The following is a 288,358-nucleotide window of genomic DNA, read 5'->3' on the forward strand; positions in this document are numbered from 1 at the left end:
ATCAATTCACCATCTTTATCCCTTCCTTCCCCATCAAGCTTACCTCAACGCCATAGCAATCCAGATAATCTCATTCACATCTCTCCAACAAACTCATACCCCCTATCCTGTGCACTCTGGAATGCCAGATCTGTTTGCAACAAATTGACCCCCACTCACGACCTCTTCATATCCAACTCCCTGCACCTCCTGGCCATTACTGAAACCTGGATTACACCCTATGACACCGCTTCTCCTGCTTCTCTCTCGGCTGGGGACCTTACATTCTCACACACACCCCGACCTGGGGGTCGTCATGGGGGTGGTGTTGGGATCCTTTTACCCTCAAGCTACACATACCAACTTATACCTCCAGAACCATCTCTTACATTCTCTACATTTGAGGTCCATGCAATTCGCCTCTACCAACCCACTAATCTTCGAGTTGCTGTCATTTACCGTCCACCTGGCATTTCCTCTAAATTCCTCGACAACTTTGCTTCCTGGCTACCTCACTTCCTCTCTTCTGACATTCCCACCATTATCCTAGGTGATTTCAACATCCCTATCGATAACCCCACAAAACCACCTGCCTCTAAACTCCTTAACCTCACATCTTCACTTGGTCTCTCCCAGTGGACCAGCTCACCCTCCCATGTGAACGGGAGCTCACTGGATCTGGTTTTCACTCACCGCTGTGTTATTTCTGATTTTTCCAATTCCCCTTTTCCCCTCTCTGACCACCACTTGCTCTCATTCAACTTATCTATCTCTGCTCCCCCATCTCTCCCTCCTAAGGCTACCATCACTAAGCGTAATATTGAGGCTATTGACACCTCATCCCTATCCTCCCTGTTTGACTCGCTTCTCTCTCCTCTTCTCTCTCTCACATGCCCTGAACAAGCCACATCTCTATACAATGCATCTCTTACTTCAGCCCTTGACTCTGTTGCTCCGCCAACCACTATTCACCCTCGCAGATCAACACCTCAACCCTGGCACACCAAATGCACCAGATATCTACAAAAATGCTCACGTACTGCCGAGCGACACTGGAGGAAATCACGCTCTCAAGCAGACTTCCTCCATTTCAAATTCATGCTCTCATCCTTCAGTGCTGCCCTTTCCCTTGCTAAACAATCATACTTCAAAATCCTCATCTCTACCCACTCTTCCAACCCCCGGCGCCTCTTTGCCACTGTTAACTCCCTCCTCTGCCCACCACCACCTCCTCTCCCTTCCTCATTGTCTGCTCTTGACTTTGCCACTTACTTCACATCCAAGATTGACTCCATACGTCAGGACATCACATCCCACCAGTCCAGCAACCAGCCACCACCCATCCTTTGCCACCCCTCCCCTACCCTCTTACCAACTCTGACATCTTTCTCCCTAGTATCTGGTGAGGAAGTCATGGCCCTCATACACTCCTCTCCCCCCACAACCTCCCCACTCGACCCTATCCCCTCCCACCTCCTTCGCTACCTCTCCCCTTCTGCCTGTTCCCATCTTGCCCACCTTCTCAATCTCTCCCTCTCATCAGGCACTGTCCCCTCTGCCTTCAAGCATGCTCTTGTCTCCCCTATTCTTAAAAAACCTACCCTTGATCCTAACACTCTCTCCAATTATCGACCGATCTCTCTCCTCCCCTTTGCCTCCAAACTTCTTGAGCGTATTGTCTATAATCGCCTTACTGCCTTTCTTTCCTCTCACTCACTGCTTGACCCATACCAGTCTGGTTTCCGCTCTCTCCACTCCACTGAAACTGCCCTCACAAAAGTCTGCAATGACCTCCATGCCGCCAAATCTAAGGGCCACTACTCTCTGCTTATTCTTCTTGACCTCTCTGCTGCTTTTGACACTGTGGACCACCCTCTTCTTCTGCAAATCCTTCACTCTCTTGGTCTACGTGATACTGCCCTCTCCTGGCTGTCCTCCTACCTCTCCGATCGTTCCTTCTCTGTCTCCTCTCATGATGCTACCTCGCCCCCACTTCCACTAACTGTTGGTGTCCCCCAAGGTTCTGTTCTTGGGCCTCTCCTTTTCTCTCTCTATACGTCCTCTTTAGGTGAACTCATTAGTTCTTTTAATTTCCAGTATCACCTCTATGCTGATGACACTCAAATCTACCTCTCCTCCCCTGATCTCTCCACGGCTCTCCTCACTCGTGCCTCTAACTGTCTTTCTGCTATCTCTTCCTGGATGTCCCAGCGCTTTCTTAAACTCAACATGTCTAAGACTGAGCTGATCATCTTCCCACCCTCCCGCACAACCTCACCTCCCACAATCTCATTATCCATTGATGGCACGACTATCTCCTCTAGCCCCCAAGTACGCTGTCTTGGTGTAATCCTTGACTCCTCCCTCTCCTTCAAACCACACATTCAGCACCTCTCACAAACCTGTCATTTTCATCTCAAAAACATTTCCAGGATCAGACCTTTTCTCACCCAGGATGCCACTAAGATCATTATTCACTCACTGATTATTTCCAGACTGGACTACTGTAATCTCCTCCTAACTGGCCTCCCTGACAATTACCTCTCTCCACTCCAGTCTATCCTCAATGCTGCTGCTCGGCTCATCTTCCTCACCAAACGCACTACATCCACCTCCCCTCTCCTACTAGCCCTTCACTGGCTTCCCTTCCCCTTCAGAATCCAATTCAAACTTCTCACTCTCACTTACAAAGCTCTCACCCAATCCTCTCCCATTTACATCTCTGACCTTATCTCCCTTTACTCTCCCACCCGTCCTCTTCGCTCTGCTAATGCACGCCGCCTCTCCTGTCTCCTGATTACTTCCTCCCACTCCTATCTCCAAGATTTTTCACGTGCTGCTCCCTTCCTTTGGAATTCTTTACCTCTCCCCCTCAGACTCTCCACCTCTCTACAAAACTTCAAACGGGCTCTCAAGACCCATTTCTTTACCAAACCCAGCCAAATCTCATCCTAACCCCCTGTTCCATGCTCTATGTACCCCATCTGTGTCACCCCTGTCTGTCTACCCCTACCCCTAGAATGTAAGCTCTCACGAGTAGGGCCCTCTTCCCTCATGTGCTCACCCTTTTCTTCTTTAATAATTCTCAACTGCCCAAATCACAGTTTTTGGGCCACCTGGAACTTATCTCTGTCATTTACTGGTGTAGTTATACTTAGTTACCCTGTACTTGTCCAAAATTGATTTCAATTGTAAGTCACTGTTTTGATTATGTGCATATGTACTCTGTAATTGGGCGCTGCGGAACCCTTGTGGCGCCATATAAATAAATGATAATAATAATAAAATAATAATAATATGGGCAGAAGCTAACCTGATCATAGGGACGCCCATTGCTGTTGCATTATATCCATCTGACGGCGAATAACTGCTGATACATCGGTACCATCGTCACATATCGCGTCATGTGGCAGAGTCTGAATGCCTCTGTAGACGCACAGGCTCAGCTGCTCTCCCGAGACGCTGAGGGCTATCCAGTAACAAGTAAGATCGCAACTTTGCTACTAATTCCTCGGTCCCACTGCCATCGCAATTTAGTCGCTGTGTATGCACAATACGGCTCAGACACATGCGCAGTAAGAAAACATTGTCCGATTTGCGTACAATAGTCGCTTGGTCATGAGAAAAATGTGTAATAGTGGTATTGTGTGCCTACCAGGAATCAGTGGGATCAGATTCTTTAACCACTTGCCTGGCACAAACATATGCGCTGCGACCGCAGCCAGGAGTGCGTTACCTGGCCAGGTTGCGTCACATATGTGCAGAATGGACTTCCTCTTGCTGCTGTGGCCCCCCTGGGAGTGACGTTGCGGCCTGTACCAGCCGACATCGCTCCTAGAGTACTAAAAGTGCCAGGTTCCCCTCCCCAGCACAACTGTGCTATGCGTGTGTAGAGATCAGCAGCAGCAAGTATTTAATAAATGAAATATTTAAATATTATAAAAAAATAAGAATTTACTTACCGATAATTCTATTTCTCATAGTCCGTAGTGGATGCTGGGAACTCCGTAAGGACCATGGGGGATAGCGGCTCCGCAGGAGACAGGGCACAAAAAGTAAAAGCTTTAGACTAGCTGGTGTGCACTGGCTCCTCCCCCTATGACCCTCCTCCAAGCCTCAGTTAAGATACTGTGCCCGGACGAGCGTACATAATAAGGAAGGATCTTGAATCCCGGGTAAGACTCATACCAGCCACACCAATCACACCGTACAACTCGTGATCTGAACCCAGTTAACAGTATGATAACCGTAGGAGCCTCTGAAAAGATGGCTTCCAACAATAAACAACCCGATTTGTTTGTAACAATAACTATATACAAGTATTGCAGACAATCCGCACTTGGGATGGGCGCCCAGCATCCACTACGGACTATGAGAAATAGAATTATCGGTAAGTAAATTCTTATTTTCTCTGACGTCCTAGTGGATGCTGGGAACTCCGTAAGGACCATGGGGATTATACCAAAGCTCCCAAACGGGCGGGAGAGTGCGGATGACTCTGCAGCACCGAATGAGAGAACTCCAGGTCCTCCTCAGCCAGGGTATCAAATTTGTAGAATTTAGCAAACGTGTTTGCCCCTGACCAAGTAGCTGCTCGGCAAAGTTGTAAAGCCGAGACCCCTCGGGCAGCCGCCCAAGATGAGCCCACCTTCCGTGTGGAATGGGCTTTTACAGATTTTGGCTGTGGCAGGCCTGCCACAGAATGTGCAAGTTGAATTGTACTACAAATCCAACGAGCAATCGTCTGCTTAGAAGCAGGAGCACCCAGCTTGTTGGGTGCATACAGTATAAACAGCGAGTCAGATTTTCTGACTCCAGCCGTCCTGGAAACATATATTTTTAGGGCCCTGACTACGTCCAGCAACTTGGAGTCCTCCAAGTCCCTAGTAGCCACAGGTACCACAATAGGTTGATTCATGTGAAACGCTGAAACCACCTTAGGGAGAAATTGAGGACGAGTCCTCAATTCCGCCCTATCCGAATGAAATATCAGGTAAGGGCTTTTATAGGATAAAGCCGCCAATTCTGATACGCGCCTGGCTGAAGCCAGGGCCAACAGCATTACCACTTTCCATGTGAGATATTTCAAATCCACTGTGGCAAGTGGTTCAAACCAATGTGATTTTAGGAACCCTAAAACTACATTGAGATCCCAAGGTGCCACTGGAGGCACAAAAGGAGGCTGTATATGCAGTACCCCTTTGACAAACGTCTGAACTTCAGGCACTGAAGCCAGTTCTTTCTGGAAGAAGATCGACAGGGCCGAAATTTGAACCTTAATGGATCCTAATTTTAGGCCCATAGACAATCCTGCTTGCAGGAAATGTAGGAAACGACCCAGTTGAAATTCCTCCGTAGGGGCCTTCTTGGCCTCACACCACGCAACATATTTTCGCCAAATGCGATGATAATGTTTTGCAGTTACATCCTTCCTGGCCATGATCAGGGTAGGGATGACTTCATCTGGAATGCCTTTTTCCTTCAGGATCCGGCGTTCAACCGCCATGCCGTCAAACGCAGCCGCGGTAAGTCTTGGAACAGACAAGGTCCCTGCTGGAGCAGGTCCTTCCTTAGAGGTAGAGGCCACGGGTCCACCGTGAGCATCTCTTGCAGCTCCGGGTACCAAGTTCTTCTTGGCCAATCCGGAGCCACGAGTATCGTTCTTACTCCTCTCCTTCTTATGATTCTCAGTACTTTTGGTATGAGAGGAAGAGGAGGGAACACATATACCGACTGGAACACCCACGGAGTTACCAGAGCGTCCACCGCTATTGCCTGAGGGTCCCTTGACCTGGCGCAATATCTGTCCAGTTTCTTGTTGAGACGGGACGCCATCATGTCCACCTTTGGTTTTTCCCAACGGTTTACAATCACTTGGAAGACTTCTGGATGAAGTCCCCACTCCCCCGGGTGGAGGTCGTGTCTGCTGAGGAAGTCTGCTTCCCAGTTGTCCACTCCCGGAATGAACACTGCTGACAGTGCTATCACATGATTTTCCGCCCAGCGGAGAAACCTTGCAGCTTCTACCATTGCCCTCCTGCTTCTTGTGCCGCCCTGTCTGTTTACGTGGGCGACAGCCGTGATGTTGTCCGACTGGATCAATACCGGTTGACCCTGAAGCAGAGGCCTTGCTTGACTTAGGGCATTGTAAATGGCCCTTAGCTCTAGGATATTTATGTGAAGAGACGTTTCCATGCTTGACCACAAGCCCTGGAAATTTCTTCCCTGTGTGACTGCTCCCCAGCCTCTCAGGCTGGCATCCGTGGTTACCAGCATCCAATCCTGAATGCCGAATCTGCGGCCCTCTAGAAGATGAGCCTTCTGTAACCACCACAGGAGAGATACCCTTGTCCTTGGAGATAGGGTTATCCGCTGATGCATCTGAAGATGCGATCCGGACCATTTGTCCAGCAGATCCCACTGAAAAGTTCTTGCATGGAATCTTCCGAATGGAATCGCTTCGTAAGAAGCCACCATTTTTCCCAGGACTCTCGTGCACTGATGCACTGACACTTGTCCTGGTTTTAGGAGGTTCCTGACTAGCTTGGATAACTCCCTGGCCTTCTCCTCTGGGAGAAACACCTTTTTCTGGACTGTGTCCAGAATCATCCCTAGGAACAGTAGACGTGTTGTTGGAATCAGCTGTGATTTTGGGATATTTAGAATCCACCCGTGCTGACGTAGCACTACCTGAGATAGTGCTACTCCGACCTCTAACTGTTCCCTGGACCTTGCCCTTATCAGGAGATCGTCCAAGTAAGGGATAATTAATACGCCTTTTCTTCGAAGAAGAATCATCATTTCGGCCATTACCTTGGTAAAGACCCGTGGTGCCGTGGACAATCCAAACGGCAGCGTCTGAAACTGATAATGACAGTTTTGTATCACAAACCTGAGGTACCCTTGGTGAGAAGGGTAGATTGGGACATGGAGATAAGCATCCTTGATGTCTAGAGATACCATATAGTCCCCTTCTTCCAGGTTCGCTATCACTGCTCTGAGTGACTCCATCTTGAATTTGAACCTTTTTATGTAAGTGTTCAAAGATTTTAGATTTAAAATTGGTCTCACCGAGCCATCCGGCTTCGGTACCACAAACAGCGTGGAATAATACCCCTTTCCCTGTTGTAGGAGGGGTACCTTGATTATCACCTGCTGGGAATACAGCTTGTGAATAGCTTCCAATACTGCCTCCCTGTCGGAGGGAGACGTTGGTAGAGCAGACTTCAGGAACCGGCGAGGGGGAGATGTCTCGAATTCCAATTGGTACCCCTGTGATACTACCTGCAGGATCCAGGGGTCCACTTGCGAGTGAGCCCACTGTGCGCTGAAATTCTTGAGACGGCCCCCCACCGTGCCCGAGTCTGCTTGCAGAGCCCCAGCGTCATGCTGAGGACTTGGCAGAAGCGGGGGAGGGCTTCTGCTCCTGGGAAGAGGCTGTATGGTGCAGTCTTTTTCCCCTTCCTCTGCACCGGGGCAGGAACGAGCGGCCTTTTTCCCTCTTGCCCTTATAGGGACGAAAGGACTGGGTTTGAAAAGACGGTGTCTTTTTCTGCTGAGAGGTGACCTAGGGTAAAAAGGTGGATTTTCCAGCCGTTGCTGTGGCCACCAGGTCCGATAGACCGACCCCAAATAACTCCTCCCCTTTATACGGCAATACTTCCATATGTCGTTTGGAATCCGCATCACCTGACCACTGTCGCGTCCATAACGTTCTTCTGGCAGAAATGGACATCGCACTTACTCTAGATGCCAGGGTGCAAATATCCCTCTGTGCATCTCGCATATATAGTAATGCATCCTTTAAATGCTCTATAGTTAACAATATACTGTCCCTATCCAGGGTATCAATATTTTCAGTCAGGGAATCCGACCAAGCCACTCCAGCGCTGCACATCCAGGCTGAGGCGATCGCTGGTCGCAGTATAACACCGGTATGTGTGTATATACCTTTTAAGATATTTTCCAGCCTTCTATCAGCTGGTTCCTTGAGAGCGGCCGTATCAGGAGACGGTAACGCCACTTGTTTTGATAAGCGTGTGAGCGCCTTATCTACCCTAGGGGGTGTTTCCCAACGTGCCCTAACCTCTGGCGGGAAAGGGTATAGTGCCAATAATTTATTAGAAATCAGCAGTTTTTTATCGGGGGAAACCCACGCTTTATCACACACCTCATTTAATTCATCTGACTCAGGAAAAACCACTGGTAGTTTTTTCACACCCCACATAATACCCTTTTTTTGTGGTACTTGTAGTGTCAGAAATGTGCAATGCCTCCTTCATTGCCGTGATCATGTAACGTGTGGCCCTACTGGACATTACGTTTGTCTCGTCACCGTCGACACTGGATTCAGTATCCGTGTCAGGGTCTGTGTCGACCATCTGAGGTAACGGGCGTTTTAGCGCCCCTGACGGTGTCTGAGACGCCTGAACAGGCACTAATTGATTTGTCGGCTGTCTCATGTTGTCAACAGTTTTTTTGCAAAGTGCTGACATTGTCACGTAATTCTTTAATTACTACCATCCAGTCAGGTGTCGACTCCCTAGGGGGTGACATCACTAACACAGGCAATTGCTCTGCTTCCACATCATTTTCCTCCTCATACATGTCGACACAATCGTACCGACACCCAGCACACACACAGGGAATGCTCTGATAGAGGACAGGACCCCACTAGCCCTTTGGGGAGACAGAGGGAGAGTATGCCAGCACACACCAGAGCGCTATATATATACAGGGATAACCTTATATAAGTGTTACTCCCTGTTATAGCTGCTGTATTTATATATTAGCTGCCAATAGTGCCCCCCTCTCTGTTTTACCCTGTTTCTGTAGTGCAGGACTGCAGGGGAGAGTCAGGGAGCCGTCCTTCCAGCGGAGCTGTGAAAGAAAATGGCGCTTGTGTGCTGAGGAGAAAGGCTCCGCCCCCTTCACGGCGGCCTTTTCTCCCGCTTTTTTCAGGAAACTGGCAGGGGATAAATGCATCCATATAGCCCAGGAGCTATATGTGATGCATTTTATTTAGCCATATAAGGTTTTTATATCATTTTTATTGCGTCTCAGGGCGCTCCCCCCCAGCGCCCTGCACCCTCAGTGACCGGAGTGTGAAGTGTGCTGAGAGCAATGGCGCACAGCTGCAGTGCTGTGCGCTACCTTATTTGAAGACAGGAACGTCTTCTGCCGCCGCTTTCTCCGGACCTCTTCGCTCTTCTGGCTCTGTAAGGGGGCCGGCGGCGCGGCTCCGGGACCCATCCAGGCTGAACCTGTGATCGTCCCTCTGGAGCTAATGTCCAGTAGCCTAAGAAACCCAATCCACTCTGCACGCAGGTGAGTTCGTTTCTTCTCCCCTTAGTCCCACGATGCAGTGAGCCTGTTGCCAGCAGGTCTCACTGAAAATAAAAAACCTATTTAAACTTTTACTTCTAAGCAGCTCAGGAGAGCCACCTAGATTGCACCCTTCTCGTTCGGGCACAAAAATCTAACTGAGGCTTGGAGGAGGGTCATAGGGGGAGGAGCCAGTGCACACCAGCTAGTCTAAAGCTTTTACTTTTTGTGCCCAGTCTCCTGCGGAGCCGCTATCCCCCATGGTCCTTACGGAGTTCCCAGCATCCACTAGGACGTCAGAGAAAGACTTTTTAAACTTTAAAAAGACGACAATGAGTTGTTGTTTTTTTTTGCATAAAGATAAATAAATCGTCAGCTAAGATGAAACTGCACGCAACAGAGCTCCGCTGTCATCCGTGCTGATGTCACAGCACCGCCTGCAGCTGAAATGCATAGTCACACCTAATATCTCAACGGCTGCAAACGTGTTTCCTGCACACAATACTCCCACATGCACCATGACCTAACACTGTAACATGCTCCTGGAAATCTAGGGCAGGTATAAAGTCCTCACCGACCAAACACTGGTTCTTGATGTAAAGTTAGACGACCCCCACTCCTCCATTCCCGTCTGTCAAAAATGAGTCGCAGAGTAATTTATACTTTAAATGGCAGCCACGCTGCAGTAATTCCATAACTGATCAGTACATTTCAGTCATAAGCTGTCAATTTTCCCCTTATTGGGCAACATGCTGCAGGTTTTAGCAGATGGGATAAGCCTCTTATAGCTTGGATTGTCAGTTTTGCATCGGTTAGGATGATCACTCTGTCTCGCCTCATGTTTACTCCAGTCCTTTGCTGGACAATGTCACTTATTTACAAAGCTGAATTCTGCACTTGTGTAGACAGGGAAAAATCACGTATTAAAGAGAGGATATTGGGGGTCATTCTGAGTTGATCGCACGTAGCAACTTTTTGCTGCTCGTGCGATCAACTAGACGCCGCCTATGGGGAGTCTATTTTAGCATAGCAGGGTTGTGATTGCTTGTGCAGCCCTGCTATGCTAACAAATACTTACCCTGTGCGACGGATCCAGCGACAAAGGTCCCGGGATTGACTTCAGACATCCACCCTCCAAACGCCTGGACACGCCTGCGTTCGCTGCTCCACGCCCGGAAAACAGTGAGTTGACGCCCGGAACGCCTTCCTCCTGTCAATCTTCTTGCTGTTGCCACTGCGACCGTTTTCTTCGTACGCGGCATCGCTGCTCTCCGGGCAATGACGCGCCTGCGCAATGCGGGCACCGTGCATGCGCAGTTCCGACCCGTTAGTACCGCTGCGATGAACCGCAGCGTGCGAACGGGTCGGAATGACCCCCTTTGTATTGTAATTTCAAAATTGAGATTTCTAAGTTCTCAACCTTAAAGTATACCAGTTAGATGATCACCTAGCTTGATGTGGCCATAAGCCTGATGTGTGCATAATGAGTTTTAAATTCTCATGTCTGAATAGGATCACAATACCAACCACTCGGTGCCCGGAACATTGAGACTGCGCACTCTGAAATCGCATCCAATCTCGCTCTTGTCCTGTTATACCCGGGTCCACGTTGTTATGTTGTATAAGTTACTCTCCTCAATGTGCAAGTTATGGTGTGACCCCCAATTCCACTCCCCTCCTTCCCCTATTCTACGTTGTGGCGTTGCCCACTTGGATTAGGTGGAGAAGTTGGATATTTAGGTTCTTATTTTTCATTTGACAGAAAACCATTTTTTGTGTAGACAAATTAGTGTACAACTTTGACACCGTTGCTAGAGGAAAAACGTTAATGAACGAATGCCATTAATGAAAGCGTAGAATTTTTTTTTTAATTGAAGTCTTCTGTAAATATGAGTATACACGCAATATAAAACTCATATCTTACAGAATAATAAGATCACCCTTAACGATCGACATGAGAGAGTGTTTTCACAAAGTCATTCAACAGAGGGGAGATTGGGAGGACTGAAGAAAAGGGGCAGGGCCGGATCTAGACCTTGTGGCACCCAGGGTGAAATATGGACATGGCTTCATGGAGAAGGGACGTGGTCGGGTATACCCCCTGTAGCTGTGCCCACAGTAGTATTGCCCCCAGTACTGTGCCCCCTGTAGAGTTGTGCCCACAGTAGTATTGCCCCCAGTACTGTGCCCCCTGTAGAGTTGTGCCCCCTAGTTGCGCCGCTTATAAAAAAAAAAAAAAGTTAATACTCACAATCCCCGCTCCTGCTTCCCGACCGCTGCTGCCCTCCGTCTCCGGCTGCCGGTGCCGCTCCTCGGATCTATGGGAGAGACGCCATTACGTCTCTCCCATAGCACCGCATAGACACTAGAGGTCAATTATGACCTCTAGCGTATATGTGCCACTTCCACAATGCAGTGAGGTGCGTGATGACTTCATCGCGCACTGCACAGCACTGGGCATCTACACAGCACCGGGCGGCACCAGTAGCGGATCTTGCCATGGCGCCCTCCGGAAGGCGGCGCCCCGGGCAAAAATCCTGCTTGCCGGTAGCAAGCTCCGCTACTGAAAAGGGGACAAGGAGAGGAGACAAAGAACAAGATTGGGGAGAACAAAGTCACCTACTGAAACCAATATTGATCAGATATTTAAATGTTTCCAGGATCCTGGGATACTTACCTGACTCCCTGACCTACAATCTACACTGCCTCTATCTAACAAACATTTGGAATCATTAGCCCTCATCTCAAACAAAACCCTTCACTCTCCTCTGTAAAGTTTTATGTGAAGAAATGTGGGAGCAGGAGACTGTGGCGATCCTCAGCTAAGATATCAAGTCCATTACACAACGGAAAGCATCAGCATATCAGCTGTACTACAGATGTCATAGCGGGATCGGTATGAAATACCTCCAATCAAAAATCCCGACGGTCGAAATCCTGACAGCAATTGCCCAACGGTCAAAATACCGACATGTAAAATGCCGACAGGTCAAAATACCGACATGCATTTTTCATTGTATGTGTGTGTGTGTATGTCGACATGGACCACCATATAAGTGTGCCACGTCCTCCCCTGGCATGGCTCGCTGCGCTCGGCACACTATTATATTCCCCCTCCAGGTCCACTGGGATGGTAAAGTATGAACAAGTCCGTTTCAATGAAAAAAATCATGAAAAACTCATGTCGGCATTTTGACCTGTCGGTATTTTACATGTCGGTATTTTGACCTTGTCGGTATTTTAAATGTCGGTATTTTGTCCATGTCGGGATTTTGACCGTCGGTCAATTGCTGTCGGGATTTCGACCGTAGGGATTTTGATTGGAGGTAAATTGACTGCATCCCGTCATAGCCTCCCAAGCTGTCAGTCCCTCTCTGCCTGCTCTGCTAGACAAGCTGCACAGGGGCCAGGCTATAAACCCTTTAGCTGTAGCAAGCATTCAATTCTTCTCAGCAATAAGGAACCTGTCATATATATTAATGTTAGACGGTTCTTTAACTTACAAAGGTGATATTCACCATAGGAACAAGATATTACTGTAATGCTTGTATCTCCATATCTACCAAAGAGCAGAGCTGTTTGAGTGCCGTACTTGCAGCGGATCTGTGTCGCTGGACCAATGGGAACATTATACTGAAGTCACGGCATACAGCTGGCTGTGATGTACTCCTGAATCAGACAACGTTACTGGACAGTTACTGGTTACTCATCATTTTAACAACCAGGACCGGCTCAAAGAACCCGGGGCTGGTTATGCGTAGGAGGGGGGGACCCCACACAATTTGTTATTTTTAATTACTTCACTCACTTTTACACAGAGAAGCATGTACGGATCTCACTGATCCGTGCATGATTCTCCAAACACGCCAGCCAAAAGCAGGTCTATTTGAAAGTTCTATTTCTGTACGAATTCCATGCTTTTTCGGCAGTGTTTGGCTATTGTCGGCAGTGATAGAGAAAACTAATTATTATTAAATTCCCATGTTGTATGAGGTGTATGTGAACAAACAACAGTGTTTGACCGATGGTCTATTGATTCATATTTGTGTGGACGGCAGTGTATTTCAATACGAATTGCTCCAACACTGCCGAGATTTGTGTTTAGTAAATTTTCACGTTGCATTTTCGTATTACGCAATGTAAGATAAGATTTAAAGTCATCCGATTGGGCCATGTAATAGGGAAATCGCCAGATCCGATCGGTGGAATGCATCTGCGGATGGGAAAGGGCTAGAGATACCGGGGCATGATCCGAGATGAGAATATCATGGATATCCACTTGCCGAAACGTCGTCATGAGGTCATCAGTTATGTAAATCTTGTCTAGTCGGGAAAGAGAGCCATGGGCTAGGGATAAATGCATGTGGGTCCTATCCGATGGGTTCAGTAAACGCCAAGGGTCAGAGAGAGTTAAGTCAAGTTTAAAGGCAGCAAGGTGTCGGTAGGTTGCGTGCATAAGTCAAGGAGGTGAGGGGGATTTGTCCAGGGAAGGGTCCTCTGTCATATTGAAGTCCCCACCAAGTATTAGAGGAGAATTGTGCCAACTCTGCAGGATGTGCCCTAAGTCTTCAAAAAAATGGTGCGTGTTTTGGTTCGGGGCATAGATAAGGGTATATTTAGTAAAATATAACGCTATATCCATGATTATATAGTGGCCATCAGTATCTATAGTTTGTGAGAGAATGGACAGGGGTAGTCCCTTTTTAAAGAGAATAGCCACCCCTCATGCCTTTCGTTTAAAGGGGGCCGAGATACTTGTACCAATCCAGGCAGCTTTTAGCAAGTTCTCTCTAGTAGAGATCCAGTGTGTCTCTTGAAGGTATACTATGTCGGAGTAAAAGCGTTTAAGGTGAGTAATAACCCTCTTGCGCTTAATAGGTGTATTTAGCCCACCGACATTCCAGGACAGGAGTTGTAAAGGAGTTGGGGGACGGAGGTGATGGAATTAGGGGATGGGGATGACATGGCTACTCACCTTCCTCAAGGAGGAGATCAGGTTGCAGATGAGGTTCTATGTATCGAAAAGGCTTTGAGGAACACAATGGACATCGCTTCTTCCAGGCTTCAGAGCATAATGAAAAAAAATGACAAAATTAAGACATACATGTCAAAGAAATAGAATGAAGACAATAAGTGCGAGTGTTTGAGTTGATCAAACCACAGAATTTGGAAATACCTCAAAACTACATTTTCTATGATTATCCTAACCAACAAAAAAGACGTGGACACCATCTATTATCTAGAGGTGTGCACAGAAATAAAACTAAAATATCAATGAAAAAAACAAACAAACAAAGATGAAGGTATGAAACCCTCCGAGGACTCAGAGAAAACTAGGACATTTTTTATTTTCCGTTTTCCTACCCTAGGTGTTAGGAACTCCTAAATATATTCAATATCTGAGAGGTGAACTCAAGTTGGGGAGGGCGGAAAAGAACCATGAGCCATGAAGCGGGTCTTTGCCGCCTCAGGGTCTGTGACAATAAATGAGTGCCGTTCACCAAGACCCTCAACTTGGCGGGGTACAGCAGGGCAAAACGGACTTTGCTATTATGTAAATATGTGCAAATCTCAGAAAATTCTCTGCGTTTCTGGGATACCATGGCTGAAAAGTCTTGAAATATCAAGATCTTACTGCCTTGAATTATCAGTTCCCCATGTCTGCGGTAAGCAGATAGATTTGCCTCCTCAGTTCTGTAGTCCAGGTAGTGAGCTAGCACCGGTCGGGAGCGACGTCTAGTGCCCTCCTTGGTGGGTATATTCTAATCGAGGCCGCATATAGGGCTATAATAATTTCCCTCATTGTCCAGATGCTAAAGTGTGTCATTCCTGTGTAGTTCTGATACTTCATATATCTTGGCTTCTGGCTTTCTTCACCCATAAGAACCCATTGTGCTTGTGTAGGTCTAGTCTGTTTTGTCTGTACAAACAGAACAGCTAATATCCATATTTTGCTTTGTAGAACGCATCTCAGCAGCAGAAATGGATGTCTGAGAGACCAGTTAAACAGGAGGCGCCGCAACAATGGGTGAGCTGGCTGAATAGAAAAGGTTTTATCAGGCCCGGCGCTACCCGCTCAGCGAAGGGATGCAGTGCAGGGAGGCGCTGGGACGGAGAGGCGCTCCCCCTGCTCTGCATTCCTTCCCTGCTGCGCCGTCCTGTCCCCCCTGCTGCTGCTGCGCCTGTATGACAGGAACTGGCAGCGGCGCTTGTAGCATTAAAATCCTCCTCCCTCCCCTCCCCTCCCCTGTGTGACAGGACAGCGCTGTGTATGGGACAAAAGGGGGCGGAGCTACACGGGACAGAAGGGGTGGGGCTAAACGGGACTGAAGGGGGCGGAGCTACACGGACCAGGCTGCTATAGTGTACAGACTCAGAGGGAGACTGGCTTAGGTAAGTGAAGGGTGAGAGGAAAGTGTGTGTGTATTGTGTGTGTGTGTGTGTGTGCTATGTCTGTGTGCGTTTATGTGTGCTTTAAGGACGCTACTACTACAGGGGGGGCATTACGTGTAACGTCGCTACTAATGGGGGGGCCATTACGTGTAACGTCGCTACTAATGGGGGGCCATTACGTGTAACAACGCTACTACTAGGGGGGTCATTACGTATAAGGACGATACTACTACTTGGGGGGGCATTATGTATAGGATGCTACTATTACTTGGGGGGCATTACATATAACAATACTACTACTACTTGGGGGGCCTTACGTATAAGGACGCTCCTACTACTGGGGGTGCACTATGTATAAGGATGCTACTACTACTGGGGGGGCATTATGCATAGGGATGCTACTACTACTGGGGTGCATTACATATAAGGACGCTACTACTACTTGTGGGGCATTACGTATAAGATGAATAAGATTGTGCTACATTGTGGCGTAATTTTGAATGGGGGTACTATTGTGTGGCTATACCCCTTACTTGTGAGACCACACCCCTTTTCCCGGTGCGCGCCAAAGGAATATGGGAGGGCGCAAATTTATAGTTTGCAGGGGGGCGCCGAACACCCTAGCACCGGCCCTGGGTTTTATCCTGGTTCATTATAAATGTATGCTAGGACAACTAAGACTACAACTACATGGTTTTATTAAAGGATATCTGCATACACAATGGTCACATGACAATCCTCATACGAAAACGTTTTTTTTACCGCATTTATACTTTAGTACTTTCTTGTTACTGGTCTTATATGGAAGAAGCAATGGTGCCATTGTGTAAGTGGGAAACGCTCGCATTGTTACATAGTCACAGCGCTAGCTTTACGTTCTTCACTTAATGTTACAGAATTCCTGACATCAGAAGAGCCAGAAGAGGGCAGATGATGCGGCAGCAAAGGAATAACCGGGACGCTGCATACGGTTGCAACAGAGGCATCCAGGTAATGATATCTGGACACTGAGGGACACTACACAAAGCTCTTTATTAATAAAAGGGTTTCATGCCACAAATGTTCATTTTTATAAAAAAAAAAAAAAAGTACATTCCGTAGTGTTATGTTGTGGAAACACAGTCACAGGTTCCACTTTCCAGCTGGGTAAAGTAGATTGAACTTAAAAGTATTGCCGACCCGCAGCTGCAGGAAGAGAGTCTTCCTGCAGCCCGAGCTCATGGTGCTCAGGGAAGCTGCAGTTTACCTTCTCTCCCCTGGTCACACAGAGACTGCTATCCTAACAGGACCTCCCAGAGCCTGTTCCCACTGCCTTCCCATCTCCCAGTAATGGGTGATCCCCAAGAACAGGGCCATAACTAGGGGTGTTCAAGCACTGGCGCTGCGCAGAGCACAGGGTTCTGTGGGCAGCACCGTCGCTGCTATTCGTCCCTGCATCTGGCTAGCAGGGTGGCTGGAACGGCACCCTACAGAGTTGCTGCTGCAGAACCGCCAGAGCTTCCTTTGGACACTGCAGACAGCAGGGTGAAACAGCCCGAGGAAGCTCTGTACAGTTCTGTGCTCACCGGCACCAGCGGCTCTGCTACTTCCACATGTGATATGTAATGCGCTCAAGGGTGTGGACGGCACAGGGAACTAGTAAGCCCAATTATGGTGCAGCCCAAGAATGCCCACCCTCTGCTGCTGGCTGCTCTTCTGGCAGGAGGTATAACTAGGTATTACAGTTTTATACAGTTTAATCAATAAAAACAGACTGTGCTGATAGCATACGCATGTAGCTTGTAACTAGAGATGTGCGCTTACCTCTGGGTTTTGGATTAGTATATATATTTTTTAAATAAATAATAAAAACAGCTACAATCACATAATTCGGTCCTGTTTTTGTTGCTACAGTATTATTAACCTCAATAACATTAATTTCTAGTCATTTCCTGTCAATTTTGGCCACCTCACAATATTGTTCACCAACATAGGCCAAAGGCTAAACTAAGCAGCAGAGCAGCGGCACAAACACACGGCGGTTATTTCTGGTGATGTGCAGGGGTGCCGGCTGTGTTGGCAGCGTGGGGTGCAAGTGGTGTCCTCCATGTGGGGTGGTGGCGACGGACGGTAATTTTAATGCTGTGCATTGAACTTTAATGCTGTGCATTGAACTCTATGGGAAATCGCTAATTGGCTAAGAGCCGTGACAGACGGCTCTGTCAGCCAATCGTGGTCAGCCCATTGAATTCAATGGGACTGGTGCCCAAGACAAAACCTCAAGATCAGACAGGGGGATCTTAAGGATTTGCCTTGACTTGGGATCTGGGGCAGGCAGGGAGATCCGAGCTGTGGCTCGGATCGCCTCATATCCCATATGTTTGGGTCGGTCCGGTTCTCTACATTGGGAAGAGAGGGTAAGATTGGAGAGGATGAGGGGATGAGAGGGGTACAGGGCCGGCCCCAGTTCTACTAGCACCACAATTTTATTATTAGAAAAATATATTTACTTGTTTTGTGAGAAATAAATATGTATTTATAACAAAAATCACAAAGATCACTCAAGAAACAAGAATATAGTGCAAAATATTTCTTATAAAACAGAAAACCAGTTGTGGGGTCACTTACCGGTATCGGCGACCGCTGTTCTCCTGACGTCACCGTGCTCAAGTTGCTGGGTGACCAGATCCCGGAACGTTGGGGCTCAACAATATTTGTTGAACTGCTGTAGTCTCCCATTAGCTAGGAAATCCGGATTTGTAAGATGAGAGGATATTGACAAGACTTCTTTACATCAAAGACAGAAAAATATCACTGTATACCATGGGGATGATATAATAAGCAGCGACTAACTGAAATAGCATGGAATGTGTTATACATATTTTGTCTATTGGCGGTTAATGGGATGCTCTGTGTATTCTATGCCAGTCACTGGAATGTTCTCTGTATTTGGGTATATGGTAATTGAATATTAGGGGATAACCCCAGAGCACACTGTGATAGGACTGCAACAGACCTTGTCATTGTGTCCAGTCCCATAGTGATGGGGTATCAACTCAGGCATAGTTGCCTACCCTCCAGTATCCTGCGGGTGACTCCCGGCTCACTGCAGAGTCTCCCCAACCAACACACATAGCAGCAAGGTAAGAGCTGGATAGGAGGGTAATGGGGGCAGAGACATGGAGGGTGGGGACTCTGAGGGCTGATAGCACTGCTATGGGGGGCAGAGAGACATGGAGAGTGGGGACTCTGGGGGCTGATAGCACTGCTATGGGGAGGCAGAGAGACATGGAGAGTGAGACTCTGTGGCTGATAACAGTGATACAGGAGGGGGCAGAGAGACACGGAGAGTGGGGACTCTGGGCACTGAATGGCGTGCTGTGCTATGCACGGTGCATTCTACTAACTACCATAATCTCCCTGATACTAGGTTTTGGAAGAAGGCAAATAATAAGAATTTACTTACCGATAATTCTATTTCTCGGAGTCCGTAGTGGATGCTGGGGTTCCTGAAAGGACCATGGGGAATAGCGGCTCCGCAGGAGACAGGGCACAAAAAGTAAAGCTTTAGGATCAGGTGGTGTGCACTGGCTCCTCCCCCTATGACCCTCCTCCAAGCCTCAGTTAGGTACTGTGCCCGGACGAGCGTACACAATAAGGAAGGATTTATGAATCCCGGGTAAGACTCATACCAGCCACACCAATCACACTGTACAACCTGTGATCTGAACCCAGTTAACAGTATGATAACAGCGGAGCCTCTGAAAAGATGGCTCACAACAATAATAACCCGATTTTTGTAACTATGTACAAGTAATGCAGATAATCCGCACTTGGGATGGGCGCCCAGCATCCACTACGGACTCCGAGAAATAGAATTATCGGTAAGTAAATTCTTATTTTCTCTATCGTCCTAGTGGATGCTGGGGTTCCTGAAAGGACCATGGGGATTATACCAAAGCTCCCAAACGGGCGGGAGAGTGCGGATGACTCTGCAGCACCGAATGAGAGAACTCCAGGTCCTCCTTAGCCAGAGTATCAAATTTGTAGGATTTTACAAACGTGTTTGCCCCTGACTAAATAGCCGCTCGGCAAAGTTGTAAAGCCGAAACCCCTCGGGCAGCCGCCCAAGATGAGCCCACCTTCCTTGTGGAATGGGCATTTACATATTTTGGCTGTGGCAGGCCTGCCACAGAATGTGCAAGCTGAATTGTATTACACATCCAACTAGCAAAAGTCTGCTTAAAAGCAAGAGCACCCAGTTTGTTGGGTGCATACAGGATAACAGCAAGTCAGTTTTCCTGACTCCAGCCGTCCTGGAACCTATATTTTCAGGGCCCTGACCACATCTAGCAACTTGGAGTCCTCCAAGTCCCTAGTAGGCGCAAGACACCACAATAAGCTGGTTCAGGTGAAACACTGACACCACCTTAGGGAGAGAACTGGGGACGAGTCCGCAGCTCTGCCCTGTCCGAATGGACAACAGATATGGGCTTTTTTGAGAAAAAAACCACCAATTTGACACTCGCCTGGTCCAGGCCAGGTCCAAGAGCATGTTCACTTTTCATGTGAGATGCTTCAAATCCACAGATTTGACTGGTTTTAAACCAATGTGTTTTGAGGAATCCCAGAACTACGTTGAGATCCCACAGTGCCACTGGAGGCACAAAAGGGGGTTGTATATGCAATACTCCCTTGACAAACTTCTGGACTTCAGGAACTGAAGCCAATTCTTTCTGGAAGAAAAATCGACAGGGCCGAAATTTGAACCTTAATGGACCCCAATTTGAGGCCCATAGACACTCCTGTTTGCAAGAAATGCAGGAATCGACCGAGTTGAAATTTCTTCGTGGGGCCTTCCTGGCCTCACACCACGCAACATATTTTCGCCACATGTGGTGATAATGTTGTGCGGTCACCTCCTTTCTGGCTTTGACCAGGGTAGGAATGACCTCTTCCTGAATGCCTTTTCCCTTAGGATCCGGCGTTCCACCGCCATGCCGTCAAACGCAGCTGCGGTAAGTCTTGGAACAGACATGGTACTTGCTGAAACAAGTCCCTTCTTAGCGGCAGAGGCCATAAGTCCTCTGTGAGCATCTCTTGAAGTTCCGGGTACCAAGTCCTTCTTGGCCAATCCGGAGCCATGAGTATAGTTCTTACTCCTCTACGTCTTATAATTCTCAGTACCTTAGGTATGAAAAGCAGAGGATGGAACACATACACCGACTGGTACACCCACGGTGTTACCAGAACGTCCACAGCTATTGCCTGAGGGTCTCTTAACCTGGCGCAATACCTGTCCCGTTTTTTGTTCAGACGGGACGCCATCATGTCCACCTTTGGTAATTCCCAACGGTTTACAATTATGTGGAAAACTTCCCCATGAAGTTCCCACTCTGCCGGGTGGAGGTCGTGCCTACTGAGGAAGTCTGCTTCCCAGTTTCCATTCCCGGAATGAAACACTGCTGACAGTGCTATCACATGATTTTCCGCCCAGCGAAAAGTCCTTGCAGTTTTTGCCACTGCCCTCCTGCTTCTTGTGCCGCCCTGTCTATTTACGTGGGCGACTGCCGTGATGTTTTATCCCACTGGATCAATACCGGCTGACCTTGAAGCAGAGGTCTTGCTAAGCTTAGAGCATTATAAATTTACCCTTAGCTATATTTATGTGGAGAAAAATCTCCAGACTTGATCACACTCCCTGGAAATTTTTTCCTTGTGTGACTGCTCCCCAGCCTCTCGGGCTGGCCTCCGTGGTCACCAACATCCAAAACTGAATGCCGAATCTGCGGCCCTCTAGAAGATGAGCACTCTGTAACCACCACAGGAGAGACACCCTTGTCCTTGGATATAGGGTTATCCGCTGATGCATCTGAAGATGCGATCCGGACCATTTGTCCAGCAGATCCCACTGAAAAGTTCTTGCATGAAATCTGCCGACTGGAATTGCTTCGAAGGAAGTCACCATTTTTTTACCATGGCCCTTGTGCAATGATGCACTGATTTTAGGAGGTTCCTGACTAGCTCGGATAACTCCCTGGCTTTCTCTTCCGGGAGAAACACCTTTTTCTGGACTTTGTCCAGAATCATCCCTAAGCACAGGAGACTTGTTGTCGGGATCAGCTGCGATTTTGGAATCTTTAGAATCCACCCCTGCTGTTGTAACAGTATCCGAGATAGTGCTACTCCGACCTCCAACTGTTCCCTGGACTTTGCCCTTATCAGGAGATCGTCCAAGTAAGGGATAATTAAGACGCCTTTTCTTCGAAGAAGAACCATCATTTCGGCCATTACCTTGGTAAAGACCCGGGGTGCCGTAGACAATCCAAACGGCAGCGTCTGAAACTGATAGTGACAGTTCTGTACCACGAACCTGAGGTACCCTTAGTGATAAGGGCAAATTTGGGACATGGAGGTAAGCATCCCTGATGTCTCGGGACACCAGATAGTCCCCTTCTTCCCGGTTCGTTATCACTGCTCTGAGTGACTCCATCTTGATTTGAACCTTTGTAAGTGTACAAATTTTTTTTTAGATTTAGAATAGGTCTCACCTAGCCTTCTGGCTTCAGTACCACAATATAGTGTGGAATAATACCCCTTTTCTTGTTGTAGGAGGGGTAATTTAATTATCACCTGCTGGGAATACAGCTCGTGAATTTTTTTCCCATACTGCCTCCTTGTCGGAGGGAGACCTTGGTAAAGCAGCCTTCAGGAGCCTGCGCAGGGGAAACGTCTCGACATTCCAAACTGTACCCCTGGGATACTACTTGTAGGATCCAGGGGTCCTGTACGGTCTCAGCGTCATGCTGAGAGCTTGTCAGAAGCGGTGGAACGCTTCTGTTCCTGGGAATGGGCTGCCTGCTGCAGTCTTCTTCCCTTTCCTCTATCCCTGGGCAGATATGACTCTTATAGGGACGAAAGGACTGAAGCTGAAAAGACGGTGTCTTTTTCTGCAGAGATGTGACTTAGGGTAAAAACGGTGGATTTTCCAGCAGTTGCCGTGGCCACCAGGTCCGATGGACCGACCCCAAATAACTCCTCTTCCTTTATACGGCAATACACCTTTGTGCCGTTTGGAATCTGCATCACCTGACCACTGTCGTGTCCATAAACATCTTCTGGCAGATATGGACATCGCACTTACTCTTGATGCCAGAGTGCAAATATCCCTCTGTGCATCTCGCATATATAGAAATACATCCTTTAAATGCTCTATAGTCAATAAAATACTGTCCCTGTCAAGGGTATCAATATTTTTAGTCAGGGAATCCGACCAAGCCACCCCAGCTCTGCACATCCAGGCTGAGGCGATCGCTGGTCGCAGTATAACACCAGTATGTGTGTATATACTTTTTATGATATTTTTCCAGCCTCCTGTCAGCTGGCTCCTTGAGGACGGCCCTATCTATAGACGGTACCGCCACTTGTTCTGATAAGCGTGTGAGCGCCTTATCCACCCTAAGGGGTGTTTCCCAACGCGCCCTAACTTCTGGCGGGAAAGGGTATACCGCCCATATTTTCTATCGGGGGGAACCCACGCATCATCACACACTTCATTTAATTTATCTGATTCAGGAAAAACTACGGTAGTTTTTTCACATCCCACATAATACCCTCTTTTGTGGTACTTGTAGTATCAGAAATATGTAACACCTCCTTCATTGCCCTTAACGTGTGGCCCTAATAAGGAATACGTTTGTTTATTCACCGTCGACACTGGATTCAGTGTCCCTGTCTGTGTCTGTGTCGACCGACTAAAGTAAACGGGCGTTTTAAAAACCCCTGACGGTGTTTTTGAGACGTCTGGACCGGTACTAATCGTTTGTCGGCCGTCTCATGTCGTCAACCGACCTTGGCGCGTGTTGACATTATCACGTAATTCCCTAAATAAGCCATCCATTCTGGTGTCGACTCCCTAGAGAGTGACATCACCATTACAGGCAATTGCTCCGCCTCCTCACCAACATCGTCCTCATACATGTCGACACACACGTACCGACACACAGCACACACACAGGGAATGCTCTGATAGAAGACAGGACCTACTAGCCCTTTGGAGAGACAGAGGGAGAGTTTGCCAGCACACACCAAAAACGCTATAATTATATAGGGACAACCTTATATAAGTGTTTTCCCTTATAGCATCTTTTTTATATATTTCTAACGCCCAATTAGTGCCCCCCCTCTCTGTTTTAACCCTGTTTCTGTAGTGCAGTGCAGGGGAGAGCCTGGGAGCCTTCCCTCCAGCCTTTCTGTGAGGGAAAATGGCGCTGTGTGCTGAGGAGATAGGCCCCGCCCCTTTTTCGGCGGCCTTGTCTCCCGCTCTTAACGGATTCTGGCAGGGGTTAAATATCTCCATATAGCCCCCGGAGGCTATATGTGAGGTATTTTTAGCCAAAAAAGGTTTTCATTTGCCTCCCAGGGCGCCCCCCTCCCAGCGCCCTGCACCCTCAGTGACTGCCGTGTGAAGTGTGCTGAGAGGAAAATGGCGCACAGCTGCAGTGCTGTGCGCTACCTTAAGAAGACTGAGGAGTCTTCTGCCGCCGATTCTGGACCTCTTCTCGTTTCAGCATCTGCAAGGGGGCCGGCGGCGAGGCTCCGGTGACCATCCAGGCTGTACCTGTGATCGTCCCTCTGGAGCTAATGTCCAGTAGCCAAGAAGCCAATCCATCCTGCACGCAGGTGAGTTCACTTCTTCTCCCCTAAGTCCCTCGTTGCAGTGATCCTGTTGCCAGCAGGACTCACTGTAAAATAAAAAACCTAAGCTAAACTTTTCTAAGCAGCTCTTTAGGAGAGCCACCTAGATTGCACCCTTCTCGGCCGGGCACAAAAATCTAACTGAGGCTTGGAGGAGGGTCATAGGGGGAGGAGCCAGTGCACACCACCTGATCCTAAAGCTTTACTTTTTGTGCCCTGTCTCCTGCGGAGCCGCTATTCCCCATGGTCCTTTCAGGAACCCCAGCATCCACTAGGACGATAGAGAAAATGAGTTAGTAGAGACCTATGGGGGTTCACTACGGCTGGCCGGCGGTCGGGCTCCCGGCGACCAGCATCCCGGCGCCGGGAGCCCGACCGCCGGCTTACCGACAGCTTGGCGAGCGCAAATGAGCCCCTTGCGGGCTCGCTGCGCTCGCCACGCTACGGGCACGGTGGCGCGCTACACACTATTTTATTCTCCCTCTATGGGGGTCGTGGACCCCCACGAGGGAAAATAATTGTCGGTATTCCGGCTGTCGGGCTCCCGGCGACGGTATACTGAGCGCCGGGAGCCCGACCGCCGGCAAACAGAAGACCACCCACCTATGGATCATGTCCAGCAAAACATGCAGTGCAGGGTTTTCATATCTGGCCCACGTCTTCATCTTGGGGACTGTACTGTAGAAAGATCACCTCCATTCTATCCCTTTCAGCCACTTATTAATTCATGTTGGTTGGCTAAAAATAAGAATTTACTTACCGATAATTCTATTTCTCGGAGTCCGTAGTGGATGCTGGGGTTCCTGAAAGGACCATGGGGAATAGCGGCTCCGCAGGAGACAGGGCACAAAAAAGTAAAGCTTTAGGATCAGGTGGTGTGCACTGGCTCCTCCCCCTATGACCCTCCTCCAAGCCAGTTAGGTACTGTGCCCGGACGAGCGTACACAATAAGGGAGGAATTTTGAATCCCGGGTAAGACTCATACCAGCCACACCAATCACACCGTACAACTTGTGATCTAAACCCAGTTAACAGTATGATAACAGCGGAGCCTCTGAAAAGATGGCTCACAACAATAATAACCCGATTTTTGTAACTATGTACAAGTATTGCAGATAATCCGCACTTGGGATGGGCGCCCAGCATCCACTACGGACTCCGAGAAATAGAATTATCGGTAAGTAAATTCTTATTTTCTCTATCGTCCTAGTGGATGCTGGGGTTCCTGAAAGGACCATGGGGATTATACCAAAGCTCCCAAACGGGCGGGAGAGTGCGGATGACTCTGCAGCACCGAATGAGAGAACTCCAGGTCCTCTTTTGCCAGGATATCAAATTTGTAGAAATTTACAAACGTGTTCTCCCCTGACCACGTAGCTGCTCGGCAGAGTTGTAATGCCGAGACCTCTCGGGCAGCCGCCCAAGATGAGCCCACCTTCCTTGTGGAATGGGCCTTAACCGATTTAGACTGTGGCAGGCCTGCCTCAGAATGTGCAAGTTGAATTGTGTTACAAATCCAACGAGCAATCGACTGCTTAGAAGCAGGCGCACCCAACTTGTTGGGTGCATACAGTATAAACAGCGAGTCAGATTTTCTGACTCCAGCTGTCCTGGAACATATTTTCAGGGCCCTGACAACTTCTAGCAACTTGGAGTCCTCCAAGTCCCTAGTAGGTGCAAGGCACCCCAATAAGCTGGTTCAGGTGAAACACTGACACCACCTTAGGGAGAGAACTGGGGACGAGTCCGCAGCTCTGCCCTGTCCGAATGGACAAACAGATATGGGCTTTTTTGAGAAAAAACCACCAATTTGACACTCGCCTGGTCCAGGCCAGGGCCAAGAGCATGGTCACTTTTTATGTGAGATGCTTCAAATCCACATATTTGACTGGTTTTAAACCAATGTGATTTGAGGAATCCCAGAACTACGTTGAGATCCCACAGTGCCACTGGAGGCACAAAAAAGGGTTTTGTATATGCAATACTCCCTTGACAAACTTCTGGACTTCAGGAACTGAAGCCAATTCTTTCTGGAAGAAAATTTACAGGGCCGAATTTGAACCTTAATGGACCCCAATTTGAGGCCCATAGACACTCCTGTTTGCAGGAAATGCAGGAAACGACCGAGTTGAAATTTCTTTGTGGGGCCTTCCTGGCCTCACACCACGCAACATATTTTCGCCACACGTGGTGATAATGTTGTGCGGTCACCTCCTTTCTGGCTTTGACCAGGGTAGGAATGACCTCTTCCGGAATGCCTTTTTTCCCTTAGGATCCGGCTTTCCATCTCCATGCCGACAAACGCAGCTGCGGTAAGTCTTGGAACAGACATGGTACTTGCTGAAGCAAGTCCCTTCTTAGCGGCAGAGGCCATAAGACCTCTGTAAGCATCTCTTGAAGTTCCGGGTACCAAGTCCTCCTTGGCCAATCCGGAGCCATGAGTATAGTTCTTACTCCTCTACGTCTTATAATTCTCAGCACCTTAGGTATGAGAAGCAGAGGAGGGAACACATACACCGACTGGTACACCCACGGTGTTACCAGAACGTCCACATCTATTGCCTGAGGGTCTCTTGACCTGGCGCAATACCTGTCCCGTTTTTTGTTCAGACGGGACGCCATCATGTCCACCTTTGGTATTTCCCAACGGTTTACAATCATGTGGAAAAAACTTCTCAATGAAGTTTCCACTCTCCCGGGTGGAGGTCGTGCTGAGGAAGTCTGCTTCCCAGTTTCCATTCCCGGGATGAAAAACTGCTGACAGTGTTATCACATGATTTTCCGCCCAGCGAAAAGTCCTTGCAGTTTCTGCCATTGCCCTCCTGCTTCTTGTGTCGCCCTGTCTATTTACGTGGGCGACTGCCGTGATGTTTTTCCCACTGGATCAATACCGGCTGACCTTGAAGCAGAGGTCTTGCTAAGCTTAGAGCATTATAAATTTACCCTTAGCTCCAGTATATTTATGTGGAGAAAAGTCTCCATACTTGATCACACTCCCTGGAAATTTTTCCCTTGTGTGACTGCTCCCCAGCCTCTCAGGCTGGGCTCCGTGGTTACCAGCATCCAATCCTGAATGCCGAATCTGCGGCCCTCTAGAAGATGAGCACTCTATAACCACCACAGGAGAGACACCCTTGTCCTTGGATATTGGGTTTTCCGCTGATGCATCTGAAGATGCGATCCGGACCATTTGTCCAGCAGATCCCACTGAAAAGTTCTTACGTGAAATCTGCCGAATGGAATTGCTTCGTAGGAAGCCACCATTTTTACCAGGACCCTTGTGCAATGATGCACTGTTTTTAGGAGGTTCCTGACTTGCTCGGATAACTCCCTGGCTTTCTCTTCCGGGAGAAACACCTTTTTCTGGACTGTGTCCAGAATCATCCCTAGGCACAGCTGACGTGTCGTCGGGATCAGCTGCGATTTTGGAATATTTAGAATCCACCCGTGCTGATTGTAGCAGTATCCGAGATAGTGCTACTCCGACCTCCAACTGTTCCCTGGACTATGCCCCTATCAGGAGATCGTCCAAGTAAGGGATAATTTAGACGCCTTTTCTTTGAAGAAGAATCATCAATTCGGCCATTACCTTGGTAAAGACCCCGGGGTGCCGTGGACAATCCAAACGGCAGCGTCTGAAACTGATAGTGACAGTTCTGCACCACGAACCTGAGGTACCCTTAGTGAGAAGGGCAAATTTGGGACATAGAGGTAAGCATCCCTGATGTCCCGGGACACTATATAGTCCCCTTCTTCCTGGTTCGTTATCACTGCTCTGAGTGACTTCATCTTAATTTGAACCTTTGTAAGTGTTCAAAAAAAAATTTTTAGAATAAGTCTCACCTAGCCTTCTGGCTTCAGTACCACAATATAGTGTGGAATAATACCCCTTTTCTGTAGTAGGAGGGGTAATTTAATTGTCACCTGCTGGGAATACAGCTTGTGAATTTTTTCCCATACTACCTCCTTGTCGGAGGGAGACTTGGTAAAGCAGACTTCAGGAGCCTGCGAAGGGGAAACGTCTCGACATTCCCATCTGTACCCCCGGGATACTACTTGTAGGATCCAGGGGTCCTGTACGGTCTCAGCGCCATGCTGAGAACTTGTCAGACGCGGTGAAACGCTTCTGTTCCTGGGAATAGGCTGCCTGCTGCAGTCTTCTTCCCTTTCCTCTATCCCTGGGCAGATATGATCTTATAGGGACGAGAGGACTGAGGCTGAAAAGACGGTGTCTTTTTCTGCAGAGATGTGACTTAGGGTAAAAAACGGTGGATTTTCCAGCAGTTGCCGTGACCACCAGGTCCGATGGACCGACCCCAAACAAGTCCTCTTCCTTTATACGGCCATACTGTGCCGTTTGGAATCTGCATCACCTGACCACTGTCGTGTCCATAACATCTTCTGGCAGTTATGGACATCGCGTTTATTCATGATGCCAGAGTGCAAATATCCCTCTGTGCATCTCGCATATATAGAAATGCTCTATAGTCAATAAAATACTGTCCCTGTCAAGGGTATCAATATTTTTAGTCAGGGAATCCGACCAAGCCACCCTAGCTCTGCACATCCAGGCTGAGGCGATCGCTGGCCGCAGTATAACACCAGTATGTGTGTATATACTTTTTATTATATTTTCCAGCCTTGTCAGCTGGTCCTTGAGGACGGCCCTATCTATAGACGGTACCGCCACTTGTTTTGATAAGCGTGTGAGCGCCTTATCCACCTTAAGGGGTGTCTGGCGGGAAAGGGTATACCGCCCATAATTTTCTATCGGGGGGAACCCACGCATCATCACACACTTTATTTAATTTATCTGATTCAGGAAAAACTATGGTAGTTTTTTCACATCCCACATAATACCCTCTTTTGTGGTACTTGTAGTATCAGAAATACGTAACACCTCCTTCATTGCCTTTAACGTGTGGCCCTAATAAGGAATACGTTTGTTTATTCACCGTCGACACTGGATTCAGTGTCCCTGTCTGTGTCTGTGTCGACCTACTAAAGTAAACGGGCGTTTTAAAACCCTTGACGGTGTTTTTGAGACGTCTGGACCGTACTAATTGTTTGTCGGCCGTCTCATGTCGTCAACCGACCTTGCAGCGTGTTGACATTATCACGTAATTTCCTAAATAAGCCATCCATTCCGGTGTCGACTCCCTAGAGAGTGACATCACCATTACAGGCAATTGCTCCGCCTCCTCACCAACATCGTCCTCCTACCTGTCGACACACACGTACCGACACACAGCACACACACAGGGAATGCTCTGATAGAGGACAGGACCCACTAGCCCTTTGGAGAGACAGAGGGAGAGTTTGCCAGCACACACCAAAAACGCTATAATTATATAGGGACAACCTTATATAAGTGTTTTCCCTTATAGCATCTTAATATATATATATAAGCATATCGCCAAATTAGTGCCCCCCCTCTCTGTTTTAACCCTGTTTCTGTAGTGCAGTGCAGGGGAGAGCCTGGGAGCCTTCCCTCCAGCCTTTCTGTGAGGGAAAATGGCGCTGTGTGCTGAGGAGATAGGCCCCGCCCCTTTTTCGGCGGCCTCGTCTCCCGCTCTTAACGGATTCTGGCAGGGGTTAAATATCTCCATATAGCCTCCGGAGGCTATATGTGAGGTATTTTTAGCCAAAATAGGTATTCATTTGCCTCCCAGGGCGCCCCCCTCCCAGCGCCCTGCACCCTCAGTGACTGCCGCGTGAAGTGTGCTGAGAGGAAAATGGCGCACAGCTGCAGTGCTGTGCGCTACCTTTAGAAGACTGAGGAGTCTTCTGCCGCCGATTCTGGACCTCTTCTTACTTCAGCATCTGCAAGGGGGCCGGCGGCAAGGCTCCGGTGACCATCCAGGCTGTACCTGTGATCGTCCCTCTGGAGCTGATGTCCAGTAGCCAAGAAGCCAATCCATCCTGCACGCAGGTGAGTTCACTTCTTCTCCCCTAAGTCCCTCGTTGCAGTGATCCTGTTGCCAGCAGGACTCACTGTAAAATAAAAAACCTAAGCTAAACTTTCCTAAGCAGCTCTTTAGGAGAGCCACCTAGATTGCACCCTTCTCGGCCGGGCACAAAAATCTAACTGGCTTGGAGGAGGGTCATAGGGGGAGGAGCCAGTGCACACCACCTGATCCTAAAGCTTTACTTTTTTTGTGCCCTGTCTCCTGCGGAGCCGCTATTCCCCATGGTCCTTTCAGGAACCCCAGCATCCACTAGGACGATAGAGAAATACCGCTGTGTACTCTTAGTCCGGCCTGGCCATCCTGTGGCTCTCCAGCTGTTGTGAAACTACACATCCCAGCATGTCCTGCCACAGTTTCAGAATTCCCTAATAGCTTCACAACAGCCGGAGAGCCAAAGGTCGGACAGGCCTGCTCCTAGTCATAGTTTATACCAGTGGTTCTCAATCTCAACCCACAAGTTTTCCCCAACAGGTCATGTTTTCAGGATTTCTGTCTGTGGAAGCAGGTGGGGTGCATATGATTAAAGAGATCTACAAAACATGGCCTGTTGGTGGCACTTAAGGACTCGAGTTGAGAGCCCCTTTGCACTTCTCCGTGGGTGGAGGTGGTGGTGGTGGTGGTGGTGGTGGGGGGGGGTCGGCACTGACGTGCGGGGCGGACGAGCCCTGTGCTGGGCTTCCCCCCGCATGTCTGAGTTCATGATCGTAGCTGTGCTAAATTTAGTACAGCTACGATCAACTCGGAATGACCCCCCATGTTACTGCATATGGGTGCATACCTTGGTGCATTCAGCGTGGAACACACCTGATTCACACATAATTTTGTGCAAAGTTATATAATCCCCCCGCCCCTCTCAGATGCAGTACAGTGGACCAGGAAATCTGTGCTCTTCCAGTGTTATAAGGAGTGCATGTGTGCAGAAGGAAGAAGCAACAGGGAGGTCCATGCTTTGTGGTTTCGTAAATGACCTTTTTGGTGTTAACTTGAAAGACTTACTGGGTTCATGCATGGCTGTGGGGGAGACGCGGGAGTCAGAGGAGCCTCCATGCGTCACTGTGAGTTGGGGTGGACGGTGTAGAGGAGGGAGGGCAGTTACCAGCTCTAATCCTGGCATAGCCCGTGCACACTCTCCCCTCGGATGTGTCTGAATAATGTATGCTGAGCTCTTGCTGGGTGGCTGGGCGGCTGCTCTCTGTCAGATAGGATTTGTGCATAGCTGTCACACAGCATTACTTTGTAGATCATGACATTTACACTAGAGCGAAGAAGCCTGGCTGTCATGCAGTGACTCAGCTTCCCTGCAGCGCCTTCGTCCTCTGTGCCGGCCTGCGCTGGCAGCTTGTGTGATTTTCACAGCAAGATGTCATTGTCTACTGTGCAGAGCATGGAGATCCCACACACGCGCTAGATATCAGCTGACGCAGAGATCCCGTGTATGTACAGTAAGGAGACGCCAGCGCATCGGGAAAGCTAGAGGTTCATGTATGGACAGAGAACTTAAAAAATAAATCGCTATACTCCGAGACCATAAAATGTTGGGCGTTCTGCTATATCGCCCATCATTATACCAATATCACTGCTGGAGCAGTCAGCAGCCGCTATTTCTGCATGGGTATAGTACTGCGCCACTGCAGTGGAGGGGGCATTTTGCCCTGTGGTTATACAAAACAGAATGTATAATTCTTAATAGGAAACAATACACACATTTCCAGAAAACTCATTATACCAAGTTGATAATGGAAAATAATTATATGTTATGTGTTTATAACCAACCTACTTGTGAGCTGGCGCTTTCAGCAGATGTTTATAAAGGGAGCGTTAGAAGGAATAGGTCCCCAGTCGCTGCACTAGAAGCCGGAAGGCAGTCAGTAATAATTTCATACTCTCTATAAAACCTTTATTGCTGCACAGAATCAGAGCACCAAGTAACAGCAGACGACTGAAAATCACCTTCGTACCAGTTGCAAGACAGAAATAATAAAATAAACGCCCGAATGCTTCCTTTAGTAAACTTGTCACCTGCACAGTAACGTGACAAGAAAACACATATACTATTTTGCATTTGCTAGCTGTGTATTTTCTTTCACACTGGCCTTTTTACAAAGCAGTGAAAATGCAGCCGGAAAAACAAACATCAGGTCATCAGGCCGAGACTGGAACTTTCTTCCTACGGGCTCCGATGATGCCGTATCTGTCCGAGAGAGTAACAGGCTTCGGTACAGAAAGGGAAAGGGACCATCTACCAACGTCCATCTGCGTTCTTCAACCACAGGTAAAAGAGGTCAAAGAGTGAGATGGGAACATTAGAGGTGATTTACACCATAAGAGGCCATGTCCGGTAACTGTTTATGCCAGGCCTGGCCAACCTTTGGCTCTCCAGATGTCGTGAAACTATAAATCCCAGCATGCCCCGTCACAGTTTTGTTATTAGGGAATGCTAAAACTGTGGCAGGGCATGCTGGGACTTGTAGTTTCAACACAGCTGGAGAGCCACAGGTTGGCCAGGCCTGGTTTATGCTCTATTTAGATATTATTTGTGCTGAAGGAATAAGAATGCAATTTACTTTCAACAAGCATCACATGGTTGCAGATAAACATGTCTCGTAAACTTGTATGTTATAATATGAATAAGTGAAACAGAACAACCAGAAATCTACCTACATCCCTTAAATGGGCGATATCCATATCGCAGGTCGCCTGACAGTGTACTGCCTCTCCATAGGGAGGAATAGCGCTGCAGTCCCTGCAAGCAGAAGCAAAATACTGATCATATGGAGAGAGAGAATAACCCTGGTGCTCTCTGTATGGTACGCCTCACACTGCGGTACAGACATCCTCATCCACAACAAACCCTGAGCACATCGCAGGCACCACCCACACTGAGAACAGATACATACTGGGACTCAGCTGAACAGCCCCTCGTTGTCAGGAAGCATCTCTCTGACCTACGCAGTGGTGGAGAAGAAGACCGTTATATCTCTTCTGTCGCAAGCGTAGATGTGAGAGTGCTGCGTGTGACTCAGGCGTCACCGTATTTGCATGCACTCAGCTACGGAGCATGTACATCTGACTGCAGGTGGATAAGCACCCTTGTCACTAAGCGAAAAGAAGAAATAAATCAGGACAACGGCACGGTCTCATTAGGTGTGGCCTGTACGGCCCTTTTAATACCCACATGGCTGGATGTAAAGAGCTGCCTGATGGGATATGTGGGAGTATAATATTTCCCATTTGTAGTTATATTTTTACAGCAGTTTTTCTTTTTCATACTAAAGTAATCCACCATTCTGCTGCAGGTTGTCTCTGTAACATCCCTCAGCTCATGCATACAACGTGTGGTTTCCTCGGAATGTATCCGACCATCTCTCTACCTCCCAACTCCCATCAGTCCATGTCAAGTACCGGCTTGCAGGGAACCATTACAACAGATCTCTCCTATCTCAGACATTACTCAGTCTCAGGAATCCCTACCCTTCAGTACTGGCAGAAAGTCTGCAATAACAGGAGTGGGGATAGGTTATGGAATGTCCAACTATGCTACTACATCATCGATTCGCAGATAGAACCCAGTAATGGAATCTGAACCAGCATCACACATCAATCGTTTTGAGGGGCACATTACATCCCGCCAAGGACTCCTGTAACGACTGCCAGTCCTCAGGGTTATTGCCACTCATGGCTTTGTTGTATAGTGCCACCTGCTCCTGAAGTCTCTCTAGCTGGATCTGTGTGGCTTGGTTGAGCCTTGCCAGTTCTTTAGTCTTCATGGCAATGCTGAACAGGCCTGAGCGGTGCAGAACCTCCAAGGTGTTCTGAAAACGTCGGCTTCTGTTCTCCGGCGGTGGCACAGACAGGTCAGAGCTGTGCGGGATATCATCCAGAAAAGACATTTTTGGATCCCCTACATCCGTGCTTAAATGCTCACTTGGTCCGGTGTAATTTTGCAGGGGGTCCAGCTGTGGCTCGGCACAAGCTGCCACCACGCCAAGCACCTGTCCCTCCTGTTCTTTCATTTCATGACCAGCTAATGGCATTTTTTTCTTGTTATCGGAGCTTTGTGTTTCGGAAAGAAGCCTCTTTGCCTGGTTGTGGCGTGACTTATCAGCCCTTCTCTTGTTTCCATATGGAAAGGTTGAGGCGGTGGGTAGTGTAGATGGATGCGGTGCTATCTTGGTATAAGAGTTCAGGATGGGCAGGTACTTGGTGGACTTTCTGCAGGTAAGAGAAGGCTTAGCAGAAGGTACTGACTGAGGGAAAACCAGGACTTGTGAAGATGACGGGAACAGCTGAAAGGATGGGACATTCCAGGAGCGGATATGTGGGTCTGGGTCGAACTTCTGGGAAGAATAAGAAAACAGAGTCAGGTTCGATAGTGGCAACCTCTTATTGTGTCCACATGACAGGACTTGTCTCTCGTCACTGCGAGCACAGAGAGCGCTAATATGCAGCTGGGACGGCATGGAGTATGACACTAACTGCAGCTGACAGATGGCTTACACAGTGTGCTCTGGGATTTACCAGACTGGAGACAACACTCAGAACAGAAACGCACGTTTTCTGGTCACTTATCAGTCACATCTCCACATCAAAGTATAAACTGATTTATCACCCCCTGCTTACAATATGCTTCACTCCCTTCATAGACCAAAATACCCCCCCTCCCCTCCCCCCCACCAATACTGTGTACTTTTATAATGTATTGTTTTTTTCTTATAAATGCTGAAGACAAACTGCAGAGTTTTCCCTCTGGTAAGCTAGCCACTGCCCTACCTGTGTGTAGCACTGGGCTGCCAGAATAGGGATGGCATTCAACCATTGATGTATTCTCCTGCGGCTTCTGCGTGTGCGCACACTGCGCGGGGCATACAGTATGAGAACGCCCCCGGGGAGGGTTAGGCTGAGGCTGCAGGAGACGTTTAGGGTTTGGCACTACCACGGAGGGTAAGGATTAGGCTGCGGGGAGGAAGGGTTAGGGTAAGTGGGCCATGGGGGAAGGTAAGTATACTTACCTTCCCCTGTCGGAATTCTGACCATCAGGGTGCCGCAGTCGGTATTCTGACCGCCGGCATCCCAAACTCCAGCATTTCAACCTGTATGTACTGACACACACATCTAACACAAAGAGCAGGAGAGGTTTAATTAATGATTAATGAAACTACCTGTTATCAATGAGATTAGCTGTTAAATGGTCATTAAGTATTTGCCTTAACTGTAGTCCTACTTCAGACACACAAAGGTCCAGCACAAAGGGGACCGCAGGACAAAAAGGGGAACACAATATTATTTAGTTTGTGTCTATGTGTTGGCCTAATCTATTCAATGAAACTGGACAGAGAAGGAGAAGGAGAGACCCGGCTCTGTGACTTCTACAAATAGGAGCGATAACAAACCAGCCATACCTGATCAACAAGCAAATTCTTCAGGACAAGAACCGGGGCAGAGCAAGGCTGGGGACACCCTGGAGCGTTGTCTCCTGTGATCCAGCGGGATGTCAGGGGGCACTCCTCTGTATCCGTCTGCTCCACAGAGCTCAGGCATTCCGATGCCACATCTAAGGGACAAAGCACACAGCATGACAGTAATGGCAGGACAGCTTTCACCTTCATATGCTCCCAAAACATTTCTGCTTATGGAACAACTTGCTACCTAAGTCACTGCAAACCAACATTAAGGGGAATAGATCACGGTAGCTGACGTGACCGGTGTTAACTGGGCGGAACATTTCACCCCCTTAGGAGTCAATACCCCATAGTATCCCTGCTTAGTGGGTGGCTGCAAATAACGGTCACATTTTCCAGACCACCCGGCAGGTCACATGTTCCAGGTTGCCCGGCAGGGGCACAGATGAGTTTACCAATTGTCACAATTTCCAGAGCACAATGGCGATGCATTGTAAATGGCAGGAGGATGTTTTGCCAAATAACTCAGAAATGCAGCAACAAATAATAATTCTGCACATCTACAGACCATGAGCTTTAAGCAGCTATTCAATTGCTCTGTTTTGTGCCCCCTAGTGGTAATTGAGGGATAAAACAAATGTGTGCGTTTATATAAAAAAATAAATAGGTCTGATTGCGCCTGACGGCATATAATTGTAGTAATAATAATAATAATAATAATGATGTTTTATTTTTATCTGCCGTTTTATAAATCACATGAGGTTCCTCTTGTCTAATATTAATAATTTATTTACATTACAAACACAATCATTTATTTAAAATATAATTATAGATCACATACGCATTCTATGCTAAATACGCTCAATTAGCTAAGAGCCACAATATTACCTGAAAAGGTCTTTATTTGGGTCCGATAAAAGGCTGAGCAGTGTCTCAGTAGACTGACATGCAGAGATTTACCCTTGTGTGGGGGCCAATAACGAATTTGTTCATTAAGGGGAGGTTATACCTCCAAGACATTAAGGAGTCCTTATGCCGGTCCCTGATTTCAGTAAGTGCTAGCTTCCTTTATGCAGGCCACAGCGTATTGGCAGCCGTCAGTTTAGAGCACATAGCTAATTGAGCATTTTAGAACATATATGATCTATAATAGATATCTATATATATAATAAAACTGTAAGGCTGGGTACACACTTGACGAAATGCACCCGATACATTGGCCGAACTGGCGGATCTGACGCTATATCGTTCATATTGTCCAGTGTGTATACACTATCGTTAACAATGCGTGCTCCCGATATTAAACAAGACTGCATGCACCTGCAGTGACCGCAAAAAGGCACCATAGCGCATCATATTTTACCCAATAGTGTGGACCAGGGACTCACTTTTTCTGAATGGGTGGGTTCCCGGGGACGGGTTTCACTGGGATTGGCAATAGGTTTAGTGATTGATGTCTCACTTGCCCAGCTAAAGAGAAGACTGTAAAAGTGGAGAAGGAGCAAGCTGGGCAAGGGAGACATCAATCACTAAAACCTCTTGCCAATCCCAGTGGAGCGCTTCACCGGGGAACTATCCATTCAGAAAAAGTGCATATGCCCGCTTCCCTGCTCCCCAGGCGCACTGGCCGCGACAGTGTCCGGCTGTGCAGTACATAACACAGCAGCTACCAGCCTGTTCAGTGCTGGTGCCGCTGTTGTGCACGGGGGACTCGGCTCCTTTACATGTAGACCACAAGGAGGGCCCCGCGTGCTCCACTAAAGCTAACAGCGGGGATGGGGGGGGGGATGTTCCAGACGCAAGGGGTTGCAGTCCTGCTGCATACACAGATCCCGACAATGTATCCGCACCACCAGCCACCTATCAAAACCCCACAGAAGAGGAGCAGGGTCTGACCAACTGAAGCAGCCGACAGGGACCAATGAGTGCGCCCGCTCAGATCCACCACAGACCTCAACAAAATGTGAAAACACTGCAGGGACAGAGAGGTGCTGGGAACAGGGGATGCAGGATGCAGGAATCCAGACACCCTTCAGAATCCTGGCGACGGAACGCCGAAAGGGCCAGGACACCGACGCAGGAATCTTGACAGCCGGCATCCCGACCGTCAGTATACACAGCGAATTAGGTTTAGGCCTGGGTGAGGGGGTTAGGTTTAGGCTGCAGGGATGGGAGGCTTAGGCACCTCCAGAGGGTGGTTAGGGTCAGGCACTAAGGGGGGATATTAGGTTTAGCAAATTTGTTTTTGTGTGATTAGATGGGCCAAGTTGTACTTAACAGCTGTCAGAGTCTTTCTAAGCTAATCCTTTATTTATTTCTTTTACAGGAATTCCAGGAATTTTGAAATGGAGAATATTTGCTATTTAAGGGTGTAGTGTTTAGTTGCCTCAGCTTTACGCACCGTATGTACCATGTAAACATAGGTATGCGTTTCCCCAATATACAGTACACAACTAATTTTTGTATGTAATTAAATACATTTCCTTTCCACTTTATTGCAGACATCCTGGACAAAGAACAAGACCTGCAAGATCTGACACGTGGATGATGACTTTTTGGGTTTTATTTGGAATCGCAGTGGGAAAACTCAAGCCGTCACGCACATCTCTAGACCCTCCTCCCTCATAAATTTGCTTTGGAATAAAAATAGTATTACATTTACTATAATTAATCCTTCCTTCCTTTATCTGCCTTCCACATACATAATTCAACTCCTATGGGCCTCTAATCTAGTTATTATTTATTGAATAATGAAAGCTTTCTTGGTTACTTTGTATGGGGTCGTATAGTTTATTAAACTGCCACCCTGTCTGCCACTGCCGTGCCACTCTGTTTTCTAGATAAGCCATGTTTGAATTTTAAAAGCCACATGTTCGGGTCGCCCACTGCTGTTTAGTCATCCAGCTACCTCAGTGCAACCTTTTGGCCTAAACTGGATAAAAACAATATTGTGAGCTGTGAGGTGTTCATAATAGACTGGAAAGGAGTGAAAATTAATGTTATTGAGGTTAATAATACTGTAGAAACAAAAACACCCCAAATTCTGTTATTTTAGCTGTTTTTATGATTAAAAAATAAATAAATCCAGAACCAAAAACAGCAAGGGCAGTTTTGCCAAAACCAATACAGATCCAACACACGAAGAATACACAGATCCAAAACCAATACCCGAAAAATGGCTCGGCGCACACCCCTACTTTATACCACATATACTCCTTATCCCCAACAATTTTCCGTTTCAATTCAGTTTGCTGCAGTTTCCTGTAAGCGTCTGCTTCGCTATGACAAATCAACAAGTCGCAGGGACAAACGCTCAGGGCTGCTGGCAAGATCTCAGGACCAGCTGCTTCTCCCATGGCATTACATTACTTGGTCACGAGTTAGTAGGATCTTTTTGTATTACTCCCTGAAGGATAAACTGCATACATTGTTTCCAAATACATTTTGGAACCAATGTGTACAATATAAAATATACATCGCTGTGGGCAAACTCTAGTATTGTATATAAATGTTTATGTGTATCTAACATAAAAACCTCATGTGATTTATCAAACAGCAGATAAATACTTTATTTTATTATTATTGTAATCATATACCATCAGGAAAAGCCACACTTATTTTTGTTTTTTTGTAGTAAAGTGAACCAGGCTAGTAACTTTTTTTCCCTTACATTGGTCTAGTTACATATTTGTAATCGGTTTCTATTTAGCGCCGAGATAGGGGGCAGAGGGAAATCTCTCGTTACTTTTACTCTTCGTGTGTTTATATACAAATTTTCCTTGGCAAACCAGACGTTTCAGCTAGCCAATTTTTACAATTGGGTCATGCTGAGACTTCTAATTTGCCAAACCTTAAAAAAAATGTTTTAAATGTTTGTTTATTTATTGTTAATAAAATATATATATTTTTTAATGCAAACTGTTTTTATTGAAGAAAAAACGCATAAACAGCAAATATACTGTAGCAAAAGGCATTTTCTGGTCATACAAGTGGGTAATAGGAACCTCAAGCCACAAGCAAGTCAAAAAAAATCCAGACTGATGACAAACAGTACAATAACAGTTGTTAAGCTTAAAACAATATTGGTGTGGTTATAAAATGTACATGTTCATAACTAAAAATGACAAGAGAAATAAGAACACAGAGCTATAGAGTAAAGAAAATAAGAATTTACTTACCGATAATTCTATTTCTCGGAGTCCGTAGTGGATGCTGGGGTTCCTGAAAGGACCATGGGGAATAGCGGCTCCGCAGGAGACAGGGCACAAAAAAGTAAAGCTTTACTAGGTCAGGTGGTGTGCACTGGCTCCTCCCCCTATGACCCTCCTCCAGACTCCAGTTAGGTACTGTGCCCGGACGAGCATACACAATAAGGGAGGCATTTTGAATCCCGGGTAAGACTCATACCAGCCACACCAATCACACCGTACAACTTGTGATCTAAACCCAGTTAACAGTATGACAACAGAAAGGGCCTCTTAAAGATGGCTCCTTAACAATAACCCGAATTAGTTAACAATAACTATGTACAAGTATTGCAGATAATCCGCACTTGGGATGGGCGCCCAGCATCCACTACGGACTCCGAGAAATAGAATTATCGGTAAGTAAATTCTTATTTTCTCTATCGTCCTAAGTGGATGCTGGGGTTCCTGAAAGGACCATGGGGATTATACCAAAGCTCCCAAACGGGCGGGAGAGTGCGGATGACTCTGCAGCACCGAATGAGAGAACTCCAGGTCCTCCTTTGCCAGGGTATCAAATTTGTAAAATTTTACAAACGTGTTCTCCCCCGACCACGTAGCTGCTCGGCAGAGTTGTAATGCCGAGACCCCTCGGGCAGCCGCCCAAGATGAGCCCACCTTCCTTGTGGAGTGGGCTTTTACAGTTTTAGGCTGTGGCAGGCCTGCCACAGAATGTGCAAGTTGAATTGTGTTACAAATCCAACGAGCAATCGACTGCTTAGAAGCAGGTGCGCCCAACTTGTTGGGTGCATACAATATAAACAGCGAGTCAGATTTTCTGACTCCAGCCGTCCTTGCAATGTATATTTTTAAGGCTCTGACAACGTCCAACAACTTGGAGTCCTCCAAGTCGCTAGTGGCCGCAGGCACCACAATAGGTTGGTTCAGATGAAATGCTGATACCACTTTAGGGAGAAAATGCGGACGAGTCCGCAGTTCTGCCCTATCCGAATGGAAGATTAGATAAGGACTTTTATAAGATAAAGCCGCCAATTCAGATACTCTCCTGGCAGAGGCCAGGGCTAGTAACATAGTCACTTTCAATGTGAGATATTTCAAATCCACCTTTTTCAATGGTTCAAACCAATGGGATTTGAGGAAATCTAAAACTACATTTAGATCCCACGGTGCCACCGGAGGCACCACAGGAGGCTGTATATGCAGTACTCCCTTGACAAAAGTCTGGACCTCAGGGACAGAGGCCAATTCTTTTTGGAAGAATATTGACAGGGCCGAAATTTGAACCTTAATGGATCCCAATTTGAGACCCATAGATAATCCTGATTGCAGGAAATGTAGGAAACGACCCAGTTGGAATTCCTCCGTCGGAACCTTCCGATCCTCGCACCACGCTACATATTTTCGCCAAATGCGGTGATAATGTTTCACGGTGACTTCCTTCCGTGCCTTAATCAAGGTAGGAATGACTTCTTCTGGAATGCCTTTCCCTTTTAGGATCTGGCGTTCAACCGCCATGCCGTCAAACGCAGCCGCGGTAAGTCTTGAAAAAGACAGGGACCCTGCTGTAGCAGGTCCCTTCTCAGAGGTAGAGGCCACGGTTCGTCCGTGAGCATCTCTTGAAGTTCCGGATACCAAGTCCTTCTCGGCCAATCCGGAACCACTAGTATTGTTCTTACTCTTCTTTGCCGTATGATCTTCAATACCTTTGGTATGAGCGGCAGAGGAGGAAACACATACACTGACTGGTACACCCAAGAAGTTACCAGTGCGTCCACAGCTATTGCCTGTGGATCTCTTGACCTGGCGCAATATTTGTCCAGTTTCTTGTTGAGGCGAGACGCCATCATGTCTACAATTGGTCTTTCCCAACGGTCTATTAACATGTTGAAGACTTCTGGATGTAGACCCCACTCTCCCGGATGAAGATCGTGTCTGCTGAGGAAGTCTGCTTCCCAGTTGTCCACGCCCGGGATGAACACTGCTGACAGTGCTATCACGTGATTCTCCGCCCAGCGAAGAATCTTGGCAGCTTCTGCCATTGCACTCCTGCTTCTTGTGCCGCCCTGCCTGTTTACATGGGCGACCGCCGTGATGTTGTCCGACTGAATCAACACCGGCTTTCCTTGCAGGAGAAGTTCCGCCTGGCTTAGAGCATTGTAGATTGCTCTTAGTTCCAGAATGTTTATGTGAAGAGACTTTTCCAGACTCGTCCATACTCCCTGGAAGTTTCTTCCTTGTGTGACTGCTCCCCAGCCTCTCAGGCTGGCGTCCGTGGTCACCAGGATCCAATCCTGAATGCCGAATCTGCGGCCTTCTAATAGGTGAGCCTTCTGCAACCACCACAGAAGTGACACCCTTGTCTTTGGTGACAGGGTTATTCGCAGGTGCATCTGCAGATGCGACCCTGACCATTTGTCCAACAGATCCCTTTGGAATATTCTTGCATGGAATCTGCCGAATGGAATTGCTTCGTAAGAAGCCACCCTTTTTCCCAGGACTCTTGTGCATTGATGTACTGACACTTTTCCTGGTTTTAGGAGGTTCCTGACCAGATCGGATAACTCCTTGGCTTTTTCCTCTGGAAGGAAAACCTTTTTCTGAACCGTGTCCAGAATCATTCCTAGGAACAGCAGACGAGTTGTCGGGATTAAATGGGATTTTGGAATATTCAGAATCCACCCGTGTTGTCTTAGCACCTCTTGAGATAGCGCTAAAGCTGTCTCCAGCTGTTCTCTGGACCTTGCCCTTATTAGGAGATCGTCCAAGTATGGGATAACTAATACGCCTTTTCTTCGAAGAAGAATCATCATCTCGGCCATTACCTTGGTAAAGACCCGAGGCGCCGTGGACAATCCGAACGGCAGCGTCTGAAACTGATAGTGACAGTTTTGAACAATGAACCTGAGGTACCCCTGGTGTGCGGGGTAAATCGGAACGTGTAGATACGCATCCTTGATGTCCAAGGATACCATAAAGTCCCCTTCTTCCAGGTTCGCTATCACTGCTCTGAGTGACTCCATCTTGAACTTGAACTTTTTTATGTAGAGGTTCAAGGACTTCAGATTTAGAATAGGCCTTACCGAGCCATCCGGCTTCGGTACCACAAATAGAGTGGAATAATACCCCTTTCCTTGTTGTAATAGGGGTACTTTGACTATCACCTGCTGAGCGTACAGCTTGTGAATGGCTTCCAACACCCTCTCCCTTTCGGAAGAGACGGTTGGTAAGGCAGACTTCAGGAAACGATGAGGAGGATCCGTCTCTAATTCCAACCTGTACCCCTGAGATATTATCTGCAGGATCCAGGGGTCTACCTGCGAGTGAGCCCACTGCGCGCTGTAATTTTTGAGACGGCCCCCCACTGTCCCCGAGTCCGCTTGAGAGGCCCCAGCGTCATGCTGAGGTTTTTGCAGGAGCCGGGGAGGGCTTCTGTTCCTGGGAAGGAGCTGCCTGTTGGTGTCTCTTCCCTCTTCCTCTGCCTCGTGGCAGGTACGACAAGCCCTTTGCTCTCTTATTTTTGTAGGAGCGAAAAGGCTGCGGTTGAAAGGTCGGTGCCTTTCTCTGTTGGGGAGTGACTTGAGGTAAAAAAGTGGATTTCCCGGCAGTAGCCGTGGCCACCAAGTCTGATAGACCAACTCCAAATAACTCCTCCCCTTTATACGGCAAAACCTCCATGTGACGTTTTGAATCCGCATCGCCTGTCCACTGTCGTGTCCATAAGGCTCTTCTGGCTGAAATGGACATAGCACTCACCCGAGATGCCAGTGTGCAAATATCCCTCTGTGCATCACGCATATAGATAAATGCATCCTTTATTTGTTCTAACGACAGTAAAACATTGTCCCTATCTAGGGTATCAATATTTTCAATCAGGGATTCTGACCAAACTACTCCAGCACTGCACATCCAGGCAGTTGCTATAGCTGGTCGTAGTATAACACCTGCATGTGTGTATATATTCTTTTGAATAACTTCCATCTTTCTATCTGATGGATCCTTAAGTGCGGCCGTCTCAGGAGAGGGTAACGCCACTTGTTTGGATAAGCGTGTGAGCGCCTTGTCCACCTTAGGGGGTGTTTCCCAGCGCGCCCTAACCTCTGGGCGGAAAGGGTATAATGCCAATAACTTTTTTGAAATTATCAACTTTTTATCAGGAGCAACCCACGCTTCATCACACACGTCATTTAATTCTTCTGATTCAGGAAAAACTGTTTGTAGTTTTTTCACACCATACATAATACCCTGTTTTACGGTATCTGTAGTATCAGCTAAATGTAACGTCTCCTTCATTGCCAAAATCATATAACGTGTGGCCCTACTGGAAAATACGTTTGAATTTCTACCGTCGTCACTGGAATCAGTGCCCGTGTCTGGGTCTGTGTCGACCGACTGAGGCAAAGGGCGTTTTACAGCCCCTGACGGTGTTTGAGGCGCCTGGACAGGCATTAATTGATTGTCCGGCCGCCTCATGTCCTCAACTGACTGTTTAAGGGAAGATAAACCATCACGTAATTCCACAAATAAAGGCATCCATTCTGGTGTCGACCCCCTGGGGGGTGACATCTGCATATTTGGCAATTGCTCCGCCTCCACACCAATATCGTCCTCATACATGTCGACACCACGTACCGACACACACCGCAAACTCACAGGGAATGCTCTAATGAAGACAGGACCCACTAGCCCTTTTGGGGAGACAGAGGGAGAGTCTGCCAGCACACACCACAAAGCGCTATATATACAAGGGATATCCTTATATTAAGTGCTCCCTTATAGCTGCTTTAATATATATATATATAGCCATTAATGTGCCCCCCCTCTCTGTTTTACCCTGTTTCTGTAGTGCAGTGCAGGGGAGAGACCTGGGAGCCGTTCTGACCAGCGGAGCTGTGACAGAAAATGGCGCCGTGTGCTGAGGAGATAGGCCCCGCCCCTTTTTCGGCGGGTTCTTCTCCCGCTATTTTTCCAGTCAGGCAGGGGTTAAATATCTCCATATAGCCCCTATGGGCTATATGTGAGGTATTTTTAGCCTTGTATAAGGTTTATATTTGCCTCTCAGAGCGCCCCCCCCCAGCGCTCTGCACCCTCAGTGACTGCCCAGTGAAGTGTGCTGAGAGGAAAATGGCGCACAGCTGCAGTGCTGTGCGCTACCTTATGAAGACTGAGGAGTCTTCAGCCGCCGGTTTCCGGACCTCTTCACGCTTCAGCATCTGCAAGGGGGTCGGCGGCGCGGCTCCGGGACCGGACTCCACGGCTGGGCCTGTGTTCGATCCCTCTGGAGCTAATGGTGTCCAGTAGCCAAGCAGCAAATCCACTCTGCATGCAGGTGAGTTTACTACTTTCCCCCTAAGTCCCACGTTGCAGTGATCCTGTTGCCAGCAGGACTCACTGTAAAGAAAAAAAACCTAAACTAAACTTTCTCTAAGCAGCTCTTTAGGAGAGCCACCTAGATTGCACCCTTCTCGTTCGGGCACAAAATCTAACTGGAGTCTGGAGGAGGGTCATAGGGGGAGGAGCCAGTGCACACCACCTGACCTAGTAAAGCTTTACTTTTTTGTGCCCTGTCTCCTGCGGAGCCGCTATTCCCCATGGTCCTTTCAGGAACCCCAGCATCCACTTAGGACGATAGAGAAAGATAGAAAACGGAGGAGGGGCAGGACGTCAGGAACGGGGGGTAGAAGCGGCCACCATGTTTACCAAGCTAAACTAGAGAGAGGAAGTAAAGCGAGTAGCATAGTCTGGCGATTCCTTGAATTCTAGCCAACGAAGTGTCAGTAGAGGCGGAAGATGCCAGTTTGTAGAAGACATAAGGTCTTCCATGGTCACGTAGAGGTTGATCCTCCTGTAACCACCCAGAGATAGGGAGCTGGACAGGCAACCTTTCAAAGCATAAGATGACGGAGTAATGATTTCTTGAATTGTGAGATGGACATACCCATTAAACTGAAAAATTGCTAAGATTTCTTACCCTTTATTACCTCCGTACCTAAAGTTCAAGGGGTACGGACAAGAAAATGCCCTGGTGCTACTGGCACTAAGGCAGGTTAAACACATAGGTGAAGCCAGCACTGGTGCCAACTGCTTCAGGGCTGTACAGGAACACGGTGGGATCCCACCACTGCGGGTACCGTTTTGATGGTTGCACCAGCTTAGGCTGGCAAAGCCAAGTGCTGGATACACTAAAATCAGGGGGGAACCCACACTGATTTTTCCTCTGACTCTGGAGTAACCAGCGCTGGGCTGGAAGCGCCACTGATGGTCATTTATTTTTTTAGAATGCAGAAGTAGGAAGACACCGCGTCCACTCCTGCGACCTCACCAAATTGTGCAATTGGGAGGAATTTGGCTGGTCTGACTAGGTGTATGGCGTCAACGTTTAGTTAGGCAAGTTGGACAGATGGTAAGTTGGTTGAAAGTTGGTCCTAGTGTATCCACAGCTTACGGTTTACAGTCTCTGGGCTCAAAGTAACTGCTATACATGAGACAAATGTTACAAAACAGCTCTAACATACAGGCAAAAAGACAGTCTACCTCAAAGATGCGCCACATAATGAGGTCACATGGCCTGCCTACTACAATACCCCACATAATGAAATCACACGGCCTGCGCTACAATACCCCGTATAATGAGGTCACACGGCCTGCGCTACAATACCCAACATAAGGAAATCACACGGCCTACACTACAATACCCAACATAATGATATCACACAGCCTGCCCTACAATACCCCACATAATGAGGTCACACAGCCTGCGCTACAATACCCCACATAATGAGGTCACACGGCCTGCGCTACAATACCCCACATAATGAGGTCACACAGCCTGTGCTACAATACCCAACATAAGGAAATCACACGGCCTACACTACAATACCCAACATAATGATATCACACAGCCTGCCCTACAATACCCCACATACTGAGGTCACACAGCCTGCGCTACAATACCCCACATAGTGAGGTCACACGGCCTGCGCTACAATACCCCACATAATGAGGTCACACAGCCTACGCTACAATGCCCCACATAATGAGGTCACACGGCCTGCGCTACAATACCCACATTAATGGAATCACACGGCCTGCCTTACAATACCCCGTATAATTATGTCACATAGCCTGTGCTACAATACCCCGTATAATGATGTCACACAGCCTGTGCTACAATACCCCGTATAATGATGTCACACAGCCTGTGCTACAATACCCCGTATAATGATGCCACACAGCCTGCGCTACACTACCCCGTATCATGAGGTCACACAGCCTGCGCTACAATACCCCATATGAGGTCACACTGCCTGCGCTACAATACCCCATATGAGGTCACACCGCCTGCGCTACAATACCCCATGTGAGGTCACACAGCCTGTGCTAAAATACCCCGTATAATGAGGTCACACAGCCTGCGCTACAATACCCCGTATAATGATGTCAAACAGCCTGTGCTACAATACCCCGTATAATGATGCCACACAGCCTGCGCTACACTACCCCGTATAATGATGCCACACAGCCTGCGCTACAACACCCAGTATAATGATGTCACACAGCCTGTGCTACAACACCCAGTATAATGATGTCACACAGCCTGTGCTACAACACCCAGTATAATGAGGTCACACAGCCTGTGCTACAATACCCCATATGAGGTCACACTGCCTGCGCTACAATACCCCATATGAGGTCACACCGCCTGCGCTACAATACCCCATGTGAGGTCACACAGCCTGTGCTACAGAGGTCACACAGCCTGCGCTACAATACCCCGTATAATGATGCCACACAGCCTGCGCTACACTACCCCGTATAATGATGCCACACAGCCTGCGCTACAACACCCAGTATAATGATGTCACACAGCCTGCGCTACAACACCCAGTATAATGAGGTCACACAGCCTGTGCTACACTACCCCGTATAATGATGCGACACAGCCTGCACTACAATACTCAGTATAATGAGGTCACACAGCCTGCGCTACAATACCCCGTATAATGATGTCACACAGCCTGCGCTACAATACCCCGTATAATGAGGTCACACAGCCTGCGCTACAATACCCAGTATAATGAGGTCACACAGCCTGCGCTACAATACCCCGTATAATGATGTCACACAGCCTGTGCTACAACACCCAGTATAATGAGGTCACACAGCCTGCGCTACAATACCCCGTATAATGATGTCACACAGCCTGTGCTACAATACCCCGTATAATGATGTCGCACAGCCTGCGCTACAATACCCGTATAATGATGTCACACAGCCTGTGCTACAATACCCGTATAATGATGCCACACAGCCTGCGCTACAATACCCGTATAATGATGTCACACAGCCTGCGCTACAATACCCGTATAATGATGTCACACAGCCTGCGCTACAATACCCCGTATAATGATGTCACACAGCCTGTGCTACAATACCCCGTATAATGATGTCACACAGCCTGCGCTACAATACCCCGTATAATGATGTCACACAGCCTGCGCTACAATACCCCGTATAATGATGTCACACAGCCTGCGCTACAATACCCCGTATAATGATGTCACACAGCCTGCGCTACAATACCCCGTATAATGAGGTCACACAGCCTGCGCTACAATACCCTGTATAATGATGTCACACAGCCTGCGCTACAATACCCCGTATAATAATGTCACACAGCCTGCGCTACAATACCCCGTATAATGATGTCACACAGCCTGCGCTACAATACCCCGTATAATGAGGTCATACAGCCTGCGCTACAATACCCCGTATAATGATGTCACACAGCCTGCGCTACAATACCCCGTATAATGAGGTCACACAGCCTGCGCTACAATACCCCGTATAATGATGTCACACAGCCTGCGCTACAATACCCCGTATAATGAGGTCACACAGCCTGCGCTACACTACCCCGTATAATGAGGTCACACAGCCTGCGCTACAATACCCCGTATAATGATGTCACACAGCCTGCGCTACAATACCCGTATAATGATGTCACACAGCCTGTGCTACACTACCCCGTATAATGATGCCACACAGCCTGCGCTACACTACCCCGTATAATGATGCCACACCGCCTGCGCTACAATACCCCGTATAATGATGTCGCACAGCCTGTGCTACAATACCCCGTATAATGATGCCACACAGCCTGCGCTACACTACCCCGTATAATGATGCCACACCGCCTGCGCTACAATACCCCGTATAATGATGTCGCACAGCCTGTGCTACAATACCCCGTATAATGATGTCACACAGCCTGCGCTACAATACCCCGTATAATGATGTCACACAGCCTGTGCTACAATACACCACACATGGACTGTACCTGAATATCCAGAGTCCTTGTCAGATTCCGCAGTTGTGTGCGTGTTTCTCGGCTGGGATCTTTGTGCTGAACCCCGAAATGCTGTGGCCTGTTGCCTCCCCTGAGTGGCCATGTCTGGACATTCACTGCCTGGAATGGACAAATTAATAAACCATTTATTACAGAGAGACCTGCGAAAGTGCAATGTTCCCTAAAGGGAGCAGCAGACGTAACACATGATGATAAGACCAGGGCAGCACATTAATGCACATCCTATAGTACAAGTACCCTGAAGAAGATTCCAGAGAGCCTGCAGTGCTTTCCTGGGGTCTGATCATTTCTGTATAGATGAAACAGATGTACATTACTCACATAAGGCCAGCATAGTGCTCTCTCATCCCATTACCACTGAAGGTGCAGGGCAAGGAGTGACCGGACTGAAGAAGAAAGGTATAGCACACGCTGTGCTGCCAGTGTTATGCGATGTCCGTGTAACCTAACGCTTGCAGTACCATGACCTGAATAAACAACGGATATCAGCGTATAAACAGAACACGCGATTGCTCTAGGACACGTCAATGGATTAAGACTAGTGGTAGGTTTTGTTAGAAAGCTCCTTTCAGGTCATTATGTTTGCCCCATTTAAAAGTTAGGGGACTGCATAATGCTACGCATGGCAAATGGGAGTGGTAGGTGAAGGCTTAGTGGCATCACATGAGAGGCACAAATGGCTGACCTTCCTCCTGGCTCTCTCCTGTGCACTACAGGGGAACTAGCCAAGTCTGCTTCATAAGGGGGATGGGCACAGTGTAAGTACTACCCTGGCACCACTCTCCGTACAGAGGGAAACTAGCCAAGTCTGCTTCATAAGGGGGATGGGCACAGTGTAAGTACTAGCCTGGCACCGCTCTCTGTATAGAGGGGAACTAGCCAAGTCTGCTTCATAGGGGGGATGGGCACAGTGTAAGTACTACCCTGGCACCGCTCTCCGTACAGAGGGGAACTAGCCAAGTCTGCTCCATAAGGAGGATGGGCACAGTGTAATTACTGCCCTGGCACCGCTCTCCATAGAGGGGAACTAGCCAAGTCTGCTCCATAAGAAGGATGGGCACAGTGTAAGTACTACCCTGGCACCGCTCTCCGTATAGAGGGGAACTAGCCAAGTCTGCTCCATAAGAAGGATGGGCACAGTGTAAGTACTACCCTGGCACCGCTCTCCGTATAGAGGGGAACTAGCCAAGTCGGTTTCATAAGAAGGATGGGCACAGTGTAAGTACTACCCTGGCACCGCTCTCCGTATAGAGGGGAACTAGCCAAGTCTGCTCCATAAGGAGGATGGGCACAGTGTAAGTACTAGCCTGGTACTGCTCTCCGTATAGAGGGGAACTAGCCAAGTCTGCTCCATAAGGGGGATGGGCACAGTGTAAATACTAGCCTGACATCGCTCTCAGTATAGAGGGGAACTATCCAAGTCTGCTCCATAAGGGGGATGGGCACAGTGTAAATACTAGCCTGACATCGCTCTCAGTATAGAGGGGAACTATCCAAGTCTGCTCCATAAGGAGGATGGGCACAGTGTAAATACTACCCTGGCACCGCTCTCCGTATAGAGGGGAACTAGCCAAGTCTGGGGTGAGTGTCATGTCCAACTCTGTTAGCGGTGGATATTTATTTTGCCGAAAATGCGTCTTATTTGCACCGTTTTGCAAATAAGATGCACAAAGAGACTGTTCTGATTAAAATATAGGCATGCCTATATTCTCTGTGCGTCTGCAGCTGTATCTGCATACGTAATGCTACGCTACAGTATTTTCCAGGAAAACACTGTAACGTACCATTTCATATGCAGATACAGCTATGGTCACACACAGAATATAGGCATGCCGCATATCATTTTAATCAGCATAAGCTTCTTGTGTAACCTATTTGCATCTGTTTATGAATAAGATGCATTTTAATGTAACAAGTGGCACAAAAAGACGCTTAGCGCTACCATAGGGCGGCTCAGTGCGCAGAGAGGCTAGATGTAAGTGGACACATCTGTATAGTTTAACATTTCTAATACAAAAGAAGACAGACAAACATGAGTTACTTCAACTTAACTTTACTAGACAATTTAAAATTCATCTTTAGTAAGATTCATGAAAACATTATAGAACAAGCACCTATAGTAAGCATAATATTAGTACAGCGTCCGATAAACATGCTGAGCAGAGAAAGTTATTACAAGTTGTGCATAATAAAAGGCAGAAGACTCAGTTGGAACTTCAAAATCCTCCAATATGGAACTACCAGGACCAGCACTTCCTGCCAGCTACTAATCTATTCCCAAGTAGGGTGCAGGCCACTGTTTGCTGGAGGAAAACTTGTGTCTGTTACACACACCTGTGTAAGCCAATAAACTGAGCAATTTGCAAATCACTGTTTTGAGCAGAAGCCTGAGGTGTCAGAAACAAATAGTGACCGCGCTGAGCCAAAACAAGAGTGGGTCCCAAGGACCCCTCGCTTTCAAAAAATGGGGTCCTATCTGATCTTTTCTGGGTCCATCAGAATGAAGGTAAATACCATTTATTTATTTTTAAGACCGGAGCTCAAAATACAGTAGTTGCAGCATTGCTATTAAAGGGCCTAATTCAGACCTGATCGTAACCCTGCAAGCCACAATCAGGCACACTGACATGCGGGGGGACGCCTAGCACAGGGCTAGTCCGCCCCACATGTCAGGCCCTCCCCCCATCCCCCGCAGAAGTACAAAAGCGCAGTAACTCCCGGCCAGCGTAGCTTTTGCGTGCTGGCCGGGAGCTACTCTTCGCTGCCCGGGTCTCAGCAGCTGCGTGTGACCTCACGCAACCGCTGCGGCCCGCCCCCTGTACGGTCCGGCCGGCCGCGCCCACAAAATGACGCCGCCCCCTCCCACCTCTGCCTGTCAATTAGGCAGAGGCGATCGCTAGGCAACAACAGCCTTCGCCTGTCAGCCCTGCGCCGGCGCACTTCTGCCCTGATCGTTGCGCTGCAATGAACGGCAGCGTGCGATCAGGTCAGAATGACCCCCAAAGAGCCATCTAAACACATGGTGGGCAAACACTACTAAAGTGATGGCAAACTTGGGGGACAGTCACAAGAAAGTATAATTGTGCTCCCAAAAGCAGCGTATCTTTTTCTTTTGGGAATGCAAAGGTCTGCTTTCTTGTGTATTTTAATCTAAATTGCTCTTTGTATGCTGTAATACTACTGTATTTTAAGCTCGTCTTTAAAAAAAAAATAGCTTACGTTAAATCCCTCCAACCCAGTGGTGGAACTTGTGAGTGGTGGGCCCAGGTGCATTATTATTCTTCAGGCCACCCTCCTCCACCCTACCCCAAGTTCACAATATGCCTCATGGCAGTGGGTGACAGGGAGAGGTACAGGGTGACGGGGAGAGATTGACAGGATGATAGAGAGCTGGTGAAAGGGAGAGGCAATAGATGACAGGAAAAGGGTAAGAGGGAGAAACAGTGAGTGACATGGAGAGGCATTGGAGGATGGAGACGGTGACGGGGTAGAAGGTGAAGGGTAGAAGCAGAGTGCACGTGAGGTGTCAGTAGGAGAGAGAAAAGGGGGTAAATTGAGTTGAAAGGGCTCACTGGGGCATGAAGTGAAAGTATCAGTGGGGGAGACGGGCAGAAAAACAAGCTGCTATAACAGGTGAGCTAAAGGAAAGACAACGCTAGTGGAAGAATTTAGTAAACAGTAAGGGAAAGGAGGAAGGGCGAGAGGTGTAGGGTAAGAGAGAGGGGGGTAGAGGGGGAGACGGAGAGAGATGGGGCAGGGGGGGGATGGAGATAAAGGGAGGGCAGAGAGAGGGGGGAGACTGAGGGGGAAGACGGAAGATTTGGGGAGACAGAGAGAGAGAGAGGGGTGAGAGAGGTAGATGGAGAGAGGGGTATACGGAAAGAGGGGGAGGGGAATGGATAGAGAGAAGACAGGGAGAGGGGGGGGGGGGGGGGAGAGAGGGAGAGCCGGAGAGAGAAAGAGAGGGGGAGCCCGAGTGTGAGAGGTGAGCCCGAGAGAGAAAGAGAGAGGGAGAGCCCGAGAGAGAGAGAGAGAGGGGGTAGCCCGAGAGAGAGGGGGCAGCCATATAGAGAGAGGGGGGGGAGCCCGAGAGAGAGAGAGGGGGAGCCCGAGAGAGTGGCCCGAGAGAGAGGGGGGGAGCCCGAGAGAGAGGGGGGGAGCCAGAGAGAGAGAGAGAGAGAGAGAGAGGGGGGGGGGAACCCGAGAGAGAGAGGGGGGGAACCCGAGAGAGAGAGGGGGGGGAACCCGAGAGAGAGAGGGGGGGACCCGAGAGAGAGAGGGGGGGGAACCCGAGAGAGAGAGAGAGAGAGAGAGGGGGGGGGGGCGAGAGAGAGAGAGAGGGGGGGAGCCCGAGAGAGAGAGCCCGAGAGAGAGAAAGAGAGAGAGAGAGAGGGGGGGGGGGCAGAGAGAGAGAGAGAGAGAGAGGCGAGAGAGAGGGGGGGAGCCCGAGAGAGAGAGAGAGGGTGGGGACCGAGAGTGAGGAAGCCTGAGAGTGAGAGAGGGGGGGAACCCGAGAGTGAGGAAGCTCGAGAGTGAGAGAGGGTGGGAGCCTGAGAGTGAGAGAGCCCGAGAGGGAGATGGATAGAGGGAGACAAGGAGAGAGATGGGGCAATGGAGAGAGGGGGGAGACAAGGAGAGAAATGGGGGAGTCAGCGAGAGAGGGGCGGAGGAAGGGAGTGAGAGAGAGGGACTGAGCAGCACTTTCCACATGTACTACTGTAGTATTGCTTTTGCCTACCTGGCCTGGCGTCAGTGGTGCTTACAATCAGGGGCTGCATGAAGATGGCTGCCAGTGCCACTGTGCATCGCTCCCATGGACTTTTAGCGCCGGGGACGGTCAGGACAGGGGTGTAATAAAAGTAGGAAAGGGGTGGGCGTCGTGTCAGCAGCAAGAGAGTGGGAGCTTAGAATAGTAAAATAGGTCGGGCACGGGCAGCATTTGAGTCTAGAGGGTAGGAGCTAGGAGGAGAAGGGAGCGTGGCTCCTCCTGCCTCTCCGGCCAGGATTCAGGACCCCAGTCACTGACTGTGCAGTGGCTGTCTTAATGCACAGGGATCTGGTAACGGGATCACGGAGTACCTTGCGTGCCCCCTCCCTGGCTGAAGAACACTGGCAGCACTCAAATCCCCCCCCCACCCCAGGCGCGGAGAGCTGCCACGGAGCTGCGCCATCATGTCTGGACTGGCAAGGCTCCACCTTCTATTTTTAAAGCCTGCAGCCAGGCCACAAAGCCATCAATCAATCTGGCAGACTAGGGATAGGCTGAAGCGGAGCGCATCCCACGGACCCAGTCATGTTGGAAATGTGAGTCCCCGGCCATCAAAATGGAATAAAATATGCGCTATAGAACATTTTTGTGAACACTGTCAAGGATTACATAGGACCACTGTAACAGAGGCACCTTGACAAGGCAGGTGGATTATCATATATTTGCAAATGGGTGTATCGGAGTCTTCTGCATTTAATGTGCCCGTCTTTCTTGCTGGTTTATTGTGCTGTGCTGGGGTAATACTTATGTGTCTTTTCTTGTCTAGATTAACTCCTCCCTTATACTCACCTGCGCAAGCCAAGAAACTGATTGAGCAATTTGCGTTTTGTACATCACTAGTACATACTTGGGTGCCTTATAACTGGGAACAATAACAGTAATAAAATAAGAATTTACTTACCGATAATTCTATTTCTCGGAGTCCGTAGTGGATGCTGGGGTTCCTGAAAGGACCATGGGGAATAGCGGCTCCGCAGGAGACAGGGCACAAAAAAGTAAAGCTTTTACCAGATCAGGTGGTGTGCACTGGCTCCTCCCCCTATGACCCTCCTCCAGACTCCAGTTAGGTACTGTGCCCGGACGAGCGTACACAATAAGGGAGGCAAGTTGAATCCCGGGTAAGACTCATACCAGCCACACCAATCACACCGTACAACTTGTGATCTAAACCCAGTTAACAGTATGATAACAGAAAGAGCCTCTTAAAGATGGCTCCTTAACAATATAACCCGAATTTGTTAACAATAACTATGTACAGTATTGCAGATAATCCGCACTTGGGATGGGCGCCCAGCATCCACTACGGACTCCGAGAAATAGAATTATCGGTAAGTAAATTCTTATTTTCTCTATCGTCCTAAGTGGATGCTGGGGTTCCTGAAAGGACCATGGGGATTATACCAAAGCTCCCAAACGGGCGGGAGAGTGCGGATGACTCTGCAGCACCGAATGAGAGAATTCCAAGTCCTCTTTTGCCAGGGTATCAAATTTGTAGAATTTTACAAACGTGTTTTCCCCCGACCACGTAGCTGCTCGGCAGAATTGTAATGCCGAGACCCCTCGGGCAGCCGCCCACGATGAGCCCACCTTCCTTGTGGAATGGGCCTTAACAGATTTAGGCTGTGGCAGGCCTGCCACAGAATGAGCAAGTTGAATTGTGTTACAAATCCAACGAGCAATCGTCTGCTTAGAAGCAGGGGCACCCAACTTGTTGAGTGCATATAGTATCAACAGCGAGTCAGATTTTCTGACTTCAGCCGTCCTTGAAATGTATATTTTTAAGGCTCTGACAACGTCCAACAACTTGGAGTCCTCCAAGTCGCCAGTGGCCGCAGGCACCACAATAGGTTGGTTCAGGTGAAACGCTGATACCACCTTAGGGAGAAAATGTGGACGAGTCCTCAGTTCTGCCCTATCCGAATGGAAGATTAGATAAGGGCTTTTATAAGATAAAGCCGCCAATTCAGATACTCTCCTGGCGGAAGCCAGGGCCAGTAACATAGTCACTTTCCATGTGAGATATTTAAAATCCACCTTTTTCAATGGTTCAAACCAATGGGATTTGAGGAAATCTAAAACTACATTTAGATCCCACGGTGCCACCGGAGGCACCACAGGAGGCTGTATATGCAGTACTCCTTTAACAAAAGTCTGTACCTCAGGAACTGAGGCCAATTCTTTTTGGAAGAATATTGACAGGGCCGAAATTTGAACCTTAATAGATCTCAATTTGAGACCCATAGACAATCCTGATTGTAGGAAATGTAGGAAACGACCCAGTTGAAATTCCTCCGTCGGAACACTCCGATCCTCGCACCACGCGACATATTTTCGCCAAATGCGGTGATAATGTTTCGCGGTGACTTCCTTCCTTGCCTTAATCAAGGTAGGAATGACTTCTTCTGGAATGCCTTTCCCTTTTAGGATCTGGCGTTCAACCGCCATGCCGTCAAACGCAGCCGCGGTAAGTCTTGAAAGAGACAGGGACCCTGTTGTAGCAGGTCCCTTCTCAGAAGTAGAGGGCACGGGTCGTCCGTGACCAACTCTTGAAGTTCCGGGTACCAAGTCCTTCTTGGCCAATCCGGAGCCACTAGTATTGTTCTTACTCCTCCTCACCGTATAATCTTCAATACCTTTGGTATGAGAGGCAGAGGAGGAAACACATATACTGATTTGTACACCCAAGGTGTTACCAGTGCGTCCACAGCTATTGCCTGTGGATCTCTTGACCTAGCGCAATACTTGTCCAGTTTCTTGTTGAGGCGAGACGCCATCATGTCTACCATTGGTCTTTCCCAACAGTTTATTAGCATGTGGAAGACTTCTGGATGAAGACCCCCCTCTCCCGGGTGAATATCGTGTCTGCTGAGGAAGTCTGCTTCCCCGTTGTCCACGCCCGGGAAGAACACTGCTGACAGTGCTATTACGTGATTCTCCGCCCAGCGAAGAATCTTGGCAGCTTCTGCCATTGCACTCCTGCTTCTTGTGCCGCCCTGTCTGTTTACATGGGCGACCGCCGTGATGTTGTCCGACTGAATCAACACCGGTTTTCCTTGCAGGAGTGGTTCCGCCTGGCTTAGAGCATTTTAGATTGCTCTTAGTACCAGAATGTTTATGTGAAGAGACTTTTCCAGGTTCGTCCATACCCCCTGGAAGTTTCTTCCTTGTGTGACTGCTCCCCAACCTCTCAGGCTGGCGTCCGTGGTCACCAGGATCAAATCCTGTATGCCGAATCTGCGGCCCTCCAATAGATGAGCCTTTTGCAACCACCACAGAAGATATACCCTTGTCCTTGGCGACAGGGTTATTCGCAGGTGCATCTGAGGATGCGACCCTGACCATTTGTCCAACAGATCCCTTTGGAAAATTCTTGCATGGAATCTGCCGAATGGAATTGCTTCGTAAAAAGCCACCATTTTTCCCAGGACTCTTGTGCATTGATGTACAGACACCTTTCCTGGTTTTAGGAGGTTCCTGACAGGTCGGATAACTCCTTGGCTTTTTCCTCGGGAAGAAAAACCTTTTTCTGAACCGTGTCCAGAATCATCCCTAGGAACAGCAGACGTATCGTCGGAAAACAGCTGCGATTCTTGGAATATTTAGAATCCAGTCGTGCCGTCGAAGAACTACTTTAGATAGTGCTCTTCCGACCTCCAACTGTTCTCTGGAACTTGCCCTTTTTAGGTCGTGCAAGTAAGGGATAATTTAGATGCCTTTTTTCTTTGAAGAAACATCTTTTCGGCCATTACCTTGGTAAAAAGGCCCGGGGTGCCGTGGATAATTCAAACGGCATCGTCTGAAACTGATATTGACAGTTCTGTACCACGAACCAGAGGTACCCTTGATGAGAAGGACAAAATTTGGACATGGAGGTAATCCTTGATGTCCAGGGACACCATATAGTCCCCTTTTTTCCGGTTCGCTATCACTGCTCTGAGTGACTTTATCTCGATTTGAACCTTTTATGTAAGTGTTCAAAACATTTTAGATTTAGACTATGTGTCACCAAGCCGTCTGGCTTCAGTACCACAATATAGTGTGGAAAAATAATACCCTTTTCCTTGTCGTAGGAGGGGTACTTTGATTATCACCTGCTGGATATACAGCTTGTGAATTGTTTCCAATGCTGCCTCCCTGTCGGAGGGAGCCGTTGGTAAAGCAGACTTCAGGAACCTGCGAGGAGAAGATGTCTCGACTCTCCAATCTTTACCCCTGGGATAATACTCGTACGATCTAGGGGTCAACTTGCGAGTGATCCCACTGCGCCCTGAGACTCTTGAGACTACCCCCCCACCTTGAGTCCGCTTGCACGGCCCCAGCGTCATGCTGAGGACTTGGCAGACGCGGTGGAGGGCTTCTTTTCCTGGGAAAGGGCTGCCTGCTGCAGTCTACTTCCCTTACCTCTATGTCTGGGCAGATATGACTGGCCTTTTGCCTGCATGCCCTCATGGGAAAGGAAAGATTGAGGCTGAAAAGACGGTGTCTTTTTTAGCTGAGATGTAACTTGGGGTAAAAAAGGTTGGATTTCCCAGCTGTTGCTGTGGTCCCCAGGTCCGATGGACCGACCCCCAAATAACTCCTTCCCTTTATACAGCAATACTTCCATCTGCCGTATGGGATCTGTATCACCTGACCACTGTCGTGTCCCTGACATCTTCTGGGAGATATGGACAACGCACTTATCTTGATGCCAGAGAGCAAATATCCCTCTGTGCATCTCACATACATATATATAGAATGCATCCTATTAAATGCTCTACATGAATAAAATATTTTCAGTCAGGGAATCCGACCAAGCCAACCCAGCACTGCATCTCCAGGCTGATGGCGATCGCTGGTCGCAGTATAACCACCGTATGTGTGTATATACTTTTTAGGATATTTTTCCAGCTTCCTATCAGCTGGCTCCTTGAGGGCGGCCGTATCTGGAGACGGTAACGCCACTTGATAAGCGTGTGAGCGCCTTATCACCCTAAGGGGTGTTTCCCAACGTACCCTAATTTCTGGCGGGAAAGGGTATAACGCCAATATTTGCTATCGGGGTAACCCTACGCATCATCACACACTTCATTTTATTTTATCTGATTCAGGAAAAACTACAGGTAGTTTTTTCACTCCCACATAATACCCTTTCTTGTGGTACTTGTAGTATCAGAAACACGTAACACCTCCTTCATTGCCCTTAACGTGTGGCCCTAATGAGAAATACGTTTGTTTATTCACCGTCGACACTGTATTCAGTGTCCGTGTCTGTGTCTGTGTCGACCGACTGAGGTAAATGGGCGTTTTTAAAACCCCTGACGGTGTTTCTGAGACGCCTGGACCGGTCCTAATAGATTGTCGGCCGTCTCATGTCGTCAACCGACCTTGCAGCGTGTTGACATTCTCACGTAATTCTCTAAATAAGCCATCCATTCCGGTGTCGACTCCCTAGAGAGTGACATCACCATTACAGGCAATTTCTCCGCCTCCTCACCAACATCGTCCTCATACATGTCGACACACACGTACCGACACACAGCACACACACCGGGAATGCTCTGACAGAGGACAGGACCCACTAGCCCTTTGGGGAGACAGAGGGAGAGTCTGCCAGCACACACCAAAAACGCTATAATTATATAGGGACAACCTTATATAAGTGTTTCTCCCTTATAGCATCTTTTATATATATACAATATCGCCAAAATCAGTGCCCCCCCTCTCTGTTTTAACCCTGTTTCTGTAGTGCAGTGCAGGGGAGAGCCTGGGAGCCTTCTCTCCAGCTTTTCTGTGAGAGAAAATGGCGCTGTGTGCTGAGGAGATAGGCCCCGCCCCTTTTTCGGCGGGCTCGTCTCCCGCTATTTTTGAAGTTAGGCAGGGGTTAAATATCTCCATATAGCCTCTGTGGGCTATATGTGAGGTATTTTTTTGCCTCTAATAAGGTTTTTATTTGCCTCTCAGAGCGCCCCCCCCAGCGCTCTGCACCCTCAGTGACTGTTGTGTGAAGTGTGCTGAGAGGAAAATGGCGCACAGCTGCAGTGCTGTGCGCTACCTTTATGAAGACTCAGGAGTCTTCAGCCGCCGATTTTGGACCTCTTCTCTCTTCAGCGTCTGCAAGGGGGCCGGCGGCGCGGCTCCGGTGACCATCCAGGCTGTACCTGTGATCGTCCCTCTGGAGCTAGTGTCCAGTAGCCAAGCAGCAAATCCACTCTGCACGCAGGTGAGTTCACTACTTCTCCCCTAAGTCCCTCGTTGCAGTGATCCTGTTGCCAGCAGGACTCACTGTAAAGTAAAAAACCTAAGCTAAACTTTCTCTAAGCAGCTCTTTAGGAGAGCCACCTAGATTGCACCCTTCTCGTTCGGGCACAAAATCTAACTGGAGTCTGGAGGAGGGTCATAGGGGGAGGAGCCAGTGCACACCACCTGATCTGGTAAAAGCTTTACTTTTTTGTGCCCTGTCTCCTGCGGAGCCGCTATTCCCCATGGTCCTTTCAGGAACCCCAGCATCCACTTAGGACGATAGAGAAAACAAGATTGGTTATTAACAGACAGGTAAAGAGGTAAGAAGGTACTGCTCATAAGCTGTGCCGTTTCTTGCGGCAGGTGAGGCGTGCCGTCGCACGGGGCGCCCACCGCGGAACTTTTGGTGGCTCCTGGTGCTCCCCCTCCTCCCCGTCATTACTACTCCGCTCGGGGCGCGGAGTTTCGCATAATGGCGCATTTGCATAGTGACATGACGCAAACGCGTCATTATGTGAAACTTCGCCCCCAAGCAAAGTAGTAATGACGGGGAGGAGGGGGGAGCACAAGATGTCAGGAACAATTGGCGGGAAGGTTGGCGGGAGGAGGAGGAGGAGGAGGGAGATGCTGGCAGGCGCTGTAAACACCCCTGACAACGAGCACTACATAACCCTGGCAACTGGCATTACACAACCCTGGCAACTGGCATTACACAACCCTGGCAACTGGCATTACACAACCCTGGCAACGATCATGACATCCGTCCCAGAGCATGAAACCCCTGGCAACCAGCATGACACCCAGAGTGTGAAACCCCTGGCAACGAGCAGGTAATTAAAAAGTAATTAGAAGCTTTACTGTTGGGCATAATGTATCAAGGGCATTGCGGTGTGTGGCATAATATGGTGCAGGGGGCATCACTGTGTGGAGATGAATATGGTGGAAAAAATTTTTTTCCCTGTGGTGGGCGTGATCTGTTGGTGCAAAAACTGGGGTGTAAGGTAGTCTTTTCAGGCGACACCACACCCATTTTAGCGAGACCGCGCACGCCTTTGGCACGCGCAAGTTTGTATTCTTTATACCTATGGGGGGAGGGGCGGATTTTTTAATCTCGCACTGGGAGCCAAATTGGCTAGACACAGCCCTGCTCATAAGCTTACAATCTACAGGACAATAATAGGAGTGTGATACAGAGGGTAATTGCTACATAGTACAGGTCTCAGTAGGCCGGTATGGTCCCATCACTCGGCAGTGTTGGTGTGAGTGTCAGGAATAAAGACGGATGGTGTGCGCACTGTGGTGATGATAAGCGTGTATTTGGGGTGTGCCGATAGTCATAGAGGCGTCCAATCCTCCTTGTTTAGTAAATACAAACCTAACTGCGCTCAACCCCTGGGTGTTGTGTGCTTTTCTGATTATACACTAGGTCAATGTAATGTCCCTATACATGCTTAAGAAGGATACCTGTGTAGAACTACATTTTATTTTATTAATTGAAGAGGATGATTGCGTGTCTATCGGTATGAGAAACAGTACATGACGTGTGTGCCTGCGCGGGGAAAGTTCAATCCGATGAGGACAGTAAATGGGTCCTCCGCTGTTTGCACTGTCAATCTGATGAAAGATATACTTTCTGTATAGTAACGGATAAGTTCTTGTAATATCCTGTTTATAAAAGGAGTTGAAAAGTCTCAAAAAATGTGCTGGTCCTCGACTCCTTAGGTAATATTAAGTGGTGTCTTTTAACAAGTGAAGTCCATGCACTTACCGTTGCGGCCGTGTGTCTGAGAGGTCCGGATGCGGGCAGACGTCGGGATTCTACAGGGGCTCCGGACTGATTCAGCCTTCAGCCCACTGCGCTGATGGTTTGTCTGGGGAGGGAATGCCCTGATGCGGGCTCCAGAGAGCCCGTTACCAGACACGCCTCTCCATTACAGCCTCCATTCCGCTGCCCATCCGTCCTTCTCCCTCTCCGATCCTGGTCACGTAACTGCACACCCGGCGCCGCAGCTTTCGAGTTGTTCCTGCGATCCTTGTCCGATCGTGTGTGTGTATCCTTATGTTCCTCCAACGCGTTTCAGCCTCTTCGGCCTTCCTCTGGGAGTCTGAGTGTCAGAAGGTTGTCTGACAATACGATTTAGGTAATATATAATAAAGAAGTCCCATTAATATGTATTTGTCAAAAGGGAGAATCTTACAGAAATTATTCAAATATAAAAGGTAAAATGGGCTGTAAGCATCACCCAGCAATAGGACATTACACGCTCCGGATGTGACCATACACCGTCCAGTGACCGTTCCCCTAATAACCCGCTTATAGGAGATGAAGTCACATTCAGCCCAGCATCATATACTGTAGGTGGAATATTACAGCTTCTGTCCCCGTGTCATGCACAAAAATATAATTTCATATACAGCAACTCTTATTATAGCTCCTAATCATAGACCCCTCTTCTCCGACTGCTCAATTATCATCAAGAGTAATTACATGTCACCACGTAAACAGAAATATAATAAAGATACTGCAATGACGCTCACATCCAGTCACTATACACACATCATAGTGCGCGCTTCAAAACACTAGGGGGCCAATCAATTGTTTTTGGTTTTTTTTTATATGTAATGGGTGCCAGTCAGAGCAATTCAACTGTTGCCCCTATCGGGCGGCTATTACTTCTAGCGCACACAAAAGCACTGGGTTTAGCTGCACAAAACAATTAAACCCATCTAAAATACTGCCCACAACGCAAAAAGTACCATTTAGACATCCAAGCAAGACACTTTCACACATTTCTACTCACCATCTCGGGAAACTGAGCAAAGGTACCAGTGCCCGCTACATTTGCCCGCATGGTAGAACTGAAATGCTGCCCTATAGTGGCGGCCGCCCAAATAACAATTAGCAGCAACGCATGTTACTCAAATTACTGTGATAACAGCGCTAACATTAACATCCGCTACTCCCCGTTAGTCACATAACTGTGGTAATAGCAGTAATACAGTATAACAGTACACCCAATAATCCCTGTAACCTATATAACTGTGGTAATAGCTGTAATATAACAGTAATGCCCCGCTACTCCAAATTAGTCACAAAACTGTGATAATAGTGCTAATATAACAGAAAATCCCGCTAATCCCCATTACACACATAACTGTAATAATAGTGGTAATAAAAGTAACGCCCCCTTGTCCCTGTTACCAATATAATGGTGATATTAGCGGTAATGTAACAGTGACGCCCGCTACTCCCTGTCACCAGAATAACTGATAATAGCGCTAATATAAAAGGAACACTCGTTACTCCCTGTTACCCATATAACCGTGATAAAAGCAGGAATATAACAATAAAGCTCTTTACTCCGCAGTACCCACATAAATGTGATAATAGCACTAAAATGACAAAAATGCCCAGTACTCCCCATTACCTACATAAGTGTGATAACAGCGCTAATGTAACTGTAACCTCCGATACTCCCCATTACCTACATACGTGTGATAACAGCGCTAATGTAACTGTAACCTCCGATACTCCCCATTACCTACATACGTGTGATAACAGCGCTAATGTAACTGTAACCTCCGATACTCCCCATTACTTACATAAGTGTGATAACAGCGCTAATGTAACTGTAACCTCCGATACTCCCCATTACCTACATAAGTGTGATAACAGCGCTAATGTAACTGTAACCTCCGATACTCCCCATTACCTACATAAGTGTGATAACAGCGCTAATGTAACTGTAACCTCCGATACTCCCCATTACCTACATAAGTGTGATAACAGCGCTAATGTAACTGTAACCTCCGATACTCCCCATTACCTACATAAGTGTGATAACAGCGCTAATGTAACTGTAACCTCCGATACTCCCCATTACCTACATACGTGTGATAACAGCGCTAATGTAACTGTAACCTCCGATACTCCCCATTACCTACATACGTGTGATAACAGCGCTAATATAACTGTAACCTCCGATACTCCCCATTACCTACATAAGTGTGATAACAGCGCTAATGTAACTGTAACCTCCGATACTCCCCATTACCTGCATAAGTGTGATAACAGCGCTAATGTAACTGTAACCTCCGATACTCCCCATTACCTACATAAGTGTGATAACAGCGCTAATGTAACTGTAACCTCCGATACTCCCCATTACCTACATACGTGTGATAACAGCGCTAATGTAACTGTAACCTCCGATACTCCCCATTACCTACATAAGTGTGATAACAGCGCTAATGTAACTGTAACCTCCGATACTCCCCATTACTTACATAAGTGTGATAACAGCGCTAATGTAACTGTAACCTCCGATACTCCCCATTACCTACATACGTGTGATAACAGCGCTAATGTAACTGTAACCTCCGATACTCCCCATTACCTACATAAGTGTGATAACAGCGCTAATGTAACTGTAACCTCCGATACTCCCCATTACCTACATAAGTGTGATAACAGCGCTAATGTAACTGTAACCTCCGATACTCCCCATTACCTACATACGTGTGATAACAGCACTAATGTAACTGTAACCTCCGATACTCCCCATTACCTACATAAGTGTGATAACAGCGCTAATGTAACTGTAACCTCCGATACTCCCCATTACCTACATAAGTGTGATAACAGCGCTAATGTAACTGTAACCTCCGATACTCCCCATTACCTACATACGTGTGATAACAGCGCTAATGTAACTGTAACCTCCGATACTCACCATTACCTACATAAGTGTGATAACAGCGCTAATGTAACTGTAACCTCCGATACTCCCCATTACCTACATAAGTGTGATAACAGCGCTAATGTAACTGTAACCTCCGATACTCCCCATTACCTACATAAGTGTGATAACAGCGCTAATGTAACTGTAACCTCCGATACTCCCCATTACCTACATACGTGTGATAACAGCGCTAATGTAACTGTAACCTCCGATACTCCCCATTACCTACATACGTGTGATAACAGCGCTAATATAACTGTAACCTCCGATACTCCCCATTACTTACATAAGTGTGATAACAGCGCTAATGTAACTGTAACCTCCGATACTCCCCATTACCTACATAAGTGTGATAACAGCGCTAATGTAACTGTAACCTCCGATACTCCCCATTACCTACATAAGTGTGATAACAGCGCTAATGTAACTGTAACCTCCGATACTCCCCATTACCTACATAAGTGTGATAACAGCGCTAATGTAACTGTAACCTCCGATACTCCCCATTACCTACATAAGTGTGATAACAGCGCTAATGTAACTGTAACCTCCGATACTCCCCATTACCTACATAAGTGTGATAACAGCGCTAATGTAACTGTAACCTCCGATACTCCCCATTACCTACATAAGTGTGATAACAGCGCTAATGTAACTGTAACCTCCGATACTCCCCATTACCTACATAAGTGTGATAACAGCGCTAATGTAACTGTAACCTCCGATACTCCCCATTCTCTACATAAGTGTGATAACAGCGCTAATGTAACTGTAACCTCCGATACTCCCCATTCTCTACATAAGTGTGATAACAGCGCTAATGTAACTGTAACCTCCGATACTCCCCATTACCTACATAAGTGTGATAACAGCGCTAATGTAACTGTAACATCCAATACTCCCCATTACCTACATAAGTGTGATAACAGCGCTAATGTAACTGTAACCTCCGATACTCCCCATTACCTACATACGTGTGATAACAGCGCTAATGTAACTGTAACCTCCGATACTCCCCATTACCTACATAAGTGTGATAACAGCGCTAATGTAACTGTAACCTCCGATACTCCCCATTACCTACATAAGTGTGATAACAGCGCTAATGTAACTGTAACCTCCGATACTCCCCATTACCTACATACGTGTGATAACAGCGCTAATGTAACTGTAACCTCCGATACTCCCCATTACCTACATAAGTGTGATAACAGCGCAAATGTAACTGTAACCTCCGATACTCCCCATTACCTACATAAGTGTGATAACAGCGCTAATGTAACTGTAACCTCCGATACTCCCCATTACCTACATAAGTGCGATAACAGCGCTAATGTAACTGTAACCTCCGATACTCCCCATTACCTACATAAGTGTGATAACAGCGCTAATGTAACTGTAACCTCCGATACTCCCCATAACCTACATACGTGTGATAACAGCGCTAATGTAACTGTAACCTCCGATACTCCCCATTACCTACATACGTGTGATAACAGCGCTAATGTAACCTCCGATACTCCCCATTACCTACATACGTGTGATAACAGCACTAATGTAACTGTAACCTCCGATACTCCCCATTACCTACATAAGTGTGATAACAGCGCTAATGTAACTGTAACCTCCGATACTCCCCATTACCTACATAAGTGTGATAACAGCGCTAATGTAACTGTAACCTCCGATACTCCCCATTACCTACATAAGTGTGATAACAGCGCTAATGTAACCTCCGATACTCACCATTACCTACATAAGTGTGATAACAGCGCTAATGTAACTGTAACCTCCGATACTCCCCATTACCTACATACGTGTGATAACAGCGCTAATGTAACTGTAACCTCCGATACTCCCCATTACCTACATAAGTGTGATAACAGCGCTAATGTAACTGTAACCTCCGATACTCCCCATTACCTACATAAGTGTGATAACAGCGCTAATGTAACTGTAACCTTTGATACTCCCCATTACCTACATAAGTGTGATAACAGCGCTAATGTAACTGTAACCTCCGATACTCACCATTACCTACATAAGTGTGATAACAGCGCTAATGTAACTGTAACCTCCGATACTCCCCATTACCTACATACGTGTGATAACAGCGCTAATGTAACTGTAACCTCCGATACTCCCCATTACCTACATAAGTGTGATAACAGCGCTAATGTAACTGTAACCTCCGATACTCCCCATTACCTACATAAGTGTGATAACAGCGCTAATGTAACTGTAACCTTTGATACTCCCCATTACCTACATAAGTGTGATAACAGCGCTAACGTAACTGTAACCTCCGATACTCACCATTACCTACATAAGTGTGATAACAGCGCTAATGTAACTGTAACCTCCGATACTCCCCATTACCTACATAAGTGTGATAACAGCGCTAATGTAACTGTAACATCCGATACTCCCCATTACCTACATACGTGTGATAACAACGCTAATGTAACCTCCGATACTCCCCATTACCTACATAAGTGTGATAACAGCGCTAATGTAACTGTAACCTCCGATACTCCCCATTACCTACATACGTGTGATAACAGCGCTAATGTAACTGTAACCTCCGATACTCCCCATTACCTACATACGTGTGATAACAGCGCTAATGTAACTGTAACCTCCGATACTCACCATTACCTACATAAGTGTGATAACAGCGCTAATGTAACTGTAACCTCCGATACTCCCCATTACCTACATAAGTGTGATAACAGCGCTAATGTAACTGTAACCTCCGATACTCACCATTACCTACATAAGTGTGATAACAGCGCTAATGTAACCTAAGATACTCCCCATTACCTACATACGTGTGATAATAGCGCTAATGTAACTGTAACCTCCGATACTCACCATTACCTACATAAGTGTGATAACAGCGCTAATGTAACTGTAACCTCCGATACTCCCCATTACCTACATAAGTGTGATAACAGCGCTAATGTAACTGTAACCTCCGATACTCCCCATTACCTACATAAGTGTGATAACAGCGCTAATGTAACTGTAACCTCCGATACTCCCCATTACCTACATACGTGTGATAACAGCGCTAATGTAACTGTAACATCCTATACTCACCATTACCTACATAAGTGTGATAACAGCGCTAATGTAACTGTAACCTCCGATACTCCCCATTACCTACATACGTGTGATAACAGCGCAAATGTAACCTCCGATACTCCCCATTACCTACATACGTGTGATAACAGCGCTAATGTAACTGTAACCTCCGATACTCCCCATTACCTACATACGTGTGATAACAGCGCTAATGTAACTGTAACCTCCGATACTCCCCATTACCTACATAAGTGTGATAACAGCGCTAATGTAACTGTAACCTCCGATACTCACCATTACCTACATAAGTGTGATAACAGCGCTAATGTAACGTCCGATACTCCCCATTACCTACATACGTGTGATAACAGCGCTAATGTAACTGTAACCTCCGATACTCCCCATTACCTACATAAGTGTGATAACAGCGCTAATGTAACTGTAACCTCCGATACTCCCCATTACCTACATAAGTGTGATAACAGCGCTAATGTAACTGTAACCTCCGATACTCCCCATTACCTACATAAGTGTGATAACAGCACTAATGTAACTGTAACCTCCGATACTCACCATTACCTACATAAGTGTGATAACAGCGCTAATGTAACGTCCGATACTCCCCATTGCCTACATACGTGTGATAACAGCGCTAATGTAACTGTAACCTCCGATACTCCCCATTACCTACATAAGTGTGATAACAGCGCTAATGTAACCTCCGATACTCCCCATTACCTACATACGTGTGATAACAGCGCTAATGTAACTGTAACATCCTATACTCCCCATTACCTACATAAGTGTGATAACAGCGCTAATGTAACTGTAACCTCCAATACTCCCCATTACCTACATAAGTGTGATAACAGCACTAATGTAACTGTAACCTCCGATACTCCCCATTACCTACATAAGTGTGATAACAGCGCTAATGTAACTGTAACCTCCGATACTCCCCATTACCTACATAAGTGTGATAACAGCGCTAATGTAACGTCCGATACTCCCCATTGCCTACATACGTGTGATAACAGCGCTAATGTAACTGTAACCTCCGATACTCCCCATTACCTACATAAGTGTGATAACAGCGCTAATGTAACCTCCGATACTCCCCATTACCTACATACGTGTGATAACAGCGCTAATGTAACTGTAACCTCCGATACTCCCCATTACCTACATAAGTGTGATAACAGCGCTAATGTAACTGTAACCTCCGATACTCACCATTACCTACATAAGTGTGATAACAGCGCTAATGTAACTGTAACCTCCAATACTCCCCATTACCTACATAAGTGTGATAACAGCGCTAATGTAACTGTAACCTCCGATACTCCCCATTACCTACATACGTGTGATAACAGCGCAAATGTAACTGTAACCTCCGATACTCCCCATTACCTACATACGTGTGATAACAGCGCTAATGTAACTGTAACCTCCGATACTCCCCATTACCTACATAAGTGTGATAACAGCGCTAATGTAACTGTAACCTCCGATACTCACCATTACCTACATAAGTGTGATAACAGCGCTAATGTAACGTCCGATACTCCCCATTACCTACATACGTGTGATAACAGCGCTAATGTAACTGTAACCTCCGATACTCCCCATTACCTACATAAGTGTGATAACAGCGCTAATGTAACTGTAACCTCCGATACTCCCCATTACCTACATAAGTGTGATAACAGCGCTAATGTAACTGTAACCTCCGATACTCCCCATTACCTACATACGTGTGATAACAGCACTAATGTAACTGTAACCTCCGATACTCCCCATTACCTACATAAGTGTGATAACAGCACTAATGTAACTGTAACCTCCGATACTCCCCATTACCTACATAAGTGTGATAACAGCGCTAATGTAACTGTAACCTCCGATACTCCCCATTACCTACATACGTGTGATAACAGCGCTAATGTAACTGTAACCTCCGATACTCCCCATTACCTACATAAGTGTGATAACAGCGCTAATGTAACTGTAACCTCCGATACTCACCATTACCTACATAAGTGTGATAACAGCGCTAATGTAACGTCCGATACTCCCCATTACCTACATACGTGTGATAACAGCGCTAATGTAACTGTAACCTCCGATACTCCCCATTACCTACATAAGTGTGATAACAGCGCTAATGTAACTGTAACCTCCGATACTCCCCATTACCTACATAAGTGTGATAACAGCGCTAATGTAACTGTAACCTCCGATACTCCCCATTACCTACATAAGTGTGATAACAGCACTAATGTAACTGTAACCTCCGATACTCACCATTACCTACATAAGTGTGATAACAGCGCTAATGTAACCTCCGATACTCCCCATTACCTACATAAGTGTGATAACAGCGCTAATGTAACTGTAACCTCCGATACTCCCCATTACCTACATAAGTGTGATAACAGCGCTAATGTAACCTCCGATACTCCCCATTACCTACATAAGTGTGATAACAGCGCTAATGTAACCTCCGATACTCCCCATTACCTACATACGTGTGATAACAGCGCTAATGTAACTGTAACCTCCAATACTCTCCATTACCTACATAAGTGTGATAACAGCGCTAATGTAACTGTAACCTCCGATACTCCCCATTACCTACATAAGTGTGATAACAGCGCTAATGTAACTGTAACCTCCGATACTCCTCATTACCTACATACGTGTGATAACAGCGCTAATGTAACTGTAACCTCCGATACTCCCCATTACCTACATAAGTGTGATAACAGCGCTAATGTAACTGTAACATCCAATACTCCCCATTACCTACATAAGTGTGATAACAGCGCTAATGTAACTGTAACCTCCGATACTCCCCATTACCTACATACGTGTGATAACAGCGCTAATGTAACTGTAACCTCCGATACTCCCCATTACCTACATAAGTGTGATAACAGCGCTAATGTAACCTCCGATACTCCCCATTACCTACATACGTGTGATAACAGCGCTAATGTAACTGTAACCTCCAATACTCCCCATTACGTACATACGTGTGATAACAGCGCTAATGTAACTGTAACCTCCGATACTCCCCATTACCTACATAAGTGTGATAACAGCGCTAATGTAACTGTAACCTCCGATACTCCCCATTACCTACATACGTGTGATAACAGCGCTAATGTAACTGTAACCTCCGATACTCCCCATTACCTACATACGTGTGATAACAGCGCTAATGTAACTGTAACCTCCGATACTCCCCATTACCTACATAAGTGTGATAACAGCGCTAATGTAACCTCCGATACTCCCCATTACCTACATAAGTGTGATAACAGCGCTAATGTAACTGTAACCTCCGATACTCCCCATTACCTACATACGTGTGATAACAGCGCTAATGTAACTGTAACCTCCGATACTCCCCATTACCTACATACGTGTGATAATAGCGCTAATGTAACTGTAACCTCCGATACTCCCCATTACCTACATAAGTGTGATAACAGCGCTAATGTAACTGTAACCTCCGATACTCCCCATTACCTACATAAGTGTGATAACAGCGCTAATGTAACTGTAACCTCCGATACTCCCCATTACCTACATAAGTGTGATAACAGCGCTAATGTAACTGTAACCTCCGATACTCCCCATTACCTACATATGTGTGATAACAGCGCTAATGTAACTGTAACCTCAGATACTCCCCATTACCTACATAAGTGTGATAACAGCGCTAATGTAACTGTAACCTCCGATACTCACTATTACCTACATAAGTGTGATAACAGCGCAAATGTAACCTCCGATACTCCCCATTACCTACATAAGTGTGATAACAGCGCTAATGTAACTGTAACCTCCGATACTCCCCATTACCTACATAAGTGTGATAACAGCGCTAATGTAACTGTAACCTCCGATACTCCCCATTACCTACATACGTGTGATAACAGCGCAAATGTAACTGTAACCTCCGATACTCCCCATTACCTACATACGTGTGATAACAGCGCAAATGTAACTGTAACCTCCGATACTCCCCATTACCTACATAAGTGTGATAACAGCGCTAATGTAACTGTAACCTCCGATACTCCCCATTACCTACATAAGTGTGATAACAGCGCTAATGTAACTGTAACCTCCGATACTCCCCATTACCTACATAAGTGTGATAACAGCGCTAATGTAACTGTAACCTCCGATACTCCCCATTACCTACATACGTGTGATAACAGCGCTAATGTAACTGTAACCTCCAATACTCCCCATTACCTACATAAGTGTGATAACAGCGCTAATGTAACTGTAACCTCCGATACTCCCCATTACCTACATAAGTGTGATAACAGCGCTAATGTAACTGTAACCTCCGATACTCCCCATTACCTACATAAGTGTGATAACAGCGCTAATGTAACTGTAACCTCCGATACTCACTATTACCTACATAAGTGTGATAACAGCGCAAATGTAACCTCCGATACTCCCCATTACCTACATAAGTGTGATAACAGCGCTAATGTAACTGTAACCTCCGATACTCCCCATTACCTACATAAGTGTGATAACAGCGCTAATGTAACTGTAACCTCCGATACTCCCCATTACCTACATACGTGTGATAACAGCGCTAATGTGACTGTAACCTCCGATACTCACCATTACCTACATACGTGTGATAACAGCGCTAATGTAACTGTAACCTCCGATACTCCCCATTACCTACATACGTGTGATAACAGCGCTAATGTAACTGTAACCTCCGATACTCACCATTACCTACATAAGTGTGATAACAGCGCTAATGTAACTGTAACCTCCGATACTCACTATTACCTACATAAGTGTGATAACAGCGCAAATGTAACCTCCGATACTCCCCATTACCTACATAAGTGTGATAACAGCGCTAATGTAACTGTAACCTCCGATACTCCCCATTACCTACATAAGTGTGATAACAGCGCTAATGTAACTGTAACCTCCGATACTCCCCATTACCTACATACGTGTGATAACAGCACTAATGTAACTGTAACCTCCGATACTCACCATTACCTACATAAGTGTGATAACAGCGCTAATGTAACGTCCGATACTCCCCATTACCTACATACGTGTGATAACAGCGCTAATATAACTGTAACCTCCGATACTCCCCATCACCTACATACGTGTGATAACAGCGCAAATGTAACTGTAACCTCCGATACTCCCCATTACCTACATAAGTGCGATAACAGCGCTAATGTAACTGTAACCTCCGATACTCACCATTACCTACATAAGTGCGATAACAGCGCTAATGTAACTGTAACCTCCGATACTCCCCATTCTCTACATAAGTGTGATAACAGCGCTAATGTAACTGTAACCTCCGATACTCCCCATTACCTACATAAGTGTGATAACAGCGCTAATGTAACTGTAACCTCCGATACTCCCCATTACCTACATAAGTGTGATAACAGCGCTAATGTAACTGTAACCTCCGATACTCCCCATTACCTACATAAGTGTGATAACAGCGCAAATGTAACTGTAACCTCCGATACTCCCCATTACCTACATACGTGTGATAACAGCGCTAATGTAACTGTAACCTCCGATACTCCCCATTACCTACATACGTGTGATAACAGCGCTAATGTAACTGTAACCTCCGATACTCCCCATTACCTACATAAGTGTGATAACAGCGCTAATGTAACTGTAACCTCCGATACTCCCCATTACCTACATAAGTGTGATAACAGCGCTAATGTAACTGTAACCTCCGATACTCCCCATTACCTACATAAGTGTGATAACAGCGCTAATGTAACTGTAACCTTTGATACTCCCCATTACCTACATAAGTGTGATAACAGCGCTAATGTAACTGTAACCTCCGATACTCACCATTACCTACATAAGTGTGATAACAGCGCTAATGTAACTGTAACCTCCGATACTCCCCATTACCTACATAAGTGTGATAACAGCGCTAATGTAACTGTAACATCCGATACTCCCCATTACCTACATACGTGTGATAACAACGCTAATGTAACCTCCGATACTCCCCATTACCTACATAAGTGTGATAACAGCGCTAATGTAACTGTAACCTCCGATACTCCCCATTACCTACATACGTGTGATAACAGCGCTAATGTAACTGTAACCTCCGATACTCCCCATTACCTACATACGTGTGATAACAGCGCTAATGTAACTGTAACCTCCGATACTCACCATTACCTACATAAGTGTGATAACAGCGCTAATGTAACTGTAACCTCCGATACTCCCCATTACCTACATAAGTGTGATAACAGCGCTAATGTAACTGTAACCTCCGATACTCACCATTACCTACATAAGTGTGATAACAGCGCTAATGTAACCTCCGATACTCCCCATTACCTACATACGTGTGATAATAGCGCTAATGTAACTGTAACCTCCGATACTCACCATTACCTACATAAGTGTGATAACAGCGCTAATGTAACTGTAACCTCCGATACTCCCCATTACCTACATAAGTGTGATAACAGCGCTAATGTAACTGTAACCTCCGATACTCCCCATTACCTACATAAGTGTGATAACAGCGCTAATGTAACTGTAACCTCCGATACTCCCCATTACCTACATACGTGTGATAACAGCGCTAATGTAACTGTAACATCCTATACTCACCATTACCTACATAAGTGTGATAACAGCGCTAATGTAACTGTAACCTCCGATACTCCCCATTACCTACATACGTGTGATAACAGCGCAAATGTAACCTCCGATACTCCCCATTACCTACATACGTGTGATAACAGCGCTAATGTAACTGTAACCTCCGATACTCCCCATTACCTACATACGTGTGATAACAGCGCTAATGTAACTGTAACCTCCGATACTCCCCATTACCTACATAAGTGTGATAACAGCGCTAATGTAACTGTAACCTCCGATACTCACCATTACCTACATAAGTGTGATAACAGCGCTAATGTAACGTCCGATACTCCCCATTACCTACATACGTGTGATAACAGCGCTAATGTAACTGTAACCTCCGATACTCCCCATTACCTACATAAGTGTGATAACAGCGCTAATGTAACTGTAACCTCCGATACTCCCCATTACCTACATAAGTGTGATAACAGCGCTAATGTAACTGTAACCTCCGATACTCCCCATTACCTACATAAGTGTGATAACAGCACTAATGTAACTGTAACCTCCGATACTCACCATTACCTACATAAGTGTGATAACAGCGCTAATGTAACGTCCGATACTCCCCATTGCCTACATACGTGTGATAACAGCGCTAATGTAACTGTAACCTCCGATACTCCCCATTACCTACATAAGTGTGATAACAGCGCTAATGTAACCTCCGATACTCCCCATTACCTACATACGTGTGATAACAGCGCTAATGTAACTGTAACATCCTAGACTCCCCATTACCTACATAAGTGTGATAACAGCGCTAATGTAACTGTAACCTCCAATACTCCCCATTACCTACATAAGTGTGATAACAGCACTAATGTAACTGTAACCTCCGATACTCCCCATTACCTACATAAGTGTGATAACAGCGCTAATGTAACTGTAACCTCCGATACTCCCCATTACCTACATAAGTGTGATAACAGCGCTAATGTAACGTCCGATACTCCCCATTGCCTACATACGTGTGATAACAGCGCTAATGTAACTGTAACCTCCGATACTCCCCATTACCTACATAAGTGTGATAACAGCGCTAATGTAACCTCCGATACTCCCCATTACCTACATACGTGTGATAACAGCGCTAATGTAACTGTAACCTCCGATACTCCCCATTACCTACATAAGTGTGATAACAGCGCTAATGTAACTGTAACCTCCGATACTCACCATTACCTACATAAGTGTGATAACAGCGCTAATGTAACTGTAACCTCCAATACTCCCCATTACCTACATAAGTGTGATAACAGCGCTAATGTAACTGTAACCTCCGATACTCCCCATTACCTACATACGTGTGATAACAGCGCAAATGTAACTGTAACCTCCGATACTCCCCATTACCTACATACGTGTGATAACAGCGCTAATGTAACTGTAACCTCCGATACTCCCCATTACCTACATAAGTGTGATAACAGCGCTAATGTAACTGTAACCTCCGATACTCACCATTACCTACATAAGTGTGATAACAGCGCTAATGTAACGTCCGATACTCCCCATTACCTACATACGTGTGATAACAGCGCTAATGTAACTGTAACCTCCGATACTCCCCATTACCTACATAAGTGTGATAACAGCGCTAATGTAACTGTAACCTCCGATACTCCCCATTACCTACATAAGTGTGATAACAGCGCTAATGTAACTGTAACCTCCGATACTCCCCATTACCTACATACGTGTGATAACAGCACTAATGTAACTGTAACCTCCGATACTCCCCATTACCTACATAAGTGTGATAACAGCACTAATGTAACTGTAACCTCCGATACTCCCCATTACCTACATAAGTGTGATAACAGCGCTAATGTAACTGTAACCTCCGATACTCCCCATTACCTACATACGTGTGATAACAGCGCTAATGTAACTGTAACCTCCGATACTCCCCATTACCTACATAAGTGTGATAACAGCGCTAATGTAACTGTAACCTCCGATACTCACCATTACCTACATAAGTGTGATAACAGCGCTAATGTAACGTCCGATACTCCCCATTACCTACATACGTGTGATAACAGCGCTAATGTAACTGTAACCTCCGATACTCCCCATTACCTACATAAGTGTGATAACAGCGCTAATGTAACTGTAACCTCCGATACTCCCCATTACCTACATAAGTGTGATAACAGCGCTAATGTAACTGTAACCTCCGATACTCCCCATTACCTACATAAGTGTGATAACAGCACTAATGTAACTGTAACCTCCGATACTCACCATTACCTACATAAGTGTGATAACAGCGCTAATGTAACGTCCGATACTCCCCATTGCCTACATACGTGTGATAACAGCGCTAATGTAACTGTAACCTCCGATACTCCCCATTACCTACATAAGTGTGATAACAGCGCTAATGTAACCTCCGATACTCCCCATTACCTACATAAGTGTGATAACAGCGCTAATGTAACTGTAACCTCCGATACTCCCCATTACCTACATAAGTGTGATAACAGCGCTAATGTAACCTCCGATACTCCCCATTACCAATATAAGTGTGATAACAGCGCTAATGTAACCTCCGATACTCCCCATTACCTACATACGTGTGATAACAGCGCTAATGTAACTGTAACCTCCAATACTCTCCATTACCTACATAAGTGTGATAACAGCGCTAATGTAACTGTAACCTCCGATACTCCCCATTACCTACATAAGTGTGATAACAGCGCTAATGTAACTGTAACCTCCGATACTCCTCATTACCTACATACGTGTGATAACAGCGCTAATGTAACTGTAACCTCCGATACTCCCCATTACCTACATAAGTGTGATAACAGCGCTAATGTAACTGTAACATCCAATACTCCCCATTACCTACATAAGTGTGATAACAGCGCTAATGTAACTGTAACCTCCGATACTCCCCATTACCTACATACGTGTGATAACAGCGCTAATGTAACTGTAACCTCCGATACTCCCCATTACCTACATACGTGTGATAACAGCGCTAATGTAACTGTAACCTCCGATACTCCCCATTACCTACATAAGTGTGATAACAGCGCTAATGTAACTGTAACCTCCGATACTCCCCATTACCTACATAAGTGTGATAACAGCGCTAATGTAACTGTAACCTCCGATACTCCCCATTACCTACATAAGTGTGATAACAGCGCTAATGTAACTGTAACCTCCGATACTCCCCATTACCTACATATGTGTGATAACAGCGCTAATGTAACTGTAACCTCAGATACTCCCCATTACCTACATAAGTGTGATAACAGCGCTAATGTAACTGTAACCTCCGATACTCAATATTACCTACATAAGTGTGATAACAGCGCAAATGTAACCTCCGATACTCCCCATTACCTACATAAGTGTGATAACAGCGCTAATGTAACTGTAACCTCCGATACTCCCCATTACCTACATAAGTGTGATAACAGCGCTAATGTAACTGTAACCTCCGATACTCCCCATTACCTACATACGTGTGATAACAGCGCAAATGTAACTGTAACCTCCGATACTCCCCATTACCTACATACGTGTGATAACAGCGCAAATGTAACTGTAACCTCCGATACTCCCCATTACCTACATAAGTGTGATAACAGCGCTAATGTAACTGTAACCTCCGATACTCCCCATTACCTACATAAGTGTGATAACAGCGCTAATGTAACTGTAACCTCCGATACTCCCCATTACCTACATAAGTGTGATAACAGCGCTAATGTAACTGTAACCTCCGATACTCCCCATTACCTACATACGTGTGATAACAGCGCTAATGTAACTGTAACCTCCAATACTCCCCATTACCTACATAAGTGTGATAACAGCGCTAATGTAACTGTAACCTCCGATACTCCCCATTACCTACATAAGTGTGATAACAGCGCTAATGTAACTGTAACCTCCGATACTCCCCATTACCTACATAAGTGTGATAACAGCGCTAATGTAACTGTAACCTCCGATACTCACTATTACCTACATAAGTGTGATAACAGCGCAAATGTAACCTCCGATACTCCCCATTACCTACATAAGTGTGATAACAGCGCTAATGTAACTGTAACCTCCGATACTCCCCATTACCTACATAAGTGTGATAACAGCGCTAATGTAACTGTAACCTCCGATACTCCCCATTACCTACATACGTGTGATAACAGCGCTAATGTGACTGTAACCTCCGATACTCACCATTACCTACATACGTGTGATAACAGCGCTAATGTAACTGTAACCTCCGATACTCCCCATTACCTACATACGTGTGATAACAGCGCTAATGTAACTGTAACCTCCGATACTCACCATTACCTACATAAGTGTGATAACAGCGCTAATGTAACTGTAACCTCCGATACTCACTATTACCTACATAAGTGTGATAACAGCGCAAATGTAACCTCCGATACTCCCCATTACCTACATAAGTGTGATAACAGCGCTAATGTAACTGTAACCTCCGATACTCCCCATTACCTACATAAGTGTGATAACAGCGCTAATGTAACTGTAACCTCCGATACTCCCCATTACCTACATAAGTGTGATAACAGCGCTAATGTAACTGTAACCTCCGATACTCTCCATTACCTACATAAGTGTGATAACAGCGCTAATGTAACTGTAACCTCCGATACTCCCCATTACCTACATAAGTGTGATAACAGCGCTAATGTAACTGTAACCTCCGATACTCCCCATTACCTACATAAGTGTGATAACAGCGCTAATGTAACTGTAACCTCCGATACTCACTATTACCTGCATAAGTGTGATAACAGCACTAATGTAACTGTAACCTCCGATACTCCCCATTGCCTACATAAGTGTGATAACAGCGCTAATGTAACTGTAACCTCCGATACTCCCCATTACCTACATACGTGTGATAACTGCGCTAATGTAACCTCCGATACTCCCCATTACCTACATAAGTGTGATAACAGCGCTAATGTAACTGTAACCTCCGATACTCCCCATTACCTACATAAGTGTGATAACAGCGCTAATGTAACTGTAACCTCCGATACTCCCCATTACCTACATAAGTGTGATAACAGCGCTAATGTAACTGTAACCTCCGATACTCCCCATTACCTACATAAGTGTGATAACAGCGCTAATGTGACTAACCTCCGATACTCACCATTACCTACATACGTGTGATAACAGCGCTAATGTAACTGTAACCTCCGATACTCCCCATTACCTACATACGTGTGATAACAGCGCTAATGTAACTGTAACCTCCAATACTCTCCATTACCTACATAAGTGTGATAACAGCGCTAATGTAACTGTAACCTCCGATACTCCCCATTACCTACATACGTGTGATAACAGCGCTAATGTAACTGTAACCTCCGATACTCCCCATTACCTACATAAGTGTGATAACAGCGCTAATGTAACTGTAACCTCCGATACTCACTATTACCTACATAAGTGTGATAACAGCGCTAATGTAACTGTAACCTCCGATACTCCCCATTGCCTACATAAGTGTGATAACAGCGCTAATGTAACCTCCGATACTCCCCATTACCTACATAAGTGTGATAACAGCGCTAATGTAACTGTAACCTCCGATACTCCCCATTACCTACATAAGTGTGATAACAGCGCTAATGTAACTGTAACCTCCGATACTCCCCATTACCTACATAAGTGTGATAACAGCGCTAATGTAAATGTAACCTCCAATACTCTCCATTACCTACATAAGTGTGATAACAGCGCTAATGTAACTGTAACCTCCGATACTCCCCATTACCTACATACGTGTGATAACAGCGCTAATGTAACTGTAACCTCCGATACTCCCCATTACCTACATAAGTGTGATAACAGCGCTAATGTAACTGTAACATCCAATACTCCCCATTACCTACATAAGTGTGATAACAGCGCTAATGTAACTGTAACCTCCGATACTCCCCATTCTCTACATAAGTGTGATAACAGCGCTAATGTAACTGTAACCTCCAATACTCCCCATTACCTACATAAGTGTGATAACAGCGCTAATGTAACTGTAACCTCCGATACTCCCCATTACCTACATACGTGTGATAACAGCGCTAATGTAACTGTAACCTCCGATACTCCCCATTACCTACATAAGTGTGATAACAGCGCTAATGTAACTGTAACATCCAATACTCCCCATTACCTACATAAGTGTGATAACAGCGCTAATGTAACTGTAACCTCCGATACTCCCCATTACCTACATACGTGTGATAACAGCGCTAATGTAACTGTAACCTCCGATACTCCCCATTACCTACATACGTGTGATAACAGCGCTAATGTAACTGTAACCTCCGATACTCCCCATTACCTACATAAGTGTGATAACAGCGCTAATGTAACTGTAACCTCCGATACTCCCCATTACCTACATAAGTGTGATAACAGCGCTAATGTAACTGTAACCTCCGATACTCCCCATTACCTACATACGTGTGATAACAGCACTAATGTAACTGTAACCTCCGATACTCCCCATTACCTACATAAGTGTGATAACAGCACTAATGTAACTGTAACCTCCGATACTCCCCATTACCTACATAAGTGTGATAACAGCGCTAATGTAACTGTAACCTCCGATACTCCCCATTACCTACATACGTGTGATAACAGCGCTAATGTAACTGTAACCTCCGATACTCCCCATTACCTACATAAGTGTGATAACAGCGCTAATGTAACTGTAACCTCCGATACTCACCATTACCTACATAAGTGTGATAACAGCGCTAATGTAACGTCCGATACTCCCCATTACCTACATACGTGTGATAACAGCGCTAATGTAACTGTAACCTCCGATACTCCCCATTACCTACATAAGTGTGATAACAGCGCTAATGTAACTGTAACCTCCGATACTCCCCATTACCTACATAAGTGTGATAACAGCGCTAATGTAACTGTAACCTCCGATACTCCCCATTACCTACATAAGTGTGATAACAGCACTAATGTAACTGTAACCTCCGATACTCACCATTACCTACATAAGTGTGATAACAGCGCTAATGTAACGTCCGATACTCCCCATTGCCTACATACGTGTGATAACAGCGCTAATGTAACTGTAACCTCCGATACTCCCCATTACCTACATAAGTGTGATAACAGCGCTAATGTAACCTCCGATACTCCCCATTACCTACATAAGTGTGATAACAGCGCTAATGTAACTGTAACCTCCGATACTCCCCATTACCTACATAAGTGTGATAACAGCGCTAATGTAACCTCCGATACTCCCCATTACCTACATAAGTGTGATAACAGCGCTAATGTAACCTCCGATACTCCCCATTACCTACATACGTGTGATAACAGCGCTAATGTAACTGTAACCTCCAATACTCTCCATTACCTACATAAGTGTGATAACAGCGCTAATGTAACTGTAACCTCCGATACTCCCCATTACCTACATAAGTGTGATAACAGCGCTAATGTAACTGTAACCTCCGATACTCCTCATTACCTACATACGTGTGATAACAGCGCTAATGTAACTGTAACCTCCGATACTCCCCATTACCTACATAAGTGTGATAACAGCGCTAATGTAACTGTAACATCCAATACTCCCCATTACCTACATAAGTGTGATAACAGCGCTAATGTAACTGTAACCTCCGATACTCCCCATTACCTACATACGTGTGATAACAGCGCAAATGTAACTGTAACCTCCGATACTCCCCATTACCTACATAAGTGTGATAACAGCGCTAATGTAACTGTAACCTCCGATACTCCCCATTACCTACATAAGTGTGATAACAGCGCTAATGTAACTGTAACCTCCGATACTCCCCATTACCTACATACGTGTGATAACAGCGCTAATGTAACTGTAACCTCCGATACTCCCCATTACCTACATAAGTGTGATAACAGCGCTAATGTAACTGTAACCTCCGATACTCCCCATTACCTACATAAGTGTGATAACAGCGCTAATGTAACTGTAACCTCCGATACTCCCCATTACCTACATAAGTGTGATAACAGCGCTAATGTAACTGTAACCTCCGATACTCCCCATTACCTACATATGTGTGATAACAGCGCTAATGTAACTGTAACCTCAGATACTCCCCATTACCTACATAAGTGTGATAACAGCGCTAATGTAACTGTAACCTCCGATACTCACTATTACCTACATAAGTGTGATAACAGCGCAAATGTAACCTCCGATACTCCCCATTACCTACATAAGTGTGATAACAGCGCTAATGTAACTGTAACCTCCGATACTCCCCATTACCTACATAAGTGTGATAACAGCGCTAATGTAACTGTAACCTCCGATACTCCCCATTACCTACATACGTGTGATAACAGCGCAAATGTAACTGTAACCTCCGATACTCCCCATTACCTACATACGTGTGATAACAGCGCAAATGTAACTGTAACCTCCGATACTCCCCATTACCTACATAAGTGTGATAACAGCGCTAATGTAACTGTAACCTCCGATACTCCCCATTACCTACATAAGTGTGATAACAGCGCTAATGTAACTGTAACCTCCGATACTCCCCATTACCTACATAAGTGTGATAACAGCGCTAATGTAACTGTAACCTCCGATACTCCCCATTACCTACATACGTGTGATAACAGCGCTAATGTAACTGTAACCTCCAATACTCCCCATTACCTACATAAGTGTGATAACAGCGCTAATGTAACTGTAACCTCCGATACTCCCCATTACCTACATAAGTGTGATAACAGCGCTAATGTAACTGTAACCTCCGATACTCCCCATTACCTACATAAGTGTGATAACAGCGCTAATGTAACTGTAACCTCCGATACTCACTATTACCTACATAAGTGTGATAACAGCGCAAATGTAACCTCCGATACTCCCCATTACCTACATAAGTGTGATAACAGCGCTAATGTAACTGTAACCTCCGATACTCCCCATTACCTACATAAGTGTGATAACAGCGCTAATGTAACTGTAACCTCCGATACTCCCCATTACCTACATACGTGTGATAACAGCGCTAATGTGACTGTAACCTCCGATACTCACCATTACCTACATACGTGTGATAACAGCGCTAATGTAACTGTAACCTCCGATACTCCCCATTACCTACATACGTGTGATAACAGCGCTAATGTAACTGTAACCTCCGATACTCACCATTACCTACATAAGTGTGATAACAGCGCTAATGTAACTGTAACCTCCGATACTCACTATTACCTACATAAGTGTGATAACAGCGCAAATGTAACCTCCGATACTCCCCATTACCTACATAAGTGTGATAACAGCGCTAATGTAACTGTAACCTCCGATACTCCCCATTACCTACATAAGTGTGATAACAGCGCTAATGTAACTGTAACCTCCGATACTCCCCATTGCCTACATAAGTGTGATAACAGCGCTAATGTAACTGTAACCTCCGATACTCCCCATTACCTACATAAGTGTGATAACAGCGCTAATGTAACTGTAACCTCCGATACTCACTATTACCTGCATAAGTGTGATAACAGCACTAATGTAACTGTAACCTCCGATACTCCCCATTGCCTACATAAGTGTGATAACAGCGCTAATGTAACTGTAACCTCCGATACTCCCCATTACCTACATACGTGTGATAACAGCGCTAATGTAACTGTAACCTCCGATACTCCCCATTACCTACATACGTGTGATAACAGCGCTAATGTAACCTCCGATACTCCCCATTACCTACATAAGTGTGATAACAGCGCTAATGTAACTGTAACCTCCGATACTCCCCATTACCTACATACGTGTGATAACTGCGCTAATGTAACCTCCGATACTCCCCATTACCTACATAAGTGTGATAACAGCGCTAATGTAACTGTAACCTCCGATACTCCCCATTACCTACATAAGTGTGATAACAGCGCTAATGTAACTGTAACATCCAATACTCCCCATTACCTACATAAGTGTGATAACAGCGCTAATGTAACTGTAACCTCCGATACTCCCCATTACCTACATACGTGTGATAACAGCGCTAATGTAACTGTAACCTCCGATACTCCCCATTACCTACATAAGTGTGATAACAGCGCTAATGTAACTGTAACCTCCGATACTCCCCATTACCTACATAAGTGTGATAACAGCGCTAATGTAACTGTAACCTCCGATACTCCCCATTACCTACATACGTGTGATAACAGCGCTAATGTAACTGTAACCTCCGATACTCCCCATTACCTACATAAGTGTGATAACAGCGCAAATGTAACTGTAACCTCCGATACTCCCCATTACCTACATAAGTGTGATAACAGCGCTAATGTAACTGTAACCTCCGATACTCCCCATTACCTACATAAGTGCGATAACAGCGCTAATGTAACTGTAACCTCCGATACTCCCCATTACCTACATAAGTGTGATAACAGCGCTAATGTAACTGTAACCTCCGATACTCCCCATAACCTACATACGTGTGATAACAGCGCTAATGTAACTGTAACCTCCGATACTCCCCATTACCTACATACGTGTGATAACAGCGCTAATGTAACCTCCGATACTCCCCATTACCTACATACGTGTGATAACAGCACTAATGTAACTGTAACCTCCGATACTCCCCATTACCTACATAAGTGTGATAACAGCGCTAATGTAACTGTAACCTCCGATACTCCCCATTACCTACATAAGTGTGATAACAGCGCTAATGTAACTGTAACCTCCGATACTCCCCATTACCTACATAAGTGTGATAACAGCGCTAATGTAACCTCCGATACTCACCATTACCTACATAAGTGTGATAACAGCGCTAATGTAACTGTAACCTCCGATACTCCCCATTACCTACATACGTGTGATAACAGCGCTAATGTAACTGTAACCTCCGATACTCCCCATTACCTACATAAGTGTGATAACAGCGCTAATGTAACTGTAACCTCCGATACTCCCCATTACCTACATAAGTGTGATAACAGCGCTAATGTAACTGTAACCTTTGATACTCCCCATTACCTACATAAGTGTGATAACAGCGCTAATGTAACTGTAACCTCCGATACTCACCATTACCTACATAAGTGTGATAACAGCGCTAATGTAACTGTAACCTCCGATACTCCCCATTACCTACATACGTGTGATAACAGCGCTAATGTAACTGTAACCTCCGATACTCCCCATTACCTACATAAGTGTGATAACAGCGCTAATGTAACTGTAACCTCCGATACTCCCCATTACCTACATAAGTGTGATAACAGCGCTAATGTAACTGTAACCTTTGATACTCCCCATTACCTACATAAGTGTGATAACAGCGCTAACGTAACTGTAACCTCCGATACTCACCATTACCTACATAAGTGTGATAACAGCGCTAATGTAACTGTAACCTCCGATACTCCCCATTACCTACATAAGTGTGATAACAGCGCTAATGTAACTGTAACATCCGATACTCCCCATTACCTACATACGTGTGATAACAACGCTAATGTAACCTCCGATACTCCCCATTACCTACATAAGTGTGATAACAGCGCTAATGTAACTGTAACCTCCGATACTCCCCATTACCTACATACGTGTGATAACAGCGCTAATGTAACTGTAACCTCCGATACTCCCCATTACCTACATACGTGTGATAACAGCGCTAATGTAACTGTAACCTCCGATACTCACCATTACCTACATAAGTGTGATAACAGCGCTAATGTAACTGTAACCTCCGATACTCCCCATTACCTACATAAGTGTGATAACAGCGCTAATGTAACTGTAACCTCCGATACTCACCATTACCTACATAAGTGTGATAACAGCGCTAATGTAACCTAAGATACTCCCCATTACCTACATACGTGTGATAATAGCGCTAATGTAACTGTAACCTCCGATACTCACCATTACCTACATAAGTGTGATAACAGCGCTAATGTAACTGTAACCTCCGATACTCCCCATTACCTACATAAGTGTGATAACAGCGCTAATGTAACTGTAACCTCCGATACTCCCCATTACCTACATAAGTGTGATAACAGCGCTAATGTAACTGTAACCTCCGATACTCCCCATTACCTACATACGTGTGATAACAGCGCTAATGTAACTGTAACATCCTATACTCACCATTACCTACATAAGTGTGATAACAGCGCTAATGTAACTGTAACCTCCGATACTCCCCATTACCTACATACGTGTGATAACAGCGCAAATGTAACCTCCGATACTCCCCATTACCTACATACGTGTGATAACAGCGCTAATGTAACTGTAACCTCCGATACTCCCCATTACCTACATACGTGTGATAACAGCGCTAATGTAACTGTAACCTCCGATACTCCCCATTACCTACATAAGTGTGATAACAGCGCTAATGTAACTGTAACCTCCGATACTCACCATTACCTACATAAGTGTGATAACAGCGCTAATGTAACGTCCGATACTCCCCATTACCTACATACGTGTGATAACAGCGCTAATGTAACTGTAACCTCCGATACTCCCCATTACCTACATAAGTGTGATAACAGCGCTAATGTAACTGTAACCTCCGATACTCCCCATTACCTACATAAGTGTGATAACAGCGCTAATGTAACTGTAACCTCCGATACTCCCCATTACCTACATAAGTGTGATAACAGCACTAATGTAACTGTAACCTCCGATACTCACCATTACCTACATAAGTGTGATAACAGCGCTAATGTAACGTCCGATACTCCCCATTGCCTACATACGTGTGATAACAGCGCTAATGTAACTGTAACCTCCGATACTCCCCATTACCTACATAAGTGTGATAACAGCGCTAATGTAACCTCCGATACTCCCCATTACCTACATACGTGTGATAACAGCGCTAATGTAACTGTAACATCCTATACTCCCCATTACCTACATAAGTGTGATAACAGCGCTAATGTAACTGTAACCTCCAATACTCCCCATTACCTACATAAGTGTGATAACAGCACTAATGTAACTGTAACCTCCGATACTCCCCATTACCTACATAAGTGTGATAACAGCGCTAATGTAACTGTAACCTCCGATACTCCCCATTACCTACATAAGTGTGATAACAGCGCTAATGTAACGTCCGATACTCCCCATTGCCTACATACGTGTGATAACAGCGCTAATGTAACTGTAACCTCCGATACTCCCCATTACCTACATAAGTGTGATAACAGCGCTAATGTAACCTCCGATACTCCCCATTACCTACATACGTGTGATAACAGCGCTAATGTAACTGTAACCTCCGATACTCCCCATTACCTACATAAGTGTGATAACAGCGCTAATGTAACTGTAACCTCCGATACTCACCATTACCTACATAAGTGTGATAACAGCGCTAATGTAACTGTAACCTCCAATACTCCCCATTACCTACATAAGTGTGATAACAGCGCTAATGTAACTGTAACCTCCGATACTCCCCATTACCTACATACGTGTGATAACAGCGCAAATGTAACTGTAACCTCCGATACTCCCCATTACCTACATACGTGTGATAACAGCGCTAATGTAACTGTAACCTCCGATACTCCCCATTACCTACATAAGTGTGATAACAGCGCTAATGTAACTGTAACCTCCGATACTCACCATTACCTACATAAGTGTGATAACAGCGCTAATGTAACGTCCGATACTCCCCATTACCTACATACGTGTGATAACAGCGCTAATGTAACTGTAACCTCCGATACTCCCCATTACCTACATAAGTGTGATAACAGCGCTAATGTAACTGTAACCTCCGATACTCCCCATTACCTACATAAGTGTGATAACAGCGCTAATGTAACTGTAACCTCCGATACTCCCCATTACCTACATACGTGTGATAACAGCACTAATGTAACTGTAACCTCCGATACTCCCCATTACCTACATAAGTGTGATAACAGCACTAATGTAACTGTAACCTCCGATACTCCCCATTACCTACATAAGTGTGATAACAGCGCTAATGTAACTGTAACCTCCGATACTCCCCATTACCTACATACGTGTGATAACAGCGCTAATGTAACTGTAACCTCCGATACTCCCCATTACCTACATAAGTGTGATAACAGCGCTAATGTAACTGTAACCTCCGATACTCACCATTACCTACATAAGTGTGATAACAGCGCTAATGTAACGTCCGATACTCCCCATTACCTACATACGTGTGATAACAGCGCTAATGTAACTGTAACCTCCGATACTCCCCATTACCTACATAAGTGTGATAACAGCGCTAATGTAACTGTAACCTCCGATACTCCCCATTACCTACATAAGTGTGATAACAGCGCTAATGTAACTGTAACCTCCGATACTCCCCATTACCTACATAAGTGTGATAACAGCACTAATGTAACTGTAACCTCCGATACTCACCATTACCTACATAAGTGTGATAACAGCGCTAATGTAACCTCCGATACTCCCCATTACCTACATAAGTGTGATAACAGCGCTAATGTAACTGTAACCTCCGATACTCCCCATTACCTACATAAGTGTGATAACAGCGCTAATGTAACCTCCGATACTCCCCATTACCTACATAAGTGTGATAACAGCGCTAATGTAACCTCCGATACTCCCCATTACCTACATACGTGTGATAACAGCGCTAATGTAACTGTAACCTCCAATACTCTCCATTACCTACATAAGTGTGATAACAGCGCTAATGTAACTGTAACCTCCGATACTCCCCATTACCTACATAAGTGTGATAACAGCGCTAATGTAACTGTAACCTCCGATACTCCTCATTACCTACATACGTGTGATAACAGCGCTAATGTAACTGTAACCTCCGATACTCCCCATTACCTACATAAGTGTGATAACAGCGCTAATGTAACTGTAACCTCCAATACTCCCCATTACCTACATAAGTGTGATAACAGCGCTAATGTAACTGTAACCTCCGATACTCCCCATTACCTACATACGTGTGATAACAGCGCTAATGTAACTGTAACCTCCGATACTCCCCATTACCTACATAAGTGTGATAACAGCGCTAATGTAACCTCCGATACTCCCCATTACCTACATACGTGTGATAACAGCGCTAATGTAACTGTAACCTCCAATACTCCCCATTACCTACATACGTGTGATAACAGCGCTAATGTAACTGTAACCTCCGATACTCCCCATTACCTACATAAGTGTGATAACAGCGCTAATGTAACTGTAACCTCCGATACTCCCCATTACCTACATACGTGTGATAACAGCGCTAATGTAACTGTAACCTCCGATACTCCCCATTACCTACATACGTGTGATAACAGCGCTAATGTAACTGTAACCTCCGATACTCCCCATTACCTACATAAGTGTGATAACAGCGCTAATGTAACCTCCGATACTCCCCATTACCTACATAAGTGTGATAACAGCGCTAATGTAACTGTAACCTCCGATACTCCCCATTACCTACATACGTGTGATAACAGCGCTAATGTAACTGTAACCTCCGATACTCCCCATTACCTACATACGTGTGATAATAGCGCTAATGTAACTGTAACCTCCGATACTCCCCATTACCTACATAAGTGTGATAACAGCGCTAATGTAACTGTAACCTCCGATACTCCCCATTACCTACATAAGTGTGATAACAGCGCTAATGTAACTGTAACCTCCGATACTCCCCATTACCTACATAAGTGTGATAACAGCGCTAATGTAACTGTAACCTCCGATACTCCCCATTACCTACATATGTGTGATAACAGCGCTAATGTAACTGTAACCTCAGATACTCCCCATTACCTACATAAGTGTGATAACAGCGCTAATGTAACTGTAACCTCCGATACTCACTATTACCTACATAAGTGTGATAACAGCGCAAATGTAACCTCCGATACTCCCCATTACCTACATAAGTGTGATAACAGCGCTAATGTAACTGTAACCTCCGATACTCCCCATTACCTACATAAGTGTGATAACAGCGCTAATGTAACTGTAACCTCCGATACTCCCCATTACCTACATACGTGTGATAACAGCGCAAATGTAACTGTAACCTCCGATACTCCCCATTACCTACATACGTGTGATAACAGCGCAAATGTAACTGTAACCTCCGATACTCCCCATTACCTACATAAGTGTGATAACAGCGCTAATGTAACTGTAACCTCCGATACTCCCCATTACCTACATAAGTGTGATAACAGCGCTAATGTAACTGTAACCTCCGATACTCCCCATTACCTACATAAGTGTGATAACAGCGCTAATGTAACTGTAACCTCCGATACTCCCCATTACCTACATACGTGTGATAACAGCGCTAATGTAACTGTAACCTCCAATACTCCCCATTACCTACATAAGTGTGATAACAGCGCTAATGTAACTGTAACCTCCGATACTCCCCATTACCTACATAAGTGTGATAACAGCGCTAATGTAACTGTAACCTCCGATACTCCCCATTACCTACATAAGTGTGATAACAGCGCTAATGTAACTGTAACCTCCGATACTCACTATTACCTACATAAGTGTGATAACAGCGCAAATGTAACCTCCGATACTCCCCATTACCTACATAAGTGTGATAACAGCGCTAATGTAACTGTAACCTCCGATACTCCCCATTACCTACATAAGTGTGATAACAGCGCTAATGTAACTGTAACCTCCGATACTCCCCATTACCTACATACGTGTGATAACAGCGCTAATGTGACTGTAACCTCCGATACTCACCATTACCTACATACGTGTGATAACAGCGCTAATGTAACTGTAACCTCCGATACTCCCCATTACCTACATACGTGTGATAACAGCGCTAATGTAACTGTAACCTCCGATACTCACCATTACCTACATAAGTGTGATAACAGCGCTAATGTAACTGTAACCTCCGATACTCACTATTACCTACATAAGTGTGATAACAGCGCAAATGTAACCTCCGATACTCCCCATTACCTACATAAGTGTGATAACAGCGCTAATGTAACTGTAACCTCCGATACTCCCCATTACCTACATAAGTGTGATAACAGCGCTAATGTAACTGTAACCTCCGATACTCCCCATTACCTACATACGTGTGATAACAGCACTAATGTAACTGTAACCTCCGATACTCACCATTACCTACATAAGTGTGATAACAGCGCTAATGTAACGTCCGATACTCCCCATTACCTACATACGTGTGATAACAGCGCTAATATAACTGTAACCTCCGATACTCCCCATCACCTACATACGTGTGATAACAGCGCAAATGTAACTGTAACCTCCGATACTCCCCATTACCTACATAAGTGCGATAACAGCGCTAATGTAACTGTAACCTCCGATACTCACCATTACCTACATAAGTGCGATAACAGCGCTAATGTAACTGTAACCTCCGATACTCCCCATTCTCTACATAAGTGTGATAACAGCGCTAATGTAACTGTAACCTCCGATACTCCCCATTACCTACATAAGTGTGATAACAGCGCTAATGTAACTGTAACCTCCGATACTCCCCATTACCTACATAAGTGTGATAACAGCGCTAATGTAACTGTAACCTCCGATACTCCCCATTACCTACATAAGTGTGATAACAGCGCAAATGTAACTGTAACCTCCGATACTCCCCATTACCTACATACGTGTGATAACAGCGCTAATGTAACTGTAACCTCCGATACTCCCCATTACCTACATACGTGTGATAACAGCGCTAATGTAACTGTAACCTCCGATACTCCCCATTACCTACATAAGTGTGATAACAGCGCTAATGTAACTGTAACCTCCGATACTCCCCATTACCTACATAAGTGTGATAACAGCGCTAATGTAACTGTAACCTCCGATACTCCCCATTACCTACATAAGTGTGATAACAGCGCTAATGTAACTGTAACCTTTGATACTCCCCATTACCTACATAAGTGTGATAACAGCGCTAATGTAACTGTAACCTCCGATACTCACCATTACCTACATAAGTGTGATAACAGCGCTAATGTAACTGTAACCTCCGATACTCCCCATTACCTACATAAGTGTGATAACAGCGCTAATGTAACTGTAACATCCGATACTCCCCATTACCTACATACGTGTGATAACAACGCTAATGTAACCTCCGATACTCCCCATTACCTACATAAGTGTGATAACAGCGCTAATGTAACTGTAACCTCCGATACTCCCCATTACCTACATACGTGTGATAACAGCGCTAATGTAACTGTAACCTCCGATACTCCCCATTACCTACATACGTGTGATAACAGCGCTAATGTAACTGTAACCTCCGATACTCACCATTACCTACATAAGTGTGATAACAGCGCTAATGTAACTGTAACCTCCGATACTCCCCATTACCTACATAAGTGTGATAACAGCGCTAATGTAACTGTAACCTCCGATACTCACCATTACCTACATAAGTGTGATAACAGCGCTAATGTAACCTCCGATACTCCCCATTACCTACATACGTGTGATAATAGCGCTAATGTAACTGTAACCTCCGATACTCACCATTACCTACATAAGTGTGATAACAGCGCTAATGTAACTGTAACCTCCGATACTCCCCATTACCTACATAAGTGTGATAACAGCGCTAATGTAACTGTAACCTCCGATACTCCCCATTACCTACATAAGTGTGATAACAGCGCTAATGTAACTGTAACCTCCGATACTCCCCATTACCTACATACGTGTGATAACAGCGCTAATGTAACTGTAACATCCTATACTCACCATTACCTACATAAGTGTGATAACAGCGCTAATGTAACTGTAACCTCCGATACTCCCCATTACCTACATACGTGTGATAACAGCGCAAATGTAACCTCCGATACTCCCCATTACCTACATACGTGTGATAACAGCGCTAATGTAACTGTAACCTCCGATACTCCCCATTACCTACATACGTGTGATAACAGCGCTAATGTAACTGTAACCTCCGATACTCCCCATTACCTACATAAGTGTGATAACAGCGCTAATGTAACTGTAACCTCCGATACTCACCATTACCTACATAAGTGTGATAACAGCGCTAATGTAACGTCCGATACTCCCCATTACCTACATACGTGTGATAACAGCGCTAATGTAACTGTAACCTCCGATACTCCCCATTACCTACATAAGTGTGATAACAGCGCTAATGTAACTGTAACCTCCGATACTCCCCATTACCTACATAAGTGTGATAACAGCGCTAATGTAACTGTAACCTCCGATACTCCCCATTACCTACATAAGTGTGATAACAGCACTAATGTAACTGTAACCTCCGATACTCACCATTACCTACATAAGTGTGATAACAGCGCTAATGTAACGTCCGATACTCCCCATTGCCTACATACGTGTGATAACAGCGCTAATGTAACTGTAACCTCCGATACTCCCCATTACCTACATAAGTGTGATAACAGCGCTAATGTAACCTCCGATACTCCCCATTACCTACATACGTGTGATAACAGCGCTAATGTAACTGTAACATCCTAGACTCCCCATTACCTACATAAGTGTGATAACAGCGCTAATGTAACTGTAACCTCCAATACTCCCCATTACCTACATAAGTGTGATAACAGCACTAATGTAACTGTAACCTCCGATACTCCCCATTACCTACATAAGTGTGATAACAGCGCTAATGTAACTGTAACCTCCGATACTCCCCATTACCTACATAAGTGTGATAACAGCGCTAATGTAACGTCCGATACTCCCCATTGCCTACATACGTGTGATAACAGCGCTAATGTAACTGTAACCTCCGATACTCCCCATTACCTACATAAGTGTGATAACAGCGCTAATGTAACCTCCGATACTCCCCATTACCTACATACGTGTGATAACAGCGCTAATGTAACTGTAACCTCCGATACTCCCCATTACCTACATAAGTGTGATAACAGCGCTAATGTAACTGTAACCTCCGATACTCACCATTACCTACATAAGTGTGATAACAGCGCTAATGTAACTGTAACCTCCAATACTCCCCATTACCTACATAAGTGTGATAACAGCGCTAATGTAACTGTAACCTCCGATACTCCCCATTACCTACATACGTGTGATAACAGCGCAAATGTAACTGTAACCTCCGATACTCCCCATTACCTACATACGTGTGATAACAGCGCTAATGTAACTGTAACCTCCGATACTCCCCATTACCTACATAAGTGTGATAACAGCGCTAATGTAACTGTAACCTCCGATACTCACCATTACCTACATAAGTGTGATAACAGCGCTAATGTAACGTCCGATACTCCCCATTACCTACATACGTGTGATAACAGCGCTAATGTAACTGTAACCTCCGATACTCCCCATTACCTACATAAGTGTGATAACAGCGCTAATGTAACTGTAACCTCCGATACTCCCCATTACCTACATAAGTGTGATAACAGCGCTAATGTAACTGTAACCTCCGATACTCCCCATTACCTACATACGTGTGATAACAGCACTAATGTAACTGTAACCTCCGATACTCCCCATTACCTACATAAGTGTGATAACAGCACTAATGTAACTGTAACCTCCGATACTCCCCATTACCTACATAAGTGTGATAACAGCGCTAATGTAACTGTAACCTCCGATACTCCCCATTACCTACATACGTGTGATAACAGCGCTAATGTAACTGTAACCTCCGATACTCCCCATTACCTACATAAGTGTGATAACAGCGCTAATGTAACTGTAACCTCCGATACTCACCATTACCTACATAAGTGTGATAACAGCGCTAATGTAACGTCCGATACTCCCCATTACCTACATACGTGTGATAACAGCGCTAATGTAACTGTAACCTCCGATACTCCCCATTACCTACATAAGTGTGATAACAGCGCTAATGTAACTGTAACCTCCGATACTCCCCATTACCTACATAAGTGTGATAACAGCGCTAATGTAACTGTAACCTCCGATACTCCCCATTACCTACATAAGTGTGATAACAGCACTAATGTAACTGTAACCTCCGATACTCACCATTACCTACATAAGTGTGATAACAGCGCTAATGTAACGTCCGATACTCCCCATTGCCTACATACGTGTGATAACAGCGCTAATGTAACTGTAACCTCCGATACTCCCCATTACCTACATAAGTGTGATAACAGCGCTAATGTAACCTCCGATACTCCCCATTACCTACATAAGTGTGATAACAGCGCTAATGTAACTGTAACCTCCGATACTCCCCATTACCTACATAAGTGTGATAACAGCGCTAATGTAACCTCCGATACTCCCCATTACCAATATAAGTGTGATAACAGCGCTAATGTAACCTCCGATACTCCCCATTACCTACATACGTGTGATAACAGCGCTAATGTAACTGTAACCTCCAATACTCTCCATTACCTACATAAGTGTGATAACAGCGCTAATGTAACTGTAACCTCCGATACTCCCCATTACCTACATAAGTGTGATAACAGCGCTAATGTAACTGTAACCTCCGATACTCCTCATTACCTACATACGTGTGATAACAGCGCTAATGTAACTGTAACCTCCGATACTCCCCATTACCTACATAAGTGTGATAACAGCGCTAATGTAACTGTAACATCCAATACTCCCCATTACCTACATAAGTGTGATAACAGCGCTAATGTAACTGTAACCTCCGATACTCCCCATTACCTACATACGTGTGATAACAGCGCTAATGTAACTGTAACCTCCGATACTCCCCATTACCTACATACGTGTGATAACAGCGCTAATGTAACTGTAACCTCCGATACTCCCCATTACCTACATAAGTGTGATAACAGCGCTAATGTAACTGTAACCTCCGATACTCCCCATTACCTACATAAGTGTGATAACAGCGCTAATGTAACTGTAACCTCCGATACTCCCCATTACCTACATAAGTGTGATAACAGCGCTAATGTAACTGTAACCTCCGATACTCCCCATTACCTACATATGTGTGATAACAGCGCTAATGTAACTGTAACCTCAGATACTCCCCATTACCTACATAAGTGTGATAACAGCGCTAATGTAACTGTAACCTCCGATACTCACTATTACCTACATAAGTGTGATAACAGCGCAAATGTAACCTCCGATACTCCCCATTACCTACATAAGTGTGATAACAGCGCTAATGTAACTGTAACCTCCGATACTCCCCATTACCTACATAAGTGTGATAACAGCGCTAATGTAACTGTAACCTCCGATACTCCCCATTACCTACATACGTGTGATAACAGCGCAAATGTAACTGTAACCTCCGATACTCCCCATTACCTACATACGTGTGATAACAGCGCAAATGTAACTGTAACCTCCGATACTCCCCATTACCTACATAAGTGTGATAACAGCGCTAATGTAACTGTAACCTCCGATACTCCCCATTACCTACATAAGTGTGATAACAGCGCTAATGTAACTGTAACCTCCGATACTCCCCATTACCTACATAAGTGTGATAACAGCGCTAATGTAACTGTAACCTCCGATACTCCCCATTACCTACATACGTGTGATAACAGCGCTAATGTAACTGTAACCTCCAATACTCCCCATTACCTACATAAGTGTGATAACAGCGCTAATGTAACTGTAACCTCCGATACTCCCCATTACCTACATAAGTGTGATAACAGCGCTAATGTAACTGTAACCTCCGATACTCCCCATTACCTACATAAGTGTGATAACAGCGCTAATGTAACTGTAACCTCCGATACTCACTATTACCTACATAAGTGTGATAACAGCGCAAATGTAACCTCCGATACTCCCCATTACCTACATAAGTGTGATAACAGCGCTAATGTAACTGTAACCTCCGATACTCCCCATTACCTACATAAGTGTGATAACAGCGCTAATGTAACTGTAACCTCCGATACTCCCCATTACCTACATACGTGTGATAACAGCGCTAATGTGACTGTAACCTCCGATACTCACCATTACCTACATACGTGTGATAACAGCGCTAATGTAACTGTAACCTCCGATACTCCCCATTACCTACATACGTGTGATAACAGCGCTAATGTAACTGTAACCTCCGATACTCACCATTACCTACATAAGTGTGATAACAGCGCTAATGTAACTGTAACCTCCGATACTCACTATTACCTACATAAGTGTGATAACAGCGCAAATGTAACCTCCGATACTCCCCATTACCTACATAAGTGTGATAACAGCGCTAATGTAACTGTAACCTCCGATACTCCCCATTACCTACATAAGTGTGATAACAGCGCTAATGTAACTGTAACCTCCGATACTCCCCATTACCTACATAAGTGTGATAACAGCGCTAATGTAACTGTAACCTCCGATACTCTCCATTACCTACATAAGTGTGATAACAGCGCTAATGTAACTGTAACCTCCGATACTCCCCATTACCTACATAAGTGTGATAACAGCGCTAATGTAACTGTAACCTCCGATACTCCCCATTACCTACATAAGTGTGATAACAGCGCTAATGTAACTGTAACCTCCGATACTCACTATTACCTGCATAAGTGTGATAACAGCGCTAATGTAACTGTAACCTCCGATACTCCCCATTGCCTACATAAGTGTGATAACAGCGCTAATGTAACTGTAACCTCCGATACTCCCCATTACCTACATACGTGTGATAACTGCGCTAATGTAACCTCCGATACTCCCCATTACCTACATAAGTGTGATAACAGCGCTAATGTAACTGTAACCTCCGATACTCCCCATTACCTACATAAGTGTGATAACAGCGCTAATGTAACTGTAACCTCCGATACTCCCCATTACCTACATAAGTGTGATAACAGCGCTAATGTAACTGTAACCTCCGATACTCCCCATTACCTACATAAGTGTGATAACAGCGCTAATGTGACTAACCTCCGATACTCACCATTACCTACATACGTGTGATAACAGCGCTAATGTAACTGTAACCTCCGATACTCCCCATTACCTACATACGTGTGATAACAGCGCTAATGTAACTGTAACCTCCAATACTCTCCATTACCTACATAAGTGTGATAACAGCGCTAATGTAACTGTAACCTCCGATACTCCCCATTACCTACATACGTGTGATAACAGCGCTAATGTAACTGTAACCTCCGATACTCCCCATTACCTACATAAGTGTGATAACAGCGCTAATGTAACTGTAACCTCCGATACTCACTATTACCTACATAAGTGTGATAACAGCGCTAATGTAACTGTAACCTCCGATACTCCCCATTGCCTACATAAGTGTGATAACAGCGCTAATGTAACCTCCGATACTCCCCATTACCTACATAAGTGTGATAACAGCGCTAATGTAACTGTAACCTCCGATACTCCCCATTACCTACATAAGTGTGATAACAGCGCTAATGTAACTGTAACCTCCGATACTCCCCATTACCTACATAAGTGTGATAACAGCGCTAATGTAAATGTAACCTCCAATACTCTCCATTACCTACATAAGTGTGATAACAGCGCTAATGTAACTGTAACCTCCGATACTCCCCATTACCTACATACGTGTGATAACAGCGCTAATGTAACTGTAACCTCCGATACTCCCCATTACCTACATAAGTGTGATAACAGCGCTAATGTAACTGTAACATCCAATACTCCCCATTACCTACATAAGTGTGATAACAGCGCTAATGTAACTGTAACCTCCGATACTCCCCATTCTCTACATAAGTGTGATAACAGCGCTAATGTAACTGTAACCTCCAATACTCCCCATTACCTACATAAGTGTGATAACAGCGCTAATGTAACTGTAACCTCCGATACTCCCCATTACCTACATACGTGTGATAACAGCGCTAATGTAACTGTAACCTCCGATACTCCCCATTACCTACATAAGTGTGATAACAGCGCTAATGTAACTGTAACATCCAATACTCCCCATTACCTACATAAGTGTGATAACAGCGCTAATGTAACTGTAACCTCCGATACTCCCCATTACCTACATACGTGTGATAACAGCGCTAATGTAACTGTAACCTCCGATACTCCCCATTACCTACATACGTGTGATAACAGCGCTAATGTAACTGTAACCTCCGATACTCCCCATTACCTACATAAGTGTGATAACAGCGCTAATGTAACTGTAACCTCCGATACTCCCCATTACCTACATAAGTGTGATAACAGCGCTAATGTAACTGTAACCTCCGATACTCCCCATTACCTACATACGTGTGATAACAGCACTAATGTAACTGTAACCTCCGATACTCCCCATTACCTACATAAGTGTGATAACAGCACTAATGTAACTGTAACCTCCGATACTCCCCATTACCTACATAAGTGTGATAACAGCGCTAATGTAACTGTAACCTCCGATACTCCCCATTACCTACATACGTGTGATAACAGCGCTAATGTAACTGTAACCTCCGATACTCCCCATTACCTACATAAGTGTGATAACAGCGCTAATGTAACTGTAACCTCCGATACTCACCATTACCTACATAAGTGTGATAACAGCGCTAATGTAACGTCCGATACTCCCCATTACCTACATACGTGTGATAACAGCGCTAATGTAACTGTAACCTCCGATACTCCCCATTACCTACATAAGTGTGATAACAGCGCTAATGTAACTGTAACCTCCGATACTCCCCATTACCTACATAAGTGTGATAACAGCGCTAATGTAACTGTAACCTCCGATACTCCCCATTACCTACATAAGTGTGATAACAGCACTAATGTAACTGTAACCTCCGATACTCACCATTACCTACATAAGTGTGATAACAGCGCTAATGTAACGTCCGATACTCCCCATTGCCTACATACGTGTGATAACAGCGCTAATGTAACTGTAACCTCCGATACTCCCCATTACCTACATAAGTGTGATAACAGCGCTAATGTAACCTCCGATACTCCCCATTACCTACATAAGTGTGATAACAGCGCTAATGTAACTGTAACCTCCGATACTCCCCATTACCTACATAAGTGTGATAACAGCGCTAATGTAACCTCCGATACTCCCCATTACCTACATAAGTGTGATAACAGCGCTAATGTAACCTCCGATACTCCCCATTACCTACATACGTGTGATAACAGCGCTAATGTAACTGTAACCTCCAATACTCTCCATTACCTACATAAGTGTGATAACAGCGCTAATGTAACTGTAACCTCCGATACTCCCCATTACCTACATAAGTGTGATAACAGCGCTAATGTAACTGTAACCTCCGATACTCCTCATTACCTACATACGTGTGATAACAGCGCTAATGTAACTGTAACCTCCGATACTCCCCATTACCTACATAAGTGTGATAACAGCGCTAATGTAACTGTAACATCCAATACTCCCCATTACCTACATAAGTGTGATAACAGCGCTAATGTAACTGTAACCTCCGATACTCCCCATTACCTACATACGTGTGATAACAGCGCAAATGTAACTGTAACCTCCGATACTCCCCATTACCTACATAAGTGTGATAACAGCGCTAATGTAACTGTAACCTCCGATACTCCCCATTACCTACATAAGTGTGATAACAGCGCTAATGTAACTGTAACCTCCGATACTCCCCATTACCTACATACGTGTGATAACAGCGCTAATGTAACTGTAACCTCCGATACTCCCCATTACCTACATAAGTGTGATAACAGCGCTAATGTAACTGTAACCTCCGATACTCCCCATTACCTACATAAGTGTGATAACAGCGCTAATGTAACTGTAACCTCCGATACTCCCCATTACCTACATAAGTGTGATAACAGCGCTAATGTAACTGTAACCTCCGATACTCCCCATTACCTACATATGTGTGATAACAGCGCTAATGTAACTGTAACCTCAGATACTCCCCATTACCTACATAAGTGTGATAACAGCGCTAATGTAACTGTAACCTCCGATACTCACTATTACCTGAATAAGTGTGATAACAGCGCAAATGTAACCTCCGATACTCCCCATTACCTACATAAGTGTGATAACAGCGCTAATGTAACTGTAACCTCCGATACTCCCCATTACCTACATAAGTGTGATAACAGCGCTAATGTAACTGTAACCTCCGATACTCCCCATTACCTACATACGTGTGATAACAGCGCAAATGTAACTGTAACCTCCGATACTCCCCATTACCTACATACGTGTGATAACAGCGCAAATGTAACTGTAACCTCCGATACTCCCCATTACCTACATAAGTGTGATAACAGCGCTAATGTAACTGTAACCTCCGATACTCCCCATTACCTACATAAGTGTGATAACAGCGCTAATGTAACTGTAACCTCCGATACTCCCCATTACCTACATAAGTGTGATAACAGCGCTAATGTAACTGTAACCTCCGATACTCCCCATTACCTACATACGTGTGATAACAGCGCTAATGTAACTGTAACCTCCAATACTCCCCATTACCTACATAAGTGTGATAACAGCGCTAATGTAACTGTAACCTCCGATACTCCCCATTACCTACATAAGTGTGATAACAGCGCTAATGTAACTGTAACCTCCGATACTCCCCATTACCTACATAAGTGTGATAACAGCGCTAATGTAACTGTAACCTCCGATACTCACTATTACCTACATAAGTGTGATAACAGCGCAAATGTAACCTCCGATACTCCCCATTACCTACATAAGTGTGATAACAGCGCTAATGTAACTGTAACCTCCGATACTCCCCATTACCTACATAAGTGTGATAACAGCGCTAATGTAACTGTAACCTCCGATACTCCCCATTACCTACATACGTGTGATAACAGCGCTAATGTGACTGTAACCTCCGATACTCACCATTACCTACATACGTGTGATAACAGCGCTAATGTAACTGTAACCTCCGATACTCCCCATTACCTACATACGTGTGATAACAGCGCTAATGTAACTGTAACCTCCGATACTCACCATTACCTACATAAGTGTGATAACAGCGCTAATGTAACTGTAACCTCCGATACTCACTATTACCTACATAAGTGTGATAACAGCGCAAATGTAACCTCCGATACTCCCCATTACCTACATAAGTGTGATAACAGCGCTAATGTAACTGTAACCTCCGATACTCCCCATTACCTACATAAGTGTGATAACAGCGCTAATGTAACTGTAACCTCCGATACTCCCCATTGCCTACATAAGTGTGATAACAGCGCTAATGTAACTGTAACCTCCGATACTCCCCATTACCTACATACGTGTGATAACTGCGCTAATGTAACCTCCGATACTCCCCATTACCTACATAAGTGTGATAACAGCGCTAATGTAACTGTAACCTCCGATACTCCCCATTACCTACATAAGTGTGATAACAGCGCTAATGTAACTGTAACCTCCGATACTCCCCATTACCTACATAAGTGTGATAACAGCGCTAATGTAACTGTAACCTCCGATACTCCCCATTACCTACATAAGTGTGATAACAGCGCTAATGTAACTGTAACCTCCGATACTCCCCATTACCTACATAAGTGTGATAACAGCGCTAATGTAACTGTAACCTCCGATACTCCCCATTACCTACATAAGTGTGATAACAGCGCTAATGTGACTAACCTCCGACACTCACCATTACCTACATACGTGTGATAACAGCGCTAATGTAACTGTAACCTCCGATACTCCCCATTACCTACATACGTGTGATAACAGCGCTAATGTAACTGTAACCTCCAATACTCTCCATTACCTACATAAGTGTGATAACAGCGCTAATGTAACTGTAACCTCCGATACTCCCCATTACCTACATACGTGTGATAACAGCGCTAATGTAACTGTAACCTCCGATACTCCCCATTACCTACATAAGTGTGATAACAGCGCTAATGTAACTGTAACCTCCGATACTCACTATTACCTACATAAGTGTGATAACAGCGCTAATGTAACTGTAACCTCCGATACTCCCCATTGTCTACATAAGTGTGATAACAGCGCTAATGTAACCTCCGATACTCCCCATTACCTACATAAGTGTGATAACAGCGCTAATGTAACTGTAACCTCCGATACTCCCCATTACCTACATAAGTGTGATAACAGCGCTAATGTAACTGTAACCTCCGATACTCCCCATTACCTACATAAGTGTGATAACAGCGCTAATGTAAATGTAACCTCCAATACTCTCCATTACCTACATAAGTGTGATAACAGCGCTAATGTAACTGTAACCTCCGATACTCCCCATTACCTACATACGTGTGATAACAGCGCTAATGTAACTGTAACCTCCGATACTCCCCATTACCTACATAAGTGTGATAACAGCGCTAATGTAACTGTAACATCCAATACTCCCCATTACCTACATAAGTGTGATAACAGCGCTAATGTAACTGTAACCTCCGATACTCCCCATTCTCTACATAAGTGTGATAACAGCGCTAATGTAACTGTAACCTCCAATACTCCCCATTACCTACATAAGTGTGATAACAGCGCTAATGTAACTGTAACCTCCGATACTCCCCATTACCTACATACGTGTGATAACAGCGCTAATGTAACTGTAACCTCCGATACTCCCCATTACCTACATAAGTGTGATAACAGCGCTAATGTAACTGTAACATCCAATACTCCCCATTACCTACATAAGTGTGATAACAGCGCTAATGTAACTGTAACCTCCGATACTCCCCATTACCTACATACGTGTGATAACAGCGCTAATGTAACTGTAACCTCCGATACTCCCCATTACCTACATACGTGTGATAACAGCGCTAATGTAACTGTAACCTCCGATACTCCCCATTACCTACATAAGTGTGATAACAGCGCTAATGTAACTGTAACCTCCGATACTCCCCATTACCTACATAAGTGTGATAACAGCGCTAATGTAACTGTAACCTCCGATACTCCCCATTACCTACATAAGTGTGATAACAGCGCTAATGTAACTGTAACCTCCGATACTCCCCATTACCTACATAAGTGTGATAACAGCGCTAATGTAACTGTAACCTCCGATACTCCCCATTACCTACATAAGTGTGATAACAGCGCTAATGTAACTGTAACCTCCGATACTCCCCATTACCTACATAAGTGTGATAACAGCGCTAATGTAACTGTAATCTCCGATACTCCCCATTACCTACATAAGTGTGATAACAGCGCTAATGTAACTGTAACCTCCGATACTCCCCATTACCTACATAAGTGTGATAACAGCGCTAATGTAACTGTAACCTCCGATACTCACTATTACCTACATAAGTGTGATAACAGCGCAAATGTAACCTCCGATACTCCCCATTACCTACATAAGTGTGATAACAGCGCTAATGTAACTGTAACCTCCGATACTCCCCATTACCTACATAAGTGTGATAACAGCGCTAATGTAACTGTAACCTCCGATACTCCCCATTACCTACATACGTGTGATAACAGCGCAAATGTAACTGTAACCTCCGATACTCCCCATTACCTACATACGTGTGATAACAGCGCAAATGTAACTGTAACCTCCGATACTCCCCATTACCTACATAAGTGTGATAACAGCGCTAATGTAACTGTAACCTCCGATACTCCCCATTACCTACATAAGTGTGATAACAGCGCTAATGTAACTGTAACCTCCGATACTCCCCATTACCTACATAAGTGTGATAACAGCGCTAATGTAACTGTAACCTCCGATACTCCCCATTACCTACATAAGTGTGATAACAGCGCTAATGTAACTGTAACCTCCGATACTCCCCATTACCTACATAAGTGTGATAACAGCGCTAATGTAACTGTAACCTCCGATACTCACTATTACCTACATAAGTGTGATAACAGCGCAAATGTAACCTCCGATACTCCCCATTACCTACATAAGTGTGATAACAGCGCTAATGTAACTGTAACCTCCGATACTCCCCATTACCTACATAAGTGTGATAACAGCGCTAATGTAACTGTAACCTCCGATACTCCCCATTACCTACATACGTGTGATAACAGCGCTAATGTGACTAACCTCCGATACTCACCATTACCTACATACGTGTGATAACAGCGCTAATGTAACTGTAACCTCCGATACTCCCCATTACCTACATACGTGTGATAACAGCGCTAATGTAACTGTAACCTCCGATACTCACCATTACCTACATAAGTGTGATAACAGCGCTAATGTAACTGTAACCTCCGATACTCACTATTACCTACATAAGTGTGATAACAGCGCAAATGTAACCTCCGATACTCCCCATTACCTACATAAGTGTGATAACAGCGCTAATGTAACTGTAACCTCCGATACTCCCCATTACCTACATAAGTGTGATAACAGCGCTAATGTAACTGTAACCTCCGATACTCCCCATTACCTACATACGTGTGATAACAGCACTAATGTAACTGTAACCTCCGATACTCACCATTACCTACATAAGTGTGATAACAGCGCTAATGTAACGTCCGATACTCCCCATTACCTACATACGTGTGATAACAGCGCTAATATAACTGTAACCTCCGATACTCCCCATCACCTACATACGTGTGATAACAGCGCAAATGTAACTGTAACCTCCGATACTCCCCATTACCTACATAAGTGCGATAACAGCGCTAATGTAACTGTAACCTCCGATACTCACCATTACCTACATAAGTGCGATAACAGCGCTAATGTAACTGTAACCTCCGATACTCCCCATTCTCTACATAAGTGTGATAACAGCGCTAATGTAACTGTAACCTCCGATACTCCCCATTACCTACATAAGTGTGATAACAGCGCTAATGTAACTGTAACCTCCGATACTCCCCATTACCTACATAAGTGTGATAACAGCGCAAATGTAACTGTAACCTCCGATACTCCCCATTACCTACATACGTGTGATAACAGCGCTAATGTAACTGTAACCTCCGATACTCCCCATTACCTACATACGTGTGATAACAGCGCTAATGTAACTGTAACCTCCGATACTCCCCATTACCTACATAAGTGTGATAACAGCGCTAATGTCACTGTAACCTCCGATACTCCCCATTACCTACATAAGTGTGATAACAGCGCTAATGTAACCTCCGATACTCCCCATTACCTACATAAGTGTGATAACAGCGCTAATGTAACTGTAACCTCCGATACTCCCCATTACCTACATAAGTGTGATAACAGCGCTAATGTAACTGTAACCTCCGATACTCTCCATTACCTACATAAGTGTGATAACAGCGCTAATGTAACTGTAACCTCCGATACTCCCCATTACCTACATAAGTGTGATAACAGCGCTAATGTAACTGTAACCTCCGATACTCCCCATTACCAACATAAGTGTGATAACAGCGCTAATGTAACTGTAACCTCCGATACTCCCCATTACCTACATAAGTGTGATAACAGCGCAAATGTAACTGTAACCTCCAATACTCCCCATTACCTACATAAGTGTGATAACAGCGCTAATGTAACTGTAACCTCCGATACTCCCCATTACCTACATAAGTGTGATAACAGCGCTAATGTAACTGTAACCTCCGATACTCACCATTACCTACATAAGTGTGATAACAGCGCTAATGTAACTGTAACCTCCGATACTCCCCATTACCTACATACGTGTGATAACAGCGCTAATGTAACTGTAACCTCCGATACTCCCCATTACCTACATAAGTGTGATAACAGCGCTAATGTAACTGTAACCTCCGATACTCCCCATTACCTACATAAGTGTGATAACAGCGCTAATGTAACCTCCGATACTCCCCATTACCTACATAAGTGTGATAACAGCGCTAATGTAACTGTAACCTCCGATACTCCCCATTACCTACATAAGTGTGATAACAGCGCTAATGTAACTGTAACCTCCGATACTCTCCATTACCTACATAAGTGTGATAACAGCGCTAATGTAACTGTAACCTCCGATACTCCCCATTGCCTACATAAGTGTGATAACAGCGCTAATGTAACTGTAACCTCCGATACTCCCCATTGCCTACATAAGTGTGATAACAGCGCTAATGTAACTGTAACCTCCGATACTCCCCATTACCTACATAAGTGTGATAACAGCGCAAATGTAACTGTAACCTCCAATACTCCCCATTACCTACATAAGTGTGATAACAGCGCTAATGTAACTGTAACCTCCGATACTCCCCATTACCTACATAAGTGTGATAACAGCGCTAATGTAACTGTAACCTCCGATACTCACCATTACCTACATAAGTGTGATAACAGCGCTAATGTAACTGTAACCTCCGATACTCCCCATTACCTACATAAGTGTGATAACAGCGCTAATGTAACTGTAACCTCCAATACTCTCCATTACCTACATAAGTGTGATAACAGCGCTAATGTAACTGTAACCTCCGATACTCACTATTACCTACATAAGTGTGATAACAGCGCTAATGTAACTGTAACCTCCGATACTCCCCATTACCTACATACGTGTGATAACAGCGCTAATGTAACTGTAACCTCCGATACTCCCCATTACCTACATACGTGTGATAACAGCGCTAATGTAACTGTAACCTCCGATACTCTCCATTACCTACATAAGTGTGATAACAGCGCTAATGTAACTGTAACCTCCGATACTCACCATTACCTACATAAGTGTGATAACAGCGCTAATGTAACTGTAACCTCCGATACTCCCCATTACCTACATAAGTGTGATAACAGCGCTAATGTAACTGTAACCTCCAATACTCTCCATTACCTACATAAGTGTGATAACAGCGCTAATGTAACTGTAACCTCCGATACTCACCATTACCTACATAAGTGTGATAACAGCGCTAATGTAACTGTAACCTCCGATACTCCCCATTACCTACATAAGTGTGATAACAGCGCTAATGTAACTGTAACCTCCAATACTCCCCATTACCTACATACGTGTGATAACAGCGCTAATGTAACTGTAACCTCCGATACTCTCCATTACCTACATAAGTGTGATAACAGCGCTAATGTAACTGTAACCTCCGATACTCCCCATTGCCTACATAAGTGTGATAACAGCGCTAATGTAACTGTAACCTCCGATACTCCCCATTACCTACATAAGTGTGATAACAGCGCTAATGTAACTGTAACCTCCAATACTCTCCATTACCTACATAAGTGTGATAACAGCGCTAATGTAACTGTAACCTCCGATACTCCCCATTACCTACATAAGTGTGATAACAGCGCTAATGTAACTGTAACCTCCGATACTCGCCATTACCTACATACGTGTGATAACAGCGCTAATGTAACTGTAACCTCCGATACTCCCCATTACCTACATACGTGTGATAACAGCGCTAATGTAACCTCTGATACTCCCCATTACCTACATACGTGTGATAACAGCGCTAATGTAACTGTAACCTCCGATACTCCCCATTACCTACATAAGTGTGATAACAGCGCTAATGTAACTGTAACCTCCGATACTCTCCATTACCTACATAAGTGTGATAACAGCGCTAATGTAACTGTAACCTCCGATACTCACCATTACCTACATAAGTGTGATAACAGCACTAATGTAACTGTAACCTCCGATACTCCCCATTGCCTACATAAGTGTGATAACAGCGCTAATGTAACTGTAACCTCCGATACTCCCCATTACCTACATACGTGTGATAACAGCGCTAATGTAACCTCCGATACTCACCATTACCTACATAAGTGTGATAACAGCGCTAATGTAACTGTAACCTCTGATACTCCCCATTACCTACATACGTGTGATAACAGCGCTAATGTAACTGTAACCTCCGATACTCACCATTACCTACATAAGTGTGATAACAGCACTAATGTAACTGTAACCTCCGATACTCCCCATAACCTACATAAGTGTGATAACAGCGCTAATGTAACTGTAACCTCCGATACTCCCCATTACCTACATAAGTGTGATAACAGCGCTAATGTAACCTCCGATACTCCCCATTACCTACATAAGTGTGATAACAGCGCTAATGTAACTGTAACCTCCGATACTCCCCATTACCTACATAAGTGTGATAACAGCGCTAATGTAACTGTAACCTCCGATACTCCCCATTACCTACATACGTGTGATAACAGCGCTAATGTAACTGTAACCTCCGATACTCCCCATTACCTACATAAGTGTGATAACAGCGCTAATGTAACTGTAACCTCCGATACTCACCATTACCTACATAAGTGTGATAACAGCGCTAATGTAACTGTAACCTCCGATACTCCCCATTACCTACATAAGTGTGATAACAGCGCTAATGTAACGTCCGATACTCCCCATTACCTACATACGTGTGATAACAGCGCTAATGTAACTGTAACCTCCGATACTCCCCATTACCTACATAAGTGTGATAACAGCGCTAATGTAACTGTAACCTCCGATACTCCCCATTACCTACATAAGTGTGATAACAGCGCTAATGTAACTGTAACCTCCAATACTCCCCATTACCTACATAAGTGTGATAACAGCGCTAATGTAACTGTAATCTCCGATACTCCCCATTACCTACATAAGTGTGATAACAGCGCTAATGTAACTGTAACCTCCGATACTCCCCATTACCTACATAAGTGTGATAACAGCGCTAATGTAACTGTAACCTCCGATACTCCCCATTACCTACATAAGTGTGATAACAGCACTAACAGTGACGCCCATTATGCCCTGTTACCAGCATAACTGTGATAATAGCACTAATACAACAGTAAGGCCCACTACTCCCTGTTACCCCTATAATTGTGATATTAGATGTAACGCCCGTTTCTCAGCGTTACCCGCATAACTGTGATAACAGCAGTAATATAAAAGTAACGCCTGCTATTCCCTGTTACACGCATAAGGGTGATAATAGCAGTAATATAACAGTAACGCCCGCTACTCCCTGTTACCCGCAGAATGGTGATAACAGCACTGGCAGTGATATAACTTGTGACGCCCGCTACTCGCTGTTACCCGCATAACTGTGATAATAGTAGTAATATAAAAGTGACGCCCGCTACTCCCTGTTACCCACATAAGAGTGATAATAGCAGTAATATAACAGTGACGCCCGCTACTCCGTCACACACGTAACTGTGATAACAGCATTAATATAACAGTGACGCCCGCTACTCTGTTACCCGCATAACTGTGATAACAGCAGTAATATAACACTGACGCCCGCTACTCTGTTACCCGCATAACGGTGATAATAGCAGTAATATAACACTGATGCCAGCCACTCCCTGTTACCCATATAACTGTGATAACAGAAGTAATATAACAGTGACCCTCGCTACTTCCTGTTACCCGCATAACAGTAATAATATAACAGTGACGCCCGCTACTTCCTGTTACCCGTATAACAGTGATAACAGCAGTAATATAATAGTAACACCCAGTACTCCGTTACCCGCTTAACTGTGATAACAGCAGTAATATAACACTGACACCCGCTTCTCCGTTACTCGTATAACTGTGATAACAGCAGTAATATAACAGTGACGCCCACTACTCCCTGTTACACGCATAACTGTGATAATAGCACTGGCAGTAATATAACTTGTGACGCCTGCTACTCCCTGTTACCCGCATAACTGTGACGCCCGCTACTCCCTGTTACCCACATAAGGGTGATAATAGCAGTAATATAACAGTGACGCCCGCTACTCAGTCACACACGTAACTGTGATAACAGCATTAATATATCAGTGACTCCCGCTACTCCGTTACCCGCATAACTGTGATAACAGCAGTAATATAACACTGATGCCAGCCACTGCCTGTTACCCATATAACTGTGATAACAGAAGTAATATAACAGTGACCCTCGCTACTTCCTGTTACCCGCATAACAGTGATAACAGCAATAATATAACAGTGATGCCCGCTACTTCCTGTTACCCGTATAACAGTGATAACAGCAGTAATATAATAGTAACACCCAGTACTCCGTTACCCGCTTAACTGTGATAACAGCAGTCATATAACAGTGACGCCCACTACTCCCTCTTACCCGCATAACTGTGATAATAGCAGTAATATAACAGTGACGCCCGCTACTCCCTGTTACCCGCATAATTGTGATAAGAGCAGTAATATAACAGTGACGCCCGCTACTCCCTGTTACCCGCATAATAGTGATAATAGCAGTAATATAACAGTGACGCCCGCTACTCCCTGTCACGCGCATAAAGGTGATAATAGCAGAAATATAACACTGACGCCCGCTACTCCTCGTTACCCACATAACGGTGATAATAGCTGTTATATAACACTGACGCCCGCTACTCCTGTTACCCGCATAACAGTGATAATAGCAATAATATAATATACAACAAGATCAGAGACTTCCTGCTACACTGGCGCAAACAACAGCCGCTTGAGACTGGGTCCCTCCCTAGAATGTCACCACATTTCCATATACATAGAACCATAATACACAATTTTTGGGGGGAATCCTATCTCAGGCGCTAAGTAGGATAATTTATACAGTATTGCAGATTATGATACAAATATTCCTACAACATTCCTTTTAGGATCATAACCACCAATGCTTTTCCTCCTCACTTTTCTTTCTCAAACGTCACCGGTGAAGTGGGATTTGAAGCCACGTGATGCGATGAACATGAAAAAATACAAAATATACAAATAATGTGCAGATCAATCTGTCAACTGCATATTTAGGTGATGTGCAAAAAAGTGATAAAGTGAGAATAATTCTCAATACATTAAATAAAATGAAGTTAAACTAGTGCAAAAAAAGTTAATTTGTTATTCTAACATGAAGATCATTAGTGATGAATTGTGATGGCGTACCCCACTCACTATGGTATGTAGCGGGGAGGAAGCACATAAAGGTATCTTTTAACTCTCACAAGGTTTTATAGAGGGATAAGCGTACCCTACTCACGAGGAAATGGATGATATCAAAACACATCAAGGTTTCTTTTAGCTGCGATCAGTCCACGAATTCAATTTCCAATCCGTGCTTTGGTTCACTCTCAATCTAGATACCATAAGTATAGAAAACAAAAATACACCAATGTGTAGAATAGTTTCACCTCCCCAATCACTCTCTATAGGGGTGATGGTATGCTTATCAAGGTATCTCTAGTGTGTTATTCTGACATGAAGATCATAGGTGATAAATTATGAAGGCGTACCCCACTCACTATAGTATGTAGAGGGGAGAAAGCGCATAAAGGTATCTTTTGACTCTCACAAAGTTCTATAGAGGGGTAAGCGTACCCTACTCACGAGGAAATAGATGATATCCAAGCACATCAAGGTATATTTTAGTTGCAATCAATCAACGAACTCAATTTCTAACCCGTTCTCTGGTTCACTCTCAGTCGTTGATACCGTAAGTATAGAAGACAAAAATACACCAATGTGTAGACTAGTCTCACCTTCCACACCAATTTTTTTCCTCAATATATACTATCACCCAAAGCATTACTACATAATGAATGGTAAGTATATAGGCGTACCCCACTCACTCTCAATGGGGGTGATGGCAAACTTATCAAGGTTTCTTTAGTATGTAAATGTTTGAAGGTAAGCGTACCACACTCACGATTAAATGGGAGGTTTTAAAGCACATAAAGGTATCTTTTCCTTCTGACCTTCTCTGCTCAGAACTCAAGGAGTATATCAGTCCAAAATCCAAAATAGAGAAGATATCCAGAGGATCGCATGTAGTCCCAAAAAGTTTTATTATCAACACGACAAAAAAAGTTTATCCATGCAATGGACAACACGACAAAACATCCATAAAAACAATGAACAATTGCGAAGGAAACTAATTGGAACTAATGTGTAGCTTCCTCAAAACAATGTTAATTATGGGGAAATTAGAGGTATGTTGTACCTAATTTCCCCATAATTAACATTGTTTTGAGGAAGCTACAAATTTGGGTCAACCTCACCTCTTCCAATTAGTTTTCTTCGGCACATACGCATGCGCAGAAATGCCGATTTCTAGCCTGATCATTGCCCTGCGAACAACGGCAGCTAGCGATCAACTCGGAATTCCCCCCTATATTCAGCCACCTCTTTTCCTTCCTTTGCCGGACGCTGCTCCCTCAGTCAATTGACAGTCATCAGATCCTCAACTCAAGCCGAGTGTGACATATAACACAGACGCCGGCTACTCCCCGTTACTCGCATAACGGTGATAATAGCAGTAATATAACACTGACGCCGGCTACTCCCCGTTACTCGCATAACGGTGATAATAGCAGTAATATAACACTGACGCCGGCTACTCCCCGTTACTCGCATAACGGTGATAATAGCAGTAATATAACACTGACGCCGGCTACTCCCCGTTACTCGCATAACGGTGATAATAGCAGTAATATAACACTGACGCCGGCTACTCCGTTACCCGCATAACTGTGATAATAGCAGTAATATAACACTGACGCCGGCTACTCCCTGTTACCCGCATAACAGTGATAATAGTATAACACTGACGCCCGCTATTCCCCGTTACCCGCATAACTGTGATAATAGCAGTAATATAACACTGACGCCGGCTACTCCGTTACCCGCATGTGATAATAGCAGTAATATAACACTGACGCCGGCTACTCCCCGTTACCCGCATAACGGTGATAATAGCAGTAATATAACACTGACGCCCGCTACTCCCCGTTACCCGCATAACTGTGATAACAGCAGTAATATAACACTGACGCCCGCTACTCCCCGTTACCTGCATAACTGTAATAGCGGCAGTAATATAACACTGACGCCCGCTATTCCCCGCTTCCTGCATAAGGGTGATAATAAGAATTTACTTACCGATAATTCTATTTCTCGAAGTCCGTAGTGGATGCTGGGGTTCCTGAAAGGACCATGGGGAATAGCGGCTCCGCAGGAGACAGGGCACAAAAGTAAAGCTTTCCGATCAGGTGGTGTGCACTGGCTCCTCCCCCTATGACCCTCCTCCAAGCCAGTTAGGTACTGTGCCCGGACGAGCGTACACAATAAGGGAGGAATTTTGAATCCCGGGTAAGACTCATACCAGCCACACCAATCACACCGTACAACTTGTGATCTAAACCCAGTTAACAGTATGATAACAGCGGAGCCTCTGAAAAGATGGCTCACAACAATAATAACCAGATTTTTGTAACTATGTACAAGTATTGCAGATAATCCGCACTTGGGATGGGCGCCCAGCATCCACTACGGACTCCGAGAAATAGAATTATCGGTAAGTAAATTCTTATTTTCTCTATCGTCCTAGTGGATGCTGGGGTTCCTGAAAGGACCATGGGGATTATACCAAAGCTCCCAAACGGGCGGGAGAGTGCGAATGACTCTGCAGCACCGAATGAGAGAACTCCAGGTCCTCCTTAGCCAGGGTATCAAATTTGTAGAATTTAGCAAACGTGTTTGCCCCTGACCAAGTAGCTGCTCGGCAAGGTTGTAAAGCCGAGACCCCTCGGGCAGCCGCCCAAGATGAGCCCACCTTCCTTGTGGAATGGGCATTTACATATTTTGGCTGTGGCAGGCCTGCCACAGAATGTGCAAGCTGAATTGTATTACACATCCAACTAGCAATAGTCTGCTTAGAAGCAAGAGCACCCAGTTTGTTGGGTGCATACAGGATAACAGCAAGTCAGTTTTCCTGACTCCAGCCGTCCTGGAACATATTTTCAGGGCCCTGACAACATCTAGCAACTTGGAGTCCTCCAAGTCCCTAGTAGGTGCAAGGCACCACAATAAGCTGGTTCAGGTGAAACACTGACACCACCTTAGGGAGAGAACTGGGGACGAGTCCGCAGCTCTGCCCTGTCCGAATGGACAAACAGATATGGGCTTTTTTGAGAAAAAACCACCAATTTGACACTCGCCTGGTCCAGGCCAGGGCCAAGAGCATGGTCACTTTTCATGTGAGATGCTTCAAATCCACAGATTTGACTGGTTTTAAACCAATGTGAATTGAGGAATCACAGAACTACGTTGAGATCCCACAGTGCCACTGGAGGCACAAAAGGGGGTTGTATATGCAATACCCCCTTGACAAACTTCTGGACTTCAGGAACTGAAGCCAATTCTTTCTGGAAGAAAATCGACAGGGCCGAAATTTGAACCTTAATGGACCCCAATTTGAGGCCCATAGACACTCCTGTTTGCAGGAAATGCAGGAAACGACCGAGTTGAAATTTCTTTGTGGGGCCTTCCTGGCCTCACACCACGCAACATATTTTCGCCACATGTGGTGATAATGTTGTGCGGTCACCTCCTTTCTGGCTTTGACCAGGGTAGGAATGACCTCTTCCGGAATGCCTTTTTCCCTTAGGATCCGGCTTTCCACCGCCATGCCGACAAACGCAGCTGCGGTAAGTCTTGGAACAGACATGGTACTTGCTGAAGCAAGTCCCTTCTTAGCGGCAGAGGCCATAAGACCTCTGTAAGCATCTCTTGAAGTTCCGGGTACCAAGTCCTTCTTGGCCAATCCGGAGCCATGAGTATAGTTCTTACTCCTCTACGTCTTATAATTCTCAGCACCTTAGGTATGAGAAGCAGAGGAGGGAACACATACACCGACTGGTACACCCACGGTGTTACCAGAACGTCCACAGCTATTGCCTGAGGGTCTCTTGACCTGGCGCAATACCTGTCCCGTTTTTTGTTCAGACGGGACGCCATCATGTCCACCTTTGGTATTTCCCAACGGTTTACAATCATGTGGAAAAAACTTCCCGATGAAGTTTCCACTCTCCCGGGTGGAGGTCGTGCCTGCTGAGGAAGTCTGCTTCCCAGTTTCCATTCCCGGGATGAAACACTGCTGACAGTGCTATCACATGATTTTCCGCCCAGCGAAAAGTCCTTGCAGTTTTTGCCATTGCCCTCCTGCTTCTTGTGTCGCCCTGTCTGTTTACGTGGGCGACTGCCGTGATGGTTTTCCCACTGGATCAATACCGGCTGACCTTGAAGCAGAGGTCTTGCTAAGCTTAGAGCATTATAAATTTACCCTTAGCTCCAGTATATTTATGTGGAGAAAAGTCTCCAGACTTGATCACACTCCCTGGAAATTTTTTCCTTGTGTGACTGCTCCCCAGCCTCTCGGGCTGGGCTCCGTGGTCACCAGCATCCAATCCTGAATGCCGAATCTGCGGCCCTCTAGAAGATGAGCACTCTATAACCACCACAGGAGAGACACCCTTGTCCTTGGATATAGGGTTATCCGCTGATGCATCTGAAGATGCGATCCGGACCATTTGTCCAGCAGATCCCACTGAAAAGTTCTTGCGTGAAATCTGCCGAATGGAATTGCTTCGTAGGAAGCCACCATTTTTACCAGGACCCTTGTGCAATGATGCACTGTTTTTAGGAGGTTCCTGACTAGCTCGGATAAGTCCCTGGCTTTCTCTTCCGGGAGAAACACCTTTTTCTGGACTGTGTCCAGAATCATCCCTAGGCACAGCAGACGTGTCGTCGGGATCAGCTGCGATTTTGGAATATTTAGAATCCACCCGTGCTGTTGTAGCAGTATCCGAGATAGTGCTACTCCGACCTCCAACTGTTCCCTGGACTATGCCCTTATCAGGAGATCGTCCAAGTAAGGGATAATTAAGACGCCTTTTCTTCGAAGAAGAATCATCATTTCGGCCATTACCTTGGTAAAGACCCGGGGTGCCGTGGACAATCCAAACGGCAGCGTCTGAAACTGATAGTGACAGTTCTGCACCACGAACCTGAGGTACCCTTAGTGAGAAGGGCAAATTTGGGACATAGAGGTAAGCATCCCTGATGTCCCGGGACACTATATAGTCCCCTTCTTCCTGGTTCGTTATCACTGCTCTGAGTGACTCCATCTTGATTTGAACCTTTGTAAGTGTTCAAAAAATTTTTTAGAATAAGTCTCACCTAGCCTTCTGGCTTCAGTACCACAATATAGTGTGGAATAATACCCCTTTTCTTGTAGTAGGAGGGGTAATTTAATAATCACCTGCTGGGAATACAGCTTGTGAATTTTTTTCCCATACTGCCTCCTTGTCGGAGGGAGACCTTGGTAAAACAGACTTCAGGAGCCTGCGAAGGGGAAACGTCTCGACATTCCAATCTGTACCCCTGGGATACTACTTGTAGGATCCAGGGGTCCTGTACGGTCTCAGCGCCATGCTGAGAACTTGTCAGAAGCGGTGGAACGCTTCTGTTCCTGGGAATGGGCTGCCTGCTGCAGTCTTCTTCCCTTTCCTCTATCCCTGGGCAGATATGATCTTATAGGGACGAAAGGACTGAGGCTGAAAAGACGGTGTCTTTTTCTGCAGAGATGTGACTTAGGGTAAAAACGGCGGATTTTCCAGCAGTTGCCGTGGCCACCAGGTCCGATGGACCGACCCCAAATAACTCCTCTTCCTTTATACGGCAATACACCTTTGTGCCGTTTGGAATCTGCATCACCTGACCACTGTCGTGTCCATAACATCTTCTGGCAGATATGGACATCGCATTTACTCTTGATGCCAGAGTGCAAATATCCCTCTGTGCATCTCGCATATATAGAAATGCATCCTTTAAATGCTCTATAGTCAATAAAATACTGTCCCTGTCAAGGGTATCAATATTTTTAGTCAGGGAATCCGACCAAGCCACCCCAGCTCTGCACATCCAGGCTGAGGCGATCGCTGGTCGCAGTATAACACCAGTATGTGTGTATATACTTTTTATGATATTTTCCAGCCTCCTGTCAGCTGGTCCTTGAGGACGGCCCTATCTATAGACGGTACCGCCACTTGTTTTGATAAGCGTGTGAGCGCCTTATCCACCCTAAGGGGTGTTTCCCAACGCGCCCTAACTTCTGGCGGGAAAGGGTATACCGCCCATAATTTTCTATCGGGGGGAACCCACGCATCATCACACACTTTATTTAATTTATCTGATTCAGGAAAAACTACGGTAGTTTTTTCACATCCCACATAATACCCTCTTTTGTGGTACTTGTAGTATCAGAAATATGTAACACCTCCTTCATTGCCTTTAACGTGTGGCCCTAATAAGGAATACGTTTGTTTATTCACCGTCGACACTGGATTCAGTGTCCCTGTCTGTGTCTGTGTCGACCGACTAAAGTAAACGGGCGTTTTAAAACCCCTGACGGTGTTTTTGAGACGTCTGGACCGGTACTAATTGTTTGTCGGCCGTCTCATGTCGTCAACCGACCTTGCAGCGTGTTGACATTATCACGTAATTCCCTAAATAAGCCATCCATTCCGGTGTCGACTCCCTAGAGAGTGACATCACCATTACAGGCAATTGCTCCGCCTCCTCACCAACATCGTCCTCATACATGTCGACACACACGTACCGACACACAGCACACACACAGGGAATGCTCTGATAGAGGACAGGACCCACTAGCCCTTTGGAGAGACAGAGGGAGAGTTTACCAGCACACACCAAAAACGCTATAATTATATAGGGACAACCTTATATAAGTGTTTTCCCTTATAGCATCTTTTTTATATATTTCTAACGCCAAATTAGTGCCCCCCCTCTCTGTTTTAACCCTGTTTCTGTAGTGCAGTGCAGGGGAGAGCCTGGGAGCCTTCCCTCCAGCCTTTCTGTGAGGGAAAATGGCGCTGTGTGCTGAGGAGATAGGCCCCGCCCCTTTTTCGGCGGCCTCGTCTCCCGCTCTTAACGGATTCTGGCAGGGGTTAAATATCTCCATATAGCCTCCGGAGGCTATATGTGAGGTATTTTTAGCCAAAATAGGTATTAATTTGCCTCCCAGGGCGCCCCCCTCCCAGCGCCCTGCACCCTCAGTGACTGCCGTGTGAAGTGTGCTGAGAGGAAAATGGCGCACAGCTGCAGTGCTGTGCGCTACCTTTAGAAGACTGAGGAGTCTTCTGCCGCCGATTCTGGACCTCTTCTTACTTCAGCATCTGCAAGGGGGCCGGCGGCAAGGCTCCGGTGACCATCCAGGCTGTACCTGTGATCGTCCCTCTGGAGCTGATGTCCAGTAGCCAAGAAGCCAATCCATCCTGCACGCAGGTGAGTTCACTTCTTCTCCCCTAAGTCCCTCGTTGCAGTGATCCTGTTGCCAGCAGGACTCACTGTAAAATAAAAAACCTAAGCTAAACTTTTCTAAGCAGCTCTTTAGGAGAGCCACCTAGATTGCACCCTTCTCGGCCGGGCACAAAAATCTAACTGGCTTGGAGGAGGGTCATAGGGGGAGGAGCCAGTGCACACCACCTGATCGGAAAGCTTTACTTTTGTGCCCTGTCTCCTGCGGAGCCGCTATTCCCCATGGTCCTTTCAGGAACCCCAGCATCCACGATAGAGAAAATAACAGTAGTATAACAGTGACGCCCACTACTCACTGTTACCCGCATAACTGTGATAACAGCAGTAATATAACAGTGACACCCGCTATTCCCCGTTACCCGCATAACTGTGGTAACAGCAGTAATATAACACTGACGCCCGCTATTCCCGTTACCCGCATAACTGTGATAATAGCAGTAATATAACAGTGACGCCCGCTACTCCCTGTTACCCGCATAACTGTGATAATAGCAGTAATATAACACTGACACCCGCTTCTCCGTTACCCGCATAACGGTGATAATAGCTATAATATAACACTGACACCCGCTTCTCCGTTACCCGCATAACGGTGATAATAGCAGTAATATAACACTGACACCCGCATAACAGTGATAATAGCTATAATATAACACTGACACCCGCTTCTCCGTTACCCGCATAACGGTGATAATAGCAGTAATATAACACTGACACCCGCTTCTCCGTTACCCGCATAACGGTGATAATAGCAGTAATATAACACTGACACCCGCTTCTCCGTTACCCGCATAACGGTGATAATAGCTATAATATAACACTGACACCCGCTTCTCCGTTACCCGCATAACGGTGATAATAGCTATAATATAACACTGACACCCGCTTCTCCGTTACCCGCATAACGGTGATAATAGCTGTAATATAACACTGACACCCGCTTCTCTGTTACCCACATAACGGTGATAATAGCAGTAATATAACAGTGACACCCGCTTCTCCGTTACCCGCATAACGGTGATAATAGCAGTAATATAACACTGACACCCGCTTCTCCGTTACCCGCATAACTGTGATAATAGCAGTAATATAACAGTGACACCCGCTTCTCCGTTACCCGCATAACGGTGATAATAGCAGTAATATAACACTGACACCCGCTTCTCTGTTACCCGCATAACGGTGATAATAGCTATAATATAACACTGACACCCGCTTCTCCGTTACCCGCATAACGGTGATAATAGCTGTAATATAACACTGACACCCGCTTCTCCGTTACCCGCATAACGGTGATAATAGCAGTAATATAACACTGACACCCGCTTCTCCGTTACCCGCATAACTGTGATAATAGCTGTAATATAACACTGACGCCCGCTTCTCCGTTACCCGCATAACGGTGATAATAGCAGTAATATAACACTGACACCCGCTTCTCCGTTACCCGCATAACGGTGATAATAGCAGTAATATAACACTGACACCCGCTTCTCTGTTACCCGCATAACGGTGATAATAGCAGTAATATACCAGTGACACCCGCTTCTCCGTTACCCGCATAACTGTGATAATAGCTGTAATATAACACTGACGCCCGCTTCTCCGTTACCCGCATAACGTTGATAATAGCAGTAATATAACACTGACACCCGCTTCTCCGTTACCCGCATAACGGTGATAATAGCAGTAATATAACACTGACACCCGCTTCTCTGTTACCCGCATAACGGTGATAATAGCAGTAATATAACAGTGACACCCGCTTCTCCGTTACCCGCATAACTGTGATAATAGCAGTAATATAACAGTGACACCCGCTTCTCCGTTACCCGCATAACGGTGATAATAGCAGTAATATAACACTGACACCCGCTTCTGTTACCCGCATAACGGTGATAATAGCTATAATATAACACTGACACCCGCTTCTCCGTTACCCGCATAACGGTGATAATAGCTGTAATATAACACTGACACCCGCTTCTCTGTTACCCGCATAACGGTGATAATAGCAGTAATATAACAGTGACACCCGCTTCTCCGTTACCCGCATAACGGTGATAATAGCAGTAATATAACACTGACACCCGCTTCTCCGTTACCCGCATAACGGTGATAATAGCTATAATATAACAGTGACACCCGCTTCTCCGTTACCCGCATAACGGTGATAATAGCTGTAATATAACACTGACACCCGCTTCTCTGTTACCCGCATAACGGTGATAATAGCAGTAATATAACACTGACACCCGCTTCTCCGTTACCCGCATAACTGTGATAATAGCTGTAATATAACACTGACGCCCGCTTCTCCGTTACCCGCATAACGGTGATAATAGCAGTAATATAACAGTGACACCCGCTTCTCCGTTACCCGCATAACGGTGATAATAGCAGTAATATAACACTGACACCCGCTTCTGTTACCCGCATAACGGTGATAATAGCTATAATATAACACTGACACCCGCTTCTCCGTTACCCGCATAACGGTGATAATAGCTGTAATATAACACTGACACCCGCTTCTCTGTTACCCGCATAACGGTGATAATAGCAGTAATATAACAGTGACACCCGCTTCTCCGTTACCCGCATAACGGTGATAATAGCAGTAATATAACACTGACACCCGCTTCTCCGTTACCCGCATAACGGTGATAATAGCTATAATATAACAGTGACACCCGCTTCTCCGTTACCCGCATAACGGTGATAATAGCTGTAATATAACACTGACACCCGCTTCTCTGTTACCCGCATAACGGTGATAATAGCAGTAATATAACACTGACACCCGCTTCTCCGTTACCCGCATAACTGTGATAATAGCTGTAATATAACACTGACGCCCGCTTCTCCGTTACCCGCATAACGGTGATAATAGCAGTAATATAACACTGACACCCGCTTCTCCGTTACCCGCATAACGGTGATAATAGCAGTAATATAACACTGACACCAGCTTCTCCGTTACCCGCATAACGGTGATAATAGCAGTAATATAACACTGACACCCGCTTCTCTGTTACCCGCATAACGGTGATAATAGCAGTAATATAACACTGACACCAGCTTCTCCGTTACCCGCATAACTGTGATAATAGCTGTAATATAACAGTGACACCCGCTTCTCCGTTACCCGCATAACGGTGATAATAGCAGTAATATAACACTGACACCCGCTTCTCCGTTACCCGCATAACGGTGATAATAGCACAGTCACTGTATAATAATAATAATAATAATAATAATAATAATAATAATAATAATAATAAATAATACCTGTGTTCCTCCTCCCAGCGGTGTGTCTCAGACTCTGGCTGTCCCCCGGGTCTCAGACTCTGGCTGTCCCCCGGGTCTCAGGCTCCGCTCTCCCCCCGGTCTGTGGCTCTCCCCCCGCCACGGTCGCAAGCCACGGCTGTCCTCCCGGTCTCAGGCTCCGATCTCCCCCGGGTCTCAGGCTTCGATCTCCCCTCAGCAGTCAGGCTCACGGGGCTTCCTAGGCCGCGGTGACGGTGTTGCTATGACAACCAGTTGCTGACGGAGAACGTTTCGCCCCCCGGAACCGGAGCGTCCTTTCCTCGCCGCCATGTTGAGTGTCCCGGCTTCACCTCACAGGTGTGTTATGTGCCGGGAACCACATACAGGACGGAGCTATGTTATGTAGTATAACTGTATGTTACCACCCAGGGGTCAGTCAGTGTGAGGTAGGTGCAGGAGGGTATGTACCGCCCAGTGGTCAGTCAGTGTGAGGTAGGTGCAGGAGGGTATGTACCGCCCAGTGGTCAGTCAGTGTGAGGTAGGTGCAGGAGGGTGTGTAGCCCCCCAATGGTCAGTCAGTGTGAGGTAGGTGCAGGAGGGTATGTACCGCCCAGTGGTCAGTCAGTGTGAGGTAGGGGCAGGAGGGTATGTAGCCCCCCAATGGTCAGTCAGTGTGAGGTAGGTGCAGGAGGGTATGTACCGCCCAGTGGTCAGTCAGTGTGAGGTAGATGCAGGAGGGTGTGTAGCCCCCCAATGGTCAGTCAGTGTGAGGTAGGTGCAGGAGGGTATGTAGCTGCACAGTGGTCAGTCAGTGTGAGGTAGGTGCAGGAGGGTATGTACCACCCAGGGGTCAGTCAGTGTGAGGTAGGTGCAGGAGGGTATGTAGCTGCACAGTGGTCAGTCAGTGTGAGGTAGATGCAGGAGGGTGTGTAGCCCCCCAATGGTCAGTCAGTGTGAGGTAGGTGCAGGAGGGTATGTAGCTGCACAGTGGTCAGTCAGTGTGAGGTAGGTGCAGGAGGGTATGTACCACCCAGGGGTCAGTCAGTGTGAGGTAGGTGCAGGAGGGTATGTAGCTGCACAGTGGTCAGTCAGTGTGAGGTAGGTGCAGGAGGGTATGTACCACCCAGGGGTCAGTCAGTGTGAGGTAGGTGCAGGAGGGTATGTACCGCCCAGTGGTCAGTCAGTGTGAGGTAGGTGCAGGAGGGTATGTACCGCCCAGTAGTCAGTCAGTGTGAGGTAGGTGCAGGAGGGTATGTACCGCCCAATGGTCAGTCAGTGAGGTAGGTGCAGGAGGGTATGTAGCTGCACAGTGGTCAGTCAGTGTGAGGTAGGTGCAGGAGGGTATGTAGCTGCACAGTGGTCAGTCAGTGTGAGGTAGGTGCAGGAGGGAATGTACCGCCCAGTGGTCAGTCAGTGTGAGGTAGGTGCAGGAGGTTATGTACCGCCCAGTGGTCAGTCAGTGTGAGGTAGGTGCAGGAGGGTGTGTACCGCCCAGTGGTCAGTCAGTGTGAGGTAGGTGTAGGAGGGTATGTACTGCCCAGTGGTCAGTCAGTGTGAGGTAGGTGCAGGAGGGTATGTAGCTGCACAGTGGTCAGTCAGTGTGAGGTAGGTGCAGGAGGGAATGTAGCTGCACAGTGGTCAGTCAGTGTGAGGTAGGTGCAGGAGGGTATGTACCACCCAGTGGTCAGTCAGTGTGAGGTAGGTGCAGGAGGATGTGTAGCCCCCAGTGGTCAGTCAGTGTGAGGTAGGTGCAGGAGGGTATGTAGCCGCACAGTGGTCAGTCAGTGTGAGGTAGGTGCAGGAGGTTATATACCGCCCAGTGGTCAGTCAGTGTGAGGTAGGTGCAGGAGGGTATATACCGCCCAGTGGTCAGTCAGTGTGAGGTAGGTGCAGGAGGGTATGCAGCCGCCCAGTGGTCAGTCAGTGTGAGGTAGGTGCAGGAGGGTATGTAGCTGCACAGTGGTCAGTCAGTGTGAGGTAGGTGCAGGAGGGTATGTACCGCCCAGTGGTCAGTCAGTGTGAGGTAGGTGCAGGAGGATGTGTAGCCCCCAGTGGTCAGTCAGTGTGAGGTAGGTGCAGGAGGGTATGTACCACCCAGTGGTCAGTCAGTGTGAGGTAGGTGCAGGAGGTTATATACCACCCAGTGGTCAGTCAGTGTGAGGTAGGTGCAGGAGGGTATATACCGCCCAGTGGTCAGTCAGTGTGAGGTAGGTGCAGGAGGGTATGTAGCTGCCCAGTGGTCAGTCAGTGTGAGGTAGGTGCAGGAGGGTATGTACCACCCAGGGGTCAGTCAGTGTGAGGTAGGTGCAGGAGGGTATGTAGCTGCACAGTGGTCAGTCAGTGTGAGGTAGGTGCAGGAGGGTATGTACCGCCCAGTGGTCAGTCAGTGTGAGGTAGGTGCATACTTGCCTACCTGACCCTCTCCATGAGGGAGAAAATACTCTGTTCCTGGACTTTCCTGGTAATGTATGATTGCCATCACCTGTGGTGAAACACCTTTCTTATCAATTAACTAGCTCACCACAGGTGAATTACAATCATACATTACCAGGAAAGTCCAGGAACAGAGCATTTTCTCCCTCATGGAGAGGGTCAGGTAGGCAAGTATGGGTAGGTGCAGGAGGGTGTGTAGCCCTCCAATGGTCAGTCAGTGTGATGTAGGTGCAGGAGGGTATGTAGCTGCACAGTGGTCAGTCAGTGTGAGGTAGGTGCAGGAGGATTGGTAAACCCCCAGTGGTCAGTCAGTGTGAGGTAGGTGCAGGAGGGTATGTAGCCGCACAGTGGTCAGTCAGTGTGAGGTAGGTGCAGGAGGTTATATACCGCCCAGTGGTCAGTCAGTGTGAGGTAGGTGCAGGAGGGTATATACCGCCCAGTGGTGGTCAGTCAGTGTGAGGTAGGTGCAGGAGGGTATGTAGCCGCCCAGTGGTCAGTCAGTGTGAGGTAGGTGCAGGAGAGTATGTACCACCCAGGGGTCAGTCAGTGTGAGGTAGGTGCAGGAGGGTATGTAGCTGCACAGTGGTCAGTCAGTGTGAGGTAGGTGCAGGAGGGTATGTACCGCCCAGTGGTCAGTCAGTGTGAGGTAGGTGCAGGAGGGTATATACCGCCCAGTGGTCAGTCAGTGTGAGGTAGGTGCAGGAGGGTATGTAGCTGCCCAGTGGTCAGTCAGTGTGAGGTAGGTGCAGGAGGGTTAGTACCGCCCAGTGGTCAGTCAGTGTGAGGTAGGTGCAGGAGGGTATGTAGCTGCCCAGTGGTCAGTCAGTGTGAGGTAGGTGCAGGAGGGTATGTACCGCCCAGTGGTCAGTCAGTGTGAGGTAGGTGCAGGAGGGTATGTAGCCGCACAGTGGTCAGTCAGTGTGAGGTAGGTGCAGGAGGGTATATAACGCCCAGTGGTCAGTCAGTGTGAGGTAGGTGCAGGAAGGTATGTAGCCGCCCAGTGGTCAGTCAGTGTGAGGTAGGTGCAGGAGGGTATGTACCACCCAGGGGTCAGTCAGTGTGAGGTAGGTGCAGGAGGGTATGTAGCTGCACAGTGGTCAGTCAGTGTGAGGTAGGTGCAGGAGGGTATATACCGCCCAGTGGTCAGTCAGTGTGAGGTAGGTGCAGGAGGGTATGTAGCTGCACAGTGGTCAGTCAGTGTGAGGTAGGTGCAGGAGGGTATATACCGCCCAGTGGTCAGTCAGTGTGAGGTAGGTGCAGGAGGGTATGTAGCCGCACAGTGGTCAGTCAGTGTGAGGCAGGTGCAGGAGGGTATGTAGCCGCACAGTGGTCAGTCAGTGTGAGGTAGGTGCAGGAAGGTATGTAGCCGCCCAGTGGTCAGTCAGTGTGAGGTAGGTGCAGGAGGGTATGTACCACCCAGGGGTCAGTCAGTGTGAGGTAGGTGCAGGAGGGTATGTAGCTGCACAGTGGTCAGTCAGTGTGAGGTAGGTGCAGGAGGGTATATACCGCCCAGTGGTCAGTCAGTGTGAGGTAGGTGCAGGAGGGTATGTAGCTGCACAGTGGTCAGTCAGTGTGAGGTAGGTGCAGGAGGGTATATACCGCCCAGTGGTCAGTCAGTGTGAGGTAGGTGCAGGAGGGTATGTAGCCGCACAGTGGTCAGTCAGTGTGAGGCAGGTGCAGGAGGGTATGTAGCCGCACAGTGGTCAGTCAGTGTGAGGTAGGTGCAGGAGGATATGTAGCCGCCCAGTGGTCAGTCAGTGTGAGGTAGGTGCAGGAGGGTATGTAGTGGACAGTGGTCAGTCAGTGTGAGGTAGGTAAAGGAGGGTATGTAGCCACCGAGTTGTCAGTGTGAGGTAGGTGCAGGGGGGTATGTAGCTGCACAGTGGTCATTCAGTGTGAGGTAGGTGCAGAAGGGTATGTAGCTGCACAGTGGTCAGTCAGTGTGAGGTAGGTGCAGGAGGGTATGTAGCTGCACAGTGGTCAGTCAGTGTGAGGTAGGTGCAGGAGGGTATATACCGCCCAGTGGTCAGTCAGTGTGAGGTAGGTGCAGGAGGGTATGTAGCCGCACAGTGGTCAGTCAGTGTGAGGTAGGTGCAGGAGGGTATGTAGCCGCACAGTGGTCAGTCAGTGTGAGGTAGGTGCAGGAGGGTATGTAGCAGCACAGTGGTCAGTCAGTGTGAGGTAGGTGCAGGAAGGTATGTACCGCCCAGTGGTCAGTCAGTGTGAGGTAGGTGCAGGAGGGTATGTAGTGGACAGTGGTCAGTCAGTGTGAGGTAGGTGAAGGAGGGTATGTAGCCGCCGAGTTGTCAGTGTGAGGTAGGTGCAGGGGGGTATGTAGCTGCACAGTGGTCATTCAGTGTGAGGTAGGTGCAGGAGGGTATGTAGCTGCACAGTGGTCAGTCAGTGTGAGGTAGGTGCAGGAGGGTATGTAGCTGCACAGTGGTCAGTCAGTGTGAGGTAGGTGCAGGAGGGTATGTACCGCCCAGTGGTCAGTCAGTGTGAGGTAGGTGCAGGAGGGTATGTACCACCCAGTGGTCAGTCAGTTTGAGGTAGGTGCAGGAGGTTATGTACCGCCCAGTGGTCAGTCAGTGTGAGGTAGGTGCAGGAGGGAATGTACCGCCCAGTGGTCAGTCAGTGTGAGGTAGGTGCAGGAGGGTATGTAGCTGCACAGTGGTCAGTCAGTGTGAGGTAGGTGAAGGTGGCTATGTAGTCGCCCAGTGGTCAGTCAGTGTGAGGTAGGTGCAGGAGGGTGTGTAGCCCCCAGTGGGTCAGTGTGAGGTGGGTGCAGGAGGGTATGTACCGCCCAGTGGTCAGTCAGTGTGAGGTAGGTGCAGGAGGGTGTGTAACTGGATAGAGCAACCAGCCCACAAACTAGCAATTGAAGTAGCCACAAGTAAAATTGTCTTCCAGTTGAGGAACTTAAATGTCACCATATCTACTAGCTGCTCACAGTGAGGCATTCAACTTCAGATGAAGATCCCAATGTAGGGACAAATGTAGTCTTTATGAGGTACGTCCTGAAATACTGCAGCTCTGTCTGAATGAAAAGTGAAGTTGAACATCTCATCCAGAACCTCCCGTATGAGCATTAGCAAACTGGACAACCTGAAGAACGAAGTGGAAACCCCTGCATATAATACAATGAGATATGTCTATACTGTAATACGGTAATGCCTGTCCGAAACCAGTTTCCTGGCCTTACATAGAATTTGACTGCAGATAAGAACCACTTGGCCCATCTAGTCTGCCCATTTCTCTATCGTCCTAGTGGATGCTGGGGTTCCTGAAAGGACCATGGGGAATAGCGGCTCCGCAGGAGACAGGGCACAAAAAGTAAAGCTTTTCCGATCAGGTGGTGTGCACTGGCTCCTCCCCCTATGACCCTCCTCCAGACTCCAGTTAGATTTTTGTGCCCGGCCGAGAAGGGTGCAATCTAGGTGGCTCTCCTAAAGAGCTGCTTAGAGAAAGTTTAGCTAGGTTTTTTATGTTACAGTGATTCCTGCTGGCAACAGGATCACTGCAGCGAGGGACTGAGGGGAGAAGGAGTCAACTCACCTGCGTGCAGGATGGATTGGCTTCTTGGCTACTGGACATCAAGCTCCAGAGGGACGATCACAGGTACAGCCTGGATGGTCACCGGAGCCGCGCCGCCGGCCCCCTTGCAGATGCTGAAGACAGAAGAGGTCCAGAATCGGCGGCTGAAGACTCCTGCAGTCTTCTAAAGGTAGCGCACAGCACTGCAGCTGTGCGCCATTTTCCTCTCAGCACACTTCACACGGCAGTCACTGAGGGTGCAGGGCGCTGGGAGGGGGGCGCCCTGGGAGGAAAAATGAGTACCTATAAAGGCTAAAAATACCTCACATATAGCCCTAGAGGCTATATGGAGATATTTAACCCCTGCCTGATTTCTCAAAATAGCGGGAGACGAGCCCGCCGGAAAAGGGGCGGGGCCTATCTCCTCAGCACACGGCGCCATTTCCTCTCACAGCTCCGCTGGTCAGGACGGCTCCCAGGTCTCTCCCCTGCACTGCACTACAGAAACAGGGTAAAACAGAGAGGGGGGGCAAATTTATGGCGATATTTTTATATAACAAAGCAGCTATAGGGGAGCACTTATTATAAGGCTATCCCTGATATATATATAGCGCTTTTGGTGTGTGCTGGCAAACTCTCCCTCTGTCTCCCCAAAGGGCTAGTGGGTCCTGTCTTCATTAGGAGCATTCCCTGTGTGTCTGCTGTGTGTCGGTACGTGTGTGTCGACATGTATGAGGACGATATTGGTGTGGAGGCGGAGCAATTGCCAAATATGGGGATGTCACCTCCTAGGGGGTCGACACCAGAATGGATGCCTTTATTTATGGAACTACGGGATAGTGTCAACACGCTAAAGCAGTCGTTTGACGACATGAGACGGCCGGACAATCAATTAGTGCCTGTCCAGGCGACTCAAACACCGTCAGGGGCTGTGAAACGCCCTTTGCCTCAGTCGGTCGACACAGACCCAGACACAGGCGATGACTCCAGTGGTGACGGTGACGAATCAACCGTATTTTCCAGTAGGGCCACACGTTATATGATTTTGGCAATGAAGGAGGCGTTACATTTAGCTGATACTACAGGTACCACTAAACAGGGTATTATGTGGGGTATGAAAAAACTACCTATAGTTTTTCCTGAATCAGAAGAACTAAATGACGTGTGTAATGAAGCGTGGGTTGCCCCTGATAAAAAGCTGATAATTTCAAAGAAATTATTGGCATTATACCCTTTCCCGCCAGAGGTTAGGGAGCGCTGGGAAACACCTCCTAGGGTGGACAAGGCGCTAACACGCTTATCTAAACAAGTGGCGTTACCCTCTCCTGAGACGGCCGCACTTAAAGATCCATCAGATAGGAGGATGGAAAATATCCAAAAAAGTATATACACACATGCAGGTGTTATACTACGACCAGCTGTAGCAACTGCCTGGATGGGCAGTGCGGGGGTAGTTTGGTCAGAATCCCTGATTGAAAATATTGATACCCTGGACAGGGACAATATTCTACTGTCGTTAGAACAAATAAAGGATGCATTTCTTTATATGCGTGATGCACAGAGGGATATATGCACACTGGCATCACGGGTAAGTGCTATGTCCATTTCGGCCAGAAGAGCTTTATGGACGCGACAGTGGACAGGCGATGCGGATTCAAAACGGCATATGGAAGTTTTGCCGTATAAGGGGGAGGAGTTATTTGGAGTCGGTCTATCAGATTTGGTGGCCACGGCTACAGCCGGGAAATCCACCTTTCTACCTCAAGTCACTCCCCAACAGAAAAAGGCACCGACTTTTCAACCGCAGCCCTTTCGTTCCTTTAAAAATAAGAGAGCAAAGGGCTATTCATATTTGCCACGAGGCAAAGGTCGAGGGAAGAGACAGCAACACGCAGCTCCTTCCCAGGATCAGAAGCCCTCCCCGGCTTCTACAAAAGCCTCAGCATGACGCTGGGGCTTCTCAAGCGGACTCGGGGACGGTGGGCGGTCGTCTCAAAAATTACAGCGCGCAGTGGGCTCACTCGCAAGTAGATCCCTGGATCCTGCAGATAATATCTCAGGGATACAGGTTGGAATTAGAGACAGATCCACCTCGCCGTTTCCTGAGGTCTGCTTTACCAACGTCCCCCTCCGAAAGGGAGACGGTGTTGGAAGCCATTCACAAGCTGTACTCTCAGCAGGTGATAGTCAAGGTACCTCTTCTGCAACAAGGGAAGGGGTATTATTCCACTCTTTTTGTGGTACCGAAGCCGGATGGCTCGGTAAGGCCTATTCTAAATCTGAAGTCCTTGAACCTGTACATAAAGAAGTTCAAGTTCAAAATGGAGTCACTCAGAGCAGTGATAGCGAACCTGGAAGAGGGGAACTTTATGGTATCCTTGGACATCAAGGATGCGTATCTCCACGTTCCAATTTACCCCTCACACCAGGGGTACCTCAGGTTCGTTGTACAAAACTGTCACTATCAGTTTCAGACGCTGCCGTTCGGATTGTCCACGGCACCTCGGATCTTTACAAAGGTAATGGCCGAGATGATGATTCTTCTTCGAAGAAAAGGCGTATTAATTATCCCATACTTGGACGATCTCCTAATAAGGGCGAGGTCCAGAGAACAGCTAGAGATGGGATTAGCACTGTCTCAAGAAGTGCTAAAACAGCACGGGTGGATTCTGAATATTCCAAAATCCCAGTTAATGCCGACAACTCGTCTGCTGTTCCTAGGGATGATTCTGGACACGGTTCAGAAAAAGGTTTTTCTCCCGGAGGAAAAAGCCAAGGAGTTATCCGAGCTTGTCAGGAACCTCCTAAAACCAGGAAAGGTGTCTGTACATCAATGCACAAGAGTCCTGGGAAAAATGGTGGCTTCTTACGAAGCGATTCCATTCGGCAGATTCCACGCAAGAATTTTCCAAAGGGATCTGTTGGACAAATGGTCAGGGTCGCATCTTCAGATGCACCTACGGATAACCCTGTCTCCAAGGACAAGGGTGTCTCTTCTGTGGTGGTTGCAGAGTGCTCATCTATTGGAGGGCCGCAGATTCGGCATACAGGATTGGATCCTGGTGACCACGGACGCCAGCCTGAGAGGCTGGGGAGCAGTCACACAAGGAAGAAACTTCCAGGGAGTATGGACGAGCCTGGAAACGTCTCTTCACATAAACATTCTGGAACTAAGAGCAATATACAATGCTCTAAACCAGGCAGAACCTCTGCTTCAGGGAAAACCGGTATTGATCCAGTCGGACAACATCACGGCAGTCGCCCATGTGAACAGACAGGGCGGCACAAGAAGCAGGAGGGCAATGGCAGAAGCTGCAAGGATTCTTCGCTGGGCAGAGAATCATGTGATAGCACTGTCAGCAGTGTTCATCCCGGGAGTGGACAACTGGGAAGCAGACTTCCTCAGCAGACACGATCTTCACCCGGGAGAGTGGGGACTTCATCCAGAAGTCTTCCACATGCTGGTAACCCGTTGGGAAAGACCAATGGTGGACATGATGGCGTCTCGCCTCAACAAAAAACTGGACAGGTATTGCGCCAGGTCAAGAGATCCGCAGGCAATAGCTGTGGACGCGCTGGTAACGCCTTGGGTGTACCAGTCGGTGTATGTGTTTCCTCCTCTGCCTCTCATACCAAAAGTATTGAGAATTATACGGCAAAGAGGCGTAAGAACGATACTAGTGGTTCCGGATTGGCCAAGGAGGACTTGGTACCCGGAACTTCAAGAGATGATCACGGAAGATCCGTGGCCTCTACCTCTAAGGAGGGACTTGCTTCAGCAGGGTCCCTGTCTGTTTCAAGACTTACCGCGGCTGCGTTTGACGGCATGGCGGTTGAACGCCGGATCCTAAAGGAAAGAGGCATGCCGGAAGAAGTCATTCCTACTTTGATTAAAGCAAGGAAGGAAGTAACCGTGCAACATTATCACCGAATTTGGCGAAAATATGTTGCGTGGTGCGAAGATCGGAGTGCTCCGACGGAGGAATTTCAACTGGGTCGATTCCTACATTTCCTGCAATCAGGATTGTCAATGGGTCTCAAATTGGGATCTATTAAGGTTCAAATTTCGGCCCTGTCGATTTTCTTTCAAAAAGAATTGGCTTCAGTCCCTGAAGTCCAGACCTTTGTTAAGGGAGTGCTGCATATACAGCCTCCTGTGGTGCCTCCAGTGGCACCGTGGGATCTAAATGTGGTTTTGGACTTCCTAAAATCTCATTGGTTTGAACCACTAAAAAAGGTGGATTTGAAATATCTCACATGGAAAGTGACCATGCTTCTAGCCCTGGCTTCTGCCAGGAGAGTGTCAGAATTGGCAGCTTTATCTTACAAAAGCCCATATCTGATTTTCCATTCGGACAGGGCAGAACTGCGAACTCGTCCGCATTTTCTCCCTAAGGTGGTGTCAGCATTTCATCTGAACCAGCCTATTGTAGTGCCTGCGGCTACAAGTGACTTGGAGGACTCCAAGTTACTGGACGTTGTCAGAGCATTAAAAATATATATTGCAAGGACAGCTGGAGTCAGAAAATCTGACTCGTTGTTTATATTGTATGCACCCAACAAGATGGGTGCTCCTGCGTCTAAGCAGACGATTGCTCGTTGGATCTGTAGCACAATCCAACTTGCACATTCTGTGGCAGGCTTGCCACAGCCTAAATCTGTAAAGGCCCACTCCACAAGGAAGGTGGGCTCATCTTGGGCGGCTGCCCGAGGGGTCTCGGCATTACAACTTTGCCGAGCAGCTACGTGGTCAGGGGAGAACACGTTTGTAAAATTTTACAAATTTGATACTCTGGCTAAGGAGGACCTGGAGTTCTCTCATTCGGTGCTGCAGAGTCATCCGCACTCTCCCGCCCGTTTGGGAGCTTTGGTATAATCCCCATGGTCCTTTCAGGAACCCCAGCATCCACTAGGACGATAGAGAAAATAAGATTTTACTTACCGATAAATCTATTTCTCGGAGTCCGTAGTGGATGCTGGGCGCCCATCCCAAGTGCGGATTATCTGCATAAGTTGTACATAGTTATTGTTAACTAATTCGGGTTATTGTTAAAGGAAGCCATCTTTCAGAGGCTCCGCTGTTATCATACTGTTAACTGGGTTTAGATCACAAGTTGTACGGTGTGATTGGTGTGGCTGGTATGAGTCTTACCCGGGATTCAAAATCCTCCCTTATTGTGTACGCTCGTCCGGGCACAGTACCTAACTGGAGTCTGGAGGAGGGTCATAGGGGGAGGAGCCAGTGCACACCACCTGATCGGAAAAGCTTTACTTTTTGTGCCCTGTCTCCTGCGGAGCCGCTATTCCCCATGGTCCTTTCAGGAACCCCAGCATCCACTACGGACTCCGAGAAATAGATTTATCGGTAAGTAAAATCTTATTTTTTTTTATCCTTTAGGTAATCGCAACCCTCTTTGAACCTTAATTCCTTGTAAGGATATTCACATGCCTATCCCAAGCATGTTTAAACTGCTCCACAGTCTGAGCCTCTACCACCTCTGATGGGAGGCTATTCCACTTATCCACTACCCTTTCTGTGAAATAATTTTTTCTTAAATGAACTGAACACCTTCTCAGACAGCCACTTTCTAGGAGCATTTGCTCAACAGCCATGACATTAAAGTCAGTGGCTGTATTAACCAGGGCTTGACACATTCTTGTAAAACCTAGGGGCCATCTCAAAAGTTTAGGAGCCAGACCATCATCTGCTATCAAAATGTAAGAACACTTGTATAGACCACGTGTCCCTTTATTGCCCCACAACCTCCTTACATGCCACCAGACCACCACACATGTCTCCTCAATGGTCATCAGATTCTCCTACATGCCCACACCTGCCCTCCACTTCAAATTATGTAATGCAGTAGTGCCCCAATTCATATTATACAACATAGCAGGATCTAAATCAATTTTATGCCAAGCATTATGACCCAAATTCATAGTATGCAACACAGTACAGATTCCCACCTCAAGGAGAAACTGGAGAAGACACTGAGGCAGAGCCGGCCCTAACCAATATGATGCCCTAGGCAAGATTTTGGCTGGTGCCCCCTAGCACCACCGCTAGTTCTGCAGGAGATGCCTGGCATTAGTCAGCTGACAGCTCTGCTAACGTCAGGCGCCTTTTGTTTATGAAAATGCATCATATTTGCATTAATATGTGGCTAGGATGCACAAGCAGCTTCTGCTGATTAAAATGATATGCAGCATGCCTATATTCTGTGTGCGACTGTGGCTGTATCTGCATACGAAATGCTACATTACAGTGGTTTCCAGGAATACACTGCAACGTAGCATTTCGTATGCAGATACAGCCGCAGTCACATACAGAATATAGGCATGCTGCATATCATTGTAATCAGCAGAAGCTGCTGGTGCCCCTAAGCATACCAAATGCCCTAGGCATTTGCCTAGTTTGCCTATGCCTAAGGCCGGCTCTGCACTGAGGGGTCAATTTTCTAAGCCCTGGATGGAGATAAAGTGGACGGAGATTAAGTACCAGTCAATCAGCATCTGACTGCCATGTCACAGCCTGGGTTTTAAAAATGACAGGAGTTTATTGGCTGGTGCTTCATCTCCGTCTACTTTATCTCCATTAAAGGCTTAGTAAATAGACCCCAAATAACCCTACCATGTCAATAACACTAGAGGAAGGGTGTCTTGAGAAATTGAAGCAGCCGGGTGCAGACAAAACAGTGGAGGCAGCTAGATTCAGCTCACTAGAGGATCTAGTTGACGATCCAGCACACACTATGGGATCAATCTTATTACACTGCGTACACAAATCCACGGTGAGATTGGGCTGCGATGGGGCGAATTGCGGTGCTTTTGATGGCGTTTACATGCTCTCGCCGTGTCTTTGCCCTCTGCGCACGCACAGCAGACGCAGTGCATAGGCTATCTTGATGTGATCGCACCCAGGAAGGATACGTTCGCATCATGATTGACAGGCATCTGGGGGTGGCGACGCAGCGTTGTTGGGGGGGGGGGGGGGGGGGGGGAGAGAGCAGGAAATGCAGGCATGCCATGGCCGTTTTCAGGGCTGCCCAATGAGAAACATGGCGCCAGACAGCCTGCGTACGCAGTCATGCTGCGTAGGCAGGGGTTAACCCCTATTTGAGGTTTTTGCGATCACATTGCGAGGTGGCGCCACACATGCTGGCCGGCCCCCAGCATGTGAGTAGAACTATCACAGTTTTTGCTAATTTAGCAAAGACTGCGATCAACTCTGAATAACCCCCATATTTCACAGCACTTTACAGAGAGGACATCTTATAAAGGTCCCTCACTATGGAGGCTGCAGTAAGCGGGCAGCAGGAGCCACCCTGAATGATAAAAGCAGCCAATTCACAGGGGAGATGCAGGAAAGAGCGGCTCCCACCCGGGCAGGCTGGAACATCTTCCAGGTGGGGGCCCAGCAGCAGGAACGTGGGACAGCATGGCTGCGATTGGGCAGCAGGGTATAGATGGGATGGGCACAGCTGGGCAGAGCGGTGTGCAGCTGGGAGCAGGACAGTGTACATTTTACATGTGGCGCCCATTTGAGAACCAATCGGATCTCACGTTCCCGCAGCCAGTCAAGAGCCACCGCTCTTGATTGGCTGCCAGTTCACGAGCTCCTGATTGGCTGGCAGCCGGCACCACATTTGAAATGCCGCCCAGCGCTGTTTTCATGGCAGCCCGGTTTCCTCCTCTCCGTGTACACGGCATAATGGTCGGTGGAGCCCTATTCACCAGGCAGCAAAATCTGGTCCCCATGGCGACCTGGCCACTGGGTTTTGTCGAGCCCTGCCTCAGACGCAGCACTCGGATCCTCGCAAATACAAACAGGAGGTGTCTATCTCCTTACAAATATGAATAAAACCCATTGTGTGCGATGGAGTCTGTATACGGAGCAGAACAGAATAAAGCTGTGGCTGCTACATTGTAGCACTTCGTATACAGATTCAGAGACTCAGTCGCACACAGATATACAAGTGTCATATATCAAATGAGTCAGCACAGTCTCCTCGTGTCCTGGTTGCATTGCGTCGATTAAGATGCAAGAAAGACGGCCTGATGCTGGAGGCCGACACTTCTTGGTGTTTGGCGTGACTGCAGCATAGATATATGAGGACACATCTCTATGTCAGTATCAGACTTACCCCACCTCTCCACCAGCTGAGGAAATTCTCCTAGGCGAAGAGACCATTGCCTGGGATGAATGTCTGCAGATAAAATCTGCTTGCCAGTTGTCTGCACCCGTAATGAGAACCGCTATTGTCATGACTCCGAGCGCTGCGATTCTCCAGATAAGTCAATCTGAGAACACTACCTGTGACACCTTACTGATTACCTCAGCGCGTGTGGTAAATCAACACGGTAACTGCCACCAGCAGAAGTACCGGTCGCTGTGCCAGTCAGGCCAAGCGAATTTGGACCTCGCCCAAGGTGAGCTTCTGCCCCCATCCGGCAGGATGTAGCAGCTGAGAGATAGCAAAAGTCGGTTGGTTTGGTGCAACTGGCCTCAGCCAGTTTAGTTGTGCAGAAAAACAGAAAGAAACATGAAAAATAAAGGGACAGATGTATTAACCTGGAGACCGCTTAGGGAAGTGATAAACCAGTGATAAGTGCAAAGTGATAAACACGCCAGCCAATCAGCTCCTAACTGTCAATTTGCATATATTAGCTGATTAGCTGTTGCGTTTATCACCTTGCACTTATCACTGGTTTATCACTTCCCTATGCCTTCTCCAGGTTAATACATCTGCCGCAAAATACCTTGCCGGCTGGCACTAACTAAACACAGGATGCTTTCTAACTCACTAACAAAAATACAAGGTTTTTACCAGGCAAAGCACACTGGGTTTCAATCCATAGTGTCTACATTTCCCCAGGCAGTGTGAGAGACATGATCAAGCTGATAGCCTTTTTAACACACACCTACGACTGAAAGCCCTAATTAGCCTTTTGTGAGGCTAATAGCCCAAAGACACTAACTGAGCCCAAATGGATGGAAAACCCACCCTCTTTTCTCACATCCAACCCCGGGACCCTTATCTGGTTCTTACCAAAAGCTTTCAGCAGAACCGACACAATATTCCTGGGGTTTAAAAATAAATAGGTAAGAATCCTTGGTCAAATATACCCGCCTTCCATCACTATTCCAGTGATCTTGTCACAAAACAAACAATAAAACCTATACGTGCATTATCTATTAAGAAACAGGTAAAGATAAATAGTAATATTCTGCACAGCTTTGCTCCACAGAGTTTTAAAACATCATTGTAATACAGGTGTTTCTACAGTATATACCGATACATCCAACCCATGTTACCATCACCGCCAGATTTGTTGTATGTCCATATGCACCTCTTAACACCTTCAGGCCGCTCCAACACCTGCAGACCACTCTAACTAAATTACCTTGATATGGAAGAATCTCCCAGATGCTTTGTGTCCAGAGGTGGTTCCTCGTGGAGGAGTATTCCCCAGTACCCTCCTGACCCATCTTAAATCAGTTTGGCATGCGTGGCCTAATGGCTATTTGCCCATTTTGGGGTTTAGTGAATTATCACATTTGCAAAACTAGCAGCAGGTGTAAAGTGTCGCCGCTGGGGCTTTCTAATTAGCCCCAGTAAGTCGGCGTGTGCGGCACCTTATCAGGGATTTTGCAGGCAGGTGAAGCAAAGTGCACAATAACAGCCCCGTTTTCATCCAACAACGGGGCTATTTCACCCGAAAACACACAGGTTTCACTGAACCTGTGTGTTTACGGGTGTAACTGCACTCGTTATCGGCCGAGCTAATTAAATAGCCTGACCGTAGCACCTGAAGAAACATCTGGGTTTTTTACTCCCGATGTCTCTTCGGGGCAAATTGAATATCCCCCAGTATCTTGTAGCCACTATTGAGAAGTCCCCCATACTCTGTCTCGTCTTTGATGACTTTCACAATAATTTTCATTGGTTTTTTTTTCACGTAGTTAGGATGGGAGGTTGCCATAGATAATGCATCCAAAATCTGCTGTAAAAAAACATGTGAAACCCTAGTGTAGTCACATAGGGAGGGTGTATGTGTCACAGCTCTCTATAACTGTCAGAAAACAGGCATATCCCAGCCTGCACAGCGAGTGGATGGGATTATTGCAGCCTTTCCTATAGTAACTATTTGTCCAACGCCTTGTTATTTTATTTTTTGACCTAGAAACTGTTGACAGCCCATCTGGGATTTTCCCTATTGGTGTAGGTTGCACCACCAGCAGCCAATCAGCTGACAACAGGTAAGAGACCGCTGCCTGGAAAGACTGGGTAAACAGCCAACATGTCTTGTTCAAGCTATTTTAAAGGGACCTCAAAGTAACAATTCCAGTTGTAGTTTATGTACATATTCTCTGAGCCGCAGTACCACTGCATTTTATTCTTGTCTGTACCAGTTACAAACTTGCGGACCATAAAATTGAAGCGAATGCCAACAGCGAGTGAAATATAATTAAAAGCAATATGCTGACGCAGCCTGCATATCGATCCAGAAGCACAATTACACATCTAGACTTATAATAAAGCTTTTTTTTTGGGGGGGGGGGGGGGGGGGGATGTACCCCTTTGGGAATATATATGAACTATGGAGATAAAACGAACACAAACAAAAAAAATTGTTCGTTACGGCATCACGTAAAGACCACTGGATGAATTTGGATGGTGTTTTCACTATTGTATAGCTTAGTAACCTAGCAAGAAACAGAGGTTTGTATGATCTCGACGTGACATCAGGGAGAGGAACAATAAAGGTAAAAGCAGACTCTTGTCACCCGGTGTGTGCAGTGTGCAGGCTCCTCAAGCCAAAACTGACTGTATACAAATACAATTTTTGGGGGGACAGATACTTCTAGTGACTGTTGATGAACTGGGGGACAAAGATACTTCTAGTGACTGTTAATGAACTATGGAGACTAAAAAATTTTGTCTTGGGATTTGCATAGGTTTCTCAAGTCCAAAATGACTATACGTATATAAATATTTAGTGCATTTATATATATATATATATGTACACACAGAGCCTTGCTAAAGTATTCGCCCCACTTGGCTTTTTACCTATTTCGTTACATTACAACCTGTAATTTAATTTTTTGTTTTTTAATCTGAATTTTATGTGATGGATATGCACAAAATTGTGTGAAGTGAAATTAGAGAAATTTATATAAAAAATAATTTTTATAAATGAATATTTGAAAATTGGCATGTGCATATGTATTCACCCCCTTTGCTATGAAGCCCCTCAAAAGTTCTGGTGCAACCAATTACCTTCAGAAGTCACATCATTACTGAAATTAAATCGACCTGTGTGCAATCTAAGTGTCGCATGATCTGTCAGTATAAACACACCTTTTCTGAAAAGCCCCAGAGGCTGCAACACCTCTAAGCAAGAGGCATCACACCATGAAGACCAAGGAGCTCTCCAAACAAGTCAGGGACAAAGTTATTGAGAAGACAAGTCAGGGTTATAAAAAAATATCCAAATCCATCATCTTCAAATGGAAAGAACACGGTACCACAACAAACCTGCCAAGAGAGGGGCGGCTACCAAAACTCACAGACCAGGCAAGGAGGGTATTAATCAGGGAGGCAGCACAGAGCCCAAAGGTAACCCTGAAGGAGCTGCAGAGTTCCACAACATATACTGGTGTACCTTCACATGTGACCACGGGATCAGTACTAAATGCCGCCGGTCGGAATCCCGGCGGTCGAAATCCCGACGCCGGAATCCCGACCACACAATCCCGACAGGGGTGGCGAGCGGAACGCAGCCCCTTGCGGGCTCGCTTCGCTCGCCACGCTGCGGGCACGGTGCCTCGCTACGCTCGGCACACTATTATATTCTCCCTCTACGGGTGTCGTGGACACCCACGGAGGGAGAATATGTCGGGATTGTGGTGGTCGGGATTGTGGTGGTCGGGATTGTGGCGGTCGGGATTCCGGCGTCGGTATTTCGACCGCCGGGATTCCGGCCGGCGGCATCTTGACCGACTCCCGTGACCACAATAAGCCGTATACTCCATAGAGCTGGGCTTTATGGAAGAAGGGCCAGATAAAAAGCCATTATTTAGTGTTAAAAATAAAAAGATACGTTTTGAGTTTGCCAAAAGGCATGTGGACGACTCCCCAAATGTATGGAGGAAGGTGTTCTGATCAGATGCCACCAAGGAAAACGCTATGTCTGGCGCAAACCCAACACATCCCATCACCCCAAGAACACCATCCCCACAGTGAAACATGGTGGTGGCAGCATCATGCTGTGGGATGTTTTTCAGCCGCAGGGACTGGGAAAGATGGATGGTGCTAAATATATGGATATTGAGCAAAACCTGTTTCAGTCTGCCTGTGATTTGAGACTGGGACTGAGGTCCACCTTCCAGCAGGACAATGACCCGAAGCATACTGCTAAAGCAACCCTCGAGTGGTTTAAGGGGAAACATTTTAACGTGTTGGAATGGCCTAGTCAAAGCCCAGATCTCAATCAAATTGAGAATCTGTGGTCAGACTTGAAAATTGCTGTTCACAAGCGGAAACCATCCAACCTGAAGGAGCTGGAGCAGTTTTGCCTTGAGGAATGGCCAAAAATCCCACTGGCAAGTTGTGGCAAGCTCGTAGAGACTTATCCAAAGCGACTTGTAGCTGTAATTGCCGCAAAAGGTGGCTCTACAAAGTACTGACTTTAGTTTTCTGTAATTTTGATCTATATGTTGTTTTTTTCACAATAAAAAATAAAAAAAATCTTCAAAGTTGTAGCCGTGTTCTGTGAGTGAAATGATGCAATCCTTCAAACAATCCATTTTAATTCCAGGTTGTGAGGCAACAAAACATGAAAAATGCAAAGGGGGGTGAATACTTTAGCAAGACACTGTATATATACACTCAATATACACATATAGTGTACACCCCGAACGCAAACAGTTATAGATGTATACATATATAAATAAATAGCTATATACACAGTTGAGTTAGATTATTATGACTCAACCAAAATATCTGTTAATAGCCAGAGTATCCGCCATCTGCAGCACGGACAGCAACTAGACAGGCTGAACTGTTAATTTAGACACACGTCTGGTAGCCCCCAGGTTCCTGTTGACAGCTGCTCCACTGTAGTGCGTCGGTCGGCCCTCACGCACCTTCAGAGCTGACATTCACCTCTCACATCAATGGCACATGGTGCTTCCCAGTTTCCATATAGGTTATTTGCAATTTGTCCAGTCACGATACATCTTCACCACAGCAGCACGCGGACAGTTCGCAGAATGCACTGTTACCCATGACAGCAACGAGTGATATGTGTGCAGATGGCCTGTAACACACTTTATATACCCACCAAGCCAGCAAATGACAGATGACATATTCCATGGGCTACGCGCTGCTGTCAAATGTAGGAGGCGGTCATAATAATGTGACTCGACCGTGTATATCTCAAGATCTATTTCGCAGGAATATCCGACTTATCAGGTAGCTTATCTTAACTCATGAAGTTGCAGTATACATGTCAATCCAGTAGATGGCGCACCAAGACAAATACTACATATCACAGAGTAGCTGGTCATGTTACTTACAACTTCCAAGATAAAATTTGACTAAAGTGAACTTATGGACTGTGAGATTGATTACCCCTTGAATTGGATTTTGTGGTTAACATAAAAAAAAAAAAAGTAAACTGTTGATTATTGCTTATCTGTGTGCTGTCCCAGGAACAAACGCTCATTGCTACAGATGAAGATCTAATGACCAGCTGCTTCTCCCAAGGGCAGCTTTACATGACTTGCTTATGAGTTAATAGACCCAAGCATCTTTTTGTGTTACTCCCTGAAAGAAAAGCTGCAAATATTGTTTACAAAGACATTTTGTGATCAGTGTGTACAATATAAAATATACATCACAATATTAGATGCCACTACTGTTTTTAAAAATTAGTTCCGCTGAGCAATAACAGACATCCACCCGATCAAAGCCGCAATGCTAGTATCAAATAATCACACACAGATACAGCCCATATATCAAACACACTGATGCAGCTCAAATATTAGTCACAGACTGGAACACACGGGTAAAGCCCATATATCAAACACATGCAGGAACAAACAGATATAGCCCAAAAATCAGTCTCACACAGGAATACATGGATACAGCCCATATATCAGTCACACACAGGAACACACAGATACAGCCCATATATCAACCACACATAGGAACACACAGATACAGCCCATATATCGGTCACACACAGGAACACTCCGATACAGCCCATATATCAGTCACACACAGGAACACTCCGATACAGCCCATATAAATATCAGTCACACACAGGAACACACTGATATTGCCCATATATCCATCACACATGGGAACACACCGATACAGACCATATATCAGTCACACTCAGGAACACACTGATATAGCCCATATATCAATCACACACAGGAACACACTAATACAGCCCATATATCCATCACACATGGGAACACACCGATACAGACCATATATCAGTCACACACAGGAACACGCTGATACAGCCCATTTATCAGTCACACACAGGAACACGCTGATACAACCCATATATCAGTCACACACAGGAACACGCTGATACAGCCCATATATCAGTCACACACAGGAACACACAGATTCAGCCCATATATCAGTCACACACAGGAACACACTGATACAGCCCATATATCAATTACACACAGGAACACACTGATACAGCCCATATATCAGTCACACATAGGAACACACTGATACAGCCCATATATCAATTACACACAGGAACACACTGATACAGCCCATATATCAGTCACACACAGGAACACGCTGATACAGCCCATATATCAGTCACACACAGGAACACACTGATACAGCCCATATATCAGTCACACAGGAACACACAGATTCAGCCCATATATCCATCACACATGGGAACACACCGATACAGCCCATATATCCATCACACATGGGAACACACCGATACAGCCCATATATCAGTCACACACAGGAACACACTGATATAGCCCATATATCAATCACACACAGGAACATGCTGATACAGCCCATATATCAGTCACACACAGGAACACACTGATACAGCCCATATATCCATCACACATGTGAACACACCAATACAGACCATATATCAGTCACACACAGGAACACGCTGATACAGCCCATATATCAGTCACACACAGGAACACGCTGATACAGCCCATATATCAGTCACACACAGGAACACACTGATACAGCCCATATATCAGTCACACACAGGAACACGCTGATACAGCCCATATATCAGTCACACACAGGAACACGCTGATACAGCCCATATATCCATCACACATGTGAACACACCAATACAGACCATATATCAGTCACACACAGGAACACACTGATACAGCCCATATATCAGTCACACACAGGAACACGCTGATACAGCCCATATATCAGTCACACACAGGAACACGCTGATACAGCCCATATATCAGTCACACACAGGAACACGCTGATACAGCCCATATATCCATCACACATGTGAACACACCAATACAGACCATATATCAGTCACACACAGGAACATGCTGATACAGCCCATATATCAGTCACACACAGGAACACACTGATACAGCCCATATATCAGTCACACACAGGAACACACTGATACAGCCCATATATCAATTACACATGTGAACACACCAATACAGACCATATATCAGTCACACACAGGAACATGCTGATACAGCCCATATATCAGTCACACACAGGAACACACTGATACAGCCCATATATCCATCACACATGTGAATACACCAATACAGACCATATATCAGTCACACACAGGAACATGCTGATACAGCCCATATATCAGTCACACACAGGAACACGCTGATACAGCCCATATATCATTCACACACAGGAACACACTGATACAGCCCATATATCCATCACACATGTGAACACACCAATACAGACCATATATCAGTCACACACAGGAACATGCTGATACAGCCCATATATCAGTCACACACAGGAACACGCTGATACAGCCCATATATCAGCCACACACAGGAACACGCTGATACAGCCCATATATCAGTCACACACAGGAACACACAGATTCAGCCCGTATATCCATCACACATGGGAACGCACCGATACAGCCCATATATTAGTCACACACAGGAACACACAGATTCAGCCATATATCCATCACACATGGGAACACACCGATACAGCCCATATATCAGTCACACACAGGAACACACTGATACAGCCCATATATCAGTCACACACAGGAACACACTGATACAGCTCATATTGAACAGAATGCCCACCAAATTTTTCCATATGCTAAATGAGTCTTATGAGGCAGATTGTATGTCACATGCACGTGTGTTTGAGTAGCACAAAAGATTTAGTGACCATTGTGAATATGTCGAAGTTGATGAATGTCCCGGAAGGCTTTGATCATAAAAAAACAAACAAAAGTGTTGACAAAAATTGAGAGAACAGTTGAAATCGACCGTCGATTGCATCAAGATATTAACATGACAAAAGTTTGTACTAAGGTGGTTCCAAAGTGAATTTGTACAGATATTTTGGAACAAATTCAGGCGGATTCGCATTTTCTCTGACGTCCTAGTGGATGCTGGGAACTCCGTAAGGACCATGGGGAATAGCGGGCTCCGAAGGAGGCTGGGCACTCTAGAAAGATCTTAGACTACCTGGTGTGCACTGGCTCCTCCCACTATGACCCTCCTCCAAGCCCCAGTTAGATTTCGTGCCCGGCCGAGGTTGGATGCACACTAGGGGCTCTCCTGAGCTCTTAGAAAGTAATAGTCTTAGATTTTTTTATTTTCAGTGAGACCTGCTGGCAACAGGCTCACTGCAGCGAAGGACTAAGGGGAGAAGAAGCGAACTCGCCTGCTTGCAGCCGGATTGGGCTTCTTAGGCTACTGGACACCATTAGCTCCAGAGGGATCGACCGCAGGCCCAGCCTTGATGTTCGGTCCCGGAGCCGCGCCGCCGTCCCCCTTACAGAGCCAGAAGCAAGAAGATGGTCCGGAAAATCGGCGGCATGAAGACTCAGTCTTCACCAAGGTAGCGCACAGCACTGCAGCTGTGCGCCATTGCTCCTCTCACACACTTCACACTCCGGTCACTGAGGGTGCAGGGCGCTGGGGGGGGGCGCCCTGAGGCAGCAATAAAAACACCTTGGCTGGCTAAAATACCTCAATATATAGCCCCAGGGGCTATATATGAGGTAAATACCCCTGCCAGAAGTCCATAAAAAGCGGGAGAATAGGCCGCGAAAAAGGGGCGGAGCCTATCTCCTCAGCACACTGGCGCCATTTTTTTTCCCTCACAGCTCCGCTGGAAGGAAGCTCCCTGGCTCTTCCCTGCAATCTACAGTACCAGTAAGAGGGAAAAGAGAGGGGGGGCATTAAATTTGGCAGTATTTATATTGAAAAGCAGCTATTTGGGACATAACTCAGTTAGTCCCTGTATATATATAGCGCTCTGGTGTGTGCTGGCATACTCTTACTCTGTCCCCCCAAAGGGCTTTTTGTGGGTCCTGTCCTCTGTTTGAGCATTCCCTGTGTGTGTGGGGTGTGTCGGTACGGCTGTGTCGACATGTTTGATGAGGATAATGATGTGGAGGCGGAGCAGATGCCTTTAGCAGGGATGTCACCCCCTGGGGGGCAGACACCTGAGTGGATGAGCTTATGGAAAGAAATGAGTGCACGTATAGACTCTTTACATAAGAAATTTGACGACATGCCAACTGTGGGACAGCCGAGTCTTCAGCTCGTGCCTGTCCAGGTGTCTCAAGGGGCATCAGGGGCTCTAAAACGCCCGCTATCTCAGGTGGCAAACGTAGATGTCGACACTGATACTGACACCAGTGTCGACGAGGATGAGTCGAATCTAATGCCCGTCAGGGCCATTCACTGCATGATTGAAGCAATGAAAGAGGTGCTAAACATTTCTGATTTACATCCAGGTACCACAAAAAAGGGTATTGTGTTTGGGGAGAAAAAACTACCCGTAGTTTTTCCCCCTTCAGATGAATTAAATGAGGTGTGTGAAGAAGCGTGGCTTTCCCCTGATAAAAAATTAGTAATTCCTAAGAAGCTACTAATGGCGTTCCCTTTCCCGCCAGAGGATAGGTTACGCTGGGAAACACCCCCTAGGGTGGATAAAGCGCTCACACGTTTGTCTAAAAAGGTGGCACTACCGTCACAGGATACGGCCGCCCTTAAGGAGCCTGCTGATAGAAAGCAGGAGGCGATCCTGAAGTCTGTTTACACACACTCGGGGATTATACTTAGACCAGCTATTGCGTCAGCATGGATGTGCAGTGCTGCCGCTGCGTGGTCAGATAAACTGTCAGAAAATATTGACACACTAGACAGAGACACGATTCTGCTAACAATTGACCATATCAAAGATTCAGTCTTGTATATGAGAGATGCACAGAGGGAAATCTGCCGGCTGGCATCTAAAGTAAGTGCATTGTCTATTTCTGCTAGGAGATGCTTATGGACTCGCCAGTGGACAGGAGATGCAGATTCCAAAAGGCACATGGAAGTTTTGCCTTATAAGGGGGAGGAATTATTTGGGGATGGTCTCTCCGACCTAGTTTCCACAGCAACGTCTGGGAAGTCAGCATTTCTACCCCATGTCCCCTCACAGCCTAAGAAGGCGCCATTTTATCAGGTTCAGTCCTTTCGGACACAGAAAAGCAAGCGTGGAAAAGGAGGTTCTTTTCTGTCTAGGGGCAGAGGTAGGGGAAAAAGGCTGCAACAAACAGCAGGTTCCCAGGAGCAAAAGTCCTCCCCCGCTTCTTCTTCTAAGTCCGCCGCATGACGGTGGGGCTCCACAGGCGGAGCCAGGTACGGTGGGGGCCCGCCTCAAAAATTTCAGCGATCAGTGGGCTCGCTCACAAGTGGATCCCTGGATCCTTCAAGTAGTATCTCAGGGGTACAAGCTGGAATTCGAGGCGGCTCCACCCCACCGGTTCCTAAAATCTGCCTTGCCGATTGCTCCCTCAGACAGGGAGGCGGTGCTAGCGGCAATTCACAAGCTGTATTCCCAGCAGGTGATAATCAAGGTACCCCTACTTCAACGAGGTCGGGGTTACTATTCCACACTATTTGTGGTACCGAAACCAGACGGTTCGGTGAGACCCATTTTAAATTTGAAATCCTTGAACAAGTACATAAAAAAATTCAAGTTCAAGATGGAATCGCTCAGGGCGGTTATTGCATTACATGGTTTCCCTGGACATCAAGGATGCTTACCTGCATGTCCCCATTTACCATCCTCACCAGGAGTACCTCAGATTTGTGGTACAGGACTGCCATTACCAATTCCAGACGCTGCCGTTTGGACTCTCCACGGCACCAAGGGTATTTACCAAGGTTATGGCGGAAATGATGATACGCCTTCGAAGAAAGGGAGTTTTAATTATCCCGTACTTGGACGATCTCCTAATAAAGGCACGGTCCAAGGAACAGTTGTTGGGGGGAGTAGCACTATCTCAGGAAGTGCTGCGCCAGCACGGCTGGATTCTGAATATTCCAAAGTCACAGCTGGTACCGACGACACGTCTAATGTTCCTGGGGATGATTCTGGACACAGCCCAGAAAAAAGTGTTTCTCCCGGAGGAGAAAGCCAGGGAGTTGTCTTCTCTAGTCAGAGACCTCCTGAAACCAAAACAGGTATCGGTGCATCACTGCACGCGGGTCCTGGGAAAGATGGTAGCTTCTTACGAAGCAATTCCATTCGGCAGGTTCCATGCCAGAATTTTTTAGTGGGATCTGTTGGACAAGTGGTCCGGATCGCATCTTCAGATGCATCGCTTGATAACCCTGTCTCCAAGAACCAGGGTGTCTCTTCTATGGTGGCTGCAGAGTGCTCATCTTCTGGAGGGCCGCAGATTCGGCATACAGGACTGGGTCCTGGTGACCACGGATGCCAGCCTGCGAGGCTGGGGGGAAGTCACAAAGGGAAGAAACTTCCAAGGACTATGGTCAAGTCAGGAGACTTCTCGTCACATAAATATTCTGGAGCTAAGGGCCATCTACAATGCCCTAAGTCAAGCAAAATCCCTGCTCCTACACCAGCCGGTGCTGATCCAGTCAGACAACATCACGGCAGTCGCCCATGTGAATCGACAGGGCGGCACAAGAAGCAGGATGGCAATGGCAGAAGCCACAAGAATTCTCCGATGGGCGGAAAATCATGTACTAGCACTGTCAGCAGTGTTCATTCCGGGTGTAGACAACTGGGAAGCAGACTTTCTCAGCAGGCACGACCTCCACCCGGGAGAGTGGGGACTTCATCCAGAAGTCTTCCAAATGATTGCAAATCAGTGGGGTCGTCCACAGGTGGACATGATGGCGTCCCGTCTAAACAAAAAACTAGAGAGGTATTGCGCCAGGTCAAGAGACCCTCAGGCGATAGCGGTGGACGCTCTGGTAACACCGTGGGTGTACCAGTCAGTTTATGTGTTCCCTCCTCTGCCGCTCATACCAAAGGTATTGAGAATAATAAGAAAGCGAGGAGTAAACACAATTCTCGTGGTTCCGGATTGGCCAAGAAGAGCGTGGTACCCAGAACTTCAAGAGATGATCTCAGAGGACCCGTGGCCTCTGCCACTCAGACAAGACCTGCTACAGCAGGGGCCCTGTCTGTTCCAAGACTTACCGCGGCTGCGTTTAACGGCATGGCGGTTGAACACCGGATCCTGAAGGAAAAGGGCATTCCGGAGGAAGTCATTCCTACGCTTATTAAAGCCAGGAAAGAAGTTACAGCAAATCATTATCACCGCATATGGCGGAAATATGTTGCTTGGTGTGAGGCCGAAAAGGCCCCAACAGATGAATTTCAACTAGGTCGATTTCTGCATTTCCTGCAAGCAGGAGTGAATATGGGCCTAAAACTGGGCTCCATTAAGGTTCAGATCTCGGCTCTGTCGATTTTCTTTCAGAAAGAACTAGCTTCAGTACCTGAAGTTCAGACATTTGTAAAGGGAGTGCTGCATATTCAGCCCCCGTTTGTGCCTCCTGTGGCACCTTGGGATCTCAACGTGGTGTTGAGTTTCTTAAAATCACATTGGTTTGAACCACTAAAAACCGTGGATCTGAAATATCTCACGTGGAAGGTGGTTATGTTATTGGCCTTGGCTTCTGCCAGGCGAGTATCAGAATTGGCGGCTTTGTCTTGTAAAAGCCCTTATCTGATTTTCCATATGGATAGGGCAGAATTGAGGACTCGTCCCCAGTTTCTACCTAAGGTGGTGTCAGCGTTTCACCTGAATCAGCCTATTGTGGTGCCTGCGGCTACTAGGGACTTGGAGGACTCCAAGTTGTTAGACGTGGTCAGGGCCCTGAAAATTTATGTTTCCAGAACGGCTGGAGTCAGAAAATCTGACTCGTTGTTTATCCTATATGCGCCCAACAAGCTGGGTGCTCCTGCTTCTAAGCAGACTATTGCTCGTTGGATTTGTAGTACAATTCAGCTTGCGCATTCTGTGGCAGGCCTGCCACAGCCAAAATCTGTCAATGCCCATTCCACAAGGAAGGTGGGCTCATCTTGGGCGGCTGCCCGAGGGGTCTCGGCTTTACAACTTTGCCGAGCTGCTACTTGGTCAGGGGCAAACACATTTGCAAAATTCTATAAATTTGATACCCTGGCTGAGGAGGACCTGGAGTTCTCTCATTCGGTGTTGCAGAGTCATCCGCACTCTCCCGCCCGTTTGGGAGCTTTGGTATAATCCCCATGGTCCTTACGGAGTTCCCAGCATCCACTAGGACGTCAGAGAAAATAAGAATTTACTCACCGGTAATTCTATTTCTCGTAGTCCGTAGTGGATGCTGGGCGCCCATCCCAAGTGCGGTTTATCTGCAATACTTGTAAATAGTTATTGTTAACTAAATCGGGTTATTGTTGAGCCATCTGTTGAGAGGCTCTGTTGTTTCATACTGTTAACTGGGTTTCATATCACGAGTTGTACGGTGTGATTGGTGTGGCTGGTATGAGTCTTACCCGGGATTCAAAATCCTTCCTTATTGTGTACGCTCGTCCGGGCACAGTATCCTAACTGAGGCTTGGAGGAGGGTCATAGTGGGAGGAGCCAGTGCACACCAGGTAGTCTAAGATCTTTCTAGAGTGCCCAGCCTCCTTCGGAGCCCGCTATTCCCCATGGTCCTTACGGAGTTCCCAGCATCCACTACGGACTACGAGAAATAGAATTACCGGTGAGTAAATTCTTATTTTTTAGATAGTTATTACTTGTGATAAAACAAGGATCTCCCAGTACAATCCTGAGACAAAACGCCAGTCCATGCACTGGGAAAACACCATCATCACCAAGAATGAAGAAAGCACATCAGAGCAAATCCAGATTCAAAGCCATGTTAATTGGTTTTTTTTTATATCAAGGGTGTTATTTTGGCAGACTGGGTACCAGAATGCGCAATCAGAAGTGAGAGGCCAGAGTTGCGGAAAAATGGTTTCATCCTCCGTCAGGACAATGCACCAGCCTACACAGCTCTCTCTGAAGCAGTATTTGACCGAGAAACAGATTGCAGTGCTAGAGCACCCTACAAACTCTCCAGACCTAGCACCGTTTGACTTCTTTCTCTTTCAAATCTGTACTCAAGGGAACCTGTTCTGCATCAGCTACTGAGCTAAATAAGAAAACGACGGAGCTGTTGGGACATCTGACAGAAAATTAGCTACAGCGCGGTTTTAACCAATGGAAAATAAGAATGCAGCGGTGTGTGGATGCAGGAGGGGAGTCCACAGAAGGGGAATGGAGATAAAATGTGGTGTACTGTATATGGTATGTACTTAATATAATTAAACATAAATTATACCATCAGTCTTGTTATTTAATAGCCACGCCTCTTATATACGTCACGCACAACAGCCCATATATCAGTCACTTATAGAAACACACTGATACATCCCATATGGATGTGTCCTCATACATCGAGCCTCTGTACGCCATGCAGTGCGCGGTGTGAGTCAGCTGACAGGTCCCGTGCAACTCTGCTAAAGTTGGGCATCTTTTTTTGGCATACTCAGAGATAGTCCTGCATCCCGTTGTCCTGCGGTGTGACTCAGAATATATAGAAAGAAATATGAATTTTGTAGTGTAAGTGACAACAGTAGCGGATCTTGCCACGGGCAAGCAGGACTTTTGCCCGGGGAGCCGCCTTCCGGAGGGCGCTGGTGCCGTCCGGAGGGCGCTGCACCATGGCAAGATCCGCTACTGCTGTGCCCTCTGCTGCCCGCTGTGTCCCCCGGCTGTGTCCCCCTGTGAAGGGAACTAGACGCTACGCGTTTAGTTTCCCTTCGTGGAGAGGACCTTTTGCTGTCGCACCGCTCAGCATTTTAGCAGCGCTACTACTGTACAGGGGGCGTAACTGACCACGCCCCCTGTATTAAGCCACACCCCCATTTCCTGCCCGGGGCGCAGAGAGGGCTCGAATCGGCTCTGAGTGACAACAGACTGCAGCAATATCTTTATTTTCAGAATGACTCGAGATTTTCTAAACTTTAAATCCTGCCACTAGAGGGCGATGCTCGCCTGCTGTATTTTTGTATGACAATAAATGAAATCTCTTCCCTTTTACCTACAAACAGAGCAGGACAACAGCTAGAGAAGACAGTTCTCACATCTGCAGATCTGCAGCATTACAAGCTGTACAAGTCTAACAACTCAGATATCAGCCATGTGGGGAAGAGGCCTCTTATGTAATGATAGAGAAAAGAGGCCAAGTTTGGGGATGGGGGAGGGGGGGGTGTGATGGTTACCTATGTTTGATGTTTAGTACCATAGAGATTAGGAGGTGTAAAGCAGAGTATGTTATCACTGTATGGGGTAATAAATGATTGGGGAGGGTATATAAACAGATGCAATGGCATTAATCCTAGATGTCACATTTACCCAGTTTTTGTCTGTGCGCGTAGACCACTCAGGGCCGTCTTTTCGTATGGGCTCTTGCCCAAGGGCCCCAGGAATAAAAGGGCCCTAGGCTGATAGCTGAGGGTCCCCTCTTTCCAGGGGTATCAGATTTTTGAAAATCGGCCCTGGGGAACCAGAGATATCCGACTTCAAAGCACTGGTCCCCATCCAAGCCTGTTAATTGTTCTTCCCAGCCAGATATCTTGGGTTCTGTCTGACTTAGAGTTTTTCTGAGGGTATAATCCAGAAGCTGAGACTCTCCCCTTTCAGTGGACACTGGTCTCTACTATGCCCAGAACCAGAGATATCAGCCTTCAAGCAGCTGGTCCCTGCTTCAGCTCCACACGCTTAATATGCAGTTTTATATTTTTGTTTGTGGATTGCTCTGGCTCCTAAAGTCTGTTCCCCAAGTCCCCAGTACCTCGTGAAAGGTGGGACTCTCTAGTTTTTTTTATCCCATTAAAGCTAAGAACTCTATTTCCAGGAACTGGAAATATCTGCAGTAAAGAAAGCTGCCCTGACCACCGGAAAATGATGAATATTAAGCCCACTCCACTATCCACCCCTCCCCTATGTTTTAAATACCCCCTACCACCCTGGAAGTCATGTACCTTTGCCCCTTCATTCAGCACAATGTCCCCTTCTACAGTTTAGTGTTCTCCCTTCTGCCCCATTTGTGCAGTAAAGGAGTAATTAGCAGAAATTATTTCTCCAGGTCCTACATGCTGAGCGAAAGATAGAACCCCCCTACCGCCCGCGGGACATCAAAGCTGCCGCTGATAGCACCCCCCACCCCTACCGCTGATGGGTGGGTAAGGCCCCCAGTGCATTGCTGTGCCCAGGGGCCTACACTGCTGTTAAGACGGCTCTGAGACCACTGTCAGCTTCCTGGGACTATACACTCCATGATATGTCATGGCTGATCCTGCCTCCACCCAGAGAAATGGTGGATGAAGGTGTCTCTAGTAGGTAGCTATGATGTGCGAGATCTGCACAGTCAGGTAGGGTCATTTCACCAACTAGCACGCTGTGAGGTAAGGATGCGCTGATCAAACTCACGTTGCCATGGAGATAGCATCGTTAGGATTAATTAGGTCGGGTCCCCAGTGAGTCCGGGTCTCTCTGTTGCTAGGAAACTGGCTCCCAGGAATCTCTCGGTTTTAACTCCTTGCATGTTTCTCAACATGTCTGGTGCAGGGATGCTTTATCATGTACAGTTGTGGTGTCCCTGTCTGTGTTATCACTCAAGTCATTGCGTTGCGTTTCACTACAGAAGGTGTTACCATATGTGACACCTATGATAGATAAATAATACCCAATCCTTAAATTGGCACTGAGCAGGGAATAAAACTGTGCAAGGTGTATTCTGCAGACCCGGATGTACAGAGGACCCAGTTACCGCGTCTTGTTGTTTATATGTGTGTTGTTATTTTAACGCGTTCGCTGCAATGCAAGTAAGAGCGTGTGAATGTCCTTGGGTGACCAACTGACTAGTATTCTTGGAGCACTCCCATTATGCCCCACTGGGCAGTGCAGACGGTGTAATGGTTAGCATTACTGCCTCACAGCACTGAGGTCAAGGGTTCAATTCCCATCATGGCCCTATCTGTGTGGAGTTTGTATATTCTCCCCATGCTTGGGTGGGTTTCCTCCGGGTACTCCGGTTTCCTCCCACTCTCCTAAAATTATACTGGTTCCCAACCAAAAAATGTTTTTAACCCTGGTGTGAATGTGTGTGCGTGTGCATACGGTAGGGAATATAGATTGTAAGCTCCACTGGGTGAATGGCCAAATATTCTCTGTAAATCGCTGCGGAATATGTGTGCGCTATATAAATAACTGGTAATAAATAAATGTTATGTTTGATTTTTTCCAGGCTTTGCCTATTTCACCCAGTGTAGCCTAATTGGGAGCACCCAAGATGGCTGCCTCGCCAGCTGCCAAATTGGGTAGACGAATAACCTGTATTTTCTGCAAAATCTAAGCCCCTGTATTACTTATGCAATGTAAAGATGTTTGAGTCCTATTGGATAAAAGCGCTATATATAAATAAAAGGATTATTATAATTTTGTATCAGTTGGGGATTGAAAAGAACTTGGAAATCTTATTTTGGTTTGAATGATTCAGGATTTCCCTGCTATACTAATGTGCATAGTAATCACTTTCAGCAGCTACATCAACAAAAGGATTGTATCATTCAGTCCATCCTGCTTCATTATAATATGCAAATCTGCATATACTCGGCTATGTGCCTGGGTGAGTGACTGTATATGTTAGTGTGATGTGACGTTGTCGGACGTGGTATTGGGGTGTTTGGATATGTCTGTATGTAGCTGCACTTTCAGCAGATGTATAGCGAGAATGGTTCCAGATGACTGCATGCAACAAACCTCTGACCTGTTTTTATTGGAAGTGAGATGGTTAATAACTCAAGAGTTAGCATTCTTTGGTGGGGGGGGGTATTTTGGGTGGGGCGGAAGTCAGTGTAAGTGATACCATGGAGGGGGCTGGAGAGGAAACACAGATAGTAACAGACTGAGGTTTGTCCCACACAGGGGCCTGGTTACCGGCAGCTCTCTGATCTCTCATGTCTGACTCCCATCCACTCAGCCCTTATAAACACAATTATTATAATAATAATAATTTACCCACTTCCCCCTGTCCTGTCATCCCTGTCTCCTCACTCCCTGCCCCCTTTACATCCCATCTCCTCTCCCCGTATCCACCCCTCCCTGTCTCCTCTGCATCTTCTCTAATCTTTCCTCCCTGTCTCTCCCCTCTGTCCAGCCTTCCCTTTCTCCCCTTCGTCCAGCCTTCCTCCATGTCTCTTCTCCCCTTTGCCTAGCCTTCCTTCATGTCTCTTCTCCCCTCTGTCCAGCCTTCCTTTCCTGACTAGTCTCCCCATAGTCCAGCCTTTCTCCATGCCTCGTCTCCCCTTAGTTCTATGTCTCTTCTTCCCTCTGTCCAGCCTTCCTTTCCTGACTAGTCTCCCCTTAGTTCAGCCTTCCTCCATGTCTCTTCTCTCCTTTGCCCAGCCTTCCTTCATGTCTCTTCTCCCCTCTGTCCAGCCTTCCTTTCCTGACTAGTCTCCCCTTAGTCCAGCCTTCCTCCATGCCTCGTCTCCCCTTAGTTCTATGTATCTTCTCCCCTCTGTCCAGCCTTCCTTTCCTGACTAGTCCCCCCTTAGTTCAGCCTTCCTCCATGCCTCGTCTCCCCTTAGTTCTATGTCTCTTCTCCCCTCTGTCCAGCCTTCCTTTCCTGACTAGTCTCCCCCTCGTCCAGCCTTTCTCCATGTCTTTTCTCCCCTTTGCCTAGCCTTCCTCCATGTTTCTTCTCCCCTTTGCCCAGCCTTCCTCCATGTCTCTTCTCCCCTTTGCCCAGCCTTCCTCCATGTCTCTTCTCCCCTTTGCCCAGCCTTCCTCCATGTCTCTTCTCCCCTCTGTCCAACCTTCCTTTCCTGACTAGTCTCCCCTTCGTACAGCCTTCCTCCATGTCTCTTCTCCTTTCTGTCCAGCTTTCCCTCCCTGTCTATGTTACCCCAGTTCAGCCTTCTCTTCTGTGTCCCCCTAACCCATCTAGAATTTGTTCCATGTCAACATTACCCCTTTACAGCCATCTTTTTCCCCTGCCCAGACATATGTCCCTTGTCCAGATCTCTCTCTCTCTCTCTCTCTCTCTCTCTCTCTCTTTCTTTCTCTCTCTCCAGTCTTCCCTCCCTGTCCATCTCACACACACACACACACACACACACACACACACACACACACACACACACAGCCCAGTGTTCCCTATCATATACTGTCCCCAACATAATCATCCTTCTCCTCCCCCTGTATAAACCACTCTCCTTGTCTTCTCTCCCCATCCAGTCTTCTATACCTACGGAGCGGGTCGCAGTCTCTGTCAGGTGTCCCTCCTCTCTATCATGCAGTGCATTAGTGACAAGCGCTAGTAGATTCTGGCGCTGTGCTAGAGTGTAGGGTTTGCTATCGACCATCGATGCGCAGGTCTTCTGGGGAAATGGTGCGGTGGCCATTTTTCCTATGGTCTTCCAACTGCTTATGTGCAAAATGCTGGAAAAATGTCTGCCGCACCATTTTCCCGGTGATCTGTGCATCACTGCAGCTGCAGTGATGGGACATGGGACTCCGGAGAGGTAAGCAGTGAATAAATGGGTGCAGGGAGTGTTTGTGGGACCCCTTGTCCCTGGTGCCCGTGTACATCGCACACCCTGCACATATTATAGATACGCAACTGCTCTGTCTCCACTGATCTCTAACCAGCATTCCACTCCTCCCTGTCTCCTCTACCTACTGCCTTCTCTCCCTGTGTCTTTCTCCTCTTCAGCCTTCTCTTCATCCCCTCCCCCTGGTCATCCTTCTATCTCTGTCTCCTCTCTCCCCCTTGTCCAGGCCGCTTTCTCTCCTTTACCCATGTCCAGCCCACTCACTACCTAGTTTAGACTTCTTCCCTTTCACTCCATCTCTACCTGTCTCCTTTCTCCCTGTCCAATATTCTCTACCTTCTCCATCTCCCCTCTTTCCTGTCCAACCTTCTCTCCTTGTCATCTCTGCCCTCTATCCATCCTTCTCTCTCTGTCTCTTCTCTCCCCCTATAATCCTCTCCTTCCGGTTCAGCCGCGTCACCCTGTCACCTCTTCTGTTGCCGAACCCCCCCCAGTCAATCCTTCTCTCCCTGTCTCCTCTCTGCCTTCCCTGCCTTTCTTCTCTCCCAACCCCCCCCCCCCAATTCAGTCCAGCATGTTCTCGCTACCACTCTTCATCTCTTACACCATTTGTCCAGCATTGTCACCCATCCTCCCTGGGTCCTCTGCCCCATGTCCAACATTCTCTCTCTCCCTGTGTCCTTGCCCCCCTTTATAGAAACATAGAATGTGACGGCAGATAAGAACCACTTGGCCCATCTAGTCTGCCCCTTTTTTTATCCTTTAGGTAACTTCTACCCAATTTGATCCTTAGTTCTTTGTGAGGCTATTCATATGCGTATCTCAAGCATGTTTAAATTGCTCTACAGTCTTAGCCTCTGCCACCTCTGATGGAAGGCTATTCCACTTATCCACCAACCTTTCTGTGAAGTAATTTTTCCTTACATTTTCTATGAGCCTACTTCTACTTTCTCTTGGTCTCGTCTCCCTACTGTGTAGCATTCCCTACTTCTTGTCTAGACTTGGCTTGTCTCCATTGCCTTCAGCCCAGTTCTCTATCCCTCTCCCCCCCAGCGCTCTCTCCCAGGCCCCCCATCCAGCTTACCCTCGATGTTTCCTCTCAAGCACCACATCTAGTCTCCTCGCCTTGTCCCCTCTCCCCTCTGTCCAGCCTTCTCTCTCTGGGGCCCATTCATTTTCAATGCGATCTGGTTGCGATATTAACACTCAGGATCCTGACACCTGAATATATGAATGAACACATCCCTACGATGTGCTCTTTTTTTTATTAGGATTTTCAATTGAACACAAATGAAGCAGGCAATTCACTCTTACAGCAGAGCAGAGTATAACAGAAGTGTTCCAAGGAGCTATCTAAAGTCGTTTGCCACATAGATCATACAAACTTACATAAAATAACTTGACTGTAAGATAAAAAGGAGAAACAGAGAAAAAGGGAACTGGGGGGAGAGTCATTCCGGGCATATTTCATATTTGTGGTTATATACAATGATAAATGGGACCCTCTTGTTTCTCCTCCTCCCAGCCTATAATTCTCTTCATTCTCTCCTGCTTTCCTGCCCAGTATTATCTCCATCTCTTTTCCCCTCTCCCCTGCCGTCTCCCTCTGGGGTAAGTCCAACTGTGTGCGAGTTTCTCGTACCTGCGATCATCGCGGCAGCAGCCGCACTTTGCGGCGACCGAACTCGCACAAAAGCGCTCGCTGTCCCATAGGGCTGCAAGCAATTTAGTGTGAATTCAGGCAGAAATCAGGCCGCAAGCAGTGTGAGTTCGGGTGCCGTTGATGGCGTTGGAACACCACGACAACAGCAACTCGCACCCTTTGTAGACAATTGAATTGACTCCTCTGTCTTCTCTCGCCCCTTTCCAGTATTCTCTCCCTCCCTGTCTCCTCATCGCACTCTCCAGCCTTCTCTCCATGGGGGTCATTCCGAGTTGATCGCTCACTAGCTGTTTTTAGCAGCTGTGCAAACGCTATGCCGCCACCCACTGGGAGTGTATTTTAACTCAGCAGAAGTGCGAACGAAAGGATCGCAGAGCGGCTACAAAATAATTGTGTGCAGTTTCTGAGTAGCTTCAGACCTACTCATCGCTTGCGATCACTTCAGACTGTTCAGTTCCTGTTTTGACGTCACAAACACGCCCTGCGTTCGCCCAGCCACGCCTGCGTTTCTCCGAACACTCCCTGAAAACGGTCAGTTGACACCCAGAAACGCCCACTTCATGTCAATCACTCTGCGGCCAGCAGTGCGACTGAAAAGCTTCGCTAGACCTTGTGTAAAACTACATCGGCCGTTGTGAAAGTACGTTGCGCGTGCGCATTGCGCCACATACGCATGCACAGAAGTGCCGTTTTTTTTGCATCATCGCTGCGCAGCGAACATTTTTCAGCTAGCGATCAACTCGTAATGACCACCATGTCTCTTCTTTCACCCTGCCCAGCAGTCTCCTTACACTTGCTGCAGAGTATTCTTTCTGTACCAGTCATCTCTCCCCTCTGCCCAGCATTCATTATGTCTCATCTCCCCCCTGTCCAGCCCTCTCTTCTGTCTCCTCTCACTGCTATCCTGCATTCCCTCCATCCCTGTCTCCTCTCCCCCCTGTCCATTCCTCTGTCATTGTCTCCACTCCCCCCCCCCTCTTCCAGCTTTCTCCCCTTGCTCCCATCCAGTCTTGTCTCCATGTCTGTCTCCTTTCCCCCTTGTCCATTCCTGTCATTGTTTCCACTCCCCCCTGTCCAGTCTTCTCTCCTTGCTCCTCTCCTACATTCCCTCGATCCCTGTCTCCTCTCCCCCCTGTCCATTCCGCTGTCATTCTCTCCGCTCTCCCAGTCCAGCTCTCTACTCTCGCTCCTATCTGGTATTCTCTCCATGTCTGTCTCCTCTCCCCACTGTCCATTCCTCTGTCACTGTCTCAGTTCTCCCCGGTCCAGTCTACTCCTCTCGCTCCTATCCTGCATTCCCTCCATCCCTGTCTCCTCTCCTCCCTGTCCACCATTTTCCCCCGTCTCCTCTCCTCTTGTATAGCCTTTCTCCCTGTCTCTGCTCTCCCCGTCCAGCTTTATCTGTCTTCCTACATCCTCTCTCCCTGTATAGCTTTCTTTCCCTCCCTCTCTTTCTCCTCTGCCACCTTACCAATTCTCTCTGTCTCCTTTTCTACCTGTCCATTCCTCTGTCATTGCCTCCATCCCCCCCCAGCATTCTCCTCCTCCCTATCTCCACTCCCCCCTTCCAGCATTCTCTCCCTCCATGTCTCCGCTCCCCCCTATCCAGCATTCTCTCCCTCCATGTCTCCGCTCCCCTATCCAACATTCTCTCCCTCCATGTCTCCGCTCCCCCCTGTCCAGCATTCTCTCCCTCTATGTCTTCTCTCCCCGCTCTCCAGCATTCTCTCCCTCTATGTCTTCTCTCCCCGCTCTCCAGCATTCTCTCCCTCCATGTCTCTGCTCCCCCCTGTCCAGCATTCTCTCCCTCCAGGTCTCCGCTCCCCCCTGTCCAGCATTATCTCCCTCCCTGTCTTCTCTCCCCCCTCTCCAGCATTCTCCCCCTCCCTGTCTTCTCTCCCCCCTCTCCAGCATTCTCTCCCTCCATGTCTCCGCTACCCCCTGTCCAGCATTCTCTCCCTCTATGTCTTCTCTCCCCCCTCTCCAGCATTCTCTCCCTCCATGTCTCCGCTACCCCCTGTCCAGCATTCTCTCCCTCTATGTCTTCTCTCCCCGCTCTCCAGCATTCTCTCCCTCCATGTCTCTGCTCCCCCCTGTCCAGCATTCTCTCCCTCCAGGTCTCCGCTCCCCCCTGTCCAGCATTCTTTCCCTCCATGTCTCCACTCCCCCCTCTCCAGCATTCTCCCCCTCCCTGTCTTCTCTCCCCCCTCTCCAGCATTCTCCCCCTCCCTGTCTTCTCTCCCCCCTCTCCAGCATTCTCTCCCTCCATGTCTCCGCTACCCCCTGTCCAGCATTCTCTCCCTCTATGTCTTCTCTCCCCGCTCTCCAGCATTCTCTCCCTCCCTGTCTTCTCTCCCCCCTCTCCAGCATTCTCTCCCTCTATGTCTTCTCTCCCCGCTCTCCAGCATTCTCTCCCTCCCTGTCTTCTCTCCCCCCTCTCCAGCATTCTCTCCCTCCCTGTCTTCTCTCCCCCCTCTCTAGCATTCTCTCCCTCCCTGTCTTCTCTCCCCCCTCTCCAGCATTCTCTCCCTCCCTGTCTTCTCTCCCCCCTCTCCAGCATTCTACCCCTCCCTGTCTTCTCTCCCCCCTCTCCAGCATTCTCTCCCTCCATGTCTCCGCTCCCCCCCTGTCCAGCATTCTCTCCCTCCCTGTCTTCTCTCCCCCCTCTCCAGCATTCTCTCCCTCTATGTCTTCTCTCCCCCCTGTCCAGCATTCTCTCCCTCCATGTCTCTACTCCCCCCTGTCCAGCATTCTCTCCCTCCCTGTCTTGTCTCCCCCCCCCCTCCAGCATTCTCTCCATCTATGTCTTCTCTCCCCCCTCTCCAGCATTTTCCCCCTCCCTGTCTTCTCTCCCCCCTCTCCAGCATTCTCTCCCTCCTTATGTCCTCTCCACACTCTCCAGCGTTCTCTCCCTCCCTGTCTTATCTCCCCACTCTATCAATCTCTCCCTCCCTGTCTTCTCTCCCCTCTGTCCAGCATTCTCTCCCTCTGTGTTTTCTCTCCCCCCTCTCCAGCATTCTCTCCCTCCCTCCCTGTCTTCTCTCCCCCATCTCCATCACTCTCTCCCTCCTTATGTCATCACCCCACTCTCTATCATTCTCTCCCTCCCTGTCTCTTCCCCATCTCCATCATTCCCCCCCCCCCCATGTCCTCTCCCCACTCTCTATCATTCTCTCCCTCCCTGTCTCCCCCCCCCCCCCTCAGCCTTTCCTCCTGCTCCTCTCCTCCACCCCTCTCATTTCCTTCCCCTCTAACTGAGGCCACAACTGTGGAATTCATTGACGTCAGCAGATCTATTCCTGGACAGGGCTTTAGATTCTGTTTATTTATTTCCTGACAGCTTCCATGAACACTGTGACCCCCCCACCACCCCCTCCATCCTTCCTCCTCTCCCTGCCCCCCATGTAATTCCCTGTTCCTCCCCTTATCTCCAGCACTTTCTATGCACTCTTACAGTTTATTTCAGTAGTTGTGGTTCCGTTAAATAGAAACTACTCTTTCCTTCAGAGATGATGCAAACTGCGCACACGTTATGTTTATAAACACACGGCATTTACCTGAGAATGCACATGCAGCAGAGCCGCATCATGCAGTGTTGCTAGGTCAGACACTCTGTAAATCACAGGCTAAAGGACCTTTGGAAACAAAAAGAACACGCTATTTAAAACGAATACTATTAATAGCTAAATATAGCATATTTCTGAGCTTGGGCCCAGCATGACTGGCTGGTGGCGGTTCTGGCCTACAATCATTCAGTCACTGGGACCTGACAGCATGCGTGGTTCACTGGATCTGTACATTAAGATCACCCACACGCCCACTACGCCCCAAAACCGGAGAAGGTACCGGCAACTTTAACGTCGTACCCTAATCTACCAGATGACACAGTTTTCTATTATACTGTATTACAACTACCAACATTCCAGGGCAACAGGAAACGCCCCAATCTACCCAGGCAAAAAAAATTCTTAGATGTCTTCTGACCCCCCCTTCCCTTCACATTGCTCTATCTTTCTGGCACTAGGACTGGGTACATTCAGGAGCGCCAGCAGCTTTGCCAGGCCCAGGTAAAGGGAGGGGGCTTGGCCAGCATGGGTGGTGCGGCCAGGCCCTCTCCTTACAAAATAAGAAAAAATACTTCTAAGGTGCGGTCACGCACGCCGGCGGTGGGGGCGCCAATATTAGCCTTGGTGGGCGGCAGGGGACAGGTGCGCAGCAGGGGGCAGGTGCGTTCGCCTCCCCACCACACATCGGAGAGGGGTTCACTTCTGCTGCTGCCTCTCTCCCTAGCTCAGCACACAGCAGCTGAAGAGGCAGCAGTCAGTCCTCTCCCTTTTCCTGCCCAGTCAGCAGGACCCGGGCCCCTCCAACAGCCCCCCCCCCCCCCCCCTCAGCGCCACTGGGTATGTTGGCTGGTGAGTACTTTTCTGATTTACTGCTGTATGGGGCCTATTTATCATTAAATATTTGCTGCTTATTACCCAAAAACTGCATTAGATAACTGCGGATAATTAGTATCACACAAAAGTATAATGATAGGAGCGCAGCATACATCTCCGATGGGTGATACAATGTTGCCAGATTTACCATGCTCCAGAAAGCAGAAGATGGCTTTACCCACTGTAGCCTATGGGCTATACTTCACATAATTAGCCAGCAGAGGATTCCCCCGGAACCCTCCCCAGCAATGGCCGTCGCGCACGTGTGGTCGGCAAGGGATGCAGTTATGTGACTGTCGGTCACTATACTGACGCTGGAATCCCGCCCGGAGGAAAGCCTGACAGTCAGCATGCAGACTGACAGGGACTATTCCATGACACCCATAGAGTGGGAATAGAACCTGTGGCGAGCGCAGTAAGCCACCGAGCACGCAAGTGGCTTCGTAGCACTTGAGCCCCGCCCCCTCGGCAATCTAAACACCGGGATCCCGGCGTCGGTCAGCCATACCCAACCCGTCTGCAGGACAGTGCATGTGCAGAAGTCTCACTTCCACTCCGGGCACATCGCACGGACAGGCTTCTTTCAGAGCCCCCCCCCCCCCCTCCCCCCTGCAGGTGCTCTTGGATAAATGCATCCGCTCTAATCGCATCTTACATTGCAATTTTGGGCCATAATATCGCACCCAGATTACAATGCAGATGCAATTGTTGATAAATGGGCCCCTATAGCTGTAAAGCAGCAGCATGCAGAGAGCACTAGCTGTTGTCCCCGACTCTGGGTCTGATGTCTTTTCCCCATCTCTCTATTTCCCCTGATCTTCCTATTTCTCTTTTTCCCTCTGACACCCCCTTTTTTCTCTCCACTTTTTGTTATATATTGTCCTTTCTTTTTCTCCAGCTACTCTGTCCTTTTCTGCCTCCTCTTCCTCTTCACCCCTAGTCACTCTCCTGCCACTCTTGTACTGTGTCTGTTTCTCTAATGCCCCTCTGATCCTTGCTCTTACCTTCCCTCACTCTTTTTTATATATTTTTTTACAGACTTCAGTACTTCCTTTCCGTGGGCCCATCTTCAGTACTTCCTTTCCGTGGGCCCATCTTCAGTACTTCCAGTTGGTATTGCACCAACCAGGCACATGTAATGGAGTAGGCCAGCACTTCTCTGGATTGTTGTACACATTATGTAGGGCTAGTGTAATTATTTTGGATTGGATTTGGGTAGAACGGGGGCAGGGTTGCAGGGTGCTCAGAAGGTTTGGGTACTGACATGCACACACCAACATCATAACATCATTCTGTGTCAGCAGGTGGTTTTATTATATAGATTGTCCTGGAGCTCCAAACATAGGATAATTAAGCACAGTATAGTGCTATTTTTGCCTCAGGTAATGTTATTAAATCTGAGGACCTTCTGATGAAACCGTATCACCTTATACACGGAGAAACGCGTTAAGGAGGCTACCTACTGCATTTATCCATTTTAAACCACTCGGATTCCCTATATACTGGAGGCTGCCTTTACATCTTCATACAGTGACCCGGAGTAGTGCCTGGTTCCCCCTCCCCGAGGACATCAAGATACCGCCGCGCTACATATGCGCACCACCGGACAACATTACATCAGCCAGCCTCACAGCAGCGGCAACGGTGAGAGACCAGCTGGCGGTGGGGAGGGATACTTTGAGAGCGCTGGGTCCTCAGATTTAATAACATTGCCTGAGGCAGTTGGCGGCTTCTTCATTGGATGCACGGCCGCTACGTGCACTTAAACATTCTGGTTTACACCATCAGCAGTCCATTTGGAATTACAAAAATAGCACTATACTGTGCTTAATTATCCTATGTTTGGAGCTCCAGGACAGTCATTTGTGGACCCATTCATTGATGGGCATATGGGCTAAATTCAAGCAGTGGTAGTAATTGGTGCAAGATATGTTTTATTAAATGTATTGTTTTTATACAAATATAATTAAATAATTTTTTTAACAAGTATTATGGTATAGCACTCTCTTGTGATACTGTGTATCTATATTTTTTCTTATCTTGTCTTTGTACTAGCGAGTATTACAGAATACTCGTATGAGAGCAGCTTTAAAGGTATTATACCAATTATTTATTATATTGGTTAACAGCTTTTGAAACCAGTTCAGTTAAACTATTTATCATCACTTTATATTGTGCGCCGAAAAATAACGTAATAATATTTTTTATTGGTTATTTATATTAGGTATTATATAGATTATCCTGACCAATACCTTTTTTCTTTTCATCTTTGCTACTGCACTTTTCGGCAAGTACTCAGTTTTTCTTCTCTTTATGTGATTGGTTCTTGGGCGATTTCATCCATGTAATCCGCAGGGATAGCACCTCCAACCATATCTGAATCAATGTTATAGCTGTGGCCTCCTACAGTACACCTCATCAATATAGGGGACTTACTGTGGAGTTTGCTGGGGCTACTGGTCTCCACAACATTAATGGACACAGTATACATTTGCAGGAAATTAAACACAGAAGAGGCTGAATACCAATGTACAGTACAACCGCTTTATATCAGGCGGGGGGGTGCAGGAGACGCTCCAAGCTCTCGGGGTCGGAGAGTTGTGGCCTTCTTGGAAAATGGATGAGCAGCTGTCACGTCTATATATAGATCTGCTGCTTAGTTCCCTGAGCAGCTCAAAACATCAAAATGACTCTTGCTCCAGGACCGCCGAGAATTAGACCATTACCCTGCCGCACTAACATCTGCCAACCATATCATTATCGCGTGTCCTCTGCGTGCTGCATATTACGCAACTTCTTCACCCAAACAGCTTTCATTTGACTCTCGTCGTTTTTGATGTTGCTGTGTTCCCCAATTTTATTTCTCTATTTGTGGCAGATCTACCCCCTGATACCACAGAAAGGATCCAGGGGCTATTCCAACATGTTAAACTTGGATGTAGCAAGTCCTGAAATATATATTAATCTCTCTCTCAGAGTGACCGGTAATATAATGTATGGGGATAGGAGATATAATGTCACATGGTATGGGGGTCAGTAAGCGGTATAGTATAGCAACCAGAAATTTGGTAACGGCTCAATCAAATTAGTAATGTCATGCAGGTGCATGAAAGGGAGGGGTTATTCTGAACAAGAAACAAAAAAAAACAGGAATCCCCCAGCACACTGGATGACATCAGCAACAGGATTTGAAAACTACATGGTGGTAGATAATTCAGAGATCCTAGTTACATATATTTTCAAAGATATGGTAAGCCTCCATGCTAGGGAGGCCGATCCTGGGCCATTTTTTCAATCCTGGGTATCGGGATTGAAAAATTATCAATCCCGGGATTCCCAGGATTGGCTTTCAACTGTGTTTGGCCCTCCCCCACTACCCGCCCCTCCCCACCCGCCCCGCAGACATTAAAAAATGTACAAACCTGCACAGCCGGGTAGCGGGCGAGGAGGAGGTGGCGGGTGAGTTCAGGGGAGCCGGTGGGTGAGTGCAGGGGAGCCGGGAGGAGGCGGCGGATGAGTGCAGGGGGAAACAGGAGGAGGCGGCGGGTGAGGCCCGCCATACCTTCCGGCTCTGCGGCTGCTGACAGCGCAGCGTGACCTCACAGTCACGCTGCGCAGGGGGAGCCGGGCAGCGTCCTGAGGACGCTCAATGCTGATCCCTCAGTCCGCGGGATTGGAGCTTCCAATCCCGGGATTGAATCCCGGACGTTTTTGGGCCTAAATCCTGGGATCCCGCCGTTCCCGATCCCGGGATTGGCCTCCCTAATGCCAACTTCACTGCGTCTCTGAGTACTGGAGGTCTCTAATACTAATTCTAAGGGGGTTAATCAGAGTTCGTCACAGATTTTGTTATTTTAGCAAAATTTGTGACTACTAAAATCACATGCCGGGGTCTGCCCAGCACAGGGCAATTGCGATCGCATTGCAAAAACCTTAACTAGAAGTTGACCCCTACCTACGCAGCATGGCGACATAGACAGGGGCACCGCCGCTATGTTTCCAATCGTAGGAAATGCAGGCAACATCATCTTCCAGCTCTGAAAAACAGCGTGACGCGCTTTTGTTGCCTGACACTCCCCCCCCCCCCCCCCAATATCACGTCGCCGCCCCTGGATGCCCGTCGCCTGTCAATCATGATGCGAACGTATCCTTCCAAGATGTGATCACATCATGATAGCCTGAGCACGTGAACTGTGGCCATTTGCGATTTTCGCCATCTGCGACAGGGTCTGAATAAGGCCCTTAGTACGGGACGCATAACCCCACAAGCCGGCAAGGTCCAGCTACCCCAGGGCAGCACAACAGTGCCAGGGCTAAATGTGCAAATGGTACTACTACTGGGTGGCTTCATGTTCAAGGGGCACTACTACTATGTAGCGTACCGGGCTAGAGGCACTACTACTGTGTGGCATACCATGCAAGGGGCACTACTACTGTGTGACGCAAACCTGTATAATGGACACTACTGTGTGGTGTTACTTAAATTGGGGATACTCTTGTGTGGCTACGCCCCTTCCCCACGAGACCATACCTCTTGTTTGGCACGCACCTGCTGTCCCTGTTTAAAATATGGAGGAACCACCAATGCTGATTCTGGTACAGGGCACCAAAATGTCTAGTTATGTTTTTTTGGAGGAGGGAGAATCTGGTGGCCAGAGCGGCTTGATGGGAATATTAGATACAATTACTGGGATATACAGCCGGAAGCTACGATCACCTGTGGGCCCCTGTCTGGATCTACCCCTGGAGGGGTCAGTAATGTAGTGTAAAGTATAGAGGGGTCAGTGATGTAGATTAGGGTATAGAGAGGTCAGTGATATAGTGTGGGTTATAGAGGGGTAAGTGATATAGTGTAGGGTATACAGGCGTCAGTGATGTAGTGTAGGGTATAGAGGGGTCAGGGATGTAGTGTAGGGTGTACAGGGGTCCTTGATGTAGTGAAGGCTGTAGAGGGATCAGTGATGTAGTGTAGGCTATAGAGAAGTCAGTAATACAGTGTAGGGTATAGAGGGGTCACTGATGTAGTGTAGAGTATAGAGAGATCGGGGATGCAGTGTAGGGTATACAGGGGTCAGAGATGAAGTGTATGGTATAGAGGGGTCAGGGATGTAGTGTAGGGTATAAAGGAGTCAGGGATGTAGGGTAGGATATAGAGGGGCTAGGGATGTAGTGTACGGTATAGAGGGGTCAGGAATGTAGTGTAGAGTATAGATGGGTCAGGGATGTAGTGTAGGGTATAGAGGGGTCAGGGATGTAGTGTAGGGTATAGAGGAGTCAGGAATGTAGTGTAGCGTATGGAGGGGTCAGGGATGTAGTGTAAGGTATACAGGGGTCAGGGATGTATTGTAGGGTATGGAGGAGTCAGGGATGTAGTGTAGAGTATAGAGGGGTCAGGGATGTAGTGTAGAGTATAGAGGGGTCAGGGATGTAGTGTAGAGTATAGAAGGGTCATGGATGTAGTGTAGAGTATAGAGGGGTCAGTGATGTAGTGTAAGGTATAGAGGGGTCAGGGATGTAGTGTAGTGTATAGAGGGATCAGTGATGTAGTGTAGGGTATAGAGGGGTCAGTGATGTAGTGTAGGGTATTCAGGGGTCAAGGATGTAGTGTTGGGTATAGAGGGGTCAGGGATGTACTGTAGGGTATACAGGGGTCCTTGATGTAGTGAAGGGTATACAGGTGTCAGTGATGTAGTGGAGGGTATAGAGGGGGTAAGGGATGTAGTGTAGGGTATAAAGGGGTCAGGGATGAAGTGTAGGGTATAGAGGAGTCAGTAATTTAGTGTAGAGTATAGATGGGTCAGTGATGTAGTGTAAGATATATAGGGGTCAGGGATGTAGTGTAGAGAATAGATGGGTCAGGGATGTAGTGTAGGGTATAGAGCGGTCAGTGATGTAGTGTAGGGTATAGAGGGGTCAGTGAGTTAGTGTAGGGTATAGAGTGGTCAGGGATGTAGTGTAGGGTATAGAGGGGTCAGTGATATAGTGTAGGGTATAGAGGAGTCAGTGAGTTAGTGTAGGGTATAGAGAGGTCAGTGATGTAGTGTAGGGTATAGAGTGGTCAGGGATGTAGTGTAGGGTATAGAGTGGTCAGGGATGTAGTGAAGGGTATAGAGGGGTCAGGGATGTAGTGAAGGGTATAGAGGGGTCAGGGATGTAGTGTAGGGTATACAGGGTTCGGTAATGTAGTGTAAGGTATAGAGGGGCCAGGGATGTAGTGTAAGGTATAGAGAGGTCAGTGATTTAGTGTAGGGTATAGAGGGGGTCATGGATGTAGTGTATGGTATACAGGGCTCAGGGATTTAGTTTAGGGTATAGTGGGGTCAGTGATATAGTGCAGCGCATAGAGGGGTCACTGATGTAGTGTATAGGGTATAGAGGGGTCAGTGATGTAGTGTAGGGTATACAGGGGTCAACGATGTAGTGTATGGTATAGAGGGGTCAGGGATGTAGTGTAGGGTATAGAGGGGTCAGGGATGTAGTGTAGGGTATAGAGGGGTCAGGGATGTAGGGTAGGGTATACAGGGGTCAGGGATGTAGTGTGGGGTATAGAGGGGTCAGTGATGTAGTGTAAGGTATAGAGGGGTCAGGGATGTAGTGTAGGGTATAGAGGGGTCAGTGATTTAGTGTAGGGTATAGAGGGGTCAGGGATGTAGTGTAGGGTATACAGGGGTCAGGGGTGTAGGGTATACAGGGGTCAGAGATGTAGTGTAGGGTATACAGGGGTCAGAGATGTAGTGTAGGGTATACAGGGGTGCAGTGTAGGGTATACAGGGGTCAGAGATGTAGTGTAAGATAAAGAGGGGTCAGGGATGTAATGTAGGGTATAGAGGGGTCAGGGATGTAGTGTAGGGTATACAGGGGTCAGAGATGTAGTGTACTGTATACAGGGGTCAGAAATGTAGTGTAAGGTATAGAGGGGTCAGGGATGTAGTGTAGGGTATAGAGGGGTCAGGGATGTAGGGTAGGGAATACAGGGGTCAGGGATGTAGTGTGGGGTATAGAGGGGTCAGTGATGTAGTGTAAGGTATAGAGGGGTCAGGGATGTAGTGTAGGGTATAGAGGGGTCAGTGATTTAGTGTAGGGTATAGAGGGGTCAGGGATGTAGTGTAGGGTATACAGGGGTCAGGGGTGTAGGGTATACTAGGGTATACAGGGGTCAGAGATGTAGTGTAGGGTATACAGGGGTCAGAGATGTAGTGTAGGGTATACAGGGGTCAGAGATGTAGTGTAAGATAAAGAGGGGTCAGGGATGTAATGTAGGGTATAGAGGGGTCAGGGATGTAGTGTAGGGTATACAGGGGTCAGAGATGTAGTGTACTGTATACAGGGGTCAGAAATGTAGTGTAAGGTATAGAGGGGTCAGGGATGTAGTGTAGGGTATAGAGGGGTCAGGGATGTAGTGTAGGGTATAGAGGGGTCAGGGATGTAGGGTAGGGTATACAGGGGTCAGGGATGTAGTGTAGGGTATAGAGGGGTCAGGGATGTAGGGTAGGGTATTACAGGGGTCAGGGATGTAGTGTAGGGTATAGAGGGGTCAGTGATGTAGTGTAGGGTATAGAGGGTTCAGGGATGTAATGTAGGGTATACAGGGGTCAGGGATGCAGTATAGGGTATACAGGGGTCAGTGATTTAGTGTAGGGTATAGAGAGGTCAGGGATGTAGTGTAGGGTATACAGGGGTCAGGGATGTAGTGTACTGTATACAGGGGTCAGAGATGTAGTGTAGGGTATAGAGTGGTCAGGGATGTAGTGTAGGGTATATGGGGGTCAGAGATGTAGTATAAGGTATAGAGGGGTCAGGGATGTAGTGTAGGGTATAGAGGGGTCAGTGATTTAGTGTAGGGTGTACAGGGGTCAGGGATGTAGTGTAGGGTATAGAGTGGTCAGTGATTTAGTGTAGGGTATAGAGGAGTCAGTGAGTTAGTGTAGGGTATAGAGGGGTCAGGGATGTAGTGTAGGGTATAGAGGGGTCAGGGATGTAGTGTAGGGTATAGAGGGGTCAGGGATGTAGTGTAGGGTATAGAGGAGTCAGTGAGTTAGTGTAGGGTATAGAGGGGTCAGGGATGTAGTGTAGGGTATAGAGGGGTCAGGGATGTAGTGTAGGGTATAGAGGGGTCAGTGATGTAGTGTAGGGTATAGAGGGGTCAGTGATGTAGTGTAGGGTATAGAGGGGTCAGGGATATAGTGTAGGGTATAGAGGGGTCAGGGATGAAGTGTATGGTATAGAGGGGTCAGTAATTTAGTGTAGAGTATAGATGGGTCAGTGATGTAGTGTAAGATATATAGGGGTCAGGGATGTAGTGTAGAGAATAGATGGGTCAGTGATGTAGTGTAGGGTATAGAGGGGTCAGGGATGTAGTGTAGAGAATAGATGTGTCAGTGATGTAGTGTAGGGTATAGAGTGGTCAGGGATGTAGTGTACGGTATAGAGCGGTCAGGTATGCAGGGTATACAGGGGTCAGGGATGCAGGGTAGGGTATACAGGGGTCAGTGATGTAGTGTAAGGTATAGAGGGGTCAGGGATGTAATGTAGGGTATAGAGAGGTCAGTGATTTAGTGTAGGGTATAGAGGGGGTCAGTGATGTAGTGTAGGGTATAGAGGGGTCAGTGATGTAGTGTAGGGTATAGAGGGGTCAGTGATGTAGTGTAGGGTATAGAGGGGGTCAGTGATGTAGTGTAGGGTATAGAGGGGTCAGTGATGTAGTGTAGGGTATACAGGGGTCAGAGATGTAGTGTAGGGCAGGCCTGGCCAACCTGTGGTTCTCCAGCTGCTGCGAAACCACAAATCCCAGCATGCCCTGCCATAGTTTTGCTATTAGGGAATGCTAAAACTATGGCACGGCATGCTGGGACGTGTAGTTCCACAACAGCTGGAGAGCCTCAGGTTGGCCAGGCCTGGTGTAGGGTATAGAGGAGTCAGGGATGTAGTGTAGGGTATAGAGGGGTCAGGGATGTAGTGTAGGGTATAGAGTGGTCAGTGATGTAGTGTAGGGTATAGAGTGGTCAGTGATGTAGTGTAGGGTATAGAGAGGTCAGGGATGTATTGTAGGGTATAGAGGGGTCAGTGATTTAGTGTAGGGTATACAGGGGTCAGGGATGTAGTGTAGGGTATACAGGGGTCAGGGATGTAGTGTAGGGTATAGAGGGGTCAGAGATGTAGTGTAGGGTATAGTGATCAGTGATGTAGTGTAAGGTATAGAGAAGTCAGTGATGTAGTGTAGGGTATACAGGAGTCAGTGATTTAGTGTAGTGTATACAGGGGTCAGGGATGTAGTGTAGGGTATACAGGGGTCAGTTATTTAGTGTAGGGTATAGAGAGGTCAGGGATGTAGTGTAGGGTATACAGGGGTCAGTGATTTAGTGTAGGGTATACAGGGGTCAGGGATGTAGTGTAGGGTATAGAGGGGTCAGAGATGTAGTGTAGGGTATAGTGATCAGTGATGTAGTGTAAGGTATAGAGTGGTCAGGGATGTAGTGTAAGGTATACAGGGGTCAGGGATGTAGTGTAGGGTATACAGGAGTCAGTGATTTAGTGTAGGGTATACAGGGGTCAGGGATGTAGTGTAGAGTATACAGGGGTCAGTGATTTAGTGTAGGGTATAGAGAGGTCAGGGATGTAGTGTAGGGTATAGAGTGGTCAGGGATGTAGTGTAGGGTATAGAGGGGTCGGTGATGTAGTGTAAGGTATAAAGGGGTCAGGGATGTAGTGTAGGGTATAGAGGGGTCAGGGATGTAGTGTAGGGTATAGAGGGGTCAGGGATGTAGTGTAGGGTATAGAGGGGTCAGTGATGTAGTGTAGGGTATAGAGGGGTCAGGGATATAGTGTAGGGTATAGAGGGGTCAGGGATGAAGTGTATGGTATAGAGGGGTCAGTAATTTAGTGTAGAGTATAGATGGGTCAGTGATGTAGTGTAAGATATATAGGGGTCAGGGATGTAGTATAGAGAATAGATGGGTCAGTGATGTAGTGTAGGGTATAGAGGGGTCAGGGATGTAGTGTAGAGAATAGATGTGTCAGTGATGTAGTGTAGGGTATAGAGTGGTCAGGGATGTAGTGTACGGTATAGAGCGGTCAGGTATGCAGGGTATACAGGGGTCAGGGATGCAGGGTAGGGTATACAGGGGTCAGTGATGTAGTGTAAGGTATAGAGGGGTCAGGGATGTAATGTAGGGTATAGAGAGGTCAGTGATTTAGTGTAGGGTATAGAGGGGGTCAGTGATGTAGTGTAGGGTATAGAGGGGTCAGTAATGTAGTGTAGGGTATAGAGGGGGTCAGTGATGTAGTGTAGGGTATAGAGGGGTCAGTGATGTAGTGTAGGGTATACAGGGGTCAGAGATGTAGTGTAGGGCAGGCCTGGCCAACCTGTGGTTCTCCAGCTGCTGCGAAACCACAAATCCCAGCATGCCCTGCCATAGTTTTGCTATTAGGGAATGCTAAAACTATGGCACGGCATGCTGGGACGTGTAGTTCCACAACAGCTGGAGAGCCTCAGGTTGGCCAGGCCTGGTGTAGGGTATAGAGGAGTCAGGGATGTAGTGTAGGGTATAGAGGGGTCAGGGATGTAGTGTAGGGTATAGAGTGGTCAGTGATGTAGTGTAGGGTATAGAGTGGTCAGTGATGTAGTGTAGGGTATAGAGAGGTCAGGGATGTATTGTAGGGTATAGAGGGGTCAGTGATTTAGTGTAGGGTATACAGGGGTCAGGGATGTAGTGTAGGGTATACAGGGGTCAGGGATGTAGTGTAGGGTATAGAGGGGTCAGAGATGTAGTGTAGGGTATAGTGATCAGTGATGAAGTGTAAGGTATAGAGGTCAGTGATGTAGTGTAGGGTATACAGGAGTCAGTGATTTAGTGTAGTGTATACAGGGGTCAGGGATGTAGTGTAGGGTATACAGGGGTCAGTTATTTAGTGTAGGGTATAGAGAGGTCAGGGATGTAGTGTAGGGTATACAGGGGTCAGTGATTTAGTGTAGGGTATACAGGGGTCAGGGATGTAGTGTAGGGTATAGAGGGGTCAGAGATGTAGTGTAGGGTATAGTGATCAGTGATGTAGTGTAAGGTATAGAGTGGTCAGGGATGTAGTGTAAGGTATACAGGGGTCAGGGATGTAGTGTAGGGTATACAGGAGTCAGTGATTTAGTGTAGGGTATACAGGGGTCAGGGATGTAGTGTAGGGTATACAGGGGTCAGTGATTTAGTGTAGGGTATAGAGAGGTCAGGGATGTAGTGTAGGGTATAGAGTGGTCAGGGATGTAGTGTAGGGTATAGAGGGGTCGGTGATGTAGTGTAAGGTATAAAGGGGTCAGGGATGTAGTGTAGGGTATAGAGGGGTCAGGGATGTAGTGTAGGGTATAGAGGGGTCAGGGATGTAGTGTAGGGTATAGAGGGGTCAGGGATGTAGGGTAGGGTATACAGGGGTCAGGGATGTAGTGTAGGGTATAGAGGGGTCAGGGATGTAGGGTAGGGTATACAGGGGTCAGGGATGTAGTGTAGGGTATAGAGGGGTCAGTGATGTAGTGTAGGGTATAGAGGGTTCAGGGATGTAATGTAGGGTATACAGGGGTCAGGGATGCAGTATAGGGTATACAGGGGTCAGTGATTTAGTGTAGGGTATAGAGAGGTCAGGGATGTAGTGTAGGGTATACAGGGGTCAGGGATGTAGTGTACTGTATACAGGGGTCAGAGATGTAGTGTAGGGTATAGAGTGGTCAGGGATGTAGTGTAGGGTATATGGGGGTCAGAGATGTAGTATAAGGTATAGAGGGGTCAGGGATGTAGTGTAGGGTATAGAGGGGTCAGTGATTTAGTGTAGGGTGTACAGGGGTCAGGGATGTAGTGTAGGGTATAGAGTGGTCAGTGATTTAGTGTAGGGTATAGAGGAGTCAGTGAGTTAGTGTAGGGTATAGAGGGGTCAGGGATGTAGTGTAGGGTATAGAGGGGTCAGGGATGTAGTGTAGGGTATAGAGGGGTCAGGGATGTAGTGTAGGGTATAGAGGAGTCAGTGAGTTAGTGTAGGGTATAGAGGGGTCAGGGATGTAGTGTAGGGTATAGAGGGGTCAGGGATGTAGTGTAGGGTATAGAGGGGTCAGTGATGTAGTGTAGGGTATAGAGGGGTCAGTGATGTAGTGTAGGGTATAGAGGGGTCAGGGATATAGTGTAGGGTATAGAGGGGTCAGGGATGAAGTGTATGGTATAGAGGGGTCAGTAATTTAGTGTAGAGTATAGATGGGTCAGTGATGTAGTGTAAGATATATAGGGGTCAGGGATGTAGTGTAGAGAATAGATGGGTCAGTGATGTAGTGTAGGGTATAGAGGGGTCAGGGATGTAGTGTAGAGAATAGATGTGTCAGTGATGTAGTGTAGGGTATAGAGTGGTCAGGGATGTAGTGTACGGTATAGAGCGGTCAGGTATGCAGGGTATACAGGGGTCAGGGATGCAGGGTAGGGTATACAGGGGTCAGTGATGTAGTGTAAGGTATAGAGGGGTCAGGGATGTAATGTAGGGTATAGAGAGGTCAGTGATTTAGTGTAGGGTATAGAGGGGGTCAGTGATGTAGTGTAGGGTATAGAGGGGTCAGTGATGTAGTGTAGGGTATAGAGGGGTCAGTGATGTAGTGTAGGGTATAGAGGGGGTCAGTGATGTAGTGTAGGGTATAGAGGGGTCAGTGATGTAGTGTAGGGTATACAGGGGTCAGAGATGTAGTGTAGGGCAGGCCTGGCCAACCTGTGGTTCTCCAGCTGCTGCGAAACCACAAATCCCAGCATGCCCTGCCATAGTTTTGCTATTAGGGAATGCTAAAACTATGGCACGGCATGCTGGGACGTGTAGTTCCACAACAGCTGGAGAGCCTCAGGTTGGCCAGGCCTGGTGTAGGGTATAGAGGAGTCAGGGATGTAGTGTAGGGTATAGAGGGGTCAGGGATGTAGTGTAGGGTATAGAGTGGTCAGTGATGTAGTGTAGGGTATAGAGTGGTCAGTGATGTAGTGTAGGGTATAGAGAGGTCAGGGATGTATTGTAGGGTATAGAGGGGTCAGTGATTTAGTGTAGGGTATACAGGGGTCAGGGATGTAGTGTAGGGTATACAGGGGTCAGGGATGTAGTGTAGGGTATAGAGGGGTCAGAGATGTAGTGTAGGGTATAGTGATCAGTGATGTAGTGTAAGGTATAGAGAAGTCAGTGATGTAGTGTAGGGTATACAGGAGTCAGTGATTTAGTGTAGTGTATACAGGGGTCAGGGATGTAGTGTAGGGTATACAGGGGTCAGTTATTTAGTGTAGGGTATAGAGAGGTCAGGGATGTAGTGTAGGTTATACAGGGGTCAGTGATTTAGTGTAGGGTATACAGGGGTCAGGGATGTAGTGTAGGGTATAGAGGGGTCAGAGATGTAGTGTAGGGTATAGTGATCAGTGATGTAGTGTAAGGTATAGAGTGGTCAGGGATGTAGTGTAAGGTATAGAGTGGTCAGGGATGTAGTGTAAGGTATACAGGGGTCAGGGATGTAGTGTAGGGTATACAGGAGTCAGTGATTTAGTGTAGGGTATACAGGGGTCAGGGATGTAGTGTAGGGTATACAGGGGTCAGTGATTTAGTGTAGGGTATAGAGAGGTCAGGGATGTAGTGTAGGGTATAGAGTGGTCAGGGATGTAGTGTAGGGTATAGAGGGGTCGGTGATGTAGTGTAAGGTATAAAGGGGTCAGGGATGTAGTGTAGGGTATAGAGGGGTCAGGGATGTAGTGTAGGGTATAGAGGGGTCAGGGATGTAGTGTAGGGTACAGAGGGGTCAGTGATGTAGTGTAGGGTATAGAGGGGTCAGTGATGTAGTGTAGGGTATAGAGGGGTCAGGGATATAGTGTAGGGTATAGAGGGGTCAGGGATGAAGTGTATGGTATAGAGGGGTCAGTAATTTAGTGTAGAGTATAGATGGGTCAGTGATGTAGTGTAAGATATATAGGGGTCAGGGATGTAGTGTAGAGAATAGATGGGTCAGTGATGTAGTGTAGGGTATAGAGGGGTCAGGGATGTAGTGTAGAGAATAGATGTGTCAGTGATGTAGTGTAGGGTATAGAGTGGTCAGGGATGTAGTGTACGGTATAGAGCGGTCAGGTATGCAGGGTATACAGGGGTCAGGGATGCAGGGTAGGGTATACAGGGGTCAGGGATGCAGGGTAGGGTATACAGGGGTCAGTGATGTAGTGTAAGGTATAGAGGGGTCAGGGATGTAATGTAGGGTATAGAGAGGTCAGTGATTTAGTGTAGGGTATAGAGGGGGTCAGTGATGTAGTGTAGGGTATAGAGGGGTCAGTAATGTAGTGTAGGGTATAGAGGGGGTCAGTGATGTAGTGTAGGGTATAGAGGGGTCAGTGATGTAGTGTAGGGTATACAGGGGTCAGAGATGTAGTGTAGGGCAGGCCTGGACAACCTGTGGTTCTCCAGCTGCTGCGAAACCACAAATCCCAGCATGCCCTGCCATAGTTTTGCTATTAGGGAATGCTAAAACTATGGCACGGCATGCTGGGACGTGTAGTTCCACAACAGCTGGAGAGCCTCAGGTTGGCCAGGCCTGGTGTAGGGTATAGAGGAGTCAGGGATGTAGTGTAGGGTATAGAGGGGTCAGAGATGTAGTGTAGGGTATAGAGTGGTCAGTGATGTAGTGTAGGGTATAGAGGGGTCGGTGATGTAGTGTAAGGTATAAAGGGGTCAGGGATGTAGTGTAGGGTATAGAGGGGTCAGGGATGTAGTGTAGGGTATAGAGGGGTCAGGGATGTAGTGTAGGGTATAGAGGGGTCAGTGATGTAGTGTAGGGTATAGAGTGGTCAGTGATGTAGTGTAGGGTATAGAGAGGTCAGGGATGTATTGTAGGGTATAGAGGGGTCAGTGATTTAGTGTAGGGTATACAGGGGTCAGGGATGTAGTGTAGGGTATACAGGGGTCAGGGATGTAGTGTAGGGTATAGAGGGGTCAGAGATGTAGTGTAGGGTATAGTGATCAGTGATGTAGTGTAAGGTATAGAGAGGTCAGTGATGTAGTGTAGGGTATACAGGAGTCAGTGATTTAGTGTAGTGTATACAGGGGTGAGGGATGTAGTGTAGGGTATATAGGGGTCAGTTATTTAGTGTAGGGTATAGAGAGGTCAGGGATGTAGTGTAGGGTATACAGGGGTCAGTGATTTAGTGTAGGGTATACAGGGGTCAGGGATGTAGTGTAGGGTATAGAGGGGTCAGAGATGTAGTGTAGGGTATAGTGATCAGTGATGTAGTGTAAGGTATAGAGTGGTCAGGGATGTAGTGTAAGGTATACAGGGGTCAGGGATGTAGTGTAGGGTATACAGGAGTCAGTGATTTAGTGTAGGGTATACAGGGGTCAGGGATGTAGTGTAGGGTATACAGGGGTCAGTGATTTAGTGTAGGGTATAGAGAGGTCAGGGATGTAGTGTAGGGTATACAGGAGTCAGTGATTTAGTGTAGGGTATACAGGGGTCAGGGATGTAGTGTAGGGTATACAGGGGTCAGGGATGTAATGTAGGGTATACAGGGGTCAGTGATTTAGTATAGGGTATAGAGAGGTCAGTGATGTAGTGTAGGGTATAGAGTGGTCAGTGATGTAGTGTAGGGTATAGAGAGGTCAGGGTTGTAGTGTAGGGTATAGAGGGGTCAGTGATGTAGTGTAGGGTATAGAGGGGTCAGTGATGTAGTGTAGGGTATAGAGAGGTCAGGGATGTAGTGTAGGGTATACAGGAGTCAGTGATTTAGTGTAGGGTATACAGGGGTCAGGGATGTAGTGTAGGGTATACAAGGGTCAGGGATGTAATGTAGGGTATACAGGGGTCAGTGATTTAGTGTAGGGTATAGAGAGGTCAGTGATGTAGTGTAGGGTATAGAGAGGTCAGTGATTTCGTGTAGGGTATATAGTGGTCAGTGATGTAGTGTAGGGTATAGAGGGGTCAGTGATGTAGTGTAGGGTATATAGGGGTCAGTGATGTAGTGTAGGGTATAGAGGGGTCAGTGATGTAGTGTAGGGTATAGAGAGGTCAGGGTTGTAGTGTAGGGTATAGAGGGGTCAGTGATGTAGTGTAGGGTATAGAGAGGTCAGTGATGTAGTGTAGGGTATAGAGGGGTCAGTGATGTAGTGTAGGGTATAGAGAGGTCAGAGTTGTAGTGTAGGGTATATAGGGGTCAGTGATGTAGTGTAGGGTATAGAGGGGTCAGTGATGTAGTGTAGGGTATAGAGAGGTCAGGGTTGTAGTGTAGGGTATATAGGGGTCAGTGATGTAGTGTAGGGTATAGAGGGGTCAGTGATGTAGTGTAGGGTATAGAGAGGTCAGGGTTGTATTGTAGGGTATACAGGGGTCAGTGATTTAGTGTAGGGTATACAGGGGTCAGGGATGTAGTGTAGGGTATAGAGAGGTCAGTGATGTAGTGTAGGGTATAGAGTGGTCAGTGATGTAGTGTAGGGTATAGAGAGGTCAGGGATGTAGTGTGGGGTATAGAGTGGTCAGTGATGTAGTGTAGGGTATAGAGAGGTCAGGGTTGTAGTGTAGGGTATAGAGGGGTCAGTGATGTAGTGTAGGGTATCGAGGGGGCAGGAATGTAGTGTAGGGTATCGAGGGGTCAGTGATGTAGTGTAGGGTATAGAGAGGTCAGTGATGTAGTGTAGGGTATCGAGGGGTCAGGGATGTAGTGTAGGGTATAGAGGGGTCAGTGATTTCGTGTAGGGTATATAGGGGTCAGGGATGTAGGTTTAGAGGGGTCAGTTAAAATACTACTGAATTAAAATGCAGGAAAACTATGCAATCTGGGATAAAAACAAATGTTTAAAAGCAAATGGGTCAGAGATTCAGTCTGACCTGCACCCGCGGGGCTTTTGGAGACAGAGGAATTTTTTTGTCCTGTGCTCCGCTTGGTCTAGCCTGGCCTGCTAGTAATGTAATGTGAAATACAGCGAGACTTGCCGGAATATCACCAGAACTACGTGTCACAGGCTATTAGATAATCCCCATACGCTCAGATGATATGTGTTGTATATTAATGTAGTGGAGGCCAGTAGAATACATAGCAAATACTAATGAATAAATGATGTTTTCAGGTTATATATGTGTAATATATATTAATAAACAATAATTTGTTGATAGAATGACTGCTTAGGATGTCCTCGGGCACCGTAAGAAAGCAATAGGAAATCTGATTCTATGTGAGAAATGTCTTCCACATGCAGAGCAGAATGGGAGTCTGTGATGGTTACGTTATCAGAATAGCAGAGGCGGCTGCTGGAGACCTGGGCGTAGCTTGCGTTACCCAGCAGGAAAGAAATCTACGTAACGTACTTTCGTTTGTTTTTACAAAATAAGCAATGTTGCGATGCAGTTCATGGTAGAGGCGGAAGAGGATCCTGCGTTCTGTGGATACTGTTATATATACACTTTTGCTTCTGTGTAGTGTGTACTGCCATTGTGTATTTTACCTATAGAATACATGACGATACAAGCTTTCGCTCTCCGCTACACAGTTCTTCATCATAAGATGCAACTTTAAGCCAGCTCTGGGTCTGCTCTGGGTTACTGGGGGTTAAGGTTTGGCTGTCACAGTCCTGGATAATCCCTCCTAGTATTCCTGACATGCCTACGCCAACCACCAGCAGGAACACTGGGCTCAGCGCCAGCCAGAAGTCTGGTAAACACGAGGAGGGGGGTGCAGTCTCTGCAACATAGACCCCAAAACCGACTTCACCTTCCCCAGACAAGAGCCTCAGAGGCATAGAGCAGTCTGTGAGAGTGGAGGGAGCTCAGCTGTAACAACACGTCAGCTCCACAAAAACTGCCCCCAGCTTCAAGGGCATGTGGAACTCTGTAACATGTACAACACACCATTAACGATGGCAGGTTTTACTACAGAACTCATGCTCCCGGTGTGGTCAGACTTATAGACTTAGAAAGGTAGACAGAGTAGAGACTGGTAGACTATGTCATGGTTTTATTTAATGCTGGGTACCATGGGTGAGATGCAGGGGCAGATCTAGAACAAAATGACAGGGGGGGGGGGCACCACAATAGGTGAAGATGTGTGTGTGTGCTGGGGAGGTGTTGCGTGGCCTCACAGGAAATGCCGTACTGGCCACGCCCGCATTTTATCATGCAGGGGGCCCTGACAGGAAAAAAACAAACACACACACATTGGCCTATGCAGAAAAAAGCCAGCAAAGAAGAAAAGTCATACATATTGGCCCCCACTGCTAAAAAATCCCTGAATACATTGTATCAGGGACATGTGGTGAGGTAAATGGCTAAGGAGGCACTGGCTAGTACCAGAGCCAGATTTACACACAATATATGAGCCAAAGGGTACATGTGGGTATCTTACACAGGTGCAGCAGTATATACATGTGGGCATCTTACACAGGTGCAGCAGTATATACATGTGAGCGTTATACACAGGTGCAGCAGTATATACATGTGGGCGTTATACATAGGTGCAGCAGTATATATACATGTGGGCATTATACACAGGTGCAGTAGTATATACATGTGGGCGTTATACACAGGTGCAGCAGTATATACATGTGGGCATTATACACAGGTGCAGCAGTATATACATGTGGGCGTTATACACAGGTGCAGCAGTATATACATGTGGGCATTATACACAGGTGCAGCAGTATATATATGTGGGCATTATACACAGGCGCAGCGGTATACACATGTGGGCATTATACACAGGTGCAGCGGTATATACAGTACATGTGGGCATTATACACAGGTGAGGCGGTATATACATGTGGGCATTATACACAGGTGCGGCAGTATATACATTGGGCATTACACACAGGTGCGACAGTATATACATGTGGGCGTTATACACAGGTGCAGCAGTATATACATGTGGGTGTTATACACAGGTGCGGCAGTATATACATGTGGGTGTTATACACAGGTGCAGCGGTATATACGAGTGGGCGTTATACACAGGTGCAGCGGTATATACATGGGGGCGTTATACACAGGTGCATCGGTATACACATGTGGGCGTTATACAGAGGTGCAGCGGTATGTACATGTGGGCTTATACACAGGTGCAGCGGTATATACATGTGGGTGTTATACACAGGTGCAGCGGTATATACGTGTGGGCGTTATACACAGGTGCAGCGGTATATACGTGTGGGTGTTATACACAGGTGCAGTGGTATATACGTGTGGGCATTATGCACGGGTGCAGCATTATATACGTGTGGGCGTTATACACAGGTGCAGCATTATATACGTGTGGGCGTTATACACAGGTGTATCATTATATACGTGTGGGCGTTATACACGGGTGCAGCATTATATATGTTTGGGCGTTATACACAGGTGCAGCGGTATATACGTGTGGGCGTTATACACAGATGCAGCAGTATATACTGCTGGAAATATGGTGAGGGGGGGGGGGGTCCCCAGAGTTTTGGCTATAAAAATTATTAGATTACCATACTTTATATGGTAAAAACTCTGGTTTAAACGTTCGTGTGACAGGAAAGGCTCTGCCTCACCCCACTGCACGCCAAGCATTGTACCCCACAGGCATAAAATAAAACAATCTGGTGACAGGGTGAGAGAACCTGCTGAGGGCATATGTGATGGGTGACAGGGTGAAAGGGTCTGCATGGACAGGTGTGATGGGTGACAGGGTATAAGAGTCTGCAGGGACAGGTGTGGTGGGTGACGGTATAAGAGTCTGCAGGGACAGGTGTGGTGGGTGACAGGGTGAAAGAGTCTGCAGGGACAGGTGTGGTGGGTGACAGGGTGAGAGAGTCTGCAGGGACAGGTGTGGTCGGTAACAGGGTGAGAGAGTCTGCAGAGACAGGTGTGGTGGGTGACAGGGTGGGAGAGTCTGTGGGAAAGGTGTGGTGGGTGAGAGGGTGAGAGTCTGCAGAGTAGATGTGTAGGGAGGCAGGACGAGTCCCTCGGGGGCAGATGTGGGGGGTGACAGCGTGTGGAGCATTTCTGGCTACAGCAACCTCCCTTAATGCACTCTCCCCTTTGAATACTCACCTCACACTACTCCTCTCCCTTCAATAATACCCTCACAGCACCCCCCCCCCCCCCCCAATCAATAATCACCTCGCTGCACTCTCCCCTCCCCCCTCTCCTCAATAAACATAGCACACGTGCGGGGGTGGCCTTAGATCACAAAAAATTGTAACGGCCGGGGAGCAGCAGCCACCCTGACCCCAAGCCCTCATGACACTGCTTGCCAATCTTGCAGGGCTGGAAGCGGAACTGGGCTGACATCAATCAGTGACACGGGGGATAGCCGCCACCAGCGGCAGCCACAGCCCGGTGGCGGCCGTGCAGCTGCAATACAAATAAAAGTAAAAACAATGATCATAAATGACAGGGTGGGCGCGTGTCTGGGTTCCTATCCTATCTGTTTTACTATCTCTTCCTGGTCTCTAGTCTATCAGCTGTGTTCACCTTTACTCACTCTTTCATCTCTAACATCCATATATTGCATTACCATATTTCCTCTGTCTCTCTCATCTCTATTACTTGTGTTCAGCCTTTCCCTCATCTCTATTATGTACATTCCCCTTTTCCTCCATGACAATCTCTCCCTCTTCTCTATCATGCTCTATCCTTTTTCCTCCATGACCATCTCTCCCTCATCTCCATCATGCACAATCACCTTTTCCTCCATGGCTGTATCTCCCTCATCTCTATCATGCACATTCCCCTTGTCCTCCATGATCATCTCTCCCTCATCTCTGTCATGCACTATCCCTTTTCCTCCATGACCATCTCTTCCTCATCTCTATCACGCACTATACCTTTTCCTCCATGACCATCTCTCCCTCATCTCTATCACGCACTATACCTTTTCCTCCATGACCATCTCTCCCTCATCTCTATCATGCACAATCACCTTTTTCTCCATGACCATCTCTCCCTCATCTCTATCATGCACAATCACCTTTTCCTCCATGACCATCTCTTCCTCATCTCTATCACGCACTATACTTTTTCCTCCATGACCATCTCTCCCTCATCTCTATCATGCACAAGCACCTTTTCCTCCATGACCATCTCTCCCTCATCTCTATCATGCACAAGCACCTTTTCCTCCATGGCCATCTCTCCCTCATCTCTATCATGCACAAGCACCTTTTCCTCCATGGCTATCTCTCCATCATCTCCTTCAGTTCACATTCCCCTTTTTATCCATGACCATCTCTCTCTCATCTCTGTCATGCACTATTCCCTTTTCCTCCATGACTATCTCTCCCTCATCTCTATCATGCACTATTCCCTTTTCCTCCATTACTATCTCTCCCTCATCTCTATCATGCACTATCCCTTTTTCTCCATGAGTATCTCTTCCTCATCTCTGTCATGCACAAGCACCTTTTCCTCCATGGCTATATCTCCATCATCTCCATCATGCACAATCACCTTTTTCTCCATCTCCATCTCTCCCTCATCTCTATTATGTAAATTCCCCTTTTTCTCCATGGCCATCTCTCCCTCATGTATATCCTGCACATTGCCCTTTTTATCCATGGCCATCTCTCCCTCATCTCTATCATGCACATTCCCCTTTTCCTCCATGGCCATCTCTCCCTCATCTCTATCATGCACATTCCCCTTTTTCTCCATGACCATCTCTCCCTCATCTCTATCATGCACATTCCCCTTTTTCTCCATGGCCATCTCTCCCTCATCTCTATCATGCACATTCCCCGTTTCCTCCATGACCATCTCTCCCTCATCTCTATCATGCACATTCCCTCTTTTCTGCATGGCTTTCTCCACTATCTCTATCATGCACATTCCCCTTTTTCTCCCATGACCATCTCTCCCTCATCTCTATCATGCACATTCCCCTATTCCTCCATGACCATCTCTCCCTCATCTCTATCATGGGGATCGGTATGAAATACCTCCAATCAAAATCCCGACGTTCAAAATCCCGACACCAATTGACCTATGGTCAAAATCCCGACAAGGTAAAAATCCCGACATGGACAAAATACCGACAAGGTCAAAATACCGACATGTAAAATGCCGACAGGTCAAAATACCGACATGCGTTTTGTGTGTGTGTGTATGTCGACATAAGTAAACACGGACACCATATAAAGTGTACCGCGTCCCCTCGCATGGCTCGCTGCGCTTGCCAGGCTTCGGGCACGGTGCCTCGCTGCGCTCGGCACACTATTATATTCCCCCTCCAGGTCCACTGGGATGGTAAAGTATGAACAAGTCGGTTTCAATGAAAAAAATCCTGAAAAAATCATGTCGGTATTTTGACCTGTCGGCATTTTACATGTCGGTATTTTGACCATTCGGTATTTTAAATGTCGGGATTTTGTCCATGTCGGGATTTTGACCTTGTCGGGATTTTGACCATCGGTCAATTGGTGTCGGCATTTTGAACGTCGGGATTTTGATTGGAGGTAAACTGACTGCATCCCCTATCATGCACATTCCCCTTTTTCTCCATGACTATCTCCCTCATCTCTATCATGCACATTCCCCTTTTTCTCCATGACTATCTCCCTCATCTCTATCATGCTCATTTCCCTTTTCCTCCATGACCATTTCTTCCAAACCTGTGTAATGCACATTCCCATTTTTCTCCATAACCGTCCCTCCTTCATCGCTATCATGCACTCAGTAGCGGATCTTGCCACGGGCAAGCAGGACTTTTGCCCGGGGCGCCGCCTTCCGGAGGGCGCAGGGCGCCATCCGGAGGGCGCCGCACCAGGGCAAGATCCGCTGCTGCTGTGCCCCCTGCTGCCCGTCTGCCCCCTGCTGCCGCTGTGAAGGGAAACTAGACGCGTACGCGTCTAGTTTCCCTTCGTGGAGAGGACCTTTGCTGTGCGGTGCGCGATGACGTCATCGCGCACGCACATCATTTCAGTCTGTACAGGGGGCGTAAATGACCACGCCCCCTGTACGAAGCTACGCCCCCTGTTGTCGCCCGGGGCGCACAGCGCCCAAGAACCGGCCCTGCATGCACTATCCCCTTTTTCTCCATGACCATTTTTCCCTCATCTCTATCATGCACACTCTCCTTTTTCTCCATGACCGTCTCTCCCTCATCTCTATCATGCACACTCTCCTTTTTCTCCATGACCGTCTCTCCCTCATCTCTATCATGCACTAACCCCTTTTTCTCCGTAATGATCTCTCCCTCAACTCCATCATGCACTTTCCCCTTTTCCTCCATGACCACCTCTCCTTCATCTCTATCATGCACTATTCCCTTTTTCTCCATGATCGTCCCTCCCTCATCTCCATCATGCACTTTTCCCTTTTTCTCCATGGCTATATCATACACATTCCCCTTTTTCTCCATGGCCATCTCTCCCTCATGTATATCATGCACATTCCCCTTTTTTTCATGGACGTCTCTCCCTCGGGTTCACTACGGCTGGCCGGCGGTCGGGCTCCCGGCGACCAGCATCCCGGCGCCGGGAGCCCGACCGCCGGCTTACCGACAGCTTGGCGAGCGCAAATGAGCCCCTTGCGGGCTCGCTGCGCTCGCCACGCTACGGGCACGGTGGCGCGCTATGCGCGCCACACTATTTTATTCTCCCTCTATGGGGGTCGTGGACCCCCACGAGGGAAAATAAGTGTCGGTATGCCGGCTGTCGGGCTCCCGGCGCCGGTATACTGAGCGCCGGGAGCCCGACCGCCGGCAAACAGAAGACCACCCCTCTCCCTCATCTCTGTCACACACATTCCCATTTTCCTCCCTGACCATCTCCCTCATCTCCATCATTCACATTGCCCTTTTTCTCCATGACCATCTCTCCCTCATCTCTATTAAGTACATTCCCCTTTCCTCCATAACCATCTCTCCCTCATCTCCGTCATGCGCAGTCCTCTTTTTCTCCATGGCCATCTCTCCCTCATCTCCATCATGCACATTTCCCTTTTTCTCCATGGCCATCCCTCCCTCATCTATATCACGCACATTCCCCTTTTTCTCCACGGTCATCCCTCCCTCATCTCTATCATGCACATTTCCCTTTTTCTCCATGGCCAGTTCTCCCTCATCTCTGTCACACACATTCCCATTTTCCTCCCCTGACCATTTCCCTCATCTCCATCATTCACATTGCCCTTTTCCTCCATGACCATCTCTCCCTCATCTCTATTAAGTACATTCCCCTTTCCTCCATGACCATCTCTCCCTCATCTCCGTCATGCGCAGTCCTCTTTTTCTCCATGGCCATCTCTCCCTCATCTCCATCATGCACATTCCCTTTTTCTCCATGGCCATCTCTCCCTCATCTCCATCATGCACATTTCCCTTTTTCTCCATGGCCATCTCTCCCTCGTCTATATCACGCACATTCCCCTTTTTCTCCATGGCCATCTCTCCCTCGTCTATATCACGCACATTCCCCTTTTTCTCCCTGGCCATCTCTCCCTCATCTCCATCATGCACATTCCCTTTTTCTCCCTGGCCATCCCTCCCTCATCTATATCACGCACATTCCCCTTTTTCTCCATGGCCATCCCTCCCTCGTCTATATCATGCACATTCCCCTTTTTCTCCAAGGCCATCTCTTCCTCATCTATATCACGCACATTCCCCTTTTTCTCCATGGCCATCTCTCCCTCGTCTATATCACGCACATTCCCCTTTTTCTCCCTGGCCATCCCTCCCTCATCTCTATCATGCACATTCCCCTTTTTCTCCATGGCCATCTCTCCCTCGTCTATATCACGCACATTCCCCTTTTTCTCCCTGGCCATCTCTCCCTCATCTCCATCATGCACATTCCCTTTTTCTCCCTGGCCATCCCTCCCTCATCTATATCACGCACATTCCCCTTTTTCTCCATGGCCATCCCTCCCTCGTCTATATCATGCACATTCCCCTTTTTCTCCAAGGCCATCTCTTCCTCATCTATATCATGCACATTCCCCTTTTTCTCCATGGCCAGTTCTCCCTCATCTCTGTCACACACATTCCCCTTTTCCTCCCTGACCATCTCTCCCTCATCTCTATTTAGTACATTCCCCTTTTCCTCCCTGACCATCTCCCTCATCTCCATCATGCACATTGCCCTTTTTCTCCATGACCATCTCTCCCTCATCTCTATTAAGTACATTCCCCTTTCCTCCATAACCATCTCTCCCTCATCTCCGTCATGCGCAGTCCTCTTTTTCTCCATGGCCATCTCTCCCTCATCTCCATCATGCACATTTCCCTTTTTCTCCATGGCCATCCCTCCTTCATCTATATCACGCACATTCCCCTTTTTCTCCACGGTCATCCCTCCCTCATCTCTATCATGCACATTTCCCTTTTTCTCCATGGCCAGTTCTCCCTCATCTCTGTCACACACATTCCCATTTTCCTCCCCTGACCATTTCCCTCATCTCCATCATTCACATTGCCCTTTTCCTCCATGACCATCTCTCCCTCATCTCTATTAAGTACATTCCCCTTTCCTCCATGACCATCTCTCCCTCATCTCCGTCATGCGCAGTCCTCTTTTTCTCCATGGCCATCTCTCCCTCATCTCCATCATGCACATTCCCTTTTTCTCCATGGCCATCTCTCCCTCATCTCCATCATGCACATTTCCCTTTTTCTCCATGGCCATCTCTCCCTCGTCTATATCACGCACATTCCCCTTTTTCTCCATGGCCATCTCTCCCTCGTCTATATCACGCACATTCCCCTTTTTCTCCCTGGCCATCTCTCCCTCATCTCCATCATGCACATTCCCTTTTTCTCCCTGGCCATCCCTCCCTCATCTATATCACGCACATTCCCCTTTTTCTCCATGGCCATCCCTCCCTCGTCTATATCATGCACATTCCCCTTTTTCTCCAAGGCCATCTCTTCCTCATCTATATCACGCACATTCCCCTTTTTCTCCATGGCCATCTCTCCCTCGTCTATATCACGCACATTCCCCTTTTTCTCCCTGGCCATCCCTCCCTCATCTCTATCATGCACATTCCCCTTTTTCTCCATGGCCATCTCTCCCTCGTCTATATCACGCACATTCCCCTTTTTCTCCCTGGCCATCTCTCCCTCATCTCCATCATGCACATTCCCTTTTTCTCCCTGGCCATCCCTCCCTCATCTATATCACGCACATTCCCCTTTTTCTCCATGGCCATCCCTCCCTCGTCTATATCATGCACATTCCCCTTTTTCTCCAAGGCCATCTCTTCCTCATCTATATCATGCACATTCCCCTTTTTCTCCATGGCCAGTTCTCCCTCATCTCTGTCACACACATTCCCCTTTTCCTCCCTGACCATCTCTCCCTCATCTCTATTTAGTACATTCCCCTTTTCCTCCCTGACCATCTCCCTCATCTCCATCATGCACATTGCCCTTTTTCTCCATGACCATCTCTCCCTCATCTCTATTAAGTACATTCCCCTTTCCTCCATAACCATCTCTCCCTCATCTCCGTCATGCGCAGTCCTCTTTTTCTCCATGGCCATCTCTCCCTCATCTCCATCATGCACATTTCCCTTTTTCTCCATGGCCATCCCTCCCTCATCTATATCACGCACATTCCCCTAAATTTCCATGGTCATCCCTCCCTCATCTCTATCATGCACATTCCCCTTTTTCTCCATGGCCATCCCTCCCTCATCTATATCACGCACATTCCCCTAAATTTCCATGGTCATCCCTCCCTCATCTCTATCATGCACATTCCCCTTTTTCTCCATGGCCAGTTCTCCCTCATCTCTGTCACACACATTCCCATTTTCCTCCCCTGACCATCTCCCTCATCTCCATCATTCACATTGCCCTTTTTCTCCATGACCATCTCTCCCTCATCTCTATTAAGTACATTCCCCTTTCCTCCATGACCATCTCTCCCTCATTTCCGTCATGCGCAGTCCTCTTTTTCTCCATGGCCATCTCTCCCTCATCTCCATCATGCACATTCCCTTTTTCTCCATGGCCATCTCTCCCTCATCTCCATCATGCACATTTCCCTTTTTCTCCATGGCCAGTTCTCCCTCATCTCTGTCACACACATTCCCATTTTTCTCCATGGCCATCTCTCCCTCATCTCCATCATGCACATTGCCCTTTTTCTCCATGACCATCTCTCCCTCATCTCCATCATGCACATTGTTTTTTTTCTCCACGGCCATCTCTCCCTCATCTCAATCATCTGCTATCCTATTTTTATCCATGGCCATCTCTCCCTCATATCCATCATGCGCTATCTTCTTTTTCTCCATGACCATCTCTACGTCATCTTGATTCTCTCTCCCTCACTTTTTTTCCGCAAATCTTTCTATTTTCTCTCCTGCAGATCTGTTTACCTTCATCTCTCTCTCATCTCACTCTGCTGCTCCCTCCTGCCTCTCCTTATTCTCCAGCTATCTCATCCACCTCCCTCCTAGGCTTGCAGCCAGCAGTAAGTGGCTAGACAGGAAGGAGATAGAGAATAAGGAGGGGGAGCCTGTAACCAGGATTAATGTAGAAGTTACATCCATCTACCCTTACAACAGTCACTGCAAACTGCAGCTCTGGCCATGTGTTTCTCTCACTCCCCTCGCTGCTGGCTCTCAGTTCTTACTGTTGTGTGAATGTGGACACATCCCTTTTACAGTGCTCAGTAATATTTGGCTTTGGAATGATGATCAATTGTCGGGGTATATCAGTACTGATAATATTTTTTTGTTATTTTGTTTAAAGTTGTAAAGTTGATTATAGCAAATGTAATTATTCTAAATTACTACACATTTATTTGTTAACCTTTTGTAGAGTTCACTGTTAAGTGTATGTGGCCTCATAACAGGAGGGGGTATCCCGTGACCGGCAGTCCGGAGACTGGCGGTCACAATTCCGTCGCCGGCATCCCAGCAGTGGGGTGGTGTTCAGTTTGCCGGCTGTCGGGATCCCGGCGCACAGTATACCGGCGCCGGAATCCCGAGAGCCGGCATACCGACACCTTTTCTCCCTCTCGGGGGTCCACGACCCCCCTGGAGGGAGAATAGATAGTGTGGTAGAGCGCCACCGTGCCCGCAAGGGGCTCATTTGCGCTCGCCCAGCTGTCGGTATGCCGGCGGTTGGGACTCGGCATACCCTACTACACCCCCCAGCTGGGAGATGCCCGGCGGGGGGCGGGCGCAACGAAGCCCCTTGCAGGCTCGCTGCGGCCTTGGTGGCACGCACAAGTGGGAATAGTCCCTATTAGTCGGCATGCCGGCTGTTGGTATTGTGGGTGGGCGGGATGTAGGTGCCGGTATTGTGACCAGAGACCGCCGGTCACATAACTACATCCAAACAGGAGATACCAGTTGTCATCATAATCACAGCAATTCCAGAGGATCATTATCCAGTCGGACAAAATACCATTGAAGATTTGCCAAACACATCAGATCATCCATACATGTCTAATACTCCTGCCAGAGGGTACTGAACGGGCAGATAGACAACATACAGTATAGGAATACTGGAGAGATGAACAGTGCTCCTGAGACAACTGGACAGACTGAAGAAGCACATGGGGACGCTGGACAGACACACTAAGCTCATGGAAATGCTGGACAGACACCCTAAGCTCATGGAAATGCTGGACAGGCCAACAGAGCACATGGAAATGCTGGACAGACACACTAAGATCATGGAAATGCTGGACAGACACACTAAGCTCATGGAAATGCTGGACAGACACACTAAGCTCATGGAAATGTTGGACAGACACACTAAGCTCATGGAAATGCTGGACAGGCCAACAGAGCACATGGAAATGCTGGACAGACCAACAGAGCACATGGAAACTCTGGACAGACTGACAGAGCACATGGAAGCGCTGTACAGGCCAACAGCTCTCATGGGAATGCTGGACAGACACACTAGGCTTATAGAAACACTGGACAGATCGACAGAGCACATGGGAATGCTGGACAGAAGGACATAGCATATGGGAACGTTGGACAGACGGACAGAGAACATGGAAACACTGGATAGATTGACACAGTGTCGGACTGGGGCATGGAGGGCGCACCGGGGGGATGCAGTGGTAAAGGCCCATGCTTAGGGCTGTGGCCAGCTGCCACAGAGGCTTGGCTAACCATGGTATGGGCCCCATGATAAATATATATAGTAGATACTGCTAGTACATGCATGATAATGTACCAGATTAATAGCTGCAATGCACGGTATATAATATGTATAATTTACAATTCAAGTGCACAGTCTAGAACCTGATCCCTAGAGGAGGGGGTTGGCCCACTGGCAGTAGGGCCCACCGGTGGTTTCCCTGGTACCCCTGTGGGCCAGTCCAACCCTGGATTGACAGAGCACATGGGAATGCTGTACAGACTAACAGAGCACATGGAAATGCTGGACAGTGCACACAGGAATGCTAGATAGACACATTAAGCTTATAGAAACACTGGACAGACGTGGGAATGCTGACACCGACAGAGCACATGGGAACGCTGTACAGACCGAGAGAGCAGATGGGAACATTCGATAGACATACTAAGCTTATAGAAATGCTGGACAGACAGACAGAGCACATGGGAATCCTGGACAGACCAACAGAGCACATGGGGATGCTGGACAGACTGACAGAGCACATGGGAACATTTTACAGACACACTAATCTTATAGAAACGCTGAACAGACGGAAAGAGCACAGATAAACGTTCATCAGACGGAAAAAGTTCATAGAAATGTCAGAAAGGGGTGGTCTTCAGTTTGCCGGCTGTCGGGATCCTGGCGCACAGTATACCGGCGCCGGAATCCCGACACCCGGCATAACGACACCTTTTCTCCCTCTTGGGGGTCTACGACCCCCTGGAGGGAGAATAGATAGCGTAGCGCGCCACCGTGACCGCAGCGTGGCGAATACAACGAGCCCGCAAGGGGCTAATTTGCGCTCGCCCAGCTGTCGGTATGCCAGCAGTTGGGATTCCGGCGCCGGTATGCTGGCCGCCGGCATACCATACTACACCCATCAGAAAGACATAGCTTATAAGAATGCTGGACAGACAGGCACAGCTCATGAGACCACTGGACAGACATACACAATTCAGGAGACTGCTGGACAGACACACTCACCTTAAGAGATTGCTGGACAGGTTGGGGCTGGGAGACCGGTGCTCAGGATCCCAGAGGTCATCATACCGACCCCAGGATCCCGGCAGCAGAATGCCAGAGGTAGGGGGAGGAGTGGGCGAGCGCAAGAAAGCCCCTTGCGGGCTCGCTGCGCTCGCCACAGCTTATATTCCCAGCCTGTGAGTGTCGTAGACACCTACGTGTGGGAATAGTCCCTGTGGGCCAGCATTCTACCTGCCGACATTTTGTTTGCTCGGGATCCCGGCGTTGGCATGGTGGCTACACAGATACACGCATCTCATGAAATTACTGAACAGGCACACACATCTCATGAGACCGTTGGACAGGTACACATATCTCATGAGACCGTTGGACAGGTACACACATCTCATGAGACCACTGGACAGGTACACACATCTCATGAGACCACTGGACAGGTACACACATCTCATGAGACCGTTGGACAGGTACACACATCTCATGAGACCGTTGGACAGGTACACACATCTCATGAGACCACTGGACAAGTACACACATCTCATGAGACCTTTGGACAGGTACACACATCTCATGAGACCACTGGACAGGTACACACATCTCATGAGACCACTGGACAGGTACACACATCTCATGAGACCGTTGGACAGGTACACACATCTCATGAGACCGTTAGACAGGTACACACATCTCATGAGACCACTGGACAGGTACACACATCTCATGAGACCGTTGGACAGGTACACACATCTCATGAGCACACACATCTCATGAGACCACTGGACAGGTACACACATCTCATGAGACCACTGGACAGGTACACACATCTCATGAGACCACTGGACAGGTACACACATCTCATGAGACCACTGGACGGGCACACACATCTCATGAGACCACTGGACGGGCACACACATCTCATGAGACCACTGGACAGGTACACACATCTCATGAGACCACTGGACAGGTACACACATCTCATGAAACCACTGGACAGGTACACACATCTCATGAGACCACTGGACAGGTACACACATCTCATGAGACCACTGGACACACACAGCTCATGAGACCGCTGGACACACACAGCTCATCAGACTGCTGAACAGACACACAAAGGTAATTGGAATGCTGGACAGACACACACAGCTCATGGGACGGCTAGACAGATACACAAAGGTCATTTGAATGCTGGACAGGCACACACAGCTCATGAGTGCTGGACAGAAACAGCTCATGAGAGTGCTGGACAGACACATGGCTTATATGACCACTGGACAGACACATACAGCATATGAAACTGCTGGACAGACTGACAGATCTACAGCACTCGGGGAAAAAAAACTCTTCACATGCAGCTATCTGTGGCACAGAGGTGGACTGCCCTGATTTGCTAGGCAGTGATACAGGTGCCATGCTCTCTGTTTGGCTGGCAGTGTATGAGATTGGCAGACGAAGCGTTTGATGATTCATTTTGCTTTATCTACCTTGGGCATAATCACATCTGGGTTACACAGTAACAGTCAGTCTCTAGTGCGGTTTCCTAGGTAACCACTGGTGCAGTCTTCAACTCTGGATGCGGAGGAGGATTAACTCACAAAGGGCAGAGGGGATTTTAGTTAAGGTGAAGCAACTGCTGATGACTGACTCTGCATCTGCAACCTGTGCTAATTCTTTCTGTTCTCTGCACACTTTACATCCTGCACAAATCCCTACCGCTCCTTACAACCACTGCTTTGTGTGCTGCTCCCTTTATTTCCATTGCAAATCCCTTCATCTACTACTCAAGCTTGCTGATGTATTCAAATGTTTTTAATATTAATTATTACGGCTATCTTTACCCATACATACCCCTGCTTATCCCTACTGCTCTATTCACCCAGTCATACCCCTGCTTATCCCTACTGCTCTATTCACCCAGTCATACCCCTGCTTATCCCTACTGCTCTATTCACCCAGTCATACCCATGCTTATCCCTACTGCTTTATTCACCCAGTCATACCCCTGCATATCCCTACTGCTCTATTCACCCAGTCATACCCCTGCTTATCCCTACTGCTCTATTCACCCAGTCATACCTCTGCTTATCCCTACTGCTCTATTCACCCAGTCATACCCATGCTTATCCCTACTGCTTTATTCACCCAGTCATACCCCTGCATATCCCTACTGCTCTATTCACCCAGTCATACCCCTGCTTATCCCTACTGCTCTATTCACCCAGTCATACCTCTGCTTATCCCTACTGCTCTATTCACCCAGTCACACCCCTGCATATCCCTACTGCTCTATTCACCCAGTCACACCCCTGCTTATCCCTACTGCTCTATTCACCCAGTCACACCCCTGCTTATCCCTACTGCTCTATTCACCCAGTCACACCCCTGCTTATCCCTACTGCTCTATTCACCCAGTCACACCCCTGCTTATCCCTACTGCTCTATTCACCCAGTCACACCCCTGCTTATACCTACTGTTCTATTCACCCAGTCACACCTCTGCTTATCCCTACTGCTCTATTCACCCAGTCACACCCTTGCTTATACCTACTGCTCTATTCACCCATACATACCCCTGCTTACCCCTACTGCTCTATTCACCCAGTCATACCCCTGCATATCCCTACTGCTCTATTCACCCAGTCATATCCCTGCTCATCCCTACTGCTCTATTCACCCAGTCATACCTCTGCTTATCCCTACTGCTCTATTCACCCAGTCATACCCCTGCTTATCCCTACTGCTCTATTCACCCAGTCACACCCCTGCTTATCCCTACTGCTCTATTCACCCAGTTACACCCCTGCTTATCCCTACTGCTCTATTCACCCAGTCATACCTCTGCTTATCCCTACTGCTCTATTCACCCAGTCCTACCTCTGCTTATCCCTACTGCTCTATTCACCCAGTCATACCCCTGCTTATCCCTTCTGCTCTGTTCACCCAGTCATATCCCTGCTTATCTCTACTGCTCTATTCGCCCAGTCATACTCCTGCTTATCTCTACTGCTCTATTCACCCAGTCATACCCCTGCTTATCCCTACTGCTCTGTTCACCCAGTCATACCCCTGCTTATCCCTACTGCTCTATTCACCCAGTCATACCCCTGCTTATCCCTACTGCTCTATTCACCCAGTCACACCCATGCTTATCCCTACTGCTCTATTCACCCAGTCATACCCCTGCTTATCCCTTCTGCTCTGTTCACCCAGTCATATCCCTGCTTATCTCTACTGCTCTATTCGCCCAGTCATACCCCTGCTTATCCATGGACGCTCCTGCATCAGGCAGTGTTGCTTCTACAGATTTACCGAGAGGGGAACCTGCTGCTGGGGATGTGGGTGCTGGGTCCTTTACATCTTCCTCTCCACCTGTGGCCCCCGTGGCCAACCAAGAGCCACCGTGGGCCGCCTTTTCTTGTATTTTAAATACTTTGGTAACACGTCTTATGCCCCCTTTGGGACTACCTGTGCCATTGCAGCCACAAATTGTTCCTGTAGCTAACCCGCCTTGGGCGGACACACTATCTAACCAGATACAGGTTTGAATAAATCCTTGGTTAAACAGAAGTCTACATCTCAGCCCTCTGGGGCTAAGGGGTCCTCTAAGCGTGTGATTTCCTCCTCTCAATCCACTCATGTTTCAGATACTGATGAAGATGAGGCCTATACTGATCCGACTTCTGACTCAGCGGACTCTGATGGGGAACATGTACCTCAGGTTGATGTCCCTGAATTAGTGGAAGCTATCAAAATGGTTCTCCAGATTGATGATGAAGCTGATTCCACTATTGCATCAAAAAAGCCTGATAAATTCAAGCGTCAGAAGGTGGCAAAGGTAGTTTTTCCTCACTCTGACCTTTTAATTGACATACGTCAAGAGGCTTGGGTCTCCCCAGGAAAGCAGTTTGCCCAATCCAAGAAAATGTTGGCTCGTTTTCCTATCCCTACGGAGTTAACTAACAAGTGGGAAACTCCACGGCTGGTCGACTCGCATGTCGCAAGAATCATGGTTTCCTCTTCTCTGTCTGTCACCTCCCTGAAGGAGCCTACAGATATGTGGAGGGATGTCTGAAGTGTATTTATTCCCTAACTGGGGCAATTCACAGGCCCACTATTGCGGCCTCCTGGGCTACAAAAGCTATTGATGCGTGGGTCCAGGTACTGGAGGAAGAGCTACCTCAGTATATTTCTGACATTGACAAACAGTGTCTGTCTTATATTACCACCGCCTCCCATTATATTGAAGAGATGTCCTCTGAGGCAGGTATTCTGGTGTTCAAAACGTACACTACGTCTATTTTGGTTCGCCGGATTCTATGGTTGCGGTCCTGGAAGGTGGACCTAGATTCTAAGAAGACTCTGGAGGTGCTCCCTTTTAAGGGAGACATCCTTTTTAGAGAAGATATTAATAAGATTGTGACTGACTTAGCCTCTGCTAAGACGGCGTGCCTTCCTTATACTGCTCCTTCTGCTCCGAAAGCTAAAAGTACTACTTTTCGTTCCTTTCAGACCTCAGGTAAATCAAAGGGTCAGGGGTACTCGAGCAAGCCTCGTACTTCCAAGCCCGGTAAGCCCAAATCTAAACAATCCTGGGCTGCCCGTCAGCTTGCTTCCAAACAGGATAACCCTGCAGCATGACGGGGCAGGCCTCCCCCTGGGGGACCCCAGGGTGGTAGGCCAACTCCTGCAGTTCACCCAGGTCTGGTTAAGGACCAGTTCAGACGCGTGGGTGCAGGAAGTTGTCTCTCACGGGTACGCGGTCTCTTTCAAGAGCCGTCCCCCTCGCCAGTTCTGCTCAACGGTCATCCCATCGGACCCGTTGAAGGCTCAAGCTCTACACTTGGTTGTCCAATCCCTTCTGGAGACAGCATTGGTTCTCAGACCTGCAGGGTCTATCGATGGAACGTCCTCTACTACTTCCTCAATGCCCAGACCTCCTCGTTCAGGGCCCTTGTGTCTACCCCAGCCTGGTCAGACTGGCTTTGACGACGTGGCTCTTGAAGCGTCACTCCTGAGGGCAAAAGGTTTCTCTGAGGCGGTCATCAAACTATGTTAAAGACCCGTAAACCAGCTTCGGCTCAAATTTACTACAGGGTCTGGAACTCTTACTTCACCTGGTGTGCTGCTAAGAACTACGATGTTTACAAGTTCAGAACCCCATGGCTTCTGGCTTTTCTGCAACAAGTCCTGGACTTCGTCTGGCCTCCCTCAAGGTTCATGTTTCTGCCTTGTCGGTGTGGTTTCAGAGGAAACTTGCGTCTATTCCAGACGTTCATACCTTCACTCAAGGTGTCTTGCGGATACAACCTACCTATGTCCCTCCTGTGGCTCCATGGGAACTGTCTGTTGTCCTTAATGCAGTGCAAGGGTCTCCCTTTGAGCCTCTTGATTTGGTGGACCTGAAATGGCTTACTATTAAGGTCCTGTTTCTGTTGGCTATTGCCTCTGCTAGAAGAGTGTCGGACTTGGGCGCTTTGTCCTGTCGTCCGCCCTTCCTGATATTTCATTGTGACCGGGCAGTTCTCCGTACTCGCCCTGGTTATCTGCCTAAGGTGGTGTCATTTTCCACCTTAACCAAGAGATTGTGGTTCCGGCCTTTATCTCTCCTGGTTTGTCTTCCAAAGAAAGGTCTTTGGATGTTGTACGGGCTCTCCGTATATATGTGGAGAGGACTGCCTCGATTCGGAGGTCTGATTCCCTTATCGTACTGTTTGGTTTTCACAAACGTGGCTGGCCTGCAAACAAGCAAACTTTGTCCAGATGGATTAGAATGGTGATTGTACAAGCTTATGCGCAGGCTGGTCTACCGTCTCCTGCTGCTATCAAGGCCCATTCTACTCGGTCTGTTGGACCTTCTTGAGCGGCCTGCAGAGACGCGTCCGCAGAACAGTTGTGCAAGGTGGCTACGTGGTCCTCTGTGAACACGTTCATCAGGTTCTATGCCTTTGATACTTCCGCCTCCTTTGGATGCCGGGTTCTTGTGCCCACTGCAGTGCATCCCCTCCCATGAGGAACTGCTGTAGGACATCCCCGATGTTATTCCCTATAGAATACCAGTTTACCCCGCTGCAGAAAAGGAGATTTATGGTAGACTTACCATTGTTAAATCTCTTTTTGCGAGGTACACTGGATTCCACAGGGCGCCCACCCTGACGCACTTAGCTTCTTTGGGTTTGTATGGCATTAGCCGCTAGTCCCTTCTCCTGTCGTGAGAACGTGTTTCTATGTGACTAACATCTACCGTCTCTCAACTGCATTCAACATTGCCATAGCGTGAGACTTAATATCAGGCCCATTGCATCCTGTACTAATACTACATCCTGTGATAACCATAATGGATCTCTGTGATTACTACGCTTCAGTTTTCCTGTAATGCACAGGAATATTAGAAACACCAAACTCTATCCTATGCTTAAACTTCATAGACAACTTATACTGTAATGCAATGTTTCAAGGTTAATATATCATGCAGTATGTGTTCCAGTAAAAGGGTTAATATGTGCTCTGCAACTCTAAGACTTTCTTCTCTAGTTTCCATGACAACTCGGCCAATTGCCGTACATTTCTAAGGATATGTCCGGAATTCAAAGCAAGGAATTCTCCTTTCTTCAGAATCCACATATACCACAAACCCCTGGTCATCTCTGAAAGTGTCTTACTTATGTTTTCTATGCACAGTCCCTAACACAGCGCTGTCTGATCCTGTCCTGGTAATGATATCCACTCCGATCTCTCTATATTATATATAGACAACCGGCGCTGTCTGATCCTGTCCTGATAATAACACCCAGTCAGGAGATCTCTGTATATTATATGTAGACACCCGGCACTGTCTGATCTGATCCTAATTAGAATGTAAGCTCTCACGAGTAGGGCCTTCTTCCCTCATGTGATTATCCTTTTCTTACTTTAATAATCCTCAACTGCCCAAATCCTGCAGTTCTCGGCCATCTTGATACTTATCTCAGTGTCGTCTACTGATGTAGTTATACTTAGTTACCCTGTACTTGTCCGATATTGTCTTCAACTGTAAAGCGCCCTACACACTTAGCGTTTTCACTTATCGATATAAACTTTCTCGTTCATTAATGAACGAGAACTCGTTCATATCGGTCATTGTGTATATCCAGTCAGGAGATCTCTGTATATTATATATAGACACCCGGCGCGGTCTGATACTGTCCTGATAACAGCCAGTCAGGAGACCTCTGTATATTATATATAGACACCCGGCACTGTCTGATCCTGCCCTGATTATAACACCCAGTCAGGAGATCTCTGTATATTATATATAGACACCCGGCTCTGTCTGATCCTACCCTGATAATAACACCCAGTCAGGAGATCTCTGTATATTATATATAGACACCCAGCGCTGTCTGATCCTGTCCTGATAATAACACCCAGTCAGGAGACCTCTGTATATTATATATAGACACCCGGCGCTGTCTGATCCTGTCCTGATAATAACACCCAGTCAGGATATCTCTGTATATTATATATAGACACCCGGCGCTGTCTGATCCTGTCCTGATAATAACACCCAGTCAGGAGATCTCTGTATATTATATATAGACAGACACCCGGCGCTGTCTGATCCTGTCCTGATAATAACACCCAGTCAGGGGATCTCTGTATATTATATATAGACACCCGGCGCTGTCTGATCCTGTCCTGATAATAACACCCAGTCAGGAGATCTCTGTATATTATATATAGGCACCCGGCACTGTATGATCCTATCCTGATAATAACACCCAGTCAGGAGACCTCTGTATAGTATATATAGACACCCGGCACTCTCTGATCCTGTCCTGATAATAACACCCAGTCAGGAGATCTCTGTATATTATATATAGACACCCGGCACTGTCTGGTCCTGTCCTGGTAATGATATCCATTCCGATCTCTGTATATTCTATATAGACACCCGGCGCTGTCTGATCCTGTCCTGATAATAACACCCAGTCAGGAGATCTCTGTATATTATATATAGACACCCGGCACTCACTGATCCTGTCCTGATAATAACACCCAGTCGGGAGATCTCTGTATATTACATAACTCCCCACTTCCGGAGGTTTGATTTCGGGACCCCTCACTGCGACCTTGTAGGAGGGACAGCGGGACAGACCCAAAAAAACAGGACTGTCCTGCAGGACTGTTGGGATGTATGATATTATATGTTATAGATAAGCAGTTTGGATCTGACAAACCCAGACAACAACCTGATACGGCAGACGGACGCCCTGGGAGGCTATGCGGCCGGCTGACGGGGGGAGTGCCCCTTGTCAGCCGGTCCCATAGACCTTCATGCTAATATGGACGAGATTGTCCATATTGGCTTGCAGGCATAAACAAGCCGGAACCAACGATGAATGAGCATGGGGCCGCGCATCATTCATCGGTGGTGCCTACACACTGAAAGGTATAGAGGATATCTCGTTCATTAATGACCAAGATCGTTCATATCTTTCAGTGTAATCGGCCAGTGTGTGGGGCCCATAAGTATGATCAGTTTAATCAGAGAGAGTGTGAGAGGGTAGGAATGCTGTCACTGTGTACAGTACCTCAGTAGCGGCCATTTTACATTTCAGTGTCTGTGCAGAGGTTGCTGACAGGTGTAACTATGTACTTCAAACGTGTCTTACACTGTATTGTTGTCAAATGCCAGAATATTACCATTCTTGTAAGAATCTTAAGGGTCCCATACACTACAACGATATGTCTGAGGCTGAAGTCAGAGGCGATTTCCCTTCCCGGGAGCTTCCTTTATAATAAGTTAATGTTAAGTGTTAGTCCTACTTATAATTAAATAAATCTGAATAGTAATAAACAAATAGAAAATGCAAAAGTTATTTTCAGAGAAACACACATGGGTTGGGTACAATATCCTGGCGCACGGGATACCGGCGGTCAAAATACTGATGCCGGCTTTCCGATGATGAAGATCCCAACAGGGGTAAGTTAAGCTTTCTAACTCACCCTCCCTTATAGCAACCTAACCCCCCCCCCCCCACACACACACCTCGTGGCCTAAGCCTACATCCCCTCGGTGGTGCCTAACCCCCCCCCCCCCCCTTCTTTCTGCAGACATACCCTAACCACCCTTCCTCTGCAGCCTAGCCCTAATTCCTCCAGGTGGCGACTAATGCTTCCCCCGCAACCTAACACTAACCTCCCGGATATACTCACCTTCGTGATCCTGGCTGTCGGGATTCCAGCATTGGGATCCTGATGTTTTCTGGATGCTGGTGTCAGTGTTCTGATTGTTGTCAGGGTTCCGGTGTCGGTATTTAGGCAGCCGGAAACCCGACAGCTGGGATATTGAACGTAAGCCACACACACAAAAAAAGGAGGGGTTTATTACCAGTTATTTATATAACGCACACATTCCACAGCGCTTTACAGAGAATATTTGCCCATTCACATCAGGCCCTGCCCCAGTGGAGCTTACAATCTATATTCCCTACCACATGTACACACACACACATTCACGCTAGGGTTAATTTTTGTTGGGATCCAATTAACCTACCAGTATATTTTTGGATTGTGGGAGGAAACCGGAGTACCCGGAGGAAAACCACGCAAGTACGGGGAGAATATACAAACTCCACACCGTTGGGCCATGGTGGGATTCGAACCCATGACCTCAGTGCTGTGAGGCAGTAATGCTAACCATTACACCATCTGTACTGCCAGGAGTTAAGAATTAGCATTAGGCATGCCACTGAAATGAAACATTTTGAATAAAAACACTAGTTTTGTAGTATTATAGTCTTTCTCTAACGTCCTAAGTGGATGCTGGGACTCCGTAAGGACCATGGGGATTAGCGGCTCCGCAGGAGACTGGGCACAACTAAAGAAAGCTTTAGGACTACCTGGTGTGCACTGGCTCCTCCCACTAAGACCCTCCTCCAGACCTCAGTTAGATTCTTGTGCCCGGCCGAGCTGGATGCACACTAGGGGCTCTCCTGAGCACCTAGAAAGAAAGTATATTTAGGTTTTTTATTTTCAGTGAGATCTGCTGGCAACAGACTCACTGCAGCGAGGGACTAAGGGGAGAAGAAGCGAACCTACCTAACAGGTGGTAGTTTGGGCTTCTTAGGCTACTGGACACCATTAGCTCCAGAGGGATCGACCGCAGGACCCGACCTTGGTGTTCGTTCCCGGAGCCGCGCCGCCGTCCCCCTTACAGAGCCAGAAGCACGAAGAAGGTCCGGAAAATCGGCGGCAGAAGACTTCGGTCTTCACCAAGGTAGCGCACAGCACTGCAGCTGTGCGCCATTGCTCCTCATGTACACCTCACACTTCGGTCACTGATGGGTGCAGGGCGCTGGGGGGGGCGCCCTGAGGGCAATAAATAACACCTTGGCTGGCAAAATATACATCATATATAGTCCCAGAGGCTATATAGATGTAAAATTACCCCTGCCAGTATCACAGAAAAAGCGGGAGAAAGTCCACCGAAAAGGGGGCGGGGCTTCTCCCTCAGCACAATGGCGCCATTTTCTCTTCACAGTGCAGCTGGAAGACAGCTCCCCAGGCTCTCCCCTGTAGTTTTCAGGCTCAAAGGGTTAAAAAGAGAGGGGGGGGCACTAAATTTAGGCGCAATATATGTATACAAACAGCTATTTGGGGAAAAATCACTCAGTTATAGTGTTAATCCCTGTATTATATAGCGCTCTGGTGTGTGCTGGCATACTCTCTCTCGGTCTCCCCAAAGAACTTTGTGGGGTCCTGTCCTCAGTCAGAGCATTCCCTGTGTGTGTGCGGTGTGTCGGTACGGCTGTGTCGACATGTTGGATGAGGAAGGTTACGTGGAGGCGGAGCAGAGGCCGATAAATGGGATGTCGCCCCCTGTGGGGCTGACACCAGAGTGGATGGATAGGTGGAAGGTATTAACCGACAGTGTCAACTCCTTACATAAAAGGCTGGATGACGTAACAGCTGTGGGACAGCCGGCTTCTCAGCCCGCGTCTGCCCAGGCGTCTCAAAGGCCATCAGGGGCTCAAACAACGCCCGTTACCTCAGATGGCAGACACAGATGTCGACACGGAGTCTGACTCCAGTGTCGACGAGGTTGAGACATATACACAATCCACTAGGAACATCCGTTACATGATCTCGGCAATGAAAATGTGTTACGCATTTTCTAACATGAACCCAAGTACCACATAAAAGGGGTTTTATTTTTGGGGAGAAAAAACAGCCACTGTTTTGTTCCCCCATCAGATGAATGAATGAAGTGTGTAAAGAAGCGTGGTTTCCCCCGATAAGAAACTGGTAATTTCTAAAAAGTTACTGATGGCGTACCCTTTCCCGCCAGAGGATAGGTCACGTTGGGAGATATCCCTTACGGTGGATAAGGCGCTCACACGTTTGTCAAAAGGTGGCACTGCCGTCTTAGGATACGGCCACCTTGAAGGAACCTGCTGATAAAAAGCAGGAGGCGATCCTGAAGTCTGTATTTACACACTCAGGTTATATACTGAAACCTGCAATTGCCTCAGCATAAATAGTGCTGCTGCAGCGTGGTCTGACACCCTGTCAGATAATATTAATACGCTAAGACAGGGATAATAATATTTGCTAACATTGAGCATATTTAAGACGTTGTCTTATATATAAAGGATGCACAGAGGGATATTTGCCGGCTGGCATCCAGAATTAATGCAATGTCCATTCTGCCAGGAGGGTAGTAGAAACCCGGCAGTGGACAGGTGATGCTGCATTTAAAAGGCACATGGAGATTCTGCCTTATAAGGGTGAGGAATTGTTTGGGGATGGTCTCTGGGACCTCGTATCCACAGCAACAGCTGGGAAGAAAAAAATTTACCTCAGGTTTCCTCACAAAAGCCTAAAGAAAGCACCGTATTTTCAGGTACAGTCCTTTCGGCTTCAGAAAAGCAAGCGGGTCAAAGGCGCTTCCTTTCTGCACAGAGACAAGGGAAGAAGGAAAAAGCTGCACCAGTCAGCCAGTTCCAGGATCAAATATCTTCCCTCGCTTCCTCTGAGTCCACCGCATGACGCTGGGGCTCCACTGGTGGTGACAGGTGCGGGGGGGGCGCGTCTCGGGAACTGCAGGGATCAGTGGGCTTGCCCACAGGTGGATCCCTAGGTTCTGCAAGTAGTATCACAGGGATACAGGCTGGAGTTCGAGACGACTCCCCCTCGCCGTTGCCTCACATCAGCCTTGCCTGCTGCCCTCGGAGAAAGGTAGTACTGGCGGCAATTCACAAGCTGTACTTCCAGCAGGTGAAATCAAGGTACCCCTCTTTCAACAAGGCCGGGGTTACTATTCCAAAATGTTGTGGTACCGAAACCAGACGGTTCGGTGAGACCCATTTTAAAATTGAAATCCTTGAACACTTATATATGAAGGTTCAAGTTCAAAATGGAATCGCTCAGGGCGATTATTGCAAGCCTGGAAAATTTCAGGGTATCACTGGACATCAAGGATACTTACCTGCATGTCCCTATGTACCCTCGTCACCAGGTGTACCTCAAAATTGTGGTACAGGATTGTTATTACCAATTCCAGACGTTGCCGTTGGTCTGTCCCCGGCACCGAGTGTATTTACCAAGGTAATGGCCGAAGTACTTATCCCGTACTTGGACGATCTCCTTATAAAGGCGAGGTCCAGGGAGCAGTTGTTCGTCGGAGTAGCACTATCTCGGGAAGTGCTACAACAGCACGGCTGGATTCTGAATATTCCAAAGTCACAGCTGGTTCCTACGACGCGTCTACTGTTCCTGGGTATGGTTCTGGACACAGAACAGGATAAAAAGGGTTTCTCCCGGAGGAGAAGTCCAAGGAGTTGGCGTCTCTAGACGGAGACCTCCTAATACAAATACAGGTATCGGTGCATCTATGCACGCGAGCCTTGGGAAAGATGGTAGCTTCTTACAAAGAATTTCCATTCGCCAAGTCCCATGCAAGGATCTTCCAGTGGGATCTGTTGGACAAGTGGTCCGGGTCGCATTCTCAGATGCATCGGCGGATAACCGTGTCTCCAAGGGCCAGGGTGTTGCTGTGGTGGTGACTGCACATCTTCTAGGGGGCCGCAGATTCGGCATACAGGACTGGGTCCTGGTGACCACGGATGCCAGCCTTCAAGGCTGGGGGGCAGTCACACAGGGAAGAAACTTCCAAGGCCTGTGGAAAAGTCAGGAGACTTCCTTACACATAAATGTTCTGGAACTTTGGGCCATTTACAATGCCCTAAGCAGACTTTCTCAGCAGACACGACCTCCACCCGAGAGAGTGGGGACTTCATCCAGAAGTCTTCCAAATGATTGTACACCGTGGGGAAAGGCCACAGGTGGACAGGATGGCGTCCCGCCTCAACAAAAAGCTACAAAGATATTGCGCCAGGTCAAGGGACCCTCAGGCGATAGCTGTGGACGCTCTGGTAACACCGTGGGTGTACCAGTTGGTGTATGTGTTCCCTTCTCTGCCTCTCATACCCAGGGTAATGAGAATAATAAGAAGGAGAGGAGTAAGAACTATACTCATTGTTCCGGGTGGCCAAGAAGGGCTTGATACCCAGAACTCCAAGAAATGATCTCAGAGGACCCATGGCCTCTGCCGCTCAGACAGGACCTGCTGCAGCAGGGGGCCTGTCTGTTCCAAGACGTACCGCGGCTGCGTTTGACGGCATGGCGGTTGAACGCTGGATCCTGATGAAAAGGGCATTCCGGAGGAAGTTATCCCTACGCTATTTAAAGCTAGGAAAGAAGTGAACGCAAACCATTATCACCGCATATGGCGGAAATATGTTGCGTGCTGTGAGGCCAGTAAGGCCCCAAAGGAGGAATTTCAGCTAGGTCGCTTTCTGCACTTCCTACAAGTCAGAGGTGACTATGGGCCTAAAATTGGGTTCCATTAAGGTCCAGATTTCGGCTCTATCGATTTTCTTCCAAAATAGAACTGGCTTCACTGCCTGAAGTTCAGACTTTTGTTAAGGGAGTGCTGCATAGTCAACCCCCGTTTGTGCCTCCAGTGGCACCGTGGGATCTCAACGTAGTGTTGGATTTCCTGAAGTCGCATTGAGTTGAGCCACTTAAATCCGTGGAGCTACAATACCTCACGTGGAAAGTGGTCATGCTGTGGGCCGTGGCGTCGGCCAGGCGTGTATCAGAATTGGCGGCTTTGTCATACAAATGCCCTTATCTGTATTTTATATGGATAAGGCGGAATTGAGGACTCGTTCCCAATTCCTTCCTAAGGTGGTATCAGTTTTTATGTGAACCAACCTATTGTGGTGCCTGCGGCTACTTGGGACTTGGAGGATTCCAAGTTTTCTGGACGTAGTCAGGGCCCTGAAAAGTATATGTTTCCAGGACGGCTGGAGTCAGGAAAACTGACTCGCTATTTATCCTGTATGCACCCAACAAGCTGGGTGCTCCTGCTTCTAAGCAGACTATTGCTCGCTGGATCTGTAGCACGATTCAACTTGCACATTCTGCGGCTGGAATGCCGCACCCTAAATCTGTGAAAGCCCATTCCACGAGGAAAGTGGGCTCTTCTTGGGCGGCTGCCCGAGGGGTCTCGGCTTTACAAATTTGCCGAGCTGTTACTTGGTCGGGTTAAAACACTCTTGCAAGAGTCTACAAGTTTGATACCCTGGCTGAGGAGGACCTAGAGTTTGCTCATTCGGTGCTGCAGAGTCATCCGCACTCTCCCGCCCGTTTGGGAGCTTTGGTATAATCCCCATGGTCCTTACGGAGTCCCAGCATCCACTTAGGACGTTAGAGAAAATAAGATTTTACTCACCGGTAAATCTATTTCTCTATCGTCCTAGTGGATGCTGGGGTTCCTGAAAGGACCATGGGGAATAGCGGCTCCGCAGGAGACAGGGCACAAAAAGTAAAGCTTTAGGATCAGGTGGTGTGCACTGGCTCCTCCCCCTATGACCCTCCTCCAAGCCTCAGTTAGATTTTTGTGCCCGGCCGAGAAGGGTGCAATCTAGGTGGCTCTCCTAAAGAGCTGCTTAGAAAAGTTTAGCTTAGGTTTTTTATTTTACAGTGAGTCCTGCTGGCAACAGGATCACTGCAACGAGGGACTTAGGGGAGAAGAAGTGAACTCACCTGCGTGCAGGATGGATTGGCTTCTTGGCTACTGGACATTAGCTCCAGAGGGACGATCACAGGTACAGCCTGGATGGTCACCGGAGCCTCGCCGCCGGCCCCCTTGCAGATGCTGAAACGAGAAGAGGTCCAGAATCGGCGGCAGAAGACTCCTCAGTCTTCTTAAGGTAGCGCACAGCACTGCAGCTGTGCGCCATTTTCCTCTCAGCACACTTCACACGGCAGTCACTGAGGGTGCAGGGCGCTGGGAGGGGGGCGCCCTGGGAGGCAAATGAAAACCTTTTTTGGCTAAAAATACCTCACATATAGCCTCCGGGGGCTATATGGAGATATTTAACCCCTGCCAGAATCCGTTAAGAGCGGGAGACGAGGCCGCCGAAAAAGGGGCGGGGCCTATCTCCTCAGCACACAGCGCCATTTTCCCTCACAGAAAGGCTGGAGGGAAGGCTCCCAGGCTCTCCCCTGCACTGCACTACAGAAACAGGGTTAAAACAGAGAGGGGGGGGCACTAATTTGGCGTTAGAAATATATAAAAAAGATGCTATAAGGGAAAACACTTATATAAGGTTGTCCCTATATAATTATAGCGTTTTTGGTGTGTGCTGGCAAACTCTCCCTCTGTCTCTCCAAAGGGCTAGTAGGTCCTGTCCTCTATCAGAGCATTCCCTGTGTGTGTGCTGTGTGTCGGTACGTGTGTGTCGACATGTATGAGGACGATGTTGGTGAGGAGGCGGAGCAATTGCCTGTAATGGTGATGTCACTCTCTAGGGAGTCGACACCGGAATGGATGGCTTATTTAGGGAATTACGTGATAATGTCAACACGCGCCAAGGTCGGTTGACGACATGAGACGGCCGACAAACAATTAGTACCGGTCCAGACGTCTCAAAAACACCGTCAGGGGTTTTAAAACGCCCGTTTACTTTAGTCGGTCGACACAGACACAGACAGGGACACTGAATCCAGTGTCGACGGTGAATAAACAAACGTATTCCTTATTAGGGCCACACGTTAAGGGCAATGAAGGAGGTGTTACATATTTCTGATACTACAAGTACCACAAAAGAGGGTATTATGTGGGATGTGAAAAAACTACCGTAGTTTTTCCTGAATCAGATAAATTAAATGAAGTGTGTGATGATGCGTGGGTTCCCCCCGATAGAAAATATGGGCGGTATACCCTTTCCCGCCAGAAGTTAGGGCGCGTTGGGAAACACCCCTTAGGGTGGATAAGGCGCTCACACGCTTATCAGAACAAGTGGCGGTACCGTCTATAGATAGGGCCGTCCTCAAGGAGCCAGCTGACAGGAGGCTGGAAAAATATCATAAAAAGTATATACACACATACTGGTGTTATACTGCGACCAGCGATCGCCTCAGCCTGGATGTGCAGAGCTGGGGTGGCTTGGTCGGATTCCCTGACTAAAAATATTGATACCCTTGACAGGGACAGTATTTTATTGACTATAGAGCATTTAAAGGATGTATTTCTATATATGCGAGATGCACAGAGGGATATTTGCACTCTGGCATCAAGAGTCAGTGCGATGTCCATATCTGCCAGAAGATGTTTATGGACACGACAGTGGTCAGGTGATGCAGATTCCAAACGGCACAAAGGTGTATTGCCGTATAAAGGAAGAGGAGTTATTTGGGGTCGGTCCATCGGACCTGGTGGCCACGGCAACTGCTGGAAAATCCACCGTTTTTACCCTAAGTCACATCTCTGCAGAAAAAGACACCGTCTTTTCAGCTTCAGTCCTTTCGTCCCTATAAGAGTCATATCTGCCCAGGGATAGAGGAAAGGGAAGAAGACTGCAGCAGGCAGCCCATTCCCAGGAACAGAAGCGTTCCACCGCTTCTGACAAGCTCTCAGCATGACGCTGAGACCGTACAGGACCCCTGGATCCTACAAGTAGTATCCCAGGGGTACAGTTTGGAATGTCGAGACGTTTCCCCTGCGCAGGCTCCTGAAGTCTGCTTTACCAAGGTCTCCCTCCGACAAGGAGGCAGTATGGGAAAAAATTCACGAGCTGTATTCCCAGCAGGTGATAATTAAATTACCCCTCCTACAACAAGAAAAGGGGGTATTATTCCACACTATATTGTGGTACTGAAGCCAGAAGGCTAGGTGAGACCTATTCTAAATCTAAAAAAAAAAAAAAAAATTTGAACACTTACAAAGGTTCAAATCAAGATGGAGTCACTCAGAGCAGTGATAACGAACCGGGAAGAAGGGGACTATCTGGTGTCCCGAGACATCAGGGATGCTTACCTCCATGTCCCAAATTTGCCCTTATCACTAAGGGTACCTCAGGTTCGTGGTACAGAACTGTCACTATCAGTTTCAGACGCTGCCGTTTGGATTGTCTACGGCACCCCGGGTCTTTACCAAGGTAATGGCCGAAATGATGGTTCTTCTTCGAAGAAAAGGCGTCTTAATTATCCCTTACTTGGACGATCTCCTGATAAGGGCAAAGTCCAGGGAACAGTTGGAGGTCGGAGTAGCACTATCTCGGATACTGTTACAACAGCAGGGGTGGATTCTAAATATTCCAAAATCGCAGCTGATCCCGACAACAAGTCTCCTGTGCTTAGGGATGATTCTGGACACAGTCCAGAAAAAGGTGTTTCTCCCGGAAGAGAAAGCCAGGGAGTTATCCGAGCTAGTCAGGAACCTCCTAAAATCAGTGCATCATTGCACAAGGGCCATGGTAAAAAAATGGTGACTTCCTTCGAAGCAATTCCAGTCGGCAGATTTCATGCAAGAACTTTTCAGTGGGATCTGCTGGACAAATGGTCCGGATCGCATCTTCAGATGCATCAGCGGATAACCCTATATCCAAGGACAAGGGTGTCTCTCCTGTGGTGGTTACAGAGTGCTCATCTTCTAGAGGGCCGCAGATTCGGCATTCAGTTTTGGATGTTGGTGACCACGGAGGCCAGCCCGAGAAGCTGGGGAGCAGTCACACAAGGAAAAAATTTCCAGGGAGTGTGATCAAGTCTGGAGATTTTTCTCCACATAAATATAGCTAAGGGTAAATTTATAATGCTCTAAGCTTAGCAAGACCTCTGCTTCAAGGTCAGCCGGTATTGATCCAGTGGGATAAAACATCACGGCAGTCGCCCACGTAAATAGACAGGGCGGCACAAGAAGCAGGAGGGCAGTGGCAAAAACTGCAAGGACTTTTCGCTGGGCGGAAAATCATGTGATAGCACTGTCAGCAGTGTTTCATTCCGGGAATGGAAACTGGGAAGCAGACTTCCTCAGTAGGCACGACCTCCACCCGGCAGAGTGGGAACTTCATGGGGAAGTTTTCCACATAATTGTAAACCGTTGGGAATTACCAAAGGTGGACATGATGGCGTCCCGTCTGAACAAAAAACGGGACAGGTATTGCGCCAGGTTAAGAGACCCTCAGGCAATAGCTGTGGACGTTCTGGTAACACCGTGGGTGTACCAGTCGGTGTATGTGTTCCATCCTCTGCTTTTCATACCTAAGGTACTGAGAATTATAAGACGTAGAGGAGTAAGAACTATACTCATGGCTCCGGATTGGCCAAGAAGGACTTGGTACCCGGAACTTCAAGAGATGCTCACAGAGGACTTATGGCCTCTGCCGCTAAGAAGGGACTTGTTTCAGCAAGTACCATGTCTGTTCCAAGACTTACCGCAGCTGCGTTTGACGGCATGGCGGTGGAACGCCGGATCCTAAGGGAAAAGGCATTCAGGAAGAGGTCATTCCTACCCTGGTCAAAGCCAGAAAGGAGGTGACCGCACAACATTATCACCACATGTGGCGAAAATATGTTGCGTGGTGTGAGGCCAGGAAGGCCCCACAAAGAAATTTCAACTCGGTCGTTTCCTGCATTTCCTGCAAACAGGAGTGTCTATGGGCCTCAAATTGGGGTCCATTAAGGTTCAAATTTCGGCCCTGTCGATTTTTCTTCCAGAAAGAATTGGCTTCAGTTCCTGAAGTCCAGAAGTTTGTCAAGGGAGTATTGCATATACAACCCCCTTTTGTGCCTCCAGTGGCACTGTGGGATCTCAACGTAGTTCTGGGATTCCTCAAAACACATTGGTTTAAAACCAGTCAAATCTGTGGATTTGAAGCATCTCACATGAAAAGTGAACATGCTCTTGGACCTGGCCTGGACCAGGCGAGTGTCAAATTGGTGGTTTTTTTCTCAAAAAAGCCCATATCTGTTTGTCCATTCGGACAGGGCAGAGCTGCGGACTCGTCCCCAGTTCTCTCCCTAAGGTGGTGTCAGTGTTTCACCTGAACCAGCTTATTGTGGTGTCTTGCGCCTACTAGGGACTTGGAGGACTCCAAGTTGCTAGATGTGGTCAGGGCCCTGAAAATATAGGTTCCAGGACGGCTGGAGTCAGGAAAACTGACTTGCTGTTATCCTGTATGCACCCAACAAACTGGGTGCTCTTGCTTTTAAGCAGACTTTTGCTAGTTGGATGTGTAATACAATTCAGCTTGCACATTCTGTGGCAGGCCTGCCACAGCCAAAATATGTAAATGCCCATTCCACAAGGAAGGTGGGCTCATCTTGGGCGGCTGCCCGAGGGGTCTCGGCTTTACAACTTTGCCGAGCGGCTATTTAGTCAGGGGCAAACACGTTTGTAAAATCCTACAAATTTGATACCCTGGCTAAGGAGGACCTGGAGTTCTCTCATTCGGTGCTGCAGAGTCATCCGCACTCTCCCGCCCGTTTGGGAGCTTTGGTATAATCCCCATGGTCCTTTCAGGAACCCCAGCATCCACTAGGACGATAGAGAAAATAAGAATTTACTTACCGATAATTCTATTTCTCGGAGTCCGTAGTGGATGCTGGGCGCCCATCCCAAGTGCGGATTATCTGCATTACTTGTACATAGTTACAAATATCGGGTTATTATTGTTGTGAGCCATCTTTTCAGAGGCTCCGCTGTTATCATACTGTTACCTGGGTTCAGATCACAGGTTGTACAGTGTGATTGGTGTGGCTGGTATGAGTCTTACCCGGGATTCATAAATCCTTCCTTATTGTGTACGCTCGTCCGGGCACAGTACCTAACTGAGGCTTGGAGGAGGGTCATAGGGGGAGGAGCCAGTGCACACCACCTGATCCTAAAGCTTTACTTTTTGTGCCCTGTCTCCTGCGGAGCCGCTATTCCCCATGGTCCTTTCAGGAACCCCAGCATCCACTACGGACTCCGAGAAATAGAATTATCGGTAAGTAAATTCTTATTTTCTCGTAGTCCGTAGTGGATGCTGGGCGCCCATCCCAAGTGCGGATTGTCTGCAATACTTGTATATAGTTATTGCCTAACTAAAGGGTTATTGTTGAGCCATCTGTTGAGAGGCTCAGTTGTTATCATACTGTTAACTGGGTATAGTATCACGAGTTATACGGTGTGATTGGTGTGGCTGGTATGAGTCTTACCCGGGATTCAAAATCCTTCCTTATTGTGTCAGCTCTTCCGGGCACAGTATCCTAACTGAGGTCTGGAGGAGGGTCTTAGTGGGAGGAGCCAGTACACACCAGGTAGTCCTAAAGCTTTCTTTAGCTGTGCCCAGTCTCCTGCGGAGCCGCTAATCCCCATGGTCCTTACGGAGTCCCAGCATCCACTACGGACTACGAGAAATAGATTTACCGGTGAGTAAAATCTTATTTTTTTTAAGAAGTCATGGTGCCTTGCCTGTAGTCACAGCATAATAAAATAAAAACAGAGTGGTTTAAAAAAAAAAAAAAAAACAACAACAGTTGGTTTAAACCATGTTTTGGTTTAAACCAAGGGGATTTAAACCAGCCAACCCTGGGTACTGCATACATTTTTTGGTTAGATAACATATGACAGCAACTTGTTTGACATGTGGAGGGATAGCTGGGGCAGGCTGTTCATTTTATATAAGAAGCTACACCAACGAGCTGGCCCAAGGCCAGAAGTGAAATGTTTTGAAAAATGACAATTGGCTTTCTCAGGACAGCTTTTCAACTTGCGCACTCCAACTTTGCAATAATAACACCCTGTCAGGAGACTCCGAATAAATATAAATATATATATATATATATATATATATATATACATACACACATAGATAGATAGATAGATAGATAGATAGATAGATAGATAGATAGATAGATAGATAGATAGATAGATAGATAGATAGATAGACAGACAGACAGTACCAGTCAAAAGTTTGGACACACCTTCTCATTAAATGGGTTTTATTTATTTTAATTATTTTCTACATTGTAGATTAATACTGAAGACATCAAAACTATGAAAGAACACATAAGGAATTATGTTGTAAAAAAAAAAAAGTGTTAAACAAATCAAAATATGTTTTATACTTTAGATTCCTCAAAGTAGCCCCTTTTTGCTTTGATGACAGCTTTGCACACTCTTGGCATTCTCTCAATCAGCTTCATGAGGAAGTGTCCTGGAATGGTTTTTAATTAACAGGTGTGTCTTGTCAAGAGTCAATCTGGGGAATTACTTGCCTTCTTAATGTGTTTGAGACCATCAGTTGTGTTGTGCAGATGTAGGGTTAGTACACAGTGGACACCCCTATTTGACTACTGTTCCATATTATGGCACAAACCACTCAACTCAGCAAAGAGAAACGACAGTCCATCATTACTTTAAGATATGAAGGTCAGTCAATACGGAAAATTTCAAGAACTTTGAATGTATCCTCAAGTGCAATTGCAAAAACCATCAAACGCTATGATGAAACTGGCACTCATGAGGACCACCCCAGGAAAGGAAGACCAAGAGTAATTAGAGTTACCAGCCTCAGAAACCACTACTTAACAGCACCTCAGATTAGAGCCCACATAAATTCTTCACAGAGTTCAAGTAGCAGACAAATCTCAACATCAATCAACTGTTCAGAGGAAACTGCGTGAATCAGACCTTCATGGTCGAATTGCTGCGAAGGAGCCACTACTGAAGATGAACAAGAAGAAGAAGAGAATTGTTTGGGCCAAGAAACACAAGGAATGGACATCAGACCAGTGGAAATCTGTACTTTGGTCTGATGAGTCCAAATTTTAGATTTTTGGTTCCAAGCGCCATGTCTTTGTGAAATGCAGAGAAGTTGAGCGGATGGTTTCTGCATGTGTGGTTCCCGCTGTGAAGCATGGAGGAGGAGATGTGATGGTGTGGGGGTGCTTTGCTGGTGACACTGTTGGCGATTTATTCAAAATTCAAGGCACACTTAACCAGCATGGCACCACAGCATTCTGCAGCACCATGCCATCCCATCTGATTTGCACTTACTGGGACCATCATTTGTTTTTCAACAAGAAAATGACCCCAAACACACCTCCAGGCTATGTAAGGGCTACTTGACCAAGATGGAAAGTGATGGAATGCTGCGTCAGATGACCTGGCCTCCACAATCACCTGACCTAAACCCAATTGAGATGGTTTGGGATGAGGTGGACCGTAGAGTGAAGGAAAAGCAGCCAACAAGTGCTCAGCACCTCTGGGAACTCCTTCAAGACTGTTGGAAAACAATTCCAGGGGACTACCTCATGAAGCTGACTGAGAGCATGCCAAGAGTGTGCAAAGCTGTCATCAATGGAAAAGGGGGCTAATTTGAGGAATATAAAATATAAAACATATTTTGATTTGTTTAACACTTTTTTTGTTTACCACATAATTCCATGTGTTCTTTCATAGTTTTGATGTCTTCAGTATTAATCTACAATGTAGAAAATTATTAAAAGAAATAAAAACCATTGAATGAGAAGGTGTGTCCAAACTTTTGACTGGTACTGTATATATATCAGCGCTGTCTGATCCTGTCCTGATAATAACATCCGGTCAGATCTCTGTATATTATACACTAGCTGAAGTACTCAGCGTTGCCCAAATTTAAATCTTGAAGTTATTAAGTTATCAATGAGTTGGATATAACTGTCAACATTTAAAAATAAGCTTAGTAGCTCTTCCAACACACCCATGAGGTGGCTGCCCAGTGTTGTTTTCATTTTTGGGATGTCGCCAGTAACCCTGATCCCCAGCTTTCCTTCTTGTTCAGTTTTCTTATCACTTTTAAATTGCAAGATTAAGTTAGTTTTCCTTCTGTTATCATTGTTGCTATTCCAAGACTTTTGGATACATCATATTTTTTGTCTTCCTACCTCCATTTTTGTCATCATCTTCTAGCTTGCGCTCTGATGTGACTAGCGAAACCGAACTTGGTCTTAAAATTCGATTGCAGTTGGCACAGTATAACTGTCCGCTGGAGTTGATTTTATTTTTGAACGCATTTTACCACTCCATTCTACCTACGGCAAGTTCCTCCCAGGAGCCACAAGACAAGCCGCTTAAAGCCAGGTGACGCATCAGGGAATCCTTGTACCGCCGTTATTGACCCCCAGCCTCGTGTTTTCCACTCGAAAGCTCAAAGTAGAAAACAGACTTTGGTAACCTCCAGTCATTCATCCACTCTAGGTGTCCACACCATCTCAACTGGCCTCTCATTAGCAATCACTCCATGCCGTTCCTCTTGGCCTGATGAAGAATCTCAAAATTTGGAACACAAGCCTGCTATTTCACATGCAGAATTGCCTGTAGGCATTTCAGGTGGAAGCTATCCAGTCTTCTAATGTCTTCCCTGTAAAAGCACCAGGTCTCAGAGGCGTACAGCAATAAGGGTAGGGCGAATGGTTTGTATACGGTGAGTTTAGTCTGCAGCTGGAGATCGTGAGACTTCCATAGACTCTGAGTTTGCCCAAAGAAGCATCAGCAGCTTTGCCGATATGTGTAGCAATTTCGGGCTCTAGGCAGTTGAAGTAAGTCGCGTATTAAGCTTTCTAGGTACCAGTATGATCATACTTCTTCCAGCTGTTTTCCACCAAGGTTGACAACAGCGTCGTTTGTACCTTTTGCAGGTTGCTTCAGTGTCTGGGTTTTCGAAATGCTTATCACCAAGTCGAATTTGCAACACGCCGCATCCAAGTGTTTCACATATTGCTGCAGATTTTCCATGCTTACAGCACAACTAATACTCTACTGTCCAAACAGCACATCACTAATAATTTACTGTCCAAATGGCACACCACTAATACCTCCCACTTCTAAACCACTAATACTCTACTAATACTCTACTGTCCAAACAGCACACCACATCACTAATTCTCTGCACTTACCGAAAACAATCACTACCAGGTGAGTTGGTAACCGCAAAAGGAGCTGGAAGCCGAGTGAAAAGGAGGTGCAGTGAGCTGGAACAACTGCAACTGCTAAGTGGAGTATAGGTGCCGCAGGAGAGAGTACTACAGCTGCATAAAAGTGAAGGACCAAGAACCGCACAAAGATAGATAAGTATAAGCCAGCTTAATTATTGTATAAGTGAGATTGTTTGACTTTTATTTTTGCTGCTTTTTCTTTGAGAGTAACAGGGAGTTAGACCTTACAAACAATATGGGAGGGGCTGTGATTGGGGACCTCACTCAGTGCATGTCGTGCAAGATGTATGCACACCTGGAGCTACCGGCCCAGTGTGATTACATCTGCACGAGGTGTGTGCGAACGGTTGCCCTGGAAGCCCAGGTAACTGATCTAGAGCAAACCGTTACGCGACTGAGGGAGATTCACAATCTCGAGCGAAGTTTAGACAGAACGGTGGAGGAGTTGCGGGACGGGTCACTGGTAGAAGAGGATGATGATCAGGTAGCCAGCTGGGTCACAGTTAGAAGGAAGAAAAAGAGGGGGAGGCTCGACATCTCCGAACTATCAAACCCGAACAAATTTGCCCGACTGGACGAGGAATCGGAGGATGATAGTGAAGAAATTACGGTGCCGGAGGAGACTGCTCCCTCTAGCATCCAGAGGAGCGGTCCCTCTGGCGCGATTGGGATAAAAGATAGTGAGGTACCTAGTCAGATTGAGGTGGTAGGGGATTCTATCATCAGGAAGGCAGATAGGGCAATCTGCTACCGGGACCGTGATCGCCGTACAGTCTGTTGTCTCCCGGGTGCTCGGGTACGGCACATCGCGGACCGGGTAGATAGATTGTTGGGAGGGGCTGGGAAAGACCCGGCGGTCTTGGTGCACGTTGGCACCAATGACAAAGTTAGCGGAAGGTGGGATGTCCTTAAGAAAGACTATAGGGACTTAGGAAAGAAACTGAAGGCAAGGACATCTAAGGTAATATTCTCGGAATTATTACCTGTGCCACGTGCTATTCCAGGGAGGCAGAGGGAGATTAGGGAGGTAAATGTGTGGCTTAGGGATTGGTGCAGGAAGGAGGGGTTTGTGTTCCTGGAACACTGGGCGGACTTCTCAGTCAGGCGCCATCTCTTTTGTCGTGACGGATTGCACCTGACTGAGGAGGGGGCAGCGGTGCTGGGGGGAAGGATGGTTAGAAGGTTGGAGGAGATTTTAAACTAGGAGCCTGGGGGGAGGGTTTAGCTAGAAACTACGGGTCATGCAGTGAGAATAGTGGGGATGGCGGTAGTAAACGAAATGGAGGAGAAGTTGGGGGGAGGGTAAGAGCAGGCGGTAAGGTTACTAACATGGGTACTAAAAGAGATTTTACCAAAGCACTAACCAATGACGATTACAGGTCATCATTGCTACATAAGGTGAAAGATGTCCCTTACGCAAGGGAAAATACTTATCTTAGTTGTATGTATGTAAACGCCAGAAGCATTACTGGTAAAAAGGGTGAACTAGAAATACTTGCAGCAAGCAAACAGTATGATATTATAGGCATTACTGAAACTTGGTGGGACGAATCTCATGATTGGACAGTCAATCTAGAGGGCTATACACTGTTTAGGAGAGACAGACTAAATAAAAAGGGTGGAGGGGTGTGTCTTTACGTAAAGCCGTTTTTAAAACCTGATATACGGGAAGATATTCAGGAGGGGACTGTAGACACTGTCGAGACATTATGGGTAGAAATTGCATGCGGGGGAAAAAGGAATAAAAAAGTTAGTATTGGGTGTATGCTATAGGCCGCCTGGTATCAACGTATCTGATGAGGAATTGTTACTAAAGCAAATTGAAAGAGCAGCAGGAGTAGGAGACATAGTAGTGATGGGAGATTTTAACTATCCAGAGATAAACTGGAAAAACGATTCATGTGATACTGCTAGGGGCAATATGTTTTTAAACACACTTAATGATAACTACTTAGTTCAACTAATTGAGGAACCAACTAGGTACAATGCAATCTTAGACCTGGTATTAACAAACAATGGGGATTTGGTATCAGGTATTATAGTAGGGGAACCCATAGGAAACAGCGACCACAATATGGTCACATTCAATATCAGTTTCCATAAACAGCCCTATACTGGCTCAACTAGGACTCTAAACTTTAGCAAAGCAAATTTTGAAAAGATGAGGGTATTTTTCAGGGATATTGAATGGGAAGGTTTGTTTTTAGGAAAAAATACTACGGAGAAATGGGAGGTACTAAAATTCCTACTAGCTAAAAATACACTCAAATTTATTCCTACGAGCAGCAAAATAAAAAGGAATAAAAATCATAAACCGATGTGGCTTAACAAAAAGATTAAGGAACTTATGGGCAAGAAAAGGCGAGCATTTAAAAAATACAAATCTGACGGGGAAGCAGAGTCATTTCAGCACTATAAGGAATGTAACAAAATATGCAAAAATGAAATAAGAGCGGCTAAAGTAGAAACTGAAAAACTAGTAGCAAAGGAAAGCAAAGCGAATCCCCAAAAAATCTTTAAATACATTAATAGCAAGAGATTAAAGAAGGAGAGTATAGGCCCTTTAAAAGACAAGTTGGGAGTCTTAAGCAAAAATTATAATGACATAGCGGACACACTAAATGAGTTTTATTCAACAGTATTTACTAGAGAGGACCCAATTCAGGGACTAACATATAATCTCAATAATGAGAATATCCCACTGATAGGCACTTATTTAAGCGAGGAAGTAGTCTGTGACCGATTAAAACATTTAAAGATTAATAAGTCACCAGGTCCCGATGGTATTCACCCAAGGGTTCTAATGGAGCTTTATTCTGAACTTGCAAAACCGCTATTTTTGATATTTAAGGATTCAGTAATATCAGGTATGGTTCCCAAAGACTGGCGTATAGCGGAAGTAGTGCCTATATTCAAAAAGGGAAGTAAAGCTGAACCAGGTAATTATAGACCAGTTAGTCTTACATCTATAGTGGGGAAAGTATTAAAAGGTATTCAGAAGTTCCTTGAAGTCAATAAGGTCATTAAAAGGAATCAACATGGGTTTATGAAGGACAGATCCTGTCAAACCAACTTACTTGGCTTTTATGAAACAGTAAGCGCAAACCTAGATCAGGGTAAAGAGGTGGATGTAATCCTTTTAGATTTTGCCAAAGCGTTCGATACTGTACCACACATGAGACTTATCTACAAGCTACAAGAATCAGGGCTAGGAAGCACAATATGGACTTGGGTCAAAAACTGGTTAGATAATGGGTAGCAGCACGTTGTGGTTAATGGATCTTTTTCAACCTGGACTGAAGTGCTAAGTGGTGTGCCGCAAGGCTCAGTATTAGGACCGCTATTGTTCAATATTTTCATTAACGACCTAACAGAAGGTCTAGAGAGCATGGTGTAAATTTTTGCAGATGATACCAAATTGTGTAAAGTTATAAATGCAGAGGGGGATGCCGAGTCGCTTCAGAATGACTTAGATAAATTAGAAGCTTGGGCTGCGAAATGGAGAATGCGCTTCAATACAGACAAGTGTAAGGTAATGCACTGTGGTAACAAGAACAAAAATAACACCTACCTACTACATGGGGTAAAATTAGGGGATTCTGTACTGGAAAAGGACTTAGGTGTCCTCATAGATAGCAAACTAAGCAGTAGTACCCAAAGTAGGACTGCAGCAAAGAAGGCTAATAAGATATTAGCATGCATAAAATGGGGAATTGATGCTAGGGACGAGAGTATTATACTCCCGTTATATAAATCACTTGTGAGGCCACACCTTGAATACTGTGTACAATTCTGGGCACCTTACTACAAAAAGGATATCCTGGAGCTAGAAAAGGTTCAAAGGCGGGCAACCAAACTAATTAAGGGTATGAAGACGCTGGAATACGAGGAAAGACTTGCAAGACTAGGCATGTTTACACTGGAAAAGAGGAGATTAAGAGGGGACATGATCAACATTTACAAATATATAAAGGGACAATATACAGATCTTGCGCAGGACCTGTTTTTGGTTAGATCAACACAGAGAACTCGTGGACACTCGCTCAGGTTAGAGGAGAAGAGATTCCACACAATACGGCGTAAAGGCTTTTTTACGGTAAGGACGATACGTGTTTGGAATTCCCTGCCTGAGGGAGTTGTAATGGCCAACTCAGTCAACACCTTTAAGAATGGGTTAGATAAATTCCTAATGGGTAAGGATATCCAGGGTTACGGGGCATAGTCACACACTATGGTTATTATAAAAAAGAGGGGTTAATCGGAACGGCAGTCAGCAACTTCAGTCAAAATTTTATACAAAATAATCGTGCATAGGAGACCACAAATAGGTTGAACCCGATGGACAGACCCTACAGCATTAATACTGTCAATTTCTCAATGCACTTCTCAGCAAAACACCACTAATAGTCTATTGTCCAGACACCATTAATATGTTTCACTGGGAGTGGTTCATAGGGTCAACCACACTTAGGTCGACAGTGTCTAGGTCGACCACTATTGGTCGACAGTGACTAAGTCGACACCCAAAATAGGTTGACACAAGCATTATGTCGACATGATGCGCAAGGTCGACATACGTATTTTGTTGTGCTTTTTGTGTGTCGTTTTCTTTGTAGAGTGACCGGGAACCCCAATTAGTGCACCGCATTCGCTCACCATGCTTCGGGCAAGGTGCCTAACTCCGCTACCGCTGCACTCCGCCCAGGTTACCGTTCCCAATTGTAGTCCATGTGGATCGTAAAATCGCAAAAAAAGTAAAAAAAAAAAATTGTGAAAAACTTATGTCGACCTTTTGTCATGTCGACCAATAGTGGTTGACCTAGAGACCGGATACCGTTTCACTTTTCATAAAACACCACTAATATTCTGCTATCCAGACATCACATCACTGATACTCTACACTTACCATCAATACACCAATAATAAGCTACAGGCCAAATAATACACCACTCACCAGGGATATTCAACATGCACAATCCAGCTGCTGTGGAAATATACATCCCAACATGCCCTAAGACGATTTTAATACGCCCTAATGGCAAAACTGTGGCCCTACACTTTCCAACACTACACTAACAATACCCTGGTGTCCAGGCACCCCACCACTAACACTTTCCATCCAGACACCCCAACCACTAACACTTGCCATCCTAGACACCCCAATCACTAACACTTTCCATCCTAGACACCCCAATCACTAACACTTTCCATCCAGACACCCCACCACTAACACTTTCCATCCAGACACCCCAATCACTAACACTTTCCATCCAGACACCCCAATCACTAGCACTTGCCATCCAGACACCCCAATCACTAACACTTTCCATCCAGACACCCCAACCACTAACACTTTCCATCCAGACACTCCAACCACTAACAGTTTCCATCCAGACACCCCAACCACTAACACTTTCCATCCAGACACCCCACAACTTATATATTCCATCCAGACACCCCACCACTAACACTTTCCATCCAGACACTCCAACCACTAACACTTTCCATCCAGACACCCCACCACCAATGCATTCCATCCAGACACCCCACCACCAATGCATTCCATCCAGACACCCCACCACTAATACTACCCATCCAGACACCCCACCACAAATACATTCCATCCAGACACCCCACCACTAATACATTCCATCCAGACACCTCACCACTTATACATTCCATCCAGATACCCCACCACTAATACTTTCCATCCATTCACCTCACCACTAATACTTTCCATTCAGACAGCCCACCACTTGTTCGCTGGATGATAAGAAAACATGGATGAAGAACTGTGAAAAACTGTTCATTGGATGATGAAAAGGCGAGGATGAAGAAATGTAAAGAACTGTTCACTGGATGATGAGAAGGCGAGGATGAAGAACTGTTCACTGGATGATGAGAAGGCGAGGATGAAGAACTGTGAAGAACTGTTCGCTGGATGATGGGAAGTCGTGGATGAAGAACTGTGAAGAATTGTCTGCTGTCTGTGAAGACGTGGCTGACAGTCACCATTTGGAACAGGCGGACCTCCACGGGACTCCGGAGATCCAGTGGTGCGGGGGTGAGCGGTTAACCGAAACAGCGCATCGGAGAGCTGGCGGATCACTCGCAGCAAGAGACAGCAGGCAAACACTGAGAGCGGAGACAGGATTGTCCAGTAATACCATTTCTTACAGTTTTTCTACCTTATACTCCGTAATCACTGACTATTGCACAGCTGCATTTGGATCTGTTGTCTACCAATGAATATATGAAAAGGAACTATCTTCGTCCTCCTTGCTTCCTTCATACAGCAGCACCTACTCCTTCGGTTGGCCCGAGTCCAACGGATTTACAAAAACAGGCGGTTCTGACAGTAAGCACTGTCCAAGATTGCAAAATTCCTAGCCTACTTATAGGCAGCAAAGTAACAGGATTGGTTGACACTCACCCATAGATGCTCATTGGTGCTGCACTTGGTCTCCAACATGGCCGCCTCCTATACTGCAGACACACAGGAGCGCTGCTGGTTACCAGGTCCTCACACTCCCGGCTCTCGAACCCGTGAAAAAAAAGAAGGCAAGTATGGTCCATTTTTTTCAGTAGCCAGTTACCCTACAAGTATGTTTTGAAGTTTGTGGGAACCAGAGCACCCGAAAGGAAACCCTCCCAAACATGGGGGGAACATACAACGTGCTGCACCACGAAGGGCATTTTAATCGCGAGGGCCAAAGTGTTGGTGCAAATAGAGTGATGACGGTTGTCAGCGCTACATACCTCTTTCAGATTGGCTGATTGTGAAATTGTTTCTGACGCTGATAGGTGCTTCCACCATCGCTTGTGCATATATTGTGTTTGCATGTTTTAGCATGTTTTGTTACCTACAAAAAAATGGAGCATTATATTTATATTAGCCTAGTAGCGAATGTGTATTTTGCAAGCATAACAAATGGTTAATACATAAGTGTGGGGTGTATGTCTGACCTAAACCAGACGCACATGCTGCTGGTGTAGATATCCAGCTATCTTCACGCCTCCCCTCCGACTCCGGGCTTTTCTTAGATAAATGACATCCAGTAGGCTTCGGCTCAGCATCAGGGCCCTATTGAGCCATACAGATCCCGAAGATGTTGAAGGACCCCTGTAATTACTGCTGTTTTATTCTTAATGTCAATTAAAATACACTTAACATTTTTCAGGTACGACTAGTATGAAGTTTGAACTGATTACAGGGAATTTATTACCAAGGCATATGCAATACCGTGCACAAGTTCTAGCAACTGTGTTCATTTCATATATATTTATGGGGATAGAAATGCAGTTGCCAGTATGACGTTGTTCACTCATACGGGCACAAATAAGTGTGACATATGTGAATGTCAGCCGTCACTTCCTACTTTATATATTTCCTCTCCGGGAGAAGCCTGCAGAGCAGATGCAGCTCATCACTTTGGGGGCCATGCGTGTTTACCGACTCTCGGTACACATAACTAGGGATGGACGATAGGAGGGTCTATATCCATCTGACTAACTGTGAATCAATACTGCGCCATTATCATTATGGAAAATGTATCTTTTTTTGTTTTGTCTTCAAATTGCTAATTAACACATGGAGAAGACTTCCCTGACAGGGCAAGCAGTGTCGGACTGAGGTGTGAAGGGCCCACCAGGGTAATGCAGTGGTAGGGGCCCATGTTTAGGGGTGTGTTCAGTCTCCAGTGGGGGTGGGGCTAGCCACCACAGAAGTTTGGCTAACCATTAGAGCAGGCATGTCCAAACTGCAGCCCTCCAGCTGTTGAGAAACTACACATCCCAGCATGCTCTGACACAGCTTTAGCATTCTCTGACAGCAAAACTGTATCAGGGCGATGCCTTTGTATTTGAGAAGTAACTCCCGGCCAGCGCAGCTCCAGTGGCTTGCCGGGAGTTAATTGCCGCAGCGGCTGCGTGAGAAGTAATGCAGCCGCCGCGGCCCGCCCCCCCCAACAGTTCGGCCACGCCTGCGTTGGCCAGACCGCTCCCCCTAAACGCCGGCTTAATGCCGCCGTTCAGCCCCCTCCCACCTTTGTCTCAGAGGTGATCGCTAGGCAACGAAAGCTGCCATGCGCCGGCGCCTGCGCAGTTCCGACCCGATCGATGCGACAAACTGCAGCGAGCAATCGGAATGACCCCCTATATAGATATATATCGCTCTTCCTGTATCGCTGGAAACTGGGCCACGATCAGGCCCTACATATTGATTAGTCACGAATATATCAGTATTCAGCGTCACCACTAGTCGCTACACATAACTCACAGCATGTGAGGGCACAGACTTCCATCACGCTCCCAACCTAAACACAAGTACTTTCGTATTTACCAGATCACGCCCTAATCCACTAAGCCAAAGCCTGTGATTATCGTCTACACACTGACTGTCGGCGAGCCGCTGTATTCTCCGGCTTACACAAATAAAAACATGACACGCAGCCAGCATTATCTACAAAGCAATGAGCCCTTACTGCGGGAATTGTGGGTAAGAAGCACATGGACAGACATGACTGCCTGCCACGGTCATAAGAACATACAGCGTTTTACATGCTGTCCTGTGATGGGGCGGAATACAGAATTTATTTTCCAGAGTGCTGCTGCTGGAGGGGGTTGAAGTTCAGTGGAGATTTTATCTATTTTTGGAGGAGGAGTGCGTGACACAGAAAAACTGGTTGGGGGGAGGGCCTGCTAGATGTTATCTCTTATGCTGGAGATTATCCAGGATTGTCAATGTGCCTGTTCCAGGAAGGGGGGAGGCTAAAAACAGTCAGGAATTTAGAAGGTCACAGATTGTGTCCTCACAGAGAGTGCAGAGGGGAGGGGAAGGGGGGAAGGGGGGGAGGCGGCAGACATAGGAAAAAAATATTAAAGGGCTAGTGCTTGTTGCCAGGTGGAGTGATGTCACCACAGTGCTGCAGTTTCTGATTGGCTGCCACACCTAGTTTATTCTCAGAAATACACCCATGTCTCAATGCTCAGGGGAAAGGCAGATCAGCAGCCACTGCAAAATGCACAATACCATCCTCCTGTGTTGTGTTGTGCATTTGTGCAGCTTACAATTGCTGTTGTATTAAGGCTGTTATACCTGTGACATGTTCCCCACAGTCAGTAGCTCATCCATCACTTATGGGGCATTTTTACATGCAGTGTTTAGTCTGTGTGTATCTCTGCTAATCATATAGGCAGCAGTATTCCTCTGCATGTGGTCTATACTGCCGTAGAGTAATGACCCTGATGTCTGCGGTGTGAAGATATTCAGACAATACTCTCTTAAAAGCCAGTCCTTAAACTACGTCCACCAGAACTGAGCAGGCTTCATCCAACACTATAACCCTTCCAATACTGAAAGAGTTAACATGCTGATTGTCACAAGATCTCTTCTATTAAATGGTGACTTGTCAGCTGTTCCAAGTAAGCTAAAAATAACATGCACCACCCTTCTCCCTCAATCACCAATGTTTGCCCCTATCAGTCTCCTCTTCTATCATTTCACCTGTGTACTCTGTATATAACACAATCTGCAAGACAGTGACAGAGGATACTGTAAAGGGCCCCATACCCTAGAGCGATAACGCCCGATTTCATCCGATTTCAGGCATTCAGACCGATATATTGGATGAAATCGGGCATTTTGGAGGTGTTTCTGAACCGATCCTATGCGCGTTCCCGTGAGCATCGGATCGGATCCTCCAGATTGAATGTGCTGCACATTCAATCAGGTCCGACCTGGGGGCATGGCTGGGATCGGCCAAGATACATTGTATGCAAAAGGACAGCATACGCTGTATCTTGGGCGATACTGCTCCCCGGGAGGCTGCCGGCGTGATCGCCTGCGACATGTGGTCGCATAAGATTGTAAGCTGGCAAGCAGGGCCTTCCTACCTCTGACTGTTTATTAACTAGTTTTGTTGTATCATTGTGTCCAATTGTAAAGTGCAACGGAATTTGCTGTGCTATATAAGAAACTATTAATAAATAAATAATAAATAAGTGTATGTGGCCCTTAACATCCAGCATTATCATAATACCTAGAACACTACACCCCCAACATGACCATAATACAGCTATTACACCCTATACAGACATAGGACACTACACCCCCAACATGACCATAATACAGCTATTACACCCTATACAGACATAGGACACTACACCCCAACATGACCATAATACAGCTATTACACCCTGTACAGACATAGGACACTACACCCCAACATGACCATAATACATCTATTACACCCTGTACAGACATAGGACACTACACCCCCAACATGACCATAATACAGCTATTACACCCTATACAGACATAGGACACTACACCCCAACATGACCATAATACAGCTATTACACCCTGTACAGACATAGGACACTACACCCCAACATGACCATAATACAGCTATTACACCCTGTACAGACATAGGACACTACACCCCCAACATGACCATAATACAGCTATTACACCCTATACAGACATAGGACACTACACCCCCAACATGACCATAATACATTTATTACACCCTATACAGACATAGGACACTACACCCCAACATGACCATAATACAGCTATTACACCCTGTACAGACATAGGACACTACACCCCAACATGACCATAATACAGCTATTACACCCTATACAGACATAGGACACTACACCCCCAACATGACCATAATACAGCTATTACACCCTATACAGACATAGGACACTACACCCCCAACATGACCATAATACATTTATTACACCCTATACAGACATAGGACACTACACCCCAACATGACCATAATACAGCTATTACACCCTGTACAGACATAGGACACTACACCCCCAACATGACCATAATACAGCTATTACACCCTATACAGACATAGGACACTACACCCCCAACATGACCTGACCACTGGCCATGACCATAATACATCTATTACACCCTATACATACATAGGACACTACACCCCTAACATAACCATAATACAGCTATTACACCCTGTACAGACATAGGACACTACACCCCCAACATGACCAGAATACATCTATTACACCCTGTACAGACATAGGACTCTACACCCCCAACATGACCATAATACAGCTATTACACCCTGTACAGACATAGGACACTACACCCCCAACATGACCATAATACATCTATTACACCCTGTACAGACATAGGACACTACACCCCCCCCCCCCCCCCCCCAACATGACCATAATACAGCTATTACACCCTGTACAGACATAGGACACTACACCCCAACATGACCATAATACATCTATTACACCCTGTACAGACATAGGACACTACAACCCCAACATGACCTGACCACTGGCCATGACCATAATACATCTATTACACCCTATACAGACATAGGACACTACACCCCCAACATGACCTGACCACTGGCCATGACCGTAATACATCTATTACACCCTATACAGACATAGGCCACTCCACCCCCAACATGACCATAATACATCTTACACCCTATACAGACATAGGACACTACACCCCAACATGACCTGACCACTGGCCCTAACTATAATACATCTATTACACCCTATACAAACATAGGACACTACACCCCAACATGACCTGACCACTGGCCATGACCATAATACATCTATTACACCCTATACAGACATAGGACACAACACCCCCAACATGACCTGACCGCTGGCCATGACTATAATACATCTATTACACCCTATACAGACATAGGACACTACACCCCAACATGACCTGACCACTGGCCATGACCATAATGCATATATTACACCCTATACAGACGTAGGACACTACACCCCCAACATGACCTGACCACTGGCCATGACCATAATGCATCTATTACACCCTATACAGACGTAGGACACTACACCCCCAACATGACCTGACCACTGGCCATGACCATAATGCATCTATTACACCCTATACAGACGTAGGACACTACACCCCAAACATGACCTGACCTCTGGCCATGACCATAATACATCTATTACACCCTATACAGACACAGGACACTACACCCCCAACATGACCTGACCACTGGCCATGACCATAATACATCTATTACACCCTATACAGACGTAGGACACTACACCCCCAACATGACCTGACCACTGGCCATGACCATAATGCATCTATTACACCCTATACAGACGTAGGACACTACACCCCCAACATGACCTGACCACTGGCCATGACCATAATGCATCTATTACACCCTATGCAGACGTAGAACACTACACCCCCAACATGACCTGACCACTGGCCATGACCGTAATACATCTATTACACCCTATACAGACATAGGACACTACAGCCCAGACATGATCATAGTGAATGTGTTAATGGGTCATGCAGCCACATGGGAAGTGAGGGGTGGAGAGCGGCCTGGGGCCACCTCATGTGGGTTATGATGGTTAGAGGAATTAGTAGTGCGGTATAACACCTCCCCCTAGTCACACCCTGGTAATTGCATGAGACCCTCCCCAACCTTAACCAGTTAATCAACTCACTGCCTGAGGGAGTTGTAATGGTGGACTCAGTCAACACCTTTAAGAATGGATTAGATAATTTCCTAATGGATAAGGATATCCAGGGTTATGGTGCATAGTCACGCACTATAGATATTATAAAAAAGAGGGATAAAACGTAACGGCAGACATCAGCATCAGTCAAAATTTTATACCAAATAATCCTGCATAGGAGACCACAAATAGGTTGAACTCGATGGACAAATTTTCTTTTTTTTTTTTCAACCTTAGATACTATGTTACTATGTTAGAGGAAAACCAACCAGAGGTACCTGTGCTCGGGGCACTACTTACCTCTGTGAAGAGTATGGTATACCTACCTGTAAACGTTCATAGTGCCAGGATTTACAGGTTTTACCTTGGATATATCCCTATTTTTTTGTTGCTAACCAACTTCACAGTATAATTCCTGTTTTATTGCAAGTTGGAAGCCATTCCAGCTATCTGTCCTTCTTATCTGCCCTTAATATGCTAATATTATGTATTAGGCTTAGTGGGTATTTGAAGTGAAGAAAACGAGAGTTACGCTGATAAGACAGGCAGTTTAGTACAACAGTGGGTGGATCTATCCAGCAGCTGTGTCCCTGGGGTACAACTTTGTGCCCACCCTGTATATCTCAGATACTCTGGTTACTTTCTGGCCTATAGCACTGGCATGAACCCCTTATTACCAGCAAGGTAATGTGAGGAATGCACGGTAACAATATGTGCTGTGTGGCGTAATTAGAATTAGCTCTGATACATGCTAAGTCTGCATGGTAATAATTGCAGACACGCGGCTCAGAAAAGTCCATGTCTGACCAGCTAGTGACTACTGCAACCTTCTGCTGTCTGTAGTGAATGCTGTAGCTGGAATGAGCTTTCTTTCCCACCCCTCTGCAAATCCCTACACCAGCTCCATAGACCCAACATTGCAATCTATACTATATATATAGATATATATATATATATATATATATATATATATATATATATATATATATATATATATATATACACTAAGTGCTTCATCGCGCCCTACGGGCGCTCTTCACACCGTCACAAGGGGCTACGCCCCCTTAACCCTTGCATGCCTTTCTGGGGTTCAATATTTGTATTATATGGAGTATTACCTGCATTCCTTTGTTAGTGGTTAAATATTGCACAATGAAAGGGCGTGCGATGGTGAAGGAGGCGCAGTCCCTTGCGACGGCATGAACAGCACCTGCAGGGCACGGTGTACAGAATGTAGCGGGTGCGGGGGGGACGACTGCGGATGGGGGAGGGTGTCATCTGTAGATGCTGCGGTTGGAGGGGGGGCGGATGCGGGGGGGGGGGGGGGGCGGATGGGGAAGGGTCGGGAGCTGCTGCGGGTAGGGGAGGGGCAGAGGAGTGGGGGCTGCAGATGGGGGAGGGGTCAGGAGGCACTGCAGGTGGGGGAGGGGCAGGGGTGCCACAGGTGGGGGAGGGGCAGGTGCGGGATGTTGCGGATGGGTGAAGGGTTGCGGAGGTACTGTGGGATGGGAAGGGGTGGGGGTGCCGGGGTTGGGGTAGGGGGTCCGGAGGCACCGCGGGTGGGGTAGGCAGATGGGGAAGGGGGTCCGGAGGCGCTGCAGGTGGTGGAGGGGGGGACCGCGGATGGAGGAGGGTGTCTGCAGATGCTGCGGGTGGAGGGGGGGCAGGTGTGGGGGGAGACATATATGGGGGGTGGATGGTGGAGGGGGTCTGGAGGTGCTGTGGGTGGTGAAGGGGTGGGGGAGTGGGAGCCGCGGGTGGTGTAGGGGGTCCGGAGGCACAGCGTGTGGGGGAGGGGTGGAGTGCCGCATGTGGTGGAGGGGAAGGTGCGTAGGTGTGGTGTATTGGGGAGGGGTCTGGAGGCGCTGCGGGTACTGTACCTGCCAAAAAGGTAGTTGAAGGGTATGCAGTAACAGGGCCAGGACAGGGGTGACAGGGTCAGAACAGGGGTGACGGGGCCAACACAGGGGTGACAGGGTCAGGACAGGGGTGACGGGGCCAGGACAGGGGTGACGGGGCCAGGACAGGGGTGAGAGGGACATGACAGAACACAGGGCACGGGAGAGATTGGTATTAGGGACAGAACAGTGGTGACAGACAGATGTGTCTTACCGGAGTCACTGCTGCTGGCTGCTGCTGTTCCACTCCAACCTGTTGGGATCTGCTGCTGGTGGAGACTTGGCATGGCTGACTCTCTCAGGCTGGAGTCCTGCTTCCTCTGCCCGTCCGCATCCCTCCCCCCACTCCTCAGTCACACACGGCAGACCTCATGCGGCTGCCGGGCACTGTGGTAAGGGGAGACTGGGAGTGACTGGTTAGCCACCAGGAGACGCTGCGGCTGGAGGCAGGAGGGGGTCATAGCATGCACGCGGCGCGGACCTCGCGGCTGCCGGGCACTGTGGTAAGGGGAGACTGGGAGTGACTGGTTAGCCCTCAGGAGACGCTGCGGCTGGAGGGAGGAGGGGGTCGGAGCCTGCAAGCAGCGCGGACTTCTGCAGCGCTGCCCGACGGCTAAAGTGTGAGAAGGAGCTGGGCGCACCTCACTGCGGGCGGCAGTGCTGCAGCTAGCGGTGGGATTGCCGGGGCTGGAGATAACAGAGGCAGTACGGAACGTGCACAGCGGCAGGAGCCCCACAAAACTGCAGCTAAGAAGCGTGGAGTGTGCCAGAATGTGATGCTCCTCCGCGCCAGAGAGCTCCTGCTGAGTATGCTGATGTGGGGGGTCAAGCACACAGTGAGCCGGTGCCCGTCTGTCTGTACGGCATACCCCCTCACACACCCCCATACCTCCCAACTGTCGCGGGACAGTCCCATTTTTTTGGGTCTGTCCCGCTGTCCCACCCGCGGGCCGCAGTGTCCCGCGGTGGGGGGGGGGGGGGGGGGGGGCAGTTGGGAAGCTCCTGTACTCGCTGTTCTGCTTAGCAGAGCAGCGGTGAATAGACGCTGTGCGCAAGCGTCTATTTAGTGGAGACAGAGGGAAAGGGGGCATCAGGGGGTATGGATTAAGGGGGGGGGTCTGGCAGCAGAGGGGGCCAGGGGGTACGTACCGCAGGCCCCACAGTTTTAGGGGGTCCCCCGGCTGGAGTAGCTCTGTCCCAGCTCTGATCCTCCCCTGTCCTGCCAGCAACAGCAGCAGCATTGTGCTACAGTCAGCACACGCTGCTGCGTGTTGGCAGGACTGTGGTGTTGCGCTTTCTTCTGCCTGTGCGGGTGTGTAGGGGGGAGCGACCACCCCCTCTGGATTTACCCCTAGTTTAGGGGCAGAAATCCCATTTAAAAAAAAATAATCCCAGAATTTTCACAAGGGGGCGTGGCCACGCGTCCCACGATTAGGCCATGCCCCCAAACCCACAGCAGGCACAGCAATGAGATAGGGCCCCCCTGTCTCAAGTGCCCTGGGCCGGCCGGACTCATAATCCGCCCCTGGGGGCATACCAGCAGCTCATAGAGCGCTGGGCATGCCCCCTCACTGCCAAAAATGGGGGCGTGGCTCGCATTCGCGGGTCCTCCCACGAAGCCACGCCCCCTTTTTGCCGCGCGTGTCCCCCTCCTTCTGCCTGAAGAAAGCTGGGAGGTAAGCACCCCTGCCTGTGCCATGCCCATACCATCTGCTTCTGCTCCTAGTCTCCTATAGATTTGCCCAGATCTGTGACTAATTCCACCCAGTGTTGTGATTCCGCCCAGCGTTAGCAAATGAGGCACAAATCGGTATATATATATATATATATATATATATATATAGCCAAGACCCACTCTAGTGCTGCTCCCCACTCATGCAACTGAACAGACTCACCCCCAACCGTCAGTCAGTACCTTTCCCAAATCTCATCACTACACAGCCTTTCCCACCCCCCACCTAATTACTACACCTCTGCAATGTTATTCCAGCTTCAGTCCCATGTTTACTCAGAGTCACAACTAGCTTCTATTGTCTCAGCATTTCCCTCTCCTTTTAGACCAGGGTTTCCCAGCCACCGTCCTCCAGGCACACTCAGTCCAGGTTTCAGTGATATCTATGCTTGGACACTGATGCTTAAATCAAAATAACTAAGCTACTACTTAAGTCACCTGTGTTCAAGTATGGCTATCCTTAAACTCCTGGACTGTTGGTACGCCTTGAGGACTGTGGTTGGGAAGCCCTGCTCTAGCTCAAGGCCCTTTCCACCTTCTATCATGCTTGCATCTCCTTCCTCAACATACATATTGTACTTGCTCTGTTATAATGTGCGATTTGTAATCTGCATCTTGTTTAATTTGACTATACAGTGATGCAGAATTTTGTGTCACCTTACAGTCAAAGGATGATGCTGGGGCTATCAGCCACCAGAGCCACTTTAAGGTGCTCCATTCAACAATCCCCTTTGTGTGATGAAGCTAAGGGAACACAGTCTATCCATTAGAAATCTGTGACATCACTGAGAATGCAGCCTATCCATTCACTAGGAGCCAGTGACATCACGGAGAGTGCAGCCTATCCATTCACTAGGAGCCAGTGACATCACTGAGAGTGCAGCCTATCCATTTACTAGGAGCCAGTGACATCACTGAGAGTGCAGCCTATCCATTCACTAGGAGCCAGTGACATCACGGAGAGTGCAGCCTATCCATTCACTAGGAGCCAGTGACATCACTGACAGTACAGCCTATCCAGTCACTAGGAGCCAGTGACATCACTGAGAGTGCAGCCTATCCATTCACTAGGAGCCAGTGACATCACTAAGAAGACAGCCTATCCATTGACCAGGAGCCAGTGACATCACTGCGAATGCAGCCTATCCAGTCACTAGGAGCCGGTGACATCACTGAGAATGCAGCCTATCCATTCACTAGGAGCCAGTGACATCACTGAGAGTGCAGCCTATCCATTCACTAGGAGCCAGTGACATCACTGAGAGTGCAGCCTATCCATTCACTAGGAGCCAGTGACATCACTGAGAGTGCAGCCTATCCATTCACTAGGAGCCAGTGACATCACTGAGAATGCAGCCTATCCATTCACTAGGAGCCAGTGACATCACTGAGAATGCAGCCTGTCCATTCACTAGGAGCCAGTGACATTACTGAGAGTGCAGCCTATCCATTCACTAGGAGCCAGTGACATCACTGAGAATGCAGCCTATCCATTCACTAGGAGCCAGTGACATCACAGAGAGTGCAGTCTATCCAGTCACAAGGACCCAGTGACATCAATAAGAATGCAGCCTATCCAGTCACTAGAAACCAATGACATCACTGAATGTGCAGCCTATCCAGTCACTAGGAACCAGTGACATCACTGAGAATGCAGCCTATCCAGTTACTAGGAACCAGTGACATCACTGAGAATGCAGCCTATCCAGTCACTAGGAGTCAGTAAAATAGTTTAAATGTGCAGGTTTTAATAAGGAAACTTAAAAAAAAAAAAAAAAAACATACGTGATGACATAGCAGGGGGTAGGCAAAGTGTGGCTCCATTCAACAATCCCCTTTGTGTGATGAACCTAAGGGAACACAGTCTATCCATTAGAAATCTGTGACATCACTGAGAATGCAGCCTATCCATTCACTAGGAGCCAGTGACATCACTGAGAGTGCAGCCTATCCATTCACTAGGAGCCAGTGACATCACTGAGAGTGCAGCCTATCCATTCACTAGGAGCCAGTGACATCACTGAGAGTGCAGCCTATCCATTCACTAGGAGCCAGTGACATCACTGAGAATGCAGCCTATCCATTCACTAGGAGCCAGTGACATTACTGAGAGTGCAGCCTATCCATTCACTAGGAGCCAGTGACATCACAGAGAGTGCAGTCTATCCAGTCACAAGGACCCAGTGACATCAATAAGAATGCAGCCTATCCAGTCACTAGAAACCAATGACATCACTGAATGTGCAGCCTATCCAGTCACTAGGAGTCAGTAAAATAGTTTTCTCTGACGTCCTAAGTGGATGCTGGGGACTCCGTAAGGACCATGGGGAATAGCGGCTCCGCAGGAGACAGGGCACAAAAGTAAAAGCTTTAGGATCAGGTGGTGTGCACTGGCTCCTCCCCCTATGACCCTCCTCCAAGCCTCAGTTAGATCTTTGTGCCCGGCCGAGAAGGGTGCAATCTAGGTGGCTCTCCTAAAGAGCTGCTTAGAGTAAAAGTTTTGTTAGTTTTTTTATTTTCAGTGAGTCCTGCTGGCAACAGGCTCACTGCATCGAAGAAGTGAACTCACCTGCGTGCAGGATGGATTGGCTTCTTAGGGCTACTGGACACTAGCTCCAGAGGGACGATCACAGGTACAGCCTGGATGGGTCACCGGAGCCGCGCCGCCGACCCCCTTGCAGATGCTGAAGAGAGAAGAGGTCCAGAAATCGGCGGCTGAAGACTTCCCAGTCTTCTTAAGGTAGCGCACAGCACTGCAGCTGTGCGCCATTGCTCTCAGCACACTTCACACCAACGGTCACTGAGGGTGCAGGGCGCTTGGGGGGGCGCCCTGGGCAGCAATGAAAGTACCTATGCTGGCTAAAAATACATCACATATAGCCCCTGGGGCTATATGGATGTATTTAACCCCTGCCAGGTTGTCAGAAAAACGGGAGAAGAAGCCCGCCGAAAAGGGGGCGGGGCCTATTCTCCTCAGCACACAGCGCCATTTTCCCTCACAGAACTGCTGGTGGGAAGGCTCCCAGGCTCTCCCCTGCACTGCACTACAGAAACAGGGTTAAAACAGAGAGGGGGGGCATTTTTGTGGCGATATTATTACATATTAAGATGCTATAAGGAAAAACACTTATATAAGGTTGTCCCTGTAAAATTATAGCGTTTTGGTGTGTGCTGGCAAACTCTCCCTCTGTCTCCCCAAAGGGCTAGTGGGGTCCTGTCCTCTATCAGAGCATTCCCTGTGTGTGTGCTGTGTGTCGGTACGTGTGTGTCGACATGTATGAGGACGATGTTGGTGAGGAGGCGGAGCAATTGCCTGTAATGGTGATGTCACTCTCTAGGGAGTCGACACCGGAATGGATAGCTTATTTAGGGAATTACGTGATAATGTCAACAAGCTGCAAGGCCGGTTGACGACATGAGACGGCCGGCAAACCAATTAGTACCTGTCCAGGCGTCTCAAACACCGTCAGGGGCTTTAAAACGCCCATTACCGCAGTCGGTCGACACAGACACAGACACGGACACTGACTCTAGTGTCGACGGTGAAGAAACAAACGTATTTTCCATTAGGGCCACACATGTTAAGGGCAATGAAGGAGGTGTTACATATTTCTGATACTACAAGTACCACAAAAAAGGGTATTATGTGGGGTGTGAAAAAACTGCCTGTAGTTTTTCCTGAATCAGATAAATTAAATGAAGTGTGTGATGATGCGTGGGTTTCCCCGATAGAAAATTAAAGGCGCTCACACGCTTATCAAGACAAGTGGCGTTACCGTCTCCAGATACGGCCGCCCTCAAGGAGCCAGCTAATAGGAGGCTGGAAAATATCCTAAAAAGTATATACACACATACTGGTGTTATACTGCGACCAGCGATCGCCTCAGCCTGGATGTGCAGAGCTGGGGTGGCTTGGTCGGATTCCCTGACTGAAAATATTGATACCCTTGACAGGGACAGTATTTTATTGACTATAGAGCATTTAAAGGATGCATTTCTATATATACGAGATGCACAGAGGGATATTTGCACTCTGGCATCAAGAGTAAGTGCGATGTCCATGTCTGCCAGAAGATGTTTATGGACACGACAGTGGTCAGGTGATGCAGATTCCAAACGGCACATGGAAGTATTGCCGTATAAAGGGGAGGAGTTATTTGGGGTCGGTCCATCGGACCTGGTGGCCACGGCAACAGCTGGAAAATCCACCTTTTTACCCCAAGTCACATCTCAGCAGAAAAAGACACCGTCTTTTCAGCCTCAGTCCTTTCGTCCCCATAAGGGCAAGCGGGCAAAAGGCCAGTCATATCTGCCCAGGGGTAGAGGAACGGAAGAAGACTGCTGCAGGCAGTCCCTTCCCAGGAACAGAAGCCCTCCACCGCTTCTGCCAAGTCCTCAGCATGACGCTGGGGCCGTACAAGCGGACTCAGGTGCGGTGGGGGGGGGGGGTCGTCTCAAGAGTTTCAGCGCGCAGTGGGTTCACTCGCAAGTGGACCCCTGGATCCTACAAGTAGTATCCCAGGGGTACAGATTGGAAATTCGAGACGTCTCCCCCTCGCAGGTTCCTGAAATCTGCTTTACCAACATCTCCCTCCGACAGGGAGGCATTATTGGAAACAATTCACAAGCTGTATTCCCAGCAGGTGATAATCAAAGTACCCCTCCTACAACAAGGAAAGGGGTATTATTCCACACTATTTGTGGTACTGAAGCCAGACGGCTCGGTGAGATCTATTCTAAATCTGAAATCTTTGAACACTTACATACAAAGGTTCAAATCAAGATGGAGTCACTCAGAGCAGTGATAGCGAACCAGGAAGAAGGGGACTATATGGTGTCCCTGGACATCAAGGATGCTTACCTCCATGTCCAAAATTGCCCTTCTCACCAAGGGTACCTCAGGTTCGTGGTACAGAACTGTCACTATCAGTTTCAGACGCTGCCGTTTGGATTGTCCACGGCACCCCGGGTCTTTACCAAGGTAATGGCCGAAATGATGATTCTTCTTCAAAGAAAAGGCGTCTTAATTATCCCTTACTTGGACGATCTCCTGATAAGGGCAAGGTCCAGAGAACAGTTGGAGGTCGGAGTAGCACTATCTCAAGTAGTTCTACGACAGCACGGGTGGATTCTAAATATTCCAAAATCGCAGCTGATTCCGACGACACGTCTGCTGTTACTAGGGATGATTCTGGACACAGTCCAGAAAAAGGTGTTTCTCCCGGAGGAGAAAGCCTGGGAGTTATCCGAGCTAGTTAGGAACCTCCTAGAACCAGGCCAAGTGTCAGTGCATCAATGCACAAGAGTCCTGGGAAAAATGGTGGCTTCTTACGAAGCGATTCCATTCGGCAGATTTCACGAAAGAATTTTTCAGTGGGATCTGCAGGACGAATGGTCCGGATCGCATCTTCAGATGCATCAGCGGATAATCCTGTCTCCAAGGACAAGGGTGTCTCTTCTGTGGTGGCTGCAGAGTGCTCATCTACTAGAGGGCAGCAGATTCGGCATTCAGGACTGGGTCCTGGTGACCACGGATGCCAGCCTGAGAGGCTGGGGAGCAGTCACACAGGGAAGAAATTTCCAAGGAGTGTGGTCAAGTCTGGAGACTTCTCTCCACATAAATACACTGGAGCTAAGGGCAATTTACAATGCTCTGAGCCTAGGAAGACCTCTGCTTCAAAGTCAACCGGTGCTGATCCAGTCGGACAACATCACGGCAGTCGCCCACGTAAACAGACAGGGCGGCACAAGAAGCAGGAGGGCAATGGCAGCAAGGATTCTTCGCTGGGCGAAAAATCATGTGATAACACTGTTAGCGGTGTTCATTCCGGGAGTGGACAACTGGGAAGCAGACTTCCTCAGCAGGCACGACCTCCACCCGGGAGAGTGGAGACTTCATCTGGAAGTCTTCCACATGATTGTGAACCGTTGGGAAAGACCAAAGGTGGACATGATGGCGTCCCGTCTGAACAAAAAACTGGACAGGTATTGCGCCAGGTCAAGAGACCCTCAGGCAATAGCTGGGACGCTCTGGTAACACCGTGGGTGTACCAGTCGGTGTATGTGTTCCCTCCTCTGCCTCTCATACCCAAGGTACTGAGAATTATAAGAAGGAGAGGAGTAAGAACTATACTCGTGGCTCCGGATTGGCCAAGAAGGACTTGGTACCCGGAACTTCAAGAGATACTAAGAAGGGACTTGCTTCAGCAAGGATCATGTCTGTTCCAAGACTTACCGCGGCTGCGTTTGACGGCATGGCGGTTGAACGCCGGATCCTAAGGGAAAAAGGCATTCCGGAAGAGGTCATCCCTACCCTGGTCAGAGCCAGGAAGGAGGTGACCACACAACATTATCACCGCATTTGGCGAAAATATGTTGCATGGTGTGAGGCCAGGAAGGCCCCCACGGAGGAATTTCAACTCGGTCGATTCCTACATTTCCTGAAAACAGGAGTGTCTATGTGCCTCAAATTGGGGTCCATTAAGGTTCAAATTTCGGCCCTGTCGATTTTCTTCCAGAAAGAATTGGCTTCAGTTCCTGAAGTCCAGAATTTTGTCAAGGGAGTACTGCATATACAACCCCCTTTTGTGCCTCCAGTGGCACTGTGGGATCTCAACGTAGTTCTGGGATTCCTCAAATCACATTGGTTTAAACCGCTCAAATCTGTGGATTTGAAATATCTCACATGGAAAGTGACCATGCTGTTGGCCCTGGCCTCGGCCAGGCGAGTGTCAGAATTGGCGGCTTTGTCTCACAAAAGCCCATATCTGATTGTCCATTCGGACAGGGCAGAGCTGCGGACTCGTCCCCAGTTTCCCCCTAAGGTGGTGTCAGCGTTTCACCTGAACCAGCTTATTGTGGTACCTGCGGATACTAGGGACTTGGAGGACTCCAAGTTGCTAGATGTTGTCAGGGCCCTGAAAATATATATTTCCAGGACGGCTGGAGTCAGGAAAACTGACTTGCTGTTATCCTGTATGCACCCAACAAACGGGGTGCTCTTGCTTCTAAGCAGACGATTGCTAGTTGGATGTGTAGTACAATTCAGCTTGCACATTCTGTGGCAGGCCTGCCACAGCCAAAATATGTAAATGCCCATTCCACAAGGAAGGTGGGCTCATCTTGGGCGGCTGCCCGAGGGGTCTCGGCTTTACAACTTGGCCGAGCTGCTACTTGGTCAGGGGCAAACACGTTTGCAAAATTCTACAAATTTGATACCCTGGCTGAGGAGGACCTGGAGTTCTCTCATACGGTGCTGCAGAGTCATCCGCACTCTCCCGCCCGTTTGGGAGCTTTGGTATAATCCCCATGGTCCTTACGGAGTCCCCAGCATCCACTTAGGACGTCAGAGAAAATAAGAATTTACTTACCGATAATTCTATTTCTCGTAGTCCGTAGTGGATGCTGGGCGCCCATCCCAAGTGCGGATTGTCTGCAATACTCGTACATAGTTATTGTTAAACAAAAATCGGGTTATTATTGTTGTGAGCCATCTTTTCAGAGGCTCCGCTGTTATCATGCTGTTAACTGGGTTCAGATCACAGGTTGTACAGTGTGATTGGTGTGGCTGGTATGAGTCTTACCCGGGATTCAAAATCCTTCCTTATTGTGTACGCTCGTCCGGGCACAGTATCCTAACTGAGGCTTGGAGGAGGGTCATAGGGGGAGGAGCCAGTGCACACCACCTGATCCTAAAGCTTTTACTTTTGTGCCCTGTCTCCTGCGGAGCCGCTATTCCCCATGGTCCTTACGGAGTCCCCAGCATCCACTACGGACTACGAGAAATAGAATGATCGGTAAGTAAATTCTTATTTAAATGTGCAGGTTTTAATAAGGAAACTTAAAAAAAAAAAAAAAAAACAACAACAACATACGTGATGACATAGCAGGGGGTAGGCAAAGTGTGGCACTCTAGCTGCTGTGCAATTAAACATCCCAGCATGCTCTGACACAATTTTAAACCTGAACAGCACAATTCTGACAGGGCATACTGGAATCTGTAGTTCCATAGCATCTGGAGTACCACAGGTAGCCTACCCCTGATATAAGTCATAGTAAAATGACAGTGGAGTAATAGTTGAATTTATTGCAGATTTAGCAGAAGTTTGGCAGAATTGTATATTCTCTATAGGATGTGATTACTGTGCTGCAATGAAGATATGTTTTCTCAAATGTAGTTTAATATGCAATATTGTTTGTTTGTTGGTTGGTTGGTTGGTTGGTTGGTTGGTTGGTTGGTTTGTTTGTTGCATCAGGTACATCAGTGAATGAAGTCTCTGCTACATTTGCTTTAAGGTTTGTTTTTTTAATTAGCACAGCATCCCATGATTAACCGGTGTGAGCGTCAAATGATCTCCTGGCGCTATTCTTGAAGGAAACCCTAATGCAGAGTTGGAAGTAAATTGGGTGCATGTTTAGCCACACTAGAGCGCCCCCTTACAACCCATATATGCCTCTTTGGATTTAAGTGTAGATGTGCTCAGAAATCGTACAACTCTGCATCACCCCATACTTGTGTAACCTAGTTTTCGGAGCATGCACAGTGCAAAAACATGCAAGAGAGGCCTGCAAACAGGCATGCATTCAGCTCTGCAGTGGCACCCACGTGTGTAAGTTCCCATAACGTCATCTCCTTCATGTCCGGACTTGTTGATCAATTTATGCTTTCCGGGATATACCTATATACACACAGACAAGATACACAAATGTATGCCAATACATTTATAGAAACATAGGATGTGACGGCAGATAAGAACCACTTGGCCCATCTACTCTGTCCCTTTTTTACCATTTAGTAACCTCAACCCTATTTGATCCTTAGTTCTACCACCACTGATGGGGCTTTTCCACCTATCCACTACCCTGTCTGTACAGTAATTTATTCTCAAACTTCCTTTGAATCTCCTTCCATTCAGTCTCAGCACATGTCTCTCCTGGACCTTGTTGAAACCTAGGTATATTAGATTATTGGTATATTAAGATCTTTAGTCTTTCCAGGTAATGGGCCCTACACACTTGGCGACCCGCTGCCCGATATGTCCGACGGGCGACTCAGCGGCAGGGGTGAAGTTTCTGCACTCCCCCTGCCACCCGGCTCCACAACAGTGCATGCTAATATGGACGAGATCGTCCATATTGGCCTGCATGCATAAGCGACCCGGCACCAACGATGAACGAGCGCGGGTCAGCGCATCGTTCATCGTGGGTGCCTACACATGGAACAATACTTACGAGTTCTCGTTCATATCGTTCAGTGAAATCTTTAAGTGTGTAGGGCCCTTAAGTTTTGTGGTGTAGGCCATGTACCATTTTAGTTGCGATTCTTTGTGCAGTAAAATGTATTTTTCTCTAACGTCCTCAGTGGATGCTGGGGACTCCGTAAGGACCATGGGGAATAGCGGCTCCGCAGGAGACTGGGCACAAAGTAAAAAGCTTTAGGACTACCTGGTGTGCACTGGCTCCTCCCCCTATGACCCTCCTCCAAGCCTCAGTTAAGATTTTGTGCCCGAACGAGAAGGGTGCAATCTAGGTGGCTCTCCTGAGCTGCTTAGAGAAAAAGTTTAAAGTAGGTTTTTTACTTTCAGTGAGACCTGCTGGCAACAGGCTCACTGCATCGAGGGACTAAGGGGAGAAGAAGCGAACTCACCTGCGTGCAGAGTGGATTGGGCTTCTTAGGCTACTGGACATTAGCTCCAGAGGGACGATCACAGGCCCAGCCATGGATGGGTCCCGGAGCCGCGCCGCCGTCCCCCTTACAGAGCCAGAAGACTGAAGAGTCCGGAAAATCGGCGGCAGAAGACGTCCTGTCTTCATTAAGGTAGCGCACAGCACCGCAGCTGTGCGCCATTGCTCTCAGCACACTTCACACTCCGGTCACTGAGGGTGCAGGGCGCTGGGGGGGGCGCCCTGAGACGCAATAGAAATACCTGTTTTTGGCTAAAAATACATCACATATAGCTCCTGGGCTATATGGATGTATTTAACCCCTGCCTAAATTACAATAAAAAAGCGGGAGAAAGGCCGCCGAAAAGGGGGCGGAGCCTATCTCCTCAGCACACTGGCGCCATTTTTTCCTCACAGCTCCGTTGGAGGAAGGCTCCCTGACTCTCCCCTGCAGTCCTGCACTACAGAAACAGGGTAAAACAAGAGAGGGGGGGCATAAATTTGGCATATAAAGATATACAGCAGCTATATTAGGGAAAAACACTTATATAAGGTTATCCCTGTGTATATATATATAGCGCTCTGGTGTGTGCTGGCAAACTCTCCCTCTGTCTCCCCAAAGGGCTAGTGGGGTCCTGTCCTCTATCAGAGCATTCCCTGTGTGTGTGCGGTGTGTCGGTACGTTGTGTCGACATGTATGAGGAGGAAAATGGTGTGGAGGCGGAGCAATTGCCTGTGTTAGTGATTTCACCCTCTAGGGAGTCGACACCTGACTGGATGATCTTATGGAAAGAATTACGTGATAGTGTCAGCACTTTACAAAAGTCTGTTGACGACATGAGACAGCCGGATAATCAGTTAATACAGGCGTCTCAAACACCGTCAGGGGCTCTAAAGCGCCCGTTACATCAGGTCGATACAGACACAGACACGGACACTGACTCCAGTGTCGACGGTGAAGAAACAAACGTATTTTCCAGTAGGGCTACACGTTACATGATCACGGCAAGGAAGGAGGTTTTGAACATTTCTGATACTACAAGTACCACAAAAAAGGGTATTATGTGGGGTGTGAAAAAACTACCCGTAGTTTTTCCTGAATCAGATGAATTAAATGAGGTGTGTGATGAAGCGTGGGTTTCCCCCGATAAAAAACTGCTAATTTCTAAAAAATTATTGGCATTATACCCTTTCCTGCCAGAGGTTAGGGCGCGCTGGGAAACACCCCCTAGGGTGGATAAGGCGCTCACACGCTTATCAAAACAAGTGGCGTTACCGTCTCCTGATACGGCCGCCCTCAAGGAACCAGCTGATAGGAAGCTGGAAAATGTCCTAAAAAGTATATACACACATACTGGTATTATACTGCGACCAGCAATCGCCTCAGCCTGGATGTGCAGTGCTGGGGTGGCTTGGTCGGATTCCCTGACTGAAAATATTGATACCCTGGACAGGGACAATATATTATTGACTATAGAGCGTTTAAAAGATGCGTTTCTATATATGCGAGATGCACAGAGGGATATTTGCACTCTGGCATCAAGAGTAAGTGCGATGTCCATTTCTGCCAGAAGAGGATTATGGACGCGACAATGGTCAGGGGATGCGGATTCCAAACGGCATATGGAAGTATTGCCGTATAAAGGGGAGGAGTTATTTGGGGTCGGTCTATCGGACTTGGTGACCACGGCAACGGCCGGGAAATCCACCTTTCTACCCCAAGTCACCTCGCAGCAGAAAAAGATACCGTCTTTTCAGGCTCAGTCCTTTTGTCCCCATAAGGGCAAGCGGGCAAAAGGCCACTCATATCTGCCCCGGGGCAGAGGAAGGGGAAAAAGACTGCAGCAGACAGCCTCTTCCCACGAACAGAAGCCCTCCCCCGCTTCTGCCAAGTCCTCAGCATGACGCTGGGGCCTTACAAGCGGACTCAGGCACGGTGGGGGCCCGTCTCAAGAATTTCAGCGCGCAGTGGGCTCACTCGCAAGTGGACCCCTGGATCCTGCACGTAGTATCTCAGGGGTACAAATTGGAATTCGAGACGTCTCCCCCTCGCCGCTTCCTGAAGTCTGCTTTACCAACGTCTCCCCCCGACAGGGAGGCGATATTGGAAGCCATTCACAAGCTGTATTCCCAGCAGGTGATAATCAAGGTACCCCTCCTACAACAGGGAAAGGGGTATTATTCCACGCTGTTTGTGGTACCGAAGCCGGACGGCTCGGTGAGACCCATTTTAAATCTGAAATCCTTGAACACTTACATAAGAAGGTTCAAGTTCAAGATGGAGTCACTCAGAGCAGTGATAGCGAACCAGGAAGAAGGGGACTATATGGTGTCTCTGGACATCAAGGATGCTTACCTCCATGTCCCAATTTGCCCTTCTCACCAAGGGTACCTCAGGTTTGTGGTACAGAACTGTCATTATCAGTTTCAGACGCTGCCGTTTGGATTGTCCACGGCACCCCGGGTCTTTACCAAGGTAATGGCCGAAATGATGATTCTTCTTCGAAGAAAAGGCGTCTTAATTATCCCTTACTTGGACGATCTCCTGATAAGGGCAAGGTCCAGAGAACAGTTAGAGGTCGGAGTAGCACTATCTCAAATAGTACTACGACAGCACGGTTGGATTCTAAATATTCCAAAATCGCAGCTGATTCCGACGACACGTCTGCTGTTCCTAGGGATGATTCTGGACACAGTACAGAAAAAGGTGTTTCTCCCGGAGGAGAAAGCCAGGGAGTTATCCGACCTAGTCAGGAACCTCCTAAGACCAGGCCAGGTGTCAGTGCATCAATGCACAAAGGTCCTGGGAAAGATGGTGGCTTCTTACGAAGCGATTCCATTCGGCAGATTCCACGCAAGAACTTTTCAGTGGGATCTGCTGGACAAATGGTCCGGATCGCATCTTCAAATGCATCAGCGGATAACCCTGTCTCCAAGGACAAGGGTGTCTCTCCTGTGGTGGTTACAGAGTGCTCATCTCCTAGAGGGCCGCAGATTCGGCATTCAGGATTGGGTCCTGGTGACCACGGATGCCAGCCTGAGAGGCTGGGGAGCAGTCACACAGGGAAGAAATTTCCAGGGCTTGTGGTCAAGCATGGAAACGTCACTTCACATAAATATCCTGGAACTAAGGGCCATTTACAATGCCCTAAGTCAGGCAAGGCCTCTGCTTCAGGGTCAGTCGGTGTTGATCCAGTCGGACAACATCACGGCAGTCGCCCACGTAAACAGACAGGGCGGCACAAGAAGCAGGAGGGCAATGACGGAAGTTGCAAGGATTCTTCGCTGGGCGGAAAATCATGTGATAGCACTGTCAGCAGTGTTCATTCCGGGAGTGGACAACTGGGAAGCAGACTTCCTCAGCAGACACGATCTCCACCCGGGGGAGTGGGGACTTCACCCAGAAGTCTTCCACATGATTGTGAACCGTTGGGAAAAACCAAAAGGTGGACATGATGGCGTCCCGCCTCAACAAAAAACTGGACAGATATTGCGCCAGGTCAAGGGACCCTCAGGCAATAGCTGTGGACGCTCTGGTAACACCGTGGGTGTACCGATCAGTGTATGTGTTCCCTCCTCTGCCTCTCATACCCAAGGTATTGAGAATCATAAGAAGGAGAGGAGTAAAGACTATACTCGTGGCTCCGGATTGGCCAAGAAGGACTTGGTACCCGGAACTTCAAGAGATGCTCACGGAAGACCCGTGGCCTCTACCTCTAAGAAAGGACCTGCTCCAGCAGGGACCATGTCTGTTTCAAGACTTACCGCGGCTGCGTTTGACGGCATGGCGGTTGAACGCCGGATCCTGAAGGAAAAAGGCATTCCGGATGAAGTCATCCCTACCCTGATCAAAGCCAGGAAGGATGTAACTGTGCAACATTATCACCGTATTTGGCGTAAATATGTTGCGTGGTGTGAGGCCAGGAAGGCCCCTACAGAGGAATTTCAACTGGGTCGTTTCCTGCATTTCCTGCAAACAGGACTGTCTATGGGCCTAAAATTAGGGTCCATTAAGGTTCAAATTTCAGCCCTGTCAATACTCTTCCAAAAAGAACTAGCTTCAGTTCCTGAAGTTCAGACGTTTGTCAAGGGGGTACTGCATATACAGCCTCCTTTTGTGCCTCCAGTGGCACCTTGGGATCTCAATGTAGTTTTGGGATTCCTAAAATCACATTGGTTTGAACCACTCACCACTGTGGACTTAAAATATCTCACATGGAAAGTGGTAATGATGTTAGCCCTGGCTTCAGCCAGGCGTGTATCAGAATTGGCGGCTTTATCCTATAAAAGCCCTTACCTAATTTTTCATACGGATAGGGCAGAATTGAGGACTCGGCCTCAATTTCTTCCTAAGGTGGTTTCAGCATTTCACTTAAACCAGCCTATTGTGGTGCCTGCGGCTACTAGGGACTTGGAGGATTCCAAGTTGCTAGACGTAGTCAGGGCCCTGAAAATATATGTTTCCAGGACGGCTGGAGTCAGAAAATCTGACTCGCTGTTTATCCTGTATGCACCCAACAAGCTGGGTGCTCCTGCTTCTAAGCAGACGATTGCTCGTTGGATTTGTAGTACAATTCAGCTTGCACATTCTGTGGCAGGCCTGCCACAGCCAAAATCTGTAAAAGCCCATTCCACACGGAAAGTGGGCTCATCTTGGGCGGCTGCCCGAGGGGTCTCGGCTTTACAACTTTGCCGAGCAGCTACTTGGTCAGGGGCAAAAACGTTTGCGAAATTCTACAAATTTGATACCCTGGCTGAGGAGGACCTGGAGTTCTCTCATTCGGTGCTGCAGAGTCATCCGCACTCTCCCGCCCGTTTGGGAGCTTTGGTATAATCCCCATGGTCCTTACGGAGTCCCCAGCATCCACTTAGGACGTTAGAGAAAATAAGAATTTACTTACCGATAATTCTATTTCTCATAGTCCGTAGTGGATGCTGGGCGCCCATCCCAAGTGCGGATTGTCTGCAATACTTGTACATAGTTATTGTTACAAAAATCGGGTTATTGTTGTGAGCCATCTTTTCAGAGGCTCCTTTGTTATCATGCTGTTAACTGGGTTCAGATCACAAGTTGTACGGTGTGATTGGTGTGGCTGGTTTGAGTCTTACCCGGGATTCAAAATCCTTCCTTATTGTGTACGCTCGTCCGGGCACAGTATCCTAACTGAGGCTTGGAGGAGGGTCATAGGGGGAGGAGCCAGTGCACACCAGGTAGTCCTAAAGCTTTTTACTTTGTGCCCAGTCTCCTGCGGAGCCGCTATTCCCCATGGTCCTTACGGAGTCCCCAGCATCCACTACGGACTATGAGAAATAGAATTATCGGTAAGTAAATTCTTATTATCAGTGAGGTGCTGTGAGGTGACTAGGCTGGGGAGGCACACTTGGGGACAGGGACGGATCTAGACTTTTCTTTAGGGGGGGCGGTTTACGGTTTAATCTTGACTCCTCCCTCTACAGTCCCAGCTCCTCCCATCTGCAATCCTAACTCCTCCTCTCTCAATTCTGACTGAACTTTTTGAGTGAGACTGAGATAGCGCTTTGTGATTGTTCTATGTACATGTGACTGTGCTATGGGGTAATTGTATTTATTAGCCCTAGTACCCACACACCAGCAAATGAGGGGCAAATGCTCTGTAACCCTTGCTCTCCTGGCTCCTCTGTGCTACTGTGGTATAAACTGCAGCACATCATTCTGCCTCCGGCTCTCCCAGGAGAGCTCTCTTCTGCTCAAAAGTGGGCGTGGCTATGACTGTGTTAGGGGGGGCGGTCACCCCCTTCACCCCCCCCCCCCCCCCTAGATCCGGCCCTGCTTGGGGATGGGTCTGAATGCTGGGAGTCTGTCTTACCCCCTAATCTCTGTAACTCTCCCCTCACTACACTAAGCTACAGTGTCCATTGATTCTCCTACCTGCATCTTCTCTTTCTGCTGCTGATTGAGCTCCAACTACAGCGGACTTCCTGGTCACATGACACATCCAAGTGTCAATCAGTGCACAAGGCCCGCCCCCACACTCCGAGGCATGCCTTTATTAAGCTCCCTTTCTGTGCAGCGTTACTGCCCGTGGTGTGGCCCCGCCCCCAACTCTGGAAAGCAGCGTCTGACTGTAGAACCGAGGCAGAGCTGTTGCTGTCTCAGCTCCCGTCTCCCTGCAGCTTTGGGGATCTCCACACAGCTGCTGGGTGTCTGCTATATACAGGATTACAATAAACTAAGAAGATGTTTATGTTATCTTCTTTGTATTATTCTAATAGTTTTATATAAAATTTCAGGCGTTGGACAGGTTGCATGTCCCTGGTATTTCTGTCCTTTTGCAGATATGAACTGAATACAGTATTCTAGATGAGGCCGTACCAATGATCTACACAGTGGCATTATTACTTATTTTTCTGCTGCCGATTCCTCTCCCTATGCAACCAAGCATCTGACTAGCCTTCCTTGTTGCTGTATTACATTGCTTACCTGAAATAGTGACTCATAGATTCCCTCCCAGATTTATATTATATAACGTGCGTTACGGATAGTTCTTAATAATTACATCCAGGTGTATGTATATATTATAATAACAGTGCGCCCCCTACCTATGCACTTTTAATAAAGAATTTGTATCTTTAACCTCTTCCTAACAGCAGCATCTAAATCATTTCCATCACATCCAGTACACCCAGCAGTGGCTCACAATCAGCAGCATACTGCAGTGTATGTACACAGTGGGGATTATGGAGCCGGCAGCCGTAGCACACTGGTGGATTTCACGGCACCTACGCGCCCCCATTCTCCCACATCGCCTGCAAATGAGAACATTTCTCCTGCTGCATCACAAACCTCAGACGCATGAATGGAGAGATGGCAGCTGCTAAGTTGCGGAAACATTATTTGCTAGTGGGTAACTGGCTGCCAGCTACTGATGGCGGCAGGTTGTTCCAGTAAAGCTCATCTGGGTGGATTCAATTTTGATACAATTATAGGAATCCCTGGCGCCTGCTGAGCTGGCTGCTAAAATGAAGGTGCATGTATCACGCTAATCTTCAGAGCCAACCGTCACCCCCCCTTCCCCTCTAAAAAAAGAAAAGAAAAGAAAACTGTTCCAAATCTCTTAGCATAGACAGATCGGTATTACATAAATCATGTCACTGGCACTCGGAAGTAGTTATTATGTTCCATTATAGGCTCCTCTCATTGCACAACACCTTATCTCTCAGGCTAGATGCACAGGTTTGCTACACCCATGCCACCCCTTTCTTCTGACAGACAGGAGGGGTGGTGCCGAAACACTAAGGAGCACAGTGTTCTATAAGAAAACGTAGTACGCCCCTGCATAAGGGGGGTCATTCCGAGTTGTTCGCTCGTTGCCGATTTTCGCAACGGAGCGATTAAAGCAAAAATGCGCATGCGCATGGTACGCAGTGCGCATGCGCTAAGTATTTTAGCACAAAACTTAGTAGATTAACTCACGTCTGAACTAAGAATTTTTCATTGTTGAAGTGATCGGAGTGTGATTGACAGGAAGAGGTTATACTATACAAATTTTACAATTCCCTAATGCAGGGGTGGCCGGACATTTGGGACCCGGGGTCTACTTTTTGTTCACTTACTTACCGGTGATCTGTATCAAATAACACCAACAATAATGCTCACATTTCAAAATAGCATTAAGAATGACAACATCAAATAACCCCCTTCTGTGCAAATCCCCCCCCCCTTTGCAGATCCCCCTTTGTGCAGATACACCCCTTCCAGTCCCCTGCATAAAAGCCCCCCGTACAATAATCCTATCTGTACAGATCCTCCACTCTTTGCAGATTCCCCCTTGTATAATAAAAAAAAAAAAAAAAAAAAGGTTTGTTGCGATACCACGCTCTGTGCAAATCACCCCCCCCCCTTTGCAGATCGTCCCTCCTCCTGTGAAGAAACCCCCCTTTGCATAGCTTCAGTCCTCCCTCTCCCCGCAGTCAGGACTCCCGCTTTCACGCTGCATGGCTTCCCGCTGGCTGCTTCTCCTGTCGTCGCTACCGCCGGCTGGATCAAACTAGATCCAACTAGCGCCCAGGCTCCTCCCATCACAGGTGACGTCATTCCGTCACCTGCGCACCCGCACACTGCATCCCTGGGAACTATGAAGAGAAGCCGCGGCAGCAAGCTCCTTACAGTTATTTTCTAAGTCTGTCGCAATCTACCGGCTGATGGTCCGCGAGCTACCGTAGGATCGCGATCTACCTTTTGGTCACATCTGCCCTAAAGTATCCGCACCACCCATTCGGGTCTCGTCGGTCATGCTGCAAGCACCTGCGCCCACCTGACTATAGCAGCACAGACAGACAGCCTGCAGTAAAACTGAAAGTAACGGTTTCATCACACAAAGGCAGATTTCACGTCTGTTTTTCCTGTTATGATTACTGTGCATGAAATAATGTGCTCAGCGAGCGTGGACAGACCCAGCACCCACTGTAATGCTGGCTCACACTTCTGCTTTCTCACACTTGGCCGTTACCCTTAATCCTACGATTGCTACAGGCTGCTCCTAGCCTCGCCCACTCGTGAAACACGTTTAGTACACAATGGAAATAGTATTACAGTGAAGCATTAATAAGAAGTACACTGGCTAATGGCTGATTAACGAGGTGTTAAGCCACAGCTTGGAAACACTACGTGATGGGTAATATCTACATGTAATGATGGTGGAAGGCCTCGCTGTGTTATTCTGTAAACAACTTGCCAGTATAATCCAAAAGCTGGGGCTTGGATGACGACTTGAACGTAAGTCGGGCGCAACTACTCCCACTTTGTCTGCACGGATACAAATGCATATATTAAATATATGTCTGAAAACAGCTGGCAGCTCTGCGTAGTCCACAATTGCACTGGCGCGTTCTCACTGTACATTGTCCACATGCGAGCATCAGGTCACCACACAATTACTGCCCCTAAGCCTCATGAGGCGGTGCAGCATTGGCCATAGGGGAGATGTACTAAGCCTGGAGAAGTGATAAAGCAGTGATAAGTGGAAGGTGATAGGAGCTAATTGGCTGGTGCGTTATCACCTTCCACTTATCACTGCTTTATCACTTCTGCAGGCTTAATACATCTGCCCCATAGTTGTGTGCATTCTGCTCCGGAGTGTGCACCGTGCCAAAACACGCAAGAATCGCCCTCATAACGGACTCCCATTCAACTCTGTAATGCTCATTACACCCTGTACACCCCCCCACAGCACAGGCAGCTCATTACACCCCGTACACCCCACAGTACAGCACAGGCTGCTCATTACACCCCGTACCCCCAATATTACATCACAGGCTGCTCATTACACCCCATACCCTCAATATTACATCACAGGCTGCTCATTACACCCCATACCCCCAATATTACATCACAGGCTGCTCATTACACCCCATACCCCCAATAATACATCACAGGCTGCTCATTACACCCCATACCCCCAATAATACATCACAGGCTGCTCATTACACCCCGTACCCCCAATATTACATCACAGGCTGCTCATTACACCCCATACCCCCAATATTACATCACAGGCTGATCATTACACCCCATACCCCCCATATTACATCACAGGCTGCTCATTACATCCCATATTACAGCACAGGCTGCTCATTACACCCCGTACCCCCAATATTACATCACAGGCTGCTCATTACATCCCATATTACAGCACAGGCTGCTCATTACACCCCGTACCCCCAATATTACATCACAGGCTGCTCATTACACCCGTACCCCCAATATTACATCACAGGTTGCTCATTACACCCCATACCCCCAATAATACATCACAGGCTGCTCATTACACCCCATACCCCCAATATTACATCACAGGCTGCTCAATACACCCCGTACCCCCCATATTACAGCACAGGCTGCTCATTACACCCCGTACCCCCATATTACAGCACAGGCTGCTCATTACACCCCATACCCCCAATACTACATCACAGGCTGCTCATTACACCCCATACCCCCAATATTACATCACAGGCTGCTCATTACATCCCATACCCCCAATATTACATCACAGGCTGCTCATTACACCCCATACCCCCAATATTACATCACAGGCTGCTCATTACACCCCATACCCCCAATATTACATCACAGGCTGCTCATTACACCCCATACCCCCAATATTACATCACAGGCTGCTCATTACACCCCATACCCCCAATATTACATCACAGGCTGATCATTACACCCCATACCCCCAATATTACATCACAGGCTGCTCATTACACCCCATACCCCCCATATTACAGCACAGGCTGCTCATTATACCCCATACCCCCCATATTACAGCACAGGCTGCTCATTACATCCCATATTACAGCACAGGCTGCTCATTACATCCCATACCCCCCATATTACAGCACAGGCTGCTCATTACATCCCATATTACAGCACAGGCTGCTCATTACATCCCATACCCCCCATATTACAGCACAGGCTGCTCATTACATCCCATACCCCCATATTACAGCACAGGCTGCTCATTACACCCCATATTACAGCACAGGCTGCTCATTACATCCCATACCCCCCATATTACAGCACAGGCTGCTCATTACACCCCATACCCCCCATATTACAGCACATGCTGCTCATTACACCCCATATCCCCATATTACATCACAGGCTGCTCATTACACCCTGTACTCCCCATATTACAGCACAGGCTGCTCATTACACCCCATACCCCCCATATTACAGCACAGGCTGCTCATTACATCCCATATTACAGCACAGGCTGCTCATTACACCCCATATTACATCACAGGCTGCTCATTACACCCCATACCCCCAATATTACAGCACAGGCTGCTCATTACACCCCATACCCCCCATATTACAGCACAGGCTGCTCATTACATCCCATATTACAGCACAGGCTGCTCATTACATCCCATATTACAGCACAGGCTGCTCATTACACCCCCGTACCCCCAATATTACATCACAGGCTGCTCATTACATTCCATACCCCCAATATTACAGCACAGGCTGCTCATTACACCCCATACCCCCAATATTACATCACAGGCTGCTCATTACATCCCATACCCCCCATATTACATCACAGGCTGCTCATTACACCCCATACCCCCAATATTACATCACAGGCTGCTCATTACACCCCATACCCCCAATATTACATCACAGGCTGCTCATTACACCCCATACCCCCAATATTACATCACAGGCTGCTCATTGCACCCCATACCCCCAATATTACATCACAGGCTGCTCATTACACCCCGTACTCCCAATATTACATCACAGGCTGCTCATTACACCCCGTACTCCCAATATTACATCACAGGCTGCTCATTACACTCCATACCCCCAATATTACATCACAGGCTGCTCATTACATCCCATACCCCCCATATATCATCACAGGCTGCTCATTACACCCCATACCCCCAATATTCCATCACAGGCTGCTCATTACACCCCGTACTCCCCATATTACAGCACAGGCTGCTCATTACACCCCATACCCCCAATATTACATAACAGGCTGCTCATTACACCCCATACCCCCAATATTACATCACAGGCTGCTCATTACATCCCATACCCCCCATATTTCAGCACAGGCTGCTCATTACATCCCATATTACAGCACAGGCTACTCATTACATCCCGTACTCCCCATATTACAGCACAGGCTGCTCATTACAAACCCGTACTCCCCATATTACAGCACAGGCTGCTCATTACATCCCATACCCCCCAAATTACAGCACAGGCTGCTCATTACACCCCGTACCCCCTACAGTACAGCACAGGCTGCTCATTACACCCCGTACTCCCCATATTACAGCACAGGCTGCTCATTACAACCCGTACCCCCCATATTACAGCCCAGGCTGCTCATTACACCCCGTACCTCCCATATTACAGCACAGGCTGCTCATTACACCCCGTACCCCCCATATTACAGCACAGGCTGCTCATTACACCCCGTACCCCCCATATTACAGCACAGGCAGCTCATTACACCCCGTACTCCCCATATTACATCACAGGCTACTCATTACACCCCGTACCCCCAATATTACATCACAGGATGCTCATTACACCCCGTACTCCCCATATTACAGCACAGGCTGCTCATTACACCCCATACCCCCAATATTACATCACAGGCTGCTCATTACACCCCATACCCCCAATATTACATCACAGGCTGCTCATTACACCCCGTACCCCCAATATTACAGCACAGGCTGCTCATTACACCCCGTACCCCCCATATTACAGCACAGGCTGCTCATTACACCCGTACCCCCATATTACAGCACAGGCTGCTCATTACACCCCATACCCCCCATATTACAGCACAGGCTGCTCATTACACCCCGTACTCCCCATATTACAGCACAGGCTGCTCATTACATCCCATACCCCCCAAATTACAGCACAGGCTGCTCATTACACCCCGTACCCCCTACAGTACAGCACAGGCTGCTCATTACACCCCGTACTCCCCATATTACAGCACAGGCTGCTCATTACAACCCGTACCCCCCATATTACAGCACAGGCTGCTCATTACACCCCGTACCTCCCATATTACAGCACAGGCTGCTCATTACACCCCGTACCCCCCATATTACAGCACAGGCTGCTCATTACACCCCGTACCCCCCATATTACAGCACAGGCTGCTCATTACACCCCGTACTCCCCATATTACATCACAGGCTACTCATTACACCCCGTACCCCCAATATTACATCACAGGCTGCTCATTACACCCCGTACTCCCCATATTACAGCACAGGCTGCTCATTACACCCCATACCCCCAATATTACATCACAGGCTGCTCATTACACCCCATACCCCCAATATTACATCACAGGCTGCTCATTACACCCCATACTCCCCATAATACATCACAGGCTCTTCATTACACCCCATATTACAGCACAGGCTGCTCATTACACCCCATATTACAGCACAGGCTGCTCATTACACCCCGTACCTCCCATATTACAGCACAGGCAGCTCATTACACCCCATACTCCCCATATTCCAGCACAGGCTGCTCATTACACCCCATACTCCGCATATCACATCACAGGCTACTCATTACACCCCATACTCCCCATAATACATCACAGGCTGCTCATTACACCCCATACTCCGCATATTACAGCACAGGCTGCTCATTACACCCTGTACTCCCCATATTACAGCAAAAGCTGCTCATTACACCCCGTACTCCCCACAGTACAGCACATGCTGCTCATTACACCCCGTATTCCCCATATTACAGCACAGGCTGCTCATTACACCCAGTACTCCCCATATTACAGCACAGGCTGCTCATTACACCCCGTACTCCCCATATTACAGCACAGTCTGCTCATTACACCCCATACTCCCCATATTACAGCACAGTCTGCTCATTACACCCAATATTACAGCACAGGCTGCTCATTACACACCCCGTACTCCCCATATTACAGCACAGGCTACTCATTACACCCTGTACTCTGCATATTACAGCACAGGCTGCTCATTACACCCCATATTACAGCATAGGCTGCTCATTACACCCCATACTCCCCATATTACAGCACAGGCTGCTCATTACACCCCATACTCCCCATATTACAGCACAGGCTGCTCATTACACCCCGTACCCCCAATATTACAGCACAGGCTGCTCATTACACCCCGTATCCCCAATATTACAGCACAGGCTGCTCATTACACCCCATACCCCCAATATTACAGCACAGGCTGCTCATTACACCCCATACCCCCAATATTACAGCACAGGCTACTCATTACACCCCGTACCCCCAATATTACAGCACAGGCTGCTCATTACACCCCGTACCCCCAATATTACAGCACAGGCTGCTCATTACACCCCGTACCCCCCATATTACAGCACAGGCTGCTCATTACACCCCGTACCCCCATATTACAGCACAGGCTGCTCATTACACCCCATACCCCCCATATTACAGCACAGGCTGCTCATTACACCCCGTACTCCCCATATTACAGAACAGGCTGCTCATTATACCCCGTACTCCCCATATTACAGCACAGGCTGCTCATTACACCCCATATTACATCACAGGCTGCTTATTACACCCCGTACTCCCCATATTACAGCACAGACTGCTCCTTACGCCCCGTACTACCCATAATACAGCACAGTCTGCTCATTACACCCCATACTCCCCATATTACAGCACAGGCTGCTCATTACACCCCGTACTCTGCATATTACAGCACAGGCTGCTCATTACACCCCGTACTCCCCATATTACAGCACAGGCTGCTCATTACACCCCGTACTCCCCATATTACAGCACATGCTGCTCATTACACCCCGTACTCCCCATATTACAGCACAGGCTGCTCATTACACCCCGTACTCCCCATATTACAGCACAGGCTGCTCATTACACCCCATATTACAGCACAGGCTGCTCATTACACCCCGTACTCCCCATATTACAGCACAGGCTGCTCATTACACCCCGTACTACCCATATTACACCCCATACTCCCCATATTACAGCACAGGCTGCTCATTACACCCCGTACTCCCCATATTACAGCACAGGCTGCTCATTACACCCCGTACTCCCCATATTACAGCACAGACTGCTCATTACGCCCCATACTCCCCATATTACAGCACAGTCTGCTCATTACACCCAATATTACAGCACAGTCTGCTCATTACACCCCATACTCCCCATATTACAGCACAGGCTACTCGTTACACCCCGTACTCCCCCATATTACAGCACAGGCTACTCGTTACACCCTGTACTCTGCATATTACAGCACAGGCTGCTCATTACACCCCATATCCTCCTATATTGCAGCAGTTTATTATAACCTGTAATTGCCCTTAGTACAGCACAGGCTGCTCATTACACCCCGTACTCCCCATATTACAGCACAGACTGCTCATTACGCCCTGTGTCACCCTATATTGCAGCAGTTTATTATAACCTGTAATTGCCCTTAGTACAGCACAGGCTTGCTCATTACATCCTGTGCCCCCATATAATAGCAGACTGCTGATTATACCATTTACTCCCATATTACAACACAGCCAGTTCAAGACACCCTGCAGCACCCCTATTACAGAAGAGGCTACGCATTGCACCCCATACGCACCACATCACACCCTCAGCACGCCTCATATCACAGGAAAGACTGCTGATTACACCCATATCACAGTACACACTGATTATTCCTCCTGATTTCTCCTGTATTACAGCAGACACTGCTCAGTACACCCTGTAGCACCCCTCATATTACAGCAGAGACTGCTCAGTACACCCTCTAGCACCCCTCATATTACAGCAGATACTGCTCAGTACACCCTCTAGCACCCCTCATATTACAGCAGGCACTGCTCAGTACACCCTCTAGCACCCCTCATATTACAGCAGACTGCTCAGTACACCCTCTAGCACCCCTCATATTACAGCAGAGACTGCTCAGTACACCCTCTAGCACCCCACAGATTATAGCAGAGACTGCTTAGTACAACCTGTAGCTCCCCTATTGCAGAAGAGGCTACGTACTGCACCCCATTACACCATAGATTGCTCATTACATAAGCATGCCCCATATCACAGCACACACTACTTATTACTCCTGATATCTCCTGTATTACAGCAGAGACTGCTAAGTGCAACCTGTAGCACCCCTCATATTATAGCCGATTCCACCCCATACTACCATATTACACCCCATACTACCATATTATAGCAAAGACTGTTTAGTACACCCTGTAGCACCCCTATTACAACCGATTGCCGATAGCACCTCATACTACCATATTACAGCAAAGACTGCTCAGTACACCCTGTATCACCCCTCATATTACAGCCGATTCCACCCCATACTACCATATTACAGCAGATACTGCTCAGTACACCCTGTATCACCCCTCATATTACAGCCGATTCCACCCCATACTACCATATTACAGCAGAGACTGCTCAGTACACCCTGTAGCACCGCACATATTACAGCCGATTGCTGATTACACCCAATAATCTCCCATATTATAGTAGAGACAGTTCAGTACACCCTGTAGCACCCCTGGTTCCGGTATGAATGGTCGACCATGTTATGGTCGACAGTCATTAGGTCGTCCACTATTGGTCGACATTGACATGGTCGACATGGACACATGGTCGACGTGAAAATGGTCGACACATGAAAAGGTCGACATGATTTTTTTACCTTTTTTGGGTGTCATTTTTTGCGTAAAGTGACTGGGAACCCCAATTAGTGCACCGCGTCCCCTCGCATCTTCGGGCATGGTGCCTTCACTCCGCTACCGCTTCGCTCGGCACACTTTACCGTTCCAATCGTAGTCCATGTGGATCGTAAAGTATGGAAAAGTTCCCCAAAAGGAAAAAAAGTTAAAACTCATGTCGACCTTTTCATGTGTCGACCTTTCATGTGTCGGCCATGTGTCCATGTCGACCATGTCAATGTCGACCAATAGTGGTCGACCTAATGACTGTCGACAATAACATGGTCGACCATGTGAACGGATACCAGCACCCCTCATATTACAGCCCAGATTGCTGATTACACACTACCGTATTACAGCAGGGACTGCTCATTGCACCCCTCATATTACAGAACACACAGCTGATCACGCACAGTAGCACTAATATTACATCCCATACTGCTGATTACACCTGGTATTCCCCCTATTACGGGCCAGACTGTTTATTATACCCTGTACCTCCATCTCACAGCACACACTGCTTACACCCTATATCATATTGCAGCAGAAACAAAGATTGCTCCTAACCCTCCATATTACAGCAGAGGCGGCTCACTACACCGTTAAGCAATATCTGCCGTGATATGGGGGTTATTACCGCTTCATACTATAAGACATTGTCCAGTACACCTCCATGCTGTTCCTCCCCCATTCAGCACTGCAGCTGAGTGCACACACCACCTTAGTTCCAGCCCTGCACCCCACCCCCACCCAGTGTACAACACAGGCTACATACTAGGACACCCCAAAATTCTTAGCCTGAGAAGCACTTCTAAGCCTACCACCACCATTCAAATCAGTGTTACACCCCCAATGTCTCTTTAATGACCTTCATTCCCCAATTAATTTCCAAGGTGACCATTTCTGACATTTAAACCACTGGTGAAAGCGGAAAGCTCAGCTCCCCTCCTCCACCAATGACTCAACATTATTACCTCCATGTGCTGTATACAATCCTTACACTAATTATATCACAGCTATAAATACACAGGAGCCATCAGGCAGGGGAGACGTGGAAGCCTGCAGCTCAGGAAAGGGTTACACTAAGCTGGTGGGGGATGGGGACCTTATAAGAGAGAGAGACAGAAAAATGCTTAATCAGCGTCTGCTTGAAGAATCCATCCACCATATTACTACAGCAGCGTACAAGACACTACCCCTGGTCACAGGGAAACATACTGGAGCCACACGTGTGCTGGGAGAACACAAACAGCCAGGGAGGCACGCAACATACAACACGCTACACACACACACACGCCTGTGAGCCTGCAACACATCCAAGGACAAGGTACACGAAACAAACACGACCGGAGTCAGTAAAACAATCTTTTTACTGACAGCTGCACTTGCTACAGACACATATACAATACTAAAATGTATCAAGTAGATGTCATTAAATGTAAAGAAAAAAAAAAAGAAACAAAAAACAAAACAAACCAGAGGCACTGATCATTGGTCGCTCATTTCCCTATTCAGACACAAAGATGACATTTAGTAATAGTGATACAGTGTGACACCAGGAGAGACAGACAACCAGGGTGGGTGAGATGAACCAAGCAGAGACCACCAGTCTGGGGGGCGGAGCAGATTAACCGCTACTGTACTGTACTTGGCATTTCGGTGTAATCAAAATAAAACAGGAACTTTCCGAAAGCAGTAATATGAATCAAATTTATTACAATGTAATCAGCTCGAAGGCACATAACAGTGGTCTGTTTTACTACAGAAATGTATTCTGGACAAAAACAAAAAAAAATGTATCCCACCCTAAATGTACAGATAGCAATTTGCTCTACTGCTTAAAAGCATCCGTGCAAAAAGAATATATATATATATTTATATATATGTACGTATATGTTTATAATTATATATATGGAAATATATATAAACATAAACACGCAACCCTTTACTGGCCAAGAGACAGCAGTTACTGCCAGCACTTGCCGGGTTAAACCAATTAAAATTGCATTGTGTAGACCTGCAGCAACCTGCAAACGGATAATTACACTGGATTATACACCCTCCCGTAGTATCAGTGGAAAAAAAAACAACTTCACCATAATGGGGACGGGAAAAAATAACATTGTGTGATGTGTCAGTCACACCCACCTCAAAGGAAAACGGGGATAGGTTTTGTTTTAAAGATTTAATAGATTCACCGTCCACCCCTCGGACTGGAGAGGAGTGCGCACATCACAAAATACCAGCAGCATTGCTAAGTGCTAGGACCATTACCTAGTGGACACACTTGCCACAGAAGCTGGAAAAATGGAGGGAGGGAGGGGAGAGTAAAAAGGGGGGGAAAATAAAATGGGGGGGGGAGGGGGGGAGATAGGACAGATAATATCCCACAACACCCAAACATGATTTGTGTCACCCTTCAAATGAAGTTTACATAACAAGTGTCTCAAACTCCTGAAACACCACAAAAATAAGATCTGTACATAAGACTAAGTTTTTATGAACATCCAGCCCAACAGTCAAGCTCGGGTTCTGCAAACGCTTTATACAGCTTCAATCCTGCTTTCCGCTCCTGGGACGTACACGCACCGGGTCTCAAGTCCTGTCTCTCACACGTCTCTTTTTTTTTTTGTGTGTGTGTGTTTTCTCTTCTTCTTTTACTTCGTCATGATAAAACTCCGGCACATTATCCCCCAAAAAGATGAATAGTACAAACTGTTCAATTTCACGGTTCCAAATCCCAAATGGCCCCCAAAACTGGTGACTGATGGAAGTCACATCTGGGAAAATCACCGCCTCATGTATGTTTGCAGGCTGACCCAGGGGAGTGGGATAAACCGAATTAGATGTAAATATATGATGTCCAGTTTCCTCGTCACCGCATCCTGGAGCCTGTCCTTGGTCTGCAGGTTATAGATGAGGTGCTGTACATACAAGTGAATTCCACTCTTACTATACTATGGGTCTCTCTCCTTTTTCACCTTTACATCCCCTGCAAGGATTGTGGCAATTTCCCCCTGCATGAAAGCCCAAGGAACATTGGATCCGACCAGGGGGCACTTCTCTCCACTTGGGCAGTAAACCTCACCCGTTGCTCCCTGGGCCTTGATACTTTCCCGCGAGCAGGGAAAGCAGAATTTGTGGCTGGGTACAGATGGGCACTGGACAAAGTGTGTGTCCTCCAAACGCTCATGGCAAATGGTGCAGCATAGAGGCCCACTGTTGGCCATGGGAGAGTCAGGAATGTTCTGGGGGTGCACTTGGTCCATTCCCGGGTGAGGAGCCCCCCCAGCAGGTGCCACTTGTAGGCTGAGTTCCGCTGAGCCCCCACCATTGCGAGAATTCAGGCGCCTCGATGCCGGCGAGACCGGGCTGCTGCTGTTCCTTCGAGCAGATGAGGTGGTGGAGTGCACCGGCGGTACCCCACCAGCCTGTCCATCCTTGGGGGAATGAGCAGTGCCCAAAGTGTCTGTAACTGATTGCAGTGCTGCCATTGGTGAGGGGCCACTTGGTGGGGCACTCTCGGGTGGGGTGGTTCGTTGAAGGTGCCCAGGGCCAAGAGGCGGCGGTGGAGGTGGTGGAGCAGGGCCGCCATATGATGATGCTGAAGAGGACGAGGACGGAGTCCCTCCAGCAGCTGCTAAGCTCAACTGTTTTATACCATCCGGTTGCCCAGTGATCCACATCTGTCCCTCGGCAGAATCTGGTTCAGGTGATGCTTTGCGTTTCCTCGATCCACCTCTAGCTTGACTGCTTCCACCAGCGGAGGAGGATGCAGCCGCAGCAGCTGCCGCAAGGGCCCGCGGAAGGTTCACAAGGGCACTCGGCAGCATGGGACAGCCAGGGTCAAGGTAGGGCTGTGGTAGCATGTCCGCTCCAACCATTTCTTTAAAGAAGCGTACTGACTCAGGTAGCAAGTCTCCAAGTAAACGCCAATCTCCAGAGCCATGCTTCCTTTCGTATTCCAGGTACTTGAAGCCAGACGACAGACCACGTCCAAAGTCCTTCATGCAGTCCTGGTACATCTGCTTGGCTACACCAGAAGCTGAGCTGAACACATTAAGTGAGCCGCTAGGATACTCCACGAACAGTTTTAGCTCATAGTCCAGCAAGCCTGGCTTGGATGTAGCATCAAAGGCAAAGACTCGTCCCAGCAAAGCATGGTCTTTTTTGAAACGAACATCAAAAGGTGTACATGCAGATAGGGTGAGCAAAGCATCCCGTACAGGCTTGGGCTTCCCTGCCCACTCCTCTGCCCGGCTACGCAGGCTCTCTGTAAGTTCGGACAAAGCCTCACTATTCCGCTGTTTTTCCTTCAACTCCCGCTCTTGGTCAGTGCTGGACACAGAACCTGGACGCTTGGGGTCACCAGAAGAGGTTGCTGTAGGGGGTGGGGGGACACTGAGGCCACTAGAGCCAGCGGGACCTCTTCCAAGTACATGGGGGTTACCAGACGAAGAGGCTGTTGGTGGGCCATTAAGCAAGGTCTGAGGGAGCAGATTTGGGGGGACACTCAGCTGCCCGGGTGCCAACTGTGGGATTAATCCATGCCCCGTGCGACCACGAGAATTTGGGCTCTGACGATTCAGTTCCGGGGGCCCATCCTCGCCTGGTTTCGGGAACCCGTTAAGGCCATTGGGAAGCCGTGCAGCAGCGGCCAGGTATTCAAAGCGACCGCGGTCTGTGGCCAGTCCATACCTCTCCAATCCAGACGCCGCAGCCTTCGAGGCTCCATCCAAGTGGTTGAGCTGCGCCGTGTCCTTGGCGGTCAGCGCCGCCTGCACAGCTGGGTGCTGTTTAGCCGCCCCACCAGAGCTGGGCCCCTGTGGCCCCGGAGAGCGGCCATCCTGGAAGCCATGGCTGCGCTTTAGCTGGCGCGCGGTGTCGATGACGAACTCTATCCGGTCTGCACCCTCATAGTTGACACAGCCACGGCAGACTGGCTCAGTGAAGTCCCAGATCATGGCCCATGGCATGCGTGGCAGGTCACACAGGTAGCAGGACTGCCGGCGTGACGAGGACACCTGTGCTGCTGACATGCTGCACAGGGCGGGGGGCCCCCGCGGGGAGGCTGTCTCCAGGGGCAGTGTGGAGAACGCTGGAGCTGCTCCGGGACTGGCGGCCGTATGTGTACTCCGCTCCGTGCTCTGCTCTCTCCTCAGTCTCTGCTTCTCTGCAAGCCGCAGCCCGCCTGGAGCGCGCAATGCCGGGGCCGCGCAGGGCTGGGATTCCGCGCATGCGTACGTGCGCGCTGCCGCCGGCCTCCGTGATGACGCCTCGCCCCCACCAGCCGAGGAATGCCACCTGGCCGTGACGTCACCGCCACTTCGCAAACATGTTGTTGCGTCGCTGGAATTGGCCCGCGCATGCGCCCGTGCACGCCCCCGCCCCGTCTGCGGCCCCTGTGGACACGTGTGCCATGCCGGAGCACGTGACTCCCCGCAGCAGAAGCGTGGTGTGTCACTGACATGATGTAGCTGTGTGTCGTGTTACACGAGGGGCGGCACTACAAGTCCTAGCGTCTCGGCCCTGCCTGTGTTCAGTAGTGTGCGTTACCCGGTGTCAGCGTTGCTTCCTGTGCAGGTCCGGACACGCTCACTGCAGGGAAAGCAGAATGTAATGCGTCACACACCTCTGCCCAGCCTGCCTGCTATTTATATTAGAGCAGGCGCGAGTAGAGTACTAGGGCCTGGCACCAGTGCTGCTTCCCTACAGGAACTATGTTCTTCACCATCTCATTGTATGACGTGTCTCAGGAACGCCGTTCCTCACCCTCTCGCTAACAATGACGTGTCTCAGGAACGCCGTTCCTCACCCTCTCGCTAACAGTGACATGTCTCAGGAACGCCGTTCCTCACCCTCTCGCTAACAATGACATGTCTGAGGAACGCCGTTCCTCACCCTCTCGCTAACAATGACATGTCTCAGGAACGCCGTTCCTCACCCTCTCGCTAACAATGACATGTCTGAGGAACGCCGTTCCTCACCCTCTCGCTAACAATGACATGTCTCAGGAACGCCGTTCCTCACCCTCTCACTAACAATGACATGTCTCAGGAACGCCGTTCCTCACCCTTTCACTAACAATGATGTCTCAGGAACGCCGTTCCTCACCCTCTCACTAACAATGACGTGTCTCAGGAACGCCGTTCCTCACCCTCTCACTAACAATGACGTCTCAGGAACGCCGTTCCTCACCCTCTCACTAACAATGACATGTCTCAGGAACGCCGTTCCTCACCCTCTCACTAACAATGACATGTCTCAGGAACGCCGTTCCTCACCCTCTCACTAACAATGACGTGTCTCAAGAACTCCGTTCCTCACCCTCTAATACCCCTTTCACATTGCTAATGGCGGTCACACCTAGAAGCCGTAAACGGATGCTTCCCACGTGCGACCCGCCTCAGGCCCCTTTACACTGGCACTCCAGCCCGGCAAATTGCAGGGTTGGTGACATCAAGCACTGACACAGATGATCTCCAAGCGGGGGCATTGCTTGGAGATCAGATGATCTCCAAGCACCGCCTGTCCATTCATGTTGGGAGGAAGAGAGTCTGGCACCACTAGTATGGTGAGATAGGAGAGGCTGGCACCGCTAGTATGGTGGGGGAGGGGAGGCTGGCATCACAAATATGCTGGGAGAGGGGAGGCTGGCACCACTAGCATGGTGGGAGAGGAGAGGCCTGTACCATTAGAATGGTGGGAGAGGAGAGGCTGGCACCGTTAGTATGCTGGGAGAGGAGAGGCTGGCACCATTAGGTTGCTGGGAGAAGAGAGTCTGGCACCAGTAGTATGCTGGGAGAGGGGAGGCACTACTAGTATGCTGGGAGAGGAGAGGTTAGTGATGGCCATGGGTGGGTTAACTATGGGGGGAGGCTTTGTGGTTGTGTTTGGGGACAGGTCTAGGTTCCATGACCCAGCACCTTATAGGAAAAAAACATCCATTGGTTATTTCTGCACCATAAATGGCAGGATACCATCTGGTTCTCCTCCATCGATAGTGAAAGTATTCAACATCGGGCATAGACCATTGATGGATTTGAAACATTGATGGTCGATGGTCGTTCCTAGGAGAGGCTGGCCCCGCTAGTGTGCTGGGAGAGGAGAATCTGCCACCAATAGTATGCTGGGACAGGAGAGGCTGGCCCCACTAGTGTGCTGGGAAGAGTAGAGTCCGCCACCAATAGTATGCTGGGACAGGAGAGGCTGGCACCACTAGTATGCTGGGATGAGTAGAGTCCGCCACCAATAGTATGCTGGGACAGGAGAGGCTGGCACCACTAGTATGCTGGGAGAGGAGAGTCTGCCACTAATAGTATGCTGGGACAGGAGAGGCTGGCACCACTAGTATGCTGGGAAGAGTAGAGTCCGCCACCAATAGTATGCTGGGACAGGAGAGGCTGGCACCACTAGTATGCTGGGAAGAGTAGAGTCCGCCACCAATAGTATGCTGGTACAGGAGAGGCTGGCACCACTAGTATGCTGGGAAGAGTAGAGTCCGCCACCAATAGTATGCTGGGACAGGAGAGGCTGGCACCACTAGTATGCTGGGATGAGTAGAGTCTGCCACCAATAGTATGCTGGGACAGGAGAGGCTGGCACCACTAGTATGCTGGGAGAGGAGAGTCTGCCACCAATAGTATGCTGGTACAGGAGAGGCTGGCACCACTAGTGTGCTGGGAGAGGAGAGTCTGCCACCAATAGTATGCTGGGACAGGAGAGGCTGGCACCACTAGTATGCTGGGAAGAGTAGAGTTCGCCACCAATAGTATGCTGGGACAGGAGAGGCTGGCACCACTAGAATGTTGGGAGAGGAGAAGCTGGAACCACTTGTGATGGTGGGAAGGGAGAAGCTGGCACCACTAGTAAGCTCGGGGAGGGAGACTGGCACCACTAGTCTGCTGAGAAAGGAGAAACTGGCACCACTAGTATGCTGGGAATAGAATTTGTCTCCACTAGTATGCTGGGAGAGTGGTGGCTGACACTAATAATATTTTGGGAAGGGAGAATTTGACATCATCACTGGTATGTTGGGAGAGGAGAAGCTGGCATCACTAATATGCTACGAATACTGAGAAAGGAGAGGCTGGCACTTCTGGTAGGGTGGGAGAGGCTTGCACCACTAATGCTGAGAAAGGAGAGGCCGGCACCTCTGCTATGGTGGGAGAGGTTTGCACCACTAATGCTGAGAAAGGAGAGGCTGGCACCTCTGGTAGGGTGGGAGAGGCTTGCACAACTAATGCGGAGACCGGAGAGGCTGGCATCTCTGGTATGATGGGAGAGGCTTGTATCACTAATGCTGAGAAAGGAGAGGCCGGCATCTCTAGTAGGGTGGGAGAGGCTTGTACCACTAATGCTGAGAAAGGAGAGGCCGACACCTCTAGTAGGATGGGAGAGGCTTGCACCGCTAATGCTGAAAAAGGAGAGACTGGCACCTCTAGTATGGTGGGAGAGGCACCACCAATGCTGAGAGATGAGAGGCTGGCACCTCTGGTAGGGTGGGAGAGGCTTGCACCACTAATTCTGAGAAAGGAGAGGCTGGCACCTCTAGTAGGGTGGGAGAGGCTTGCACCACTAATGCTGAGAAAGAAGAGACTGGCACCTTTTGCATACATGAATAGGGAGGCTGGCACTTTTGGTATCTTAGTAGGGGACAGGCTAATACTATTGTTATCCTAGTAGTGTAGAGGCTGGCATAGTAGCTATCCTGGGTGAGGAGAGGCAGGTACCAATGCTTGCTGGCAGAGCAGCGGCTATCATTATTGCTGGGAAAGGAGAGGCTATTGTTGATGTGCTGGGAGAGGAGAGACCAGCGCTGCTGTTATAGTATAAGAGGTAAGCCTAGCACTGGCAATATGCTGTAAGTGAAGGTGCTAGCACTGCTGCATTCTGGGAGAGGAAAAGCTCACATACTGCTAGGCACTGAGATGAAAGGCTGGTACTGGCCCTTTGCATTGAGCAGAGAGGCCGCCACTTTTTGCTTTCCTAGTAGAGAATCTGGCACTGTCACATGGGGTGGGGCGTTGGCAGTGGCTGCTGTTGTACATTTTAGGTGATGTACTGTAGTCATAATGTGTATATTGGTGCATGCTGCCCCTGGATGATAGGGTAGCTCACACAGGACTTTATACCACTGCTACTGTTCATATCATTTTCCCCTTGTGCAATTATTAGATGCCTGGAATCGGGGTTCTTGGAATCCTGAGTGTGTACGTTTAAGCTAGATAAATAGACACAATTCTATTCACACTGTTTCGCTGTTGCTTGGGCAAACATCCAGCAAAGGATTCTGGGACTCTGGGTAGCTCTCATTCTGGCGCTCGGCCATACCCCTCCCAGTGGATGCCTTTCTGTGTTGCCATGGAGACCTGGAGAAGAGCGCAGTATGTCTCCACCCCAGGAAACACACTTAACTCCTTGCAACACCATGCAGCTACACAGTACATGATAGTGGGGATGAGATACTCAGCAGTTACTTACAAATAAAAGCATGCTACAGACTAACCAGAAACCAGCGTATACACCTACACCTAATGTCACATGCTGGTAATATACAGGCTTTTACATCTAGCAATCAGCCAGGTTACCCCAAACTGACCCTCAGCTAGTCATTCCAAGCTGACCCACATTTAGCTAGTAGTCATCACAAACTGGCCCACAGCTCAGTAATCCCAAACTGACAACATACAGGCGGAACTGATTGGTCACGTTACAGATTTACTGAATTGTGATTTGCCCAGTAGAATGGTGAAATAGGAATTTAAGGTGTTTTGTAATAAAACAACACATAGGAGATGAGATAGGAGAGTGTATGGCAATAGGGATACAAGACAGTGTGGAAAGAAATCACAGGTGCTGCACTGCAGAAACCATTAATATACAGCTTCAGGTAGGCTGAGAACAACATGGAGGGATAAGGAGAGTGCTGTGAGGGTGATCGGAGACTGAGACTAACATGGAGGGATGAGGAGAGTGCAGTGAGACGGAGACAGTGAGACTGAGACTAAAGAAGGACGAGGAGAGTGCAGTGAGGGTGATGGGGGACAGAGACTAACAAGGAGGGATGAGGAGAGTGCAGTGAGGGTATGGGGGGCCGAGACAAACATGGAGGGATGAGGAGAGTACAGTGAGGGTAATGGGAGACCGAGACTAACATGGAGGGATGAGTAGAATACAGTGAGGGTAATGGGAGTCTGAGACTAACATGGAGGGATGAGGAGAGTGCAGTGAGACTGAGACAGTGAGACTGAGACTAAAGAAGGATGAGGAGAGTGCAGTGAGGGTGATGGGGGACCGAGACTAACAAGGAGGGATGAGGAGAGTGCAGTGAGGGTATGGGGGGCCGAGACAAACATGGAGGGATGAGGAGAGTACAGTGAGGGTAATGGGAGACCGAGACTAACATGGAGGGATGAGTAGAATACAGTGAGGGTAATGGAGGACTGAGACTAACATGGAGGGATGAGTAGAATACAGTGAGGGTGATGGGAGACCGAGACTAACATGGAGGGATGAGTAGAATACAGTGAGGGTAATGGGAGTCTGAGACTAACATGGAGGGATGAGGAGAGTACAGTGAGGGTAATGGGAGACTGAGACTAACATGGAGGAATGAGGAGTGCAGTGAGGGTGATGGGGGACAGAGACTAACATGGAGGGATGAGGAGAGTGCAGTGAGGGTAATGGGAGACTGAGACTAACATGGAGGGATGAGGAGAGTGCAGTGAGGGTGATGGGGGACAGAGACTAACATGGAGGGATGAGGAGAGTGCAGTGAGGGTGATGGGGGACCGAGACTAACATGGAGGGATGAGGAGAGTACAGTGAGGGTAATGGGAGACTGAGACTAACATGGAGAGATGAGTAGAGTGCAGTGAGGGTAATGAGAAACTGAGACTAAAAAGGAGGGATGAGGTAGGCTTGGACTGGCCCACAGGGGTACAGGGGAAACCACCGGTGGGCCCCACTGCCTGGGGGCCCACCTCCTGCTCTAAAGATCAGGTTCTGGACTGTGCACTTGAATTTTACACTATACATATGTTACCTTATACTGTACTATGGTGTATTTTCTACAGTGCATTGCTGTTATTAATCTGGAACATTATCATGCATGCAGCAGCTGCATTTACTGTATATATTTATGAAGGGGCCCAGATGTTGCACTCTCTAATGGTTAGTCAAACTAATGAGGCGGCAGACCACACCCCTAAACATGGGCCCCTACCACTGCATTCTCCCGGTGGGCCCTACATGCCCCAGTCCGACACTGGGATGAGGAGAGTGCATTGAGGGCGATGGGATACTGAGACTAACATGGAGGGAGATGGGAGACTGAGACTAATATGGAGGGATGAGTGCATTGAGGGCGATGGGAGACTGAGACTAACAAGGAGGGAAGAGGAGAGTGCAGTGAGGGTAATGGGAAGCTGAGACTAACAAGCAGGGATAAGAAGAGTGCTGCGAGGGTAATGGGAAGCTGAGACTAACAAGGAGGGATACGGAGAGTGCAGTAAGGGTAATGGGGGACTTAGACTAACATGGAGGGATGAGGATAGTGCATTGAGTATTATGGGAGACAGAGACTAACATGGAGGGATGAGGAGAGTGCATTGAGGGCGATGGGAGATTGAGACTAACATGGAGGGAGATGGGAGACTGAGACTAACATGGAGGGAGATGGGAGACTGAGACTAACATGGAGGGAGATGGGAGACTGAGACTAACATGGAGGGAGATGGGAGACTGAGACTAACATGGAGGGAGATGGGAGACTGAGACTAACATGGAGGGATGAGTGCAGTGAGGATGATGGCAGACTGAGACTAACATGGTGGAATGAAGAGGGCAGTGAGGGTAATGGAAAGCTGAGACTAACAAGGAGGGATGAGGAGAGTACTGTGAGGGTGATAGGAGACTGTGATTAACAAGGAGGGACGAGGAGAGTACAGTGAGGGTAATAGGAGACTGTGATTAACAAGAAGGAATGAGGAGAGTGCAGTGTGAGTTTTGGGAGAATGAGACTAACGAGGAGGGATGCAGAGCGGAGAGTACAGTGAGGGTAATGGGAAGCTGAGACTAACAGAGAGATAAGAGTGCAGTGAGGGTGATGGGAGACTGGGACTAACATGAACGAGTGGGGGGGCTGGGTGAGAACATGGTAGTGAGGAAGACACAAAGGGTGGTATTCAAATGATATATCACGCCCAATCTCCTTTCTAAACTGATCCCTGTTATTGCGCATATCGCGCCCATAGTAATCAGGTTTAATTGAATACCACCTAAAGACTGAGAACACAAATAAATGGGAGGGATGAGAAGAGCACAGTGAGAATGGGGGTAATTCTGAGTTGATCGCAGCAGGATCTTTGTTAGCAGTTGGGCAAAACCATGTGCACTGCAGGGGAGGCAGATATGACATGTGCAGAGAGAGTTAGATTTGGGTGTGGTGTGTTCAATCTGCAGTCTAAATTGCAGTGTAAAAATAAAGCAGCCAGTATTTACCCTGCACAGAAACAATATAACCCACCCAAATCTAACTCTCTCTGCAAATGTTATATCTGCCCCCCCTGCAGTGCACATGGTTTTGCCCAACTGCTAAAAAATTTCCTGCTGCGATCAACTTGGAATTACCCCCAATATCTGGAAAACAGAGCAGAAAGGCAGAGGGTGAGAAGAGTGCAGTGATTATGACAGCAAGGTGCAGAACACAATCAACGGGGGGGGGGGGGGGGGTGAAGATTAAAGGGACATTGAGACTGTGGATAAAATGGAGGGAAGGGTGAGAAGAGCATAGTATAACAGAAACAAATTACAAGCTAGAGGATGAGTATTAAAATGATCTTGTTAAGGAAATAGAGGTTATAAATAAAGAGCACATATTGAATTAGGCGAAGATTGAGGACAAAATGGAGGGCCCAAAAAGTACAATGGAAAATGGAGACAAAAGGTATAATTCAAGAATGAGAGGCGTGAAATGGTGATGACAGGAATACTAAGATCAAATTAGATATAATAAAATTAAAAGTGTAATTAGGTTTGTGGGGCTCATACCATTATATTGAAGTTACTCTTGCTCCCGGAACCACAATAGGTGGGCCAAATACTCAGACACAGGTGTCAGAAGGCCATGACAAGCTCATAGGAGTGTGTAGAACATACTGTATAGAGGATCGAGAGAAGAAAAGTTACGCTCATAAAAAGCCGGGAATCTTGAAGAGTGAGAAGTGCAAGGTCAAAGTGTTGGAGAAAAAGAGAGGTTTGTTGAGATCACGCAGGTCGGGCTCAGAGCTGTGTGGAAATTCAGAAGAGATAATACAGTGCATCCGGAAAGTATTCACAGCGCTTCACTTTTTACATATTTTGTTATGTTACAGCCTTATTCCAAACTGGAATACATTCATTTTTTTCACTCAAAATTCTACACACAATACCCCATAATGACAATGTGAAAAAAAAAAACGTTTTTGAAATTTTTGCAAATTTATTAAAAATAAAAAACTAAGAAATCACATGTACATAAGTATTCACAGCCTTTGCTCAATTCTTTGTTGATGCACCTTTGGCAGCAATTACAGGCTCAATTCTCTTTGAATATGATGCCACAAGTTTGGCACACCTATCTTTGGGCAGTTTCGCCCATTCCTCTTTGCAGCACCTCTCAAGCTCCATCAGGTTGCATGGGAAGCGTCGATGCACAGCCATTTTCAGATCTCTCCAGAGATGTTCAATTGGATTCAAGTCTGGGCTTTGGCTAGGCCACTCAAGGACATTCACAAAGTTGTCCTGAAGCCACTCCTTTGATATCTTGGTTGTGTGCTTAGGATCAGTGTCCTGCTGAAAGATGAACCGACGCCCCAGTCTGAGGTTAAGAGCGCTCTGGAGCAGGTTTTCATCCAGGATGTCTCTGTACATTTCTGCATTCATCTATCCTTACTAGTCTCCTAGTTCCTGCCGCTGAAAAACATCCCCACAGCATGATGCTGCCACCACCATGCTTCACTGTAGGGATGGTTTTGGCCTGGTGATAAGCGGTGCCTGGTTTACTCCAAACATGACGACTGGCATTCATACCAAAGAGTTCACTCTTTGTCTCATCAGACCAGAGAATTTTGTTTCTCATGGTCTGAGAGTCCTTCATGTGCATTTTGGCAAACTTCAGGCGGGCTGCCATGTGCTTTTTACTAAGGAATGGCTGTCTGGCCACTCTACCATACAGGCCTGGTGGATTTCTGCAGAGATGGTTGTCCCTCTGCAAGGTTCTCCTCTCTCCACAGAGGAATGCTGTAGCTCTGACAGAGTGACCATCGGGTTCTTGGTCACCTCCCTGACTAGGGCCCTTCTCCCCCGATCGCTCAGTTTAGATGGCCGGCCAGCTCTAGGAAGAGTCCTGGTGGTTCTGAACTTCTTCCATTTACAGATGCTGAAGGCCACTGTGCTCATTGGGACCTTCAATGCATCAGATATTTTTATGTATCCTTCCCGAGATTTGTGCCTCGAGACAATCCTGTCTCGGAGGTCTACAGACAATTCCTTTGACTTCATGCTTGTTTTGTGCTCAGACATGCACTGTCAAGTGTGGGACCTTATATAGACAGGTGTGTGCCTTTCCAAATCATGTCCAATTAACTGAATTTACCATAGGTGGACTCCAATTAAGCTGTAGGAACATCTCAAAGATGATCAGTAGAAACAGGATGCACCTGAGCTCAATTTTGAGCTTCATGGCAAAGGCTGTGAATACTTATGTACATGTGATTTCTTAGTTTTTTATTTTTACTAAATTTGCAAAAATCTCAACACTTTTTTCACGTTGTCATTATGGGGTATTGTGTGTAGAATTTTGAGGGAAAAAATGAATTTATTCCAATTTGGGAATGAAGGCTGTAACATAACAAAATGTGGAAATAGTGAAGCGCTGTGAATACTTTCTGAAAACACTGTACATATTGAGGATATGATAGAAACCTTACGGAGTATGGTCATGAAGGGAGACCTTAAGGAGTGTGAAGATTAAGGGCAATGAAGGTAGACCTTATGGAGTGTGGCTATCAAGGAAGACTTTATGGAGTGTGATTTTGAAGGGAGACCTAACGGAGTGTGGCTATAAAGGGAGACATTACGGAATGTGGTATGAAGAAAGACAATATGAAGTGTGTCTGAAAAGGAAGACCCTACGGAGTGTTGCTATAGAGGCAGACCTGTCAGAGTGTGGATATGGCTGGAGACCTTGAGTGGAACCTCAAGTGTTCATTAAGGAATGGCAAGTGCAGCATGTTGTGATTTTTAGGAGCATTACCAGCAGCCTCACAACTATAACCAGGTATTGATGCTGAATTCAATGATTTGCAGATAGTGGATGGGCTGTTATCTATAGCAAAGATGTTAATTGTCCTAGTGTCAAACTATGTTGTGTAAACCATTGGCTAAGACCACAGGAAAGTCTTAGACAATAAAGACAATGTGTTAAGACTGCTTATACCTCACATGCCATTTAAATGTAATTGAGAGTAACCTAGTAGTGAGATAGAAGTAATGGTAGGCTGACTAATTACAGGAGCAGAGGTCCCCAGAACTGATCCTTTAAGTAGCCAGAACCCTAGTCGCTTCTAGGTCTCTTATAGTGTTACTTTAGTTGTAATTCTAGATCTATGTCCTTATATTGCCCCAGATGTTAGAGCTGGAGCTTTCTAGTAGGTTGTGGGTGAAGGAGTGTAAGTCTTCGCTCTAAAATTAGCTCTAGAACCATGTTGCTATAATGCAAAAGCTGTTTGTGATATCTGGAACATGGTTCTAGAGCTCCCATCTTACTCTGTATGTTGAAAATAACAGAATTCCACAGTCAGTACCTCTGAAGGTTTTGTTGTCTCCTCACTTTCTTGATATGGGCAGAATCAGGGGAGATGATGGTCCCTGAATCAGAGGTGCATGCAAATCATGTGCGGCTACAATTTCTCGTGGATTCACAAGTCTGAAAATATGCATATGTCAGCATGGGTACTTCTGTGCGACAGACGGAGCAAATCGTGCAATGCCCACTATGCATATGTGAGTAATGCTTAACTCCTCTGATCATTCCACCATTGACGCCTCGAGAAGCCCCTTCCTGGTGCAAAGCCTCCCTTGTAAACGTTCTCAAAATATGGCCACTGTGTGTCAGGAATCGACTCACCAAGCTGACATCTGTCCGCCGCTGCGGACTCCGTCCTGGGTCCCTGCGTTCATCTGTCATCCGCGTCTCTGCCATCAGACGCCATCCTGGGCCTGGGAGCGCTCCTGTGATAGCGGGCGTGTAGCACGCCGCGTTCCCGCTAGGCCGCGGCATGGGCGCCGCCATGACAGCCTCCAGCAGTCAGCATACGGCGGCCAATCCGGTGCTTGGCCGCACCCACTTTCCCTCACTCCACCAATGACTGTTCAACAAGGGGTATATATGAAGCTGCAGGATCAGTCTGCAGGCATCCTGAACTTTGTGTCACTCCTGCGACTCATGTGTAAGGATCTGGTTCCTGTTTCCTCCGTGTACCTGGATACCTACCTGCTGTTCCGTGTTCCTGGCTTTCTACCTGAGACTTTGTACTCCTGGTTACTTTTCACAGCTCCGTGGAACTTCAAGCCCCAGCAAATACCTGCTTCCATCTACAGGCTTCACACTCATCACCATCTCTGTGTGCTTCAGCCTAGCAGTAGAGACTGACTCCAGGTGTGTTCCATCTCTCCACCTGTGATACAGCTTGCTTGCTGCCAGTGCCTCATCACCTGCACTGTGAGTCAGACTCCTGCCTCTGCTACCAGGTTTGCTATACAACACCATCTCTGCTGGTTCCATGTTTTAATCTGCTCTGGTTCCCACACCAGAATATTCTCTGCCACATTATCACTCATCTGTTATCATCACTACCGGTTATTATTTCATCAGTCACCATTCATTCTGTTACCATAGACTTTCAGCTGCCACGCTGTACAATTGACATTTGCATTTCCTACTGTTATTTTCTGCTGCCGTTTTGTGAACCATCTGTTTAATAAATATCATTGCGCTCATGCGCAGAAACATAATCCAGCCTCCTCGTTTTCTCCCATCCACCTCCACTGACCCACTAGCGCCCCCTCCGGGGACACAGACAAAACCAAGTCTGACAGTAAGTTCAGGATCGATGGACTCGGATGGTGGACGGAGTGTGGGGTCAGAGGCCTTGCAAAATCTGGTCTCCCGTCTGGATGGTCAAGAGGCTGCGCAGCAGCAGATGTTCCAGTTCCAGCAAGGGATGTCCTCCCGGATAGATACACTACAGCAATCTCTGCCTAGTGTACACACTTCTACAGTTCCTGTTACTCCAGCACCTGCCAGTACTGTGAGTTCTTCTATGCCGGCTGCATCAGCTCCAGTGTCACGTCTGCACCTGCCCGTGCCAAGCAAGTATGATGGCAGCCCAAAGTTATGTCGCGGGTTTCTCAACCAATGTGAAATCCAGTTTGAATTGTTGTCACATAATTTCCCCACGTCAAGATCCAAGGTTGCCTACATCATCTCTCTACTTTCTGGATCTGCTTTGAGTTGGGTGTCTCCTCTGTGGGAACGTGCCGACCCTCTGATTAACAACTATACAGAATTCGTGTCAACCTTCAGACGGATCTTTGACGAGCCTGGTCGTGCAACATCAGCTTCTGCAGACCTAATCCAACTTCGTCAAGGTACCCGTAGTATGGGACAATATGTCATCCAGTTCCAGACGTTGGCCGCAGAGATTCAGTGGAACAATCAAGCCCTGGTAGCAGCTTTCTGGCATGGACTCTCTGATCGGATCAAGGACGAACTGGCAACCCGCGATCTTCCTGTACAATTGTCTGATTTAATTTCCCTGTGCATCAAGTTGGACTCTCGCATCCGCGAACGCAACAATGAACGTGCTCGGAGTGAGCCACGCAGAGCAAGGATGATACCTTCCGTACAGTTCCAGTCTCCACCTTCTGATGAGCCTATGCAAATAAATAGGTCCCGCCTAACTCCTGGGGAGCGGTCAAGAAGACTTCGTGAGAGACTTTGTCTTTATTGTGCGGCTGCAGGTCACCAGATTAATTCCTGCACAGTGCGTTCGGGAAACGCCAGATCCTGACTTGTAAAGGAGGAGTCAAGTTGGGATCTTCTAGACAAGCTCCTTCTAATCAAGACCTTATCCTTCCTGTGACTTTAGAGACTTCAGTTGGGCTTCAGTCTGCATCAGCATTAGTGGACTGTGGAGCCGCAGGAAATTTCATCACCCAAGCTGCGGTAAATAAATTTTGCTTGCCTGTATGTGAACTTTCTTACCCAGTCTACATTACCGCCGTGGATGGTAGCCGAATCTCCAAGGGGAATATTTCTCACCAAACTGCACCAGTGGTTTTGGGAGTTGGGTTCCTACACTCAGAATTAATAAAGTTCTTAGTCATTCCTCAAGCCACCCAGGAGATCGTTTTGGGCATGCCCTGGCTCCAGCTACACAATCCACAGTTTGACTGGTCAACGTTACAACTTACTTCATGGGGTTCACATTGCCATCAGTCCTGTTTAGCCCAAGTTTGTCCAATCAAGTCTACTGAAGTAAAAACCCAGTCAAGTCTTCCTGCGGCTTATCAAGATTTCTCTGATGTCTTCAGTGAAAAGGCCGCGGATGTCCTGCCGCCCCATAGAGAATGGGATTGTCCCATCGATCTCCTTCCTGGCAAGAAGCCACCTAGGGGGCGTACCTACCCGTTATCTGTTCCTGAAACTGAAGCGATGAGCGACTACATCCGGGAAAATTTACAGAAGGGATTCATCCGTCCTTCATCATCACCCGCTGGTGCAGGCTTCTTCTTTGTTAAAAAAAAGGATGGAGGACTGCGTCCATGCATTGACTACCGGGGTCTCAATGACATTACCATTAAAAATAGTTATCCATTACCACTCATTACCGAATTATTTGACAGAGTTAAAGGAGCCCGCATCTTCACCAAGCTAGATCTCCGCGGTGCCTACAACCTCATCAGAATCCGGAGTGGTGACGAATGGAAAACAGCTTTTAACACTCGAGATGGTCATTACGAGTACCTGGTAATGCCATTCGGGTTGAGTAATGCCCCAGCAGTGTTCCAACACTTTGTGAACGAAATCTTCCGTGACGTTCTGTATAAATACCTCGTTGTTTATCTGGATGATATCCTCATCTTCTCCCAAGATCTTCCCTCTCATCGTCTACAGGTCCGTGAAGTCCTCCGACGTCTTCGTGAGAACCTGCTCTACGGTAAACTATCCAAGTGTACCTTTGAAGTTTCCTCTATACCCTTCCTGGGTTATATAATTTCCGGATCGGATCTTCAGATGGACCCGACAAAGTTGGAAGCCATTGCCAATTGGTCCATTCCAAATTCTCTCAAGTCTATTCAGCGGTTCCTGGGATTTGCCAACTACTATAGGAAATTTATTCGGGGATTCTCCACTCTCATCGCTCCTATTACCAACTTAACTCGGAAAGGGGCAGACCATTCCAACTGGTCAGAAGAGGCTTTAGCGGCCTTCCAGAAGATCAAGCTGGCCTTTATGTCTGCTCCAGTTCTGTCCCAGCCAGATGTAAACAGGCCGTTCGAGTTGGAGGTGGATGCCTCTACAGTTGGAGTTGGAGCTGTTCTCTCCCAGAAGGGAACCGATGGGAAAATCCACCCCTGTGGATTTTATTCTCGTAAATTCCTCCCTGCAGAAGCTAACTACTCCGTTGGAGATCAAGAACTACTGGCGATTAAGCTGGCCCTCGAGGAATGGAGGTATCTCCTGGAAGGGGCCAAACATCCGTTCAACATCTACACGGATCATAAAAATCTGCTATATTTAAAGGCAGCCCAGTGCCTTAATCCTCGCCAGTCCAGGTGGGCTATGTTTTTCTCACGTTTTAACTTTAAGCTTCATTTCCGCCCAGGTTCGCAGAATGTTAAAGCTGATGCCTTATCCCGATCTATGGAATCCGAAGAGGAAACGCCTGACTCAGTTCCACATTCCATCCTGAGTCCAGTGGTATTTGCTGCATCTCAAGTCTCCCCAGCTCCTCCTCCTGGTAAGACTTTTGTTTCCCCAGAACTCCGTCCCAAGTTGCTGTCTTGGGCCCATCAATCCAAGTTCACTGGTCATCCCGGTGTCCTGAAAACCTTCAAGTTCCTCTCTGAGACATACTGGTGGCCAAAGATGAAAGCTGACATCAAGGATTTCGTAGCATCCTGTCCTAAGTGTGTGCAGCACAAGACTCCTCGTCAGTCTCCAGCAGGTCAGTTACAACCATTGTCTATTCCTAGTCGCCCTTGGTCACACCTGTCCATGGACTTTATCTCCGACCTTCCTCCTTCTCAAGGATACAATACCATCTGGGTTGTAGTGGACAGATTTACCAAGATGGCCCATTTTGTTCCTCTCCAGGGTCTCCCTTCTGCCCCAAAACTCGCCCAAATCTTCCTACGGGAGATTTTCCGCTTACATGGTCTACCCTCAGAAATAATATCCGACCGAGGTGTACAGTTTGTAGCGAGGTTTTGGAGGGCTCTCTGTTCTGCCATGCAGGTTAAACTGAAGTTCTCGTCATCTTACCACCCTCAGACGAATGGGCAGACAGAGAGGGTAAATCAAGAACTAGAGACATTTTTAAGATTGTATGTTTCATCTTCTCAGGATGACTGGTTTGATCTGCTCCCATGGGCCGAGTTTGCCCACAACTTCCGCTACCACACTGCTACTGAGACAACTCCATTCTTTGCAGTATATGGGCAACATCCTCGTGTTCCAGACTTCCAAGAACTTCCTCACATGGATGTTCCTGCTGCCACTACTGCCCTGAGTCAGTTTTCTTCAATCTGGAGGAAGATTCACATTTCTCTCAAAAAGGCCTCCAGCCGGTATAAATACTTTGCTGATCGCAAAAGACGCGCTTTTCCTAGCCTGAAACCTGGGGACAAGGTTTGGCTGTCTACCCGGAACCTCCGTCTTAGGGTCCCGTCTATGAAATTTGCACCACGTTTCATTGGCCCCTTTCCTGTCGAAAGAGTCATCAACCCTGTGGCCTACAAGCTGAAGTTACCACCTTCTCTGCGAATACCTAATGCTTTTCATGTTTCTCTCCTCAGACCTTTAGTCCTGAATCATTTCCAAAGAGCTCTTCCAGTTGGCCCCAAAGTTCGAACTCAGCGGGGCGTGGAGTTCGAGATTGGCAAGATTCTGGATTCCCGTTGCCGGTATGGACGTCTTCAATACCTTGTCGATTGGTCCGGTTATGGCCCAGAGGAGAGAAGTTGGGTGAATTCGTTGGATGTCCATGCTCCAAGGTTGGTCCGTGTCTTCCATAACACTCATCCTTCCAAGCCACGTGGGTGTTCGGTGCCCACCCTTAAAGGGGGGGGTACTGTCAGGAATTGACTCACCAAGCTGACATCTGTCCGCCGATGCGGACTCCGTCCTGGGTCCCTGCGTTCATCTGTCATCCGCGTCTCTGCCATCAGACGCCATCCTGGGCCTGGGAGCGCTCCTGTGATAGCGGGCGTGTAGCACGCCGCGTTCCCGCTAGGCCGCGGCATGGGCGCCGCCATGACAGCCTCCAGCAGTCAGCATACGGCGGCCAATCCGGTGCTTGGCCGCACCCACTTTCCCTCACTCCACCAATGACTGTTCAACAAGGGGTATATATGAAGCTGCAGGATCAGTCTGCAGGCATCCTGAACTTTGTGTCACTCCTGCGACTCATGTGTAAGGATCTGGTTCCTGTTTCCTCCGTGTACCTGGATACCTACCTGCTGTTCCGTGTTCCTGGCTTTCTACCTGAGACTTTGTACTCCTGGTTACTTTTCACAGCTCCGTGGAACTTCAAGCCCCAGCAAATACCTGCTTCCATCTACAGGCTTCACACTCATCACCATCTCTGTGTGCTTCAGCCTAGCAGTAGAGACTGACTCCAGGTGTGTTCCATCTCTCCACCTGTGATACAGCTTGCTTGCTGCCAGTGCCTCATCACCTGCACTGTGAGTCAGACTCCTGCCTCTGCTACCAGGTTTGCTATACAACACCATCTCTGCTGGTTCCATGTTTTAATCTGCTCTGGTTCCCACACCAGAATATTCTCTGCCACATTATCACTCATCTGTTATCATCACTACCGGTTATTATTTCATCAGTCACCATTCATTCTGTTACCATAGACTTTCAGCTGCCACGCTGTACAATTGACATTTGCATTTCCTACTGTTATTTTCTGCTGCCGTTTTGTGAACCATCTGTTTAATAAATATCATTGCGCTCATGCGCAGAAACATAATCCAGCCTCCTCGTTTTCTCCCATCCACCTCCACTGACCCACTAGCGCCCCCTCCGGGGACACAGACAAAACCAAGTCTGACACTGTGACTGCGGTATTGCAAAAGAGCATGTTAGAATTCCCCCCCTCACCTTTACACCTCCTCTATTTGCGATCACTTTAGGCCACCTCCCAGTCTCCATCCTGAAATGGCCGTGGATTGCAGATGCTGTCAGAAGCATAAACCATCGCACACATTGGTCCGCGTGGGCTCAGTAAGGGTTTTCTAGATGTTTTGCGGAGACGCAGTAGCAAATAATCGGCCAACTACGCAATCATCGGTGGCGAGTTCACCTCTAAAAAAAGGGCCAATGTAATGAAAGTGGCAGGACTACCTCTAGGATTCCTTCTCATAGAGACCTCTTGCACCTGACTTGGTTCCTTCTGTTACAGAAGACTCACATTTAACCTGAATTTCTGAAGCGTGTCTTTCAGAATGAAGAGTAATTTGTATACGGGCCCATGAACCCACGTCTGAAGTCCAAGAGCTTTGGTGCTGGCTGTTTGTGTTACACCAGCCTGCGGTTTTCTCAGCTTTCACATACTTGGCAGAAGCTTCCAAGCTTGTGACACGTCTGGCCCCAAATGAACTACTCCGGCTTTGGGTGCAGCCCCATCTTCTGGCCGTCTCTACAGGCGTACGAGAGCAACTATTTGTCAGCATAAAGGGAGCCAGGATCGGGTGCGTTTGGCAGAGTATTGCACTGTGATTGTTTTCCTGGAACTAATTGTTGGAGACGTATTTATATGAGCCATCCTATTAGGCCTCTGCCATTTGGTGCATATACCAGTAAACACCGTCAGGCAGTAAACAGTGTCAGGCCTCTCTCCTACCGGCTGTGCAATACTAAAAATCTCCATACAACAAGCATAAACCCTTCTATAAATGCAGTCATAGCACACAATTACCTATACATGACACGAGAGGCTCTCATCTGACGTGATTAGAATTGGATGAATGACACTAAACTGTCTATAAGCAATATTACTGTAAGCTGGATGTTACTGACACCAGTTAGGGCTTGTAAGGTGAATACTATGTCCCATTTATGAAGCAGCAACATTCCAGCAGCTCGTACAACATGTGCCACCGAGACCATGTTTATGGGAATAGCTGAAGATGCGTGCGTCAACATGGAGACGTCTACTGAAGGTGCAAAATGTAGCCTCTCCTAGCGGAGAAGCCGGACAGGTTCACATCAGAGAAGATATGCAGTATAAATGAGATTGGGGATATAAAGAGGGCACATTCAGGGGTATTTTCCAGGGTGGGTGCTGGGGCGTTTAATGTTTTATTTTTAGACATCTTTGTAGGAGGCGGAGATTGTGTTCTTGATTCACGCCTTCCAGATGCACTTAAAATGTGAAAGGGCATGTCCAGGCGTATTTCATACCAATTACATTGCAGATTGGGAACTTATGTAATAACAGCACAATGTCCTCTCAGTTCCATGATTGCTGCATATGGAGAGGGGGCAGGGGCAGATAGGGACTGGGGGGGGAGGAGAGTGGGGGGAGGGGCAGAGAGGGACTGGTGGAGAAATAAAGAGGGCAGGAGGGTTGGGGCAGATAGGGACTGGGAAGAGAGGGGGGTAGGGGCATATAGGGCATGGGGTTGAGAGAGAGGGGGGGAGACGTTGGGTTAGATAGGGACTGGAGAAAGTGGAGTGGTAGGGGCAGATAGGGACAGTGGAGAGAGATGCAGATTTTTTCAATATAGTCTCCTCTGTGTTACACGGACACACACACACACTTCCTATGTACACTGCACACCCCATCATATACTGCCCCTATATATACACTGTACCCCCATACCCTCCATACAGGGCACCCCCTCCTCCATATACCGTTCCTGTCATATCCTGCATACTCTGCACCTCTCCTCCATATACTATGCTCCAACCCCAGGTTACTTGTCATCCCGGGACTCAGCAGCAAGTAGCAGCAGTAACGGGGAAACGATGCAGGAACCACCCAGCGGCCCCGCAGCGCTCAGAGCGGAGGCATTGGGGACACGTATGGCCACTTACCGGCAGGGGGAGAAGGTGAATCAGCCCGGCAGGAAGAGATGAGACCCTGTGTGGGGTGAGCAGCGCGGTGACCGGGAGTAGGAGGGGTCGGTGCTGGGGCTGCAGATGAGTGACGAGGAGGCAGATAACCGGGTCAGTTGCTTTATGTATATATATATATATATATATATATATATATATATACTGTGTGCCAGCGGAGGGACGGGGTCCTGTGGTCGCCCCTCCCACACCTCGGACAGGCCATACCCATACCCTCACATCCAGCTGCTGGTGGCTACTGGTGTCCTCAACCCCCAGACTGACCGGGAGCTGTGCAGGGACTGGTGAGCTTACACGTGCCAGTACTGGTGTATATAGTGCAGTATCACTATAGCCTGCCCATTACATACTGTATATACAGCATTTATATATATATATATATATATATATAAAGTTAACGCTACACACACCAGTGACGTGAGGTGAGGGAGAGCCTCTCCAGTCATACTAACGTATGCACCAGAGTTTTGACTATATAAAGTAAATGGGGGAAAAAAAGATTATATTAGAAATATCTTTGTTGTATTATTATAATAATTTTTACTGGAGTAAAAAGTTTATGGCAGGTGAGTCAGTGCCCCCCCCCCCACCTATCTTTTCCACACATCTCTGATCAAAACCCACCAAATTTCCTGCAGTATATACCACTGAACCTGTGTACAATGCCCACATGTATATACTGCTGCACCTGTGTATAATGCCCACATGTATATACTGCTGCACCTATGTATAATGCCCACATGTATATACTGCTGCACCTATGTATAATGCCCACATGTATATACTGCTGCACCTGTGTATAATGCCCACATGTATATACTGCTGCACCTGTGTACAATGCCCACATGTATATACTGCTGCACCTGTGTATAATGCCCACATGTATATACCGCTGAACCTGTGTACAATGCCCACATGTATATACCGCTGAACCTGTGTACAATGCCCACATGTATATAGTTATACTGCTGCACCTGTGTATAATGCCCACATGTATATACTGCTGAACCTGTGTACAATGCCTACATGTATACACTGCTGCACCTATGTTCAATGCCCACATGTATATACCGCTGCACCTGTGTATAATGCCCACATGTATATACTGCTGCACCTGTGTATAATGCCCACATGTATATACCGCTGCACCTGTGTATAATGCCCACATGTATATACTGCTGAACCTGTGTAGAATATAACGCCTACATACACCCTTGGGCTCATATATTTGGTGTAAATCTGGCTCTGGTACTAGCCAGAGCCTCCTGAGCCATTTAACTCACCACATGTCCCTGACACACACAATCAGAATGACAGCCCCCCGGCTTCCAGCTGCAGGACTTCCAGAAACCAGGCAGCCCCTGTGTGAGCGACAGCCCTCCTAATATAGGGCCTAATTCAGCATGGATCGCTATTCAGATAATTAGCAAATTGAGTGATTATTGAACGACCACATGCGTAGCGTTAGCATTGCGCACGCACGAGGGGTAATGCGTCAGAAAATGTGTTCAGATTGTAATCGCAATGTACCGCTGTTTGACAGGAAGCCGGCGTTTCTGGGCGGAAACCTACCTTTTTCTGGGTGTGTCAGAAAAAACACAGGCGTGGCCAGGTGTTTTTGGGGTGGGTCTCTGACGTCAGTGCAGACCACTTCCAGGCCGTCTCAGTCACAGATTGGTTGCAGCCTCAGAACTACTTACATTTGCTCTGATGGCAAAAAATCTTCGATGTTCCGGAAATTGCGTATGCATCTGCGAATGGATAGCGACCTGTGATGCATTAGCAAACTTGCACTGGGTGTTTTTTATGCCTGTCGGGGCGGCGCTCGTCTACTCGCAGACAACTGCAATTTCTCCGAATAACGATCCATGCTGAATTGGGCCCATAATCCGTCACTTGTGTCCGTCATTTTGACAGTGTTTTAACTAGTAAAATGTATAAATATGTTTAAATGGGAGGCAATCACAAGACCGTCTGTCGGATCACCGAAGGTCACAACAAAAGTAGCCAGTATTTACCCTGCAAGCAAAATAATAAATGCATGTATGTGCCCCCTTGCAGAGCAACATGGTTTGTCCGGGTGTACAGTTACTTGCTCTTTCTTGCTTAATTCCTACCTCAGAATCAGGCTTTATGTGACTGTAAATCCTGAAATGCCAATAAGCAGACATACAAATAGCAGCCAGTATATTAAAATAATCTAATGGACCCTAGTGCCTCCACTTTGATTACATGCGATACTCTCAGCTGACGTCAACACACTACAATCCGCAGCATGCCATGTTCACTGAATGTCATAACTGTGTACGTTTGAATTTAAAAACAAAATTTCAACAAGTCAACCTCGTTGCTCAAAATCAGCAAAAAAAATGTGTGTGTTCTACAAAGTTTACTGTATCCCGACAGTTTTCTGTATCCTGAAAGTGATTCTGTCCGTGTGTCAGTCTGCGCAAGCACCTGTTGGACGGACAGAGGATCATTTAGATGGACAGACACACATGTAGATGGACAGACGCTCGCTTAGATGGACAGATACTTGATTAGACTGACAGACACTCACGTAGATGGACAGACACGGGATTACACGGGCAGACACTCATGTAGATGTACTGATGCTCTTGTAGACCGACAGGTACACGCGTAGACGTACATAGACGGGTACACACGTAGACGTACATAGACGGGTACACACGTAGACGTACATAGACGGGTACACACGTAGACGTACATAGACGGGTACACACGTAGACGGACATAGACAGGTACACATGTAGACGGACATAGACGGGTACACACGGCGCATGCTGGACGGCCGAAGGCCGTTGTTCCCTTGTGATCGCCTCTGCCTGACTGACAGGCAGAGGTGCTTACTGGGCGGGAGGGGGCTGGACGCTAAGCCGCCGTTTAGGGGGCGCGGTCCGGCCAACGCAGGCGTGGCCGGACCGTTGGGGGGTCGGGCCACGGCGGCTGCGTGACGTCCCATGCAGCCGCTGTGACCCGGGCAGCGAGGAGGTTCTCCCGGCCACGGGAGTTACTCCTCAAATGCAAAAGCATCGCCGCTGAGCGATACTTTTGCATTTCTGCGGGGGGGGAAGAGCGGCACTGACATGTGGGGCGGACTAGCCCTGTACTGCCCCCCCCCCCCCTCGCATGTCGAGTGCCTGATCGTAGATGTGCTAAATTTAGCACAGCTACGATCAACTCGGAATGACCCCCATAGATGGACTGAAACATGTAAATGGACAGACACCCTTAGAGGGAGAATAGAACCTTTGGCGAGCTTAGCACGCCACCAAGCCCGCAAGAGGCTTTGTTGCACTCGCCCCCCTGCCGGCATTCTACTACTGGGGATGATCATGCAGGTGTCGGCATAATGACAATCGGTATCCTGTGCTGCGGTATATTATACTGAACCCACAGATACACATGTATACTGACAGACACACTCACAGACAGTCACATAGACAGTCCGACACTCGTGTAGAGATACACAGATACACATGTATACTGACAGACAGTCACATAGACAGTCCGACACTCGTGTAGTGACAGATACACATGTAGATGGACAGACACACACATAGGCGGACACTTAGATGCATAGATGGAATTGCTAGCTATGCAGATAACCCATATAACCACGTATAGCCCGGATTTATTATAACACAAGCATATTATGAATAGATTTATGTATTTCCTTCGCTCATCAGAAGAAACGTTTTGCACCCTGTAGGTGATGACCGCTCAGTCCGTGCATGCGTCCCCGTGGTAACCGCTCAGATCCAGATCAAAACTGCACATAGAGATGGATTTTCAGTGGGGAATAGCAGGGAGGTGGCTAACCAGATGCAGCTGTGTCATGGTCTCCGGCT

The 288,358-nt window shown here is 47.4% G+C and overlaps 2 protein-coding genes across 9 annotated transcripts; both read right to left on the reverse strand.

Annotated features, from left to right (window-relative positions):
• Positions 1-33,476: 33,476 nt before the first annotated feature.
• Positions 33,477-137,590, reverse strand: CIPC (CLOCK interacting pacemaker). 8 transcript variants are annotated; one of them, XM_063948269.1, is made up of 6 exons: positions 123,414-123,631; positions 112,987-113,082; positions 62,071-62,426; positions 49,283-49,411; positions 35,741-35,892; positions 33,477-34,678 (listed from the first exon to the last, which is right to left on the reverse strand). In XM_063948269.1, exons 4-6 carry the CDS (start codon positions 49,392-49,394, stop codon positions 33,932-33,934), a joined length of 1,011 nt encoding a protein of 336 aa, XP_063804339.1. In that variant the 5' UTR covers positions 49,395-49,411; positions 62,071-62,426; positions 112,987-113,082; positions 123,414-123,631; the 3' UTR covers positions 33,477-33,931. The 8 variants fall into 8 exon arrangements, with proteins under 8 accessions (XP_063804339.1, XP_063804341.1, XP_063804340.1 ...); XM_063948271.1 differs by lacking the exon at positions 112,987-113,082; XM_063948270.1 differs by lacking the exon at positions 62,071-62,426.
• A 124,177-nt stretch (positions 137,591-261,767) lies between these two features.
• On the reverse strand, positions 261,768-265,377 carry IRF2BPL (interferon regulatory factor 2 binding protein like). The gene has a single exon (XM_063948253.1). It carries the CDS (start codon positions 265,108-265,110, stop codon positions 263,029-263,031), a length of 2,082 nt encoding a protein of 693 aa, XP_063804323.1. The 5' UTR covers positions 265,111-265,377; the 3' UTR covers positions 261,768-263,028.
• Positions 265,378-288,358: the final 22,981 nt, after the last annotated feature.

Source organism: Pseudophryne corroboree, chromosome 12 (assembly GCF_028390025.1).
Source record: "Pseudophryne corroboree isolate aPseCor3 chromosome 12, aPseCor3.hap2, whole genome shotgun sequence".
Classification (NCBI taxonomy): Eukaryota; Metazoa; Chordata; class Amphibia; order Anura; family Myobatrachidae; genus Pseudophryne; species Pseudophryne corroboree.

Coding starts and splice junctions, on each gene's coding strand:
- CIPC (XM_063948275.1), bottom strand. CDS start 49,394: ATGGCCACTCAGGGGAGGCAACAGGCCACAGCATTTCGGGGTTCAGCA. Junction 35,893..49,282: donor CAAGGACTCTGGATATTCAG/GTACAGTCCATG, acceptor TTTGTCCCTTAG/ATGTGGCATCGGAATGCCTG. Junction 34,679..35,740: donor AGAATTTGCTTGTTGATCAG/GTATGGCTGGTT, acceptor TATTCTTCCCAG/AAGTTCGACCCAGACCCACA.
- IRF2BPL (XM_063948253.1), bottom strand. CDS start 265,110: ATGTCAGCAGCACAGGTGTCCTCGTCACGCCGGCAGTCCTGCTACCTG.